The sequence below is a fragment of the Thalassophryne amazonica genome, chromosome 18 (assembly GCF_902500255.1).
Source record: "Thalassophryne amazonica chromosome 18, fThaAma1.1, whole genome shotgun sequence".
Lineage (NCBI taxonomy): Eukaryota > Metazoa > Chordata > Actinopteri > Batrachoidiformes > Batrachoididae > Thalassophryne > Thalassophryne amazonica.
The window spans coordinates 8,640,827-8,870,380 of NC_047120.1; the positions used below are offsets into that span (position 1 = coordinate 8,640,827).

The following is a 229,554-nucleotide window of genomic DNA, read 5'->3' on the forward strand; positions in this document are numbered from 1 at the left end:
ATATCAGGTTATTTTTCGCCAAAACGACACTTTTTTATATAAGACAACTTTATTGACAATTTAAATATAACAAAACATTGATACAATCTAAACATAAAGACACTGGGGAACATAAAAAAAAATTGAAACTGAAAAAGGTCACATGTACTCTACGGGTTTTTGTTAAGTTTACAGTTTAACAAAATTATATAATTTAACACCATTTTTCTTCATAAATTTAAGTGACTGAAAGAACAGACTAAGCTCTTTGTCTTCATATGTTTTTATGAATGAAAAACTTCCCCATCATTAATAAAACATTCAAAGCTAAATCTTGTAGTCCATCGCCTACAGCTGTTCTAAATTAGACATTCTCTTTGACCAGATGAGACAGAGGTGCAAATTTAGATGAAAAACAGAAACAAAAGCCCTCCCAGAAAACATTCACAAATGTACATTTAAAAAGTGATCAGTCTCAATTTCACATTACAAAGGTGCAGTAATTCTCTTCAAAACCAAACCGAAGTCTCAGAAATTCCTTGGAAGGATATATGTCATTGATCATTTTGAAATGAACTTCCTTTATTTTTGGAGAGATGGGAGATTTTGCATAGTTACTTAACTTGTTCAATTCCTCTTTGGGAAAGTATTTAGAAATCAGATTTCTGAGAGATGATTTGGGATAAATTCTCTGACAAACAACGTATGAAGGTGTTGGGCAAATTTGGATTAGTGATAAATTAAATAAAGAAGGAAGCTTCATCTGAACATGACTGGGGAGTAAATTATATGACAATAGGATCAATGGCCACTGTAATCAAAGTGCTTTGATTACAGTGTTATGTTTTCTGTCATTTAACAAATTTCAAAGGGAAGAACATTTCCAGGTTTGTCAAGAATATACATCGCTGACCAAATACCTCGATCCAACCAATTCCTGTAAAATAGTTTTTTCTAAATAACACATATTGGGAGTTCCAGAGTAGGGCTATTGTGGGGACTAAAATCGTGCTTAAATATTAATTTCCAGTAAAGTAACATTTGTTGATGAAGAAATTTAATGAGCAGTTTTTTTTAAAGGGTTATTTAAGGAGGAAGTTAATACCTCCTAAATCCATAAACATTTTGGAGGGGATATGAAACCAAAATACATTTTCCAGAAAAGATCTAAGCGAATTTATTTTAATTGTACCATCTAAACACTCAGAATGTATGGCTTTAAGACCTCCGTCCTCATACTCTAAACATCACTCCTGTCCTAAGATAGTGTGTTTTTTGTTTCTCCAGATATCGTTAAAATTAGGTGGTTTATAGCTTTAGGGAAGGACATGGAATTTTTGTAAGAAAAACTCTATCAAAAATAGAAATGTCACACTGAGACCACAAATTTAAACTGAGTTTACACTTATCTAGAGTTTTCCCAAAGTTCAGTTCTTCCACTGATTTGGTGTCTTGGTGATGGGAACACCAAGATATTTCACAGGGATTGTTAAGGTTGGGAGGGGGTGAACCCGTAGATGCAGCCGAGGCAATGAGAGTGGTGTTAAAGCACAGTTTTATTAGTGATAATTAAACTAGGCAAAGTCAAAATGTGTCAACAAGAATCAGAGTTGGGAGTCCTCTTCCAAATCCTGGTGAGGGCCACAGAGGAATGCTTCTCCACAACCGGTGGGAGCTCCAGAGGAATACTCTTCAGAACCGGGGACTTCTGCCTTCGCCACAGGTGAAGTTCAACAGACTGAAAGGAGGAATATCCTTTCTTCCTAGAAGGTGAGTCAAAACACAGCCAAAAGGTGGCAGGGAAAAACTGAGGATTATCTTCTTAACATGTGATATCAATAGAGGACTCCTTCCTCTAAAGGAGAGTGTACTGAAATGTCTCTTCATAAGAGGCAAGTACCAAACAGACTAGACAGAGCCAAGGAATGTCTGCTTCTTGGTGTGTAATTCAAATGAAACACCAAATTCAACCAATAGTCTTTCTTCTTATTTAAAAAGGATTCCAAGAAAAGTCCTTCTTAAAGAGAGAGTTCAACACCAAAGTGCAAAAACCAACTTATACTCACGATCCAAACATGACCTTAGGAGACGCAGAAGACAGTCAGGCTCCAAAGTACAAATCTACCATGTATTAACTGACAACTAATCAGAGAGAATGGAGCTGCACTGAAGATAAACTGGAGTCAGTATAAACAGCCTCTCTCATCAGATGCCAGACAAACCAAAGTGGAAGTGATTATGTCTAATTATGTGTAGGGACAAAATGGGCACTACATGGAGGCAAAGCTCAGACAGAAATTAAGACCTGTGAGACATGAAGGATCACCAGAGGAAGGCAGAGAGTGCTAGAAACCGAAAGGTAATAAAAGGCAACTCTAGAGAACAATATAAAAGGTGAAATCACAAGGTGTGATGCCAGAGCAGGAAGCTGGGAGTGACTGTGAGAAGGAAATGACAAGGACTACTAAGGCAGAGAGAAAACAGAGGAATGAGAGAGAGGAAATGGTCAAGACAAAAGCTGGGATAAAATGTGAAAAATAGGAGCAGATGACAGAACTAACTAAGACAGTGTCAGGGTTTGAGTTTTTGTTCTGGTTATCTGGGTTTATTTTTCTAGTCTGTTTGTTATTTTTTTCTGTTTCATTGGTTTTCTGTGTGTTTATTTTCTTGTGGGGTTTTTCTGCTTGGGTCTGTCTCTTGGTTCTTGGTGGTGGGTGTTTCCCTCTCTCTGGCCACACCCTTGTTCTGGTGCCTTCCATGCACACCTGTTCTTGATTTGCTGCTCGTCACCTGGGGCTCTACAAGCTCACTGGGTGTGATTGTCCCTCGCCAGATTGTTGTGGCTTGTGCCACTTTCCGGCTGTGTTCCTTGCGTTTCATAGTGTGTTCCTGACCTCCTGCCTGTTATAACAACCACATCTTTAGCCCAGTGATTTTTGCGCTGCTGCTTGTTCTGGACTGCCTACTTGTGTACCGTCCTCTGCAATCCTTTCAAGTAAAACCTTTTTACAACCAGAGCTGTGTGTTTGAGCCGTGCATTTGTGTCCTACAATTCCTGACCAACCAGCTTGATAGACAGGACCCTAAGAGGACTGGACCACAACAGGGATGTTATAAATAACTGTCTGAGAAGACTCGTATGGTCATAATTCACATTTCCTGAGGTTTAGTTTCAGACCACAGGCCGTGAAGTAAGACTCTACTGACTGAAGGATTTTTGGTATTTGATCACTGTCCTTCGTGAATATGGTCGTATCATCCGCTAGTTGGGTGATGGCTAGCTGTTTGTCTAAAACATGAACTTTCTCAAAAACTAAATTTTTCATAAGAGTTGATAACATCTCTGCTGCAGTGATGAAAAGTAAAGGAGAGACAGGGCAACCTTTCTTAATGCCTTTGTTAATGGAAAATCTAGGAGAGAAGCCATGTGGCAGTGAGATCACACTGTTTGTGTCTTTGTAGAGAGTTCTGATTTAATTCATAAAATTTGGTCCAAAACCAAATAATTCCCAAGTGCGGAACATGAAGTCATGCTCAATGGTATCAAAGGCTTTAAAGAAATCTAAAAAGAAAATAAAGACTTCGTCTTAAATTAAGTTGTTATAATCTAGCAGGTCAAATACAAGACGGATATTGTGAATTGATCAGAAAGCCTGATTGTGTGTCTGAAATAATCTGAGGCATCCCAGTTTTCAGTCTGGAGGCATATATACAGGTTAAAATGTTATAGTCATTATTAAGCAGCTATATTAATCTAGAATCTTTCCCTGGTTTAGGGATGAGGGTGATGATACCTTGCTTTATGGTAGTTGAAAGCGTGCAGGAATCAGAAATCTCTTTTAATACTAGGAAGAAAAGGTCTTTCAGGTGTTCCCAAAAGTGTCCATAAAAATTAATAGTCAGACCATCTGAGCCAGGAGATTTATCTAAAAAGCGTCTCATGGCTTTTTCTACTTCCTCCATAGTGAACTCTGCTTCACAAAGCTGTTTGAAGACATCATCTACTTTGGGAACCAGATCTTTAACGTGGCCAAAAAAAGGGATCAGCATCATGGGGAGAGTAAGAAGAGTACAACTCACTGTAGAACTGAAAGATTTATTTTGTAATTTCTTTAGAATCTGTGCATTCTTTGTCATTAATTAGCAGTGTTTTACACACTGTAAAACTCAGTGAGTGAGTTGAACTCAAACCAGCTGAAGAACCAGTAAGCGAGCTCAGCATCACTAGTACACATGCGCGGTGCGCTGCTTCCGGTTGGCGGGTATTGGGACAAACAAAGCCATGTGTGCAGCAGTGATGTACTGGAAAACATTTATTATGCTTACTGTTGATGAGAAATGCCATTACTGCACGCAGTAATGAGCTATATTACATTGATTGCACATCCGCAGTCAAGCACATGCATTTCTTTGTCCTGATGCCTTCCCATCACACCGACCCCCACCCCCCCCACCCCCAGGCACCCGAGATGCTGAAAACGCTTTTTACCTTAAACCATTTGAGTTTGCCAACTTTAATAAAATAATTTTCAAAAATGTAATTGTTAAAGTTTTAGTAACGTAACAATTTATAGTTAATTAAACTTATGTAAATCTAGTTATGTTTTCAATAAAAAAAAAAGTGACAAATTTCTGCCTAAAAAATTGGCATTACATTTGGATAAGATTTTTTGATGCATTCTTTGGTTTACTTGTTGACTCAAATGGTAAAATGGTAAATGGACTGCATTATATAGCACTTTTCCATCTGCATCAGATGCTTAAAACGCTTTACAATTATGCCTCACATTCACCCCAATGTCAGGGTGCTGCCACACAAGGTGCTCACTACACACCGGAAGCAATAGGGGATTAAAGGCCTTGCCCAAGGGCCCTTAGTGATTTTCCAGTCAGGCGGGGATTTGAACCCATGATCTTCTGGACTCAAGCCCAACACCTGCGTTGTGTTGTTATGATTCTGCTCATGACTCTGCTAAAACCCAGGGCTCTGGCCTTGTGACCAGAGAATTCTTTTGAGCTGTTGGGAGTGAGGTTTCCTAACTACATATGCACAGCGACACCTGCTGGCCTCCGTTACATAAACTCAATTAAAATGAAGTGAATGGAATTCACTGGAAATACATTGCCAACACTTAAATGCCCCAAAACTTTAAATGCACTTGAAGGAACTGAGTTGTTATGACAACAATTCATTTTTGAGTTAGTTTAATTAATGGAAATGAGTGACTATAACTAAGTTTGAGTTACATTAACTTAATTATTGTATTAAAATGGAGTGTTCGGTTTGACAGTGCAGTATTTCATTCTTGCCTTCTTTTTTCCAATCTACAGAAGTAAGCTGAACTTCTCTCTCCCTCCTCCAGCCATCTTACTCTAGATCTTCGAAACGCACTGTTGGCCTTGGTGATGTAAATATTATCCAGGACGACTGTAAAAGATGAGCTTTTGTTTATCACCTTAATTTAATGCAGGTTTGTGAATTGTGACAGACAGAGTTAATTTCCTTGACAATTTCCATCTCCTTTTGTGTTTACTTTCCCTATTCAATCTTTTTCCATTAGTTATAGAAATCTAGTGTCATGATCTGCCCTATGTCTGGGTTTTCATCTTGGTTTTGTCTGTGTCCATGTCCCAAGTCTCGATCTCCTGTCTTTGATTTCATTTTAGGATTACTTTAGTCGCTGGTTTCATTTTGCATTTCTCCCACTATAGTCATTGCTTGTAATTTCTATTTTCCACATTTTAGTTGTGTTTAGTTTCAGCCCCAGCCTTTAATTCTCTGTTTGATCACTATTAAATTCTCACCTTTGTTTTCCTGGTTTTGTTTCTTTACTTCTTCCATGTGTAGATTTTTTTGCTTATGTTTGGGACTCACCTTCCACTTCATTTCTGTCTGCTTAGTGTTTACTTTACTGCACTCTCTTGCACCTGTTCGCTTCATCTTTCAATCAATCAATCAACATTTATTTATAAAGCGTTTTACAGCACCGACTGGTGTCCAAAGTGCTTAACATTAAAAACACAAATTTACAAAAATAAAACATATATAAAAATAAAATTTTAAAAACAACACATAAAAAAGAACATAAAAATAACAGAACATGTTACCTCCCCACTAAGTGTTAAAAGCCAGTTTAATAAATGTCTTTAACTTTGATTTAAAAAGTGCTAGGTCAGGATAGTACGTAACTCAAGAGGTAGCTCATTCCCAGTCTCGAGCCAGCTACCGCGAAAGCATGATCCCCCAGCGTTTATATCTTGACCTGGAACATCTAAGTAAAGCTGGCCAGATGTCCTTATGTCCTACTGTAGGTGCGCAAAGTTAAAATTTCAGACAAGTAGGGGAGGTGCAAGGCCATAAATAGCAATTTTAGACTTTGTCTCTGTTTCTGTCTGCTTAGTGTTTGTTTTAATGCACTCTCTTGCTCCTGCTTCCCTGAGCTTTGTCTCCTTCCGGAACTTTCTCACACACCTGTTTTCACTTTCCTTAATCACACCTTGTTATTTAAGCCTTGCATGTTTCTCTGTCTGTTGCCAGTTCGTTTGATCTTGTCTGTGTTCCAGCCTTGTTTTGCTCCCCACCTTTTGCTCAACCGTAGAAGACCTTGCTTTGTGTTTTACCCTGTTTTTTGCCTCAGCACTTGTACTTGGACTCTGTGCTTTTTTTGAACTGTGCTTGTTTTTTGACTGATTCTGCCCCAGTCCTGACAACATTGCTACTCTGTGCCACTGAACCCAGCTTGCTTTGACCACGCCTCAGCCTTACGTCTACCTATTACCTCCGCCAGCTTGACTAATTACCCGTGTACTGAATCTGTACCAGTTTCTCCAGATAAAGCCTTTTATTACTCCACCTCTAGTTTCTGAGTCTGCATCCTGTCCGCTTCTGTTCGTTCCTCACTATGAATCCTGACATTAGTGTACCTTAAAGTTTAAAATTCTTGTCTCTGTGGGCAGTGAAATGCAGATCATTACTAGTCTTACTGATTGCTGTAACGATTTCTTGACAGAATTGTTCATCTTAGAATATTAGCTTTGGAAATAAAATGTCTATTTTCTGACACCAACCAAAATTCTAATCTAGATTTAGCAGCACCATCAGGTTTAAACAAGGTAAAGCTTGTACCTCAGGATTATCTCTTCACCACACTCAGTTAATTAAACTCGACCCCCCAGGAGCTCCCTCCCTCAGCGTTTATCCACGCCACCGATACGGCCGGCTGTGACCCATCACATCCGCAGTCGTCCCGTCTCACAGCGGCAAGCAACTGAGGAGCCCATGCAGCTGGGGCGTACTTGTCTTTCCCAGGCGGAACAATGCTGCCCGTTGGGACGACGGTTTATGTTTTTACTGTGGTCAGTCGGGTCACATGATCTCCAGGTGTCCAGTCCAGGGTGGCCTCAGCGCAATCCAAACCACTTTGTGGGTGAGTCGAAATTCCATTTCTTCCTCTGCATCTCAATGAAATTCCAACAAGATTAATATCTGATCATTCTGTCTCATCCTAGCATTTATTGATTTTTGGTTCAGATGCCCATTTAATGTTGTCTTCTCTCGCCAGGTCCCTTCGCATTAGAGTATTTTGTCTCTCACACCCTCTGGTGTGTAAACACTGTGGATGGTTCACGAATTGGGACAAATCATTCACCACACTCAGTCAGTTTGTTTGATCATCGCTGAAAACCATTCAGAACCAATTTTTTTTTTTTTTCATGTTTGATAATATGACTCACCAGGTAATTTTGGGGCACCCCTGGCTACAACAGCATGGCCCGAACTTTAACTGGAAAAAGGGCAGATCAGCTCCTGTGGTCCCGCTTGCTCTAGAGCAAGCGGGAGCAAGTTGCAACCTGCATCTATAGATGGTCCCGCTAGCGGGACCATCTATAGATGCAGGTTGCAACTTGCTCCTAGGTTTGTTGGTCCCTTTCCCATTTCTAAAGCTCATGAACCCAGTTTCTGTCCGTCTCCACCTTCCAAGGTCCATGCACATTCATCCCACATCCCATGTCAGCCACATCAAGCTGTTCCAGTCCAGTTGTTTGTGTTCATTGGTTTTCTGTGTGTGTTTTCTCTTGCTGGATTTTTTCCTACTTGGGTCTGTCTGTCTCTATCTCTCTTGTCTGTCTCCTGGTGCTTGGTAGTGGGCGTTTCCCTCTGTTTGGCCACACCCTGTTCTGGTGCTTTCCATGCACATGCTTCCAATTTGTAGCTCATCACTTGGGTATATTTAAGGTCCACCGGTTGCACTTTTCCCTTGCATCGATGTGCCCTGTGCCTTTGTTTCCAGCTCTGTTCTCTGTGTTTCCTCATCCTGCAGTCCTCATTGTGTATGACCACCTGCCTGTTTTCTCAACCATGTCGTAGCCTGATGTTAGTTGTACTTTTGCTCTTGTTGGACTGCCTTTACATGTACCAGACCCACCTTACTGTTCCAGTAAATCATTTTTACCTACAGAGCTACTTCAGAGTCCTGCATTTGTGTTCAATATTCCCTGTTTACCTTGCCTGATAAGTATCCTAACCCTACCCTTTTTAAAACTACTGTTCCTATCAGTCTAATACTTTTGTTACTTTTTCAGTGTAACTTTTAGGTCATTAATCTACTCCTGTGTGAACCTTAGGAGTGGTTAGCATAGTCATTAGTGGTTAGGTTGGGTTTGCTTGGTTATACTCTAGAATTTTCTGGTGAACAAAGCACACTACTTCACACTTTATGTAAATCCTGTGTGATGCTGGAAGATAGGGTGGCTCTTTTAGAGAGCCATGTCCGTAAGTTAGAACAGCTTCTCAGCTCAGTGGAGATAAATGTTATGGGCACTCCAGACGAGGTTAGTGTTGGAGCGGCTAGCGTGCCCATTAGCATCAGCTTAGAAATGCCAGGTGTGGAGGACGTTTTTCGGACTGTGGTTAGGTGGAGGAAGCCATGTAGGGCTTGGTGCCCGGTTGTGGCACCCCGATCACACTTACCACTGCGAACTGTGAATTGGTTCTCCCCCTTGTGTTGTGTGGGCCGCTGAAGAGGAGGTACTGCTGGCCCACCACCACCAGAGGGCGCCCTGCCTGGAGTGCGGGCTCCAGGCACCAGAGGGCGCTGCCGCCTCACAGGAGCAGCCAGGGTGACAGCTGTCACCCATCACCTGAGACAGCTGACAGCAATCATCAGAGGGGTATATCAGCAGGACGGCATCTCCACCTCATTGCCGAGATATCGTTTCTACCGAGGAGGTAACGTATCCAGCCGACTATATCACCTTTGAATACTTTTTGCCTTTATACAGAGAGAGAGAAGAGCAGCAGGAGACAGTATTGGATAAGTACTCACACTCCTGCACTTCAGTATTTACTTGACGAGAGGGGGAGGTGGTGTTACCACCGTCCGTGTTGCTGGGTGCAGCGCACCCACCTCTGACTGTTTTTGTTCCTCGCCAGCAGTACCAGATCCGACAAGCGGAGGCAGTGGTCACCTGGGAGTTCGGGACTTGGCGGCTCCAGTATTCCCGGGGTTCGGTGGTGGTGGAAATCGAGTGGTTCCGGTTCGACTTGGACAGACGTCTCCTACCTTCGAGCCTGCCCACACGACACCATTGGAATTCGGCTTATTCACGAAATTGTTATCTGTTGTGTTTGTTGTGCGAGTTTCACAACAGTAAAGCTTTGTTATTTGACTTACTCCATTGTCCGTTCATTTGCGCCCCCTGTTGTGGGTCCGTGTTCCTACACTTTCACAACACCTTGGATATGCTTGATGTGAGTTCTTTGAGCCCACGGGTGACTTCCACTCCTATCTCCAGGCTGAAATGCTGGGCTTTAGTTATAAGGGATTCTATCACCAGCAAAGTCAGGTTACAGACGCCAGCTGATGTTAAATGTATTCCTGGGGCCAGAGCTCCCGGCATTGCTTCCCATCTTACGGCGCTGACACTGCAGAAGGGAAGACAGACTAAGCAACATGACATGAGATACACTCACATAGTTATTCACGTCGGCGCCAATGATGTTAGGATGAAGTACTCAGAGGTCACAAAAATGGACATAGAGAGGACTTGTGACGTTGCCAGAAAGATGTCAGCATTGATTAATAGTCTCTGGTCCCCTCCCCTCCCGATGTAATGATGAGGCATTTAGCAGGCTGACATCGTTGAATAGGTGGCTGGCCAATTTTGTAGACAGCAAGGCTTCAGTTTTATTGATGACAGGCCTTCGTTCTGGGGCTGCCATGGCTTGCTGATGCCAGATGGCCTTCACCCTACTGCGGAAGGCGCCGCCATCTTGTCTGCGAACATAAATAGAGTTTTACAGGGAGGGTAACATTAGGATTTTACAGCAGGCCACAGAGCAGGTGATTAGAGACCCTGCAAGGTTTATGACAAAGGTGAGTGTGGAATCCATTAGCTTAGTGGGAAATCAGTGCAGAAAATCCACTATGGTGATAGTGCAGTTTATCTGCCAGGAAGGGGAATTCAACAAGTTGAGACTGTGGCCTGCTTCCATAGATGTGTTCATAAAATCATAGAGGGATATGCTTTGCAAACTTAATACCCACTACTACACTGGATGATGTTGAAATTGAGGATGGCCCATTGGCTGTTCCAGCAATATCAAAGATTTCATGTCTGCTACCTACAACTCGCGTGGAATGTCTCAAACCTAAACCTACTCCCAGGCATCTTATATGCTACTCAGGAACCACCCCTAAACCCAAACAGTCCAACTGTCAACCCCACAGAGGTCCTTAGTCTGGGTCTCATTAACATAAATTCACTATCCTCAAAATCATTGTTGCTTAATGATCTGATTATGTATCATTACTTAGATATGATTGGGTTATGTGAAACCTTGCTTAAACCTACAGCTGTCCTCCCCTAAATGAGACCTGCCCACCAGCCTACACATTTAGTCACGTTCCTCATTATGCAATGCAAGGTGGGGGTGTTGCTCTTATTTATAAATCTAGGTTTAGCTTATTAGCTGTTGGGCATCACAATATAACTCATTTGAGCATGTGATTCTCCGCTCTGCCCATGATGCTATGTATTGCCATCTCTAACTTGTCAACGAGTGCAGATAACATTCTGATTATTGGTGACTTTAACATTCATATAAAAAAGCCTTCTGATCCCCTCTGCAAATCAGTTTTGGAAATTGTGGATGCATTAGGATTTCAGCAATGCATTCAGGACTCAACGCACATTAGTGGAAATACCGTGGATTTGGTATTGCTGTCATGAATACTGACATCATGCCTCTTGCTTCGGTGGTCTCTGATCACTTATTTATTAGGTTTACAGTTTCGCTGCCATGTTTAGTGGAACAACAACCTCATTTATCACTATGGCAAAGCATCAGCTCCTCAACTAAGACTGAACTCGAAGCTAGACTGCCTGATATCTTAGCTTCACGTTTAGAAAATGTTTGGAAAATCAGTACAGTCTTGTGGTTAGTTTAAACGCAGTGCTCAAAACTACACTCAAGATGATTGCGCCACCGTTGTTAACCCCCCCCCCCAAAACACAGTCACCTTGGTTCAGTGACTACTTGCGTGACCTCAAGCATAAGGCTAGAGGTCTATAACGGAAATGGCATAGTTCAAAATTAGAAGCATTCCAGCTTGCGTGGTGTGATACTGTCTTAGACTATAAGCATGCACTACTGGTGACAAAGTCGACCTATTACTCTGATTTGATCAACAAAAACAAGCATAACTCAAAGTTCTTGTTCGACACAGTGGCAACACGGACAGCCACTTGTAGTTCACTCTCTTTTTACAGCACAAGATTTCCTGGATTAGTTTGAAAAGGAAATAGAAGACATTAGGTTAAACATATCCAGCGTGCCTTAATCCAGGCACAACACTCTGCTATTGTGAGGTGGGTGCCATTACTGAGGCATTACCGAGATTACACAATTTGGTTGTATGTCACTAGGCGTGCTGACAAAACTCGTAATGTCTACAAAAAGCACAACCTACTTATTGATCCCATACCAACAAAACTGTTTAAGGACCTGTGGCCCACTCTTGGGCCAACTGTACTGGAAATTATTAATCTCTCATTAATTTCTGGATCTGTTCCTAAATGTTTCAAATCTGCAGTCATTAACCATTACTTAAGAAATCTAATCTTGACCCGAGTGTATTGAAAAACTATAGGCCAATATCAAATCTATCATTTTGCTCTAAAATCCTGGAAAAAAGTGTTTTCATGGCAGTTTGTGGACCACCTTACAGAGAATAATCTTTTTGAGCCACTGCATCCTGCTTTGAGAAATATCATTCCACAGAGACAACTCTCACTAAAGTGGTGAATGATCTTCTTCTTGCAATGGATTCAGACACCACTACATTTCTGGTACTGTTAGATCTCAGTCCTGCATTGATACTGTGAATCATCATATTCTACTTGAAAGGCTGGAGAATCATTTTGGGATTACTGGGAGTACCCTTACATGGTCATACCTGACCAGTCGTTCTCACTGTGTTTTGTACAATAACACTACCTCTAACCTTAGTGACATGAAATTTGAGGTTCCACAGGGGTCCATCTTAGGCCCCCTGCTTTTCCGGGTATATATTGCGGCACTTTGGGGTTACCTTTCACTACTATGCTGATGATACTCAGTTATACATGCTGATAACTCTTGGTAATCTCATCCACATAAAATCCTTAGAAGATTGCCTTGCATCAGTGAAAAGCTGGATGCCTAGCAACTTCCTACTTTTAAACTCTGATAAGACTGAAATGATGGTTCTTGGTCCAGTGAGACATCAGCATCAATTTGACCAGTTAACGCTTACCCTATGCTCGTGTGTCATACATCACACTGACAAAGTGAGGAACCTTGGGGTAATTTTTGATACTATGTTGTCTTTTGACCTCCACATTAGAGATATTACAAGGACTGCGTTCTTCCACCTGGAATATAGCGAAGATTCATCCCATCCTGTCTATGGCTGATGCTGAGACCCTGATTCATGCATTTGTCTCTTCTAGATTGTACTACTGCAATATTCTATTTTCTGGATTACCGCAGTCCAGCATTGGGGTCTACAACTGGTTCAAAATGAGGCTGCCAGAGTTTTGACACGAAGCAGAAAGTTTTACCACATTACACCCATTTTGGCATCTCTTCACTGGATTCCTGTTCCAGTGAAATCAGATTTTAAGGTTCTGCTACTATCCTATAAAACTGTTCACGGATTGGCAGCTCCCTACTTAGCTGACCTAATTAAACCCTACGTACCGGCCCGGAGTTTGCGTTCTCAAGGTGCAGGACTACTTAGTGTCCCTAGCGTGAATAAAAGTCTGCGGGTCACCGAGCTTTCTCTTATCATGCCCCTGTTCTGTGGAATGATCTCCTTGCATCAATAAAACAGTCAGATTTTGTAGAGACTTTCAAGTCCAGACTTAAGACGCACTTATTTTCTCTTTCGCATGGCTAGCATACTGGCATAGTATGGTTCTATGCTTTTACTGTTTTAAATCATTTTATTAGTAAACTGAGTGGGCCGCAGCCTCAACTTAACCTAAATTCTCTGTCTTTTTAGTGAAGCTTAGGGCTAGTAGCCGGTGATCATCTTAGTATTTCTTCTGTTTTTCTTGTTGTTTAATGCTGACAAATTACACTGTATTTGTCATCTTTCTGATGCTTGATTCTGCTTTTTTCTTTTCTCTCTGTTTGAGCTGCAGCTCCATTCAGAGATGGGTGTGGTATCTGTTCCAGAAACCATCCTGTGCACCGGTAACATTTCCTGTATGTTTGTTTTGTGAATTGTTTGTCATTTGTGTCTGTAGCATGGCCCAAGCAGAGGGTCACCCCTTTGAGTCTGGTCTGCTTGAGGTTTCTTCCCATAGGGAGCTTTTCTTTACCACTGTTGCTCTGGGGGTTGGTAAGGTTAGACCTTACTTGTGTGAAGCGCCTTGAGGCAAGGTTGTTGTGATTTGGTGCTATATAAATGAAAATAAATTGAAATAGATTATCTTTATTTTCCAGATGTAGATCATTTATACAAGTTGATAAACAATGAAGTAGGAAACGGTTTGTTTTCGTCAACAAAGAAAGGACACTGAGACTCGGGTGACAGGCTTTGATCTGTACCGCTGATCATTTGTATATGACTGAGAACAGCTTGCCACCCGCGGTTCATGGGGGACACAAATGAGACCTTAATGTCTGGACTGAATATGTGTTGCACCTCAGCATGTTAACATCTGTTGCCGGACATGGGACACGGAAAGGCATTAACACGTATAAAGTAGGAGTTCTGTCGGCAGACATTAATTTGCACTGGATACAGCTGTGTGGCAGGCAGGAAAAGACACATTGAAATTACATATGACTTTGTGCTTGGTGACTGAAAGCTGTTCATGGTGAATCTGTGTCTCAAAGGTGTAGCTTGGTTGCCTGCCGCTCAACAAATTCCTATGTGCCCAAAACTGTATATGCGTGTACAAATGGCAAATAAAGTCTCTTGATTCTTGACCTCAGATTTGCATCTCTGCTTTTTGCAGATGATGCAGTTCTGTTGGCTTCATCAAGGCAGTGACCTCCAGTGTGCACTGAGCAGGTTTGAGTGTGAGTGTGAAGCGACTGGATGAGAATCAGTACCGATCCATATCTGAGTATGGAGGTACTGATTTTGCATTTTCTGTCAGAAAATGGTGTATTGTCCCCTCTAGGGTCAGGGGAGAGTTACTACCCCAAGTGGAGGAATTTAAGTATCTTGGGGTCTTGTTCACCACTGGGGGTAGGTTGGAGTGTGAGATCACTAGATGGATTGGGGTGGCATCTGATGTTTTAAGATATTGCAGTGGACCGTTGTGGTGAAGAAGGAGTTGAACCAGAAGGTGTGACCCTGAATTAACCAGTGGATTTACACTCCTATCCTCACCTATGGTCTTGAACTGGACACTCTCTGTTTGAGCTGCTGCCATCAGGCAGATGGTACAGGGAAGCAAGAACAAATAGACTGAAAAACAGTTTCTACCCAAATGCTGTTAGAGCTTTGAATGTCACTGGAACCAAACAGCTAGTTCACATGACATACTTGAAATGAGTGCAATATTTGTTTATGCAATATCCACTGCCACTGAAATATCCACAGTTTTGTACATACTTCTTTTGCTGCTACGGTCTTATAATTTGCTTTTGTTTTTTTTTCTTTTTTAATTTGTGCTCTGGAAGTCTTTCATTCTGTTAAATTTTATGTTTATTTTATTTTCTTCGCCAGACCTTTTAAGTCTGTGTGTGGTTTACTCAAGTTTATATTTGCACTGAAAGGCTTGAACCTTACCTTTCGTTGTACTTGTTACAATGACAATAAAGAATCTGTATCTGTAAAGCAAAAGAATAAGATAAGTGGTGGAAATGAGATTCCTCCGTCGGGTATCTGGGCTTATACTCTTGGACAGGGTGAGAAGCTCAACAATCTGGAAGGGGCTCTGAGTAGAGTCGTTGCTTCTTCACCCTATGGAGGACTTCCAGACATGTCCAACTGGGAGGAGGCCCTGGGGAAGCCCTAGGACATGTTGCAGGGATTACACTGCCCATGCCTTGAGATCTGCCAGGAATCCCCCAGGACTTGGCCGGGGATAGGGAAGTGTGGGTTGATCTGTTTAGTCTGCTGCCACCACAACCTGGACCCAGATATGCGGTAGAAAATGAATGAATGATTCTTATATGTCGTTTCTAAACTTGTTATGGCAGCACGGTGGATTAGTGGTTAGCACTGTTGCCTCGCAGCAAGAAGGTCATGAGATCGATTCTGACCTGTGTTCCTTCTGTGTGGAGTTTGCATGTTCTCTCCGTGTTTGCGTGGGTTCCCTCCGAGTGCTCTGGTGTCACGGACTGAACGGTTCCCCCTAAAAATCAGTCCCATCTGCCATCACTGTGCATGCGTCATTTCTGTGCGTCAGCCGCTATTCATGGATTATCACCTCATTTTCTGCTTCAAACTGCCTCCAGTCATCATCTATTTCAGCGACAGATATCTGAAGCTTTTCTACAACAATCATTTCCACATAAATTCAGCATTATTTCATAATAAAAGACAGGGAGTGATCAGCGCACCACAGCCAGACGAGATGCCTGCTGCTGCGTTCACTGCGCCTCCATCATTTCTGAGTGTCAGTAGCGACTCACCGATTATCGGCGGTTTCAGTTCAGGTACCGGCAGGACAAGCTGAACAGGATTCATGTGCGTGTGTGACACTCCTCTTCAACAGCAGACTGCTGCATGTCCACAGTGTCCACAGGATGATAGTAAATAAGGAACGGACGCCGTGTGCTACGCATTCGCCTCAGTCTGGAAACATCACTGACACGTCAGTTACTGTGAAAATCTTTATGAGTACTGTCCATTTGTACAGCTGTAAGAGTCCACCTGTCTCAGAGGACACATAACTGACCACATTCCATGAGAAAGATGAGTAAATGGTCTGCATTTATAACAGAGGGTCCAAGTGCTCTACAATGATGCCTCACATTCCACACACAACAATGTCAGGCAGCCGGCATGCATGGCGCTCAACTGCACACTGGGAGCAACTCAGGATCAAGGACCATGTCCAAGGACCATGTCCAAGGGCCCAATTTTATTCACTTTATACATGCTTCCCTTAGGCAGTATTATTAGACGGCATTGTTTAAATTTTCATTGTTACGCAGATGATACCCAGCTTTATCTATCCATGAAGCCAGAGGACACACACCAATTAGCTAAACTGCAGGATTGTCTTACAGACATAAAGACATGGATGACCTCTAATTTCCTGCTTTTAAACTCAGATAAAACTGAAGTTATTGTACTTGGCCTCACAAATCTTAGAAACATGGTGTCTAACCAGATCCTTACTCTGGATGGCATTACCCTGACCTCTAGTAATACTGTGAGAAATCTGGAGTCATTTTTGATCAGGATATGTCATTCAATGCATATATTAAACAAATATGTAGGACTGCTTTTTTGCATTTACGCAATATCTCTAAAATTAGAAAGGTCTTGTCTCAGAGTGATGCTGAAAAACTAATTCATGCATTTATTTCCTCTAGGCTGGACTACTGTAATTCATTATTATCAGGTTGTCCTAAAAGTTCCGTGAAAAGCCTTCAGTTAATTCAAAATGCTGCAGCTAGAGTACTAACGGGGACTAGAAGGAGAGAGCATATCTCACCCATATTGGCCTCTCTTCATTGGCTTCCTGTTAATTCTAGAATAGAATTTAAAATTCTTCTTCTTACTTATAAGGTTTTGAATAATCAGGTCCCATCTTATCTTAGGGACCTCATAGTACCATATCACCCCAATAGAGCGCTTCGCTCTCAGACTGCAGGCTTACTTGTAGTTCCTAGGGTTTGTAAGAGTAGAATGGGAGGCAGAGCCTTCAGCTTTCAGGCTCCTCTCCTGTGGAACCAGCTCCCAATTCAGATCAGGGAAACAGACACCCTCTCTACTTTTAAGATTAGGCTTAAAACTTTCCTTTTTGCTAAAGCTTATAGTTAGGGCTGGATCAGGTGACCCTGAACCATCCCTTAGTTATGCTGCTATAGACTTAGACTGCTGGGGGTTCCCATGATGCACTGTTTCTTTCTCTTTTTGCTCTGTATGCAACCACTCTGCATTTAATCATTAGTGATTGATCTCTGCTCCCCTCCACAGCATGTCTTTTTCCTGGTTCTCTCCCTCAGCCCCAACCAGTCCCAGCAGAAGACTGCCCCTCCCTGAGCCTGGTTCTGCTGGAGGTTTCTTCCTGTTTAAAAGGGAGTTTTTCCTTCTCACTGTCGCAAGTGCTTGCTCCAGGGGGTCGTTTTGACCGTTGGGGTTTTTACGTAATTATTGTATGGCCTTGCCTTACAATATAAAGCGCCTTGGGGCAACTGTTTGTTGTGATTTGGCGCTATATAAATAAAATTGATTGATTGACTGATTAGTGATTTTCCAGTCTGGTAGGGGTTTGAACGAAGGGTCCTCTGATCTCAAGCCTACCACTTAACCACAAGACTATCACCACCAAAACATTACAACTAACTGATGGTTACTGATCAACTGATCAGCTTTTTAATCCCTCTCAAAGCCATTAAAATATGTCAATCCTGAGTCACTTTTGTACGGATTAAAGTGACTAACTGGGACTCATGTCTTGTTGTGAGAAAGAAACAAAAATTGTCCTCCTTCCGTTGCTCCAAACGCTGAGCCGCTCTCTACTGAGTCAAGTTGGAAAGATAGAGTCTGCTCGTAATTAATAACTTCAAAGGCGAATCACTGTTTAAATCAAATAACACCTTCCAAACTTGTAATACAAACATAAGCTGCAATCGATCAAAATGTTTTTTTCCTCCAAATGAGCCGTCCTGCGCTGACGTGCAGCAGCCCAAGACTGTATGGCTGCAGACCTGCAGACTCCGGCAGCCATCAGAGTTCAGCTCAGATGTATGGAGAGACATTCATGCCATTAATGTCTGAAATGAAATGCTTTGAGAAAAAACTACAGATTTGTTTATTTCTATTTATGTCCAGAGATCAAGGATCCAGTGACGAATTTCATATTTATTTACTTTAAGACTCATATAAATGTTGTTGACAAAGAAAATCTGTAAAGCCTACTTTTAGTACACAGAAAATTCACAGGAGGTATTGATAAGGGAATCGGATCGATAATGGTATTGATAGATAAAATCTTATCGATGCCCATCCCTACTTCAAACTGCGCTCCACTCATCATCTGTCTCAGTGACAGATATATGAAGCTTTACTACAAAAGACGGAGGAAGCGATCAGAGCGCCGTGGCTACTCGAGCTGCTAGCTGCTGTGTTCACTGTGCATCAATCATTTCAAAGCGTCACAGAGTATTGCCTCGTTTCTGTTTAAAACGGCCTCATTTTTTATTAAAAACTGACTTTAGAGTGATTTAAGAGGTTTTACTTTGTCATCTGATGGCTAATAATCCCATTAATCCATTTGATTGCTTTGGGTGAAGAGAGTCAGACTCAGACATGCTGCTGTGGTCTGAAATGGCGCATGCGCAGTGAAGGCAGGTGGACCAATTTTTAGGGGGACCGTTCGGTCTGCGACACCGGGTTAATCTGAATTTGAAGTTTGGTGCTGTTGACATCAATGGTGTGGAAATAATCACACAAAGTCATGTGACCTCATCAAACCTCTAACTGATGGTTACTCATCAACCCAAGTGTCAAAACATAAAGTGTCAGAACACACAGTGCCAGGGTGCAAAGTGTGAGAGCACAAAGTATCAGAACACACAGTGTCAGGGTGCAAAGTGTGACAGTACAAAGTATGAGGGTAGGCTGAAAAGTTCTAAGGCTCACTATAATGCAGTTAATGCATTACTCCTTCATGGGGAGCCTTAGAACTTTTCAGCCTACCCTCATATGAGAACACAAAGTGTGAGAACACAGTGTCAGGGTGAAAAGTGTGAGAGTACAAAGTATGAGAACACAAAGTGTCAGAACACACAGTGTCAGGGTGCAAAGTATGAGAACACAAAGTGTGAGAACACAGTGTCAGGGTGCAAAGTGTGAGAACACAAAGTGTCAGAACACACAGTGTCAGGGTGCAAAGTGTGAGAGTATAAAGTATGAGAACACAAAGTGTCAGAACACACAGTGCCAGGGTGCAAAGTGTGAGAGTATAAAGTATGAGAACACAAAGTGTCAGAACACACCGTGTCAGGGTGCAAAGTGTGAGAGTACAAAGTATGAGAACACAAAGTGTCAGAACACACCGTGTCAGGGTGCAAAGTGTGAGAGTACAAAGTATGAGAACACAAAGTGTCAGAACACACCGTGTCAGGGTGCAAAGTGTGAGAGTACAAAGTATGAGAACACAAAGTGTCAGAACACACCGTGTCAGGGTGCAAAGTGTGAGAGTACAAAGTATGAGAACACAAAGTGTCAGAACACACCGTGTCAGGGTGCAAAGTGTGAGAACACAAAGTATGAGAACACAAAGTGTCAGAACACACCGTGTCAGGGTGCAAAGTGTGAGAACACAAAGTATGAGAACACAAAGTGTCAGAACACACAGTGTCAGGGTGCAAAGTGTGAGAACACAAAGTATGAGAACACAAAGTGTCAAAAATCAAAGTGTCAGAACAGTGTCAGGATACAACATATCAGAGCACAAAGTGAGTGAACACAAAGTGTGAGAAAAAATGTCAAAGCACAGGAAGTATCAGATCACAAAGCATCAGAACACAGAAAGCACAACAGATGGACTTCAAACAGGTTCACCTGATCATCCAGTTTCTCAACCTACTCATTCCAAAGAGTTTTTTAACAGAGACCTGGTGGCCTGGAGCTGTGGGGTCCAGTCTGGATGATTCCCGACACACAGAATGGACTGGACCTCCAGTGTACTTACCCACTTTGTCCACGCCGTACTTGTGACCCGCCACCTGGTGTGATAGCGGGACGCAGCCGATCAGGTGTGCCGGGGCCGGGGGCCCCACGGGCCGCTGACTGAGCTTATCTTTATCTGGGGGTCCCCCGGGGGGTCGCGGGTTCAGGCTGATGCCGAGAGGGGCGGGGCTGGGGTTCAGATCCAGTCCACCATGGGCCAGAGAGGACTCCATCATCACGTGATGTCCAGCTGTTGACATTTGTTCAAAAATTAAAAAACATGAAAATGTTGAATTTAAAAAGTGACTGTGTCGATCCACATCCTGAACCAGGCGGACCCACGACGACGTCAAGCGCCCACAACACCCGCGACAGACCGAAGTCCGCTGGTTCCGCACCCGTATCCGCTGGGACTGAGGATCCGCACTCGGATCAGCTGGGACTGAGTATCCGCGCCAGGATCCGCGGGAACTGAGGGTCAGGTCGTGAATGGAAGCGTGACAACATCGCAACCACGTCCCACTGAACACAGTTAAGACAAAACAATCCCCGCAGCTTCCGGTCCCTTTCCAAAATAAAACCACTGTCGCTGCCGCCGTCTTCCGGATAAAAAGATGAGGAGGGGAAATAACACGAAACAAACTTGGAACAGTTGAAACACAGCTGGCGAGTTTTATCGCCTTTTTTTTTCAAAGTACACCCGTGAAAAAACGGGATTATTCCGAGAGAAAATATTTCCGAACTTCTGTTGGCGTTTCAGTCACTTACAGCTGAGTTTATGGCTTTAATGAAGTAAGTCCTGTTTGTCTTGAAGTGATTTTCAATTATAAAGTCAGAAACTATCACATCCAGATCACCCAGGTGTGACGGGCTCATTTAAAGCTACATTTAGCTGCTAAAAAGCCTTTTGTTTGATCGGTAAACGGCACATCAGCCCGCGGTCACAGCGGAGGGCTGCGAGATGAAGATGTTTAGTCGCCATAAAATCCATAATACAGGAAAAAAAAAAAAAAAATCCATAACCCGGAAAAAGATCCAGGATCCTGATCAGTGTGGGCGACCGTCTCCAACAACAACAACAACACCTTTACGACACTTGGAACTGCTGTCGCAAAGCAGAGCGTCATCGTTTTTTTCGTTTTTTTTTTTTAAATTTGACATTTAACCCGGGTTCAAATTTAACTAGACACACAAAGAACTTCGAATGGTTTCGTTCAGCTAAATATCAGGTTATTTTTCGCCAAAACGACACTTTTTTATATAAGACAACTTTATTGACAATTTAAATATAACAAAACATTGATACAATCTAAACATAAAGACACTGGGGAACATAAAAAAAAATTGAAACTGAAAAAGGTCACATGTACTCTACGGGTTTTTGTTAAGTTTACAGTTTAACAAAATTATATAATTTAACACCATTTTTCTTCATAAATTTAAGTGACTGAAAGAACAGACTAAGCTCTTTGTCTTCATATGTTTTTATGAATGAAAAACTTCCCCATCATTAATAAAACATTCAAAGCTAAATCTTGTAGTCCATCGCCTACAGCTGTTCTAAATTAGACATTCTCTTTGACCAGATGAGACAGAGGTGCAAATTTAGATGAAAAACAGAAACAAAAGCCCTCCCAGAAAACATTCACAAATGTACATTTAAAAAAGTGATCAGTCTCAATTTCACATTACAAAAGGTGCAGTAATTCTCTTCAAAACCAAACCGAAGTCTCAGAAATTCCTTGGAAGGATATATGTCATTGATCATTTTGAAATGAACTTCCTTTATTTTTGGAGAGATGGGAGATTTTGCATAGTTACTTAACTTGTTCAATTCCTCTTTGGGAAAGTATTTAGAAATCAGATTTCTGAGAGATGATTTGGGATAAATTCTCTGACAAACAACGTATGAAGGTGTTGGGCAAATTTGGATTAGTGATAAATTAAATAAAGAAGGAAGCTTCATCTGAACATGACTGGGGAGTAAATTATATGACAATAGGATCAATGGCCACTGTAATCAAAGTGCTTTGATTACAGTGTTATGTTTTCTGTCATTTAACAAATTTCAAAGGGAAGAACATTTCCAGGTTTGTCAAGAATATACATCGCTGACCAAATACCTCGATCCAACCAATTCCTGTAAAATAGTTTTTTCTAAATAACACATATTGGGAGTTCCAGAGTAGGGCTATTGTGGGGACTAAAATCGTGCTTAAATATTAATTTCCAGTAAAGTAACATTTGTTGATGAAGAAATTTAATGAGCAGTTTTTTTTAAAGGGTTATTTAAGGAGGAAGTTAATACCTCCTAAATCCATAAACATTTTGGAGGGGATATGAAACCAAAATACATTTTCCAGAAAAGATCTAAGCGAATTTATTTTAATTGTACCATCTAAACACTCAGAATGTATGGCTTTAAGACCTCCGTCCTCATACTCTAAACATCACTCCTGTCCTAAGATAGTGTGTTTTTTGTTTCTCCAGATATCGTTAAAATTAGGTGGTTTATAGCTTTAGGGAAGGACATGGAATTTTTGTAAGAAAAACTCTATCAAAAATAGAAATGTCACACTGAGACCACAAATTTAAACTGAGTTTACACTTATCTAGAGTTTTCCCAAAGTTCAGTTCTTCCACTGATTTGGTGTCTTGGTGATGGGAACACCAAGATATTTCACAGGGATTGTTAAGGTTGGGAGGGGGTGAACCCGTAGATGCAGCCGAGGCAATGAGAGTGGTGTTAAAGCACAGTTTTATTAGTGATAATTAAACTAGGCAAAGTCAAAATGTGTCAACAAGAATCAGAGTTGGGAGTCCTCTTCCAAATCCTGGTGAGGGCCACAGAGGAATGCTTCTCCACAACCGGTGGGAGCTCCAGAGGAATACTCTTCAGAACCGGGGACTTCTGCCTTCGCCACAGGTGAAGTTCAACAGACTGAAAGGAGGAATATCCTTTCTTCCTAGAAGGTGAGTCAAAACACAGCCAAAAGGTGGCAGGGAAAAACTGAGGATTATCTTCTTAACATGTGATATCAATAGAGGACTCCTTCCTCTAAAGGAGAGTGTACTGAAATGTCTCTTCATAAGAGGCAAGTACCAAACAGACTAGACAGAGCCAAGGAATGTCTGCTTCTTGGTGTGTAATTCAAAATGAAACACCAAATTCAACCAATAGTCTTTCTTCTTATTTAAAAAGGATTCCAAGAAAAGTCCTTCTTAAAGAGAGAGTTCAACACCAAAGTGCAAAAACCAACTTATACTCACGATCCAAACATGACCTTAGGAGACGCAGAAGACAGTCAGGCTCCAAAGTACAAATCTACCATGTATTAACTGACAACTAATCAGAGAGAATGGAGCTGCACTGAAGATAAACTGGAGTCAGTATAAACAGCCTCTCTCATCAGATGCCAGACAAACCAAAGTGGAAGTGATTATGTCTAATTATGTGTAGGGACAAAAATGGGCACTACATGGAGGCAAAGCTCAGACAGAAATTAAGACCTGTGAGACATGAAGGATCACCAGAGGAAGGCAGAGAGTGCTAGAAACCGAAAGGTAATAAAAGGCAACTCTAGAGAACAATATAAAGGTGAAATCACAAGGTGTGATGCCAGAGCAGGAAGCTGGGAGTGACTGTGAGAAGGAAATGACAAGGACTACTAAGGCAGAGAGAAAACAGAGGAATGAGAGAGAGGAAATGGTCAAGACAAAAGCTGGGATAAAATGTGAAAAATAGGAGCAGATGACAGAACTAACTAAGACAGTGTCAGGGTTTGAGTTTTTGTTCTGGTTATCTGGGTTTATTTTTCTAGTCTGTTTGTTATTTTTTTCTGTTTCATTGGTTTTCTGTGTGTTTATTTTCTTGTGGGGTTTTTCTGCTTGGGTCTGTCTCTTGGTTCTTGGTGGTGGGTGTTTCCCTCTCTCTGGCCACACCCTTGTTCTGGTGCCTTCCATGCACACCTGTTCTTGATTTGCTGCTCGTCACCTGGGGCTCTACAAGCTCACTGGGTGTGATTGTCCCTCGCCAGATTGTTGTGGCTTGTGCCACTTTCCGGCTGTGTTCCTTGCGTTTCATAGTGTGTTCCTGACCTCCTGCCTGTTATAACAACCACATCTTTAGCCCAGTGATTTTTGCGCTGCTGCTTGTTCTGGACTGCCTACTTGTGTACCGTCCTCTGCAATCCTTTCAAGTAAAACCTTTTTACAACCAGAGCTGTGTGTTTGAGCCGTGCATTTGTGTCCTACAATTCCTGACCAACCAGCTTGATAGACAGGACCCTAAGAGGACTGGACCACAACAGGGATGTTATAAATAACTGTCTGAGAAGACTCGTATGGTCATAATTCACATTTCCTGAGGTTTAGTTTCAGACCACAGGCCGTGAAGTAAGACTCTACTGACTGAAGGATTTTTGGTATTTGATCACTGTCCTTCGTGAATATGGTCGTATCATCCGCTAGTTGGGTGATGGCTAGCTGTTTGTCTAAAACATGAACTTTCTCAAAAACTAAATTTTTCATAAGAGTTGATAACATCTCTGCTGCAGTGATGAAAAGTAAAGGAGAGACAGGGCAACCTTTCTTAATGCCTTTGTTAATGGAAAATCTAGGAGAGAAGCCATGTGGCAGTGAGATCACACTGTTTGTGTCTTTGTAGAGAGTTCTGATTTAATTCATAAAATTTGGTCCAAAACCAAATAATTCCCAAGTGCGGAACATGAAGTCATGCTCAATGGTATCAAAGGCTTTAAAGAAATCTAAAAAGAAAATAAAGACTTCGTCTTAAATTAAGTTGTTATAATCTAGCAGGTCAAATACAAGACGGATATTGTGAATTGATCAGAAAGCCTGATTGTGTGTCTGAAATAATCTGAGGCATCCCAGTTTTCAGTCTGGAGGCATATATACAGGTTAAAATGTTATAGTCATTATTAAGCAGCTATATTAATCTAGAATCTTTCCCTGGTTTAGGGATGAGGGTGATGATACCTTGCTTTATGGTAGTTGAAAGCGTGCAGGAATCAGAAATCTCTTTTAATACTAGGAAGAAAAGGTCTTTCAGGTGTTCCCAAAAGTGTCCATAAAAATTAATAGTCAGACCATCTGAGCCAGGAGATTTATCTAAAAAGCGTCTCATGGCTTTTTCTACTTCCTCCATAGTGAACTCTGCTTCACAAAGCTGTTTGAAGACATCATCTACTTTGGGAACCAGATCTTTAACGTGGCCAAAAAAAGGGATCAGCATCATGGGGAGAGTAAGAAGAGTACAACTCACTGTAGAACTGAAAGATTTATTTTGTAATTTCTTTAGAATCTGTGCATTCTTTGTCATTAATTAGCAGTGTTTTTACACACTGTAAAACTCAGTGAGTGAGTTGAACTCAAACCAGCTGAAGAAACCAGTAAGCGAGCTCAGCATCACTAGTACACATGCGCGGTGCGCGCTTCCGGTTGGCGGGTATTGGGACAAACAAAGCCATGTGTGCAGCAGTGATGTACTGGAAAACATTTATTATGCTTACTGTTGATGAGAAATGCCATTTACTGCACGCAGTAATGAGCTATATTACATTGATTGCACATCCGCAGTCAAGCACATGCATTTCTTTGTCCTGATGCCTTCCCATCACACCGACCCCCACCCCCCCCACCCCCAGGCACCCGAGATGCTGAAAACGCTTTTTACCTTAAACCATTTGAGTTTGCCAACTTTAATAAAATAATTTTCAAAAATGTAATTGTTAAAGTTTTAGTAACGTAACAATTTATAGTTAATTAAACTTATGTAAATCTAGTTTATGTTTTTCAATAAAAAAAAAAGTGACAAATTTCTGCCTAAAAAATTGGCATTACATTTTGGATAAGATTTTTTGATGCATTCTTTGGTTTACTTGTTGACTCAAATGGTAAAATGGTAAATGGACTGCATTTATATAGCACTTTTCCATCTGCATCAGATGCTTAAAACGCTTTACAATTATGCCTCACATTCACCCCAATGTCAGGGTGCTGCCACACAAGGTGCTCACTACACACCGGAAGCAATAGGGGATTAAAGGCCTTGCCCAAGGGCCCTTAGTGATTTTCCAGTCAGGCGGGGATTTGAACCCATGATCTTCTGGACTCAAGCCCAACACCTGCGTTGTGTTGTTATGATTCTGCTCATGACTCTGCTAAAACCCAGGGCTCTGGCCTTGTGACCAGAGAATTCTTTTGAGCTGTTGGGAGTGAGGTTTCCTAACTACATATGCACAGCGACACCTGCTGGCCTCCGTTACATAAACTCAATTAAAATGAGTGAATGGAATTCACTGGAAATACATTGCCAACACTTAAATGCCCCAAAACTTTAAATGCACTTGAAGGAACTGAGTTGTTATGACAACAATTCATTTTTGAGTTAGTTTAATTAATGGAAATGAGTGACTATAACTAAGTTTGAGTTACATTAACTTAATTATTGTATTAAAATGGAGTGTTCGGTTTGACAGTGCAGTATTTCATTCTTGCCTTCTTTTTTCCAATCTACAGAAGTAAGCTGAACTTCTCTCTCCCTCCTCCAGCCATCTTACTCTAGATCTTCGAAACGCACTGTTGGCCTTGGTGATGTAAATATTATCCAAGGACGACTGTAAAAAGATGAGCTTTTGTTTATCACCTTAATTTAATGCAGGTTTGTGAATTGTGACAGACAGAGTTAATTTCCTTGACAATTTCCATCTCCTTTTGTGTTTACTTTCCCTATTCAATCTTTTTCCATTAGTTATAGAAATCTAGTGTCATGATCTGCCCTATGTCTGGGTTTTCATCTTGGTTTTGTCTGTGTCCATGTCCCAAGTCTCGATCTCCTGTCTTTGATTTCATTTTAGGATTACTTTAGTCGCTGGTTTCATTTTGCATTTCTCCCACTATAGTCATTGCTTGTAATTTCTATTTTCCACATTTTAGTTGTGTTTTAGTTTCAGCCCCAGCCTTTAATTCTCTTGTTGATCACTATTAAATTCTCACCTTTGTTTTCCTGGTTTTGTTTCTTTACTTCTTCCATGTGTAGATTTTTTTGCATTATGTTTGGGACTCACCTTCCACTTCATTTCTGTCTGCTTAGTGTTTACTTTACTGCACTCTCTTGCACCTGTTCGCTTCATCTTTCAATCAATCAATCAACATTTATTTATAAAGTGTTTTACAGCACCGACTGCTGTCCAAAGTGCTTAACATTAAAAACACAAATTTACAAAAATAAAACATATATAAAATAAAATTTTAAAACAACACATAAAAAAGAACATAAAAATAACAGAACATGTTACCTCCCCACTAAGTGTTAAAAGCCAGTTTAAATAAATGTCTTTAACTTTGATTTAAAAAGTGCTAGGTCAGGAATAGTACGTAACTCAAGAGGTAGCTCATTCCACAGTCTCGAGCCAGCTACCGCGAAAGCATGATCACCCCAGCGTTTATATCTTGACCTTGGAACATCTAAGTAAAGCTGGCCAGATGTCCTTAATGTCCTACTGTAGGTGCGCAAAGTTAAAATTTCAGACAAGTAGGGAGGTGCAAGGCCATAAATAGCAATTTTAGACTTTGTCTCTGTTTCTGTCTGCTTAGTGTTTGTTTTAATGCACTCTCTTGCTCCTGCTTCCCTGAGCTTTGTCTCCTTCCTGAACTTTCTCACACACCTGTTTTCACTTTCCTTAATCACACCTTGTTATTTAAGCCTTGCATGTTTCTCTGTCTGTTGCCAGTTCGTTTGATCTTGTCTGTGTTCCAGCCTTGTTTTGCTCCCCACCTTTTGCTCAACCGTATAAGACCTTGCTTTGTGTTTTACCCTGTTTTTTGCCTCAGCACTTGTACTTGGACTCTGTGCTTTTTTTGAACTGTGCTTGTTTTTTGACTGATTCTGCCCCAGTCCTGACAACATTGCTACTCTGTGCCACTGAACCCAGCTTGCTTTGACCACGCCTCAGCCTTACGTCTACCTATTACCTCCGCCAGCTTGACTAATTACCCGTGTACTGAATCTGTACCAGTTTCTCCAGATAAAGCCTTTTATTACTCCACCTCTAGTTTCTGAGTCTGCATCCTGTCCTGCATTCTGTTCGTTCCTCACTATGAATCCTGACATTAGTGTACCTTAAAGTTTAAAATTCTTGTCTCTGTGGGCAGTGAAATGCAGATCATTACTAGTCTTACTGATTGCTGTAACGATTTCTTGACAGAATTGTTCATCTTAGAAATATTAGCTTTGGAAATAAAATGTCTATTTTCTGACACCAACCAAAATTCTAATCTAGATTTAGCAGCACCATCAGGTTTAAACAAGGTAAAGGCTTGTACATCAGGATTATCTCTTCACCACACATCAGTTAATTTAACTCGACCCCGCAGAGAAGCTCCCTCCCTCAGCGTTTATCCACGCCACCGATACGGCCGGCTGTGACCCATCACTCCGCAGTCGTCCCGTCTCACAGCGGCAAGCACTGAGGAGCCCATGCAGCTGGGGCGTACTTGTCTTTCCCAGGAGGAACAATGCTGCCGTTGGGACGACGGTTTATGTTTTTACTGTGGTCAGTCGGGTCACATGATCTCCAGGTGTCCAGTCCAGGGTGGCTCAGCGCAATCCAAAACCACTTTGTGGGTGAGTCGAAATTCCATTTCTTCCTCTGCATCTCAATGAAATTCCAACAAGATTAATATCTGATCATTCTGTCTCATCCTAGCATTTATTGATTTTGGTTCAGATGCCCATTTAATGTTGTCTTCTCTCGCCAGGTCCCTTCGCATTAGAGTATTTTGTCTCTCACACCCTCTGGTGGTAAACACTGTGGATGGTCACGAATTGGGACAAATCATTCACCACACTCAGTCAGTTTGTTTGATCATCGCTGAAAACCATTCAGAACCAATTTTTTTTTTTTTTCATGTTTGATAATATGACTCACCAGGTAATTTTGGGGCACCCCTGGCTACAACAGCATGGCCCGAACTTTAACTGGAAAAAGGGCAGATCAGCTCCTGTGGTCCCGCTTGCTCTAGAGCAAGCGGGAGCAAGTTGCAACCTGCATCTATAGATGGTCCCGCTAGCGGGACCATCTATAGATGCAGGTTGCAACTTGCTCCTAGGTTTGTTGGTCCCTTTCCCATTTCTAAAGCTCATGAACCCAGTTTCTGTCCGTCTCCACCTTCCAAGGTCCATGCACATTCATCCCACATCCCATGTCAGCCACATCAAGCTGTTCCAGTCCAGTTGTTTGTGTTCATTGGTTTTCTGTGTGTGTTTTTCTCTTGCTGGATTTTTTCCTACTTGGGTCTGTCTGTCTCTATCTCTCTTGTCTGTCTCCTGGTGCTTGGTAGTGGGCGTTTCCCTCTGTTTGGCCACACCCTGTTCTGGTGCTTTCCATGCACATGCTTCCAATTTGTAGCTCATCACTTGGGTATATTTAAGGTCCACCGGTTGCACTTTTCCCTTGCATCGATGTGCCCTGTGCCTTTGTTTCCAGCTCTGTTCTCTGTGTTTCCTCATCCTGCAGTCCTCATTGTGTGTATGACCACCTGCCTGTTTTCTCAACCATGTCGTAGCCTGATGTTAGTTGTACTTTTGCTCTTGTTGGACTGCCTTTACATGTACCAGACCCACCTTACTGTTCCAGTAAATCATTTTTACCTACAGAGCTACTTCAGAGTCCTGCATTTGTGTTCAATATTCCCTGTTTACCTTGCCTGATAAGTATCCTAACCCTACCCTTTTTAAAACTACTGTTCCTATCAGTCTAATACTTTTGTTACTTTTTCAGTGTAACTTTTAGGTCATTAATCTACTCCTGTGTGAACCTTAGGAGTGGTTAGCATAGTCATTAGTGGTTAGGTTGGGTTTGCTTGGTTATACTCTAGAATTTTCTGGTGAACAAAGCACACTACTTCACACTTTATGTAAATCCTGTGTGATGCTGGAAGATAGGGTGGCTCTTTTAGAGAGCCATGTCCGTAAGTTAGAACAGCTTCTCAGCTCAGTGGAGATAAATGTTATGGGCACTCCAGACGAGGTTAGTGTTGGAGCGGCTAGCGTGCCCATTAGCATCAGCTTAGAAATGCCAGGTGTGGAGGACGTTTTTCGGACTGTGGTTAGGTGGAGGAAGCCATGTAGGGCTTGGTGCCCGGTTGTGGCACCCCGATCACACTTACCACTGCGAACTGTGAATTGGTTCTCCCCCTTGTGTTGTGTGGGCCGCTGAAGAGGAGGTACTGCTGGCCCACCACCACCAGAGGGCGCCCTGCCTGGAGTGCGGGCTCCAGGCACCAGAGGGCGCTGCCGCCTCACAGGAGCAGCCAGGGTGACAGCTGTCACCCATCACCTGAGACAGCTGACAGCAATCATCAGAGGGGTATATCAGCAGGACGGCATCTCCACCTCATTGCCGAGATATCGTTTCTACCGAGGAGGTAACGTATCCAGCCGACTATATCACCTTTGAATACTTTTTGCCTTTATACAGAGAGAGAGAAGAGCAGCAGGAGACAGTATTGGATAAGTACTCACACTCCTGCACTTCAGTATTTACTTGACGAGAGGGGGAGGTGGTGTTACCACCGTCCGTGTTGCTGGGTGCAGCGCACCCACCTCTGACTGTTTTTGTTCCTCGCCAGCAGTACCAGATCCGACAAGCGGAGGCAGTGGTCACCTGGGAGTTCGGGACTTGGCGGCTCCAGTATTCCCGGGGTTCGGTGGTGGTGGAAATCGAGTGGTTCCGGTTCGACTTGGACAGACGTCTCCTACCTTCGAGCCTGCCCACACGACACCATTGGAATTCGGCTTATTCACGAAATTATCTGTTGTGTTTGTTGTGCGAGTTTCACAACAGTAAAGCTTTGTTATTTGACTTACTCCATTGTCCGTTCATTTGCGCCCCCTGTTGTGGGTCCGTGTTCCTACACTTTCACAACACCTTGGATATGCTTGATGTGAGTTCTTTGAGCCCACGGGTGACTTCCACTCCTATCTCCAGGCTGAAATGCTGGGCTTTAGTTATAAGGGATTCTATCACCAGCAAAGTCAGGTTACAGACGCCAGCTGATGTTAAATGTATTCCTGGGGCCAGAGCTCCCGGCATTGCTTCCCATCTTACGGCGCTGACACTGCAGAAGGGAAGACAGACTAAGCAACATGACATGAGATACACTCACATAGTTATTCACGTCGGCGCCAATGATGTTAGGATGAAGTACTCAGAGGTCACAAAAATGGACATAGAGAGGACTTGTGACGTTGCCAGAAAGATGTCAGCATTGATTAATAGTCTCTGGTCCCCTCCCCTCCCGATGTAATGATGAGGCATTTAGCAGGCTGACATCGTTGAATAGGTGGCTGGCCAATTTTGTAGACAGCAAGGCTTCAGTTTTATTGATGACAGGCCTTCGTTCTGGGGCTGCCATGGCTTGCTGATGCCAGATGGCCTTCACCCTACTGCGGAAGGCGCCGCCATCTTGTCTGCGAACATAAATAGAGTTTTACAGGGAGGGTAACATTAGGATTTTACAGCAGGCCACAGAGCAGGTGATTAGAGACCCTGCAAGGTTTATGACAAAGGTGAGTGTGGAATCCATTAGCTTAGTGGGGAAATCAGTGCAGAAAATCCACTATGGTGATAGTGCAGTTTATCTGCCAGGAAGGGGAATTCAACAAGTTGAGACTGTGGCCTGCTTCCATAGATGTGTTCATAAAAATCATAGAGGGATATGCTTTGCAAACTTAATACCCACTACTACACTGGATGATGTTGAAATTGAGGATGGCCCATTGGCTGTTCCAGCAATATCAAAGATTTCATGTCTGCTACCTACAACTCGCGTGGAATGTCTCAAACCTAAACCTACTCCCAGGCATCTTATATATGCTACTCAGGAACCACCCCTAAACCCAAACAGTCCAACTGTCAACCCCACAGAGGTCCTTAGTCTGGGTCTCATTAACATAAATTCACTATCCTCAAAATCATTGTTGCTTAATGATCTGATTATGTATCATTACTTAGATATGATTGGGTTATGTGAAACCTTGCTTAAACCTACAGCTGTCCTCCCCTAAATGAGACCTGCCCACCAGCCTACACATTTAGTCACGTTCCTCATTATGCAATGCAAGGTGGGGGTGTTGCTCTTATTTATAAATCTAGGTTTAGCTTATTAGCTGTTGGGCATCACAAATATAACTCATTTGAGCATGTGATTCTCCGCTCTGCCCATGATGCTATGTATTGCCATCTCTAACTTGTCAACGAGTGCAGATAACATTCTGATTATTGGTGACTTTAACATTCATATAAAAAAGCCTTCTGATCCCCTCTGCAAATCAGTTTTGGAAATTGTGGATGCATTAGGATTTCAGCAATGCATTCAGGACTCAACGCACATTAGTGGAAATACCGTGGATTTGGTATTGCTGTCATGAATACTGACATCATGCCTCTTGCTTCGGTGGTCTCTGATCACTTATTTATTAGGTTTACAGTTTCGCTGCCATGTTTAGTGGAACAACAACCTCATTTATCACTATGGCAAAGCATCAGCTCCTCAACTAAGACTGAACTCGAAGCTAGACTGCCTGATATCTTAGCTTCACGTTTAGAAAATGTTTGGAAAATCAGTACAGTCTTGTGGTTAGTTTAAACGCAGTGCTCAAAACTACACTCAAGATGATTGCGCCACCGTTGTTAACCCCCCCCCCCAAAACACAGTCACCTTGGTTCAGTGACTACTTGCGTGACCTCAAGCATAAGGCTAGAGGTCTATAACGGAAATGGCATAGTTCAAAATTAGAAGCATTCCAGCTTGCGTGGTGTGATACTGTCTTAGACTATAAGCATGCACTACTGGTGACAAAGTCGACCTATTACTCTGATTTGATCAACAAAAACAAGCATAACTCAAAGTTCTTGTTCGACACAGTGGCAACACGGACAGCCACTTGTAGTTCACTCTCTTTTTACAGCACAAGATTTCCTGGATTAGTTTGAAAAGGAAATAGAAGACATTAGGTTAAACATATCCCAGCGTGCCTTAATCCAGGCACAACACTCTGCTATTGTGAGGTGGGTGCCATTACTGAGGCATTACCGAGATTTACACAATTTGGTTGTATGTCACTAGGCGTGCTGACAAAACTCGTAATGTCTACAAAAAGCACAACCTACTTATTTGATCCCATACCAACAAAACTGTTTAAGGACCTGTGGCCCACTCTTGGGCCAACTGTACTGGAAATTATTAATCTCTCATTAATTTCTGGATCTGTTCCTAAATGTTTCAAATCTGCAGTCATTAAACCATTACTTAAGAAATCTAATCTTGACCCGAGTGTATTGAAAAACTATAGGCCAATATCAAATCTATCATTTTGCTCTAAAATCCTGGAAAAAAGTGTTTTCATGGCAGTTTGTGGACCACCTTACAGAGAATAATCTTTTTGAGCCACTGCATCCTGCTTTGAGAAAATATCATTCCACAGAGACAACTCTCACTAAAGTGGTGAATGATCTTCTTCTTGCAATGGATTCAGACACCACTACATTTCTGGTACTGTTAGATCTCAGTCCTGCATTTGATACTGTGAATCATCATATTCTACTTGAAAGGCTGGAGAATCATTTTGGGATTACTGGGAGTACCCTTACATGGTCATACCTGACCAGTCGTTCTCACTGTGTTTTGTACAATAACACTACCTCTAACCTTAGTGACATGAAATTTGAGGTTCCACAGGGGTCCATCTTAGGCCCCCTGCTTTTCTCCGGGTATATATTGCGGCACTTTGGGGTTACCTTTCACTACTATGCTGATGATACTCAGTTATACATGCTGATAACTCTTGGTAATCTCATCCACATAAAATCCTTAGAAGATTGCCTTGCATCAGTGAAAAGCTGGATGCCTAGCAACTTCCTACTTTTAAACTCTGATAAGACTGAAATGATGGTTCTTGGTCCAGTGAGACATCAGCATCAATTTGACCAGTTAACGCTTACCCTATGCTCGTGTGTCATACATCACACTGACAAAGTGAGGAACCTTGGGGTAATTTTTGATACTATGTTGTCTTTTGACCTCCACATTAGAGATATTACAAGGACTGCGTTCTTCCACCTGGAAATATAGCGAAGATTCATCCCATCCTGTCTATGGCTGATGCTGAGACCCTGATTCATGCATTTGTCTCTTCTAGATTGTACTACTGCAATATTCTATTTTCTGGATTACCGCAGTCCAGCATTGGGGTCTACAACTGGTTCAAAATGAGGCTGCCAGAGTTTTGACACGAAGCAGAAAGTTTTACCACATTACACCCATTTTGGCATCTCTTCACTGGATTCCTGTTCCAGTGAAATCAGATTTTAAGGTTCTGCTACTATCCTATAAAACTGTTCACGGATTGGCAGCTCCCTACTTAGCTGACCTAATTAAACCCTACGTACCGGCCCGGAGTTTGCGTTCTCAAGGTGCAGGACTACTTAGTGTCCCTAGCGTGAATAAAAAGTCTGCGGGTCACCGAGCTTTCTCTTATCATGCCCCTGTTCTGTGGAATGATCTCCTTGCATCAATAAAACAGTCAGATTTTGTAGAGACTTTCAAGTCCAGACTTAAGACGCACTTATTTTCTCTTTCGCATGGCTAGCATACTGGCATAGTATGGTTCTATGCTTTTTACTGTTTTAAATCATTTTATTAGTAAACTGAGTGGGCCGCAGCCTCAACTTAACCTAAATTCTCTGTCTTTTTAGTGAAGCTTAGGGCTAGTAGCCGGTGATCATCTTAGTATTTCTTCTGTTTTTCTTGTTGTTTAATGCTGACAAATTACACTGTATTTGTCATCTTTCTGATGCTTGATTCTGCTTTTTTCTTTTCTCTCTGTTTGAGCTGCAGCTCCATTCAGAGATGGGTGTGGTATCTGTTCCAGAAACCATCCTGTGCACCGGTAACATTTCCTGTATGTTTGTTTTGTGAATTGTTTTGTCATTTGTGTCTGTAGCATGGCCCAAGCAGAGGGTCACCCCTTTGAGTCTGGTCTGCTTGAGGTTTCTTCCTCATAGGGAGCTTTTCTTTACCACTGTTGCTCTGGGGGTTGGTAAGGTTAGACCTTACTTGTGTGAAGCGCCTTGAGGCAAGGTTGTTGTGATTTGGTGCTATATAAATGAAAATAAATTGAAATAGATTATCTTTATTTTCCAGATGTAGATCATTTATACAAGTTGATAAACAATGAAGTAGGAAACGGTTTGTTTTCGTCAACAAAGAAAGGACACTGAGACTCGGGTGACAGGCTTTGATCTGTACCGCTGATCATTTGTATATGACTGAGAACAGCTTGCCACCCGCGGTTCATGGGGGACACAAATGAGACCTTTAATGTCTGGACTGAATATGTGTTGCACCTCAGCATGTTAACATCTGTTGCCGGACATGGGACACGGAAAGGCATTAACACGTATAAAGTAGGAGTTCTGTCGGCAGACATTAATTTGCACTGGATACAGCTGTGTGGCAGGCAGGAAAAGACACATTGAAATTACATATGACTTTGTGCTTGGTGACTGAAAGCTGTTCATGGTGAATCTGTGTCTCAAAGGTGTAGCTTGGTTGCTGCCGCTCAACAAATTCCTATGTGCCCAAACTGTATATGCGTGTACAAATGGCAAATAAAGTCTCTTGATTCTTGACCTCAGATTTGCATCTCTGCTTTTTGCAGATGATGCAGTTCTGTTGGCTTCATCAGGCAGTGACCTCCAGTGTGCACTGAGCAGGTTTGAGTGTGAGTGTGAAGCGACTGGGATGAGAATCAGTACCTCCATATCTGAGGTATGGAGGTACTGATTTTTGCATTTTCTGTCAGAAAATGGTGTATTGTCCCCTCTGGGTCAGGGGAGAGTTACTACCCCAAGTGGAGGAATTTAAGTATCTTGGGGTCTTGTTCACCACTGGGGGTAGGTTGGAGTGTGAGATCACTAGATGGATTGGGGTGGCATCTGATGTTTTTAAGATATTGCAGTGGACCGTTGTGGTGAAGAAGGAGTTGAACCAGAAGGTGTGACCCTGAATTAACCAGTGGATTTACACTCCTATCCTCACCTATGGTCTTGAACTGGACACTCTCTGTTTGAGCTGCTGCCATCAGGCAGATGGTACAGGGAAGCAAGAACAAATAGACTGAAAAACAGTTTCTACCCAAATGCTGTTAGAGCTTTGAATGTCACTGGAACCAAACAGCTAGTTCACATGACATACTTGAAATGAGTGCAATATTTGTTTATGTGCAATATCCACTGCCACTGAAATATCCACAGTTTTGTACATACTTCTTTTGCTGCTACGGTCTTATAATTTGCTTTTGTTTTTTTTTCTTTTTTAATTTGTGCTCTGGAAGTCTTTCATTCTGTTAAATTTTATGTTTATTTTATTTTCTTCGCCAGACCTTTTAAGTCTGTGTGTGGTTTACTCAAGTTTATATTTGCACTGAAAGGCTTGAACCTTACCTTTCGTTGTACTTGTTACAATGACAATAAAGAATCTGTATCTGTAAAGCAAAAGAATAAGATAAGTGGTGGAAATGAGATTCCTCCGTCGGGTATCTGGGCTTATACTCTTGGACAGGGTGAGAAGCTCAACAATCTGGAAGGGGCTCTGAGTAGAGTCGTTGCTTCTTCACCCTATGGAGGACTTCCAGACATGTCCAACTGGGAGGAGGCCCTGGGGAAGCCCTAGGACATGTTGCAGGGATTACACTGCCCATGCCTTGAGATCTGCCAGGAATCCCCCAGGACTTGGCCGGGGATAGGGAAGTGTGGGTTGATCTGTTTAGTCTGCTGCCACCACAACCTGGACCCAGATATGCGGTAGAAAATGAATGAATGATTCTTATATGTCGTTTCTAAACTTGTTATGGCAGCACGGTGGATTAGTGGTTAGCACTGTTGCCTCGCAGCAAGAAGGTCATGAGATCGATTCTGACCTGTGTTCCTTCTGTGTGGAGTTTGCATGTTCTCTCCGTGTTTGCGTGGGTTCCCTCCGAGTGCTCTGGTGTCACGGACTGAACGGTTCCCCCTAAAAATCAGTCCCATCTGCCATCACTGTGCATGCGTCATTTCTGTGCGTCAGCCGCTATTCATGGATTATCACCTCATTTTCTGCTTCAAACTGCCTCCAGTCATCATCTATTTCAGCGACAGATATCTGAAGCTTTTCTACAACAATCATTTCCACATAAATTCAGCATTATTTCATAATAAAAGACAGGGAGTGATCAGCGCACCACAGCCAGACGAGATGCCTGCTGCTGCGTTCACTGCGCCTCCATCATTTCTGAGTGTCAGTAGCGACTCACCGATTATCGCCTCGTTTCTGCTTCAAACTGAATTTAGAATGATTTAAGAGGTTTTACTTTGCCATCTGATGATTTAATAATCATCAATCCCTTTGGGTGTTGAGAGTCAGACTCAGAGGAGCTGCTGAGCTCCCAAATGATGCATGCGCAGTGGAGACAGGGCGGACCAAATTTTAGGGGGGACCGTTCGGTCTGTGACAACGGCTTCCTCCCACAGTTAGGTGGATTGGAAACGTTAAATTATCCGTAAGTGTGCGTGTGGGTGTGAATGTGTTTGTGTGTCTGTATGTGGCCCTGTGACAGACTGGCGTCCTGTCCAGGGTGAACGCCACCTCTTGCCCTATGACTGCTGCTGATATCTTTGCAGGAGAACAAAGGTCCAAGTCTTCCAGTGAACTGGCTTTTTGTAACAGGAAAACTAAGAGTTTTGTTGACATGTGCTCTCAAATTGTTGGGTTACTGTCGTGTTCCAGTCCCCTTAATTTTTTTTTAAGTCATGTGATCCACACAGGTGCATGTAATCATGTAATCAACGTGCAGGTGTATAAAATACAAACGGCCACTTCATTGTGGGTTCTTGGTCACAAAGAGAAATCTGTTGCTACATGAGTGGTTTTTTTTCTACGTTGTTTTTCCTCATTGCACTGGCTGCACACGATGCACACCTGCTGCATTTCATGACTCTGTCAACAGGTTATGGGTCCAGAGTCACCCAGAACCAGCAGTTTACTGAGAACAGTCACAACGTAAAGCATGTCCAGTGAGAAACGGAGGAGCGTAGTGCCGAGCAGCCGCTGGTCACGGCTGTTATTTCATGGAGAAGAACAGAAGTATGAACTGTGGGAGACAAAGTTTTTGGCTCATCTTCAGCTGGCAGGTCTGAAGGAAACCATTTTGAATGAACTGACCAACGGTGATGAAGACGAAGATGAGGAGAAGAATACCGAGGCGTACGTGGAACTAATTCAGGTCCTCAATGACAAAAGTTTGTCGCTTGTCATGCGAGATGCAGTTGATGATGAACGCAGAGCACTGAAGATATTAAGAGATGATTATGCCGGCACAGGTCAACCCCGTGTGATCAGCCTGCACACAGAACTGACCTCCCTACTGGAGTCAAGCAGTGAGAATGTAACCGAATATGTACTTGATGCTGAAAAAACCATCACCGAAGAAAGTCCTCACCGAGAAACGTCGGCGAGGACTTAAGCGACAGGCTGTTGGTGGTGATGATCATAAAGGGACTGCCTCAGTCATCCAAACCGTTCGCTGTCCGTGTCACACAAAGTGACCAAGAGATAGCTTTGGCCGAATTCAAGACTAAGCTCCGAAGTCATGAAGACACTGAGACACCAGACGACAATGTCATGGAGGCCCGGGCGCAGCAAAGGGTGGAGCCGCTGCAGCGTCTGCAGGTGAGCGCAGCACCGATGGAGCGGACATTGTGTGCTTCAGATGTGGACAAAAATGACTAAGCGAATGCATGTCGATGCAGACAGTGGTGTAGCATGTGTAAGAGCAGCACACCCAGAGATGCCACCTGCAAGGAGGAGACAACAACACGGCGATGTGAGACAGGTGTCCGAGGAGGTGAGCAGCGTGGAGTTCACATTTCAAGTGAGTGACAAGGAGTGAGTGACAAGGAAGGGACAGCCGAGACAGGTTGCAGTGTCAACGTGCGGGGCCTGATGATGGTGGACTCAGGAGCAATTTCAAACATCATCACAGACATTACCAAGTTCAGAGACTTGGATGATGACTTCCAGCCCCAAACACACTTTGTAGAGATGGGTGATGGCGAGAGATGCAGCGGAGCTGCAGAGCACAGAGGTGACGCCCAGAGGACAAGGCCGCACCACGACTCTGAGGAAAGCATTGTACATTCCATCATATTCCCAGGACATGTTTTCTGTGAGAGCAGTCACTGTGAATGGAGCAACCGTGAACTTCAAAACGGGAAGTAATGCATTTATTCAAGAGCTGCTTGGTCATTGTCATTTTGATGGCATACAGAAATTACAAGGTGCTGCAAAACTGCACCACATTGTGAAGTGTGCACTCAGGGAAAGTTCATTCAAATGAGTAACAGAGAGCCTGATGTGAGAGCTGGTACACACTGGCACAGCGGAACCAATAGACCCAGAGCCTATTGATATGCACTATATCATTTAATGATGACTTTTCTCCAGTGTGGTATTTGTATTTTTTTGAAACAAAACAGTGCAGGCAACAGAGAAGTTTCTTTTAGATACAGCAACTTATGGGATGGTGAAACGCATCCGATCAGACAACGATGCAGAGTTCATGGGTACCAAACACTACTCAGATAAACAGTAAAGAAACGGGTGTTTTAATAATCACATGAAACAGATGTCATGTTTTCTTTTGACAGGTAGAAAGCCAAACCTGTCCAGAACGCAAAAGTTTGGATCTGAGTGTTTGGCATATAAACCAAAAAAGAAGGAGCTGGATGCTGATGTGACAGAGGTTTTTCTATTGGATATGACAGGAATAGCCCTGCCTATATGGTGGTACCACCGTGACAGTGAAAGAATACAGAAACACAGATTGATAACTAAGATAATTAAAAGTAATGTTGAGCAGGAGGCACAGATAGATATTTCACTCGAGGATGATGATTTCCAATTAATAAGAAGTACTAGACAGGCCAGACACAACGAACACATGAAACCAGAGTCCCAGGACAGTCAGCCACGGTGGGCACAGCTAACCAAAAAGTTAGCTTTGATAACAACTAATCAGCTAACTGAAAAGTTATCTTTTATGAAGCTAAACAACTAAACCCCCCCAAAAAATATCAGAAGCTACAGCTAACCGATAACTTTCAGTATTGTCTCCGGTTCACTTGCAACTACTAACAAGCTGATTTTGAGTTTTAACACCATGATCGCTTCTGGTAGCATCAAAGGTGACCACAAACCCAAACAATGAGTCAGCACTTCCGTCTTAACTAACACGCACACACACACAAAAACATCATTATTCCTGAACAGCATATAGCAGTGCCACGGTGAGGCAGAGGTCTTAGAAAATAAAGCAGTTTTGACTTATGGTTTAGATTTATGAATCAAATTAATCTGGATAGAATAACTCCATTAATTTAAATTCTGTCAGTTGTACAAAGTTAAAATATAACACATATCTTTTAATTTTAAATAATGCACTAATTCTGAAGTTTTGTAACAGACACAGACAGATGCCAAAGGGATTACGGGTAAAATGAGACTCCGCTAACACTAATTGGTTGACTCATTCATTCTATGTAAAAACCAACATGTTAATGTGAGGTGTGTGTTGGTGTTTACATATAAATATGCTTTTGTAAAATATGCCATTTTTTTATTTGTAAAAAAAAAAGAGCCATTTGCAAAAGCCAAAAGTCAAGTTGTGATTAGACAACGTATAACCGGGGTCAAAATAAATACAACACTGCCCAGATGCTCAGACCCTAACCCATAATCCTTTGCACATTGCTGCACTTTAAACAGCACAGAGAGAAAATGCGATGACAATTGTAAATGAACATTATACAACCAAAATGTACTTTTTTTTCTTTTCATCAGCTGCAACAAGAGGCTGAGTACATGTGTGTGAATGAGAGGGAGCCCAGTGGAATAGTGCAGTTACAAGGAGTAGAAGTGGTAAAAGTAGATGAGTTTAAATATTTGGGGTCAACTGTTCAAAGTAATGGAGAGCGTGGTAGAGAGGTGAAGAAGAGAGTGCAGGCAGGGTGGAGTGGGTGGAGAAAGGTGGCAGGAGTGATTTGTGACCGAAGAATATCAGCAATGGTGAAGGGGAAAGTTTACAAAACAGTAGTGAGACCAGCTATGTTGTATGGTTTAGAGACAGTGGCACTAACAAAAAGACAGGAGGCAGAGCTGGAGGTGGCAGAGCTGAAGATGTTGAGATTCTCTTTGGGAGTGACAAGAATGGACAAGATTAGGAATGAACATATCAGAGGGACAGCTCAGATGGGACGGTTTGGAGACAAAGTCATAGAGGCGAGATTGAGATGGTTTGGACATGTGCAGAGGAGGGACCCAGGGTATATAGGGAGAAGGATGCTGAGGATGGAGCCACCAGGCAGGAGGAGAAGAGGGAGACCAAAGAGGAGGTTCATGGATGTGCTGAGAGAGGACATGCAGGTGGTTGGTGTGACAGAGGAAGATACAGAGGACAGGGTGAGATGGAAACGATTGATCTGCTGTGGCGACCCCTAACAGGAACAGCCGAAAGACAAAGAAGAAGAAGCTGCAACAAGAGGCTGCAGCAACTGTCTAGTGCGCAAAGGATTATGAGATATCTCAGTACTTAGGGCGAATACTGCCATGAACACTACGGGCCAGTAGATGGCAGTAGAGACCCTGAAAACTTGCCAAAACAAATATTCCAAATAAATAATCTGTGTCTGCTACGTTTAATCTGCGTGGAATTTAATAAACGCAAAATGAATTTCAGACATTTTATATACAGTGAGGAAAATCAGTATTTGAACACCCTGCGATTTTGCAAGTTCTCCCACTTAGAAATCATGGAGGGGTCTGAAATTTTCATCTTAGGTGCATGTCCACTGTGAGAGACATAACCTAAAAAAAAAAAAAAAATCCGGAAATCACAATGTATGATTTTTTAATAATTTATTTGTATGTTACTGCTGCAAATAAGTATTTGAACACCTACCAACCAGCAAGAATTCTGGCTCACACAGACCTGTTAATTTTTCTTTAAGAAGCCCTCTTATTCTGCACTCTTTACCTGTATTAATTGCACCTGTTTGAACTTATTACCTGTATAAAAGACACCTGTTCACACACTCAATCAATCACACTCCAACCTGTCAACCATAGCCAAGACCAAAGAGCTGTTTAAGGACACCAGGGACAAAACTGTAGACCTGCACAAGGCTGGGATGGACTACAGGACAACAGGCAAGCAGCTTGGTAGAAGACAACTGTTATGATTATTTATTAGAAAGTGGAAGAAACACAAGATGACTGTCAATCTCCCTCGGTCTGGGATTCCATGCAAGATCTCACTTTGTGGGGTAAGAATGATTCTGAGAAAGCTCACAACTACACAGGAGGACCTGGTCAATGACCTGAAGAGAGCTGGGACCACAGTCACAAAGATTACATTAGTAACACATGATGCTGTCATGGTTTAAAATCCTGTAGGGCAGCAAGGTCCCCCTGCACAAGCAAGCACATGAAAATTCAGTAAGGTATATCTTATATATTATATTCCAATTCTAAGTTGGAACTATGCCAGTATACAAAGGTATATCTAAATATCTAAAAAGGAAGAGTAAAATAGGAGAGTAGAAAAGAGTAGAGTAGAGCCACTTAGGTGCCTGGTCTTTTGTGATATTCATGGACAGGATATTGAGGCGTAGTCGGAGGGAGGAGGGTTTCTGGTAGGGTGGGCTCAGAGTCTCATCACTGCTTTTTACAGATGATGTGGTCCTGTTGGCTTCATTGGCTGGTGACCTCCAATGTTCACTGACTCAGTTTGCAGCCGAGTGTGAAGCGGCTGGGATGTGGATCAGCACTTCTAAATCTGAGGCCATGGTTCTCAGCAGGAAACCGATGGATCGCCTACTCCGGGTAGGGACTACGGCCTTGCTCCAAGTGAAGAAGTTCAAGTACCTCTGGGTCTTGTTCATGAGTGAATGGACGATGAAGCGTGAGATTGGCCGGAGAATCTGCGGCGCAGGGGCGGTATTGCATTCGCTCTACCGTACTGTTGTGATGAAAAGGGAGCTGACCCAAAAGGCGAAGCTCTCGAGCTACTGGTCAGTCTTCTTTCCTACTCTCACCTATGGTCATGAGGGTTAGGTCATGACCGAAAGAACTAGATCGCAGGTACAAGTGGCCGAAATGGGCTTCCTCAGGAGGGTGGCTGGTGTCTCCCTTAGAGACAGTGGGCCTCATGTATCAACGTGCATACGGCTATATTTGAAAAAACAGACACCTGCAGCCAGGTGTGAGTGGGAAAAGGCGCAGCGCCAGGACGCAGAGGCGCGATCTGTGAAATACTGGTCAGTCACTATTAATAATTTCTTATGTGTCCAACCTCGTACATTGATCGTTAAAATTAAATTCGTTAGTTCTAAAAGCCATCATAATTATTTATAGGAAAACGTTCTATTTTTATTTCTCAAACAAATGTTTGGGCCTGAAAACAGGTTGGTATTATTTTTCTAATAAGGTTTGAACTTTGAGAGTGTTTACACACGAGAGAAAAATGAGAAAATGTTCATGCCTGATTGACAAAGTGTATAAAGTGGTTTTACAGCTTTGAAACGTCTATAATAAATGTAAAAAATAACTTACTACGTCGCAGTTTCGCGTATTACGGGCTATTTTTTAGAACGTAACTCCCGCGATAAACGAGGGACCACTGTAACACTTTTTTGATTATACTACAACACAATTGATGCGACGGCCGCTTTTGACGCTCTATTGGCACGCGTCGTGATTGGTGGAGTTCTTTTTCTTTGCCGTCTACCTGGCTTCCATGTCGTAAAATGAGGGTGTGTCTGAAGCGGAGTCTGAATATTTATGGGCGTGTTTATTATAATTACGATTGTTTTCACCCGCCGCATTTATCAAGGTCACGTCAGGCGTACGCCGGAAATGGGCAGGTGCGCACTGCTTGATACATGTCACGGCAACTTTGGTGTACTTCAAATTTACACCGTAAATTTACGCCACAAGTGCGCAACTTTGATACATGAGGCCCAGTGTGAGAAGTTCGGTCATCCGTGGGGAGCTCGGAGTAGAGTCGCTGCTCCTTCGCATTGAAAGGAGCCAGCTGAGGTGGTTCGGGCATCTGGTAAGGAAGGATGCCTCCTGGGCGCCTCGCTAGGGAGGTGTTCCAGGCACGTCCATCTGGGAGGAGACCCCGGGGAACACCCAGGACTAGGTGGTGAAATTATATCTCCACACTGGCCTGGGAATGCCTCGGGATCCCCCAGTCAGAGGTGGTCAATGTGGCACGACCCGAACCCGGAAAAGCGGTTGAAGATGAATGAATGAATATGAGAGGGGGGGTTTGACATGCTCTCAATGGTTCTGTTACTGCTGTGTTCCAGTGTCTTAAATTTTTTTTTTTAAGTCATGTGATCCACACAGGAGAACGTAATTATGTAATCAACACGCAGTTGTCACAAAGTGAAATCTGTTGCTCCATGAATAGTTGTGTGTGTGTTTTTTAAATCCTTACACTGGGTGCACACGGCGTGGACCTGCTGCATGTTGTGACTTTGTCAACAAGTTTTTCTTAACTCTGCCACCTCTGATTTTCATAAGACCTGCTTTCTGAAACAGGCCTATGATGTTCCTTTTTCACAGATCATCTACTAACTTCTTCGAGTGAGAAACAGCTGAAATATTCCCTTTGACGTGACGCTGACCATCTCTGTAAAACACACGAGGGCAGCAACACCCCTGAAAACAAAAGCAAAATTCACAAAACCAAACTACATTTCCCATGAGCCCTTTCAGGGGAGGAAGGAGAAGAAGGAAACAGAAAGAAAAGCGGTGTTTTTAGGACACAAATACATTTTAGCTGTTAAAGTGCTCAGAGAATACATTACAGTCAGTGACTTTATCAGCAGCAATAGGTCGTCTTAAAATGAACTAAAGCGCGAACAGCTGAGCGGAGGTTATCATGGCACTGAAAAGAATACACAAGGTAAGCTTCATTAGCTTGCTGTGCTAGCGGCCTAGCAGCGACAAACGCTTCATTTAAAAACATCATAGTGATTAAATTGGTTAGTGAGTACTTAGTAACGTCTCTGGAAACCACCTGCCTGTTCACACACCCCAGAACAAACGCAGGAGTCAATGACATCTTCAAACTTTGACGGTAGCTGGTTAACAGTGACCGGAAAGAGCTTAACCAGGTTTAACTGGTTTTCTGTTAACCTGTCACAGATGTTTCCTGTCTAAAAACCAACACACATTTCTACGTCTCAGTCAGACTCTTTGTAACTTTTCTCCTTCAAACTTTGACCGTAGCTGGTTAACAGTGACCGGAAAGAGCTTAACCAGGTTTAACTGGTTTTCTGTTAACCTGTCACAGCTTGTTTCCTGTCTAAAAACCAGCAAACCTCTCCGAGACTATTTTGTATGTTTTCTCTTCAAACATTGATGGTAGCTGGTTAACAGGAAAGGAGTTTAACCAGGCTTAACTGGTTTGCTGAGTTCTAAGTTGTTTCACACAGAATTGTAAATATCAGGAAATAAATGCTGACGTTCTGAAGTGTATTGTCAAGTTGTCCTGCAGGTGGTGCTGCAGGTTGTTGATGTGTCAGTCAGTGTGGTTTGAAGATGCTGACAGAATCTTTCTGCTGTTTTGACCAGGAACTGCAGGACCTGCAGAAAGACCCACCCGCACAGTGTTCTGCTGGACCCGTCGGGGACGACAGTAAGTACCCTGTGGAACACACTCCAGCCTCTTCCTCCAGCCACAGACCTCTGATGTTCTACTCTGGCATTACAGGCTGACTTCACATCCATCTGTTGCCATAGTTTTGTGAAATATACATTTGTGTACCCTTCAGAAACCAAAATTTTAAATTTTATCCAGAAATAGAAGTTTGGCAGCTGAAGTACTCTCAGAGTGAAACCATGCCATATTTTATCCCAGTGTTGAATATGTGCTGTGACTGGTTCCTCGTGTGTTTAAGATGCTTCACTGATTGTCTCGACAAATACTATCACCATGGACCTCGTAGAAAGGCTGCATACGCACAAAAACGTGGCATACGTCTGTCTTGACGCTAACGTTCAGATTTATCAAAAGTGAAATCACTGTGGAAATGTACAGTGTGTCATGCACAAATCCTGACCGTCATTCACATGTTTCTACAGCTATTGTTTCACTGTGGGCACATGGAGGGAACCGTTAATAGTGTGAAAACATGATATCACAGTGATGTGCCCATCAGAGACACACTGATGAACATTTAACACACCCACTTGTTTGCAGTTATATCAGTGGATATAAAAGCATGCACAAATTGATGCGTAAAATGGCACTAACGATGGGGGGGGGGGTGTGGGGGGGTGGTTGGTGGGTCTAAATATACCAAATGTCTCTGGAATTAACTTAATTAGCTTTTTAAATTTTACATACCATATTTAAAAATATTGAGCAATCAGGTACTTAAGCTGACAATAATACCCAAATCATGAGGTCACAACAACAATTATTGAAACTAAAACAGTTACATGTGCATCTCTATCATGGATTTGATTTTAAAAAATGTGCAGGCAGTAACATCAATTCTTCTTTTATTCATCTTGGCCCAGCTGTTGCAAACGGAGTCAAAGCTGACTGTTTCTGTCTCGTCTCCTTCAGTAGAAATCATAAGGAATTTGTCCATGGTTCCTTCTTTCAATCTGTTTCAGAGGGGGGTCTTGATGCTGTTCATAGTGGAAAAGCCCCATTCCCAGTCTGAAAATATAAATGACTTTAAACCTCAGCCATGGGCTGACAGTCTTATCACACAAGTAAATGCATTTAATAAGTTTTGTTTCAAGATGCTAATCATATTGTCTATAATCTAAATTTCTTCAAGTCAGTAATGTATGAACACCAGGTATAATACAATACCAGGGTAAATTAATAACTTATCATAAACTCTCAAAATACCTGCTGTTGAAACAGGAATTACAGCAGTGGTTGAGGCCAGTTTCACTGGGTTCAGCATTATGTCTTGGACAGATGTCACCTTCTTCACGTGATTGAGAAATTAGCAAATTTCAACAGAAATTGAGAGTATTCACTTGTAAAATGAGTATGTATATACTGTAACAATTTTTTTTGGCCTATATTACAACATTTGGAAAGACCTGTCATTTGATTTAAAACAGTGATTTGCTTTGAAGTTATTGATTATGGAATCTATTTTTCCAACTTTACTCAGCAGAGAGCTGTGCAGCATTTGGATCAATGATGTTTAATCAGGCAAGTCCCACAACAATCTGTGGAAGATATTATAGATATTTTTATATCCTTTACATGAGGGACCCTAATTTCATTTTATGAACCGGTGAACTGGGAGGTATTAATTAATGGTCCAGTCCATGCCAGAGATCCGCGTCTTTGACTGCCCCATGAAAAAGTCACGTTAATAAGGAACCAATAAAAACTGTCCTGTGTGAAATGGATGATTCTCGCTTGTGCCTGTAACAATAGAATAGAGTTGTGTTTAGTGACTTTAATCAGCAGAAAGATGAGTCATGATGGATATCTTTAAATGACTTTGATGGAGGTTAATGAATAAATTTGTAGAAACAGGTTCACAATCACACAAGAGAAATGATAATTTTCCCGCTACACACCCTCAAACAATATAACAGCCCAATTACAGTGTATTTTTTTTCAGGCAGCAGCGTAATGTGCTGTTACTCTGTTATAATGCTGACGAGAACTATGACAAAGAAAATTCTGATTGTTTCATTTAAACTCCATTGTGATGCTGCACAGAGATAAAATTACCAAATTGTCACTGTTCAAATACTTATGGACTTGAATTAATTCACCATGAAGCAGTTTGATGAGGTGGTGAAAAGACAGAGCCCCGCTGAGTTAACGTTAAAATGCCTGGAACAACCCAGTGTGTCACAGCCAACAGCTGCCCGCGTGTTTATTATGCTTTGTTCTGTTTAGTTCTGCTTACTTTAGTTTGACTTGGTTTTCTGCGTGTGATTTCTCTTGTTGGGTTTTCCTGCTTGGGCTTTGTCTTTCTCTGTCTCTCTTGGTGGTGGGTGGTGCACACTGTCTGGGCCACACCCTGTTCTGGAGCTTTCAACACACCTGTTTCTAATCTGTAGCTTATCACCAGAGTGTATATAAGCTTCACTGGTTGCACTAGTTCCCCACCAGATCATTGTACTCTATGCCTTCGCTTCCAGCTCTATTCTCATGTTTTCTGGTCCTGCTTGCCACGTTATGTTTTTCGACCACCTGCCTGTTTTTTCGCCCACCTGATGTTTCTGATTTGTTTGCTGATTTTGGACTGCTTTTTGTGTACCGGACCCTGCATTACCAACCAGTAAACAAGCTTAAAAACCAGAGCTGTATTGTTGAGTCCAGCATTTGTGTCCAGACATCAGAATCAGAGAATCAGAAGAAGTTTAGATAGATAAAATGCTAGGATAAAATATAACATATGTGTCAATATAAGATAAAAAAAAAAAAGAAATATGAAAGGCTGTGTGCAACAGAAAAACAGAGAAACAGAAAAAACAGTGCAGTGGGAGGAGTGCAATTAAAAACCAAAGTACATTGTCTAAAGTGACCCGTGATAAAATGATAAAGTGACAGAGTTAAGCTTAAGGTGACTGAGTTATGAGGTGTTCATGAGTCTAACGGCAGAGGGGAAGAAACTGTTCTGTTATGGCGGGAGGTTCTGGTCCGGATGGACCGTAGCCTCCTGCCCGAGGGGAGTGGTTTGAATAGACCGTGTGCAGGGTGAGAAGGGTCAGCTGTGATCCGACCTGCTCGGCCCAGAGTCCTGGAGACGTGCAGGTCGTGGAGAGATGGAAGGCTACAGCCGATCACCTTCTCAGCAGAGGCCACAATGCGCTGCAGTCTGTGTCTGTCCCTGGCTGTGGCCCCGGCGTACCACACCGTGATGGAGGAGCAGAGGATGGACTCGATGATGGCCGTGTGGAACTGCACCATCAGCTGGACAGGCAGCTTGGCCTTCTTCAGCTGCCGCAGGAAGTACATCCTCTGCTGGGCCTTCTTGATGAGGGAGCTGATGGTTGACTCCCACTTGAGGTCCTGGGTGATGGTGGTGCCGAAGCTGTGACAGACCACAGTGGTGATGAGGCTGTTGGGGAGGGCGGGGGGCTGTGGCTTTCCTGAAGTCCACGATCATCTCCACTGTTTTCTGGGTGTTGAGCTCCAAGTTGTTGCTGCTGCACCAGGTCACCAGCCGGTCCACCTCCCTCCTGTAGGCAGACTCATCCCCATCCGAAATGAGTCCGATGAGGGTGGTGTCGTCCGCAAACTTGATGAGCTTTACAGAGTCGTGGCTGGAGGTGCAGCAGTTAGTGTAAAGGGAGAAGAGCAGAGGGGAAAGGACACAGCCCTGTGGAGATCCTGTGCTGAGAGCCCGAGTGTTCGAGACATTTTTTCCCAGCCTCACACACTGACTCCGGTCTGTCAGGAAGTCTGTGATCCACCTGCAGGTGGAGTTGGGCACGTGGAGCAGAGAAAGCTTGTCCTGGAGCAAAGCTGGTAGGATGGTGTTGAATGCAGAGCTGAAGTCCACAAACAGGATCCTAGCGTAGGTTCCTGGAGAGTCCAGGTGCTGCAGGATGGAGTGCAGGGCCAGGTTTATGGCGTCATCTACAGACCTGTTGGCTCTGTAGGCAAACTGCAGGGGGTCCAGGAGGGGGGTCGGTGATGGACTTCAGGTGGGATAAAACCAGGCGTTTGAAGGTCTTCATGACTACAGACGTGAGAGCCACAGGATGGTAGTCATTAAGTCCAGTGACGCGTGGTTTCTTGGGGACTGGAACTATGATTGAGGACTTGAAACAGACTGGAACATGGCATGACTCCAGGGAGGTGTCGAAGATCCCCGTGAAGACTGGGGCCAGCTCATCAGCGCAGTGTCTCAGGGTGGCAGGAGAGACACAGTCTGGGCCCGGGGCCTTACGTGGATTCAGCCTTTTGAAATGTCTCCTCACGTCCTCCTCTTGGACCGAGAGGGCAACAGGGGGAGTGGGGAGGGCAGCAGTGAGAGGGGGGAGGTCCAGAGTGTTTGAATATCCAGTTGTGTGCGGGTTGGGGAGGTGTGAGTCCTTGTCTTCAAAGCCTGAATAGAAGATGTTCAGGTCGTTGGCCAGCTTCAGGTCGTCAATAGAACGAGGTGCTTTGGGCTTGTAGTTGGTGATCTCTTTCAACCCCCTCCACACAGAGGCCGAGTCGTTGGCAGAGAACCTTTGTTGCAGATGTGAACTGTACATGGATTTAGCCTTTGCCACCTCCTTGCTAAATCTGTACTTTGCATCTCTATAGCTGTCTCTGTCTCCTTCTCTGAAAGCCACCTCTTTCTGCTGACGGAGCTGCTGGAGTTTAGGTGTGAACCAGGGCTTGTCGTTGTTATATCTCACCCTGGTACGCTGTGGGATGATGCTGTCTTCACAGAAATGAATATATGACGTCACAGTGTCCGTGTAGTCATCTAGACTGTCTGTTGAAGCCTCAAACATATCCCAATCCGTGGTGGCCAAGCACGCGCGTAGCTCCTCTACAGCTTTATTGCTCCACACTTTAGATGTCCTCACAAAAGGTTTAGAGAGTTTAAGTCTCTGTCTGTACATGGGGATGAAGTGGACCATCACGTGATCTGAGAGTCCCAAAGCTGCATGGGCCACTGCGCGGTAGGCGCCGCTCACTGTCATGTAACAATGATCTAACGTGCTCCCTTCTCTGGTCGGGCATTTAACAAACTGTTTGTATTTTGGTAATTCCTGACTGAGATTCCCTTTGTTAAAATCACCGAGAATTATAACAAGAGAGTCCGGAAAGTCTCTCTCCACGCTCATAATCTGATCCACGAGCGTGCACTCGGCCTCGTGCACGTCCGCGCTCGGTGGAATATACACAGAGCAAAGTATGAAAGAGTTAAACTCACGTGGAGAGTAGAACGGTCTGCAGTTTATGAGGAGATATTCCAGAGATCAGTCACATCGGAGCACCAGGCGTTGTTGATATAGAAGCAGAGTCCTCCCTCTTGTTTTTCCACCAGAGAGTGCTCGGTCTCTGTCTGCGCGGAGGAGTCAGAATCCCTCTAGTTGGAGCGCGCAGTCCGGTGTCTGTGCATTTAACCACGTCTCCGTGAAGCACAGTACACAAGATGAGGAGAAATCTCTATTCTTCTTCATCAGCAGTGCCAGCTCATCCATCTTGTTGTGGAGTGAGCGGACGTTGGAGAGAAATATCCCAGGTAGGGGCGTGTGCGTGCCCCTTCGTCTGAGGCGCACGAGAGCTCCAGCTCGTTTTCCTCTCCGCCGTCGTCTCACTTTTTTGGCCAAAAAGTGAACCAGTTCAGCTGCAGGCACTAAAAAAACTGGCGTAATGTCCGTGGGTGTTGATGATTTGATGTTTAGAAGCTCCTCGCGGGTGTAGGGACACGATGACACACATGTCTGACATGATATGACACACGACATGACAGACATGTCTGTCCACTCCTCCTGATAATGGTTCTGGAGCCACAGACTGACACACATTTATGTTCCTAAAATGCCAGCAAATTCTATTTACATCATTTAGTATTTCACCATCTCTGTCTCTATCCACAGTGATACAAGCAGAAGAAAAGATTATGTAATGGAGGAAAATAATACCTGAGAGATTTATGTTAATACTTTCAGTACAGATTTATAGTCCATTGAAGATTGGGTGAATCTTAGAATTCACAGAACAATTGCAAAAATTATCAGATTTATTTCTGAGAGCCAGACTTTAAAAAAATCAGTCTACAGTATTTGTACAAAATGAGTTTATTCGATGTTTTAATGTGACTCCCTACACCAAGAAAATCCAGGATATAAAGTGGGTGAGGTTAGGGATAAGACCGTTCTGAGCCCGGATCGGTATTGTGTTCTGATGTAATTCACGTATCGGAAAATACCGATCCAACCCACGACATTTTCTGATACTGGAGAACAGCCATTGTGAATCCTCTCAACTGCTATTGTTTGCTCTCTGCTTGTTTACTGCCGAGTGGGGGGGGGGGGGGGGGTTCTGAAGCCGGGCTGTTTATGGGAATTGTCTTCTGCAGTGTTCTAGCTGCGGTTAGTGGGAAATTTCTGCCCGGCTCTCAGGTACAAATTGTCTGTTCGTCGAGCACGGATTTTCTGAAAAATTCTGAAAGATTCTGTCCACTGAAAGTGGAGAAAAGTCTCTATTAAAATCCTTTGAATGAGCGTCAATGATCTACATTTATTTTACAGCTCTGGTATGGGATCGGAAAAGTATCAGCAGATATCCAAATTCAGGTATCAGGATCTGATCGGAAGTGAAAAATTATGGGTTGGTGCATCCCTAGGTGAGGCCAGGACGGAGCAGTGTGTGCTTATTTACATGAACTTGAGATGTTGTGAGTTCTGGGCGTGGAATAACCTCAAAGACACAAAGAGGATGTGCAGGATTCCAATTCACATTCCAGCCCAGGGTGGGGTCTGTCCAAAAGCCAACCCCACGACGCTCTGACACGTCAGACGTCCTGTCGATTTGTGGCTTCTGTTTCTACACCTGTCAGACTTAAACACGGATGATGCACGTACATTTTTACATTTTGAGTGTGTGTAGATTTGCTCAAAGAACAAAAAGGACACCAACCTTGTTGTCAGTCCATCTGACAGAGAGATAATTCTGAAAAGACCCAGTCAGCTATCAGCCTTTCTGTCTTTGAAAATGACTGCACAAGCACATTGAGATTCTTTTTACCTTCTTCCTGAAAGCATGGCGTCTCAGCTGCAGATGTAGGATGACGTGGTCCAATGAGCAGTGGTGGGCACAGTTCCGCTAATTATCGAAGCTAATGTTTTCATTATCTGATTATCTTTTCAGATAACTTTGAAAACCATCATCGGACCAATTATCTTCCAATAAGTTTTGGTCCGATAATTTTTAGATCACTAACATGTTTTTGTAGGTGAAGTGAGTAAATCTGAAACGGTTAAAAACCCTTAAGTCTGATATCAAAGATTTAAGTGCTTACCTGTTAAATGTTTTGTAGCAGATAAACAGCTCTATTCTCTGTAAACAGAGGAGAGCCGGTTTCAGGAGAAACCGCTCTATCCTCTGCAGTCAGAAAAGAGCTGGTCACAAGATAATTGCTCTTGACACCATACTAACTCACCAGCAATATCACCCAAGTCATCCAGAGGCATACAGTTTTAACTTATGGTTAGAATTTTAACCAAACTAATTTCAGACGTTATTTAAATTAACGTCACGTCTGAAGTTTTATAAAGTGAAAACATCAGCTATACGAGGGCTGTCAATAAAGTATAGGTCCTTTTTATTTTTTTCAAAAACTATATGGATTTCATTCATATGTTTTTACGTCAGACATGCTTGAACCCTCGTGCGCATGCGTGAGTTTTTCCACGCCTGTCGGTGACGTCATTCGCCTGTGAGCACTCCTTGTGGGAGGAGTCGTCCAGCCCCTCGTCGGAATTCCTTTGTCTGAGAAGTTGCTGAGAGACTGGCGCTTTGTTTGATCAAAATTTTTTCTAAACCTGTGAGACACATCGAAGTGGACACGGTTCGAAAAATTAAGATGGTTTTCGGTGAAACTTTTAACGGCTGATGAGAGATTTTGAGGTGATACTGTCGCTTTAAGGACTTCCCACGGTGCGAGACGTCACGCAGCGCTCCCAGGCACCATCGTCAGCCTGTTTCAAGCTGAAAACCTCCACATTTCAGGCTCTATTGATCCAGGACGTTGTGAGAGAACAGAGAAGTTTCAGAAGAAGTCGGTTTCAGCATTTTATCTGGATATTCCACTGTTAAAGGAGATTTTTTTTAAATGAAAGACGTGCGGACGGGTCCGCGCGTCGGGACGCACAGGAAAAACCCCTCCGTGTTGATAACAATTTGTAAAATCCAGGCGGCTTTTGATGGCTTTCAGTGGAGTGAGTATCTGAGAAATTGTTTAACAGCTGGACATGTTCCAACTTGTCCTTAAGGCTTCCAACGGAGGTGTTTTTCCTGGCATCCATTTCAAAATGAGCAAATATTTGCACAAAAACAAAGTTTATCAGTTTGAACATTAAATATCTTGTCTTTGTGGTGTATTCAATTGCATATAGGTTGAAAAGGATTTGCAAATCGTATTCTGTTTATTTACATTTTACACAACGTCCCAACTTCATTGGAATTGGGGTTGTACCAGGCACTCTGAAAGATATCAGGGTTCTCTCCAGACAATGGAACAACGGCGTAGCGCCGTTATCACAGCGCTGTTATACTGTGCCGTGCTCTTAGATATTTTTTTTAATCCATCTACGCTGTTTGTGCTGAACGGACTTGCTGCCTGCTCCCCCACGGGCTGTGAGCCAAGCAGAGCCACAACGCTGCAGCTCAGAGTGAGAGAGCACAGCGTCTCAGTGAAAGAACAAAAACTCCATCAAAGTCTTCCAATAAAAAGCGCTCCTTCTGCCTGTGTAGCTAGTGACACATCAAGTCTTTATTTTACAGATGAAAGCCTTCATGTTTCCAAAGTTTGATCAAATATGCCACGGTGTGAGAGTGACGAGTCTCTCTCTCTCTCTCTCTCTCTCTCTCTCTCTCTCTCACACTCACACACACACAGGGGGGGTGGGGAGAGAGAGAGATCCTCCTCCTCTCTTAAAACTTAAATAAAATGAGAAAAAAATAAAAAATAATAATTCCTACTATTCCAAATGCCTTTTCTTTAGACTTATGTCTTGTGCATTCAGGGTTTCTGCATATTGCCTTTGGTTACCATAAACATAAAACAAGCATGTTAGCCACAGCTTTGAAAATTTGTTCATCTGTAACCGCAGCGAAAAAGTCATTCTTTCTATCTGGAATATTTCATTCACAATTTCTGTCCATTTTCCAAGATTAGGTGGTTCATGGAGGAGCCAGTGTCTGATCACAGCCTTTTTGTGAGCAGTTATTAAAATTCTATATAAATAAGTATTGTTCGATTGCATTTCAGTCTTACCCGTAATTACAGAAGTAAATTAAAAAGGTATTGTAACACTAAATATAGATTCTTGTGCATGTCCTTCCAGAATTAATTAAGCATTTTCAGTTGAATTCTCTCCAGGAATGTGAATTTATGCATTTCCACTTGGATGCACAGTAACCCCGCCACTCTTCATCGGTCATTATAATGATGCCATTCTTTTCCCATTTCATTTTCACATATTGTGTTGAATATGACTGTTTATTCATAAACCCTTTATATAATCTAGGTATTAGACCTTTTTTGATTTTGCACCCTATGAATTTAGTATTTCCTTGAACACCGGTTCCTGCACATCCAGAGGGAAGCTTATTTCTTTATTAATATAGTGGTGCATTTGGAAATATCTATAGAAATCATGTTTTCTCAGATGGTGACTGTTCATGAGAATTTGAAAATCCTTTATTATTCCTTTATCTCTTAAGCATCCAGCTGTGGATGACCAAGATTTTAACCTCATTGAGGATTTTTCCTAGATCTTTATTAAGATAAGAAAAGCCTTTATTCATCCCTCAATGGGGGAAATTTCAGTGTCACATTGCAGCATAGAACAGTAGGAGTAGACAGAAGGGCATGCAATAAGGTGGTTCCTCTGACACCAGTCCACAAAGTCCTGCGTTAGTCCTCTGTACTCTGTGTCATCGTCCATAATGAGTCCAATGAGGGCGGAGTCATCAGAGAACTTCTGCAGGACACAGCTGTCCGTGTTGTGTCTGAAGTCTGCAGTGTAAAGAGTGAAGAGGAAGGGCACGAGGACCGTCCCCTGGGGGGCCCCCACGCTGCAGGTCAGGTCAGACACGCAGTTCTTGGTCCTCACAAACTGGGGCCGGTTTGTAAGCTAGTCCAGGACCCACTCAGCCAGATCCTCGTCCACTCCTGCAATCACCAGCTTGTCCCTCAGGAGCCGCGGCTGGATGGTATTAAAAGCACTAGAGAAGTCAAAGAAGAGAATCCTCACAGCGCTGCCAGGTCTCTCCAGGTGGGACAACGAGCGTTGCAGTAGGGAGATGATGGCGTCCTCCACTCCGATGCCGGGCCGGTAAGCAAACTGCTGTGGGTCCCCAGCAGAGCTCACCGTGGGGCGGAGGTGACACAGGATGAGGTGCTCTAGGGTCTTCATCAGGTGGGATGTGAGTGCCACTGGCCTGAAGCTGTTGAGGTCCTTGGTGTGCGGAGTTTTGGGCACTGGGACCACACATGACATTTTCCAGAGGTGTGGCACCGTCCTCAGCTTCAGGCTCAGGTTGAAGACCTGCTCCATGATCCCACACAGCTCATCTGCGCAGGATTTGAGGAGCCCCGGGCTAATCTGGTCTGGGCCTTTGTGCTTTTTAGTCGCTTCAGCTGACTCCTGACCTGGTCTGCCGTAAAGAGTAGGGGGGGGTGGGGGGGGGTGGAGGAGGTTGAAGAGGTCTGGCTGGTGCCAGGTCTGAGCGGAAGTGTAAGGAGGGGGTGGGGGGATACTGGGCGGGGGGAGGAGGGGTTGTGTCGAACCTCAGGAAGTGCTTGTTGAGGTCGTTTGCCCATTGATGGTCACCTTCCGCCTGTTTGGGAGGGGGTTTGAACCCAGAGATGGTCTTCAAGCTGCTCCACACCCCCCGATGTTCTGGTGTTGGAGCTGCTCCTCCAACTTCCTCTTGTAGGCGGTCTGAGCCTTGCAAATTTCCCTCCTCAGTTCTCTCTGTATATTCTTCAGGGCCTCTCGGGTTCCCTGACTTAAAGGCTCTCTTCTTCTCCTTCAGCAGAGTCTTTATATCAGGGTTAATCCATGGTTTGTTGTTGGAAAAACACCGTACTTTCCGGGTAGGTACAGTGTTTTCAAAACAAAAGTTGATGTAGTCTGTGATGCATTCTGTCATGGTGTTTATGTCCTCCTTGTGAGGGTCACAGAGTTCGGACCACACAGTTGTGCTGAAACAGTCTCTAAGTGCCGCCTCACTCTCTGCAGACCACTGCTGTACAATCCGAGACTCAGCAGGCTGCCTTCGCACAAGGGGGACATATACTGGTGCCAAATGGATGAGATTGTGATCTGATCTGCCCAGTGGGGGAAGGGGGGAAGAGGTGTATGCCTCCTTCACACTGGCAAAAATAAGTCCAGTGTTTTATTATCTCTGGTTGGACAGGTCACATACTGAGTGTGTGTGGGGAGGACAGAGGCAGGGTTGGAGTGGTTGAAGTCACCAGTGGTGAGGAACAGGGCCTGTGGGTGTCTTGACTGCAGATCACTGATGGAATTGAGCAGATGCTCACAAGCAATTTCAGGGTTAGCTGATGGGGCTACATACACAGCTATCATGATAACTTGTGAGAACAACCGAGGCAGATGATACAGCCTAATGCTAACAGCAAGACGTTTGGTGTTTGTTGCACATCTGCATCTTAACAGTACAGTGTTCTGCTTTTGGACCATTTTTCACTCACATAAACAAACTTATTCCCAATATATTGGGCACCGCAGTCTTGTTTCAGGGTGGGGGCTAAAGGGGTAACATATGACATAGTTTCTCTACTTCCGGGGATAAAAACAATGCATTTTCTGAGTTTTTGGGCAAATTACACACAAACGAAGTGAAAATGCAAAGAAGTAGTGACTGTGCGGTGTGAAAGCGGACATGTTTTGCAGTTTGTTTATGACCCGGAGCACAAATATGTCATGGCGGTTTTGCAGGCTAGAGAACACAGCTACTCTGGTTTAGCTGTGTAGGCTAAAGGGCCTTTCACACTGCAAGCATTGACGTCGCTAGACGCGTTGCTGATCGGTCTGAAACGCATGATTTTCAGTGAGATGCCTGTCAATGAAAGCGACGCTTCGCTGGAAGAGCACATTGCTGCTTGTTGTCAAGCTGCCGCGGTCAAAGTTCAACCCAATCCAACATCCACCGCTGCAGCGTTAACTGCCGCGGCTGACGCCTTCAGCTTGAAAGGCCCATAACTCTTAACGACACGACGTCTCCCATCTGCCTTGTCTTCCCTTCTCCACTGGGAACCAGAAAAAAAATGGTAAATGGACTGTGTGTGTGTGTATATATATATGTGTATATGTGTATATATATATATATATATGTGTATATGTGTATATATATATATATATATATGTGTATATGTGTATATATATATATATATATGTGTATATGTGTATATATGTGTATGTATATATGTGTATGTGTATATGTGTATATATATGCGTGTGTATGTGTGTATATATACACTCAACAAAAATATAAACGCAACACTTTTGGTTTTGCTCCCATTTTGTATGAGATGATCTCAAAGATCTAAAACTTTTTCCACATACACAATATCACCATTTCCCTCAAATATTGTTCACAAACCAGTCTAAATCTGTAATAGTGAGCACTTCTCCTTTGCTGAGATAATCCATCCCACCTCACAGGTGTGCCATATCAAGATGCTGATTAGACACCATGATTAGTGCACAGGTGTGCCTTAGACTGCCCACAATAAAAGGCCACTCTGAAAGGTGCAGTTTTATCACACAGCACAATGCCACAGATGTTGCAAGATTTGAGGGAGTGTGCAATGGCATGCTGACAGCAGGAATGTCAACCAGAGCTGTTGCTTGTGTATTGAATGTTCATTTCTCTACCATAAGCCGTCTCCAAAGGCGTTTCAAGAATTTGGCAGTACATCCAACCAGCCTCACAACCGCAGACCACGTGTAACCACACTAGCCCAGGACCTCCACATCCAGCATGTTCACCTCCAAGATCGTCTGAGACCAGCCACTCGGACAGCTGCTGAAACAATCGGTTTGCATAACCAAAGAATTTCTGCACAAACTGTCAGAAACCGTCTCAGGGAAGCTCATCTGCATGCTCATCGTCCTCATCGGGGTCTCGACCTGACTCCAGTTCGTCGTCATAACCGACTTGAGTGGGCAAATGCTCACATTCGCTGGCGTTTGGCACGTTGGAGAGGTGTTCTCTTCACGGATGAATCTCGGTTCACACTGTTCAGGGCAGATGGCAGACAGCATGTGTGGCGTCGTGTGGGTGAGCGGTTTTCTGATGTCAGTGTTGTGGATTGAGTGGCTCATGGTGGCGGTGGGGTTATGGTATGGGCAGGCGTCTGTTATGCACAAAGAACACAGGTGCATTTTATTGATGGCATTTTGAATGCAGAGAGATACCGTGACGAGATCCTGAGGCCCATTGTTGTGCCATACATCCAAGAACATCACCTCATGTTGCAGCAGGATAATGCACGGCCCCATGTTGCAAGGATCTGTACACAATTCTTGGAAGCTGAAAATGTCCCAGTTCCTGCATGCCCGGCATACTCACCGGACATGTCACCCATTGAGCATGTTTGGGATGCTCTGGACCGGCGTATACGACAGCGTGTACCAGTTCCTGCCAATATCCAGCAACTTCGCACAGCCATTGAAGAGGAGTGGACCAACATTCCACAGGCCACAACTGACAACCTGATTAACTCTATGTGAAGGAGATGTGTTGCAGCGCATGAGGCAAATGGTGGTCACACCAGATACTGACTGGTATCCCCCCCAATAAAACAAAACTGCACCTTTCAGAGTGGCCTTTTATTGTGGGCAGTCTAAGGCACACCTGTGCACTAATCAGCATCTTGATATGGCACACCTGTGAGGTGGGATGGATTATCTCAGCAAAGGAGAAGTCCTCACTATCACAGATTTAGACTGGTTTGTGAACAATATTTGAGGGAAATGGTGATATTGTGTATGTGGAAAATTTTAGATCTTTGAGTTCATCTCATACAAAATAGGAGCTAAACCAAAAGTGTTGCGTTTATATTTTTGTTGAGTGTATATGTGTGTGTATATGTAATTTATTCCTCAGAATTGAGTGATTCCATATTTTTTTCCTCTGCTTGGTCTAAAAAAGTAACCGTTACTGACTGTCACAATCTTTTTTTTCTTGATTTCTTATAGTGTTTCTTAAAGCCAGAAAGTTGCCATTTCATTTATTTATTTATTTCATTCATTTTGAAGAAAAAAACAAAACAAAAGCAGAAATAAAGCATCTCCATTACCAGAATGAAAAGGAGCAGAGAGAAGAACAAGTCTTTATTATACTTTACTATATTTTCTGCCCCTTTTTACAATACAATCTTTCAATATCCAGCGTCATTTTTCAACATTATTTAACAGATTGTATTTCTTTAACTTGTCACATACCACTGACTTATTTCATAATTATGACCATTATTAAATAGATTACATCTCTGACAGGTTACATTTTTAAACTTAAAACATTTTATACATTATTAACAAATTACATTTTTTTTTTTTTACTTCCTTACAGCCCACTAACTTATTTTATAGTTTCATACTTACTTAATACATCTAGTTTAATACGTTTTCTAAATAATTTAAGTGACCTTAATTCTTTAATTTCTTTGTTGAGATTGTTCCATAATTTTACACCATTTACTGCAATACTCCGTTCTTTTACTTTGGTTCTATATCTTGGTTTTCTAAAGACTTCTATTCCTTTCAGTTTATAACTACTTACTCTTTTCTCAAACATATTTTGAATGTTTGTTGGTAAAGCATTTTTATTAGCTTGGTACATTGTAATATTTTCAAATTGACCAAATCACGAAATTTAAGTACCCTGTACTTAATGAACAATGGATTGGATGGATCTCTAAAACCACTGTTGCTAATCACCCTTAAAGCCCTTTTCTGCAGAATAAACAAAGGTTGTATATAAGTTGTATATGTTGATCCCCAGATTTCTACACAATAAGTTAAATATGGGAAAATCAATGAATTGTACAATGTTAATAAACCATAACTATTTAATGAATACTTTACTTTATGCAAAACAGCAATGGCTTTCGCTATTTTTCCTTTTATGTAATTTATGTGTGACTTCGATGTAAGATCTTCATCAATTATGACTCCTAAAAATTTCATTTCTTTTACCCTTTGTATATCCATTCCATCTATTTGTAATGACGCGTTATTTTTTTTTTGCTCTGTCATTAAACAATATGAAATTTGTCTTATTAATATTTAGTGACAGTCTGTTTATATCAAACCAATGCTTAACCTTTTCCAATTCTGTTTTTATCACTTGTGCTACTTCCTGTATATCTGATCCAGAGTAAAACAGCGTTGTATCATCAGCAAATAAAATGCTACCAAGCACATTAGATACATTCACAAAATCATTGATATACAAAATAAACAGTTTGGGTCCAAGTACTGATCCTTGTGGTACTCCATAAGCAATATTACACAATTCTGATTTGATATTATTTATCTGAACAAACTGTTTTCTGTTTTCTAAGTAGCTTTTTACCCACTGATGTGCAATACCTCTGATTCCATATTGTTGTAACTTGTGAAGCAATCTTGAGTGGTCAATAACATCAAAAGCTTTTTTCAAGTCAATAAAAATACTTACAAAATAATCCTTATTTTCTATTGTTGTTGATATTTTCTCTATGAATTCCATAATTGCCATAGCTGTCGAATGTTTTGTTCTGAATCCATACTGAGCATTATTTAAAATATGATGTTTCTCAGTGAATTTATCCAACCTTGTCACAAAAACTTTTTCCATAATTTTAGAAAACTGTGGAAGCAATGATACTGGCCTGTAATTAGAGAATTTATGTTTGTCTCCATTTTTATATAATGGGACTACCTTGGCAATTTTAATTTCATCTGGAAAAATCCCTGTTGACAGAGACAGATTGCAAATATAAGTAAATGGTTCAATAACAGTTTCTATTATACTTTTTACAGTCATCATGTCTAAATCTTCATGGTCAGTTGATCTTTTGCTTACACAGTTTTTTACAATATTTCTTATTTCATCTTTTTCCACATTGTCCAGGAAAATACTATTGACCGTATTTACAAGTGTATGTAATGTATCTTCTACTATTGGTTTATTTCCCACCAGACTTGATCCTACATTTGAAAAATAATCATTAAACCCATTTGCCACTTCTTTTATGTCATATATAAAAGAAGTGGCATAGCTTTGTGTCATGTCTGTGATCTGCTTTTTTTCTACAAAATTAAACAACTGAATGAACATCCTCCGAGGCCGGTGATTCCATAATTATTGCCAGGGGTTGTAGTTTAGATTCAATATTGAGAACAGAAATGGGTCTAAATGAGCTACAACTCAGTGGATCCTTTCCTTCTTTAGGAATGACTGAAATGGTTGCTTCTTTCCATGAACATTGCATTTTTTCATCTCTTTGTTTTTGTTTTTTTTTGTTTTGTTTTTTTTTAAGAGAGAAACAGTAATAACAGTTTTATTTATTTATTTATACCATTCAGCAGGCAAACTGTCCGGGCTGGGTGATTTGTTTGCTTTCAGATTTGATATCGCACAGAACAGCTCTCTTTCATTTATTTCACCCATAAGTATTTTATTTTCATTTTCGGACAGCGTAGGTACATTTAGCTGTTTTAACAAATTGTTTATTTGTTGATCATTTTGTAAATTTGGTTGCACGTGTAACTGCTTATAGTAATCCTGAAAACACATTGGATTTCAGATTGCTTATACACCCACATCTTTGAAATTGGATCTTTTTATTTTATATCTACTTGTTTTTGTAATTTGCTTGTAAGTAATCTCGCAAATCTGGAACCTGACTCATAATATTTGTTTTCTGTAAATCATCTTTCGTATTTCCATTTGGTCATTGCATTTATTCTGTTTCTTAACATTTTTAATTTGATGTTAAGCTCTGGATTCCGATCTCTTTTGTGTTTTGTCTGAAGCTCTTTTAATTCTTTAACTCCTGCAATTTAGCTTGTCTCTCCCTGTCTTTTTATGCAAACAAATATATATCATTTTACCTCTCATGAATGCTTTCAATGTATCCAAACAATTTCTGACTCACTTTAAGTCACTCATTGAAAGTAATGTTGTCTTACTGTTTATTGTTTAAGCTCTGATAGTGTGATGAAACAGGTTCCAAATACGAGAGAACCAGTTCTTGTTCCTTAATGTTGAATCTGGTAAATTTGCTGCTTAGAAGGAATGAAACATTCTCTGCTTCTAGTAGAATCAGAAGAAGTAGTATGCCATAATACCATACTGAATTGCAGCTGCTTCTTATTTTCTATTTAAATTTTTGGTATATTTTTTTTTTTTTTTTTTTTTTTGCATCAACTTGAATTGCATCATATTGCATTGTGAGGAACTGAATTGCCATCAAATACATATGAAATTGCATTGAATCGGGAACGGGGTGAATCGTACCGTATCGTCGTGTATCGCTATATGTATCGTATCACTGGTATTGTATTGAGGTGCGTATCGAATTGTTGTCAGTGATGAGGTTCATATGCCTAAAGGACAGTTTGTTGTTTTTAATCACATCTGTTCAGTATCACTTTATTGATACAGTGCCAATTGGTAAGTTACTTCATCCATGAGTAAGGTGCAGAATCTAAACATGTCCCACCTGATTGGTGATAGTCTATGAATTATTGTCTATATATATATATATATATATATATATATATATATATATATATATATATGGTGGTTGGCTCTCACTGCGGTATTGTATCACTTCCTATTCCGGAGCACAGCGGTGTTTTTCTGTATCTGTTAGCTGTTTAATCTGCGCAGTTAGGTTGATCTAGTTATCTAGATTACGATTTGTTTCCCAGTGTAATCTTTACGTGCCTTAACTAAAGCACTCCTTCTGCTGAATCACCTCTAAATGTTATTAAATGTGGTCTATTAAACATTAGGTCTCTCTCTTCTAAGTCCCTGTTGGTAAATGATACAATAATTGATCAACATTTTGATTTATTCTGCCTTACAGAAACCTGGTTACAGCAGGATGAATATGTTAGTTTAAATGAGTCAACACCCCCGAGTCACACTAACTGTCAGAACGGGCCGGGGGGAGGATTAGCAGCAATCTTCCATTCCAGCTTATTAATTAATCAAAAACCCAGACAGAGCTTTAATTCATTTGAAAGCTTGACTCTTAGTCTTGTCCATCCAAATTGGAAGTCCCAAAAACCAGTTTTATTTGTTGTTATCTATCGTCCACCTGGTCGTTACTGTGAGTTTCTCTGTGAATTTTCAGACCTTTTGTCTGACTTAGTGCTTAGCTCAGATAAGATAATTATAGTGGGTGATTTTAACATCCACACAGATGCTGAAAATGACAGCCTCAACACTGCATTTAATCTATTATTAGACTCTATTGGCTTTGCTCAAAAAGTAAATGAGTCCACCCACCACTTTAATCATATCTTAGATCTTGTTCTGACTTATGGTATGGAAATAGAAGACTTAACAGTATTCCCTGAAAACTCCCTTCTGTCTGATCATTTCTTAATAACATTTACATTTACTCTGATGGACTACCCAGCAGTGGGGAATAAGTTTCATTACACTTGAAGTCTTTCAGAAAGCGCTGTAACTAGGTTTAAGGATATGATTCCTTCTTTATGTTCTCTGCCATATACCAACACAGTGCAGAGTAGCTACCTAAACTCTGTAAGTGAGATAGAATATCTCGTCAATAGTTTTACATCCTCATTGAAGACAACTTTGGATGCTGTAGCTCCTCTGAAAAAGAGAGCTTTAAATCAGAAGTGCCTGACTCCGTGGTATAACTCTCAAACTCGTAGCTTAAAGCAGATAACCCGTAAGTTGGAGAGGAAATGGCATCTCACTAATTTAGAAGATCTTCACTTAGCCTGGAAAAAGAGTCTGTTGCTCTATAAAAAAGCCCTCCGTAAAGCTAGGACATCTTTCTACTCATCACTAATTGAAGAAAATAAGAACAACCCCAGGTTTCTTTTCAGCACTGTAGCCAGGCTGACAGAGTCAGAGCTCTATTGAGCTGAGTATTCCATTAACTTTAACTAGTAATGACTTCATGATTTTCTTTGCTAACAAAATTTTAACTATTAGAGAAAAAATTACTCATAACCATCCCAAAGACATATCGTTATCTTTGGCTGCTTTCAGTGATGCCGGTATTTGGTTAGACTCTTTCTCTCCGATTGTTCTGTCTGAGTTATTTTCATTAGTTACTTCATCCAAACCATCAACATGTTTATTAGACCCCATTCCTACCAGGCTGCTCAAGGAAGCCCTACCATTATTTAATGCTTCGATCTTAAATATGATCAATCTATCTTTGTTAGTTGGCTATGTACCACAGGCTTTTAAGGTGGCAGTAATTAAACCATTACTTAAAAAGCCATCACTTGACCCAGCTATCTTAGCTAATTATAGGCCAATCTCCAACCTTCCTTTTCTCTCAAAAATTCTTGAAAGGGTAGTTGTAAAACAGCTAACTGATCATCTGCAGAGGAATGGTCTATTTGAAGAGTTTCAGTCAGGTTTTAGAATTCATCATAGTACAGAAACAGCATTAGTGAAGGTTACAAATGATCTTCTTATGGCCTCAGACAGTGGACTCATCTCTGTGCTTGTTCTGTTAGACCTCAGTGCTGCTTTTGATACTGTTGACCATAAAATTTTATTACAGAGATTAGAGCATGCCATAGGTATTAAAGGCACTGCGCTGCGGTGGTTTGAATCATATTTGTCTAATAGATTACAATTTGTTCATGTAAATGGGGAATCTTCTTCACAGACTAACGTTAATTATGGAGTTCCACAAGGTTCTGTGCTAGGACCAATTTTATTCACTTTATACATGCTTCCCTTAGGTAGTATTATTAGATGGTATTGCTTAAATTTTCATTGTTACGCAGATGATACCCAGCTTTATCTATCCATGAAGCCAGAGGACACACACCAATTAGCTAAACTGCAGGATTGTCTTACAGACATAAAGACATGGATGACCTCTAATTTCCTGCTTTTAAACTCAGATAAAACTGAAGTTATTGTACTTGGCCCCACAAATCTTAGAAACATGGTGTCTAACCAGATCCTTACTCTGGATGGCATTACCCTGACCTCTAGTAATACTGTGAGAAATCTTGGAGTCATTTTTGATCAGGATATGTCATTCAAAGCGCATATTAAACAAATATGTAGGACTGCTTTTTTGCATTTACGCAATATCTCTAAAATCAGAAAGGTCTTGTCTCAGAGTGATGCTGAAAAACTAATTCATGCATTTATTTCCTCTAGGCTGGACTATTGTAATTCATTATTATCAGGTTGTCCTAAAAGTTCCCTAAAAAGCCTTCAGTTAATTCAAAATGCTGCAGCTAGAGTACTGACGGGACTAGAAGGAGAGAGTATATCTCACCCATATTGGCCTCTCTTCATTGGCTTCCTGTTAATTCTAGAATAGAATTTAAAATTCTTCTTCTTACTTATAAGGTTTTGAATAATCAGGTCCCATCTTATCTTAGGGACCTCGTAGTACCATATCACCCCAATAGAGCGCTTCGCTCTCAGACTGCAGGCTTACTTGTAGTTCCTAGGGTTTGTAAGAGTAGAATGGGAGGCAGAGCCTTCAGCTTTCAGGCTCCTCTCCTGTGGAACCAGCTCCCAATTCAGATCAGGGAGACAGACACCCTCTCTACTTTTAAGATTAGGCTTAAAACTTTCCTTTTTGCTAAAGCTTATAGTTAGGGCTGGATCAGGTGACCCTGAACCATCCCTTAGTTATGCTGCTATAGACGTAGACTGCTGGGGGGTTCCCATGATGCACTGATTCTTTCTCTTTTTGCTCTGTATGCACCACTCTGCATTTAATCATTAGTGATCGATCTCTGCTCCCCTCCACAGCATGTCTTTTTCCTGGTTCTCTCCTTCAGCCCCAACCAGTCCCAGCAGAAGACTGCCCCTCCCTGAGCCTGGTTCTGCTGGAGGTTTCTTCCTGTTAAAAGGGAGTTTTTCCTTCCCACTGTAGCCAAGTGCTTGCTCACAGGGGGTCGTTTTGACCGTTGGGGTTTTACATAATTATTGTATGGCCTTGCCTTACAATATAAAGCACCTTGGGGCAACTGTTTGTTGTGATTTGGCGCTATATAAAAAAATTGATTGATTGATATATATAGCCACAACATAATCCCCCTTCGGCCAGCAGGGGCTAAAGATCCAAAAGCACCCTGGCTGTAGATGGGCTGCCGATGGCAGGAAGCCTGCCTGTCCTCTGCTCTTGCGCTCACACAGTCTGAACTGTGCGCTGCTGATTAATGATTGTCTTCTCTTTCTCTCTTATTTGTTTGCAGTGTTTCATTGGCAGGCGACCATAATGGGTCCGGTGAGTATTGAGACGTCATCTCTTGCCGAGTTTCATGCTGCCTTAAACTATGGGGATTGATCACTGTGAAGACTTAAGGTGCGCTGACACTTGCACGACTTTGATCCTCGCACTTTTGCACATAGTTGTGGCAATCCCACCCGCTGTGTTCCCAGCTGGACGCCGTGCTTTATTCCTTCGGCTGCCACGTGCTCTGCGCTGGACGCTGCATGTATAAAATAATTATTTCGTAGCAGATTGATCATTTTCTCTGCAGACTTTGATCCTCGCACTTTTGCACGTAGTTGTGGCAATCCCACCCGCTGTGTTCCCAGCTGGACGCCGTGCTTTATTCCTTCGGCTGCCACGTGCTCTGCGCTGGACGCTGCATGTATAAAATAATTATTTCGTAGCAGATTGATCATTTTCTCTGCAAGTTGGTAATTATTTGTCATGTTTACATTGTCATGGCTTGGTAAAACATTTGCATGTTCTTTCCTTTTTGTGTGCAGCTGTAAAAGTATGTTTGTGATAGATTTTACATCTCGTTACAATCGTTCAGACGAGCTGCGCTCTGAAGCTGTGCCCTGACGCAACTGCTCGCATGGTTCACTTCTTCTTTACTCGACTCGACAAGCTGCACGTAGTGTTGGTGAGCAAATTGTGCCACGTTGCATTACATTTATGCGTGAAAGTTTTTTTTGAACACTTCAAAATTCTCTTTGTGCAGTTGCACGCGCCAGCGCCCCCCTCACGTTCAGTCTACATCCGTTAAAGGCGAGTTTACTCTCCTGCACAACACAGTGCGTGCATCAAAGTCGTGCAAAGGGTAACTGGCACAAGCCCTCATTCAGGATGGCTGGTTCCAGGCACCTTCCCCTCCTGCCAGGATCTGCACCGTAGATGGGGAAGAGGATCGTGGAATCCTTGGGCATTCCCTGACCCTGCCACTCCTGGCAACACACACCCATCCCATCTTTGATTGCTTTGGGCATCCATGTCTGCAAAGGCAACACCGGACACATGTATGTCTCATCAGTGGCAGGTACTGGAGTTGGCACCACTGCCCCTCTCAAATCTGAATGTAAAGCAAACCTGGGAATAAGAATTCTTTGTGGAGATGACATGATAACCGGAAAGGAAACATGCCTGGAAGAATGCAAAACTTTGACGGAGTGAAAGCAGTGGAACAGTTCTCGGGGAACACCTGCCCAGTGCCACAAATTTAACACTCACTTCTCACCCAAAATATCCTGAGTACTAAAGAGAGCCTGGAATTCTCACCCAGTTTGTGGTCCTGCAGAAAATACAGTGATTTTGGCAGAATATAGAGGATAGAATTAATAAAATGGAGTTTCCGTGTTATTTCTGTTCCAGTGCCACATGACTGTCCTCTAAATGTAAAATGCACAAATTAAAGGTCTGTATTGTCTCCCTGTCAGGCTGAGAGCCCTTATAATGGAGGAGTGTTTTTTCTCACCATCCACTTCCCGACTGACTACCCATTCAAGCCACCAAAGGCAAGGATTTCTTACTGCTGTCAAAGCTGCAGATGAACCCTGATCTTCCATCTGATCCTCATCTCCTCCTGCTATCATATTTCAGTGTTTTGTAATAACAGTTTGGTTTTTCTTGCAGGTAGCGTTTACAACAAAGATTTATCATCCAAATATAAACAGCAATGGCAGCATCTGTTTGGACATCCTGCGCTCACAGTGGTCTCCAGCACTAACGGTGTCTAAAGGTACATACCGTCCACACGCCTGACGGGCAGACTAACGGCGTCTAAAGGTACATACCGTCCACACGCCTGACGGGCAGACTAACGGCGTCTAAAGGTACATACCGTCCACACGCCTGACGGGCAGACTAACGGCGTCTAAAGGTACATACCGTCCACACGCCTGACGGGCAGACTAACGGCGTCTAAAGGTACATACCGTCCATGCGCCCGACGGACAGACTAATGGGTGGTGTTTCTGATACTTTCAAGTATCAGAAAGTTGAATTTATTGTTGTACCAGAAATGAAGTGACGGTAATGAAACTCAGAGTTCACCTGAAAGTGGTTCCAGGAACGTGTGTGGCAGGTGTGCTTACTGTGTGACATCACTATATAGTTTCCATATTTCTGAACTTGTTTTCCATGAATATGTTCTTGTATTTGTTAATTCTTTCTTTGTAATTTGTGGTGTGACTGATGACAGGATGACACTGAATACAATATATTAATATTACCAGTTGGTGAAGCTCATCTGGTTCAAATGTCCGGTTTGTGTCTGCATGCTGTCTGACAGGGTGTTTCTGATTTTCTACTTTCCAGTTTTGCTGTCCATATGTTCGTTGCTTTGTGATCCCAATCCAGATGACCCTTTAGTTGCAGAAATAGCCAACATCTACAAGAACAACAAAGCAAAGTGAGTGTGCAGCGTCTCCACAAACCACTGTGTGTCATCAAGGGTCTAAAAGCTCGACACTTGGTATCGAAGCATCGCCCACAGAAGCTAACATTAAAAACAAGCACAGTAGGCCCTAGTTGTCACCAGGCCCTGTACATCGCATTTCTGGTCCTCATCAGAAACCAACATCTCTAAGCTGAACATACAGCATCTTTTACTGAGCTGCTGAGGGACGGTTTGCCGACCCAAATCCCGTAGTTCTCACACTATGGTATGTGGTACAAGAGCTCCCTCTGGTGGTAGGCCTGAGTCATTGAAATTGTTTTTTTTTATAAAAGTTTTTTTTTTTTTTTAATAGCCTCTCCCCACCACACACACATACCAGAAAACATGAACCATAAAGTTTTTAAGCTCTGAAATTATAATTAAATTCAGTTCTCATCTTTAAAACAAGATCCAAAAATATTTGTTAATTTTTAAGCGACATGAACAACATATCTATAAACCACTTGGGCTCCCATTCGAACCACCAGTGAAACCTGTGTACGAGTACAGAGAGCGGGCCGTGAACTTTAAAGCATTAAAGGCTTTAAGAGATGAATAACAGTGGCTGGTGCAGACCGTGTTATATACGAATGTACTAATATACAAATAATGAATGTTTGAGTTCAATGGTACAAATATTTCATGCAATGAAAGCTGGAACATACTATTCAGCGAGGCTTCATTGAACGAGGCTTACCTGACTAACAACAGAATCTGTCTCTGTAGACCTTCTTTCAGTGATACCTGCCTCGTGCTATAGCATATGTACTTACTATAAATGCCATAGCATTGGAAAGATATCACAAAACTCGCCAAAACTATTCAAGTGTCTTTCCTTAACCTGCAATGAGCGCCGAAATATACTGAAACTTCATGTAAGTATGTGTAAATCATTTAAAGAGATTAAAACCTATCAAAACATTTGTGGTATAAAACAGTGACTTTATTAATATTTACATGTGAAATGTATGCTTACAAATTACTGCCCCATAAAAAAATTCCTAAATCGCACTGTTAGTTTGCACCTTGACTACTTCTGTCAGTCAGCAGGAAAACCCCACAGGCACATACAGCATCATTAAAAAGCACACATCCTCTGCAGCAGCTGTACCCCACGGTCTTCTTCCTCTCTCAATGTTACAGACACTGTTCAACAGACCAAACTTGCAGAAACTCAAAATGTCCACGTCCGGGTACTTTCAGTGAGTTTCAGTACACAGAGTTGCCTGAAAGTTCGCTGTTGTAGAAAAAGTAGCCTGTAACTTTGCACATTTTAGCTTGGAGTGTCGGCAGCGCTGTTATGGTTCCCATGCATATGAGGAAAGATTTAACTCGCACGGATGACTCGCGCTGCACCCCCCCCCCCCCCCCCCCAAAAAAAAAATTCTCAACAGATTTACACTGTTCTCAGAAATGGCCCAGAAACACAGAAAAACTCTGAAATCTGTGGAAAATTCTCATTCCTGATGTACCGCACATGGATGTACCGTACCCCCAGAAAGCATTCAGAGCGCACTTTTTTCACGTTATGTTACAGCCTTAATCCAAAATGGATTAAATTAATTTTTTTCCTCAATTCTACACACACCACCCCATAATGAAAGTGTGAAAAACGTTGTGTTTGTTTTGTTTTTAGATTTTTGTAAATTTATTTTTAAAAAAAAAAACAACCTAAGAAATCAGATGTACATAGTAAGTATTCACCGTCTTGGCCATGAAGCTCAAAACTGAGCTCAGGTGCCTCCTGTTTCCACTGATCATTCTTGAAATGTTTCTACAGCTTAATTGGAGTCCACCTGGGGTAAATTCAGTTGATTGGACATGATTTAGAAAGACACACACCTGTCTACATATCAGGTCACACAGTTGACAGTGCATGTCAGAGCACAAACCAAGCATGAAGCCAAAGGAATTGTCTGTAGACCTGTGAGACAGGATTGTCTGGAGGCACAAATCTGTGGAAGGATAGACAAACATTTCTACTGCTTTGAAGGTTCCAGTGAGCACAGTGGCCTCCATCATCTGTAAATGGAAGAAGTTCAGATCCACCAGGACTCTTCGTAGCGCTGGCCGCCCGTCTAAACTGAGCGATCGGGGGAAAAGGGCCTTAGTTAGGGAGGTGACCTAGAACCCGATGGACACTCTGCCAGAGCCAGTGTTGAAAGTGGGCCATGGGAGAAAAAAAAATGCCTCCAAATTTTTGGCAATGGCCAAAAGCCCGAAGCCCCTGTCGGGGTGTGTGTGTGTGGGGGGGGTTCCTTCTTAACAAAAATCTGAATTCTAAGATCCATTCTGTGCATTTTCAGGTCTATTTACCCACCAAAAAAAAAAAAAAAATCTCCCAAAATTTTTATTTTTTGTTGGGTCAGGTCAATTTTTCCACCCCAGTCTTTTCACACAAGTTGTTTTGTGCTATCAGCCTTTAATCCAAAAAAGGTTCTTTAGACATCTTTGATGTTCATCTGTAAATTAAAACCATATTTATCTGTTGTTGTTGAGATAATTTAACATAATGAACCTTGGACATTTATTTTTAGACAAATAAAATAGCATGAAAAATGTGTACATTAAATAAAAAGAAATGAAATTGCACTGTGCTAGTTTCTTTGATTACTTGATACATTTTTTTTTTTTTTTTTAACTAAGTTATTTAAAGTTTAGACTGTTCTTGCAGTTATGGCAGTAACAATTAAAAATCTGTGTAGCTTTATGTGGTAAAAATAAAAATGGGTCGAAGAAATTACAAATATAAAACGTTCACTGCAGCTAAAAGGCTAACATTAGCAGATAAATGTCAGCAGAGTACTAATGTCACGGATTATTTACTCACTCACCTCAGACATATTTTTGTCCGTTGCTCAAACTCATTAATCTTGTGGTTTTGACTCACAGATTGAGAGTTAAATTCTTATCTGAATGCTAATGGCATTAGCATTTTTAGCAGCTGGAAGCTTCGCCCGTTAGCTATAGATAGTAGTTAGTATAGTTTGGACTAGCCATGACTGAATGTTCCGGAGTTACGGCGTAAAAGCGGAAAAAAATGGTGATGGTCAATTTTAGTTTGTACAGGGGTTAAAAGTTAAAGTTGCTCCAGTTTTGGTAAAAAGTCAATCAATCAATTCAATCAATTTTATTTATATAGCGCCAAATCACAACAAACAGTTGCCCCAAGGCGCTTTATATTGTAAGGCAAGGCCATACAATAATTACGTAAAAACCCCAACGGTCAAAATGACCCCCTGTGAGCAAGCACTTGGCGACAGTGGGAAGGAAAAACTCCCTTTTAACAGGAAGAAACCTCCAGCAGAACCAGGCTCAGGGAGGGGCAGTCTTCTGCTGGGACTGGTTGGGGCTGAGGGAGAGAACCAGGAAAAAGACATGCTGTGGAGGGGAGCAGAGATCAATCACTAATGATTAAATGCAGAGTGGTGCATACAGAGCAAAAAGAGAAAGAAACACTCAGTGCATCATGGGAACCCCCCAGCAGTCTAAGTCTATAGCAGCATAACTAAGGGATGGTTCAGGGTCACCCGATCCAGCCCTAACTATAAGCTTTAGCAAAAAGTAAAGTTTTAAGTCTAATCTTAAAAGTAGAGAGGGTGTCTGTCTCCCTGATCCAAATTGGGAGCTGGTTCCACAGGAGAGGAGCCTGAAAGCTGAAGGCTCTGCCTCCCATTCTACTCTTACAAACCCTAGGAACTACAAGTAAGCCTGCAGTCTGAGAGCGAAGCGCTCTATTGGGGTGATATGGTACTATGAGGTCCCTAAGATAAGATGGGACCTGATTATTCAAAACCTTATAAGAAGAAGAATTTTAAATTCTATTCTAGAATTAACAGGAAGCCAATGAAGAGAGGCCAATATGGGTGAGATATGCTCTCTCCTTCTAGTCCCCGTTAGTACTCTAGCTGCAGCATTTTGAATTAACTGAAGGCTTTTTAGGGAACTTTTAGGACAACCTGATAATAATGAATTACAATAGTCCAGCCTAGAGGAAATAAATGCATGAATTAGTTTTTCAGCATCACTCTGAGACAAGACCTTTCTAATTTTAGAGATATTGCGTAAATGCAAAAAAGCAGTCCTACATATTTGTTTAATATGCGCATTGAATGACATATCCTGATCAAAAATGACTCCAAGATTTCTCACAGTATTACTACAGGTCAGGGTAATGCCATCCAGAGTAAGGATCTGGTTAGACACCATGTTTCTAAGATTTGTGGGGCCAAGTACAATAACTTCAGTTTTATCTGAGTTTAAAAGCAGGAAATTAGAGGTCATCCATGTCTTTATGTCTGTAAGACAATCCTGCAGTTTAGCTAATTGGTGTGTGTCCTCTGGCTTCATGGATAGATAAAGCTGGGTATCATCTGCGTAACAATGAAAATTTAAGCAATGCCGTCTAATAATACTGCCTAAGGGAAGCATGTATAAAGTGAATAAAATTGGTCCTAGCACAGAACCTTGTGGAACTCCATAATTAACCTTAGTCTGTGAAGAAGATTCCCCATTTACATGAACAAATTGTAATCTATTAGATAAATATGATTCAAACCACCGCAGCGCAGTGCCTTTAATACCTATGGCATGCTCTAATCTCTGTAATAAAATTTTATGGTCAACAGTATCAAAATCAGCACTGAGGTCTAACAGAACAAGCACAGAGATGAGTCCACTGTCTGAGGCCATAAGAAGATCATTTGTAACCTTCACTATTGCTGTTTCTGTACTATGATGAATTCTAAAACCTGACTGAAACTCTTCAAATAGACCATTCCTCTGCAGATGATCAGTTAGCTGTTTTACAACTACCCTTTCAAGAATTTTTGAGAGAAAAGGAAGGTTGGAGATTGGCCTATAATTAGCTAAAATAGCTGGGTCAAGTGATGGCTTTTTAAGTAATGGTTTAATTACTGCCACCTTAAAAGCCTGTGGTACATAGCCAACTAATAGATAGATTGATCATATTTAAGATTGAAGCATTAAATAATGGTAGGGCTTCCTTTAGCATCCTGGTAGGAATGGGGTCTAATAGACATGTTGATGGTTTGGATGAAGTAACTAATGAAAATAACTGACAGAACAATCAGAGAGAAAGAGTCTAACCAAATACCGGCATCACTGAAAGCAGCCACAGATAACGATACGTCTTTGGGATGGTTATGAGTCATTTTTTCTCTAATAGTTAAAATTTTCTTAGCAAAGAAAGTCATGAAGTCATTACTAGTTAAAGGAATACTCGGCTCAATAGAGCTCTGACTCTTTGTCAGCCTGGCTACAGTGCTGAAAAGAAACCTGGGGTTCTTATTTTCTTCAATTAGTGATGAGTAGAAAGATGTCCTAGCTTTACGGAGGGCTTTTTTATAGAGCAACAGACTCTTTTTCCAGGCTAAGTGAAGATCTTCTAAATTAGCGAGACGCCATTTCCTCTCCAACTTACGGGTTATCTGCTTTAAGCTGTGAGTTTGTGAGTTATACCACGGAGTCAGGCACTTCTGATTTAAAGCTCTCTTTTTCAGAGGAGCTACAGCATCCAAAGTTGTCTTCAATGAGGATGTAAAACTATTGATGAGATACTCTATCTCACTTACAGAGTTTAGGTAGCTACTCTGCACTGTGTTGGTATATGGCATTAGAGAACATAAAGAAGGAATCATATCCTTAAACCTAGTTACAGCGCTTTCTGAAAGACTTCTAGTGTAATGAAACTTATTCCTCACTGCTGGGTAGTCCATCAGAGTAAATGTAAATGTTATTAAGAAATGATCAGACAGAAGGGAGTTTTCAGGGAATACTATTAAGTCTTCAATTTCCATACCATAAGTCAGAACAAGATCTAAGATATGATTAAAGTGGTGGGTGGACTCATTTACATTTTGGGCAAAGCCAATTGAGTCTAATAATAGATTAAATGCAGTGTTGAGGCTGTCATTCTCAGCATCTGTGTGGATGTTAAAATCGCCCACTATAATTATCTTATCTGAGCTAAGCACTAAGTCAGACAAAAGGTCTGAAAATTCACAGAGAAACTCACAGTAACGACCAGGTGGACGATAGATAATAACAAATAAAACTGGTTTTTGGGACTTCCAATTTGGATGGACAAGACTAAGAGTCAAGCTTTCAAATGAATTAAAGCTCTGTCTGGGTTTTTGATTAATAAATAAGCTGGAATGGAAGATTGCTGCTAATCCTCCGCCTCGGCCCGTGCTACGAGCATTCTTGCAGTTAGTGTGACTCGGGGGTGTTGACTCATTTAAACTAACATATTCATCCTGCTGTAACCAGGTTTCTGTAAGGCAGAATAAATCAATATGTTGATCAGTTATATCATTTACTAACAGGGACTTAGAAGAGAGAGACCTAATGTTTAATAGACCACATTTAACTGTTTTAGTCTGTGGTGCAGTTGAAGGTGCTATATTATTTTTTCTTTTTGAATTTTTATGCTTAAATAGATTTTTACTGGTTATTGGTGGTCTGGGAGCAGGCACTGTCTCTACGGGGATGTGGTAATGAGGGGATTGCAGGGGGAGAGAAGCTGCAGAGAGGTGTGTTAAGACTACAACTTTACAAAAAAAGTGATGCAAATTATTGGTTGAAATAAAAGGATTAATAAATGGATTAGTTTTGACTGTGTTGAATGTTTGGTCTCCAAAGTAAAGATCAAACAAGGTCTATGTCCACTGGATTCTATGACGTATGACATGTTACCCTGTAACATAACTAAGCATGACAGATGGTCCAAACTATTCATTTAGAAAATGCCTTTAACTCAACCAATAATTTGCATAATTTTTTACTGAAATTGGAGCAACTTTAACTTTTGACCCCTGTATAAACTGAAACTGACCTTTGTCACCATTTTTGCTGTTTTTACCCCATAACTCCACAACATTCAGTCATAGATGGTCCAAACTATACCTATTTGGAAAACAGATTTCCCCTGAATTTCTTTGCCAAATAGTCTGTAGATCTAATGTCAGTTTATTTACATTCAGCTGATTTGAGCTGTGCTTTGGGGCGGCTATGTTGTGATTTGATGCTGTATAAATAAATGGAGTTGAATTATTTTAATTTGGGAACTTGGAAAACCAAATATTTTATAAGGTTGCGCTCACTGTAAAGGGAACCGCTGCGCTCATCAGATGTAACACCACCGCGCACGCACTGCAATGCCTCCGCTGGCGGACAGACCTGATCAGCTCCTCATTTGTCTCTTTTCTCTCCTTCCTCAGATACGACTCCACAGCAAAAGAGTGGACCATGAAATACGCCATGTAAAAGAAAAACCCAACACCACTGTTTCTTCCTTTCTTAAAGTCACAACACACTGTCAAAGATAATCAGGAAGTAATGTTAATCGTCGTGCTTGTTCTCCACATGATTAATGGTCATGTGATTGTGAGGGTTTATTGGTTTGTCACAGGTAGGAAATATCAACTTTTCACCTCTGCCTTAAGATTCAGCTGTGGGGTTTTGGGATGTGATCTCGACATTGTCCAGAAGAGGGTAGGATGTCCCACGTTGAGACACTGATCAGCTCCATCTTCAGGGAGGTCTTGAAGGACGGACTCCTCCTGCCTGATGGTGGAGCCGGCGGCGCAGGCTTTGAATGAAACAACATCCTGCTGTAGCCGTCCCGCTCCGCGGTATCACCGCCATTATGGGAGTAAAACTCATCGAGAAGAAGGTTTTAGACCCCTTCAGACATGGTGCAGCGCTGTGGCTGACATCAGGTCTTTTAAATGTCAGGAAAATCATGATTTATCTTCACACTTGTCCAACTTTGCTAAAATGCTTTTCTTCCTGTGTATCAAACAGATCTTTAAGGCCTTTGTGGTACTTTTGTACTGGATTAAAATGGTACATTTTTATCATGACCTGATGGTGCAGCTGAGTGTTTTATTTTGGGGTATGATGGTGTTCTGTGCCATCCTGCTGGCACTTTACCGCTCTGGATCTCTCCGGCGCAGGGCCTCGGTGCAGGCCCGGAGCCCCGTGGTCAAACTTGTACGATCGTGTGCAGAGTCCAAAAAAACAACAAACATTTAAACTCAGAGTCAAATTCATCTCTGCAACGTGGCATAAACACCGAAACAACGGGGTGCACGCGTCATGCATCCCCTTACTGTCACACAAGTATACCATCACTTTTACAGCCACTTGGGGATGAACACACAAATGTGTCTGACTTTCCATCAAGCATTAATAAATAAAGAGGAAAGAAGTGTAGGTGAATCTGAGCGACCCTGCAAGAAAAGAGACCGGTGAGGGAAGCCACCAAGATGCTTCGAGACCTGTTGGGCTCAGTGCAGCAGCAGTTCCCTCCTGCAACATTAAAGGGTGATTCTTAGACTACGGGCACTTATGTCCTTTGATCATATTGTATGAAAAACAGAAAAAAGGGGAAATTTCACACTTTTATAGTTATCTTTACAATGAAAGTGTGTTAAGAAATTTGTTCTACAACCCCTGGCAAAAATTATGGAATCACCGGCCTCGGAGGATGTTCATTCAGTTTAATTTTGTAGAAAAAAAGCAGATCAGACATGACACAAAACTAGTCATTTCAAATGGCAACTTTCTGGCTTTAAGAAACACTATAAGAAATCAAGAAAAAAAGATTGGCAGTCAGTAACGGTTACTTTTTTAGACCAAGCAGAGGAAAAAAATATGGAATCACTCAATTCTGAGGAAAAAATTATGGAATCACCCTGTAAATTTTCATCCCCAAAACTAACACCTGCATCATATCAGATCTGCTCGTTAGTCTGCATCTAAAAAGGAGTGAACACACCTTGGAGAGCTGTTGCACCAAGTGGACTGACATGAATCATGGCTCCAACACGAGAGATGTCAATTGAAACAAAGGAGAGGATTATCAAACTCTTAAGAGAGTAAATCACGCAATGTTGCAAAAGATGTTGGTTGTTCAGTCAACTGTGTCTAAACTCTGGACCAAATACAAACAACATGGGAAGGTTGTTAAAGGCAAACATACTGGTAGACCAAGGAAGACAAAGCATCAAGACAGAAAACTTAAAGCAATATGTCTCAAAAATCGAAAAATGTACAACAAAACAAATGGGAAATGGGATTTACATACAGAAAAGCTAAACGAAAGGCATTAACACCTAAACAGAAAAAAACAAGGTTACAATGGGCTAAGGAAAAGCAATTGTGGACTGTGGATGACTGGATGAAAGTCATATTCAGTGATGAATCTCGAATCTGCATTGGGCAAGGTGATGATGCTGGAACTTTTGTTTGGTGCCTTTTCAATGAGATTTATAAAGATGAGTGCCTGAAGAGAACATGTAAATTTCCACAGTCGATGATATGGGGCTGCATGTCAGGTAAAGGCACTGGGGAGATGGCTGTCATTACATCATCAATAAATGCACAAGTTTATGTTGATATTTTGGACAATTGAAAGGATGTTTGGGGATGATGAAATCATTTTTCAAGATAATGCATCTTGCCATAGAACAAAAACTGCAAAAACATTCCTTGCAAAAAGACATAGGGTCAATGTTATGGCATAGGGTCAATGTCAATGAGTAGATCTGATTTGATGCAGGTGTTAATTTGGGGAATGAAAATTTACAGGGTGATTCCATAATTTTTTCCTCAATTGAGTGATTCCATATTTTTTTCCTCTGCTTGGTCTAAAAAAGTAACCGTTACTGACTGCCACAATCTTTTTTTCTTGATTTCTTATAGTGTTCCTTAAAGCCAGAAAGTTGCCATTTGAAATGACTTTAGTTTTGTGTCATGTCTGTGATCTGCGTTTTTTCTACAAAATTAAACAACTGAATGAACATCCTCTGAGGCCGGTGATTCCGTAATTTTTGCCAGGGGTTGTAGTAGTCTATGATGACTTTTTCACCTTTTTTCAGCATCATTATATGCAAATATTGCCGTTTTGTGCTTGTCCCACACCCAGACTTTTGATCTTCAATGATAAAAATGAATGGTAAAGAAATGTTTTTTCTAATTTTTAAAATATCTCTGAATAAAATATCAGTAAAAAAATCAAAACATAATTGGGGTATTCAGTGTCATACAACTGTTGTGATTTTTTAAACAAAATGTAGTTGTCCCACACTATTGCCGTAATTTCCACCACAACACTGTAATGTCCCTTTAAACAGTTTGTTTGAAAGATTGTTTGGGTAGTTTCTATGGAGATAAACAGTGACATCAGAGCACATGTATATAGTGCCAAATCACAACAAACAGTTGCCCCAAGGCGCTTTATATTGTAAGGCAATGGTGTGGTGGAAATTACATTTACAAGGCCAATAGTGCCCGTAGTTAAAGAATCACCCTAAAATGGAACTGTCACCTTTTTATTTTTGATGATGCAAGTGCTTTATTTAATGAAACGAAATCAGAACTTTTCAGAAAGGGGTGTGTCCTCACAACAGCTGGCAAGCAGCAAATCTGATTACGTACTTCAATTGCTTTTATTCCACACACGAGGCAGTTTAGCATGGGGGGGGGGGGTTCTGACTAACTTTGAAACATTTTTAAAATGCTCCTGTGTTTTGCATTTTGGTTTTCGGCCCAATAAAAAGTTGTTTTTCCAGCCGAATGTTGAATCATTTTAGTATTTTAAAGAATGGCTTTAAATTTCGTCTTCTCTTGAAGCCAGTGTCGTGGCTCGTCACAAAGGAGGGTACAGGAGGGTTGTCTAAAGGTGAACACTGAAACATCAGCTGCAGTTTGTGTCAGTCAGTGAAAGTGGTGGCGAAGAGCTGAAGGCCACTATCAGAGCAATCTGGGCTCTCTTACCACCTGAGCAGTGCCACAGACTGATCGCCGCATTGCTGCAGTAATTCAGGCAAAAGGAGCCCCAACTACATATTGAGTGCTGTACATGCTCGTACTTTTCATGTTCATACTTTTCAGTTGGCCAACATTTCAAAATATATATATATTTGTATTAGTCTTAATATTCTAATTTTCTGGTATACTGAATTTTGGATTTTCATTAGTTCTCGTTTATAATCATCAAAATTAAAAAAAAATAAACATTTGAAATATATCAGTCGACTGAATATAATCTATGTTTCATTTTTTAATGGAATTACTGAAATAAATCAACTTTGTCATGATATTCTAATTATATGATGAGCACTTACAGTGAGGAAAATAAGTATTTGAACACCCTGCAATTTTGCAAGTTCTCCCACTGAGAAATCATGGAGGGGTCTGAAATTTTCATCTTAGGTGCATGTCCACTGTGAGAGACATAATCTAAAAAAAAAATTCCGGAAATCACAATGTATGATTTTTTAAAGTAATTTATTTGTATGTTACTGTTGCAAAGTATTTGAACACCTACCAACCACCAAGAATTCTGGCTCACACAGACCTGTCAGTTTTTCTTTAAGAAGCCTTCTTACTCTGCACTTTTTGCCTGTATTAATTGCACCTGTTTGAACTTGTTACCTGTATCAAAGACACCTGTTCACACATTCAATCACACGCCAACCAAAGTGGAAGAAACACAAGACTGTCAATCTCCCTCGGTCTGGGATTCCATGCAAGATCTCACTTTGTAGGGTAAGGACGATTCTGAGAATGCTCAAAGCTACACAGGAGGACCTGGTCAATGATCTGAAGAGAGCTGGGACCACAGTCACAAAGATTACGTTAACACATGATGCTGTCATGGTTTAAAATCCTGCATGGCAGCAAGGTCCCCCTGCTCAAGCCAGCACATGTCTAGGCCTGTTTGAAGTTTACCAGTGACCATCTGGATGATCCATAGGAGGCATGGGAGAAGGTCATGTGGTCAGATGAGACCAGAATAGAACTTTTTGGAATCAACTCCACTTACCATGTTTAGAGGATCAGAACAACCTCCTTCCCTCAGTAAGAGCATTGGGGGGGGGGGGGGGTCTTCCAGCATGACAATGATCCCAAACACACAGCCAGGGCAACTAAGGAGGGGCTCTGTAAGAAGCATTTCAAGGTCCTGGAGTGGCCTGGCCAGTCTCCAGACCTGAACTCAATAGAAAATCTTTGGAAGGACCTGAAACTCCAAACCTGAAAGATCTAGAGAAGATCTGTATGGAGGAGTGGACCAAAATCCCTGCTGCAGTGTGTGCAAACCTGGTGAAAAACTACAGGAAACATTTGACCTCTGTACCAAACATTAACATTGATTTTCACAGGTGTTCAAATACTTATTTGCACCAGTAACATACAAATAGATTATTAAAAAAAATCATTCATTGTGATTTCCGGATTTTTTTTTTTTTTTTTTTTTTAGATTATGTCTCTCACAGTGGACATGCACCCAAAATGAAAATTTCAGACCCCTCCATGATTTCTAAGTGGGAGAACTTGCAAAATTGCAGGGTGTTCAAATACTTATTTTCCTCACTGTATGTGTGTGTATTTTTTCTATATATATATATATATATATATATATATATATATATATATATATAGTGTGTGTGTGTGTGTGTATTTGGGTGATTCTTAGACTACGGCACTTATGTCCTTTGATCATATTGTAAGAAAAAAGGGGAAATTTCACACTTTTATAGTTATCTTTACAATGAAAGTGTGTTAAGAAATTTGCTCTAGTAGTCTATGATGACTTTTTCACCTTTTTTCAGCATCATTATATGCAAATATTGCTGTTTTGTGCTTGTCCCACACCCAGACTTTTGATCTTCAATGATAAAAATGAATGGTAAAGAAACATTTTTTCTAATGTTTTAAAATATCTCTGAATAAAATATCAGTAAAATAATCAAAACATAAATGGGGTATTCAATGTCATACAACTGTTGTGATTTTTTTTTAAACAAAATGTAGTTGTCCCACACTATTGCCGTAATTTCCACCACAACACTGTAATGTCCCTTTAAACAGTTTGTATAAAAGATTGTTTGGGTAGTTTCTATGGAGATAAACAGTGACATCAGAGCACATGTATATAGCGCCAAATCACAACAAACAGTTGCCCCAAGGCGCTTTATATTGTAAGGCAATGGTGTGGTGGAAATTACATTTACAAGGCCAATCAAGGATATGCAGTGTGTGTTCAACTTGCAAGATAACATCATGTTCCCAACACTAACACAGGTCATTCAGATCCCATTAACAATCCAGTCAATAAGCTGTAGTTGTGAGAGGTCATTCAGTGTGTTGAGGCGGCTGTGATTGACCGCTTTGCAAAAATGAAAAAACTCAGTTCAGATTGAGTTGAACTATCACTTGAACTATAACCCCTAAAACTAGGTACAACCCCTGGCAAAAATTATGGAATCACCGGCCTCAGAGGATGTTCATTCAGTTGTTTAATTTTGTAGAAAAAAAGCAGATCACAGACATGACACAAAACTAAAGTCATTAGTCATTTAGGCTTGCTTGCCTCTACTGGTGGTTGGCTCTCACTGCGGTATTGTATCACTTCCTGTTCCGGAGCACAGCGGTGTTTTTCTGTATCTGTTAGCTGTTTAATCTGCGCAGTTAGATTGATCTAGTTATCTAGATTACGATTTGTTTCCCAGTGTAATCTTTACGTGCCTTAACTAAAGCACTCCTTCTGCTGAATCACCTCTAAATTATTCACTTTGCGTGTTTTTAGGAATCCGCTAGGTTAGCGTAGCTACTAGCTCTTAGCCGGTTTAGCATGGCGGCTTCTCCTGTCTCTCCCGCACTTTTCTGCTCTGGGTGTGAAATGTTTAGTTATTCCTTGGCCTCCTTTAGCAGTAATGGTACTTGTAATAAGTGTAGCTTATTCGTAGCTTTGGAGGCCAGGCTGGGCGAATTGGAGACTCGGCTCCGCACCGTGGAAAATTCTACAGCTAGCCAGGCCCCTGTAGTCGGTGCGGACCAAGGTAGCTTAGCCGCCGTTAGTTACCCCCTGGCAGATCCCAAGCAGGCTGACTGGGTGACTGTGAGGAGGAAGCGTAGTTCTAAACAGAAGCCCCGTGTACACCGCCAACCCGTTCACATCTCTAACCGTTTTTCCCCACTCGACGACACACCCGCCGAGAATCAAACTCTGGTTATTGGCGACTCTATTTTGAGAAATGTGAAGTTAGCGACACCAGCAACCATAGTCAATTGTCTTCCGGGGGCCAGAGCAGGCGACATTGAAGGAAATTTGAAACTGCTGGCTAAGGCTAAGCGTAAATTTGGTAAGATTGTAATTCACGTCTGCAGTAATGACACCCGGTTACGCCAATCGGAGGTCACTAAAATTAACATTAAATCGGTGTGTAACTTTGCAAAAACAATGTCGGACTCTGTAGTTTTCTCTGGGCCCCTCCCCAATCGGACCGGGAGTGACATGTTTAGCCGCCTGTTCTCCTTGAATTGCTGGCTGTCTTGAGTGGTGTCCAAAAAATGAGGTGGGCGTCATAGATAATTGGCAAAGCTTCTGGGGAAAACCTGGTCTTGTTAGGAGAGACGGCATCCATCCCACTTTGGATGGAGCAGCTCTCATTTCTAGAAATCTGGCCAATTTTCTTAAATCCTCCAAACCGTGACTATCCAGAGTTGGGACCAGGAAACAGAGTTGTAGTCTTACACACCTCTCTGCAGCTTCTCTCCCCCTGCCATCCCCTCATTACCCCATCCCCGTAGAGACGGTGCCTGCTCCCAGACCACCAACAACCAGCAAAAATCTATTTAAGCATAAAAATTCAAAAAGAAAAAATAATATAGCACCTTCAACTGCACCACAGACTAAAACAGTTAAATGTGGTCTATTAAACATTAGGTCTCTCTCTTCTAAGTCCCTGTTGGTAAATGATATAATAATTGATCAACATATTGATTTATTCTGCCTAACAGAAACCTGGTTACAGCAGGATGAATATGTTAGTTTAAATGAGTCAACACCCCCGAGTAACACTAACTGTCAGAATGCTCGTAGCACGGGCCGAGGAGGAGGATTAGCAGCAATCTTCCATTCCAGCTTATTAATTAATCAAAAACCCAGACAGAGCTTTAATTCATTTGAAAGCTTGTCTCTTAGTCTTGTCCATCCAAATTGGAAGTCCCAAAAAACAGTTTTATTTATCTATCGTCCACCTGGTCGTTACTGTGAGTTTCTCTGTGAATTTTCAGACCTTTTGTCTGACTTAGTGCTTAGCTCAGATAAGATAATTATAGTGGGCGATTTTAACATCCACACAGATGCTGAGAATGACAGCCTCAACACTGCATTTAATCTATTATTAGACTCTATTGGCTTTGCTCAAAAAGTAAATGAGTCCACCCACCACTTTAATCATATCTTAGAGATTGTTCTGACTTATGGTATGGAAATAGAAGACTTAACAGTATTCCCTGAAAACTCCCTTCTGTCTGATCATTTCTTAATAACATTTACATTTACTCTGATGGACTACCCAGCAGTGGGGAATAAATTTCATTACACTAGAAGTCTTTCAGAAAGCGCTGTAACTAGGTTTAAGGATATGATTCCTTCTTTATGTTCTCTAATGCCATATACCAACACAGTGCAGAGTAGCTACCTAAACTCTGTAAGGGAGATAGAGTATCTCGTCAATAGTTTTACATCCTCATTGAAGACAACTTTGGATGCTGTAGCTCCTCTGAAAAAGAGAGCTTTAAATCAGAAGTGCCTGACTCCGTGGTGTAACTCACAAACTCGCAGCTTAAAGCAGATAACCCGTAAGTTGGAGAGGAAATGGCGTCTCACTAATTTAGAAGATCTTCACTTAGCCTGGAAAAAGAGTCTGTTGCTTTATAAAAAAGCCCTCCGTAAAGCTAGGACATCTTTCTACTCATCACTAATTGAAGAAAATAAGAACAACCCCAGGTTTCTTTTCAGCACTGTAGCCAGGCTGACAAAGAGTCAGAGCTCTATTGAGCTGAGTATTCCATTAACTTTAACTAGTAATGACTTCATGACTTTCTTTGCTAACAAAATTTTAACTATTAGAGAAAAAATTACTCATAACCATCCCAAAGACGTATCGTTATCTTTGGCTGCTTTCAGTGATGCCGGTATTTGGTTAGACTCTTTCTCTCCGATTGTTCTGTCTGAGTTATTTTCATTAGTTACTTCATCCAAACCATCAACATGTTTATTAGACCCCATTCCTACCAGGCTGCTCAAGGAAGCCCTACCATTATTTAATGCTTCGATCTTAAATATGATCAATCTATCTTTGTTAGTTGGCTATGTACCACAGGCTTTTAAGGTGGCAGTAATTAAACCATTACTTAAAAAGCCATCACTTGACCCAGCTATCTTAGCTAATTATAGGCCAATCTCCAACCTTCCTTTTCTCTCAAAAATTCTTGAAAGGGTAGTTGTAAAACAGCTAACTGATCATCTGCAGAGGAATGGTCTATTTGAAGAGTTTCAGTCAGGTTTTAGAATTCATCATAGTACAGAAACAGCATTAGTGAAGGTTACAAATGATCTTCTTATGGCCTCGGACAGTGGACTCGTCTCTGTGCTTGTTCTGTTGGACCTCAGTGCTGCTTTTGATACTGTTGACCATAAAATTTTATTACAGCGATTAGAGCATGCCATAGGTATTAAAGGCACTGCGCTGCGGTGGTTTGAATCATATTTGTCTAATAGATTACAATTTGTTCATGTAAATGGGGAATCTTCTTCACAGACTAAAGTTAATTATGGAGTTCCACAAGGTTCTGTGCTAGGACCAATTTTATTCACTTTATACATGCTTCCCTTAGGCAGTATTATTAGACGGTATTGCTTAAATTTTCATTGTTACGCAGATGATACCCAGCTTTATCTATCCATGAAGCCAGAGGACACACACCAATTAGCTAAACTGCAGGATTGTCTTACAGACATAAAGACATGGATGACCTCTAATTTCCTGCTTTTAAACTCAGATAAAACTGAAGTTATTGTACTTGGCCCCACAAATCTTAGAAACATGGTGTCTAACCAGATCCTTACTCTGGATGGCATTACCCTGACCTCTAGTAATACTGTGAGAAATCTTGGAGTCATTTTTGATCAGGATATGTCATTCAAAGCGCATATTAAACAAATATGTAGGACTGCTTTTTTGCATTTACGCAATATCTCTAAAATCAGAAAGGTCTTGTCTCAGAGTGATGCTGAAAAACTAATTCATGCATTTATTTCCTCTAGGCTGGACTATTGTAATTCATTATTATCAGGTTGTCCTAAAAGGTCCCTAAAAAGCCTTCAGTTAATTCAAAATGCTGCAGCTAGAGTACTGACGGGGACTAGAAGGAGAGAGCATATCTCACCCATATTGGCCTCTCTTCATTGGCTTCCTGTTAATTCTAGAATAGAATTTAAAATTCTTCTTCTTACTTATAAGGTTTTGAATAATCAGGTCCCATCTTATCTTAGGGACCTCGTAGTACCATATCACCCCAATAGAGCGCTTCGCTCTCAGACTGCAGGCTTACTTGTAGTTCCTAGGGTTTGTAAGAGTAGAATGGGAGGCAGAGCCTTCAGCTTTCAGGCTCCTCTCCTGTGGAACCAGCTCCCAATTCAGATCAGGGAGACAGACACCCTCTCTACTTTTAAGATTAGGCTTAAAACTTTCCTTTTTGCTAAAGCTTATAGTTAGGGCTGGATCAGGTGACCCTGAACCATCCCTTAGTTATGCTGCTATAGACGTAAACTGCTGGGGGGTTCCCATGATGCACTGTTTCTTTCTCTTTTTGCTCTGTATGCACCACTCTGCATTTAATCATTAGTGATCGATCTCTGCTCCCCTCCACAGCATGTCTTTTTCCTGGTTCTCTCCCTCAGCCCCAACCAGTCCCAGCAGAAGACTGCCCCTCCCTGAGCCTGGTTCTGCTGGAGGTTTCTTCCTGTTAAAAGGGAGTTTTTCCTTCCCACTGTAGCCAAGTGCTTGCTCACAGGGGGTCGTTTTGACCGTTGGGGTTTTACATAATTATTGTATGGCCTTGCCTTACAATATAAAGCGCCTTGGGGCAACTGTTTGTTGTGATTTGGCGCTATATAAAAAAAATTGATTGATTGATTGATTTCAAATGGCAACTTTCTGGCTTTAAGAAACACTATAAGAAATCAAGAAAAAAAGATTGTGGCAGTCAGTAACGGTTACTTTTTTAGACCAAGCAGAGGAAAAAAATATGGAATCACTCAATTCTGAGGAAAAAATTATGGAATCACCCTGTAAATTTTCATCCCCAAATTAACACCTGCGTCAAATCAGATCTGCTCATTGACATTGACCCTATGTGTCTTTTTGCAAGGAATGTTTTTGTAGTTTTTGCTCTATGGCAAGATGCATTATCATCTTGAAAAATGATTTCATCATCCCCAAACATCCTTTCAATTGTCCAAAATATCAACATAAACTTGTGCATTTATTGATGATGTAATGACAGCCATCTCCCCAGTGCCTTTACCTGACATGCAGCCCCATATCATCAATGACTGTGGAAATTTCCATGTTCTCTTCAGGCAGTCATCTTTATAAATCTCATTGGAAAGGCACCAAACAAAAGTTCCAGCATCATCACCTTGCCCAATGCAGATTCGAGATTCATCACTGAATATGACTTTCATCCAGTCATCCACAGTCCTCAATTGCTTTTCCTTAGCCCATTGTAACCTTGTTTTTTTCTGTTTAGGTGTTAATGATGCCTTTCGTTTAGCTTTTCTGTATGTAAATCCCATTTCCTTTAGGCGGTTTCTTACAGTTCGGTCACAGACGTTGACTCCAGTTTCCTCCCATTCGTTCCTCATTTGTTTTGTTGTGCATTTTCGATTTTTGAGACATATTGCTTTAAGTTTTCTGTCTTGACGCTTTGATGTCTTCCTTGGTCTACCAGTATGTTTGCCTTTAACAACCTTCCCATGTTGTTTGTATTTGGTCCAGAGTTTAGACACAGCTGACTGTGAACAACCAACATCTTTTGCAACATTGCGTGATGATTTACCCTCTTTTAAGAGTTTGATAATCCTCTCCTTTGTTTCAACTGACATCTCTCGTGTTGGAGCCATGATTCATGTCAGTCCACTTGGTGCAACAGCTCTCCAAGGTGTGATCACTCCTTTTTAGATGCCGACTAACAAGCAGATGTGATTTGATGCAGGTGTTAGTTTTGGGGATGAAAATTTACAGGGTGATTCCATAATTTATTCCTCAGAATTGAGTGAGTCCATATTTTTTTCCTCTGCTTGGTCTAAAAAAGTAACCGTTACTGACTGCCACAATCTTTTTTTCTTGATTTCTTATAGTGTTTCTTAAAGCCAGAAAGTTGCCATTTGAAATGACTTTAGTTTTGTGTCATGTCTGTGATCTGCTTTTTTTCTACAAAATTAAACAACTGAATGAACATCCTCCGAGGCCGGTGATTCCATAATTTTTGCCAGGGGTTGTAATAACCATTACTTTGGAATGTCTGTGAAGAGAGTTCTGACTTGTCATTATTTGTTATGACTTCTGTGCTTTTGCTGCCATGTTGAAAATGTTCATGTTTGTTAAAATAAATATGTTCCTACACTCATTATTACCTCAAGTAGTAGTTTTGTTAAGAATATGGCAGTGGGGCTGGGCAGAGTGTGTGTGTGTGTGTGTGTGTGTGTGTGTGTGTGTGTGTGTGTGTGTGTGTGTGTGTGTGTGTGTGTGTGTGTGTGTGTGTGTGTGTGTGTGTGTGTGTGTGGGAGGAGGGGGATGTGCGGTCATGGAGCTTTATGCCTAGCACCCCCCAGATGTGGAGGATGACTGGATTAACAGGGAACCAGAACTGGGACACGCTGCTCAGGTGGTGAATTGAACCAGGAGCATTTATACTGACTGACCAGGTGGCCGTGCCAGCAGAGGTGTGGAGTCACTGAGGAAGGAGAGAAGAAACAGGTGAGTGGGCATGCACAGTCCAAACACTGGTGCATTCAATACTGGAATGTTCAAGTTGCCTGGAGCACCGGAGGTGTGTGAAGCGCGGCTAATCAGTAGCTGAATCAGTCAAAACTGCAGATCGTGGAAGTACGGGGAAATAACAGCTTCAAAAAGCAGACAAAAATGCTGAGTGAGGAGCTCAGAGACGGCTGCAGGTAAATGTGTGGAATGTGGAAGCTCAAAAACTCTGAACATTCAGAGAGGCCAGGTTACCCTGTAAGGTACGCAAAGATTCTGGCGAAGGTTGAAATAAAGAGGGGTTTAAATGGGTGATTCTTTAACTACGGGCACTATTGGCCTTGTAAATGTAATTTCCACCACACCATTGCCTTACAATATAAAGTGCCTTGGGGCAACTGTTTGTTGTGATTTGGCGCTATATACATGTGCTCTGATGTCACTGTTTATCTCCTTAGAAACTACCCAAACAATCTTTCATACAAACTGTTTAAAGGGACATTACAGTGTTGTGGTGGAAATTACAGCAATAGTGTGGGACAACTACATTTTGTTTAAAAAAATCACAACAGTTGTATGACATTGAATACCCCATTTATGTTTTGATTATTTTACTGATATTTTATTCAGAGATATTTTAAAACATTAGAAAAAATGTTTCTTTACCATTCATTTTTATCATTGAAGATCAAAAGTCTGGGTGTGGGACAAGCACAAAACAGCAATATTTGCATATAATGATGCTGAAAAAAGGTGAAAAAGTCATCATAGACTACTAGAACAAATTTCTTAACACACTTTCATTGTAAAGATAACTATAAAAGTGTGAAATTTCCCCTTTTTTCTGTTTGTCATACAATATGATAAAAGGACATAATACGTGCCCGTAGTCTAAGAATCACCCAAATACACAGGACCTGATCAGGCGCAGATGAGCTGCAGGTGTGGCGACATGCCACTGACAGCTGCCAGAGCTCTCTGCTCACACACCACCTGGTGACACAGGAAAACAAGACAGACACAGACAAGGCAGGACCCAAGGCAGCCCACGTCACGTTTACGAGCCTTTTCTGTGGGGCAGCGGATGAAGGTTCTCTGCCGTTGACAGGACCATTAATATCTCCCGGTTCACTGGTTTGTATAGTGAAGTTACGAGTCTCTCATGTAAAGGAAAATAATAATGTGTTATGGGACTTGACTGTTTATAAGCATCATTCCTCCAAATGCTGCTGCTGCCCAGAAAACTCACACGGCACAGACGTTGCTGGCATATGAAGATAGATTTTGTCCAGCTTGTAAAGAGTTGGATAAACAGCTGCCTCCCTATCTCTCCTTGCAAATTCACTGCAGGAACTCGTTCTGGGGAGCATTAGCATGGCTAAAACCCCACAGCTTCTGTCAAAGGTGTGATTTATTTAAAATTATATTCAAAAGTAAAGCTGATCAACTCAATAAATCAATAAATGCTGCCATCACCTTGCAGTGAGGGTTGACACAGGCTTCAAATACAACACACAATGTAGCTTTTTACATTATTATTATATTACTGCTATTGTACTACAGTACAATGTGTTTTCTAAAATCTATTTTATGATCACTCAGAGGGAGAGAGCGCACAGCCAGAGTGTGCAGGGGGAGAAAGTGTGGGGGAGAAAGCGCAGAAGGAAAGAGCCTGACAAAGTCTGATCTGATCCGGATTGTGGATTTTGTGGATATTTCAGTTTAATACTGAAAAGCCCATTTGGTGTACATGTTGCATTATTTCTCAATCAAAAGTGCCTAAGTCACTCTTATGTTTCTCTTCTGGATTTAGCTACACCACCAAAACTGGATGGAGGTTCCACTCTTATGCCTGTTTGTCTTCTAGTTATCAGTCAGAAACCAAATGCCAGAAAAGCAATGACAAATTGTGCACAGTGGAGATAACAACATGAAAATGATCTGAAAAAGAATAAAAACAACCTGAGTGTTGTGGTTTTCCCTGATTTCTTGTTTCTATTTTTAATCTGATTGTTTTATGTTAGTTTTTCCCCCGATGGCGCCCTGTGTTAAGTTTTATTCCTGCTGCGCCTCACTCCTCACCTCAGCCACACACTTGCTGTGAATGAGCGGCTGATTAGAGACAGACTAAACTCACACTTTTAAATCAACAGTGCCAGATTCTTCCAGACTGTTCCATGAAGCTGACATTCTATGATTCATGACCTGGGCCGAGCCTGATTCCTCGCTGTGACCTTGACTGCGTCTTCCTGCTGCTTCCAAGAGCCTAAGACGTCAGAGCTTCCCACAGCTAAACATCAGGTAACCTGGCCAACTCTCTAATTCCCATATTGGAGCGAACCATCTTTCCTGGTGTTCCAGATGCATTCCTGAGTGGCTCCCACACTACCTGGTTCCTGGCTCCCGGCTACCTGCACAGCAGCGTCACTTTGGAACTCTATGGCTCTCAGCTCAGAGTGCAGTTTTGCTTCACGCCAGTTAAGTTCCTTCTCGTCTCAGTGGGATCCTGTTCTCACTTGTTCCTGTCTGTGACTGTGCTATGATAAAGAACTGCTCTAAGAACTCTTCCTAAGAACTGTATGAACTCTGACATTGAACGATTAAGAGCCCAGCTGTCTAAGTCCTGCTTAGACAGCTGGGACAGCTGTGTCACAAACACAGCATTTAACCTCAGACCTCTGTAGACAATTTATGAACTGTGAACTCTTTCTGAACAGTAAACCTTATTTTCTAAAAGGAGAACATTATTCCCAGAACTGTGTACAATTCTATATTAAGCTTTCAGTGAACTGTGAATCGTTTAAGGCTTCCAGTGTTACGAGTGCAATCACTCACCATCTGTTTCTTTGTTCCCTCAGTTCCTGGTCTCGGCTCCGTGCATCCCTGGTCCTGGTCCCAGAATCCAAGCTTTCAGTTATCCTTCAAGACTGACTTGGGAAACTGCAGCTCCCTATTTTCACCGCCAGGAGTGGGCTAACTCTCCACTCTGCAGGCAACCCCAGCACAGCACTATTATTTTGTTCTTATCAATAAATATCTTTTCTTTTGCAAACTACTCTGTTTCTTGCTCCCAGCATTTGGGTCCATAGCTTGTAACAGTCCGGTCCCGTCTGGACCTCTAACCATAACACTGACAACACCACAAAAAAACTTTGATTCAAGTGCATGAACTAAATACATCCTCCTGACATTTATCGCATCTAACTTATTCTAACAATATTTTGACCTTGAAAATTTTTTCCAAGATAATATTTGTGGACTAGGAAACTGGTGTTGCCGGAGGTTTACGCTCTAGTTGTTATTGATTAGTTGTAACAAGAAAAAAAAAAGCTTTTAATGTATCCTTCCTTGACTAATGAATAGTTTATGAAAGTGTTTGGTATTTAGTTTATACATTTGCAGATGTTTGTTCGTGCTGCACACACAATTACAGCATCATCAAATGGGTCCACCTGGAATAACGAGAGTGGAATAACAGCTGGAGGGATTTTGAAAATTTTCCATTGATGATTCTTTCTAACGTTGGACAAATGCCTCGATGTTTCCACTTCTTGAGCAGACAGCTGCTTTTTTCCTATGGTAACAGATCTTGTTAAACCCCAAATTGTGAATTATCCACAAACTGTGAATACTGAAAAAATATCTCCCGAAACGTGAATGCCGGTCTTGCAAAGTGTGAATTTCTTCACAATTTGATGTATGTGCTTTGCAGAGGAGCCAATGGTGCGAAGCCACCATCTTCGGGATTATGACTGTGTGCACCTGACGTGCACAAATTTGATCTGCACACTGGCACGCGATCTGCCGTGCCAATGAGTAAACCTGTTGTAAACTGTGCGCGACTGCGTGCCAGTGCAGAAAGAAAATTCTTTTGAAATGTTCAAAACTTCTGGCAGACATTTTAATTTCATGAGCTAGTCATGAACATTGTGCGACCGATTCAAAAACACTGTGTGTCTGTTAGACATCGGTGCTAATTCCTTATTTTATTATTTTATGTTAGTTATCAAGCATTTGCTTTTGTTATCTGTTTAGAAATGCCTGGAACCTGGTTCAAAGTCTCAAAGAGTTAGGTTTCACTTCCATTACACATGCGCAAGTTTCAGATAAAGGGAGGGAGTAAGATTAGGATTGTGAGACTAAAACCCGCCTACTCTACTGCCTGCATCGTCTTGTACAAAAGCATTTTGTTGGCCATGTCTTTCAGAAGATGGAGTCCATGTGGACTCTGTCTCTGGGGAACTGGGCCTGGTTTTCAGCATGACTTTCAATAAATTCAAACTGAGGAATATATTGATTTTGTTCTTTGTAAGGGGTAGTATCTACAATAACAACCGGGAGGATTATCAATGTCTTTGCACACAGCGCATCTGCAGTTCTGGTTCTTGATACAGGCAATGCGGGCCGTCGTTTGGGGCGGCATTTATGGGGACGCAGCACCGTGGGGACGAGCACTTAAAAGGAAAAAAATCATCTCTGCCGCAAAATGGTTTTCTTGTCACTCTGTGTAAGTAAGTCCCTTCGGCTGCTCTCTTGTTTTTGCACTTGGGGTCGCCAGAACAAATCCAAGGTGGATCTGCATGTTGAATTGGCACAGGTTTTACGCCCGATGCCCTTCCTGACGCAACTCCACATTACATGGAGAAATGTGGCAGGGGTGGGATTTGAACCCGGAGCCTTCTGCACTGAAACCAAGCGCATTAACCACTTGGCCACCACCCCTGCGTTTTCTTGTCACTCTGTGTAGAATTGGCAAATTGGCGCCCCCTGCAGGCAGCTGCTGGCACCCCTGCTTGTTGTCTGAGAGTGCACAGAAGAGATGGTGAAAGAAAGGGGAGGGGCGCGTGGGGAACACTTCACCTCTGGGTTTCTCTAATGGGAGGGACAAGTGGGGGGGTTCGTGGGTCAAAGTCAGTTACACTTCGACTTTCTTCCAAATTATGCACATCTCATTCATTACATTATAAATACAGGTCTGTAATTCCTGCATGTTTTTCTGAATGGTGTGAAATGTCCTGCCGCACACGGAGAAGATTTGGCTGCATTCCGAGCTGGGTGCAGCCGAATCCAGGACACCGGGGACAGGCTCTCTCCTCCCAGGCGGTCTGCGGATCATCCAGCAACCGAGGCAGGTAGCCAGTTTATGAAATGAAAGGACAGACAGGGTGTAAGAACGGGTTTGAATCTGCCCACTCGTGGAAAAAACGTTTGCTGAAAGGAGAGCCTGCCCATTTGTAAAGACGACTTACAACTTATGCTGTGTTCACATTATGAGCTGAAGTGACTGAATCTGAACCTTTTTCTGTGCCTGCAAGAGTGTGTGTTTTTACAAAAAAATTCCAGCAGCTGGAAACTCTTTTTGTTGTCATGTACACTGATAAAATAATAATAATAATAATAATTAATAATAATAATAATAATAATAAGGAAATTTAAAATGAGGCACATCTTCATAATTAATTGGTTTATTTAATGGAGAAAAAGAATCACATTTGATTTCAGTGGCATGGGAACATTTCAGTTAAGATTTTTGTTTGATCCACAGATGAAGACCAAAAATTGGGAGAAAAAAAAAGGCAAATACTACATAATCCAATTTCTGTCAAACTTAAAATTTTTACAGATTAGTTAGTGCGAAGTATTTACACATTTGGATGGATGAGGTTTATTGTCATTGTCATTACAAGTGCAACAACAACGAGATTATGTCCACACTCACATTCCACAGACAAACAGCAATTTATCCACAATTATTACTTATTTACCGTAATAATGGCACACATCAGAATTAAGACAACACATATACATTTGACATTGTTTATGTGCACTAAACTTGAAACAGTCCGTTATCCAAATTGAGGCGATATAAGTGTGTGGTAGCCGCTGCAACTGGAGTCGCGCCACCGCCAGCTTGGGGGGAACGGGGACCTGCTGCAGCTAAAACTGCGCAGCCCCCAGAGGGGAAGGGGTGGCGTGAGTGGTGGCTGGGATCGGGTGTATGATGGGGGACAGGAGGTGAGGTAAGAGGGAAAAATGGCCTAATATTTACAAACATCAAGCTAAATATTGACCTAAATAGTAACTCCCTTTGGCTGCTCCCTTATTTTTGCACTCAGGGTCGCCACAGCAAATCCAAGGTGGATCTGCATGTTGAATTGGCACAGGTTTTACGATGCCCTTCCTGACGCAACTCCACATTTCATGGAGAAATGTGGCAGGGGTGGGATTTGAACCCGGAACCTTCTGAACTGAAACCAAGCACATTAACCACTTGGCCACCACCCCTGCCCTAAATATTGACCTAAATGTTGAGACAAATATGCACCTTAATAAAAGAGCTAATTGTTCCTGCCTGAAAGAGAGATTAATAAAGCGTCTAATGACAGACATTAAGCATTATTGTAGCCTGCAGTCTATTGATGTCAATTTCAATTACAGTTTCAGGGGCCCTTCTAAAATATTAATATACAGCCGAAGCGCATCGTCTTGTTCAGGAAACTGGCTGACTGTCATGGGCCTGTTGGATTACAATAATAGGTTTTTGTCCAATCATTTTATATCAAATTTGTGACTAAAATGTCTGCATTAAATTTGTGGAGTGTCCAAAACATTTTGTCTGAAATGGAAAGCTTTTCTGTCACAAAGGTTTAAATACCTTTGGTCATTGTCCAGGATAATGAGAAAAAAAAATGGACAGAAAACATGCTTGATATCAAATTTTTTACATTAACTTATCTCAGTTTTTACCATACAAGTGTCAATTGTTGAATATCTGTACATGTACGTATTATCTGTACAATATTCATTGTCACTCAGTGAAATATAATACTGCACAACTGATAATACTTTACAATTGATTATATGACACATGCAATGGAAACTTGTTATAAAGAAATCTATTACAATAACCAATTCCTCATAAAATAACATAATTTTTACATTCAAGTATTGATTTTTTTATTCTTTATTATTCCTTATTTTTCAACCCTGATATTCTAAAAATTTGGATATCAAGTCATGTACTTGTCCCATGGATGTTTCATATTTAGGTTCCACTGTAATGCAGTAGATTAAACAGTACATAATACTGTAGTAGAGAAGCTTGAATCTTCGACTGGACTGGGTTGCTTGACGCGAGGACATTTCGCTTCAAATCGCAGAAGCTTCCTCAACTAAAATTCTTGCTCTGGTAGTCTGACTTCTGTCTTGACACTTGTAGAGAAGAACAACCAGAAGCCACTGTTGTGGCTGGGGTGCCTGGCGTGCCTGGCTGGCTTTTGTTTGTCTTCTGTTTTCTGTCTTTTGTTTTTCCTTCCAGGTGGCATGCGTTCAGGACTGAGTGGCTGTGTGGCTGAGTTATTAGGACCTCACCCTGATCACCTGAGGCTGGTCATGTGCAGCTCGTCAGGACTCACAGCTGTGGTGCATCTTTATGGATTGGGGCATGGTTGCATTTAAGTCTGGAGTACACAGTGTGTATTTGCCAGAGACTCGACCTTGTGACCAGACGGGTGAGATCATCGTCTAGAGAGCCATCTCATCATCATGTATGCAGAGACCGTACCAGGTTTGATGCCATGGTCTGTGAAAGAGGAGGGGGTGAGGTCTCACGCTCGTCAGCGCACTTCCTGAGGTACTTTAGGTTTTGTGACTAACATGAGTACAGTCAGTAAATGTGGTGTCCCTCACACCTTATTATATTGAGCTGTTATGTTAGTCATTTAATCAGCTTCCACTGCAGTGGAGAATTGAACTGGGTGTTCCATGCCTGCAGGGTGGGAAGCTGATTGGTGATTAAGCCAGGAAGTGTTTGCTGTTTATGTACACCTTTGAGTGGTCTCTCTGTGTGTGGAGTGGTGGACTCACATGATGGTTTCTTCTTTCACAGACTCGGTTGGTCGCGGCCACCTGGGGGGTGTCGGCGGGGTCCTTGGGTCCGAACTGTTCTGGCTCCAGACCGTTTGCGCTGCTGGGAGCCCACCGTTATTCCACCTCGCCAGACCGCGCACTCATTTGTTATTATTCAGCACTCACTGTTATGTTATTAAATTCTGTTATCCTTTGTACCGTGCTCTGCTTATTTTATACTGGGTCCTGTCAAATGCTGGTCGGTTCTCCGCCCGCGTCCGACACATAACAGTCACAAAAGCTGGAGTTTTAAACCTAACCAGACCCCTCCTATCGAGAGGCAGACTGCTATTGGCTGGTGACTAAACAATTGCTTTAATTAGCACCTGTTGCGCTCTAGTTAGCACCCTCCTAATGACAGGGCAGCTGTCCCAAGCAACCCAGTCCAGTCGAAGATTCAAGCTTCTCTACTATGGAAACCACCTGGACAACTGAGAGCCTTCACAGAAACAGTACATAATACTGTAGAATCACACTATTTGGTGCATCATTTACAAATGTTTTTCTATTTCTTTAATAATTTTGTTACGTACACTGTATCATTGCATTTCATATCCACCAAATTACTGAAGGTGCTTAAAGAATTAGGAAAATATTTACATTGACTTGGGTGTCCCCCCAGGGTGGGGACATTGATATTCACATTCCCCACACAGCCACACCAGTTTTAGGTTTCCCCCAACACTTTTGCACAAAAATGAAAAATGAAGCATCTATTCATTCCATTACATGTCCCAGGGCCGAGAGAGTAAATGATGCTATTGCAGGTGAACGAGGACAGACAGAGACAGCAGCTGAGGAGGACAGTGGAAGAATAAATGATCAATAGTTTCAATCGCTAATTGAAGAAAATAAGAACAACCCCAGGTTTCTTTTCAGCACTGTAGCCAGGCTGACAAAGAGTCAGAGCTCTATTGAGCTGAGTATTCCATTAACTTTAACTAGTAATGACTTCATGACTTTCTTTGCTAACAAAATTTTAACTATTAGAGAAAAAATTACTCATAACCATCCCAAAGACGTATCGTTATCTTTGGCTGCTTTCAGTGATGCCGGTATTTGGTTAGACTCTTTCTCTCCGATTGTTCTGTCTGAGTTATTTTCATTAGTTACTTCATCCAAACCATCAACATGTTTATTAGACCCCATTCCTACCAGGCTGCTCAAGGAAGCCCTACCATTATTTAATGCTTCGATCTTAAATATGATCAATCTATCTTTGTTAGTTGGCTATGTACCACAGGCTTTTAAGGTGGCAGTAATTAAACCATTACTTAAAAAGCCATCACTTGACCCAGCTATCTTAGCTAATTATAGGCCAATCTCCAACCTTCCTTTTCTCTCAAAAATTCTTGAAAGGGTAGTTGTAAAACAGCTAACTGATCATCTGCAGAGGAATGGTCTATTTGAAGAGTTTCAGTCAGGTTTTAGAATTCATCATAGTACAGAAACAGCATTAGTGAAGGTTACAAATGATCTTCTTATGGCCTCAGACAGTGGACTCATCTCTGTGCTTGTTCTGTTAGACCTCAGTGCTGCGTTTGATACTGTTGACCATAAAATTTTATTACAGAGATTAGAGCATGCCATAGGTATTAAAGGCACTGCGCTGCGGTGGTTTGAATCATATTTATCTAATAGATTACAATTTGTTCATGTAAATGGGGAATCTTCTTCACAGACTAAAGTTAATTATGGAGTTCCACAAGGTTCTGTGCTAGGACCAATTTTATTCACTTTATACATGCTTCCCTTAGGCAGTATTATTAGACGGTATTGCTTAAATTTTCATTGTTACGCAGATGATACCCAGCTTTATCTATCCATGAAGCCAGAGGACACACACCAATTAGCTAAACTGCAGGATTGTCTTACAGACATAAAGACATGGATGACCTCTAATTTCCTGCTTTTAAACTCAGATAAAACTGAAGTTATTGTACTTGGCCCCACAAATCTTAGAAACATGGTGTCTAACCAGATCCTTACTCTGGATGGCATTACCCTGACCTCTAGTAATACTGTGAGAAATCTTGGAGTCATTTTTGATCAGGATATGTCATTCAAAGCGCATATTAAACAAATATGTAGGACTGCTTTTTTGCATTTAAGCAATATCTCTAAAATCAGAAAGGTCTTGTCTCAGAGTGATGCTGAAAAACTAATTCATGCATTTATTTCCTCTAGGCTGGACTATTGTAATTCATTATTATCAGGTTGTCCTAAAAGTTCCCTAAAAAGCCTTCAGTTAATTCAAAATGCTGCAGCTGACGGGGACTAGAAGGAGAGAGCATATCTCACCCATATCGGCCTCTCTTCATTGGCTTCCTGTTAATTCTAGAATAGAATTTAAAATTCTTCTTCTTACTTATAAGGTTTTGAATAATCAGGTCCCATCTTATCTTAGGGACCTCGTAGTACCATATCACCCCAATAGAGCGCTTCGCTCTCAGACTGCAGGCTTACTTGTAGTTCCTAGGGTTTGTAAGAGTAGAATGGGAGGCAGAGCCTTCAGCTTTCAGGCTCCTCTCCTGTGGAACCAGCTCCCAATTCAGATCAGGGAGACAGACACCCTCTCTACTTTTAAGATTAGGCTTAAAACTTTCCTTTTTGCTAAAGCTTATAGTTAGGGCTGGATCAGGTGACCCTGAACCATCCCTTAGTTATGCTGCTATAGACGTAGACTGCTGGGGGGTTCCCATGATGCACTGTTTCGTTCTCTTTTTGCTCTGTATGCACCACTCTGCATTTAATCATTAGTGATCGATCTCTGCTCCCCTCCACAGCATATCTTTTTCCTGGTTCTCTCCCTCAGCCCCAACCAGTCCCAGCAGAAGACTGCCCCTCCCTGAGCCTGGTTCTGCTGGAGGTTTCTTCCTGTTAAAAGGGAGTTTTTCCTTCCCACTGTAGCCAAGTGCTTGCTCACAGGGGGTCGTTTTGACCGTTGGGGTTTTACATCATTATTGTATGGCCTTGCCTTACAATATAAAGCGCCTTGGGGCAACTGTTTGTTGTGATTTGGCGCTATATAAAAAAAATTGATTGATCGCTAAAAAAAAAAATGCACAGAGTTCCACCTCAAAGTTAAACCTCTGGTGAAAAAAAAAAAAAAAAAAAAAGATGAACAGGGTAAACTGCAGAGGCAATCTTTAAACTTTTATTTTATTGTATTTTATTCTGCGGAGGAGGTGGGACCAGCCCGCATTCTTACCTGTGTACGTGGCTGAGTCCTGCGGAGGAGAGTCTTGAGGGAGGATTCACAGGCTGGGGGTGGGGGAAGTGGAAGTGAACACGAGGATCTGTGGCGGGGTTTTTGAGCAAACAGCGTCGTCCTCCGAGCTCAGTGTTTTGCTCTACGTCAACGCGGTTTCATTTGCATAAGTGGTAGGAAAATTAGGATTTCTGACTGCTGTATTTGGTTGCCTGTGGGGTAAGAAGGAAGTGGTTGTGGGGATCCTGGCCGACGGCCTGTATAGGCCTGGTACTTCAGTGTGCCAACGCCACTTTTCTTCTCTACCGCCTGTGTGCTAGCGTTAGTGTGTTTGATAACCTATTTCACCTTTAGGTCTTTGTGTCCCTCATGCCCTCCTTGTCAGGGGGTGGTGACAGGGACAAGTTAAAAGTACTGGGAAAGCAGGAGAGATCAGATGTTTCTCTAGAGAATGAAGGAAGTAGAGGGGTGAAAATGGCAAAATGTACAGTGGAATTTAAAGCTGTTTTCAAGCTTAAAGATCAGACTGGTTGAGGGTTTCAGGGCTCTGAATCCTCTAAAAATTGCCAAATCGTTAAGGAGTTTTGGTAATAACCTGAAAGCTCAAACTGCTCCTAATGGGGCTCTTTTGCTGTTCTGCTCCAGTGCGGATCAATTGGCTAAGGCCCAGACCATTGGAAAAATCTGTGGGAAAAAAGTGGAAGTTTTCATCCCAGAGCAAACTGAAGTGATTAAAGGTGTAACTTACAGTGTGTCTGCTGATGTGACAGAAATGAAATTATGGAAAATATCAGTGGAGGAGAAGTCATTGAAGTAAAGCGTTTCAAAGCCCATGAAGAGGGCAAGTGTACCCCAGTTCTGATAACATTTAAAGGGAGCGTTCTCCCAGTGAGAGTGTTTATTGGCTGTCTGTCATATCCAGTTAGGGCCTGTGTAAGACCCCCGCTGAGGTGCTTTAAATGCCAGCGGTTTGGCCACATGGTAGCTGCTTGTAGAGGTGACAGAAGATGTGTAAAATGTGGGGGAAGTCATGATGTTTCAAATTGTGAAGGTCTTGCTCCTAAATGTTGTAACTGTGGGGGAAGTCTTATGGCGTCATCTAAAGTGTGTAATCATTTCACACAAGCTAAGCAAGTTCAAGAGGTCAAAGAGCAACACAAAATCTCATACGCTGATGCTGTAAAGAGGGTGGAAGGAGGATCCGACCCTTTGCTGCAGCCGGCTGTGCTGGGAATGAACCTGTACTGCCCCGTACGTCCCCAGCCATACCAGAACCCCAGAACTGTTTTGTGGTCCATAAGGAGCCTTTTCTGGCCTTTATGGTTGATGTAATATATGGAGCTAGAGAGAAAAGGTCAAGGTCTGATATTATCAAGTTTGTAACTGAGGCTGCCAACAGATTTTTGGGGCTCAAAATCTTTGCTCCCCAGAAACTGCATGAGTTCATGAGGACGAGTCAGGTGAGCCTAGTTGAAACGGAAGTGGAGATGGAAGGGAATGATGTAGAAGATGGTGCCTTTTTGATGCGTATCAGTGATGTTGCTTAATCTCTTTCTTATGGTTTTTATTTTGCAGTGGAATGCAAGAAGCCTCACTGCAAATAGACATGAATTCAAGAAATTTATTAGGGACTGTCAGCCAAAGCAAGATTTTATTTGTGTCCAGGAAACATGGCTCAAGCCGAACCTTGACTTTGTTATTCCAGGTCATGTATGCCTCCGTAAGGACAGAGCAGATAAGATTGGTGGTGGATGTGCACCATTTATCAGAACAGGTATCCAGTATAAATGCTGTGGAGGGGTCATTTTAGTGTCAGATAATTGAAATTTGGTCTAATGCCGGTTGGTTGTCTTTGGTTAATTGTTACAATCCATGTAAACCTTTGATTTTAGCCGAGCTTGAGGATATTTTTTAGCATAACTGGTTCATCTGTGGTTTGGGTGGGGGATTTTAATGCCCACAACCCATTGTGGGGAAGCCAGGAAAAGGACTCAAATGGGGCTGTAATTGAAGGTTTTCTTGATTGCAAACTTAGTAATTATGAACACTAGTGCACCTACTTAGTTAGACATTCATTCAGGAAAAGGATTGTGTCTGGATCTTGTGTTTGCTTCCCCAAGGCTGACACGGGTAGGGAGCTGGAAGTGTTGGAGGACCCACTGGGCAGTGACCACTTTCCTGTCCTCAGCCTGTTCAGTAGGTCAGTGGATCTTGGGGAAAGAATTGCCAGGTTTAATTTTTCTCTGGCTAACTGGGCGAGATTCAGTGAGGGTACAGCAGCAGGTATAGAAGGAACTGATAGTGATGGTTCAGTGGATGAGTTATGTGATTCCTTAAGAACGATTATGAAGGTTGCATCGGAAACAATTCCCTGTAGGAAAAATTTGGGAAATCGTGTTATCGTTCCCTGGAGGAATAAGGAGTGTGATAGGGCAGTGAAAAGAAGAAAACAGGCTTTTGTGAGGCTGTGTAAATACCCCACACAGGAATATGTTGTTGAATTTAAGTGGTGTAGAGCAATGGCAAGGAAAACAATAAAAGCAGAAAAGAAAAAAATGCTGGAGACAGTTTTGTAGCACCCTTTGGTCCAGACACCCCTGTTCAGCAGTTGTGGAGCAGGATCCACCGGATGTCTGGAAAGTATGTGAGTTCAGCCATGCCAGTTCTTAGTGACAGGAGTAAGGAAGCGGTTAATTGTAAAGAGAAGGCAGACGTGTGTTATTACACAACACAGATGTCAATGCTATTGGCCTGTAAGACGAGGGAGAGGACGGATCCTTTCCTGGTTTCAGTATCGGGACCACAATAGCACGCTTCCAAGCCTTTGGCAAAATGCCTTCCTCCCAGATATAATTAAACAGTGCTAAAATTTCATGCATCGTCCCTTCATCCAGATGTTGCAACAGTTTATAGCTAATCCCATCCTGCCCTGCAGGGGTCCATGGGAGGCTGTTTCATTGGATTAAGAATTTTCTAAGTGGTCGATCAATTCAGGTAAGAATAGGAAGTGTGCTTTCAGAGCCAGCAGGAGTAGATAATGGTACTCCGCAAGGGGCAATTATAAGTCCCGTCTTATTTAATGTTATGATTAATGGTATCTTTGGAAATGTTGATAGTAGGTTTGGCAAATCTCTCTTTGCTGATGATAGTGCCATCTGGAGGAGTGGGAGAAATTTTAAATATGTGTTTTCTCAAACACAGAAAGCCTTGGACCAAGTTGTGCAGTGGGGAAATAAGTGGGGGCTTAAGTTGTCCGCTGAAAAAAGTAAATTTATAATTTTTGGGTTATAAAGAAAGATTCCATCCGAGAGCCTCTGCATGTACGGCTCATCAATTGAAAAGGTTAAAGTTTTCAAATTTTTGGGATTGTGGTTTGATGAAAAGCTGATCTGAAAAACACATATAGGGAAAGTAATAAGTGTGAGAAGGTAATTAACATCATGAGAAGTCTGTCAGGCAGCGGATGGGGAGCAGAGAGATGCACCTTATTGCAAATTTATAGGGCCATGATTAGGCCCATTTTGGATTATGGGTGTGTAGTTTTCGGGAGTGCTTCCAAAACAATATTGTGTCATCTGGACCGTGTCCAAGCCAAAGCCTTTAGAGTCTGTTGTGGGGCCTTCAGGACTACACCTGTTCCAGCTCTGCTTGTGGAGATGGGAGAGAGCCCTCTACTGGTAAGAAGGGAAAGACTGGGGGTGCATTATTGGGTTAGGGTTGCTGAGTCCAGCAGTAACTTAGCAGCTAAATGTCTCCTAGATGCAGTGGTGGGCAGAGATAACCAAAAAATTAACTTTGATAACAGATAATCAGATAACTGAAAAGTTATCTTTGATAAAGATAAAACAATAAACCACCCAAAACTGTATCGAAAGTTACAGATAACCGATAAATTCCAGTATTGTCTCTGGTACACTTGCAACTACTAATAAGCTGATTTTGAGTTTTAACACCACGATCGCATCTGGTAGCATCAAAAGTGACAACAAACCCAAATAATGAGTCAGCGCTTCTGTCTTTGAACATCTTGCTCCCTGCTGGAAACTCCTGTTTATTACATGGCTTCCAGCACAGACACAAGCTGAGAGGAGCCACGAAGCTCAACTCTCTACCCAAACACATCACTGCCATCAGGCCGAGGTCTTGGAAAATAAAGCAATGCTGAGTTATGGTTTGGTGTATAAATAAAATGAATACTGATAGAATAACTCCATTAATGTCAAGTCTGTCATTTGTACAAAGTTAAGATATATATATTTTAATGTTGAATAATGCACTAATTCTGAAGTTCTGTAACAAACACAGACAGATCGCAAAGGATTCTGAGTAAAATGTGCCTCCGCTAATACTGATTTGGTTGAGTCATTCATTATGTAAACCAACACGTTAATGTGAGGTGTGTCATTGATGTGTTGGTGTTTACAGATAAATGTGCTTTTGTAAAATATTCCATTTTTTTTAATTTGTAAAAATAGGCATTTTCAAAAAAAAAAAAAAAAAAAGCCAAGTTGTAATTAGATAACCGTCTGATATAACCGGTGTCAAAATAAATAGAACACTGCCATGATCTACTGGTGTCAGTGCGTGTTTTGGCCCTTTTTCAGCTGATTTTTTTGGATTTTTTTATGGGGTTTCAGGTTAATCGCGCATCCTGCATCGTTTAGTATACATGGAGTAACGAGTCCACGACGTGTGGTTTTTGAACGTACAGTGTGTGTGAGAACATAAATTGGGTGCTCTGAACTTTTACACCGTGCGGTTCTGTGGTACAGTTTGAGCTGGAACCGAGTACAGTGATTGAAAATATCAGCCCAGCTTCAAGGCAAATACTGCCATGAACACTACTGGCCAGTAGATGGCAGTAGAGACTGTAAAAACGTGCCAAAACAAAATTCCAGATAATCCGGGTCACTACATTTAAGATGTGTGGAATTTAATAAACGCAAACACAATAACAACGTCTACTCAGAGAATATATTCACGAGAGTTTTAGGCACTAGAGTTTAATGCTGTTGTCCGTAGAGCCTGATCAGAGTGTCTGAAATGCATTTCTCATGTCGTGGACATACTGAGAGTACCCTATCACCCATAATGCACCTGGACACAGCATGTCCACACTAAAACCTTAAAAATTTAAAACTTACTTTAAAACTAAAACATATATCTGATATTTTCACTTTATAAAACTTCAGACATGACGTTAATTTAAATAACTTGTCCGAAATTAGTTTGGATAAAATTTGAACCATAAGTTAAAAATGTATGCCTCTGGATGATGGGTGATATTGCCTGTATGGGGTTAAAAGAAATGAGGTTTTTTTTGTTGTTGATGACCAGTTCTCCTTTGCTTGCAGAGAATAGAGTGGCTTCTTCTAGAAGCACCTCTCTTCTGTTTTGCAGAGGGTAGAACTACACATCTACAAAATATTTAACAGGTAGGTGCTCAACTGATTTTAAATTTTATAAATGTTTGTAGCTGTTCAGCTTTATTTACCACGTTATCTGTCTAAAAATTATCTGACAACAATTTATCACGATAATTAGTCCGATAATGGTTTTTAAAGTTATCTAAAAAGATAATCCGATAAAGAAAACATTATCTTCGATAATTATTGGATTATTGGAACTGTGCCCACCACTGCCTAGGGTCTTTACTAGAATGAGATTGGGGCATTGTGGTCTTGCGTGCTTGTTTAGGGTGGGTAAACATGCTGACGGATTGTGTGAGTGTGGTAGCCCTGAAACGGTTGTTCACGTGTTGTTGTCATGCAGCAAATACAGCAGAGAAAGGCAGCGTCTTTTTGTGGAACTGGCTGATCTTGGACTGACCACATTTTCCTTTAAGTCCCTTTTTTCGTATCATGAGAACTCTGAAAAAAATCAGTAGTGCTATTATTCGTTTTTTCCGCCTGACATCATAACAGAGTAGGGCAGCATTGCGCACACCAGCGTGTAACCTGCCGGACCTCCATTAGAAGAAGAAGAAGAAGAAGAAGAAGAAGATAATAAAGATAAAGATGATGATGATGATGTTGATACCCTTTGTTTGCAGAGGATAGAAGGGTCATGTTTCGAGGTTTGGCAGATCTGGGTTGTAGCACCTTTTCTTTGAGGACATTACTGGGGCATGGAGGTGGTTGGTGGTTTGTTTTTTAAAGAACTGTGGTTTGTATTGGAAAATATAGGGGTGCTGTGTCTATCTCAGACATTTAATAGGTGTTCTGTGTCTTATGACCTGAGGGGGCAGCAATGCACTGACCGTGCCGAGCCTGCCGACAACCAAGAAGAAGAAGCCCGGGGGCGGGGTTGAGAGTGTGAGTGTCCCCCACAATGCATCGCAGGGCGAGAAGGCGCCTTCTGTGACTGGACCTGTTTTATTGAAACTTCTGACCAAACAAGGCCGCTTTTGTTTTTGTGTCGGTTTTTTTTTTTTTTGCACCAAGGATTTTATCGTTAAGTGACTCCGACATGGCTCCGTTTGGCCTGATGACGGCAGCAGTTAGCCTGTTGGCTAAGTCCTTCAGTGGCTTCTCTTGGACGAGCACTGTAGTAAGGTAAGCTAAGCGAGCTAAACCGGTGTCACGTACAGTTCTTTCCGCGTCGCTTAGAAAACAGCGCTTGGAACTTGAGGTGGATGGATGATGAAAGAAGCAAAATACCTTCGCAGTTTACGTCGATATTTTGAAGAATTTCTTCATTTACAGCAGCTTCATTAAACAAATGTGTACGTCCACTGCGGAAAGAATTGTACGTGACACCGGTGTCACGTACAATTCTTTCCACCTCGCTTGGAACTAACAGCGCTTGGAAATTGAGGCGGATGGCCACCGGGCTGACAGCTAAACCGGTCGAGATGTGGGGTCGAGGTTGAGGTTCTCTTATTTGGCGTGGGTAACCAACGAAAGTCTCAATGAAGGACTTATTCTCCAGAAGGGCCCACGGCACGTGTCTCTCACTCCTCCCCAGCGAGATGTTAAAGAGTGCCAGTCGGGAACGTGGTGCGATCGGTAAGCGAACCCGAGTCGCTGGCGTCCCAGTCGAATTGTGCGTCTCGTCGCATAAATACTTGAAGCGCTCCAGTGTGCCATTTTATACACACTGCCCTGCAACAATCCATCCAACTTCCAACATGATGGTTGGGTGGCAAAGGGGCAGTTTAGTTGTAGACAGTTGCCCAGTTACGGATCACCTTTTTTAAAGTCCCGCTATACTGAGCCATAATGCAACTGAGTGTCCTTTATTGGGTATTGTTGTATTGGGTATTTGGATGTTACCTAGCTGAAAAAGTCAGGATGGGGTAGCCCTTCTACTTAAAGTGTGAAGCCACATCATGTGTTGTGCAAATATTTGCCGGAAATGGATCACTTTGCAGGTTCTGGATCATGACACTTTGTCACTTTGGGGGCATTCCTGGCATCTGGCTGGAGCCCTTCTTATGCAGAATGATACAAACTGTGCCCGAGAATGTGTTTTGAACACAAAATTATATAAATTATACTTATTAAATGAGAATTTACTTAGTTTCGAAAGGCACCATTATATGTTTTTACAAGCAAAAAATGAATTGTGGAGGTGAGATTTCTCCCGAATTAAAAAGTAAAAGCCCCCACATTCATGCCCATTTGTGATGTTGAGATGATCCCCAAAGTACATATGGCTCACAAGTACTGACACGAGGCACTGCTTCAGTGATCCAAATTTTCACGTCGTACCATTGGTACCAAGTATTATCTTATTCGCACTGATTACGAGAAACGGCGGCGCAAATACTACAGCGGAACTGGGCAAGTGACTGTATAACAACTGGAAAATCCCAATACCTCCAACGATAAAGTCAAAGGCCAGTTTAGCCAACAACAAATCAAAGACGGCAAACCGCTCCAGTTTCAGAAAATGCCAGTATGTAAAACAAGGTCAGTGGCCAACCATCTCCTGTTCACCTGAGACAAGATGGCTCTGCAAGCACCCATTGAAGATGGTCAAAACCAGATGGTGTCTTGGGTGGTACAGCGGCAATTTAACTTGCATCAACAACGCAAAGACGGTAGTCACTCCATTTACAGAAAATCCCAGTATGTAAAACAAGGTCATTGGCCAAAACAACCATCCACTGTGCCACCCTAGACAAGATGGCTCTCCAACCACCCATCCTAGATGGGCAAAACCAAATGGTGTCTTGGGTGGCACAGCGACAACTTAGCATGCAGCAACAAGGCAAAGACGGCCATCCCCTCCCATTACAGACGTTCACTGTTTGTCATACTCTGTCAATGGCCAACAAACCATCCATTGTTCCACCCTAGACAAGATGGGCCTGCAACCACCTTTCCAAGATGGTCAAAAGCAGATGGTGTCTTGGGTGTCACAGCAGCAATGAGATAAAGATGGACATCCCCTCCTGTTACAGAAGTTCACTGTTTGTCAGACTCTCTCAATGGCCATCAAACGATCCACTGTTCTACCCGAGACAAGATGGCTCTCTAACCACCTATTGAAGATGGTCAAAACCAGATGGTGTCTTGGGTTTAACAGCGGTAGTTTAGCCTACAGCAACAAGGTAAAGATGGCAATCCCCTCCCATTATATGAATTCACTGTATGTCAGACTGTGTCAATGGCCAACAAACCATCCGCTGTTCCACCCTGGACAAGATGGCACTGCAACTACCCATCCAAGATGGTCAAAACCAGATGCTGTGTTGGGTGGTACAGTGGTAATTTAGCCTGCCACAACAAGGCAAAGATGACAATCGCTCCATTTATAGATAATCCCAGTATGTATAACAAAGGTCAGTGACCAACAAACCATCCACTGTTCCACCCTAGACAAGATGGCGCTCTAACCACCCATCTTAGATGGGCAAAACCAGATGGTGTCTTGGGTGGTGCAGTGACAACTTGGCATGTGGCAACAAGGCAAAGATGGCCATCTCCTCCCATTACAGAAGTTCACTGTTTGTCAGACTGTGTCAATGGCCAACAAACCATCCGTTGTTCCACCCTAGACAAGATGGGCCTGCAACCACCTTTCCAAGATGGTCAAAAGCAGATGGTGTCTTGGGTGTCACAGCAGCAACGAGATAAAGACGGCCGTCCCCTCCCATTACAGGTATTCACTGTATGTTAGACTGTCAATGGCCAACAAACCATCCGCTGTCCCACCTGAGACAAGTTGGCTCGCAACCACCCATCCGAGATAGTCAAAACGAGATGGTGTATTGGGTGGCACAGTGGCAATTTAGCCTGCAATGTTGCTGTTGTGCCACCAAAGATACCATCTGGATTTAACATCTTGGATGGGTGGTTGCAGTGGCTGGGATGGGTGGTTGCAGATGGCTTTCGGTGGCTTTTCAGTCGTGTGACTATCCGAGAAATTGTGGATGAGCTGGACATGCCAGACCATGTCCTGTGAGGCTTCATCACGGCGTTGCTTTGCGCCATGCGGCTCCGTCCTGACGCACAAATTTCTCCGCACGTCTGTCTCAATGTGCCGAAAAAGTGCTGATGTCCATGTCTTCTGCAATTTCTGTGGTAGTCAGAGGATGTCCCGGATCAACACAGCGTTCAGTTTGGAAATGAACGGGACATTCCACTGTTACAGGAGTTTTTGTCATGGAAAGAGGAGCGGAGAAATTTGCGCGTTGGGACGGAGCCGCATGGCGCAAAGCAACGCCGTGATGAAGCCTCACAGGACATGTTCTGGCATGTCCAGCTCATCCACAATTTCTCGGATAGTCACACGACTGAAAAGACACCGAAAGCCGCCTGAAAGCCGTCCTGTGAGACCAACACGGAGGTGCTTTTGTCCCGCGCCATGAGCGGCTCCGTGGCGCATTCCTCTTCTCTTTCCATGACAAAACCCCTGTAACAGTGGAATGTGCCGAAAAAGTGCTGATGTCCACGTCTTCTGCCATTTCTGTGGAAGTCAGACAATGTCCGAGATCAACAAAGCCTTCATTTTGGAAATGATGTAGTTGTTTCAGCGGGGTTTCAGCCTGTCGATCGGCGCTCGGTGTGCGCCGCGCTCTCAGCCGCTGTGGGCGGTCTTTAAACTGGCTGGAGCACTCCTTAATCTGTGTAATCCCCATAAAATCGTCCCTGAAAGCCATCTGAATTTTCCGAATGGTGTCCACCTGGAGGTCTCTCACAGTTTCTGGAAAAATTTGATGCAGCTAAGCTCCAAATTGTTCAGACATTTTATTCGCAATAAAAATCCGACGAGAGGGGTGGACCACTGCTCACACAAAGCCTGCTTACAGGCGAATGACGCAACCGACAGGTGTGGAAAAAACTTGCGCATGCGCACGAAGGTTCAAGCTTGGCTGATGCAATCACATGTGATTCAAATCCATATGGTTTTTGCAAAAATTAAAAAGGTTGGATAGTTTTCTAACAGACCTCGTATATTCTGAAAGTACAGGTTGTCCTGAAAAAAAAAATACATTACTTGATTGTGGGATGCAGGGAGTGCTGTTTTTCTGTCATGTTGACAGTTTAGTTTTTTTTTTTTTAACATTTCTGAATGGGATTGCATACTTTTTTAAAAACATTATAACCCCTAATTGTCTTGTTTGAACAAGAGATAAACCTGGACTGATTTGATTGTCAAATCAGAGTCAAATTTATTGCAAAGTAAGTTCTTGCATACATGTAATTTGATCTGGTGTCATTGGTGCATAAATCAGGATGGGTATCAGGAACCGTTTTTTTGGGGGGGTATTGTTAAGAAATGATTTGATCCATCGACACCAATAGCCTTTTTGCTTAACGATTCCCTTATCAGCCCTTCAGAGTGGCCGTTGGTTTTATGGGTGCCCGTCAGGAAAATGATCATTTCTCTGCATTGATTACAGACTCTGCAGCGGGTCTGTAATCAACCGTTTCTGCAGCACGGCTTTGGTTTGAACTAATGAAGCAGTGCTTTGATCTGCTGCTTTGTTGGCTCATTGTTTTATTTCACTTTATCTTATTTTTTCCCTGCTAAAACCCCAAAGAGCATATGTCTGTAATATTTCCCTTTTTTTTTTCTTTTTTTTTTACGTTAAACCAACCTGTTATGGTCTGCTGAAACAGTTCATAGATGTATTTTGTAACTTAAAAGCAGGACCGATGCTAACGCATTAGCATGTCTATGGCATTTCAGAAGTTAGCATTAAGCTGTTTGCATCTTGGCACGTTTGTGTGCATTTGTTTTCTGTATAACAACTAATGGCTCAGTGTTTGTTGGAAAAGCGTCAAAAGTATTACAAACTAATATTTTTTTATTTTTATTTATATATTAATAATAATGGTAATAATAACTAATAATGCTACAATACAGTTTTAGAGAAAGAGACAGAAAGAACCTTATAAAACAAAACACAACAGAAAAGATAAAACCAACAATGAACATGAATAAATATTTAAGTTTTTAAGTTTCCTGTGTACACCAAGTGCAGGGGTGCCCAACCTTTTTTTAAACCGAGATCGACTTTTAAAGTTGACAGTGTATCGAGATCTACCAAGCCATGGCATAGCCGCACCAATATAATGACATAATTTCCTGGCACAAAGATAAAGTTTTAACAATAATAATGCATTATTGAAGTAAATGTGCAAAGAATAAGCACAAGTAGGCTTAGGACTGGCCTGTAACAACACAACAACGAACAACTCAAATTACACAACACCTAATTAAAGTTAAAAAAGTTGTTCCCTATCTTAGTGGGACTTCTGGCACTGAGAGGAGGCAAGAAATAAGCCACCTAACGTCCGTGTGCAGCAGTCCTCCAGCTGCACATGGAATAAGGGTCATTCCATGTCAGTTCAATCCACCTGCATGATGAGCAATGCAGTGAATGGGGTACTGCATGTCTGGACATGTTCAAAGCTGCTGCTGTCAGTCTGGTTGGAGTAAGAATGGCTGCACATCTTCCTCCCCAGTGGCGGTCCTAGAGTGATTTACTCCCCCCCCCCGCGCACACTAACGTGGCCACCACCTCCGCCTCACCACCCATGAAAACACTAACTTCATCCAGAACACCCACAATCCCACAAATTATCTCACAACAGCTATTTCACAAGAACAAATTTCCAGTTTTAATGACTACCGCAATAACAAACACAAAGATAAACAATTACTATTTACTACTACTATTACTATTACTTAAATAAAGTTTTTGAACATAAAAAACAAAAGACTCAGTGACTTCACATTACAACTATGTACAGTACAGGTATTTAAGAAAGCACAACTGCACTACAGCACCACCCGATGGTCAAAATATTGCACGTCATTCAGTTTTACCAACAGAGTGCACTTTGCATTATCATAGAGTACCATTAACCATAATGAACAAGACTTAAACCTCCATTAAAGTCACACCATATAAATAAGCAGTGATGCCGGTAACGCGTTACTTAGTAACGCGTTACTCTCATCTGACCACTTTTTTTAGTAACGAGTAATCTAACGCGTTAATCTTTCCAAATCAGTAATCAGATTAAAGTTACTTCTCCATGTCACTGTGCGTTACTATTATTTTTGCATTGTGGGTCGATAGCAGCATTAAACGTGGTCCGTGGGCAGGAAGACTGAACTGCCCACTTTAAGTGAGCTGCGAGCTTTTCATCCACGGTTTTTTGCAGCAGCTACGACTTGTCCTCACCTCTTAAAGCAGTGACAACAGCACAAATGCACTGAGCTTTACAAAGACATTTTTATGCTTTTTTTTTTTCTCTCTCTGAGCCGCTCCGTATCTGCTGCTAAAAACAGCTGGTCCTCCGCCACGCGTCAGGCACGTCAACAACTAACACTGTTTTCCACTCAAATGCACCTAAACTCTCTTTCTGAGGACCACATGATGTGAAAACACAATAAAACTTTCTTACCTGTAAATCTGGTCATGTTTCCTGCGTAAGTAAATGTTATCCATTCTTTGTGCCCAAACGCCAAGGCAGGGATGAATCCAGATGGAATGGGGGCATGGGGCAGGGATGTGCCCCCCCACAACACCCCTAGATTAAAGGTCCAGTTTTGAAGTCGTTTTTTTACTACAACTACTAATACTACTTATAATAATAATTTCGACAAGTAAAATGTTTACAGAGAATTTAAATGTTAGAAAAAATGTAATAGTTACATTTATAAACAATGTAGGTTAGAAATTTCAAGTTTTACTGTTACAGTGCTGTCAACAGTTAAATATGAGGTCAAGAAAGAGGTCTTTATTTTACTTTTTATAAAACAAGTATTTTCATTGAAGTCAAGAAAGGGTGACTATAAAGTGAGTTTTGGCAAAACAAGTATCATTGTCATGTTGAGGTGGCAGAGGGTTGTTGTCGGCAGCTGGGGAAAGTAACTAAAAAAGTAACTAGTAATCTAACTTAGTTACTTTTCCAACTGAGTAATCAGTAAAGTAACTAAGTTACTTTTTCAAGGAGTAATCAGTAATCAGTAATTGGATTACTTTTTCAAAGTAACTGTGGCAACACTGTAAATAAGTGCTCACTATCCGTGATGTGAAATTCCATCGAGTAGGAGCATTTCTGGGCAAGCTTGAGCAGCCTGCAGACTCAAGAAAAGACATCCTCTTTGTGGATTTTGAGAAAAATGTGGCAAACCCAGAGAGTGATGCAAAAAATATTCTGCACTCAGATAAGCATTTAGCCCCCTGAAACAGAACCAGATTCAGTCTGTGTGCATAGCAATGCACAAACATTGCACTGGGGGCTATTGCTTTAACTTTGGCCTGCAAACCATTGAGAGCTGAAGCCATGACAGCAGACATGGCTTCTTCGTAAGGAAGACTATCAAATGGCTTCGCCAAAATCTGTTCCACAGCATTCAAATTGTCTGCCATTATGTGTAGCTTGCCACCTAGCTAGCTCACTAGCTGGGACTGGCGTGAGCCTAGTGTGAAGTGTGTCCGCCTGTGAGTGCTTTGTGACGGTGGAGGAGCTCAGCTGCACCCGCTGCTCGGTAGGGACAGAAACTGATAGAAGTCAGAAAGAGTGATAGAAATCAGTCTCCAAACACAAGCAGCTACAAAAAAAAACAAACAAAAAAAAACACACCAGAAATAGAAGCTCGATTTGTCGCTAGTCGTTTTTAACAAAGAAAATGCCGCTAAGAGGATTAGGAAAGTCTCCGGTTCAACTCAGAACAGAATGAAAATTAAAAAATGCTCCCACGGATGTTTACACCAAAAGATCGCTGATTCGCTCATTTCGCTGTCAAACAAAAAGGGATTCAGCTTCAGACAGATCATCCAATCATCATGCAGAAGCTGAGTATCCGGGCCAGCCGAGGACAGCCCACTGCCCCATAGACCCCCAGAGACGCTGAGCGTCCGATGGGCGGGACAAAGCCCAGGATTTAGCCAATGACTCGTCTCGTTTCGCTGCAGTCTTTGCGTCGCTATTGAAGTCTGTGGACGCTCAGCGTCCACACTGTGTAAATCACTGTGAAGCTGCAGGTTTGAGTGAGAGGAAAGCCACGTCGTTACCAGTGATAAGAAGCTGATTCTGAACAAAAGTTGAGCGCGTTGTAGCGCATATTTAGTCAATGACATGTACACACAACAGTAGTATATATTTGATCACTTATTTTTTGACATTTTAGGGGAAGCTGAGCTTCCCTTAGAGAAATCGCCTCTGTAGTAGTGTAGTACTTGGTAGTCAACATTTCAATGACTATTACAGCATTCCAGTGGTGGAACGGCGTCGGCGTGTATTATGGGGCTACCATTCTGTTGGCTAACACAGAGCCCAACGTTAACCCAAGGTGATGACAGCAATAACTTTAAAAGTTTAAGCTTAATCTTATGCTGAAATTAACATCATCAGGCTAGTTAGGCCACTAATTCATCATGTCACTCACTGAAATCGATACATAAATCGATAATACCTTTTTCCTTTGCTTGTTTCTCCTCTTCTTCTTTTTCTTTCGAAATTGGGCACCTGATGGCTTTGATCATGTCCTATCCATGATTGTCTTACTCCGTTTGTCATTCGACCACCTCCTCGTCCAAACACTGAATGATTCCCCCCTCCCCCTGCACAAACTCTGCACTGTGCAGCGTTGCTCACCTAACGTGAGAGGTGAGACTGTTGCTGAACCATTTCAACTTGACCAATTGACCACCACGACCACCAAAATTTTGGGAATTCCTTCAGTTCATCATACACAACACAGAATCAAACCTAATGGGAATGTAGAGAATTTCGAAACCTTTATTTGAAATATACAATAATAGAGCAGAGCGTGATGACAGATGATGATGTGATCTGAGAACAGTGGATTGTACAGGCGCCAGATGCGCGCCTCCCACCATGGGACGGGGGGGGGAGATGGGGGTGCCGCTCTGCCGTAACGTAACCACGAACCCCCCCAATCAGGACATCCCCCCCCCACCCCGTTTTTTTTACCCCCCCCCCCCCCCCCCCGCGATGCCACCCCGGGCGGCTGCCCGGTCGGCCCACCTCCAGGACCGCCCCTGTTCCTCCCTGTTCTTTTTGGTCTGATGAAAGTGAATGTCATCACACTTCTTTCTGCAGGTGAATATTTTGATGATCTACATTTCAAATTTCTTTAAACAGACCATTAAACACTGAATGCAGTTTTTTCTCTTGGTATTGATCAGTCTTGTCAGAGTCATGTAATGCTTTGGAATAACACTTTTCAATTTTATGGTTTCTTGTAGGAAACAAGGGGTCAAGCCCATCACAGACTTAGATGATGCTACAAGAGAACTTCTGCTTTGCGGAACAGGCACATCACACACCATCACACTCATCATGCAGGTGGCTATAAGCCTAGTAACCGTGAAAACCTTGGGGATTCCCCCTGGCAGATCTATGTGCAAGCATTCTGGGGTGTGCCATGAATCATATGAATGCAGTGTGTGCACACAATTAAAATGACATTGTCATTTCAGCACGAGAAATACATTTGCGAGTGCACAAATTAGCCATAATTGGATGCTTAAATGAACCAGGAAGGAGTTTCATAAAGAAGGTCATATTTATAACACATGAAGTAGATATCAATACCTTCAAAATGGAATCAGTTTGAAGAGTTTTATTTACTGCCCACATGAGCTTTTCTTCTAATAAAATTCGACCACAAAATGTTATTTTTTTCAGATTTCAGAGGTTTCTCCCACGATAACTGTTTACCACAGATAAGCCAAATTTACATATTTCATAGCCAGTATAGCTGGCATTAAGGAGCCAAGAAATGGAAAGGCTTCTTTGAGTGTAATGGTATGCTTCAGTGTCTCAAACATGGATGCCCGCAATAGTCAATGTAATATTTTCCATAGTTTGAGCATACATAAACTTCACAGTTTAGTGTCATTGTCTGTTGTTTGACTGTAGTCCAAGTCTGGGTGTTCATGACAACTGCTACAGAAAATTTCAGGCCTCTAAGTCCATTATTTGCTGAGATATTCTACCTTGAACATGGCTCCAGAAATGACGGCCATAATTTTTGCCTAAAAACGGCAGACCCCATGCACACTAAATTGGCCATATCTCAGAAACTACTTGGCCTACAGGCCTCAAACTTCAGATTTGTTGTTCTGAATAGTTCGGGAATATTTGATTAAAATTTAAAGAAAATCTGAGACAAACTGCGTGATGCCCCTCAAATATTCTTTGAATTGACATGGAATGACCCACAATGAAAAAATAAATAAATAAAATGAAATAAAACCACAAACACTGCCATTTTGATCAAAAGCAAGAAATCACAATATTAAGTCACAGTTTATCTCTGTATTTATAAATTGTTACAGAAACGGTCACCCATGTCACTTTTGTAAACATTTCACATATGCAGTCTGCCCTTCTACTGAGAGGCAGACTGCTATTGGCTAGTGACGAAACAATTGCTCTAATTAGCACCTATTGTGCGCTAGTTAGCACCCTCCTAATGACAGGGCAGCTGTCCCTCCTAACGATGGAACTGACACCTCTCCTGACGGCTCACCTGACCGCTCTCCGGATGACATGAATGACTCAATTCCATGAACAAAAGACTGAAACTGCTTTGACCTGAGTACCCCATTGTAAACAGGGGACAAAGCATGTCTCAGACCCTCTCCCTGGTTAAGGCTGGGTTTCAACTGTTTCACATACAATGCCTCCTTCACCCCTCTCTCAAACCATTTCTTCTCTCTGGCTAAGATTTTAACTTCCTTGTCATCAAATGTGTAGTTAGTGTCTTTAAGGTGGAGATGAACTGCAGACTGAGGTCCACTGGTGCCCTCGCTGCAGTGCTGGTATAGCCTTTTGTGTAACAGCTGCTTAGTCTCACCTATGTAGTGTTCGTTACAGTTTTCCTGACATCTGATAGAATACATTACATTGCTGTGTTTGTAACTAGGGATCCTGTCCGTAGGGCGAACTAATTTCTGTCTCAAGGTGTTAACAGGTTTAAAGTAAACTGTGATTTTGTGCTGTGTGAAAATCCTCTGTAGTTTTTCCCCTGCTCCTGCTAAATAAGGGAGTAGGGGAAAATCCCAAAAACCCTTTTCGATTGATGAAGACGTTGTGAAAGAGATACGAAGAGAGTATCAGGAACTCAGAAAGATACTCCACCGAACTTTATTGTACAGGTCTATTGACGTTGTATTTCCATGGTTGATGGACAAGATTGATCAATGATCATGGGATGGTGTTGGGGGGAGGGCTAGTCAGCAGTTTTCACAGAGTTACTACAACCCCTGGCAAAAAGTATGGAATCACCGGCCTCGGAGGATGTTCATTCAGTTGTTTAATTTTGTAGAAAAAAGCAGATCACAGACATGACACAAAACTAAAGTCATTTCAAATGGCAACTTTCTGGCTTTAAGAAACACTATAAGAAATCAAGAAAAAAAGATTGTGGCAGTCAGTAACTGTTACTTTTTTAGACCAAGCAGAGGAAAAAAATATGGAATCACTCAATTCTGAGGAAAAAATTATGGAATCACCCTGTAAATTTTCATCCCCAAAACTAACACCTGCATCATATCAGATCTGCTCGTTAGTCTGCATCTAAAAAGGAGTGAACACACCTTGGAGAGCTGTTGCACCAAGTGGACTGACATGAATCATGGCTCCAACACGAGAGATGTCAATTGAAACAAAGGAGAGGATTATCAAACTCTTAAGAGAGTAAATCATCACGCAATGTTGCAAAAGATGTTGGTTGTTCAGTCAGCTGTGTCTAAACTCTGGACCAAATACAAACAACATGGGAAGGTTGTTAAAGGCAAACATACTGGTAGACCAAGGAAGACATCAAAGCGTCAAGACAGAAAACGTAAAGCAATATGTCTCAAAAATCGAAAAATGTACAACAAAACAAATGAGGAACGAATGGGAGGAAACTGGAGTCAACGTCTGTGACCGAACTGTAAGAAACCGCCTAAAGGAAATGGGATTTACATACAGAAAAGCTAAACGAAAGGCATCATTAACACCTAAACAGAAAAAAACAAGGTTACAATGGGCTAAGGAAAAGCAATTGTGGACTGTGGATGACTGGATGAAAGTCATATTCAGTGATGAATCTCGAATCTGCATTGGGCAAGGTGATGATGCTGTAACTTTTGTTTGGTGCCTTTCCAATGAGATTTATAAAGATGTCTGCCTGAAGAGAACATGTAAATTTCCGCAGTCATTGATGATATGGGGCTGCATGTCAGGTAAAGGCACTGGGGAGATGGCTGTCATTACATCATCAATAAATGCACAAGTTTATGTTGATATTTTGGACAATTGAAAGGATGTTTGGGGATGATGAAATCATTTTTCAAGATGATAATGCATCTTGCCATAGAGCAAAAACTGCAAAAACATTCCTTGCAAAAAGACACATAGGGTCAATGTCATGGCATAGGGTCAATGTCAATGAGCAGATCTGATTTGATGCAGGTGTTAATTTGGGGGATGAAAATTTACAGGGTGATTCCATAATTTTTTCCTCAGAATTGAGTGATTCCATATTTTTTTTTCCTCTGCTTGGTCTAAAAAAGTAACAGTTACTGACTGCCACAATCTTTTTTCTTGATTTCTTATAGTGTTTCTTAAAGCCAGAAAGTTGCCATTTGAAATGACTTTAGTTTTGTCATGTCTGTGATCTGCTTTTTTTTCTACAAAATTAAACAACTGAATGAACATCCTCCGAGGCCGGTGATTCCATAATTTTTGCCAGGGGTTATAGTAACTCTGTGAAAACTGCTGACTAGCCCTCCCCCCAACACCATCCCATGATCATTGATCAATCTTGTCCATCAACCATGGAAATACAACGTCAATAGTCCTGTACAAGAAAGTTCGGTGGAGTATCTTTCTGAGTTCCTGATACTCTCTTCGTATCTCTTTCACAACGTCTTCATCAATCGCAAAGGGTTTTTGGGATTTTTTGGGATTCCATAATTTTTGCCAGGGGTTGTACAACCCCTGGCAAAAATTATGGAATGACCGGCCTCAGAGGATGTTCATTCAGTTGTTTAATTTTATAGAAAAAAAGCAGATCACAGACATGACACAAAACTAAAGTCATTTCAAATGGCAACTTTCTGGCTTTAAGAAACACTATAAGAAATCAGGAAAAAAATTGTGGCAGTCAGTAACGGTTACTTTTTTAGACCAAGCAGAGGAAAAAAAAATGGAATCACTCAATTCTGAGGAAAAAATTATGGAATCATGAAAAACAAAAACCCTCCAACACATCACTAGTATTTTGTTGCACCACCTCTGGCTTTTATAACAGCTTGCAGTCTCTGAGGCATGGACTTAATGAGTGACAAACAGTACTCTTCATCAATCTGGCTCCAACTTTCTCTGATTCCTGTTGCCAGATCAGCTTTGCAGGTTGGAGCCTTGTCATGGACCATTTTCTTCAACTTCCACCAAAGATTTTCAATTGGATTAAAATCCGGACTATTTGCAGGCCACGACATTGACCCTATGTGTCTTTTTGCAAGGAATGTTTTCACAGTTTTTGCTGTATGGCCACATGCATTATCATCTTGAAAAATGATTTCATCATCCCCAAATATTCTTTCAATTGATGGGATAAGAAAAGTGTCCAAAATATCAACGTAAACTTGTGCATTTATTGGTGATGTAATGACAGCCATCTCCCCAGTGCCTTTACCTGACATGCAGCCCCATATCATCGACTGTGGAAATTTACATGTTCTCTTCAGGCAGTCATCTTTATAAATCTCATTGGAAAGGCACCAAACAAAAGTTCCAGCATCATCACCTTGCCCAATGCAGATTCGAGATTCATCACTGAATATGACTTTCATCCAGTCATCCACAGTCCATGATTGCTTTTCCTTAGCCCATTGTAACCTTGTTTTTTTCTGTTTAGGTGTTAATGATGGCTTTCGTTTAGCTTTTCTGTATGTAAATCCCATTTCCTTTAGGTGGTTTCTTACAGTTCGGTCACAGTCGTTGATGCCAGTTTCCTCCCATTGTTCCTCATTTGTTGTGCATTTTCGATTTTTGAGACATACTGCTTTAAGTTTTCTTTCTTGACGCTTTGATGTCTTCCTTGGTCTACCAGTATGTTTGCCTTTAACAACCTTCCCCTGTTGTTTGTATTTGGTCCAGAGTTTAGACACAGCTGACTGTGAACAACCAACATCTTTTTGCAACATTGCGTGATGATTTACCCTCTTTTAAAGGTTTGATAATCCTCTCCTTTGTTTCAATTGACATCTCTCGTGTTGGAGCCATGATTCATGTCAGTCCACTTGGTGCAACAGCTCTCCAAGGTGTGATCACTCCTTTTTAGATGCAGACTAATGAGCAGATCTGATTTGATGCAGGTGTTAGTTTTGGGGATGAAAATTTACAGGGTGATTCCATAATTTATTCCTCAGAATTGAGTCCATATTTTTTTCCCTCTGCTTGGTCTAAAAAAGTAACCGTTACTGACTGCCACAATTTTTTTTTCTTGATTTCTTATAGTGTTTCTTAAAGCCAGAAAGTTGCCATTTGAAATGACTTTAGTTTTGTGTCATGTCTGTGATCTGCTTTTTTTTCTACAAAATTAAACAACTGAATGAACATCCTCCGAGGCTGGTGATTCCATAATTTTTGCCAGGGGTTGTAATTGCTTACTTGGCAGTCTTCACTTCAAAAACGTAAGGTTTTAATGCACTGCAGTGTTCTTGGTGAACATGTAAAGTCACGTGAGTAACACGACTTTTATTCTTTTAATGTCTATAAAGACAAATGTTAGTTAGTTTGTTCCAGTTTGTTTGTTCTTTTGAAGAGGTTATTAATAAAGGTTTAAACTATAATAGATCATTTTGCTCTGTCCTCTGTAGTTTAACAAGAAGGTGAAAGCAAACTTAAGTTAAAAAAAAGCCATGTGATTTTTGCAGAATGTGAGTAATGGTGACAAAATGCGCCCAGCAAGGACAATGAAGAAAGATCATTCTCATGCTGTGCTATGTGGATGTAGAGACTAGTGTTTAGTATTCACCATGAAAAAAATAGAAATGTTCAGTCCAGTCATAAAAGAGGGAGACACCTTTATTCAAGCATCTGTTGTTTTAAATGTAACATGAGTAACCCTGGAATTGCCCACAGATTTTATGTCCAGAGATCAAGGATCCACTGACCAATTTAAAATGTTGTTGACATAGAAAACCTGTAAAGCCTAATTTTAGTACACAGAAAATTCACAGGTATCAATAAGGGAATCGATAAGGAATCGGATCGATAAGCGGAATCGATAATGGCATCGATATCGACAAAATCTTATAATACCCATCCCCATGCATAAACAACAATAATAAAAAGAAAATAAAAAAATACTTCTGTAAGAAGTAAAGAAGTAAATCTGTTGTTTTAAAGATGAAACCCTGGATGAAAAACTTTCTGAATTAGTTTTTCACACTTTACTGTTTTACTGAGGCTGTGTGGTGAAGATAATTTAGTTTATTAAAATTGCTTTGCTGCTTTTTCCAGCTGTTCACACTGGTCCCCCCTCCTCTCTCTCTCAGGGGGAACTCCTCCTCTGTCTGTGAGGGAACGAGAGACTTGTCACTCTCACACAGTGGCTTATTTAAGCAAACTTTGGAAACATGAAGGCTTTCATCTGTAAAATAAAGCCTTAATATGTCAGTAGCTACGCAGGCAGAAGGAGCTCTTTTTTATTGGAAGACTTTGACAGAGTTTGTGTTCTTTCACTGAGACACTCTGTGCTCTCTCACTCTGAGTGCTGTGGCTCTGCTCGGCTCAGCTAGCTGCCGGCAGTGGAGGGGCGAGCAGGCAGCAGTCTGTTCAGCACAAACAGCCTGACTGGATTAGACAAATATCTGAGAGCAAGGCACAGTATAACGGCGCTGTGGTAACAGTATAATGGTGCTATGCCATTGTTCTATTGTCTGTTCATTGTCAGTTCAAAAAAGAGAGACTTGACACGGTGTTCAAGATGCCTGATTATTTTGATACACTAACTAAATAAAAAAAAAAAACTACGCCACACACTAAGTACTCATGCTAAAACACTCCACCACACACACTAAAACACACTCCAAGCATGGCAAATATCACAACTTTCAAAACTGATTGCTTTCTCTTTTCATTCCGCATGAAACTACAATTTCCCTTTGCTCAGCAACCAAATTATGTGGATTGGGGATCATTGTTTATTTGGTAATATATTTTACACCAGTGATAAAGAATTTTTTTTTAATTTTTTAATTTTTTTTTATTATGTGTTTGCTGTTAGAAGAAAAGTCCCATTCACAAAATGTGCGCACACACACCCACCCACCCACGTGGGGTCTTTGTGTTGTCATCAGACCCACGTGAAGTTGTGGATGGGGAGTGATTATTCTCGGGTTTTCCACCAATGGTAACACCCTATTTCCTGCTGCAGTTGAGGGAGTCCTGTTTCTTCCTCGCTCTCTCACTCCTCCTTCTGAAAGGAGGAAATGAGTCGTTTTGCTGCCGCGTAAATTATTAGTCATAATTCAAGTTATACTTGGCCTATTAACAAAATTCAAAAAGTGGTGTGGAGGTTGAAAGCTGCACGTTCAACACGCATTCAAACACAGAGTGGAGCAGATTGTGTGCTATGTCTGCTTTATTAGGTCATGTGACTTGACGCGAGCGCGTGTCATTCGACGGCAGAGGGTTAATCACTGGGATGCAGATGAATCTTTGAGTTATTATGAAACATTAAAAGTCTGGAATTTTTTTTTTCCCAGCATTGTAAATTGCTTCTTTTTACTTCTCCTTACAGATGATAATTCAAACAAAAATCATCTGGTTCACGTGCACAGTTTAAACAAGTGTTGTTATTGTTGTTTATTTAGTTACAGGTGATATTTATTTTAAAGCTCTGTTTTCTGTCTTTAAAAAAACTGAAAAGTTACTTTTTTTTTTTTTAATACTTTCTAGGTGGAGGAATAGTCTCCCAACTGCTCACATCAACCAAGTGAAATGTTTGGCCTCTCAGGCCAGTGGGCGTCCAAAAAGACCTGTGAACAGCTACATGAGATATTTTATACACCAGCGTCCTATAGTAAAGAAAGAGCAAGCAAGTAAGTGCAAAAGGTCGCTAATCTTTGGTGGTTGTATAAATGTCCAGTTCAAGCATGGGTTAGTTGGTGTTGATGTTAGCTCGGTATGGGGATCTGATAATCTCCCACAAATGACAGGAGCCTCCCAGTCCCACAGCCAACCAGACATGCAGTAGTGTTCAGAATAATAGTAGTGCTATGTGACTAAAAAGATTAATCCAGGTTTTGAGTATATTTCTTATTGTTACATGGGAAACAAGGTACCAGTAGATTCAGTAGATTCTCACAAATCCAGCAAGACCAAGCATTCATGACACTCTTAAGGCTATGAAATTGGGCTATTAGTAAAAAAAAAAAAAGTAGAAAAGGGGGTGTTCACAATAATAGTAGTGTGGCATTCAGTCAGTGAGTTTGTCAGTTTTGTGGAACAAACAGGTGTGAATCAGGTGTCCCCTATTTAAGGATGAAGCCAGCACCTGTTGAACATGCTTTTCTCTTTGAAAGCCTGAGGAAAATGGGATGTTCAAGACATTGTTCAGAAGAACAGGCTAGTTTGATTAAAAAGTTGATTGGAGAGGGGAAAACATATACGCAGGTGCAAAAAATTATAGGCTGTTCATCTACAATGATCTCCAATGCTTTAAAATGGACAAAAAAACGCGAAGTAATTTGACAAGACTAAGGAAAAGTCGACAAGACTCTGTTGGTTTTTGTTTTTATTTTTATCTTGTTTGTTGGTTGGTTTGTTCACCTTAAACCTGGAGTAATTTTCATCTGATTGACTTGAAATTTGGTCAGATCATGTAGACTGTCTGTGTGTAGAAGCCTGTGTTTTTTTTTTTTTGTTTTTTTTTGGAGTGGTTCCAGTAATATTTACCACTGATAATTGGGTCAAACTTCACAAATCTTGGGACCATTTAAACAAAAAGACACCTGGTGGTAAACACCGGAATGACAGCTTTCTGTTATACAATGGTGATGCCTGGTAGCAAAAACCAGAAGTACAGGCAGAGGGATTCTGATCTGAAGGGGTTCTCTTTCCTTCATTACGTTTCCTCGTCGTTACAACAGGTTTCTGTTCAGGTAAAGCACTTGTGAAGTTTGTCTGGTTTGGTGGAGGGCCGTCAGGAAAAAGCCAAATACTCAGTCTGCCAGTTGTAACTACAAGAGAAGCGGAGACGCTTTTTTGCAGCACTGCAAAAACTTTAAAAATATGACGGGACAGAAAGGAGTGAAAAAAGGGAATGTGCCAATCACAAACTTTGCGTGTCAGTAGTTGAGCAGGTGTCAGGCTGTGGGAGGGTTCACAGCCCACAGAGGGGATCTGATCTAAAGCGATTCACTTTGTGAATCTTAACACCATCTTCTTGAGCTAAAACAAGGAGCATTTTGTTCATAAGCACCGTTTCGTCATTGTTCCAACAGGCTTCCCTTCAGGTAAAATACTTGAGTTTTGTCTGGTTTTGTGCATTGCGGCGCTTTTTTTTAAAATTTTATTTTTTTATTTTTTGGTCTTAATTAAAGACTGCGCCGTTAAATGTGTTAACAATACCCAATTTTTACACCGCAATAATGGAGCCCTTAAAAATCATCAGAATAAAACGCTGTTTAGATGCACAAAATGCGTGTAAAATGCGCCATCTGTGCACATGGCAACGCATGCAAAAAAAAAAAAACAGCGTTTGTGTAGTTTGATATTTCTCCAACCTTCTTTTTGTTCAGTCAGTGGCGGCTCCAAAGATTTTTTTTCTGCAGGTGCTATGGTGGGGGCTTTGCATTTTTGTGAGGACGCTATGAAGTAAGGGCTGTGTGTGGCGACGGCTCTCTGCTACACCTCTGCCACGTTCACATGCGTGCGTACACATAGCCACGTTCTGATCTGCGAGAATCACTGACGACATGCACAACGATCAAAATCACACACACAAACTTACTGTTCAATAGAACTATCCACAGATCTACACATGTAGCTGACAACCTCAGGGATCAAAATGCCAATGGCAGGCAGAGAGAAAATCTTTCATCTACCTTTGATGTCTTCATAACGGCACAATGCGCCTGTTGTGGTTAAGAGCAAAAGCATCAGTGATCCGGTTCCTGCCCAGGGCCCTTGTTCTCTGAGCGTTGATTACCAGGAGTGACACCGGGTCACTGGTTTGTCCGTCCCCACTGCTGCTCCTCAGGTAGTTCTTTAGGCCACACAGACTTCACTTCTTTCCAGTTCCACTCGTGGATATTTGGGCCGATCCATTTCAGCAGCTTCAAAGAGACGGCACTCAATACAGTACGATGACATCATCAAACATTATGTCATTGAATGTCATGTTACACTCATTTTGTGTAAAACAATCAGTTCTGTTAATGAATGTTTATTTTGTTTTATGAGTGAAATGTTTCATCACAAAATCTGAAAACACCAGATTTGTGTCTTATTGTGGAAAATTATTCTGACAAGATGATGTAATTTCTCTGCCTCTGTAACTAACCACAGCGGCTCATTATGAAGGACATCATGTTGTTGGTGTTGTACAGTGTAATTTAGCACATTATTTTTTACTTCTTGTCGGTGGGACAAAGTGCAGGCAGAGAAACCCACCAAGAGCAGACGAACACTGAGAGACTTCTTAAAAAAAAAAAAACCCTTAATTTATTCACAAGTAACTTCCCTCATGAGGAATTAAAGCATTTCCAGATGTCATCTTCTAAAACAAAGGTGGAGAACAGTTTTCAGCTGTGATGATGAATCCAGGCAACAGGGCAGATTAAGACTTTATTTAATCTGTGTGCTGCCTTCTAAAGTTTTAGCTTCTGTTGCTACATTGATTAGCTCTACATCTGCTCCATTATTTGTAGAAGTGTTACAGTGCTACATTCAGGCCTGGCATAAAGTATGTAAAAGTTTTGGCATCCCTGATGATTTTCTTAATAAATCAAATCAAATTAATTTTATTTATATAGCACCAAATCGTTTAAGTGTTTAATAACTCATTGGTTGTTTGGATCAGCGATTTCAGTTAAATATATCATATAGCAGACAAACACAGTGATATTTGAGAAGTGAAATGATGTTTATAGGATTTATAGAAAGTGTGCAATAATTATTTAAACAAAATTAGGCAGGTGCATAAATTTCAGAACCTCATCAGGAAAAAATACATCACTATTTAGTAGATCCCCCTTTTGCAGAAATAACAGCCTCTAAACGCTTCCTATAGCTTCCAATGAGAGTCTGGATTCTGGTTGAAGGTATTTTGGACCATTCTTCTTTACAAAACATCTCAGGTTTGTTGGTTTCCGAGCATAGACAGCCCACTTAAAATCACACTACAGATTTTCAATACTATTCAGATCTGGGGACTGAGATGGCCATTCCAGAATGTTGTACTTGTACCTCTGCATGAATGTCTTAGTAGATTTTGTGCAGTGTTTAGGGTTGTTGTCTTGTTGAAAGATCCAGCCCAGGTGCAACTTCAACTTTGTCACTGATTCATGAATGTTGTTCTCAAGAATTTGTTGATATTGACTGGAATCCATGTGACCCTCAACTTTAACAAGATTGCCAGTACCTGCACTGGCCACACAGCCCCACAGCATGATGGAACCACCTCCAGATTTTACTGTAGGTAGCAAGTGTTTACCTTGGAAGGCTGTTTTCTTTTTCAGCCATGCATACTGCCCCTTGTTATGTCCAGATAACTCAATTTTAGTTTCATCAGTCCACAGCACCTTATTCCAAAAATTAAGCTGACTTGTCCAAATGTGCTTTAGCATACCTCAAGCGACTCTGTTTGTGGCGTGTACGCAGAAAAGGCTTCCTCTGCATTAATTGCTCATCCATTATCTGTTTGTGCAAAGTGCGCTGTATAGTTGAACGATGCACAGAAACACTGTCTGCAGCAAGATCATGTTGTAAGTCTTTGGAGCAGGTCTGTAGGTTGACTGACTGTTCTCGCCATCCTTCGATTCAGCTTATCTGAGATATTTCTTAGACTGCCACTTCATGCCTTAACTAGTACTGTGCCTGTGGTCTTCCATTTCCTCAATATGTTCCTCACAGTGGAAACTGACAGCTGAAATCTCTGAGATAGCTTTTTGTATCCTTCCCCTAAACCATGATGATGAACAATCTTTGTTTTCAGGTCATTTGAGAGTTATTTAGATGCTCCCATGTTACGACTCATTAGAAGAGATGCAAAGAGGGGAAACTGCAGATGGCCACCTTAAATACCCTTTCTCATGATTGGATTCACCTGTGTAAGGAGGTCAAGGGTCAATGAGCTTACCAAACCAATTTTGTGTTCCAATAATTAGTGCTAAATGTATTCAAATCAATAAAATGACAAGGGTGCCCAAATTTATGCACCTGCGTAATTTTGTTTAAATAATTATTGTACACTTTCTATAAATACTAGTGTTTGTCTGCTATATGATATATTTAACTGAAATTTCTGATCCAGACAATCAATGATTTATCAAGGAAAATCACGAAGATTATCCGGTTTCTGCTTCTTTCGTGTTACGTGTGAAGCACATGGGCGCACGTGACGCACATGGAGCGTTACAGCAAGCAGGTGAAAGGACTGCTGTGAAATGTTAATTCACTGCATGTTGTTGAGGTGTACCAGTGAGACTGTTTCCTGTGTTATGAATTAAATTATTGAGGTTCTGACAGTTGTTTGCCTACAGACCTGAAAATAATGGATATCGCGAAGATTGTTGCCCAGCAGTGGAAAAAGATGAGCCCGGAAGAGAAACAGGTATTTCCGTCTTCTGCTAAAATTTCTGACAGAAGAACAAGAAAAGGGTAATTTGAGTCAGTGACGTACAATAAAAGTGAGTCAAAGGTTAGTTGGTTGAGTTGGTTGAAAATTATTTGTCCTGTTAAAAAAGCAATTGGAGAAATTTTGAAGAAGCTTTACATTTATCTATGGTGCTAATTTTGTCTTCATCTGTCATCCATTTAAGTTTGCACTCTCACAAGTGAAAGCTACTGATGTATATAAATTGTGATCATGGGAGTAAATGCTACATCTAGCCAATATTTTTTTAACATTATTTATGACCTTTGCATAACATCAAATAATATGAAATGTAACCCAAATAATGAAATTTGCATCATATTTTAATTTTTCTTGAATTGGCACAAGTAGTGGCTGTGATGGTAGCTTTAAAAACATGATGAATCTTGAATTATCTATTTGATTCCACTTTGCATCAGCCCATTGATGTCTGAGGAAAAAATGGTCCATTATTTCAGGCACTGAGGGTCCATTACCTGATACCACCCACTGGAAATGTGAATCACTGATTTAGGATATTTAATACTTTTTTTTTCCACATTTCAGTTCCAATCTGAATATTCTTGAGTTAAAAGTTCATTCCTCTTTGAAGCCTCTACTTGCATTTCATGCAGTATTACCATTATGTCTATGGCATAAAATGGTCTTAAAACAATACCGATATTATCATTTGTCTTGATATTTTCTGTGGAAATCTATTGTCCACCAAAACTGATCATGACCCAGCTTTGAAGAGACACATTAGTGGGAATGGAATGTACAAGATCAGTTCCAAATGAGAAATGTCCTCCCTCTGTTGGACGAAAGGCAAGGCAAAGTTTAAAATTACCGCAAGTGGTTAGAAATGAAAGCTCGATGTTTTGAAAAGTGATGTCAGAAGAGCTGATACTTGGTATCAAGTTATACCAAAATTCTGAAAAATGTGACGAGTTTTTTTATTTTTTGCTCTATCTGTAGTATTGTCAGTACAGAGCTGAAATCTGTGCGATCATATTTGAAGTGTGCATTAGGTCGACTCTTGAGGCAGCCTGAGGAAGCATTGCTTTGTTAGCACGGATTTAGGGACTCCTTGGTGCAACCAAAATTATCATTGGTAAAAGCTGGCCAAAAAAAAAAGTCAGTGTTGTTAGATATAATGAGATTAAAGGGTGCCTCTTAAGAGTCATTGGAGTACAAGTTAAGCTTCATTATTTGGAAGGGTCATACAAATGTCATTTTTAATCTGCTTTATGTGTCGCCACTGCAGCTTATCGTCATACTGACATCTACTGGTCAAATTGCAGCACAATGTTCATGTGAAAACTTTTTTTTTTCTTTTGGTTTCTCCAGTGATTCATTGCTGACTCGAACATACGGTGCACCCAGAAAAGTGTTCACTGCACTTCACTTTTTCCACATTTGTTAGGTTCCAGCCTTATATCAAAATGGAGTAAATTCATTTTTACCCTCAAAAATTCTACTCACAACACCACATAATGACATGAAAATAATTTTTTGCATATTTATTATTAAAACAAAAACAAAAAAAACAAGAAATCACATGTACATAAGTATTTACAGCCTTTGCTCAATACTTTATTGATGCACCTTTGGCAGCAATTACAGCCTCAAATCTTCTTGAATATGATGCCACAAGCTTGGTGCACATGTGTCTTTGGGCAGTTTTGCCCATTCCTCTTTGCAGCACCTCTCAAGCTCCATCAGGCTGGATGAGGAGCATCGGTGCACAGACATTTTCAGATCTCGCCAGAGATGTTCAGTCAGATTCAGATGTGGGCTCTGACTGGAACGCTCAAGGACATTCACAGAGTTGTCCTGAAGCCACTTCTTTAATGTCTTGGCTGTGTGCTTAGGGTCATTGTCCTGCTGAAGGATGAACAGTCACCCAGTCTGAGGTCAAGAGCAGGTTTTCATCCAGGATGTCTCTGTAAATTGCTGCATTCATCTTTCCGTCAATGCTGACTAGTCTACCAGTTCCTGCTGCTGAAAACCATCATCACAGCATGATGCTGCCACCACCATGCTTCACTGTAGATAGATAGATGGACTTTATTTCCCATTTGTACTCGCACACAAGGTTTGGGTACATTGGCATTCTTGTGCAGAGCTCTCAAGTAAATAAATACAAAGGTGTAAAAATATAAAAAGGATACCTGGTGCACCTAAAAATGTATGTATGCATGTATATTTTGTGTGTATGTATGTACGAGGTGTGTTAGAAAAGTATCAGACCTTTTTATTTTTTGCAAAAACCTGATGGATTTAAATCACGTGTGCTTGCATGAGCAAACCTTGAACCTTTGTGCGCATGCTTGAACTTTTACACGCCTGTCGATTGCATCATTTTCTGGTAAGCAGCCTTGTGTGAGGACCGTGTAGTGCGCATCGGCGGATTTTCATTGCAAGGAAAAAGACTGAATGACTGGAGCAACGCCGCATCAAATTTTGCCAGAAACTGGGCGACAGCCAGGTGGAAACCATTCGGATGATTCAGACAGCTTTCGGTGACTTTTCAGTCGTGTGATTATCCGAGAAATTGTGGAAGAGGTGGGCATGTCACAGCATGTCCTGTGAGACTTCAACACGGAGGCACTTTTGCTCCACCGTCAGCAGCAGCATGAATTTCACAGCCACTCTTTTCATGGCCAATCTTCTGTCACAGTGGAATGTACCGAAAAAGCGCTGATGTCCACCTTCTTCCGCAATTTCTCGGATAGTCACACGACGGTCCCACATCACCACATCGTTCACTTTGGAATGATCTGGTCATTTCAGCATGTTGATGGCTGACCGGAGCATGGCTCGCTCTCCACCGTTGTGCGGGACGTCTTTAATCCGGTCCCTACCAACCAGCAAGAATTCTGGCTCACACAGACCTGTTAATTTTCTTTAAGAAGCCCTCTTATTCTGCACTTTCTACCTGTATTAATTGCACCTGTTTGAACTTGTTACCTGTATAAAAGACACCTGTTCACACCACTCAGGTCAATCACACTCCAACCTGTCCACCATAGCAAGACCAAAGAGCTGTCTAGGGCACCAGGGACAAAACTGTAGACCTGCACAAGGCTGGGATGGACTACAGGACAACAGGCAAGCAGCTTGATAGAAGACAACTGTTATGATTATTTATTAGAAAGTGGAGGAAACACAAGATGACTGTCTCCCTCGGTCTGGGATTCCATGCAAGATCTCACTTTGTGGGGAAAGGATGATTCTGGGAAACCTCAGAACTACAGAGGAGGACTTGGTCAATGACCCGAAGAGAGCTGGGCCCACAGTCACAAAAAATTACATTAGTAACACATGATGCTGTCATGGTTTAAAATCCTGCAGGGCAGCGAGGTCCCCCTGCTCAAGCCAGCACATATCCAGGCCCGTTTGAAGTTCACCAGTGACCATCTGGATGATACAGAGGAGGCATGGGAGAAGGTCATGTGGTCAGATGAGACCAGAATAGAGCTTTTTGGAGTCAACTCCACTTACCATGTTACAAGATGAGAACAACCCAAGAAAACCATCCCAACCCTGAAGCATGGGGGTGGAAACATCATACTCTGGGGGTGCTCTTCTGCAAAGGGGACAGAACGACTGCACCGTATTGAAGGGAGGATGGATGGGGTCATGTATTGCGACATTTTGGCAAACAACCTCCTTCCCTCAGTAAGAGCATTGAAGATGGGTCATGGCTGGGTCTTCCAGCATGACAGTGACCCCAAGCACACAGCCAGGGCAACTAAGGGAGGGGCTCCATAAGAAGCATTTCAAGGTCCTGGAGTGGTCTGCCTAGTCTCCAGACCTGAACTCAATAGAAAATCTTTGGAGGGAGCTGAAACTCCAAACCTGAAAGATTGTATGGAGGAGTGGACCTAAATCCCTGCTGCAGTGTGCAAAACCTGGTGAAAAACTACAGGAAACGTTTGACCTCTGTAATTGCAAACAGAGGCTACTGTACCAAATATTAACATGATTTTCACAGGTGTTGAAATACTTATTTGCAGCAGTACCATACAAATAAATTATTAAAAAATCATACACTATGATTTCTGGCTTTTTTTTTTTTTTTCTTTCTTTCACAGTGGACATGCACCTACGATGAAAATTTTAGACACCTCCATGATTTCTAAGTGGGAGAACTTGCAAAATCGCACGGTGTTCAAATACTTATTTTCCTCACTCTATATATATATATATATATATATATATATATATATATATATATATATATATATATATATATATATATATATAAGTCTGTGTGTGTGTATAAACAAAGTCTCAGGTTAATGGGGATAGTAAACAGCGGTTATTGCACTCTTGTATTCTGAACACAGTGGATTTTGCACAGATAGTGTATTTTCCACATGTGAATGAAACAGATATTGCACCAATGACTGTAATTTCAAAAAGAATAAAATATTGCACATTAGGTTATAGTTGAGTGATAAATGTTGACCAGTGGGTTCAGGGAGGCCGTCAGTCAAAAGCTGAGCGATCGCCATCTTGGATTTGCGTCTGTAGAACCATGAAATAGCTTTTACAGGGCTTGACATAAACCAGAATTTAGAAGTTAGTGCCCCACAACCCTCAGAGTTGGCTAATTCAATCAGATACATAAAATACAGATGTAGCTCCATATCAAACCTAAAAAGTATGCCTTGTCTGGATTGGAGTTTATAGATCTAAAAATTAAAAAAAAACAAAATTCTTGGCTCCTTGCTTGCTAATGCCTGAGCGTTTATATATAACGACGAGAAGTCACGAATGCCACGAAGTAGACATCTTGACCACTGATCACGAATGTGATTATTCGGGCAAGAGGCGTCAGGTGTCCCTCAGGAACTGCTGCAACCTTTTGCCACACGTTCCACCAGTTAATGGCATGTGTTGCTGGAGAATTATCAGGAACCATTACGCACCGTCAAGAATAGTGTTCCGCGTTGTTGCACGTAACAGCGCATCGTTAGTTCTGGTCACGTTGTGAATGGGTGAATTGTCTCCACACCACCCATATCTCCAACCGAATTCAGATCGCTCCAGTTTTTCAGAAGAACTTTGTGACTGCATGCATAGTTGGGCTCTGTGCCATGGAGTGGCGCAGAGAGCAGGAGGAGGAGACAGACACCAGATGTGTGGCTTCATGCGGGTCTCATCTCGTGCATTTTCCCTAACATCAGGCACATGCAGCAGGTGGACACCCTGCAGGAGCACGCTGAAGAGCACTGAAATTAGACTTTTAGCCGACTTGGTGTCAGCACTCAAACTGAATGCGGTGCAGCAGGGTTTAATTGTGCGCACGCTTATTCCCCCACCGGACTAGAGGAGGTGCAGAGATGTCTGGCTGCACGCCAGTCTCCTCTCGCTCCACTGGTCCCTCTCGCTCAGACTCGTCCTCCCGCTCATCGGTTACAGCAGCAGGTGGGAACACCTGCAGGAGCTTCCTGAGGAGCTTCAGCAGGAACTGTGGAATGACATTTGGAGCCGAGTTTAATTGTGTGCATGTGACAGAAAACTGATTCATCGTGGCGCGGAGTGAAATGTGACGCTGCGTTACAAGTCGTGTCAAAACTTGACAGTTTCCGTGTCACTTCGTAATAACGCGTGACAGTTTGGGCTCCAAGAACCATCACAGGAACCACTCCGAACATTGTCACATTCTATTAAGGATCACTACTCATCAAGACGGATCAACACGCTCAGTTTGCGACCTCCACGACGTGAGACGAAATGAGGGTGGTGTGTGACATTCGTGGAAGATTTTTTGACAGGCAAAAACATGCTCCACGAATATCAAGAATATCACGCGCCAACACGCACTATTAAGAAACCTATTCAGATGCGTTAAGTCACATTAAGAATGTCAGGAATGTGTCACGAATGACAGAAAAATGACATTCATAATGCGTCTTGGTTATGTGTAAACGCACCTTAATCATGTCCCACTCCGGTCCGATTGGACCGGGAGTGCATGTTTAGCCGCATGTTCTCCTTGAATTGCTGCTGTCTGAGTGGTGTCCAAAAAATGAGGTGGGTCTTCATAGATAATTGGTAAAGCTTCTGGGGAAAACCTGGTCTTGTTAGGAGAGACGGCATCCATCCCACTTTGGATGGAGCAGCTCTCTTTCTAGAAATCTGGCCAATTTCCTTAAATCCTCCAAACCGTGACTATCCAGGGTTGGGACCAGGAAGCAGAGTTGTAGTCTTACACACCTCTCTGCAGCTTCTCTCCCCCTGCCATCCCCTCATTACCCCATCCCGTAGAGACGGTGCCTGCTCCCAGACTACCATAAACCAGCAAAAATCTATTTAAGCATAAAAATTCAAAAGAAAAAATAATATAGCACCTTCAACTGCACCACAGACTAAAACAGTTAAATGTGGTCTATTAAACATTAGGTCTCTCTCTTCTAAGTCCCTGTTGGTAACATGATATAATAATTGATCACATATTGATTTATTCTGCCTTACAGAAACCTGGTTACAGCAGGATGAATATGTTAGTTTAAATGAGTCAACACCCCGAGTCCACACTAACTTCAGAATGCTCGTAGCACGGGCCGGGGCGGAGGATTAGCAGCAATCTTCCATTCCAGCTTATTAATTAATCAAAAACCCAGACAGAGCTTTAATTCATTTGAAAGCTTGACTCTTAGTCTTGTCCATCCAAATTGGAAGTCCCAAAAAACCAGTTTTATTTGTTATTATCTATCGTCCACCTGGTCGTTACTGTGAGTTTCTCTGTGAATTTTCAGACCTTTTGTCTGACTTAGTGCTTAGCTCAGATAAGATAATATAGTGGGCGATTTTAACATCCACACAGATGCTGAGAATGACAGCCTCAACACTGCTTTAATCTATATTAGACTCTATTGGCTTTGCTCAAAAAGTAAATGAGTCCACCCACCACTTTAATCATATCTTAGATCTTGTTCTGACTTATGGTATGGAAATAGAAGACTTAACAGTATTCCCTGAAAACTCCCTTCTGTCTGATCATGTCTTAATAACATTTACATTTACTCTGATGGACTACCCAGCATTGGGGAATAAGTTTCATTACACTAGAAGTCTTTCAGAAAGCTCTGTAACTAGGTTTAAGTATATGATTCCTTCTTTATGTTCTCTAATGCCATATACCAACACAGTGCAGAGTAGCTACCCAAACTCTGTAAGTGAGATAGAGTATCTCATCAATAGTTTTACATCCTCATTGAAGACAACTTTGGATGCTGTAGCTCCTCTAAAAAAGAGAGCTTTAAATCAGAAGTGCCTGACTCTGTGGTATAACTCACAAACCCGTAGCTTAAAGCAGATAACCCTTAGTTGGAGAGGAAATGGCGTCTCACTAATTTAGAAGATCTTCACTTAGCCTGGAAAAGAGTCTGTTGCTCTATAAAAAAGGCCCTCCGTAAAGCTAGGACATCTTCTTCTACTCATCACTAATTGGAGAAAATAAGAACAACCCCAGGTTTCCTTTTCAGCACGTAGCCAGGCTGAACAGAGTCAGAGCTCTATTGAGCTGAGTATTCCATTAACTTTAACTAGTATGACTTCATGACTTCTTTGCTAACAAAATTTTAACTATTAGAGAAAAAATTACTCATAACCATCCCAAAGACGTATCGTTATCTTTGGGCTGCTTTCAGTGATGCCGGTATTTGGTTAGACTCTTCTCTCCGATTGTTCTGTCTGAGTTATTTTCATTAGTTTACTTCATCCAAACCATCAACATGTTTATTAGACCCCATTCCTACCAGGCTGCTCAAGGAAGCCCTACCATTATTTAATGCTTCAATCTTAAATATGATCAATCTATCTTTGTTAGTTGGCTATGTACCACAGGCTTTTAAGGTGGCAGTAATTAACCATTACTTAAAAAGCCATCACTTGACCCAGCTATCTTAGCTAATTATAGGCCAATCTCCAACCTTCCTTTTCTCTCAAAATTCTTGAAAGGGTAGTTGGTAAAACAGCTAACTGATCATCTGCAGAGGAATGGTCTATTTGAAGAGTTCAGGTCAGGTTTTAGAATTCATCATAGTACAGAAACAGCATTAGTGAAGGTTACAAATGATGTTCTTATGGCCTCGGACAGTGGACTCATCTCTGTGCTTGTTCTGTTAGACCTCAGTGCTGCTTTTGATACTGTTGACCATAAAATTTTATTACAGAGATTAGAGCATGCCATAGGTATTAAAGGCACTGCGCTGCGGTGGTTTGAATCATATTTGTCTAATAGATTACAATTTGTTCATGTAAATGGGGAATCTTCTTAATTATGGAGTTCCACAAGGTTCTGTGCTAGGACCAATTTTATTCACTTTATACATGCTTCCCTTAGGCAGTATTATTAGACGGTATTGCTTACATTTTCATTGTTACGCAGATGATACCCAGCTTTATCTATCCATGAAGCCAGAGGACACACACCAATTAGCTAAACTGCAGGATTGTCTTACAGACATAAAGACATGGATGACCTCTAATTTCCTGCTTTTAAACTCGGATAAAACTGAAGTTCTTGTACTTGGCCCCACAAATCTTAGAAACATGGTGTCTAACCAGATCCTTACTCTGGATGGCATTACCCTGACCTCTAGTAATACTGTGAGAAATCTTGGAGTCATTTTTGATCAGGATATGTCATTCAAAGCGCATATTAAACAAATATGTAGGACTGCTTTTTTGCATTTACGCAATATCTCTAAAATCAGAAAGGTCTTGTCTCAGAGTGATGCTGAAAAACTAATTCATGCATTTATTTCCTCTAGGCTGGACTATTGTAATTCATTATCAGGTTGTCCTAAAAGTTCCCTAAAAAGCCTTCAGTTAATTCAAAATGCTGCAGCTAGAGTACTGACGGGGACGAGAAGGAGAGAGCATATCTCACCCATATTGGCTTCTCTTCATTGGCTTCCTGTTAATTCTAGAATAGAATTTAAAATTCTTCTTCTTACTTATAAGGTTTTGAATAATCAGGTCCCATCTTATCTTAGGGACCTCGTAGTACCATATCACCCCAATAGAGCGCTTCGCTGTCAGACTGCAGGCTTACTTGTAGTTCCTAGGGTTTGTAAGAGTAGAATGGGAGGCAGAGCTTTCAGCTTTCAGGCTCCTCTCCTGTGGAACCAGCTCCCAATTCAGATCAGGGAGACAGACACCCTCTCTACTTTAAGATTAGGCTTAAAACTTTCCTTTTTGCTAAAGCTTATAGTTAGGGCTGGATCAGGTGACCCTGAACCATCCCTTAGTTATGCTGCTATAGACGTAGACTGCTGGGGGGTTCCCATGATGCACTGTTTCTTTCTCTTTTTGCTCTGTATGCACCACTCTGCATTTAATCATTAGTGATCGATCTCTGCTCCCCTCCACAGCATGTCTTTTTCCTGGTTCTCTCCCTCAGCCCCAACCAGTCCCAGCAGAAGACTGCCCCTCCCTGAGCCTGGTTCTGCTGGAGGTTTCTTCCTGTTAAAAGGAGTTTTTCCTTCCCACTGTAGCCAGTGCTTGCTCACAGGGGGTCGTTTTGACCGTTGGGGTTTTACATAATTATTGTATGGCCTTGCCTTACAATATAAAGCGCCTTGGGGCAAACTGTTTGTTGTGATTGGCGCTATATAAAAAAATTGATTGATTGATTAATGTTACCGTGGGATTTGCACAAAGGCAAGCTGGTTAGACTTTTAAACTAGCTTCAAAACAGCCAGGGTCTACCAGGACCAAGCATATACTTTACTTACGTGTCAGCATACGACGGATAGGCCCTGCAGATTTGGCAGAAAACCTCATTCTTCTCTTGGTCATGACCAAGCCATGGCCATTTCTGTGGCCAGATCGGGACAAAACCTCTCTTCCTCTTGTTTCTTTCATATAGTCTGTCTCTCTCCCTTAACTCATCATCACTAAGCTTTCTCTTCTGGCCAATGTCTTTAGCAAAACTCTATCCTGGTTGTTGTCCGGGTTTGGGTGGATGTACACTCAACAAAAATATAAACGCAACACTTTTGGTTTTGCTCCCATTTTGTATGAGATGAACTCAAAGATCTAAAACTTTTTCCACATACACAATATCACCATTTCCCTCAAATATTGTTCACAAACCAGTCTAAATCTGTGTAGTGAGCACTTCTCATTTGCTGAGATAATCCATCCACCTCACAGCTGTGCATATCAAGATGCTGATTAGACACCATGATTAGTGCACAGGTGTGCCTTAGACTGCCCACAATAAAAGGCCACTCTGAAAGGTGCAGTTTTATCACACAGCACAATGCCACAGATGTCGCAAGATTTGAGGGAGCATGCAATTGGCATGCTGACAGCAGGAATGTCAACCAGAGCTGTTGCTCGCGTATTGAATGTTCATTTCTCTACCATAGGCCGTCTCCAAAGGCGTTTCAGAGAATTTGGCAGTACATCCAACCAGCCTCACAACCGCAGACCATGTGTAACCACACCAGCCCAGGACCTCCACATCCAGCATGTTCACCTCCAAGATCGTCTGAGACCAGCCACTCGGACAGCTGCTGGAACAATCGGTTTGCATAACCAAAGAATTTCTGCACAAACTGTCAGAAACCGTCTCAGGGAAGCTCATCTGCATGCTCGTCGTCCTCATCGGGGTCTCGACCTGACTCCAGTTCGTCGTCGTAACCGACTTGAGTGGGTAAATGCTCACATTTGCTGGTGTTTGGCACGTTGGAGAGGTGTTCTCTTCACGGATGATGCGAAGGAGATGTGTTGCACTGCATGAGGCAAATGGTGGTCACACCAGATACTGACTGGTATCCCCCCCCAATAAAACAAAACTGCACCTTTCAGAGTGGCCTTTTATTGTGGACAGTCTAAGGCACACCTGTGCACTAATCATGGTGTCCTAATCAGCATCTTGATATGGCACACCTGTGAGGTGGGATGGATTATCTCAGCAAAGGAGAAGTGCTCACTATCACAGATTTTAGACTGGTTTGTGAACAATATTTGAGGGAAATGGTGATATTGTGTATGTGGAAAAAGTTTTAGATCTTTGAGTTCATCTCATACAAAATGGGAGCAAAACCAAAAGTGTTGCGTTTATATTTTTGTTGAGTATAGTTTAAACATATTTTAATTCAAATTTCAAAGCGTTCTGTTAGATTTGCGTCTTGTTCGTCTTCGTTTCCTGCAGTTTTCCGCGCATTTAAAGATGCTAATGAACATCGCCGAAGATCGGTGACAGAAACGGCCAAATGCACGCTCCATGCATCGACAACATACATTTCAGTATGCGCAAGATTCTGCGGGAGCATGAAACATGGTTAGGGATGGGTATTGATAAGCTTTTATTTATCGATCCGATTCCCTTATCGATAGCGCTTGTGAATTTTCTGTGTACTAAAAGTAGGCTTTAAAGTTTTTCTATGTCAACAACATTTTATTGAGTCTTAAAAAAATAAATATGAAATTGGTCACTGGATCCTTAAACTCTGGACCTAATAACTGTACATGGTGGCTCCTTGATCTCGAATATAAATAAAATAAAACAAAATCTGTAGTTTTGTCAAAAGCATTTCCTTTCAGGCATTATTGGCATGAATGTTTTTCCATACCTCTGAGCTGAGCTCTTACAACTGGCTGTGCATCACGTCAGCAACAGTTTAATTCATAAGAATGCAGGACGTCTCATTTTGGGAAGAAAAAAACATTTTAGTCGATTGTAGTTATTTTCTGTATTACAGCGTTTGGAAAGAGGTGTCATTTTATTATAGTGACAATTCGTTTTGAAGTTATTAATTCTGACCGGACTGTGTCTCAGCAGAGAACCGCGCAGTGTTTAGAGATGTGCCAGTGGAACGGAGGACGATTCTCGTTTCTTGACTGCCACAAGACAAGATCCCACTTAGCGACTTTAATCTGCACAAAAGTGACTCACCGTCACAATTGACGCATTTTAATGGCTTTGCGTGGAGTTAAGAAGCGGACTTGCCGCTCTGAAGCGTTATTATACTATTATTGCTGTTGTTGTTATAATTTATAAATTAAAATATTCCAATTTTTAATGCATTTTTTTTTTCCAAATAAAGCTAGTTTTTTTGTTACTGCTGAGACCACAAAAAGCTAAACTTTAAGTTTTTTTCAGTGTTTTTTTTTTTTTTATTTAGTGTGTGTGTGTGTGTGTGTGTGTGTGTGTCTATGTGTGTATATATATATATATATATATATATATATATATATATATATATATATATATATATATATATATATATATATATATATATATAAAATCAGTATAGAGGTGCTGTTGGCAATTGTCACCTGAGGCGGCGCGTTGCAAGTCATCTTGACTGGTTTTAGATGCATTGAAAGCAAGAATAATAGACAAAAAATGACACTTATGTTATAAATATCAGAGTTCTTTTTTGCATGTTTCTGTCTAAATTAATAAATAAATAACATTGAAAGTTTAAAAACACGTTGTTTGATGGACATAACATTTGTACTCTTCAAAAATAACACTGTACCTTTTAATCCAGTAACATAGGCAGAGCCACTGCTGGAGCAGTGTGTATCTGCATCCTGCTCTGCGTCCCAGGTCTTGGTGCTGGGATGGAGCTGTGTAGCGCCTGAGTCCTGGAGAAGCGCATGATCCCATCCACTATGGAGATCTGCGCGCACATCGGTGGATCCACCTGCTCTGGTTGCTTGTCCAGAAAAAAGGATCATCTCCTTCATCATCAGAATCCTCAATGTCTGCTTCAGACTGACGTGCTGCGCGCTCCATCTTGCTCCACTTAAAAAAAAAAAAAAAAAAAAAACTGAAGCGCCTGCTCAACATTCATTAGATGTGTCATTTTTACAAAAACAAACACAACAACAAAAACACCACCACACTAACCACACACGCTAAATACTCCACCAAAATAATACACATTCCAAACACGCCAAATATTTCTGAAATCCCTCATATACCAAAACTCTAATCGCTGTCTGTACATCTGAGACAGCCTACATTCATTTCTTTTTTTGCATTGCAGAAATGCGCTCCATTCTCAAAACAGAGAGAGAGAGAGAGAAAGAGAGAGAGATCTGATCAAAGCTGTTCACACACGAATATCCGCTGCTGCTGGAACCCTTTTCCACACTTGATGCTCAAAGTCCCACACTTGCCGCCTGGTTTGCACAAACCGAGGCACAGTTCGCTCTGAGAGATCACCATAGACGACACAAAATATTACATTATAAGAAATATTATGTCGTGTCGGCCCTCAGCAGCTCCATGGCAACTAGGCTGATCGCGCTCCTGCAAAGCCCTTTGCTGCGAACAAAAACGCAGCCATCAAGGATCACCTCCTCAAAACTTTTGAACTGTCGACGCTGAAAGGGCCCGCAGGCTCTTCTCTCTGCACGGGCTGGAGGACAGCAAACCCTCAGAGCCCATGAACAGAATGCTACAGATCATGACAGGACACCAGCCGGACTTTATGTGCAGCAACTCTGTTCTCAGGTGTGTGCAGCACTGGAACAACACCACGATAGTGGACTGCCGTGCGCTGGCGGAGGAGACAGACAAATTCTTTCTGACCGGCCAGCACCACGGCATGACAGCAGCCGCACTCACCCCATCACATGCAGCGGCAGAAGCTCCACACCACACACTAGCACCGCCGCGGAGGAGCTGCATCTCTCCTCCACAACAGTACTCACAAACCGGCTTCTGCACTGTATGAAAACATTCAGCTGGTCGAAAGAAGTCAAACTAAATGCTAATGTTACAAAAACTGAGCAAATGAAAGAAACCGTCAAGAACGACGGCAAAACAAATGTGGACGAATTGATTTTGTTGATCCATTTATATACTGTAAATTATTCTTAATGATATGGTTAATTTGGATCTCATCTCATCCACTGATCATTCTTGAGATGACAGTGGAAACAGGAGGCACCTGAGCTCAGTTTAGAGCTTCATGACAGGCTGTGAATACTTATGTACATGTGATTTCTTAGGTTTTTAAATTTTAATAAATTTGCAAAAATCTTAAAAAAAAAAAAAAAAAAAAAAAAAAAAAACTAAAACAAGTAAGCTGCTTTTCACATTCTCCTTGTGGGGTGTTTGTGTAGAATTTTGAGGAAAAAAATAATTTCATCAATTTTGGACTTTTGCTACATAACAAAGTGTGGAAATGTGAATACTTTCTGGATGCACTGTAGAACCAGTCCAAACCAGCAGACAGTTTGATGAACATCTGAGAGTTTGTCTTTATGTTTTCACTCTGTCATTTCTCATGTTTATTTGTTGGTATATTTAGCACCCTCGCTTCGGAGGATTCACTTATTTTAACCAGATTAACTGGTTAAATCAGTTCAGAGGGTTAACCTTAAATTAAGTTTACAAGTTTAGAACTGCAGATTCAGCTGTTCACAGCCTCTTTGTATTCGGTCTTTTTCCAGGTGATGTCCTTTAATTCTGGGGGGTGGGGCACTGAGATTTGTGGCCATGGAAAACGATCTGTAAACGGGACATTCCACAGCTGGCTGAAAAAGGACACAGCATTCCAAGAAAAAACTTGCTACTACAGTAAAATTTGGAGGTGGTTTCATCATGCTGTGAGGATGTGTGGCCGGTGCAGGTACTTTGAATCGTGTTAAAATTGAGGGTCATATGGATTCCAGTCAATATCAGCAGATTCTTGAGAACAATGTTCAAGAATCAGTGACAAAGTTGAAGTTTCGCCTTGGCTGGATCGTTCAACAAGACAACAACCCTAAACACTGCTCAAATTCTACTAAGGCATTCATGCAGAGGAACAAGTACAATGTTCTGGAGTGGCCATCTCAGTCCCCAGACCTGAATATTATAGAAAATCTGTTGTGTGATTTTAAGCGGCCTGTCCATGCTCAGAAACCAACAAACTTGACGGAAACTGGAGATGTTTTGTAATGAAGAATGGTCTAAAATACCTTCAACCAGAATCCAGACTCTCCTTGGAAATGATAGGAAGTGTTTAGAGGCTATTTCTGCAAAAGGAGGATCAACTAAATATTGATGTATTTTTTTTTCTGTTGGGTGCCCAATTTATGCACCTGCCTAATTTTGTTTAAAGAATTATTGCACATTTTCTGTAACTCCTCTTCACCTTATTCAGCCCTGCCAACTTTACAACAGAAGCATTTCCGTTTTGTCTTAGGACGGTCCGGGAGTGGTGTTTTCAATGTAGAAACAGTGGAAAATATTACATGGGTAGAAACAAAAACCTTTTTTGAAAAGCACAAAGGGAACGACTCTGGCTCACCCACGGGTCAGAACAGAGTGGGAAGATGACATGAAAAAGTGGCCCTCGATTATTTTTAACTATGTGTTGTCACTCGGCGTGGACAGTTTGGCTTTGAGGAACTACGAGCTTCGCGCTGCGCAGCTCGTATAAAAGCACAATCATTAAAATACTACCCAACAAGTAGTACCCGCCGTAATGCCAAGATTACGTAATGTTAATATACGTTGGTGCTATTTCATGCAGTGCTTGGTTGTATCATACGCCAGAAAATCAGAAATTAGATAGCTAGCTACGAACACAGCTTACCTGTTTGTCTCACTAGCATCCCCCATGGCTTCTTCAACGGAGCTTTATAGTCCAACTATTTCTCTGTGTAAGGATCCAGTGGTGTGGGTTTTTCTCCATAAAATGAAAGGAACAGACATCAGGACGTTGGGGTCGATTTTTCAGATTCAGCGCCTTTATCCAGCACCGGAGATCCTCGTCTTTTGATGGAGGAGGGAACAAGTTAAATGCTGGTCCACAGCACTCAGATCTCTCCTTTCCATGTTCAAAACATCGTTCTGATACTGATAGTTTCCCCTTCTTCCAGTTGTTGTGGCACCCACGAACTGAACAATTATTGCTGCTCATGTTGGGCACTTGTAGCGTACTGTGTTCCCATGTAGTTAATCATCAGGCTTGAGACTCAGAAGGTCTCTGGCTCAGAGGCCACCAGCTGTTGTGGAGGGCTTCATCTTTGAATGTTTTATTACATTAATCAGTTACTCATCAATTAAATGATTAGTAGTTGATTAATTAATGAATCTTTGCAGCTCTAATTTTGAACAGTGTAAGTACAAACACGGCCAACCCTCAGACGCCATCATCCACGCTGATGTAGACTGTGACTTGGGCTGTCTCTGTTGCCCAGTGCCACGGCTGACGATAACGTTGGATTGTCCACTAACGCTGTCTTTTTCCTGCAGCCTTTCAATGAGGAGTTTCTTCAGGCCCGGCGGCAGTATAACATGGACCTCCAGCACTACCAGGCTCAGCTGACACCAGCACAGCGCAAACAGGAGGCGCTTGACAAGAGGCAGTCGATCGACAAGAAGAACGCCATCCGCAAGAAGAAGGTAGCAGCAAGGCAGAGCTCAGGGGCACAGTATCAGTCCTTTAAGACAAGAGATTCATTCCACTGCTCGCATTTCAGGAGATTTCACATAAAAGGGCACAAAGAAATTATAGCACCAGGAACTGCTTCTCGTTCAGTGTTTCCAGAAGTGATTCACTGACTGTCCACTTCTGAACACTTGAACAGCAGCAGTGTTTCTTCTGCAGTCTGTTCAATTCACAGTAAAGATCTGAAACATTATTACCAGTCCACATGGGTACTGCGAGTGTCCGGGTGCCGCCGACCGAACAGTCCCCTCTAAAAATCGGTATGCCCTGCCTTTACTGCACATGCATCTGAGTCTGACTGTCTACACCCAAAGAGATCAAAGTGAATAATGTGATTATTAACCATCAGGTGACAAAGTAAAACCTATAAATCATTCAAAAGTCAGTTTGAAGCAGAAACAAGGCAATAATCTGTGAATCATTGCTGATGCTCCGAAATGACGCTATGCGCAATGAAGGCTTTGCAGACCAATTTTAGGGAGGGCTGTTAGGTCGGCCACACTTGTGTCAATTCAGATCGCCATCGTTTCTGCTTCAAATTGAATTCCAGTCATCTATCTCAGCATGATATTTCTGAAGCTTTTGTACAACAGTCATTTACACATTTCCATGGTTTTGCGCGCGAGAGTTCATGATATTCCACCCTGAAATCCTGCAAATAAAACTGCCTATACAATATAAACCAATCCAGAAAAAACATAAAATAGTCTATGGACCATGAAGTTAAAAAATAGAATTTATCAGAGGGCATTCTCAAGTGTAAAAAATAAGTGACTCCCATAAAATTTAGAAGGCCTTTTTTAGCAACCCTCAGAGTTGGCTAACTCAGTCAGAAATGTAAAATACAGATGTAGGTCCATATCAAAACTAAAAAGTATGCCTTGTCTAGATTGGAGTTATAGATCTAAAAATTGAAAGAAAAAAAAATTGTGTTTGGCTCCTTTGCTAATGTTGTCACCGTGGGTTTTCCACAAAGGCAAGCTGGTTAGACTTTTAAGCTAGCTTCAAAACAGCCAGAGTCTACCAGGACCAAGCATATACTTTACTTACAGTGAGGAAAATAAGTATTTGAACATCCTGCGATTTTGCAAGTTATCCCACTTAGAAATCATGGAGGGGTCCACTGTGAGAGACATAATCTAAAAAAAAAATCTGGAAATCACAATGTATGATTTTTAAATAATTTATTTGTATGTTACTGCTGCAAATAAGTATTTCAACACCTGTGAAAATCAATGTTAATATTTGGTACAGTAGCCTTTGTTTGCAATTACAGAGGTCAAATGTTTCCTGTAGTTTTTCACCAGGTTTTCACACACTGCAGCAGGGATTTTGGTCCCCTCCTCCACACAGATCTTCTCTAGATCTTACAGGTTTGGAGTTTCAGCTCCCTCCAAAGATTTTCTATTGAGTTCAGGTCTGGAGACTGGCCAGGCCACTCCAGGACCTTGAAATGCTTCTTATGGAGCCCCTCCTTAGTTGCCCTGGCTGTGTATTTGGGGTCACTGTCATGCTGGAAGACCCAGCCATGACCCATCTTCAATTCTCTTACTGATGGAAGGAGGTTGTTTGCCAAAATATCGCAATACATGACCCCATCCATCCTCCCTTCAATACGGTGCAGTCGTCCTGTCCCCTTTGCAGAAGAGCACCCCCAGAGTCTGATGTTTCTACCCCCATGCTTCACGGTTGGGATGGTTGTCTTGGGGTTGTTCTCATCCTCTAAACATGGTAAGTGGAGTTGATTCCAAAAAGCTGTATTCTGGTCTCATCTGACCACATGACCTTCTCCCATGCCAACAGTTGTCTTCTACCACACTGCTTGCCTGTTGTCCTGTAGTCCATCCCAGCCTTGTGCAGGTCTACAGTTTTGTCCCTGGTGTCCTTAGACAGCTCTTTGGTCTTGGCTATGGTGGACAGGTTGGAGTGTGATTAATTGAGTGTGTGAACAGGTGTCTTTTATACAGGTAACAAGTTCAAACGGGTGCATTTAATACAGGTAAAGAGTGCAAAATAAGAGGGCTTCTTAAAAATTTTTTAACAGGTCCCTGTGAGCCAGAATTCTTGCTCCCCCATGATTTCTAAGTGGGTGAACTTGCAAAGTTGCCGGGTGTTCAAATACTTATTTTCCTCACTGTACTTGTTAGCATACGACGGATAGGCCCTGCAGATTTGGCAGAAAACCTCATTCTTCTCTTGGTCATGACCAGGCCATGGCCATTTCTGTGGCCAGATTGGGACAAAACCTCTCTTCCTCTTGTTTCCTGTCTGTCTCCCATAACTCATCATCACTAAGCTTCCTCTTCTGGCCAATTCCTTTAGCAAAACTCATTCCTGGTTGTTGTCCAGGTTTGGGTGTTTGTAGTTTAAATATATTTCAATTCGAATTTCAAAGCGTTCTGTTAGGTTTACGCATTTAAAGATGCTAACAAACATTGCTGAAGATCGGTGACGGAAACGGCCAAACGCATGCTCCATGCGTCGACAGCATTTCAATGTACGCAAGATTCTGCGGGAGCGTGGTGCGAGACCAAAACAAACATGGCGGACTCAGTGAAGTTTAATGACATGAAAATGTGAAGAAATTTGACTTTGCCACCGCAAAATATGGTAAAATAAATAGAATTTTGCATATTTTTGTAGTGGCCCGAGTGGGCCATCATTTGATAAATTGTAGTGGCCTGAAAGTGTGCCAGATCGGTGCTGGGCCAGTGGGCAAATGGCTATGCCGAGCCCTGTTATTTTATCATAAAAGACGGAGGAAGCGGTCAGAGTGTCACAGCAGCACATTCTTCAGCGCGTCAAAGACCACCCCCGCCCCCGACTTTGAGCTTCACCAGTTCCAATACCGCATGAACAGATCCACTGAGGATGCTATCGCCGTAGCTCTCCACTCTACACTAAGCCACATGGAGCAGCAGCATAGCTACGTCTGGATGCTCTCCGTGGACTATGGCTCAGCTTTCACTACAATCATTAGTGGAGCAGATAACTGTAACAATTGTTCATTTCTGAAAGAAGCACCAAAGTTGGCACAAATACTCCTTTGACATTACTCTTTTGAAAAAACTGAGTAGCCGCTTGAGTTTTCAGTAGGTGGCCAGGTAGAGGTCAATTGAAGAATTACACAGGGGTCAAAATTTAAAATGCTCCAATCATATTGAAAGCTATACCCACATTATTTATCTGACACAAACGGATACCAAAAGGTATATTTGGACTATCTATGACTGAATCTTTTGGCATTATGGTAAAAACAACAAGAAGGTGACAAAGGTCAATTTCAGTTTGTACAGGGGTTAGAAGTTAAATTGCTCCAATTTGATAAAAAAGTGGTGCAATTATTGGTTGAAGTAATAGGATTAATAAATGAAATAGTTTTGACTGTGTTGAATGCTTGTCTGCAAGGTAAAGGTAGAGCAATGTCGACGTCCATTGGATTCTATGACATGTGACATATGTTACCCTGTAACATGATAACTAAGCATGCCACATAGTGCAAACTATTCCTTTTTAAAGCCCTTTTAACTCAACCAATAATTTGCATCACATTTTACAATTTTTAGAACAACTTTAACATCTGACCCCTGTACAAACTAATGCTGACCTTTGTTACAATTCTTGCTGTTTTTACCCCATAACTCCATAACATTCAGTCATAGATAGTCCAAACTATACCTTTTTGGTATCATTGTGATCAGACAAATAATGTGGTATAGCTTTCAATATGATTGGAGCATTTTAAAATTTTGACCCCTGTGTAATTCTTCAATTGACCCCTACCTGGCCGCCTACTGAAAATTCAAGTGGCTACTCAGTTTTTTTCAAAAGAGTAATGTCTAAGGAGTATTTGTGCCAACTTTGGTGCTTCTTTCCAGATTTGAAGGATTCCTCTGTAAATATTCTGTTATCTGCTGCACTACATCCCGGACATTCTCATCACCAAACTGAGCAGTCTCAGCCTTCCCTTCTCACATTGGTGTGGATTAAGGACTTTGTCATCATCCGGCACCCGACTCAACTCAACCTAAAGCACGTTTAAAATGACCACAGTTGACTAAAGTGCTGTACATAATTAAAAATTGGGCACCAAGTTACCCCCAATCACAAATAAATAAATTAAAAATAATGAAATTGCAACATGCAATAAAACAAATAAAAGACAAAGTAAAATAATTAGTAAAAAGTAGTAGGAAATAATTAAATTTGATTTATTTTATTTATATAGCTCCAAATCACAACAAAGCTGCCTCAGGCGCTTCACACAAGTAAGGGCTACCCTTACCAACCCCTAGAGCCATCATTGCCAACCCACGGCTTGTGAGCCGCTTGCAGCTTTTTGCCTCGTGTCATGCGGCTCTTACATTCATGTCCAAGTTTGTGTTTGTGTTTGTATTTATGTGCGTGTTCGCTTCACTTGGGTTCATTACGGTATTTCGAGATCATGGCAAATGCGCAGGTGCGTGAAATGATAACTGCTAAATTTCCCAGTAGCTGCTAGGTCAGGGGGTCGATCTTCTGTCAGAACTCAAAATGGCAGGGAAAAAATGCACTGCAACAAGAAAATATGAAAATGAAAACAGGACGTTTCTAACAGAGTGGGAAAATTTATATTTTTTCGTCAAACGTAATGGCAAGCCATTCTGCCTTTATATGTCAGTCGTCACTGGCGCATTTCAAGGCTTCAAATCTTCAGCGTCACTTCAGCTCACTCCACGCTAACATCGAGCAGGCATTTCCAAAAGAGACTGAACTTCGCAAGCACAAGCTGACCACTTTGAAAAGTCAGGCAGAAAAGCAGGTACAAGTTTTCAAAAAATTTACGAAGCAGTCAGAAACAGTAACACTTGCATCGTATAAACTGGCTTGGAACGTTGCACGGGCTAAAAAGCCATACAACGAAGGGGAGTTCGTTAAAAAATGCATAAGTGACGCTGTTGAAATCTTGTCTCCTGAAAACAACAAACTAAAACGCATGGCATCAGACCTCCAACTGTCCCGCCACACTGTTTAACACAGAATATCAGACATTGACACAGCTATTGAATCACAGTTGCACTCTGACCTTCAAGCATGCGAGTATTTCAGTGTCGCATTGGATGAGAGTTGTGACATACAAGACAAGCCTCAGTTGGCAATATTTGCACGCTCTGTGTCAAAGGAGTGTGTGATCAAAGAACTCCTGGATATTGTGCCATTGAAAGACTGAACCCATGGCATAGATGTGAAAGAAACAATGATGGCTGCATTTGAGAAAGCAAATCTGCCCCTACGGAAGCTAACCGCAATAGTTATGGATGGCGCACCATCCATTATCGGATCTGTGAACGGGTTCGTGGGGCTGTGCAAAGCCGACGAAACATTTCCCGACTTTTGGAATTTCTACTGCATCATCCATCAGGGAGCAACTCGTGTCTAAATCGTTGAATTTAGACAAAATCATGAAACCTGTGATGGAAATCGTCAACTACATCCGTACACATGCTCTTAATCACAGGCAATTCAAGAATTTCATCGCTGAGCTGGACGAAGAGCTTCCAGGTGACCTGCCAATGCACTGCACCGTGAGGTGGCTGTCAAGGGGAAAGGTACTCTCTCGCTTCTTTGAACTTTTGGATGCCGTGAAACTCTTCATGGAAGAGAAGAACAAGGACTATCCCCAGCTCTCGGACCCCAAATGGATTTTGGATGTGGCCTTTTTGGTCGACATGTTGGGCCACTTGGATAGACTGAACCTTACCCTGCAGGGTAAAATGAAAGTGCTGCCTGATCTGGTGCAAAGTGTGTTTGCGTTTGTCAACAAACTGAAGCTGTTCAAGGCACATATTCAAAAGGGAGATTTAACACATTTGCCCACTCTGCTAAAAGTTAGCGGGCAAGTCACCAGTGCCACCCTGAATAAGCAAGGAGCCAGATATGCAACTCTGGTTGAAAACCTGCACGAAACCTTTGTGATCCAGTTCCGCGATCTACAACTGAAAAGCCCACAGATCACGTTCCTCATTGACTCATTTAATGCGGATACGGACTGTTTGAAAACCCCGCTAGTCGCAGAGGAGGCAGCCACTGAGTTGGAGATGATTGATCTCGCTGAGGAGGACCAACTGAAACCTGCTTTAAGGGAAGGGACCATTGAGTTCTGGAAAAATACTCCAATGTCAAAAGGGCTGCACTTAAAATACTGTCAGTGTTTGGCTCAACGTACGTCTGAGTTTGTATTTTCTACCATGAAATACGTCAAATCAAAACACCTCTCTGTTCTGACTGAGACCCATGTGAAAGAATTGCTTTGAGTGGCAACAACGGAGTACGAGCCAGATTTGAGGAGGATTGTTTAAGGGAAGGAATGCCAGAAGTCCCACTAAGCAACATGCATAGTAAGTGCACGCTATATTGATTATTGAAAAATGACTGGCCTGTGGTGTTGGTACTGTAGTAAATGTCATTATCATGTTGGTGTGGGGCATTTATTTGTTATCATGTTGGAGTGACATCAATCTGTGTGTGTGTGTGTGTGTGTGTGTGTGTGTGTGTGTGTGTGTGTGTGTGTGTGAGAGGAAGGGATGGGTGATGCTCGTGTGCTCGTGTATGATGTTGCTGGCCTGTGGTCTTAGTATTGTAGGTGTACTTTTCAGTTGTCATGTTGGTGTGTGACCTTTACAAATCTGGCTGAGCAGAGGTGTGTGTGTGTGAGAGAGGGAGAGGGAGAGATGGTTGGGGGTGTGTGCCCATGTGTATGATGTTGGTGGCCTGTGGTCTTACTATTGTATTTACAATTAATCTGACTGAGCAGAGGTGTGTGTGCGTGCGTGCACGCACGCAGAAGGATGGGTAATGTTTGTGTGCCCATGTTCATGTGCCCGTGTGCCGATGTGGCTCTTTGCTGTAACACAGTAAGAAATGTGGCTCTTGGTCTCCGACTGGTTGGCCACCCCTGCCCTAGAGCAAGCACACAGATGACAATGTTAAGGAAAAATTCCCTCTGATATTGAGGAAGAAACCTCAAGCAGACCAGACTCAAAGGGGTGACCCACTGCTTGGCCCATGCTACCGACACAATTGACAATACAGGAAATGTTGGGAGTCCATGCTTGTGTCCAGGGTGGGAGGCCTTGCAGAAGAACACACCCACTCCACCGCTGGATGGAGCCGCCCCTCAAACAGAGAAAGAGGGGAAAAAAAAAACAGAAGCAGGCAGCAGAAAGACTACAAATAAGGTATAATTTGTCAGCATTAAGCAACAGGGAAAACAGAAGAAATACTAAGATGAAATAGAGATGTCATCGCTCATTTAGGAATGGCAGAGAAAAGAAATGGGTTTTAAAGAGGATTTAAACGCTCTAAGGACAGGGATGATCTAATATTCAAGGGGAGTCTATTCCAGAGGCTGGGGCAGCCGCTGCGAAGGCTCTGTCACATCTCGTCTTTAATCTGGTTTTAGGCACCTCCAGCAACAGTTGGTCAGAAGACCTTAAGGCTGTGGTTGGGGTGTAAGGAAAAAGAAGCTCAGAAAGGTACACTGGGGTCAGGTCATTGAGGCCTTTAAAAACAATTAAAAGAAGTTTAAATCAACCCGGTATGGACCAGACAGCCAGGTGAAGAGTAGCCAAGACAGACATAATGTGGTTGGACTTTTTCTTTCCCAAAAGAAGACGAGCAGCAGTGTTCTGAATAAGCTGGAGGCGGTTTACAGAGGTCTGATCCAAGCCAACATACAGAGAGTTACAATAATCTAGTCTAATTGAAACAAAGGCATGGATAACCTTCTCAAGGTCAATCCTAGAGAAATATGGCTTAGACTAGAAGATGGAGTTGAAAGAAACTTGTTCTAACAACAGCACTGATCTGCTTATCAAATTTAAAATTGCTGTCAAAAATCACCCCAAGTTTCTTCACACAGGACTGAATGCTGGAGCCCGGGGGACCCAGGACATCAGCAGAGCAGGCTGTGGAAGTGCTCCCCCCCCCCCCCCCCCCCCCCCCCCCAACAAGATAGCCTCTGTCTTGGATTCATTAAGATTTAATAAGTTAGCACTTATCCAAGATTTGACCTCACTCAAATAATCCAATATTCAAATAAATTCAATGTATTTCATTTATGTAGCATCTAATCACAACAAAGTTGCCTCAAGATGGTAATGAAAAACTCCCTCTGAGGATGATACGTCAAGCAGACCACACTCAAAGGGGTAACCCTCTGCTTGGGCCATGCTATTGACACAATTTACAAAACAATTCACAAAACAAATATACAGGGAATGTCGGTGTGCAGGACAGGAGGGTTTCAGAAACAGACACCACTTCCATCTCTGGATGCAGCTGCACCTCAGAGAGGAAAAAAACAATCAGGCATAAGAAAGACAACAAATACAGTATAATTTGTGAGCATTAAGCAACAAGAACAAAAGAAATACTAAGGTGATCACCGGCCACTAGCTCTAAGCTTCACTAAAAGACCCAGAATTTAGATAAAGTTGAGGCCGCAGCCCACCCCGTTCCTAATAAAATGAATTGAAAACAGTAAAAGCATAGTAACATACTATGCCAGTATTCTAGCCATACAAAAGGGAAAATGAGTGCATCTTAAATCTGCACTTGAAAGTCTTTACAGAATCTGACTGTTTTATTGATGCATGGAGATCATTCCACAGAACAGGGGCATGATAAGAGAAAGCTCTATGACCTGAGAATGCAAAGCCCGGGTTGGTATGTAGGGTTTAATTAGGACCCAATAATGGCTGCATTCGATCATTGCCTAACGACCTTCGTAGCTGGGAAATTTGGATATCATTGGCAAAATGACGGAAAGCTATTTGGTATTTTTGAAATATACCGCTGAGAGGCAACATGTACAAGAGGAAAAGAATAGGACCTAGAATGGAGCCTTGAGACACTCCACAGGTCAATGGGGCCTCATCTGAAGAAAAGTGTGCCCAGCTGCACAGAAAAGCTCCGATCTGTGAATTAAGAACTGAACCGGGTGAGAGCAGAGCCTGTAATGCCCACACACTTCTCCAGACTAAGCAACAGAATCGCATGGTCCACTGTGTCAAATGCAGCTAACAAGACGATTTGTAGGACGCAAATGATTGACTACATCAGAAAGTTGGGAGAAGGACAAAGGCCTGAACTGATCGAGGGCAGCAGAACACAGAGAAAAATCAGTCTTTGATGGGCCGAACACCTGAATGAGCTGGTCTCAGGGCAAACAATTTTGTGATAAAACAAACAAACAAACAAACAAAAAAATTTATAAAAAATTTGCAAAGTATAGGCATGGGCACAAGAGGAGAGACATAGGAATTAATAAGAGTTCACGACATTGAACAGGACCTTTGGCTTATGGCCATTATTTTTTACTAAAGTACAGAAATAGGTTGCTTTGGCAGCTTTGACAGCTTTCTGATAAGCAAACATACAGCCATGACGAATTTGTCAAGATACAATGAGATGATCTTTTTTCCATTTTCTCTCAGCGTGTCTGAGTGTGCATGTTGACTGATTTAACCACGGCTGTGAGCGTGGTTTAGAGCGCCTTGGCCTAAGAGGAGTGACACGGTCCAAGATCTCCGTGCATGCGGAGTTAAAGATAGACAAAATCTCATCAGCACTGAGACCACATTTTCCATCAAGTGTGCACAAAAAAGAATCATTAAAAACAGCGGATAACTGTGTGGCAGTCGAAGGGTTAATAGTGCGCCGGAAGCACTCGGAGCAGGTGGTTTATCCCCTGAACACGGAAGCGTCAAGTTGAACAGCACAGATAGATGGTCAGAAATACAGAGTTGGCCCCCACCTCTTTTCCACTTGCACGCTGAGCACAGGCTCACCTCAGGGCTGTGTGCTGAGCCCCCTCCTGTATTGTCTCTACACCCATGACTGCAGTCCGACCCACAACAACAACCTCATCGTCAAGTTTGCTGACAACGCCACAGTGGTCGGACTCTTCAAAAGGAGATGAGACAGCCTACAGGAGGGAGGTCCTGAAGTTGGCAGCCTGGTGTTCAGAGAATAACCTGGCTTTGAACACCAAGGAAATCATTGTCAACTTCAGAAAACACAGCACAGATCTAGCTCCCCTTTACACCCACGGCGAGTGTGTGGAGAGGGTCCACACCTTCAGGTTTCTTGGCATCCTTATCTCCGCTGATATCTCTTGGACAGATAACATCACAGAGGTCATCAAGAAGACTCAGCAGTAGCTACACTTCCTGAGAGCTCTCAAAAAGCACAACCTGGACTCCATTCTGCTGCTGACCTTCTATCACTCATCCATGGAAAGACTGATGTACTGTATCACAGTATGGTACGGCAGCTGCACTGTGGCAGACAGCGAGAGGCTTCAGAGAGCAGCAAAGACAGCACTCTGCCCTCTCCTTTCCCTGATGGACATTTACACCTCCCAGTGTCTCTGCAGAGCAAAAACATCAAGGAGGAAAAAACCATCATGAGGGACAGTTCTCAGCCTGGATTTGAAGTGTTTGACCTGCTGCCCTCAGGGATGGATGCAATAGAACAAAGAGGAACGGACTGAAAAAGTGTCCCCCCTCGCAAAAGCCATAACCATCCTGAACTCACAAGTCCGCGGATGCTCGAGTCTAAACCCCCCCCGCCATCGACTTTCTCTACCCACCTACTGTGAAATACACTACTGTGCAATATCTGTATCTGTCCCCAACTCTCTCTGTTCAGTATCCATTATTCACTGCATATGATCCATACTACTGTGCAACATCTAATTAATAACGTGCAATATATCATACTGTATATAAACACATTCAGACTTCTTGCAAATGCATAGTATTTATTTTTGCGATTGTATATACACATCAGACTGTGCACCTTATCCCCCCCTAACTGTATCATTGTTTGCGCTGAGGAGGAGTTGCTTTTAATCTCATTGTGCATAGTGACTATAAAGGCGTTCCATTCTAGTGAGAGCAGGTTGAGTCTAGCCTGGAAAGGTGGAGATATGCTCTGGAGAGAAGGGGAATGAAAGTCAGTCAGAGCAAGACTGAGTCCATGTGTGTGAATGAGCCCAGTGGAATAGTGAGGTTACAAGGAGTAGAAATGGTGAAAGTAGATGAGTTTAAATACTTGGTGTCAAGTGTCCAAAGTAATGGAGAGTGTGGTAGAGAGGTGAAAAAGAGAGTGCAGTCAGGGTGGAGTGGGTGAGTGAATTGTGACCAAAGAATATCAGCAAGAGTAAAGAGGAGAGTTTACAAGACAGTAGAGAGACCGGCTTAGAGATGGTGGCACTAACACAAAGACAGGAGGCGGAGCTGAAGATGTTGCGATTTTTCTTTGGCAGTGACAAGAATGGACAGGATCAGGAATGAACATATCAGATGGACAGCTCAGGTGGGACGGTTTGGAGACAGACGAGAGACTGAGATGGTTTGGACATGTACAGAGGAGGGACCCAGGGTATATAGGGAGAAGGATGCTGAGGATGGAGCCACCAGGCAGGAGGAGAAGAGGGAGGACAAAGAGGAGGATTATAGATTTGCTGACATGCGGGTGGTTGGTGAAACAGAGGAAGATACAGAGGACAGAGTGAGATGGAAATGACTGATCTGCTGTGGTGCCCCCTATAATGGGAGCCAGCTGTAAGGAGAAGATATAACAAGAACCTACATTAAAGCCCCGTTTATACATAGACGGTAAGAGCTCCCGGAAGCGTCCCGGAAGAGTTTTTGGCCGTCTTAAGGATCACACGCCATTGTTAACGCCGGCACTAGGGGGCGTGGCTTAGTTACGGCTTTACCGGGAATCGTCGAAAAAATTATTCAACATGTCGAATAATTCCGGGAGCGCTCCGGGAGAATTCGCATGATGACGGAGACAACGCGATACTTTTTAATCACCATTTCATCCTGCCCCTTCCTGTAGTGCCGCGGTTTACACCGCCATAATTGGCGGCCGGCGTTGTATCCCTAATCAACGGTGTGTAAAACGGCAATAGAGCCCACATCGGCGTGCTCAAGGGCGTTTTAACCGGCGACAGAGGCAGAAAAACGGCAGCGCTAGTGGACAGTATGCCGTTCTAAACGCCACCTCCTGGTTAACGGCGTTCCAAACGGCCGATAGGCGGCGGTCAATATAAAAACGCTAGCGCGCTGCATGCAGGCCTCTCACTCGCGGCCATCTCCAGATATTTTTGCAGAGAAGCTCCAGTATGCCTCCTAAAAGAAAATTGGCAGCGGCAAGGACTTACCAAGAGGTCTGGTTTAGAAGCAGAGGGTAGCCCTGTGGTGGAGACGGAGCAACACGTTGAGGAGGGGAAAAGGAGAAGAAAAGGCTGAGTATGATCTCCCTCCCCCTGCAGTGACAGAGGCCTATATGCAAAAGTTCCTGGAGTAATGCAGGATTTGCCTGGATAAATCCAGCGGTACACAGGGCATTATCGGCGGCAGCAGAACACCGCCGTTCTCACGCGCGTCTTAACCTGTGATTAGAAAGGATAGAACTGGGTATTAACCCCTGTTGCCTGACGTGTGCTGGATGCTACGGCGTCAAAATGCCGCTTTATTCAGCGGATTTAGCGGCGTTTTATCCGCGTATTTGCGGCTAGTACGGTGGTCAAAATGCCGGCAAAATGCTCCGCCCCTTTCCACCGTGAAAACAGCCGGAACTACTGCGAACTTCGGTCTACGTACTACCCGCCGACAAAACCGTCTGTGTAAACCATGCTTAAGACAGTAAATTAACACACACTCAGTCACTCACTCACTCATCTTCAACTGCTTAAGGCCCTGTCCCACCATGAGGAGTTAACCAGCGTATGCTGACCATATTAAAAACACTGGCATGAGTCCAATAAGTTAAGGGTAAGTTTTTTTTTTTTTTTTTTTTTTTTTTTTTTAAATAAGTTAAGAGCAAGTTGATGCACGTTGAAGCTCACTGATGTACGTATGTCCTGATAAGCTGAGCTCCTCAAAAAGTTTGGGCATGCTGAAAAGTTTCAATGAGTGCCAGCGTGCGACTCACACATCCTGCACATACTGGACATAAGTTATAGGTAAGTTCTGTGATTGTTGGCAGACGTTTCTTGTAATTGACTCATCCGTCCATTAATGCTGGCCACTGATTGGCTGAAAGCTGCGGTCCGTATGCAGAACGACTGTTTCATTTACACACAGAAAATAGAATAGTCTGACCGTTCATTTCAGTCCAGTTCACCATTACAGACGGACATGAATCCACATAAAGCTCCTGACTTTTGATAATAACTTCGGAAAATCCTTTAATTTGTGGCTGGAAACATAGCGTTTTAAAGCAAGTTCCTCTGTGTTTTTTTCTGCTGCAGGTGCGTGTTTCATGCTTGTGCCGTGTGCTCTGATCACACAGAAGTGCTGTGATGATTAAACTTTTAAAGCCGTCTCTGTGGTGTGATCGATGACCTGATCGATCGATCAGGGTGATCACACCTTATTAATGTGCTGTTTAAACATTTAAAGTGCCGTGGCTGTCGGTGATCACCACACTGACAGATCACGCAGCACTTTTTCAGATCATACGTGATCGCGGTCGACTGTTAAACTAAAAGTTTAACTCATCACAGTGTTTTATTATTCAGGTCTGTGATGACCTGATCAGGTCTGATCAGTGTACCTGAAAGCCGCTGCTCGGCGCTTTAAAGGTTAAGACATACAGCCCTCCATTCATTCACGGCAGAGTTTTCCGCAGCCAGTCCACTCATCGGCATTTCTGTACACAATGAAAATGGTCCGCCAAGATAAAAAAATAAAATAAGATTTTATTACTCTGTTTCTGGCGTGCACCACACGTTGCAGTACCGACCCAAACCACTGGGTGTAAACGGGACTGTCAAAACACGCTGGATAATCAAGGTGTGACAGCTGCATTAATTTATTAGACATACGCCAGTGTGTGCCACAGTTTTTAATACGGCCAGCATACGCAGGCTAAATCGTCAAGGTGTGACAGGACCTTTATCCGGGATCGGGTCACGGGGCTATGGCTACAGCTCCAGCAGAGGACCCCAGACTTCCCTTTCCCAGGTCGCATTGATCACCTCTGACTGGGGGATCCTGAGGTGTGGCCAGTGTGGAGATATAATCTCTCCACCTAGTCCTGGGTCTTTCCCGGGGTCTCCTCCCAGATGGACGTGCCTGGAACACCTCCCTAGTGAGGCGCCCAGGGGACATCCTTACCAGATGCCTGAACCACCTCAGCTGGCTTCTTTCAACGTGAAAGAACAGTGGCTCTACTCCGAGTTCCCCACGGATGACAGGAAGCCCATTTTGGCCGCTTGTGCCCATGATCTTCAGTTCTTTCAGTCATGACCCAACCCTCATGACCATAGGTGAGCGTAGGAACAAAGATTGACCGGTAGATCGAGAGCTTTGCCTTTTGGCTCAGCTCCCTTTTCGTCACAACAGTACCATAGTGCGACTGCAATGCTGCCCCTGCTGTGCCGATTCGCCGGCTAATCTCACGCTCCATTATCCGCTCATTCGTGAACAAGAACCCGAGGAACTTGAACTCCTTCACTTGGGGCAAGACTGCATTCCCTACCCGGAGTAAGCAATCCATCGGTTTCCTGCTGAGAACCATGTCCTCAGATTTAGTGGTGCTGATCCTTATCCCAGCTGCTTCACACTTGGCTGCGAACCAATCCAGTGAGTGTTGGAGGCTGATGAAGCAAACAAGACCACATCTTCTGGAACCCCCTCCCTGACTACTCCTCGATATCCTGTCCATGAATATCACAAACAGGAATGCGGCACAGCCCTGTCGGAAGCCAACCCCCACCGGAAGAGTCCGATGTACTGCCGAGCACCCGAACACAGCTCTCGCTTTGTGAGTACAGAGATTGGATGGCCCTGAGAAGGGACCCCCTCACTCCATACTCCCACAGAACCTCCCACAGTATCTCCCGGGGTACCCGATCATACGCCTTCTCCAAGCCCACAAAACACATGTAGACTGGGTAGTCATACTTCCAGGCATCCTGTAGGATCCTTGTGAGAGTGAAGAGCTGGTCGGTTGTTCCTAGACCAGGACAGAACCCACATTGTTCCTCTTCAACCAGAGGTTCGACTATCAGCCGAAGCCTCCTTTCCAGCAACCTGGAGTAGACTTTACCAGGGAGGCTGAGTAGTGTGATGCCCCTGTAATTGGCACACACTCTGGTCCCCCTTTTTAAATATGGGGACCACCACCTCAGTTTGCCACTCCTTTGGCACTGTCCCAGACCTCAACGCAATGTTGAAGAAACGTCTCATCCAAGACATTCCCTCCACACCCAGAGCCTTCAGCATTTCTGGACAGATCTCATCAACCCCAGGGCCTTACCACTGCGGAATTGTTTGACTACCTCAGTGACTTCCACCAGGGAAATTGATGACAATCCTCCATCAGCTTCCAGCTCTGCCCCTACAATAGAGGGCACTCCGGACTGATGCAGGAATTCCTCAAAGTGTTCCTTCCAGTGGTGGATTACATCCTCAGTTGAGATCAACAGAGTCCCATCCTTACTGTAGACAGCTTGGATGGTTCCCTGTTTTCCCCTTCTGAGGTGCCTCACGGTCCGCCAGAAGCACCTTGGTGCTGACCAAAAGTTCTTATCTATGGTTGCATAAAGGAAAAGTTTTAAGCCTAATCTTAAAAGTAGAGAGGGTGTCTGTCTCCCTGATCCGAATTGGGAGCTGGTTCCAGAGGAGAGGAGCCTGAAAGCTGAAGGCTCTGCCCCCCATTCTACTCTTACAAACCTAGGAACTACAAGTAAGCTGCAGTCTGAGAGCGAAGCGCTCTATTGGGGTGATATGGTACTATGAGGTCTCTAAGATAAGATGGGACCTGATTATTCAAAACCTTATAAGTAAGAAGAAGAATTTTAAATTCTATTCTAGAATTAACAGGAAGCCAATGAAGAGAAGCCAATATGGGTGAAATATGCTCTCTCCTTCTAGACCCTGTCAGTACTCTAGCTGCAGCATTTTGAATTAACTGAAGGCTTTTCAGGGAACTTTTAGGACAACCTGATAATAATGAATTACAATAGTCCAGCCTAGAGGAAATAAATGCATGAATTAGTTTTTCAGCATCACTCTGAGACAAGACCTTTCTAATTTTAGAGATATTGCGCAAATGCAAAAAAGCAGTCCTACATATTTGTTTAATATGCGCATTGAATGACATATCCTGATCAAAATGACTCCAAGATTTCTCACAGTGTTACTAGAGGTCAGGATAATGCCATCCAGAGTAAGGATCTGGTTAGACACCATGTTTCTAAGATTTGTGGGGCCAAGTACAATAACTTCAGTTTTATCTGAGTTTAAAAGCAGGAAATTAGAGGTCATCCATGTCTTTATGTCTGTAAGACAATCCTGCAGTTTAGCTAATTGGTGTGTGTCCTCTGGCTTCATGGATAGATAAAGCTGGGTATCATCTGCGTAACAATGAAAATTTAAGCAATGCTGTCTAATAATACTGCCTAAGGGAAGCATGTATAAAGTGAATAAAATTGGTCCTAGCACAGAACCTTGTGGAACTCCATAATTAACTTTAGTCTGTGAAGAAGATTCTCCATTTACATGAACAAATTGTAATCTGTTAGATAAATATGATTCAAACCACCGCAGCGCAGTGCCTTTAATACCTATGGCATGCTCTAATCTCTGTAATAAAATTTTATGGTCAACAGTATCAAAAGCAGCACTGAGGTCTAACAGAACAAGCACAGAGATGAGTCCACTGTCTGAGGCCATAAGAAGATCATTTGTAACCTTCACTAATGCTGTTTCTGTACTATGATGAATTCTAAACCCTGACTGAAACTCTTCAAATAGACCATTCCTCTGCAGATGATCAGTTAGCTGTTTTACAACTACCCTTTCAAGAATTTTTGAGAGAAAAGGAAGGTTGGAGATTGACCTATAATTAGCTAAGATAGCTGGGTCAAGTGATGGCTTTTTAAGTAATGGTTTAATTACTGCCACCTTAAAAGTCTGTGGTACATAGCCAACTAATAAAGATAGATTGATCATATTTAAGATCGAAGCATTAATTAATGGTAGGGCTTCCTTGAGCAGCCTGGTAGGAATGGGGTCTAATTGACATGTTGATGGTTTGGAGGAAGTAACTAATGAAAATAACTCAGACAGAACAATCAGAGAGAAAGAGTCTAACCAAATACCGGCATCACTGAAAGCAGCCAAAGATAACGATACGTCTTTGGGATGGTTATGAGTAATTTTTTCTCTGTTAAAATTTTATTAGCAAATAAAGTCATGAAGTCATTACTAGTTAAAGTTAAAGGAATACTCAGCTCAATAGAGTTCTGACTGTCAGCCTGGCTACAGTGCTGAAAATAAACCTGGGGTTGTTCTTATTTTCTTCAATTAGTGATGAGTAGTAAGATGTCCTAGCTTTACGGAGGCTTTTTTTTTATAGAGCAACAGACTTTTTCCAGGCTAAGTGAAGATCTTCTAAATTAGTGAGACACCATTTCCTCTCCAACTTACGGGTTATCTGCTTTAAGCTGCGGGTTTGTGAGTTATACCATGGAGTCAGGCACTTCTGATTTAAGGCTCTCTTTTTCAGAGGAGCTACAGCATCCAAAGTTGTCCTCAAAGAGGATATAAAACTATTGACGAGATAATCTATCTCACTCACAGAGTTTAGGTAGCTACTCTGCCCTGTGTTGGTATATGGCATTGGAGAACATAGTTACAGCGCTTTCTGAATGACTTCTACTGTAATGAAACTTATTCCCCACTGCTGGGTGGTCCATCAGAGTAAATGTTATTAAGAAATGATCAGACAGAAGGGGGTTTTCAGGGAATACTGTTAAGTCTTCAGTTTCCATACCATAAGTCAGAACAAGATCTAAGGTATGATTAAGTGGTGGGTGGACTCATTTACATTTTGAGCAAAGCCAATCGAGTCTAACAATAGATTAACTGCAGTGTTGAGGCTGTCATTCTCAGCATCTGTGTGGATGTTAAAATCGCCCACTATAATTATCTTATCTGAGCTAAGCACTAAGTCAGACAAAAGGTCTGAAAATTCACAGAGAAACTCACAGTAACGACCAGGTGGACGATAGATAATAACAAATAAAACTGTTTTTTGGGACTTCCAATTTGGATGGACAAGACTAAGAGTCAAGCTTTCAAATGAATTAAAGCTCTGTCTGGGTTTTTGATTAATTAATAAGCTAGAGTGGAAGATTGCTGCTAATCCTCCGCCTCAGCCCGTGCTACGAGCGTTCTGGCAGTTAGTGTGACTCGGGGGTGTTGACTCATTTAAACTAACATATTCATCCTGCTGTAACCAGGTTTCTGTAAGGCAGAATAAATCAATATGTTGATCAATTATTATATCATTTACTAACAGGGACTTAGAAGAGAGAGATCTAATGTTTAATAGACCACATTTAACTGTTTTAGCCTGTGGTGCAGTTGAAGGTGCTATATTATTTTTTTCTTTTTGAATTTTTATGCTTAAATAGATTTTTGCTGGTTATTGGTGGTCTGGGAGCAGGCACCATCTCTATGGGGATGGGGTAATGAGGGGATGGCAGGGGGAGAGAAGCTGCAGAGGGGTGTGTAAGACTACAACTCTGCTTCCTGGTCCCAACCCTGGATAGTCACGGTTTGGAGGATTTATGAAAATTGGCCAGATTTCTAGAAATGAGAGCTGCTCTATCCAAAGTGGGATGGATGCCGTCTCTCCCAACAAGACCAGGTTTTCCCCAGAAGCTTTGCCAATTATCTATGAAGCCCACCTCATTGTTTGGACACCACTCAGACAGCCAGCAATTCAGGGAGAACATGCGGCTAAACATGTCACTCCCGGTCCGATTGGGGAGGGGCCCAGAGAAAACTACAGAGTCCGACATTGTTTTTGCAAAGTTACACACCGATTCAATGTTAATTTTAATGACCTCCGATTGGCGTAACCGGGTGTCATTACTGCAGACGTGAATTACAATCTTACCAAATTTACGCTTAGCCTTAGCCAGCAGTTTCAAATTTCCTTCAATGTCGCCTGCTCTGGCCTCCGGAAGACAATTGACTATGGTTGCTGGTGTCGCTAACTTCACATTTCTCAAAACAGAGTCGCCAATAACCAGAGTTTGTTCCTCGGCGGTTATGTTGCAGAGTGGGGAAAAACGGTTAGAAATGTGAACGAGTTGGCGGTGTACACGGGGCTTCTGTTTAGGACTACGCTTCCTCCTCACAGTCACCCAGTCGGCCTGCTTTCCCGGCTGCTCGGGATCCGCTCGAGGGGAACTAACGGCGGCTAAGCTACCTTGGTCCGCACCGACTACAGGGGCTTGGCTAGCTGTAGGATTTTCCAAGGTGCGGAGCCGAGTCTCCAATTCGCCCAGCCTGGCCTCCAAAGCTACGAATAAGCTACACTTATTACAAGTACCATTACTGCTAAAGGAGGCCGAGGAATAACTAAACATTTCACACCCAGAGCAGAAAAGTGCGGGAGAGACAGGAGAAGCCGCCATGCTAAACCGGCTAAGAGCTAGTAGCTGCTCTAAGCTAGCGGATTCCTAAAAACACACAAAGTGAATAATGTGTATATAATTTAGAGGTGAGCAGAGAGGGTGCTTTAGTTAAGGCACGTCAAGATTACACTGTGAAACAAATCGTTATCTAGTTAACTAGATCAATGTAACTGCGCAGATTAAACAGCTAACAGATACAGCAAAACACCGCTGTGCTCCGGAACAGGAAGTGATACAGTACCGCAGTGAGAGCCAATGTGAGCCTGGTTTTTATGGAACAGTAATAACACCGTGTTCTAATCCACATGACAGACTGTGTGTGTTATAGTTCTGTCATCTTGACAATATGAGAAAGCATGCTTTCTGTGACTACAATGAGCAAGAAAATGGACCTGAGAAATTTCTCTCATTTTGCTTTATTGCACAAAAAGGGCCACTTGCATGACTGCAGTTTAATACCTGGATTTCTTCATGTAACTTGGATGTTTCCTCTCTGTTACTGTGTGTGTGTTCAGGAGTTACAGATGCTGGGGAAGCCCAAACGTGCTCGCTCTTCATTCAATATCTTCATGTCTGAGCGGTACCAGGAGGCACAAGGAGCCACGCCGCAGGTCCGTACAGAACTGTTGTTTTGCTGACAGAAACATGTTCTTGAGTGTAACAGATCGTTGTTCCATTGTTTGGTGCACGCGCAGAGTACACCGCATGTCTCATGTAGAACACCGCGGGGAGCAGAGCCGTGCAGGCTCCGTGTAACTACACGCACATGACTGAGTCGATGGAGAACGCTGCTGAAGGGCGTCTTCAGGCTGCACGTTTCAACTTCTTCCGCAGATCTTCAGCAGGATCTACATCACGGCTCATAGGACACGTCACAGCAGTCCAGTGTTTGTTCGGAGCCATTCCTGGACGCAGGGCAGTGAAAACTCCACCGATCCACGTGCGGATTTCATCATGGGGGGTGGGGTGTTAGTGTTGTACTCTTTAATCGTGATCGTCACTGAGTTCTTAAATCCTTATCGCAAAGGGTTCTTTTTTTTAACGACATTGTGCAAGTTTTATAAGTCCGTGGACACCGATCTGTGTGTTACAGATACAAATCAGTTTCCTCAGATCCGCGGAACTTGCATGGAGAATAAATACCACTCCGAGCCTGGCTGTTACGACACTTGTGGTAAAGCGGGACTGATTGGTTGCTGCGGTGACACCGTGTGGCTCCTGCGAGACGCTTAAGCTAAAAGTAGCATGTGGACATCGCAAACCTTTAGAGCTCTCAAGTTTTTAAAAGAAGAATCTTGCAGCATGTCTGTGTCACGCAGCAACATCAGACAGAGAGAAGATAACGAGAAGGACGGTTTGAAAAAGTCTGTTAAGGACAAGAATTTGTGGAATTGTCGCTGGCTTCATCAACACACCTGAAAGATAAAAGAAACAGGAAAGTGAACTGTGCCCTCAAGAAACACAGTACGAATTTTCTCTGGAAAAATGAACAGGATTTTGACTTTTTTTTTTCCTTTCATTAATCTAGACTTTCTTTCATTGGAAAAAGACATTGTGGCTTTGAATGGATTTACAGGAATTTACACAATATGTGACTTTTTACCATAAGATATGTTATTGATATTTTGCCATGATTTTCAAAATATTTTACAAACTTTAGCTGTGGTTTTTGAAATGCTTTAACAGTCTTTTCAGTCTTCATGAATTCCATGTAGTTAAACTGTTCTGCGTTGATGCATAATTTGGTTTGAAAATCATTCCAGTTCCAACTTCCATGTCATATTCTGTATTTCAGCATGATCATTGACAGTTCAAGTGAATGGTTGAATCTCAGATAATTTAAATATGCACTTTTGAGATTTTTTTCTTCCAGGAGATGCTGAAAATATATCATTAGATAAAAAATTATTTTGTTTTCTGGGGCTGCACCACCCTGGACCTCTGCTCCTGGGGGGGCTGTGCCAACCAGACCCCTGCAAATGTTCCTCTGATTTCACAGTCCTGTGGGTGTCTTTAGCTCTGTGGTTGGGGTCATAATCCTGTTGGAAGACTCGTGACCTGCGACTGAGACCAAGCCATTTGACACTGGCAGCACGATTTGCTCCAGAATGTCTTGATAGTCTTGAAATTTCATTGGACCCCACACAGATTCCAGACACCCTGTGCCAGATGCAGTAAAGCAGCCCCAAAATGTAAGCAAGCCTCCTCCACGTCTCACTGTAGGTACAGTTTTAGAGTCGATGTGATTTCCAAAAACCTCCACTTTTGTCTCATCTGTCCAAAGGACATTGTCTCAGGAGCTTTGTGGCTTGTCTATATGCATTTTGGCTAACTCCAGTCTGGCTTTTTTTATGGTTTGCTTTCAACTTTGGTGTCCTCCTCAGGTGCCCTGTGCACACCTGTGTGGGGGATGAGTGCACCGCCATCGTTCTGGCTTCATTCTTTTATTTGTAATAAGGACCACATTGGCATTTAGTTTATGGCTCAGATCCTTCGCACCCCAGTGAGATCCTGCCTGAGGGAGATCCCTGTTTGTGCTCACGCATTGTGTAACGTGTCTAATGTTACCTCATACTGTTCCGGATGTTACTGTTGGGGTTAAAGCTGATGGCCAGGGTTTGCTGCACATGTTCTGGACCTTCTGTTGGGGTTTAAAGCTGATGGCCGGGGTTGCTGCACATAGTTCTGGACCTTATGTTCAGGTTAAAGCTATTGACAGGCGTTGGTGCGAATAGTTCTGGACCTTCTGTTGGGGTTAAAGCTGTTCACCGTTGTTGTCTATTTGTGTCTTTCAGCAAAGGCTGAAGTCTCTGCTGGAGAACTGGAGGAACCTGTTAAGTGAACAGAGACAGGTTGGTATTTAAAATAATTTTTTTCAGTTTTCCTTCTCGTGTGTGATAAACGTGTTTCTCCATCCTGATCCTCAGATACTCTGGTACTGCAGTTTCAGTCTGTCCCTGCTGCATCTACACGTGATTTGTTGAATTTATTGCTCCCATGTCTTGATTGGCTGTGGTCAGAACCAGTGGTGGGCATGGTTCAGCTAATCGGATAGCAGATAATTATCAAAGCTAATGTTTTTGCTAGTGGATTAGCTTTTCAGATAAGTTTTTAAACCATCATCGGACCAATTATCTTCCGATAAATTTAGTTCCGATAACTTTCAGTCCGATAACATTTTTTTTTTTTTTGCTGGTAAAGTGAGCAAAGTTTCTTCTTTGTCTTTCGGCTGTTCCCGTTAAGGGTCGCCACACCAGATCAATCGTTTCCATCTCACCCTGTCCTCTGTATCTTCCTCTGTCACACCCAACCACCTGCAGTTTAACGGTCAAAAATGTTTGTAAACCCTAAAATCAAACATTTTAGTCCATCTGTTGTGTGTTTATTTATGGCAGGTTGGGCTGTCGCTTGCTGATGACATCATCATTAAGCGCAAAACGTGATGGCTGGTTGACACAGGGAGCATTGTGGGTAGTGTAGTTCAAGTTCACGTTGGACGTTACAATATTGTCCCTTAGAAAATCTGCTGCAAAACCCATCACACATCGTGCAAAAATACTTATTTAAATATCTAAAGGACACTGGATTACTTCAATCGCATTTAAACAAATGACTATGGCTGCCAGAGTTAAGGTTTTTGTACAATCAAATCTCAGCGATCACTGTAAATGCACCTGAAGGTGGTGCCGCCCGCCATTGGATCTGAAAGAAGTAGTCTGCTCGACGCAAAAATGGAGAAATTTTAACATTTATTTAATTTTATTTCTTTGTGACTGACTGTATCGCCAAGACTCTGGGAGAGAGCTGTCATGGCACAGATGTGTTACAGACTGGGACGTTTCTACACCGTTTTTGACTGTTTGGATAATCTCAGGTCCGATTCTTTTTCAGATGAATCCCACTGAATCTAACAGGTAAGAATTCATATTTACTACATGTATTTACTCTGCTAATCAATGCATTAATACTTAAGTATAAGTAATTAAGTATAAGATAAGTATGATTTTTTTTTTCTACTTCTCTCTCTTTGCATAGCTTTGCATGAATTATATGTTCAGTTAGCTGTTAGCTGTTTTTCAGTTAGCTTTATATACATTTAACTGTTTTCATAGCAATAAATACATTTTTAGATTCAGATAGTGTTATTTTAAGTAAATTTTAGATTGATATCTTTATATTCATTTAGGTATTTGCATAGCTTTGCATGAATTTATATGTTCAGTTAGCTGTTTTTCAGTTAGCTTTATATACATTTAACTGGTTTCATAGTAATAAATACATTTTTAGATTCATATAGTGTTATTTTAAGTACATTTTTAGATTGCTAGCTTTATATTAATTTAGCTAGTCACATAGCTTTGCATGAATTTATATTCAGTTAGCTGTTTTTCAGTTAGCTGTATATACAATTAACTGGTTTCATAGTAATAAATACGTTTTTAGATTCAGATAGTTATTTTACGTCAATTTTACAATTTTACTTTGTTAGCTTTATATCCATTTAGCTATTACTTTGCATGAAATTATGTTCAGTGATAAATACATTTTTAGATTCAGATAGTGTGATTTTAAGTACATTTTAGATTGCTAGCTTTATATTCATTTAACAATTTGCATATCTTTGCATTAATTTATGTTCAGTTACCTGTTTTTCAGTTACTTTCAGATTCAGTTAGCTTTATACACACTTATCTGTTTTCATAGTGATAAAGGTTTCGACTGTGATTGTTTTAAATGCATTTAGATTTGGTTAGCTTTATATTCCCCAAGTCCCAGCAGAAGACTGCCCCTCCCTGAGCCTGGTTCTGCTGGAGGTTTCTTCCTGTTAAAAGGGAGTTTTTCCTTCCCACTGTCGCCAAGTGCTTGCTCACAGGGGGGTCATTTTGACCGTTGGGGTTTTTCTGTGATTGTTGTATGGCTCTTGCCTTACAATATAAAGCGCCTTGGGGAGACTGTTTGTTTGTTGTGACTTGGCGCTATATAAAGAAATAAATAAATTTGATTTGATATTCCGTTTGTTACCTTACAAGCTATAGTTACGTTGCGCTAGATGAATTGTTTTCGGTTTAGATTGACTCAGATTTATTTTCAGTCAGTTTTAGATTGTTTCAGGTAGGTTTTCCTGGAGCTGCACTCACTTTGGTTTTGACTAGGTTGGCTTTGTGTTTTTGTTGTTGTTTTACAACACAGATATTGTTTATTCAAGTATGGCAGTGGTAGGTCCATGACCTATACGGGATCTAGGCGCTCCCGCCATCACGAGCCTCCCAGCTGACTGGGTTATAGCAGGGGGTAGATGGGACTCATTAGCCCTGTTAAGGCGGTCCACCTAGGGGAAGGAAAACCCTGATGTTAAACCCCCAGCCTGGGTTACTGCCCCTGTGCCTCCGAGGAAGGTTCTTTAGCCAGAGGCTAGGAGAAGATCACTCTGATGTAAAACCTACAGCCTGGTGGTCGCCACAGCCATCTCAGCTTGTTTGTGCCACTGTGGAGTGCCACCTTGCCTAAAGAGTGGAATTGGTGTGCGCGAGCTGATCCCCACTTTAAGCAACGAGCGCAGGCGGGAAGGAAAGCCCTGAAGCGATGGGAAGAGGCGAAAACAGCAGGTGCATGATGGCACTGGGAGCTGCAGTCTCGATCCTGCATGCAGGCGGCTCAGGAGCTATAGTCGTTTGATTGCTGACCCGAGACAACAGCATCATCCGGCAGGGCCCTGGGTGACCAAGCAGCCCTGTTTAGGGATAGCCCTGCTTGCTCCACATGGAGACAGACCTAGAAAAGGTGGTCTAACATGGCTTGTCTCACTAGACCCGGTTGGCTCACCGCTGCCAACGGGCATCACTACACGCAGTGCGAAAAGAAAAACAAAGAACCTGAAAATTGCGTGCTGGAATGTACGCACAATGATGGACTCAGACAATAGCGATCGTCCTCGAAGACTCTCAGCCTTAGTCGCCAAAGAGCTAGCAAGACTTGACATAGACATTGCTGCACTCAGCGAGGTGCGCTTTGCAGACCAAGGGTCACTCACCGAGGAAGGCACAGGCTACACACTGTTCTGGTCAGGGAAGGCTAAAGAAGATCGTCGACTTTCAGGGTCGGGTTCATGATTAAGAGCGCCATAGCACATAAGTTACACAGTTTGCCAGTTGGACATTCTGACCGACTCATGTCACTCCGGCTCCCCATCAACAACAAGGATTTTGCCACTATTGTTAGTGTGTATGCCCCAACCATGCAGGCCGACATCGGAGTTAAGGAGGCTTTCTATAGCGATCTGCACAACCTTCTACAGCGCGTCGACACCCAGGACAAGCTCCTCATCATGGGAGATTTCAACGCCAGAGTGGGCCGCGACTCTGATGTATGGAAGGACGTGCTAGGGAAACATGGCATAGGCAACTGTAACGACAGTGGCCGCCTGCTGCTGGAGTTCTGCTCTGCACATGACTTGACGATCACCAACAGCCTGTTCCAACAGAAAGAGAGATTCAAAGCAACCTGGAGACACCCACGCTCCAAACACTGGCACCTTCTGGACTACATTCTGACGCGACAGCGTGATAGAAGAGACGTACTACATACCAGGGTGATGCCTAGCGCGGATTGCTATACGGATCATCGCTTGGTCCATTCCAAGATTGCTTTCACTTTCAAGCCCCCTCCTAAGAAGAAAGGCCCACAGTTTAAGAAGCTACAAGTCCACAAGCTGCAAGACATAGACAAAAAATGGAGTTCCAGGCCAAACTAGAGGAGAGACTGGCCTGCCTGATGACCCTGAACAACAGTGGATGAGATTAAACTCGTCGCCCATATGGAGCAAGCCTTGCAGCACATTGTCAACTGTTTTGCTGAAGCAGCAAGAGCCTTCAGCCTCACCATCAGCCTGAGAAAGACAGAAGTGCTATATCATCCGGTCCCCCATACAGCATATACCCCACCCCAAATCAGCATCGAGGGTACCAGCCTGAATGCAGTAGAGCACTTCACATATCTCGGTAGTGTTGTCTCAAACGACGCATCTGTTGCCAAGGACCTAGACAGTCGCCTTGCCAAGGCCAGCAGTTCTTTTGGTCGACTCTCAAAGAAAGTCTGGCAGAATCATGCACTGCGCCTTTCCACAAAAGTGCAGGTCTACAGAGCCATTGTGGTCCCTACCCTCCTGTATGGAGCTGAAACCTGGGTTCTGTATCGGCAGCAGATCAGATTACTGGAACGCTTTCATCAGCGTTGTCTCCGAAACATCTTCGGGATGAAGTGGCAGGACTACGTCTGAAATGAGGCCATCCTTACCAGAGCCAAATTGCCCAGCATGGAGTCTATTATACTCAAACAACAGCTTCGTTGGGCAGGTCACATAACCAGGATGGATGATACACGCATGCCGAAATTCTCTTTGGCGAGCTCAAACCAAGGGGCCCCCAAAAAGCGCTATAAGGACCAGCTGAAGAAACAGCTCTCCCTTGCAGGCATTCAGCATCAGTCATGGCAGCATCTAGCTACAGATAGACTCAGCTGGCGTTCCAGCATCAAATCCGCCAGCCTGAAGTTTGAGGCAGAAAGAAGTGAGGCCTCACGCCACAAGCGTCAAAGACAGAAAGAGCGGGCAGCAGCACAAGCCCAGCCTACTCAAGTGTTCATTTGCCCCAAGTGTAACAGGTCTTGTGCATCCCGCATCGGACTTTCCAGCCACCAGAGGGCTTGTAGAAAATAAACTAAAAAAAAAAAAAAAAAATCCTATCCTCGCAAGCGAGGAAACTAACAACAACAACAATGCATTAATGGACATATTTCGGTTGTTTAAGCCACAGGGTTGAAAGTGTGTGAAAAAAGCAGCAGCTTTTAGCTCGTAAATGACGGTGTATCTAATACTGAGATAAACTGACTTCTAATACTGTGTTTTACTGCTTTTGAAAGATGACGGTGTTTGTGGTTTTATTTATTTATTTTTTATTCATTCATTTTTCATGCGTTCTTGTGCGTTTGTGATCCTTGAATTTACCCAGCAGTCCCTGCGGCACTTGTGGCCGCATCCTACTAAAAGTTATCGGTTATGTGTAATAAAGATACATTTTTTAGCAGTTTATCATCATAAAAGATAACTTTCCAGGTATCTGATGAATGGTTATCGAAGTTAACTTGTTAGATAGCTGTGCCACTGCTTTGTGTGTGTGTGTGTGTGTGTGTGTGTGTGTGTGTGTGTGTGTGTGTGTGTGGGTGTGTGTGTGTGTGTGTGTGTGTGTGTGTGTGTCAGGGCTGTGAAAATTACGTGGATCCACGGGATTCCACGGATTTCACCATGGGGACGGGGTGTTAGTGATGTACTCTTTAATCGTGATCATCACTGAGTTTTTAAAATGCTTATCGCAAAGCGTTCTCTTTTTTTACAACATCGTGTAAGTTTTATACATCCGCGGACACTGGTCTGTGTGTTACAGATACAAATCAGTTTCCTCGGATCCGCGGAGTTTCGCAGAGGAAAAATGCCACTCAAAGTGTAGCTGTTACAACAGTTGTCGTAAAGCAGGACTGGTTGGTTGCTGCGGCGACGCTGTGTGGCTGCTGTGTATCTGCTGTGCGGCACTTAAGCTAAATGTAGCATGTGAACATCACAAATTTTCAGAGCGTTCATGTTTTTAAAAGAAGAATTTTGCAGCATGTCTGTGTCACGGAGCGACATCGCACAGAGAAAAGTTTGAAACTGTTTGAAAAGTCTTATAAGGACAAGAATCTGTGGAATTGTCGCTGGCTTCATCAACACACCTGAAAGATAAACGGGAAAAGTGAACTGTGCCCTTTCAGGAAAACACGGTAGGAATTTTTCTCTCCCTGGAAAATAAACATTCTGCTGTTCAAACAGGATTTTAGGCAAGATTATGTGACTCTTTCCTTTTTCGCTAATCTAGACTTTCTTTCATTGTAAAAAAAGACATTGTGGCTTTAAATGATTTATGCTGCATGAATTTACACAAGAATGTGACTTTTTACTATAAGGTATGTTACTGATATTTTACCATGATTTTCCAAATATTCTCCAAGCTTTAGCTGTGGTTTTTAAAATGCTGTAACAGTCTTTTCAGTCTTCATAAATTTCATGTAGTTTAATTGTTCTGAGTTGATGCATAATTTGGTTTACAGTTAAAAGGAAAATCATTCCAGGTCCTACTTCCACGTCACATTCTGTTATTTCAACATCATCATTGACAGGTCAAATAAAAGGTTGAATATAGGATCATTTAAATATCCACTAATTTAGAGATTTGTTCTTCCAGGTGATGCTGAAAAAGTTTCCTCTGATTTCTCAATTTTCATTTCACAGCCCTGGTGTGTGTGTGTTTGTGTCTGTGTCCGTGTGTCCCTGTGTGTCTGTGTCCGTGTGTCCCTGTGTGTCCCTCTGTGTTTGTGTCCCTCTGTGTTTGTGTCCGTGTGTCCCTGTGTGTTCGTCCGTGTCCCTGTGTGTTCGTCCGTGTGTCCCTGTGTGTTCGTCCGTGTGTCCCCGTGTGCGTGTTTGTATCTGTGTCTCAGTGTGTTTGTATCTGAGTATGTGCGTGTCCCCGTGTGTGTTTGTATCTGAGTATGTGCGTGTCCCCGTGTGTGTTTGTATCTGAGTATGTGCGTGTCCCCGTGTGTGTTTGTATCTGTGCGCGTGTCCCCGTGTGCGTGTCCCCGTGTGTGTTTGTATCTGTGTATGTGTGTGTCTGTGTGTGTGTGTGTGTGTGTGTGTGTGTATATATTTAGAACAGCAACAGACTGAAAGGTTCCTGGTCTACATACTGAGAACGTTGTTCTGTGTCTCAGGTCTACACACAGTTGGCAGAGGATGACAAGATCCGCTACAAGAATGAGCTGAAGTCCTGGAAAGACCACATGCTGGAAATTGGGCGAAGCGATGTGATCCGTGACGGAACTCGGCCCGCGACAAAACCTCGTAAACGTTCAGTGGCCAAGACAAAATGAAGTGGGGCAGGTCTTCTGTGGCTATGAAACCACAAACAGCTGGACGTTTGACAGGAACATTTTCCAGGTCTGTGGAGTCACACTGACAGCAGAACACGGCTTTGTATCGTCTGAGTCTGGACTCTGGACACCTCAGAAGTGTTTATTGAAGACTGTTTTTTGTTTTGTAAAGGGAAGAACTTTTACTTTTGGCAAACACACAGTAAGAACCTGACTGAACCATCGTTGGCACCAGCATCAAACTGTGACGCCTGATGCAGCAAAGACCACAGAGTGAAACTGAAGACCATGTTAGTGTGAGACGCTGTAACGGTGTGTCAGAACTAAGAAGCTTTCACAGAAACAGCATCATGTCCCCAAAGACAAAGATGGTCATGTCTGAATTCCGCCTCTTGTCTCTTTGTGCTCATATGAAGTTTTGTTCTTTGTGTTAGTTATCAAGTTTGACTTTGAAAATGTTCTTTTGCTTGCACAAGAAACAAAATTAACCACAGGTTCAACCAGTTATCTCCTGAATAAACATTTAGATGATCTTTTTGAAAGAAACAAAAGTATTTTGGTGTCCGTCTGTCCGTCCTAAACAGACTGAGACCTGCTGGTGCTGGTGTGGGAGTCTATGGTTCCTCTGGATGGGGCCAGCCAAGATCGGTCCTCACTGAGCTGCCTGGACTGAGACCATGTAGATTAGGTGTCTTGTCAGCTCCTTATACACACACACACACACTCACTCTGTCTCTCTTTGTGTGTTTCTGAAGGACGTGTAACTCCAAATCTGAACACTGGGACTATTCAGAAAATGCAATTAAAACCCCTGAATTGACTTGCATTTATTTCAGACAGTATGGACCCAGGGGCCTGTACTACGAAGCGGGGTTACTGGCTTATCAGGGTAACTTCGGTAGTAAGTTGATGACGTGTGGAGTAACTTCCCGGCTAACCCGTACTACGAAAGGTGGATAGGTTTCCACCGAGGTATGCTGCCACGGCAACTTACGCCGTGCGGCAAACCTGCTCCAAGCAGGTTCTCGGTTAGCTTGAGGTTTTCGCTTAACCACTCCCTTTATAAGTACCGTCCATCCACCTTCAATCACTCCGAAGACAATGCCGGCCTACCTGGATGATCCGTTTGATATTGGGGCACAAATTGTGAGGGGCTCTCTTCACAGGGCGAGGGTTTTAAAGACCACCGGAATCTGCTGACATACCTGGACGATATTCTCTATGAAAGATATAGATTCTCAGCCGAGGGAATTCGTCATCTTTGTCAGCTGATCGGGCCAGAAGTCTGTAACATCACCCATCGTACACTGTAAAAAAAAAAAAGACTGTTTTTACAGGAAAACATTGGCAGCTGTGGTCAGGGGAATTCCTGTAAAAAATACAGCAGTTAAATGTACAAAAAAAGAGAGCTCTTGTTTGTAGATTTAACAGTTCTTTTAATGTGAGTCAGCCGTGGTTCATTCACTGTTAATCCATATGCATATTATGTCTGTAATGTTATCTACTGTGCTGCTCTGTATGTTTTACAGGAATTCCTTGGTAACCACTGCTGCCAGCGTTTTCCTGTAAAAACAAGTCAGATTTTACAGTGTAGCAATGCCCCGACAATCGAGCAGATAATGTGCCTTGTGCCTATTTTGCCAGTGGACAATTTATGTATTCCATCGGTGATGCTGAACATCTGAGATTCGCAAGGTAGTACTTGCTCTTTCTAAACTGTTGGATGCATTTGTCGTTTTCCCTGGCCATTTATCCGCAATGCAAATCAAAGAAGGGTTTTATGCAGTCGCGGGTAATTATTAATATCAAAATAGGTCTAATGCATGTCCATTAATTAGGCGAAGTGGGGCTTATCAAGCTATGAATATAAACCTACCGTTCTGAAGGATGTTTTTATATTTCACCTTCACCTGCCGCCAGGTGCGTTTGGCACTGCTATTGCATCTGAAATATTGACAGGATTAGGAATAGCAATCATACAGTCAAGGTAGCCTATTTAGGAAACATTAAATTAACCTAACATTTATTAGTAGGCCTATGCTCACTTCTGAATCGTGTTGCATCTGGGCGTAATTAATGAAAGAGGGTCATTTCTTTACACATATTAGACATTGATTGATTGATTGATTCCACAGGTTAATCATCTGTAACAGATTTGGAGAACAATTGAATTGTTCTTACGCCTTTACCCGATCAGCAATACGTTGCCAACAAGCCTGTCTTGCTTTATTGGCAGACGATGTGTTCGATTTCCCCCTTAACGTTAATTTAAATTGCTCGTAGCTCCGCATAATAATCGTGCATTCTTCAGTAAAGTAAGGTGACCGCATCATTGAAAAATGGTGACGTGTGCTGCAACCCGCCCTTTTTATGTGAACGCGCACATACAACCCCTGGCAAAAATTATGGATTCACCGGCCTCGGAGGATGTTCATTCAGTTGTTTAATTTTGTAGGAAAAAAGCAGATCACAGACATGACACAAAAGTAAAGTCATTTCAAATGGCAACTTTCTAGCTTCAAGAAAAACTATAAGAAATCAAGAAAAAAAGATTGTGGCAGTCAGTAACGGTTACTTTTTTAGACCAAGCAGAGGAAAAAAATATGGAATCACTCAATTCTGAGGAAAAAATTATGGAATCACCCTGTAAATTTTCATCCCCAAAACTAACACCTGCATCATATCAGATCTGCTCATTAGTCTGCATCTAAAAAGGAGTGATCACACCTTGGAGAGCTGTTGCACCAAGTGGACTGACATGAATCATGGCTCCAACACGAGAGATGTCAATTGAAACAAAGGAGAGGATTATCAAACTCTTAAAAGAGGGTAAATCATCACACAATGTTGCAAAAGATGTTGGTTGTTCACAGTCAGCTGTGTCTAAACTCTGGACCAAATACAAACAACATGGGAAGGTTGTTAAAGGCAAACATACTGGTAGACCAAGGAAGACAGAAAACTTAAAGCAATATGTGTCAAAAATCGAAAAATGCACAACAAAACAAATGAGGAACGAATGGGAGGAAACGAGTCAACGTCTGTGACCTAACTGTAAGAAACCGCCTAAAGGAAATGGGATTTACATACAGAAAAGCTAAACAAAAGCCATCATTAACACCTAAACAGAAAAAAAACAAGGTTACAATGGGCTAAGGAAAAGCAATCGTGGACTGTGGATGAATGGATGAAAGTCATATTCAGTGATGAATCTCGAATCTGCATTTGGCAAGGTGATGATGCTGGAACTTTTGTTTGGTGCCGTTCCAATGAGATTTATAAAGATGACTGCCTGAAGAGAACATGTAAATTTCCACAGTCATTGATGATATGGGGCTGCATGTCAGGTAAAGGCACTGGGGAGATGGCTGTCATTACATCATCAATAATAAGTTTACGTTGATATTTTGGACAGTTGAAAGGATGTTTGGGGATGATGAAATCATTTTTCAAGAAGATAATGCATCTTGCCATAGAGCAAAAACTGAAAACATTCCTTGCAAAAAGACACATAGGGTCAATGTCATGGCATAGGGTCAATGTCAACGAGCAGATCTGATTTGATTTAGGTGTTAGTTTGGGGGATGAAAATTTACAGGGTGATTCCATAATTTATTCCTCAGAATTGAGTGATTCCATATTTTTTTCCTCTGCTTGGTCTAAAAAAAGTAACCGTTACTGTCACAATCTTTTTTCTTGATTTCTTATAGTGTTTCTTAAAGCCAGAAAGTTGCCATTTGAAATGACTTTAGTTTTGTGTCATGTCTGTGATCTGCGTTTTTTCTACAAAATTAAACAACTGAATGAACATCATCCGAGGCCAGTGATTCCATAATTTGTGCCAGGGGTTGTACTCCAATTAGGTTAACACAGGTTCAACAAATCAACATCTTATTCAGCGTCGTAGTACCGATTAACACCACTTGAGAAAACCAGGTTTTGTCAACCCCGGTTTAAGAGGTTGACCCTGGGTTACATCTGAGTAAGTTAACCCCGCTTCGTAGTACAGGCCCCAGTTCCTTACAGCTTAGGTCAGGTGGGCAAATATTTTTTGCAAAGGGCTAAATGAGAAAAAGAAAATGTTGTGGAGGGCGGGGCCAAAAGACTAAAGTCAAGTCTGCAAAACAATAATTTCATTCCAATATAAAAAGCAGTAAATAGCATTGTTTTGACAAACTAGATGTTCTGATTAGTCAATAAAAAAGGTTACCGTACAAAAATGTAATTTATTCAAATTTTCCAAGACAATAGTGAACAAATTGTGAAGCATTTCTGACTCATTACATTTGTGATCATTTTCAGTCACATTGACTCCAGAATGCATTTTGAGTTTAATATACTGTTGAAATTGAAACTTACTGTTGGAACAAGGAGGTTATGTCACAATTGTCATTGTAAACCAGATATTAAAGACGAGTTCCAATATTATTGTCACTGAAGTGTGCAGAAAAAAGAGGAAAGTATCCCAGTACACTAGTTCTTATGTCTGTGCGTGACCACCACTTTTTACATTTTTCTGTTTTTCAGGGGTTTTTTTTTATTATTATTCAATGAGATAAATTTAGTCTGTTGATTTTCAACAAGTGTATCAAATGTGAAGCACAGCTGACAGATGCTCATCAGTGAGAGAGGACTTGTAACTGGATTTATTAAACTTCATCAAATCCACCGCTCTCTTTTTGGCATGAGCGGATATTTTTGAGGAGCGATGCACATTGATTGGATTCATCATTTACAAGAAAAGAATGGTTTTATTTTGATAGGACAGCTGAATGAAAGAGTCAAAAGGTTGGGAAAAGGTGGACGAATGATCTGCAGCTTTCCCATCACTGAAAAGCCTACGCGCCAAGAGTGCATGAGTGTGAAAATGAAACATTCACAATCATGGGACCAAAAGTGGGAATAAAACCAAATGGTCTCTGGCGCTGGATCCATGGCTTCGTCCACCATCTCTGTCCCCACAGATAGTTCCTTGTGGATCACACGAACGCTGTGTGGCGTACGTGATCACCCCGCGGCAGGCTGTGTGGCGCGGGGTGAACGCTCTGCCAGGCTCTGCTACACTCCGGGGGACACGCAGCCACAAATGGCTTGGGAAGTGGATGATGGTCGATCACAACAATAGCTTAATAGAACAGTAAATATTTTATGCTTTAATTTCCAGGTATTTGCAGGCCAGTCCGAGTCCGCCAAAGGGCCCGATACGGCTTGTGGGCCATAAAATTCCCAGGTGTGGTTTAGTTTAAATATTTTGAATTAATCCTTTCACGTACACGTTTGCTTGATCAGAACTGTGTCCGGTTTAAACAGAAGGACAGCTGTATCTCCTCGGAACAGTCGGGACTTCGGTAAACGTAACGTGCTGTCTGCTGGGACACATCCTGAACCTCAAGCACGCTTGTTGTGACGATGTGCCCCAAATCTGGCAACTGTACCGGAAGACCAGAAGCACCAGGACCCTAAAGAAGTGGACCTTTATCCTGCAAAGTTAGCAGCAGTACCTCTGACCTTTGACCTCACGACTACATAAGAGCTTCCCAGGCATCTCTGGATCTCAAAGGCCGAGGACCCAGAGACATGAACGTCCCTGCTGAGATCAAAGAACGTTTCGAGTCTAACACTTACCACATACACACTTCTGATAGGAAGTCCTTAAAAAACTGGATCTTAGTCCTGCTCCGGGGCCATCGCCCGAGTTGCTCGTTCAACTTCTCAAATGTAACAATTGGGACATCCATTGATACAAAAGTAGCAATTTTCAGGATGTCTTGGAGCAGTCAGGTGGACAAACGGCTCACGATCAGAGGACAAGAAAATGAACATGTTTTATTTAACAATGAAAAATAGTTAAAACAGCTGCGTGCATGGACACATGAAAACAGGAATGAGACAGTAGGTGGGGCTCGACGTGTCCCTCTGTCCTCTGCTGAAAATTTTCATCTGGCTCCTTCTGTGACAGCTTCTTGGAGTAAAACCTGGAAGTCCGGAGACAGGACCAGCTTGCGGTGGACGTTCCCCAACACCATCATGTCTCCAGTCCGAGCGTCGGACAGACGCACTGAAACCAACTGCTGCAACGGAAAAGAGCAGAGATGCCATTGTTTTACGAAAAAATCCGATATGACTCTAAACAAAACATTTCTCACGAGTGTGCAACAACCTTGTATTAAAAAAATCCTTGTCCTAAAAATCGTTCTGCCTGCCTTCACTTCGCATGCATCATTTCGGACCACAGCAGCACATCTGAGACAGTCTCTTCACACAAAGCGATCAAATGGATTAATGGGATTATTAATAAAGTAGAACCTCTTAAATCATTCTAAAGTCAGTTTGAAGCAGAAACGAGGCCGTTTTAAGCAGAAACTCAGCAAAACTCTGATACATTGAAATGACCGACGCGCAATGAACGCATCAGCTAGCAGCTCGTGTAGCCGCGGCGCTCTGATTGCTTCCTCCATTTTTTATGATGAAATAATGCTGAATTTATGTGGGAATGATTCTTGTACAAAAGCTTCAGATATCTGTCACTGAGATAGATGATGACCGGAGTGCCGTTTGAAGCAGAAACAAGGTGTTAATCGGTGAACCGCAGTTGATGACGCGTACGCAGTGAAGGCAGGGTGGACCGATTTTGAGGGGGGGACTGTTCGGATGGTTCAATGCAGAGGACAAATTTCATTGTATGTGTATATATTTGCAGTGGCAATAAAGGCTCTATTCTAAAGTAACACTCTGACTTTAGTTTCAGAGAGATGAGCGGCATCTCTAAAGAAGTAACGGTCTGTGACATCATCATTATGTTTTTCTGATGGCTCGTTGTGGTGACAGTGAGCGGGAGCACCTGAAGGAAGGAGAACGCCGCTCCCTCAGAGACGTCCATGACAATATCACCCAGTTTCAGCTGCATCTTGCCTGACTTCCTGATCTGGAGTTTTCCCAGAAATCCTTCTGGAATATCTGACAGCACCATGGAAGTGTCCTTGACTCCAGGACCCTAAACACAGACAAGTGACCAAACATTCATCAGCATGAATATTGCAAATAAGCAACGAGCTGTCAGATGTCTTCTGAAGATTGCCCCCCTGCTGATCCTCCGCTGGTGGACCCTCAAACCTCCACATTTATATGGATGATTGCTATGATGAAAAGTATTTATCTGGGGTTTGAAACATGAACCTGATCTGAACACTGGCGATGTGCTGACAGCGTTGTTTTTTTGTTGGTGACTAAAAAAAAAATAAAAAAATTCTAGCTTGCTGTTGGTATTTAAATGGTGTCAATTGCGTCCAAAGGAAGGTTTGACAAAATGATCTAAAGCAGAAAGTTTCACAAACAAAACAAAAGATCAAAGTGAGATTTTAAGTAACCCTCAACATCTTAGTTTGCACTTGATGGTTGACGATAGGTTCTAAGGAGACTGCTGATAAGACCAACTTTATCCAAAAGAAAATTATTTAATTACTGAAAGTTACCAGTGAACAATGTTTATTATTTTTTAAATAAGACATTTGCATAAGATGTTCAACAATGTATATATCCTGCAGAAAGGGAGGAGTTATACAGCCTGATTGCCACAGATAGGAAAGACCTCCTGTGGTGTTCTGTGGTGCACCTCAGTGGTCTCAGTGTATGGCTGAAGGTGCTCTGACAGGATGTCGTGTGGAATGCAGGTGTGGGAGGTGTTGTCCTGGATGCTGAGCAGTTTCCTCAGCATCCTCCTTTCTGACACCTCCATCACAGGTTCTCGCTCAACCCCCAGGACAGCCAGGTCTCCTGATGAGCTTGTTGTTGTTGTTCATGTCAGCTGCCCCAGCACACTACAGTGTAGATGACCAAATGATAAAACATCTTCAACATATTTTTGCAGACTTTGAAAGATCTGAGCCTCCTGAGTAAGTACAGTCTGTGCTGACATTTCTTATACACATACAGTCCAGTTTGTTGTCTATGTGGACACCTACAGTAGTATTCAGAATAATAGTGATATGTGACTAAAAAGATTAATCCAGGTTTTGAGTATATTTCTTATTGTTACATGGGAAACAAGGTACCAGTAGATTCAGTAGATTCTCACAAATCCATCAAGACCAAGCATTCATGATATGCACACTCTTAAGGCTATGAAATTGGGCTATTAGTAAAAAAAAGAAAAAAGAAAAGGGGGTGTTCACAATAATAGTAGCATCTGTTGTTGACGCTACAAACTCAAAACTATTATGTTCAAACTGTTTTTTTAACAATCCTGTGAATCACTAAACTAGTATTTAATTGTATAACCACAGTTTTTCATGATTTCTTCACATCCACGAGGCATTAATTTGTTGGTTTGGAACCAAGATTTTGCTTGTTTACTAGCGTGCTTGGGGTCATTGTCTTGTTGAAACACCCATTTCAAGGGCATGTCCTCTTCAGCATAAGGCAACATGACCTCTTCAAGTATTTTGACATATCCAAACTGATCCATGATACCTGGTATGCGATATATAGGCCCAATACCATAGTAGGAGAAACATGCCCATATCATGATGCTTGCACCACCATGCTTCACTGTCTTCACTGTGAACTGTGGCTTGAATTCAGAGTTTAGGGGTCATCTCACAAACTGGCTGCGGCCCTTGGAACAATTTTACTCTGTCCACAAAATATTCCTCCATTTCTCTTTAGGCCAGTTGATGTGTTCTTTGGCAAATTGTAACCTCTTCTGCACGTCTTATTTAACAGAAGGACTTTGCGGGGGATTCTTGCAAATAAATTAGCTTCACACAGGCGTCTTCTAACTGTCACAGCACTTACAGGTAACTCCAGACTGTCTTTGATCATCCTGGAGCTGATCAATGGGTGAGCCTTTGCCATTCTAGTTATTCTTCTATTCATTTTGATGGTTGTTTTCCGTTTTCTTCCACGTCTCTTTTTTTTTTGTCCATTTTAAAGCATTGGAGATCATTGTAGATGAACAGCCTATAATTTTTTTATATAAGTTTTTTTTTTATAAGTTTTCCCCTCTCCAATCAACTTTTTAATCAAACTACGCTGTTCTTATATAATATAATTTATTAATTTATATAGCGCCAAATCACGAGTAATCACCTCAAGGCACTTCACAAGCATTTAAAAGCAGAATAAAATGAAAGACTAAAATACAATAAAAAATTTAACCATAAAAAATTAAGTAAAATAAATAAAACATATAAAAAAAGGACACACAATAAAATACTAATGATAAAACAGGGAGAAGAGATGTCTTCAACCTGTTGTATTTGTGCAGGCAGATCATTCCACAGAGCTGGAGCGCGGTGATAAAAAGCTCTGTAACCCGCTGACCTTTTCTTCACCCTCGGGACACACAATAGTCCTGCACCCTGTGAACGCAGAGACCTTGCCAGCACATAGGACTCAACCAGGCTGGCGCCAGTCCGTGAACAATTTTATAGTCCAACAGTAATACCTTAAAATCTGATCTCAAGGAGACTGGAAGCCAGTGAATACATTCCAGAACCGGCGTAATATGATCAAACCTTCTGCTTCGCGTGAGAAGTCTGGCAGCAGCATTTTGAACCAGCTGAAGACCCCTGATGCTGGACTGTGGTAAACCAGAAAACAAAGCATTACAATAGTCCAATCTAGAAGAAACAAACGCATGAACCAGAGTCTCAGCATCAGCCATAGACAGGATGGGATGAATCTTTGCTATATTTCTTAAATGAAAGAAAGCAGTCCTCGTAATGTCCCTAATGTGGAGGTCAAAGGACAACGCAGGGTCAAAATTTACCCCAAGGTTCCTCACTTTGTCAGTATGATGTATAACACATGAACCCAGGCTAAGCGCCAGCTGATCAAATTGATGCCGATGTCTTGCTGGACCAAGAACCGTCATTTCAGTCTTATCAGAGTTAAAAAGTAGAAAGCTGGTAGACATCCAACTTCTCACTGCTGCGAGACAGTCCTGTAAAGATTTTATGTGGACAGGATTTCCAGCAGCTATCGGCATATACAACTGAGTATCATCAGCATAGCAATGAAAAGCAACCCCAAAACGCCGCAAAAATGTTCCAAGGGGTGCCATATACAGGGAAAAAAGCAGGGGACCCAGAATGGATCCATGCAGAACCCCGAACTTCATGCCCTTAAAGTCAGAGGTAGTGTCGTTGCACAAAACACAGTGGGAACGACCAGACAAATAAGACGTCAGCCACGCAAGAGCAGTTCCAGTAATCCCGAAACAGTTTTCTAGCCTATCAAGTAGAATATGATGATCAACTGTGTCAAATGCAGCACTGAGATCCAACAACACCAATACTGTAGTAGTATCCGAGTCCATTGCTCGCAGAAGATCATTAACTACTTTAATAAGTGCTGTTTCTGTGGAGTGATGTCTTCTAAAAGCAGACCAGTGGCTCAAAAAGGTCATTCTCAGTAAGATAGTCCACAAGCTGCTGTGAAACCACCTTTTCCAGAATTTTAGAGCAGAATGATAGATTTGATATCAGCCTATGATTTTTCAATACACCAGGATCAAGATTAGGTTTCTTGAGTAGTGGTTTAACCACGGCAGATTTAAAACAATTGTCTTCACTGTTCTTCTGAACAATGTCTTGAACGTCCCATTTTCCTCAGGCTTTCAAAGAGAAAATCATGTTCAACAAGTGCTGGCTTCATCCTTAAATAGGGATTCACTGATTCACACCTGTTTGTTCCACAAAATTGACAAACTCACTGACTGAATGCCACACTACTATTATTGTGAACACCCCCTTTTCTACTTTTTTTTTTTACTAACAGCCCAATTTCATAGCCTTAAGAGTGTGCATATCATGAATGCTTGGTCTTGTTGGATTTGTGAGAATCTACTGAATCTACTAGTACCTTGTTTCCCATGTAACAATAAGAAATACTCAAAACCTGGATTAATCTTTTTAGTCAAATAAGCACTACTATTATTCTGAACACTACTGTAGGTACTTGTAGTAGTTCAGTATGTCCACCACAGTTCCAGTGATGGTAACTGGGTTTGGACGGGTTTTCAGTCTTCTGAAGTCCACCACCAGCATCTTCGTCTTTGATACGTTGACCTGCAGGTGGCTGAGTCCACACCATTTCATAAACCTGTCCACCACACTCCTGTACTCAGTCTCCTGGTCACTGCCCACAATGGCAGAGTCGTCCGAAAACTTCTGCAGGTGGCAGGACTGAGACCAGAACCTGAAATCTGAGATGTTGTAGAGTGTGAACAGGAATTGAGACAAGACTGTCCCCTGTGGTGCCCTTGTGCTGCTCCTGATGGTGTCGGATGTGATGTCCTGAAGCCTCATGTACAGTGGACGGCTTGTGGGGTAGTCGCTGATCCAGGCCACCAGTGGAGCCTCCACCTTCATGTCCTGCTGCTTATCGCTGAGCAAGTCAGGCCAGGTAATGTTGAATGCACTGTAGAAGTCGAAGAATATGACTCTCACAGTGCTGCCTGTCTCCTCTAGGTGAGAGTAAGCTATGCGCAGCATGAAGATGATACCATCCTCCACTCCCCTGTTGGACTGGAACACAAACTGCAGTGGGTCCAGTGATGATTCGGTGACCGTGTGGAGGAGCCTCAGGGCAAGCCTCTGAAGTGACTTCATAACGTGATGTTTGGGCCACAAGTCTGTAATCATTAAGTGTGTTGGGTTTCTTCTTCTTGGGCACAGGGACCAGACATGAGGTTTTCCACAGCTCAGGAACAACCATCTGGCTCAGGCTCAAGTTGAAGATGTGCTGGAAAATCCTACACAGCTGGACAGCACATTCCTTCAGCACTCTGAGGCTGAGACCTTCAGGACCCGCAGCCTTTCCTGGACACAGGCAACTAAATTCTCTTCTCACCTCCTCAATGATGATGATGATGGAAGGCATCAAGGATAATGAGGATGTACTGGAGGGAGGGGAGTGGGGTCAGGTTGGTGGGAGGAGGGGGTGCACAGGGGAGGGGGAGCAATGAGAGTAGCTGGGGGAAGGGTGGGCAGAGTCTATTTTAGATTAGACAGAACTTTATTGATCCCTTGGGAAGACTGAAATTGAGGTTCCAGCAGCATTGTATAGCAGCACACAGGGTAAGAAGCACCACGAGCATCAAAGTGAAAGTTAAAAAAGAACAACTTGCAAATATAAATACCAGACATACTGATTGCTACTGATTTACTGGCTACTACTTCTCCTCCCTGAGTGAGGAGTTGTACAGTCTGATGGCCTGAGGCACCAGGCAGCAATGTCCTTCACTCGGCTCCTGTGTTGTCATAACTCTTTAAGAAGGTTTAGTTCATTGGCCTCATGAAAGTCTCCTTCCATCATCTGGTCCACCTTCTTGCCATGACTAGTGATGGTTCTCATCCCCTTCCACACCTTCCTCATGTTGTTCTCCCTGAGCTTGTTCTCCAGCTTCCTCCTGTAACTGTCCTTCCCCTCTGTGATGTTCTTCCTCCGTTCTTGCTGCTCCCTCTTCACTCCTTCTGCCTTCTCCACTCCTGAATGCAGCCTTCTTCCTGTCCAGTGTCACCTTGATGTCAGTCATCACCCACGGTTTACTGTTGGAGTAATATTGTCTGTGCAGAAGTTGATATAATCCGTTATGCAGTCCATAATGCTTTCCTGCTTTTGATGTCTTCCCCCTGCGCATCACAGAACGCAGTCCAATCGGTCGCCTCAACACATCCACAAAGACTGTCTTCAGCCTCCTGTGAACACCTCCATACCACGCTGGTGATCACAGGTTGCTGTTGAACTGCAGGAATAAACCAGGTTATGGTTCGCTGTGGCACGGTGTGGGTTTTAGACATTCCAATGTTCTCCAGAACCATTTTACAACCCCGATTCCAATGAAGTTGGGATGTTGTGTAAAATGTAAATAAAAACAGAATACAATGATTTGCAAATCCTCTTCAACCTATATTCAATTGAATACACCACAAAGACAAGATATTTAATGTTCAAACTGTTTTTGTGAAAATATTTGCTCATTTTGAAATGGATGCCTACAACATGTTTTAAAAAAGCTGGGACAGTGGTATGTTTACCACTGTGTTACATCATCTTTCCTTCTAACAACACTCAGTAAGTGTTTAGGAACTGAGGACACTAATTGTTGAAGCTTTGTAGGTGGAATTCTTTGCCATTCTTGCTTGATGTACGACTTCAGTTGTTCAACAGTCCGGGGTCTCCGTTGTCATATTTTGCACTTCATAATGCGCCACACACTTTCAATGGGCGACAGGTCTGGACTGCAGGCAGGCCAGTCTAGTACCCACACTCTTTACTATGAAGCCACTCTGTTGTAACACGTTCAGAATGTGGCTTGGCACTGTCTTGCTGAAATAAGCAGGGACGTCCCTGAAAAAGACGTTGCTTGGATGGCAGCATGTGTTGCTAACAGGATGTACCTTTCAGCATTGATGGTGCCATCACAGATGTGTAAGTTGCCCATGCCATGGGCACTAACACACCCCATACCATCACAGATGCTGGCTTTTGAACTTTGCACTGGTAACAATCTGGATCATCTTTCCACTTTTGTCCAGAGGACATGACGTCCATGATTTCCAAAAACAATCTGAAATGTGGACTCATCAGACCACAGCACACTTTTCCACTTTGCGTCTGTCCTTTTCAAATGAGCTCAGGCCCAGAGAAGGCGGTGGCGTTTCTGGATGTTGTTGGTTTTCATTTTGCATGATAGTTTTAACTTGCACTTGTAGATGTAGCGATGAACTGTGTTAACTGACAATAGTTTTCTGAAGTGTTCCTGAGCCCACGCAGTAAGATCCTTTACACGATATTTGTTTTTAAATGCAAAACTGAGTGATTGAAGGTCACGGGCATTCAGTGTTGGTTTTCGGCCTTGCTGCTTACGTGTAGAAAGTTCTCCAGATTCTCTAAATGTTTTTTATATTATGGAATGTAGATGATGGAATCCCTAAATTCCTTGCAATTGAACATTGAGAAACATTGTTCTTAAACTGTTGGGCTATTTTTTTTCACGCAGTTGTTTACAAAGTGGTGATCCTCAACCCATCTTTGCTTGTGAACGGCTGAGCCTTTTGGGGATGCTCCTTTAATACCCAATCATCACACTCACCAACATCAGATAGTTCATGTTGCTTGCACCATTTCACAATAAAACGTTTAATGCTAGCATCCCAGCAAAATTTTTAGTGTGAAACACATGCCGTCAGTGTTCCTTGCGACTGAGTTTAACTTTGACAACACTGAGGAGATGTTGGCTAAAATCCGCTTTTTGATAACACCAACAAATTTCCCACTATTTGTACAATGTTTCAGTAAGTACATAAGCTGAATAAAATCTTATATTAGCTGTGAGTTCAAGTTTAAATAAACTGTGTTCTGGAGTGGGGGTACTGAGGATTTGCCGTTTTAAATATTCTACATATTCTGTTTAATTTTGTCTGAGTCTCTTCCAATAACCCGTTTAATAAGAATCCTTTTACAGTGGGGCCAAAAAGTATTTAGTCAGTCCCTGGTTGTACCAGTTCTCCTACTTAGAAAGATGAGAGAGGTCTGTAATTTTCAACATAGGTACACTTCAACTATGAGACAAAATGAGGGAAAAAAAATCCAGGAAATCACATTGTATAATTTTTAAAGAATTTATTTGTAAATTATGGTGGAAAATAAGTATTTGGCTAATAACAAAAATTCAACTCAATACTTTGTAATATAATCTTTGTTGGCAATGACAGAGGTCAAACGTTTCCTGTAAGTCTTCACCAGGTTTACACACACTGTAGCTGGCATTTTGGTACATTCCTCCATGCAGATCTCCTCTAGAGCAATGAAGTTTTGGGGCTGTCACTGGGCAACACGGACTTTCAGCTCCCTCAACAAATTGTCTATGGGGTTGAGGTCTGGAGACTGGCTTGGCTACTCCAGGACCTTGAAATGCTTTTTATGGAGCCACTCCTTTATTGCCCGAGCGGTGTGTTTGGGATCACCGTCATGCTGGAAGACCCAGCCATGGTGCATCTTCAATGCTCTCGATGGAAGGAGGTTTTAGCTTAAAATCTCACGATACATGGCCATGTTCATTCTTCCCTTAACAAGGATCAGTCATCCTGTCCCCTTTGCAGCAAAACGGCCCCAAAGCATGATGTTTCCACCCCCATGCTTCACAGTAGGTATGATGTTCTTGGAATGCAACTCAGCATTCTTCTTCCTCCAAACACGAGTTGAGTTTTAACCAAAATGTTCTATTTTGGTTTAATCTGACCACATGATATTCTGCCAGTCCTCTTCTGGATCATCCATATGTTCTCTGGCAAACTTCAGACGGGCCTGGACATGTACTGGCTTAAGCAGGGGGACACGCCTGGCACTGCAGGATTTGAGTCCTCTCTGTGTAGTGTGTAGCCTTTGTTACTTTGGTCCCAGCTCTCTGCAGGTCATTCATCAGGTCCCTCCATGTAGTTCTGGGATTTCTGTTCACGATTCTCATGATCATTTTGACCCCAGGGGATGACGTCTTGAGTGGAGCCCCAGATTGAGGGAGATTATCAATGGTCTTGTATGTCTTTCATTTTCTTACAATTGCTCCCACAGTTGATTTATTCACACCAACCTGCTTGACTATTGTAGATTCACTCTTCCCAGCCTGGTGTACATCTACAATTTTCTTCCTGGTGTCCTTGGACAGCTCTTTGGTCTTGGCCATGGTTGAGTTTGGAGTCTGACTGTTTGAGGCTGTGGACAGGTGTCTTTTATACAGATAATGAGTTCCAACAGGTGCCATTAATACAGGTAACAGGTGGAGGACAGAAGAGCTTCTTAAAGAAGTTACAGGTGTGTGAGAGCCAGAAATCTTGCTTGTTTGTGGGTGACCAAATGCTTATTTTCCACCATAATTTACAAATAAATTATTTAAAAATCCTACAATGTAATTTTCTGGATTTTTTTTTTTCATTTTGTCTCTCATAGTTGAAGTGTACCTCTGTTGAAAATTACACACCTCTCTCATCTTTCTAAGTAGGAGAACTTGCACAATCAGGGGCTGACTAAATACTTTTTGGCCCCACTGTATGTTTATATAAATCAAATCAATTCAAATCAATTTTATTTATATAGCGCCAAATCACAACAAACAGTTGCCCCAAGGCGCTTTATATTGTAAGGCAAGGCCATACAATAATTACGGAAAAACCCCAACGGTCAAAACGACCCCCTGTGAGCAAGCACTTGGCAGCAGTGGGAAGGAAAAACTCCCTTTTAACAGGAAGAAAACCTCCAGCAGAACCAGGCTCAGGGAGGGGCAGTCTTCTGCTGGTACTGGTTGGGGCTGAGGGAGAGAACCAGGAAAAAGACATGCTGTGGAGGGGAGCAGAGATCATCACTAATGATTAAATGCAGAGTGGTGCATACAGAGCAAAAGAGGAAAGAAACACTCAGTGCATCATGGGAACCCCCCAGCAGTCTAAGTCTATAGCAGCATAACTAAGGGATGGTTCAGGGTCACCTGATCCAGCCCTAACTATAAGCTTTAGCAAAAAGGAAAGTTTTAAGCCTTAAGTTTTAAGAGAGGGTGTCTGTCTCCCTGATCTGAACTGAGAGCTGGTTCCACAGGAGAGGAGCCTGAAAGCTGAAGGCTCTGCCTCCCATTCTACTCTTACAAACCCTAGGAACTACAAGTAAGCCTGCAGTCTGAGAGCGAAGCACTCTATTGGGGTGATACGGTACTATGAGGTCCCTAAGATAAGATGGGACCTGATTATTCAAAACCTTAGAAGTAAGAAGAAGAATTTTAAATTCTATTCTAGAATTAACAGGAAGCCAATGAAGAGAGGCCAATATGGGTGAGATATGCTCTCTCCTTCTAGTCCCTGTCAGTACTCTAGCTGCAGCATTTTGAATTAACTGAAGGCTTTTCAGGGAACTTTTAGGACAACCTGATAATAATGAATTACAATAGTCCAGCCTAGAGGAAATAAATGCATTAATTAGTTTTTCAGCATCACTCTGAGACAAGACCTTTCTAATTTTAGAGATATTGCGCAAATGCAAAAAAGCAGTCCTACATATTTGTTTAATATGTGCATTGAATGACATATCCTTGTGGAACTCCATAATTAACCTTAATCTGTGAAGAAGATTCCCCATTTACATGAACAAATTGTAATCTATTAGATAAATATGATTCAAACCAACGCAGCGCAGTGCCTTTAATACCTATGGCATGCTCTAATCTCTGTAATAAAATTTTATGGTCAACAGTATCAAAAGCAGCACTGAGGTCTAACAGAACAAGCACAGAAATGAGTCCACTGTCTGAGGCCATAAGAAGATCATTTGTAACCTTCACTAATGCTGTTTCTGTACTATGATGAATTCTAAACCCTAACTGAAACTCTTCAAATAGACCATTCCTCTGCAGATGATCAGTTAGCTGTTTTACAACTACCCTTTCAAGAATTTTTGAGAGAAAAGGAAGGTTGGAGATTGGCCTATAATTAGCTAAGATAGCTGGGTCAAGTGATGGCTTTTTAAGTAATGGTTTAATTACTGCCACCTTAAAAGCCTGTGGTACATAGCCAACTAATAAAGATAGATTGATCATATTTAAGATCGAAGCATTAAATAATGGTAGGGCTTCCTTGAGCAGCCTGGTAGGAATGGGGTCTAATAGACATGTTGATGGTTTGGAGGAAGTAACTAATGAAAATAACTCAGACAGAACAATCGGAGAGAAAGAGTCTAACCAAATACCGGCATCACTGAAAGCAGCCAAAGATAACAATACGTCTTTGGGATGGTTATGAGTAATTTTTTCTCTAATAGTTAAAATTTTATTAGCAAAGAAAGTCATGAAGTCAATACTAGTTAAAGTTAAAGGAATACTCGGCTCAATAGAGCTCTGACTCTTTGTCAGCCTGGCTACAGTGCTGAAAAGAAACCTGGGGTTGTTCTTATTTTCTTCAATTAGTGATGAGTAGTAAGATGTCCTAGCTTTATGGAGGGCTTTTTTTTATAGAGCAACAGACTCTTTTTCCAGGCTAAGTGAAGATCTTCTAAATTAGTGAGACGCCATTTCCTCTCCAACGTACGGGTTATCTGCTTTAAGCTGCGAGTTTGAGTTATACCATGAAGTCAGGCACTTCTGATTTAAGGCTCTCTTTTTCAGAGGAGCTACAGCATCCAAAGTTGTTTTCAATGAGGATGTAAAACTATTGACGAGATAAGAGTGTATCTTGCTTGCCTCTGCTGGTGGTTGGCTGTCACTGCGGTATTGTATCACTTCCTGTTCCGGAGCACAGCGGTGTTTTTCTGTATCTGTTAGCTGTTTAATCTGCGCAGTTAGATTGATCTAGTTATCTAGATTACGATTTGTTTCCCAGTGTAATCTTTACGTGCCTAACTAAAGCACTCCTTCTGCTGAATCACCTCTAAATTATTTTACACATTATTCACTTTGCGTGTTTTTAGGAATCCGCTAGCCTTAGCGTAGCTACTAGCTCTTAGCCGATTTAGTCATGGCGGCTTCTCCTGTCTCCCGCACTTTTCTGCTCTGAGTGTGAAATGTTTAGTTATTCCTCGGCCTCCTTTAGCAGTAACGGTACTTGTAATAAGTGTAGCTTATTCGTAGCTTTGGAGGCCAGACTGGGCGAATTGGAGACTCGGCTCCGCACCGTGGAAAATTCTACAGCTAGCCAGGCCCCTGTAGTCGGTGCGGACCAAGATTTTAACATCCACACAGATGCTGAGAATGACAGCCTCAACACTGCATTTAATCTATTATTAGACTCTATTGGCTTTGCTCAAAAAGTAAATGAGTCCACCCACCACTTTAATCATATCTTAGATCTTGTTCTGACTTATGGTATGGAAATAGAAGACTTAACAGTATTCCCTGAAACTCCCTTCTGTCTGATCATTTCTTAATAACATTACATTTACTCTGATGGACTACCCAGCAGTGGGGAATAAGTTTCATTACACTAGAAGTCTTTCAGAAAGCGCTGTAACTAGGTTTAAGGATATGATTCCTTCTTTATGTTCTCTAATGCCATATACCAACACAGTGCAGAGTAGCTACCTAAACTCTGTAGTGAGATAGAGTATCTCGTCAATAGTTTTACATCCTCATTGAAGACAACTTTGGATGCTGTAGCTCCTCTAAAAAAGAGAGCTTTAAATGAGAAGTGCCTGACTCTGTGGTATAACTCACAATCTCGTAGCTTAAAGCAGATAACCAGTAAGTTGGAGAGGAAATGGCGTCTCACTAATTTAGAAGATCTTCACTTAGCCTGGAAAAAGAGTCTGTTGCTCTATAAAAAAGCCCTCCGTAAAGCTAGGACATCTTACTACTCATCACTAATTGAAGAAAATAAGAACAACCCCAGGTTTCTTTTCAGCACTGTAGCCAGGCTGACAGAGTCAGAGCTCTATTGAGCTGAGTATTCCATTAACTTTAACTAGTAATGACTTCATGACTTTCTTTGCTAACAAAATTTTAACTATTAGAGAAAAAATTACTCATAACCATCCCAAAGACGTATCGTTATCTTTGGCTGCTTTCAGTGATGCCGGTATTTGGTTAGACTCTTTCTCTTCCGATTGTTCTGTCTGAGTTATTTCATTAGTTACTTCATCCAAACCATCAACATGTTATTAGACCCCATTCCTACCAGGCTGCTCAAGGAAGCCCTACCATTATTTAATGCTTCGATCTTAAATATGATCAATCTATCTTTGTTAGTTGGCTATGTACCACAGGCTTTTAAGGTGGCAGTAATTAAACCATTACTTAAAAGCCATCACTTGACCCAGCTATCTTAGCTAATTATAGGCAATCTCAACCTTCCTTTTCTCTCAAAAATTCTTGAAAGGGTAGTTGTAAAACAGCTAACTGATCATCTGCAGAGGAATGGTCTATTTGAAGAGTTTCAGTCAGGTTTTAGAATTCATCATAGTACAGAAACAGCATTAGTGAAGGTTACAAATGATATTCTTATGGCCTCGGACAGTGGACTCATCTCTGTGCTTGTTCTGTTAGACCTCAGTGCTGCTTTTGATACTGTTGACCATAAAATTTTATTACAGAGATTAGAGCATGCCATAAGTATTAAAGGCACTGCGCTGCGGTGGTTTGAATCATATTTGTCTAATAGATTACAATTTGTTCATGTAAATGGGGAATCTTCTTCACAGACTAAAGTTAATTATGGAGTTCCACAAGGTTCTGTGCTAGGACCAATTTTATTCACTTTATACATGCTTCCCCTTAGGCAGTCTTATTAGACGGTATTGCTTAAATTTTCATTGTACGCAGATGATACCCAGCTTTATCTATCCATGAAGCCAGAGGACACACACCAATAGCTAAACTACAGGATTGTCTTACAGACAAGACATGGATGACCTCTAATTTCCTGCTTTTAAACTCAGATAAACTGAAGTTATTGTACTTGGCCCCACAAATCTTAGAAACATGGTGTCTAACCAGATCCTTATCTGGATGGCATTACCCTGACCTCTAGTAATACTGTTAGAAATCTTGGAGTCATTTTTGATCAGGATATGTCATTCAAAGCGCATATTAAACAAATATGTAGGACTGCTTTTTTGCATTTACGCAATATCTCTAAAATCAGAAAGGTCTTGTCTCAGAGTGATGCTGAAAAACTAATTCATGCATTATTTCCTCTCGGCTGGACTATTGTAATTCATTATTATCAGGTTGTCCTAAAAGTTCCCTAACAAGCTTCAGTTAATTCAAAATGCTGCAGCTAGAGTACTGACGGGACTAGAAGGAGAGAGCATATCTCACCCATATTGGCCTCTCTTCATTGGCTTCCTGTAATTCTAGAATAGAATTTAAAATTCTTCTTCTTACTTATAAGGTTTTGAATAATCAGGTCCCATCTTATCTTAGGGACCTCGTAAGTACCATATCACCCAATAGAGCGCTCGCTCTCAGACTGCAGGCTTTACTTGTAGTTCCTAGGGTTTGTAGGAGTAGAATGGGAGGCAGAGCCTTCAGCTTTCAGGCTCCTCTCCTGTGGAACCAGCTCCCAATTCAGGATCCGGGAGACAGGACACCCTCTCTACTTTTAAGATTAGGCTTAAACTTTCCTTTTTGCTAAGCTTATAGTTAGGCTGGATCAGGTGACCCTGAACCATCCCTTAGTTATGCTGCTATAGACGTAGACTGCTGGGGGGTTCCCATGATGCACTGTTTCTTTCTCTTTTTGCTCTGTATGCACCACTCTGCATTTAATCATTAGTGATCGATCTCTGCTCCCCTCCACAGCATGTCTTTTTCCTGGTTCTCTCCCTCAGCCCCAACCAGTCCCAGCAGAAGACTGCCCCTCCCTGAGCCTGGTTCTGCTGGAGGTTTCTTCCTGTTAAAGGGAGTTTTTCCTTCCCACTGTAGCCAAGTGCTTGCTCACAGGGGGTCGTTTTGACCGTTGGGGTTTTACATAATTATTGTATGACCTTGCCTTACAATATAAAGCGCCTTGGGGCAACTGTTTGTTGTGATTTGGCGCTATATAAAAAAAAATGATTGATTGATTGATACTCTATCTCACAGATCCTCATATCCTTAAACCTAGTTACAGCGCTTTCTGAAAGACTTCTAGTGTAATGAAACTTATTCCCCACTGCTGGGTAGTCCATCAGAGTAAATGTAAATGTTAAGAAATGATCAGACAGAAGGGAGTTTTCAGGGAATACTGTTAAGTCTTCAATTTCCATACCATAAGTCAGAACAAGATCTAAGATATGATTAAAGTGGTGGGTGGACTCATTTACATTTTGAGCAAAGCCACTTGAGTCTAATAATAGATTAAATGCAGTGTTGAGGCTGTCATTCTCAGCATCTGTGTGGATGTTAAAATTGCCCACTATAATTATCTTATCTGAGCTAAGCACTAAGTCAGACAAAAGGTCTGAAAATTCACAGAGAAACTCACAGTAACGACCAGGTGGACGATAGATAATAACAAATAAAAACTGGTTTTTGGACTTCCAACTTTGGATGGACAAGACTAAGAGTCAAGCTTTCAAATGAATTACAGCTCTGTCTGGGTTTTGATTAATTAATAAGCTGGAATGGAAGATTGCTGCTAATCCTCCGCCTCGGCCCGTGCTACGAGAGTTCTGGCAGTTAGTGTGACTCGGGGGTGTTGACTCATTTAAACTAACATATTCATCCTGCTGTAACCAGGTTCTGTAAGGCAGAATTAAATCAATATTTGATCAATTATTATATCATTACTAACAGGACTTAGAAGAGAGAGACCTAATGTTTAATAGACCACATTTAACTGTTTTAGTCTGTGGTGCAGTTGAAGGTGCTATATTATTTTTTCTTTTTGAATTTTTATGCTTAAATAGATTTTTACTGGTTATTGGTGTTCTGGGAGCAGGCCCCGTCCCTACAGGGATGGGGTAATGAGGGGATGGCAGGGGGAGAGCAGCTGCAGAGAGGTGTGTAAGACTACAACTCTGCTTCCTGGTCCCAACGCTGGATAGTCACGGTTTGGAGGATTTAAGAAAATTGGCCAGATTTCTAGAAATGAGAGCTGCTCCATCCAAAGTGGGATGGATGCCGTCTCTCCTAACAATACCAGGTTTTCCCCAGAAGCTTTGCCAATTATCTATGAAGCCCACCTCATTTTCATTCAAGGGGAACATGCAGCTAAACATGTCACTCCCGGTCTGATTGGGGAGGGGCCCAGAGAAAACTACAGAGTCCAACACTGTTTTTGCAAAGTTACACACTGATTCAATGTTAATTTTAGTGACCTCCGATTGGCGTAACCGGGTGTCATTACTGCCGACGTGAATTACAATCTTACCAAATTTACGCTTAGCCTTAGCCAGCAGTTTCAAATTTCCTTCAATGTCGCCTGCTCTGGCCCCCAGAAGACAATTGACTATGGTTGCTGGTGTCGCTAACTTCACATTTCTCAAAACAGAGTCACCAATAACCAGAGTTTGATCCTCGGCGGGTGTGTCGCCGAGTGGGGAAAAACGGTTAGAAATGTGAACGGGTTGGAGGTGTGCACGGGGCTTCTGTTTAGGACTACGCTTCCTCCTCACAGTCACCCAGTCGCCCAGTATTGTTTTTAAAACAATATGAAATAGTATATTCAAATAATAATATAAGTACACCTCTCCTTGATAGGAGTTGGAACTGATTCTTCTCTAGAGTTGTCCAGGGTGTGATGCGCCAGGTGAGTGTGCGGGGATACTTATGAGTTCCCGGCTGAACGCTGCTATGTTGAAGTTTACCCCAGTAGATGAGGGTCGCCTCCCTGCGCCTTCAGGTGGCGTTGGGAAAACTCTGAGTGCTGTTTGTCCGTATGCACCAAATAGCAGTTCAGAGTATTTGGCCTTCTTGGAGTGTCTGACTGGAGTCCTGTATGGGGCTCCAGTGGGGCACTCCATTGTTCTGCTGGGGTATTTCAACACACACACGGGCAATGACAGAACTGATGTGTGAGAACATTCCGCATCTGTATGTGGCTCACATATCTCTCTCACTTCTAACAGATCACTTTAATCATCTTACCCCCATTGCCAACGCACCGTAGGTGTTTGTTGGTTCACAGCAGCTTTCAGCCTCTTGTCTAACTTGCTGGTGGCGCCTCCTGCTGTCGGGCTGACCCCGGCTTTGAGTGGACACCCCGGCGCTCCGCCTGGCATACAGTCAGGCAGCTGCATGAAGAACAGGTCCTCCTGACCCGACAGCCTGAGAGCTCGCAGAACCTCCACCAGTGAAGGCTGCTCTGGCCCCTGGACTTTAGATGTTGGACCCCGAGCTCCACAGGGTGCTGTTCTGAAGCCAGACATATGTCCCGTACCTGCCAAAAAGACAATTATAAAACATTAGAATACAACGGATCCTTTCAAGATCCAGAGAAGACATGTCCTTGCAACGTAGCTTTAGCATACTATCTATGCTACCAAATCCACCCAGCGGTAAGAGATGATATTCTCACTCAAGGTGTTGATCAGTGATTCCTTCTTCATCACATTGGTGGACTGACACAGAGGCAGCAGAATCGGTCTCAGTTTGGCATCGTTTGTCAGACCCAGATCATCGATAAACTGTGTGGCAAAACATTGTGGGTTAACATTCACCGATAGCAGCAGACCACGTGGAGAGAACGCCGCTGACACTGCTATCAGAACGAGTGAACTGTCTGCCATACTTCTCACGTATAAATTTTTTACTTTTGCTACATTCAGGTGTGTAAACAGCTGTTGGTTTCAGTCACCACCTGCACAGGTATGACGCCGTTGGCAGTGGTCCGAGCGTCGTCAATGCCACAGAGCAGTTACCTGTGTCCACACTGCACCTGTTCTTCTGCAGTGGACGGCAGGAGACAGGTTTCCATTAACCCCCAAACTGTCACATTTGAAGTAGTTAATTGTAAGTACTCTTAATGTAACCACATCTATTTCTCAAATATCACAAAATAGTTTACGCTCGCATGAGGTCATTTTTCAGGCTATTCAAAAAAGCATACTTATACTTTTTCCTACTAGTACAGGACACGATTTACAGGACATTCCAAAATATGAGAAACACTACATGTGGGTAAAGTATGACACGCAGATGACATCACAGCAACACTGGATTCAAACTACAAGATTGGAATATAGTAATACATCAATTTCTACCATATTGTATGGAAAACTATAAAAAAAAAAAATCATCACAGGCCACATATTTTGTACAATCTGTATCAGGGCGCCCAACCTTTTTTGAACCAAGTTCTACTGTATTGAGATTTACCAAGTCAAAAGCCGTAGCATAGCATAGGTTGAGTTCTTTTTCAGATCAAGTTTCTCTCAGTGATCAATGCGGCATTTTCATTTTTGAACCCATTTCCCATTACAGCCAATACCATCGGTGAAACCACCAAGCAGGAAGTGGAGCTGTATGTATAATAAACGTAATGGGTATAACAAGACTATAAAATGTATAATAAGGGTATAAAAAGAGTATAAAAAAGTATAATCAGGTATAATAAGTATCCAGTTGTGGGTGATTCTTAGACTACGGGCACTTATGTCCTTTGATCATATTGTATGAAAAACAGAAAAAAGGGGAAATTTCACACTTTTATAGTTATCTTTACAATGAAAGTGTGTTAAGAAATTTGTTCTAGTAGTCTATGATGACTTTTTTCACCTTTTTTCAGCATCATTATATGCAAATGTTGCCGTTTTGTGCTTGTCCCACACCCAGACTTTTGATCTTCAATGATAAAAATGAATGGTAAAGAAACGTTTTTTCTAATGTTTTAAAATATCTCTGAATAAAATATCAGTAAAATAATCAAAACATAATTGGGGTATTCAATGTCATATAACTGTTGTGATTTTTTAAACAAAATGTAGTTGTCCCACACTATTGCCCTAATTTCCACCACAACACTGTAATGTCCCTTTAAACAGTTTGTATGAAAGATTGTTTGGGTAGTTTCTATGGAGATAAACAGTGACATCAGAGCACATGTATATAGCGCCAAATCACAACAAACAGTTGCCCCAAGGCCCTTTATATTGTAAGGCAATGGTGTGGTGGAAATTACATTTACAAGGCCAATAGTGCCCGTAGTTAAAGAATCACCCTTGTATGCAAAAGTCTGGGTACCACTAATAATTTTCATGATTTTCCTTTATAAATCATAGGTTGTCTGGATCAGAGATTTCTGTTAAATATATCATATAGCAGATAAACACACTGATATATGAAAAGTGAAATGAGGTTTTTAGTATATACAAAGTGTGCTATAATTATTTAAACAAAATTGGGCAGGTGCATAAATTTGGGCACCCTTGTCATTTTTTTGATTTGAATACATTTAGCACTAATTATTGAAGCACAAAATTGGTTTGGTAAGCTCATTGACTCTTGACCTCCTTACACAGGTGAATCCAATCATGAGAAAGGGTATTTAAGGTGGACACTTGCAGATGATTCCCTCTTTGCATCTCTTTTAATGAGTGGTAACATGGGAGCCTCTAAACAACTCTCAAATGACCTGAAAACAAAGATTGTTCAACATCATGGTTTGGGGGAAGGATACAAAAAGCTATCTCAGAGATTTCAGCTGTCAGTTTACACTGTGAGGAACATAGTGAGGAAATGGAAGACTGCAGGTGCAGTACTAGTTAAGTGGCAGTGCAAGAAATATCTCAGATAAGCTGAATCGAAGGATGGTGAGAACAGTCATAGTCAACCACAGACGTGCTCCAAAGCCCTACAACATGATCTTGCTGCAAATAGTGTGTCTGTGCATCGTTCAACTATACAGCGCACTTTGCACAAGGACTGAGGTATGCTAAAGCACATTTGAACAAGCCAGCTTCATTTTGGAATAAGGTGTTGTGGACTGATGAAACTAAAATTTAGTTATTTGGACATAAGGGGCAGTATGCACAGCTGAAAAAGAACACAGCATTCCAAGAAAAACACTTGCTACCTACAGTAAAATTTGGAGGTGGTTCCATCTGTGATGTTTTGTAAAGAAGAATGTTTTGTAAAGAATAGTCCAAAATACCTTCAGCCAGAATCCAAACTCTCATTGGAAGCTATAGAGGCTGTTACTATTGCAAAAAGAGGCTCTACTAAATATTGATGTATTTTTTCTGTTGGAGTGCCCAAATTTATGTACTTGCCTAATTTTGTTTAAAGAATTACGTATTGCACACTTTCTATAAATCCTATAAACTTCATTTCACTTCTCAAATATCACTGGGATGCCCAAATGTTTTCATACAAGTGTAATAAGGTATAAAAAGAGTATAAAAGGGTAATAAGAACATTGTTGTAACAAGTACAAATACTTCATTACTGTACTTAAGTAGAATTTTGAAGTATCTGTACTTTACGTACTTATTTACATTTCTGGTGACTTTCACTTTTACTCCACTACATTTCCTCAAGTAAATACTTTTACTCCAATACAGCCAGAGCACAGCAGGCACAGTCGTCTACTGCCGGAGCACAGCAGACACAGTCCTCTACAGCTGGAGCGTGGCACCTTCATCTGCTGCAGCATCATGTTTGACATAAGTTTAAAAGACAAAAAAAATAAAAGATGACAGATTGAAACTGTCCCCCGCTGAGGAAGGGGAGACAGTGGAGGGTGAAAACCATCTTCGCTTTGGATTTCAAATGCACACACGCTGACGCATACACACACAGATCAGCTCCTGCTGGAGTGCAGTGCACGATCAAAGTTAACACACACTTCAGGGGAAAACATCAGTACTGACAAAACTGGCCGGCGTGTCTGTTTCATTTAATTTATTTTATTTGAAATGTCCGGAGGAGCGCTGCGTAAAAGCGGCACCATGTTTTGGATTTGAGAGGGCAAAGAGTGCTGTGTTTGGTTGCTTTGCAATGGCTGGTGGTGGTGATGCTTGCATTGTTTTTTTTTTGTTTTTTTTTACTTTTTCTGTAAATTTGGCACAACTGTGTAGCTATAAATGACTTCTGTTTGACAAGAGCCTGGCTGTTGTGTTTAACAGAAAAGTGTGTGTGTGTGTGGGGGGGGGGGGGGGGTCTTCCAGGAAAAATACTGTCTTCAGAAAAAGAACAGCAGTTTTATTTACAGCTACATACATCCACCTGTTGCTCACTCATCCCGTCACCAACACCAACTGCTCCACCAAAAGCGGATCAAGCCTTTTACAGGGCCTGAGGCCCCCTCATGGCTCATCCAGACACCACACTGACTTTCTTTTTGTGTCGCTGTTTCACTCTCCACTCGTTTTGGATTTTACTTTTACTTAATACTTTTACTTAAAATACATTTTATATGAGAAAATTTACTTTTGATACTTACGTAAATGTCAGATACGTTAAGACTTTTCAGGCTGTGAAATGAACACTGAAATCCAAGGAAAATTTGCAGGGGGTCTGGGGGGCGCCGCCCCCCAAGGAGCCAGGTTCTACAGTCTGCGGGGCCCCAGAAACCAAATTAACTAATTAAATTAAACTCAGAACAATTAAACTACATGAAATTCATGAAGACTAAAAAGACTGTTAAAGCATTTCTAAAACCACAGGTAAAGCTTGTAGAATATTTTGAAAATCGTGGTAAAATATCAATAACATACCTTATAGTAAAAAAAAGTCACTGATATTCTTGTGTAAATTCCTGTAAATCCATTTAAACTCAGTGTCTTTTTTCAGTGAAAGAAAGTCTAGATTAATACAAAAAAAAAAAAATCACATAATCTTGTCTGACATTCAGTTTGAACAGCACAATGTTTATTTTCCAGGAAGATAAAAATCCTTAACATGTTTCCTGATGGCACAAGTAGGCCATAAGGTCAAAGCCGTATTGTTTCATCCCGTTCAATCGTATGGGGTTCTCAGTTTGTAATCTTGCAGTTTTTATAAAATCAGTGTCTGAAGTCGGAAATACTTACTGTACTCATGGAATAGTGTCATGCGTGCCGCGGTTTGAGTCACATGTAACCTGCTGGTCCAATGAGAGAACGCAAAACATCCAAGATGGCAGCGACCAGGATACATTCTTCTAGCGGTTCAGAGGAGGAAAACACGGCGAAAATGTTTAGAAAACATTCATAAATATAATACTGTAATTTCTGGACTATAAGCCGCAACTTTTTCACACGCTTTGAAGACTGCGGCTTAAACAATGATGCAGCCAATTTATGGATTTTTACAGGATTTCTCATAAGTTGAAATACATCAATTGATGCTGTTCACTGATTGACGGTCACCATGCGGCGTAAATTCACACACAGAGCAAATATAAAGTCTTACCTGTTCAGTTTAATGGATTCACCAACATGTCCTGAAGAAAAATTATCCACATAAAACCTCCTGATTTTGGAAAATGACATCTGAAAATACTTTAATTTCTTGTAGTGGCTAAAGAAAAGTCCCTCTGGCACTTTGCTCTGTCAGATCAGTCAGTGGAGCCTTCCATGCACACCTGTTCCTGATTTGCTGTTGGTCACCTGGGGCTATATAAGCTCATTGGGTGTGTTTGTCCTTTGCCAGATTATTGTGCCTTATGCCACTTTCCAGCTCTGATCCTGTGTTCCATAGTCCTGCCTGCCTTGTGTTTTATGACCTCCTGCCTGTTTGATCGACCACGCCTAAGCCTGATGATTTTTGTACTGCTGCTTTAACTGGACTGCCGTCTTGTGTACTGACCATTGCTATCCACCCGAGTAAAAGCTTTTTTTTTTTTACAATCAAAACTGTCTGCTCGAGCCGTGCATTTGTGTCCAAAAGTATCTGACCATCCAGCCTGATAGGACATAATACGAGTATTTTAAAAAGGTATAAAAAGAGTATAACAAGGGCATAATAAGGGTATAATAGGAGCATAATAAGGACATAAGAGTATAATAAGGGTATAAAAAAAAGAGTATATCAAGGGCATAATAAGCGTATAATAAAGGGCATAATAAGGACATAAAAGGAGTATAATTTGTTCAAGCTGGGACTTCGACAAGGGCAGTCACATCTCCTCCTCTCTCCTGTGTTTTTCTATCTCTGCTCCAACCTTCAATAGTCCCAACTTCACCAGACTGTAAATTCTTCAAGCTATATTTGTAATAACCATGGAATTGATCAGCTGGTCTCTCAACGCTACTGACACCATTTTTCAACAAGGAAATCAGAGCTGGGGGACCCTGCATGTCCAGATGGAACCTATCCTGCGGGCTATGTTCTCGACGCCTGGGAGACATGGCGCGTTGCGTGCTTGGCACCACTCTCCATGGAAGATGTTGAACATTTATTCTTATTTGCTGTTACGGTAGGAGCGCTGGGGCTGATTGGGTTATGTGTCGCCCTGACACTTATAGAGAGTTTCCTGTGTATTCCATGCAAGTAAAGCCTCTCTGCCCCTTTTGATGTTGTTCCTGTCTTGGCTCCGGCGTCCCAGTCGGCAACAAACTGTATCCCTGCTTGCAAATGACAACCTGTCGCAGACAAACTGTCTCGCATATTGATGCTTCCAGTCCCCAGTCCCCCCCCCTGCGTGGCCAAGATGTATATAAGGTTTGAATTCTGTAAATAAAAGCTATCCAATCTACGACGACGATACGAACGATGAACACATACAATTAACGAGTGAAATAAACGGTGTGCACTTGCATTGCCAAAATGAGGAAATTGTGTTTCCTTCATCCAACACAAATTCTATACTGGTGATCCCGGTGGGACTACAAATTCCACAGCACAGAAAGAGTATAATAATGGTATAAACAGGGTAATGATGGCCCTCGTTCTTGTGCACGTTTCAGCAGCGAATGATAATGGTGATTCTTAATAAGGTACTCACGTCGTCACACTGGATCTTGCTGAGTATCTCTTCTTCATCCTCCTTGGAGTCTTTCCTCTCGTCCTTTGTCGGTCTGCATGCAGGTGAGGCTGTGGTCACCTGAAGATCTGCAGCACCTCGCCATCCTGAAAAACAGATCATTCATTCATTCTGTGAGGAAAGAATGTAATCTGGAACATTCTGAGTATTACTGTGAGACCAAAAACCACAAAACATCGCCCAAAGAAAAGAGAGAGTGAACCTGTCTTCCATGTGGTGTTCTCAGGAGCCTGTTCAAAGATGGAGTGAGACTGGATGATCTGAGGACGCTCTCTCCTCCTCCCTCTGCACTCTCTCCTCTTTCCTTCCCTCTGTCTCCTCTCCTTTTTGGAGCAACATCAATTGTCTCCTTCCAGCTGGTGTAGAAAAGACAAGAACATGAAGCAGAGGGTGCTAACAGCAAGCCAAATTGTGGTTACAAAAGAAACAAACAAACAAACACACAAACCAGGAGTTGATGACTGGAGTGCTGCTGTTCATATTAACCCCCTTTACACAGGAACAGGGTCTGTGCAGCGGTTCTTATGTGGTCATGAAATCTTGTAGAACCTTGCATGATGCCAAAGAGCTGCTCAGCTGCCACCAAGACCTTAGAAGGTCCTCTTGATATCTTCTCACAAACCGCCACGACCACAATGGTCACCATGATGTATGAAGCTGAACTGATTTCTGTAGGAGAGTCACCAAGCCCAGAAGATGCATAAAACACCTCACAGGCCACCCCGACGGGTGCTCAAAGACAAAAACACCTCACAGACCACCCCATGACCGCCCGACAGATGCGCAAAGACAAAAACACCTCACAGACCACCCCATGACCGCCTCTGATGGGTGAGCAAAGACAAAACACCTCACAGACTACCCCATGACCGCCCAACAGATGTGCAAAGACAAAAACACCTCACAGACCACCCCATGACCGCCACTGACGGGTGAGCAAAGACAAAACACTTCACAGACTACCCCATGACCGCCTGACAGATGCGCAAAGACAAAACCACCTCACAGACCACCCGTGACCACCCGACGGGCGTGCAAAGACAAACACCTCACAGACCATAACTTGACCGCTCCTGATGGGTGTGTAAAGATAAAAACACCCCACAGACCACCCCATGTCCGCCTTTAACGGGCACACAAAGACAAAAACACCTCACAGACCACGACGTGACCACTCCCAATGGGTGCGCAAAGACAACAATACCTCACAGACCACCCCATGGCCACCTCAATGGGCACACAAAGACAAAGACACCTCAGAGACCACCCCATGACCACCTCTGATGGGCATGAAAAGACAAAAGCATCTCACATACTACCCCATGACCGCTCCTCTGTAATTTTATTGCTGTTGCACTCGTGTAATGACAATGACAATAAATCTCACATCATCTCTGGACAGGCACGAAAAGACAAAAACACCTCACAGATCACCCCATAACTGCCCCTGACGGGCACACAAAGACAAAAACACCTCACAGACCACTCCATGACCACCCTCAATGGGTGTGCAAAGACAAAAACACTGCAGTAACAGCAGATCATCCACTGACACGTGACTGGAGTGACGTGAGTTTGGATGTGAACTCAGAAAAAAAGAGCAATATAATTTCAATATCATAGCCAATAGGCGGTCTGTGTGCCGTGATTTTTATGAATAAAGTTCATTTTATAAAGCGCTGTTATAAAGTGTAAAATTACTTCCTTGTCAGCTGATGTCTGTCAAGTTCATCAGAAAGTTTTGCGCATGTTAAAAACTTCAAGCTGAGACCAACCAGAGAGATTTGTCTTCTACTTCTCATGTGGCTGCTGGTTCATTCTGGGCTTGTCCCATTCAGGACAAGTGGACAAGAAGCTCGACAGTCACGGAAAGGACACGTCATGTCAGTAACATCAAACAAGTAAAAGGGCTGTTCTGGGTGGGGGGGCCAACACTGTAACACTGAGTCTGGATCCCTGTATGACCCCCCCCCCCAAAACAAAGATTATACAGTAATTATTAAAGCTGTGATACTGCACCAACGCGAAAGACGGAACTAATGTTTGTGGCTCAACATGCTAGTCAGATCCTTTAGTGGGTGCACCACTGAAACCCCAAGTTATTTCTGTAGATATAAAAAAACGAGTGTGAAGGTATCGTCCATGTAACGAGAGGCAGTCAGCAGCAAGAAAGATTACCACGACAAACAATATTGTATTGTTACAAGGTAAGACTTCTGGTCAAGAAATGATGTTGGCTAACTTTATGAATTATAATAGCAGCCTGCCAGACCAGGCGTTAATGTCAGCTTGAGTTGACTGCATTCTTCTAGCTCACGTTAGCTAACTTTACCACAACACAAGATCAAGCAAGCTTGCAACAGCAGTCTATTATAATAAATGTTATTTATATACTGGGTGTGTACAATGTGTTGTGTATTCTGCTCCATTGCTTTTTGTCTATAGTTCAAAATAAAAACAAAAAAGGACATTACGTCCTATTTCTGTAGGAATGAGGCCAGATGATGGTGTTGAGAGTGCCACAGAGAGAGAATCAGAGGACTCGGGAGAGGCAGGTTTACTGAAAGAGCCAGAGGACTCTGATTATAGAGAGAGGACACACAGCTGGAGAGACGAACGAAGATCCTGTGAGTGAGGAAGATGAGAGCAAGACACAGACAGAAAATATCTGTGCATCCACAAGCACCATCAGGACCATCAACTTGGTCATGCTGAAAGAACACTTGCCTGCTTAATGTGTGTGTGTGTGTGTGTGTGCTTAAGCAGTGTCAGTGTAATTGCAGTTTGCATGCTGTGTCCATGCAGAATATATCTTTATTTATATATATTTGGTTTGTCTTTCTCTACAGACATCATTTCTACCCCGTCATCGATCTAATGCTCAGTGAGACTGAAAGATGATTTTCTAGGAGAAACTGTGACATAATGAAAAGCATCCAGGGTCTAAATCCCAAAAAAAGCCAAGCTGTTTATACAATTTCAGACTGAGAAACTGAACCAAGACTGCACCTAGCAGTTATTTTCATTATCAATTCATCTGCTGATTATTTTCTCGAGTCAATACAGTCTGTAAAATGTTATCATTTTTTATATTTGTGTCTCAAATATGATATCAGTAGTTTTATGAAAATAAAAATAAATAAGATTTCAAATTTTTGTCTTTTTTTTGCCCCGGGTTGAATATGCCCCTCTGACAAAATCCCTCGCCCCAACCAGGCCTCCTATGTAAAACTGGTCTAGAACCACCACTCTGAGACCCGATTACTGTTATGTCAACCTGTAGTACGAATTAACTAAAAACCTGTCACCATGGAAGACAAAACCAGCTAAATATTAAATGAATCCTTTTTGCGCACTTCTGTATGTGAACATTCAGTTTGGAGAATGTGTTTGTCATGACTGTCAGTTGTTTTCGAGCCATAAAAAAATACAGTGAAAGGTGTTAATTATAAAATGATGCCATTTTTCTTCAGATTTAACTGACGTCGCCCGTGAATGACAGAGAAACACACAAGATAAATCCAAACTGACGAACGGGGAAAAATTAACTACTTAATATTTAATTTTGCCTCTCTATCTGTCTGTCTGTCTCTCTCACTCAATTAAATTTCAATTTCAATGGAGCTTTACTGACATGGAAATCACAACCAAATCACAAGAAAGTTGCCTCAAGGCACTTCACACAAGTAAGGTCTAACCTTACCAACTCCCAGAGCAAGCACACAGGCAACAGTGGTAAGGAAAGATGCGAGATGTGGGATTGAAATAATCGTAACAACTTTGCTGTCAGTGTAAAAATATACTAGCCTAGAAAATGTTATAATATACACAGATAAAGTGACATATGAGTGGCTTACGGTGGTTTATGTCTGTTGCTCCTTCTTTTCATGTCTCAGCAGCTCACGAATCTTGCTGCTGTGTTTGTTGTCGTTCAGCCAACATATAGTGAAGTATGTCAATGTTTGTTGTGCTCTCAGAGTCTGTTTGTATGTTTGTGATCTGTGTCTCTGTACATGTCTCTGATGTGTTGGTGCAGCGGACAGGTGGTTAGGAAGTGCAGCCCAGTCTCCACCTCGTGTTGTGAGCATTGGGTGCACAGTCTGTCTTCTCTGGGGAGCCAGGTCTGTCTGTGGCGGACTTTCTACATGGCTAGGCTGTGCTCACCGAGTCTGTACATGGTCAAGGATTTCCTGAGCTTTGGACTGGTCGCAGTGCTCAGGTATTCTGATACTGAGTACTGTCTGTTCAGGGTCAAACAGCATTCCAATTTACTCTGGTTTTTGGTTGATTTTTTCCAATGTATCACATAGTTTTGTTTTTGTTTTCTTATAATTTGGTTTAGACTAACAGGGTTTGTGTTTGGTGGCTCTGCTTGTGTTTGTTGTGTACATTGACTTCATGATGTCATGTGTTTTTGCTCCAACCCCACTTTCCAACAGTCTGGACAGCAGACCCTTGGGCCAAATTGAATCAAATGCTTTTTGAAATCTACAAAACAGGAGAATAGTTTGCCTTTGTTTTTGTTTCTCTGATTGTCAGTCAGGGTGCTGAGGGTGAAAATATGGTCTGTGGGACGGTCATTTGGGATTTGATCAGGGTGTCATTTTCAGTAAGGATGTGTAGGAGTCTGTGGTTGAGGATCACGCAGAAGATTTTCCAGAGGTTGCTGTTGACACAGAGTCCACGGTTGTTATTAGGGTCAAGTTTGTTATCAGTCGTTGCTTCCAAATACTGGGGAAGATTCTGGAGCTCAGGACAATGTTAAAAAGCTTTAATGTGGCCAGTTGGAATTTAGGATCTGTGAATTTGATCATTTAATTTAGGATGTTGTCAACACCACAGACCTTCTTGGTTTCAGTGGATTTGATTTTGTCCTGTAGTTCTTTTAGGGTCATGGGGTCATCTAGTGGGTTCTGGTCATCCTTGATGGCTGACTCGCAGCTTTGTAGTTTGTCTTGTATGTGTTGCTTCTCTTTGTTTTCCTCTATTGGACCAAATGTCTTGGTGAAGTGGTTTACCCGCACAGCTCCATTTTCTGCAGGCAGATTTTCATGTTTCTGTTTATTTGTGTTTGTTCCAATTTTACTAGAATGTCTTTTCTTTTTATGGACTCTTCAATAGTATGTAGCTGGTTTCTAACATATTGCTCTCATTTTTTTAAATCCTGTTTTAATGTTTGCCTATAGTGAAGCCATGTGTTCTGGTCATCTGGATATCTGTGTTTTTGCTTTTCTTAACTTCTTTCTGAGATTTTTACATTCTTCGTCAAACCATTTGTCCTGGTTTTGGTTGTTTTGGCCTTGTTGTTTGGGGTGTTTAGGTTTGCTTGGGTTTTCAGCTGCCTTGTTTCCACCTTCATATGTTTTTTTCCAGAAACTGGTCTATAAGCAGTTGGATGTGTTTTTGTTTGTTTCTATATTCTTTCCATTTGGGCTATAATGGACTATAATGTGCCACAATTGTGACAGAAGTTGAGCTGAAGGAAGGGTTGCGATGGACATTATGCGCATGCGTGCGCATGCGATCAGAACCTGAAGGCAAGTGGACCTGGACATTCTCTGGCTGGCCGTCTATATTATTCAGCTTGGGACTCCGACGAGGGCGGTCACATCCTCTCCACTCTCCCTTATCTCTGTTCTCTGCTTTAACCTTCAAGTCCCTACTTCACCAGACTGTGAATTCCTCAAATTATATTGGATACTGGATCTATTGGACTACTATTGGATTAACCATGGAATTGATCAGCTGGTCTCTGAACGCTATTGACACCATCTTTTCTACAAGAAGGTCAGGACCGGGGGATCCTACCCGCCCAGATGGAACGTATCCTGCGGGCTATGTTCTCGACTCCTGGGGGTCTTGGCGTATTGCATGCTTGTCGAGGATTTATTCATATTTGGTCTTATGGTAGCAAGGCTGGTACTTTCTTGCTTATGTGCTGCCCTGATCTATCGGAAAATTGGCAAGACGGCGGCATCAAGAACCACGGCCCCTCGCTTGTCCGTCATGATTAACAAGGTGGGCAAGGCAGTGCATTCTCAGACTGCGATGACTCTTGAACTCAGACGCAAATTGGATGACATCTTGGAGCAGATGCATGCCTTGCAGATGAAGGTGAAGATTTCGGAGGCCGGGGAATATTCTTAATTCATAATTGGGATTTGGTTGTTCAAGTGGAACTGTAAAAAGTGTTGTTCACTGTTCAAACCACAACACGGCAGGCTTATAAAGCCTGAAGAACAAATTGCCCGACTGTTTTCCTCCAGAGGAATGTCTTCAGGCCTTGATGATTATTTGGCTCCTTTCTTATCTCAACCCACAAAGACAATAAACTGTTTTTCATAGGACCGAAGCATGCTCCACTCCCTCTCTCCACCCCTTCCTACCCCCCATCACACACCCCCCACTCCGGCTTCTGCTCACGTCACCCCCCTTCCCTTCTGCGGGGGCGGCACGGTTTTAGCTGCTGCTGGTACCCGTCCCCCCCGAAGCTGACAGTGGCGCAACTCAGGGTTGCTGCGCGACCTTCACCCACTTGCCTCAATTTGGATAATGGACTTCTTCAAATTTAGTGCACATAAACAATGTCAAATGTGTATGTGCTGTCCTTAATTCTGATGTGTGCCATTATTACGGTAAACAAGTAATAACTGTGGACTAATTGCTGCCTGAGGTAACTGGAGTGTAAACATAATTTCTCCACTGTGAGATCAATAAAGTATATCTCATACCTGAGGACTAGTGGACCTTGAAAATGTTCTCTGGCTGTCCATCTGTGTGAGGACTAGTGGATCTTTAATCAATTGTCTGGCGGTTGTGTGGTTGTGCGCACATATGCTCACGATGCGTGTTGGGGGGGGGTTCTTTGATGTTGTTGACTTATTATTTGTAAATCTTTTCAACTGTGTGAATAGCAGGTTCTTTTCATCTTTTGCTTTGTGTTTCTTTCAGAGGAGCTTTCAATCAATCAATCAATCAATCAATCAATTTTATTTATATAGCGCCAAATCACAACAAACAGTTGCCCCAAGGCGCTTTATATTGTAAGGCAAGGTCATACAATAATTACGTAAAAACCCCAACGGTCAAAATGACCCCCTGTGAGCAAGCACTTGGCAACAGTGGGAAGGAAAAACTCCCTTTTAACAGGAAGAAACCTCCAGCAGAACCAGGCTCAGGGAGGGGCAGTCTTCTGCTGGGACTGGTTGGGGCTGAGGGAGAGAACCAGGAAAAAGAAATGCTGTGGAGGGGAGCAGAGATCACTAATGATTAAATGCAGAGTGGTGCATACAGAGCAAAAAGAGAAAGAAACACTCAGTGCATCATGGGAACCCCCCAGCAGTCTAAGTCTATAGCAGCATAACTAAGGGATGGTTCAGGGTCACCTGATCCAGCCCTAACTATAAGCTTTAGCAAAAAGGAAAGTTTTAAGCCTAATCTTAAAAGTAGAGAGGGTGTCTGTCTCCCTGATCTGAATTGGGAGCTGGTTCCACAGGAGAGGAGCCTGAAAGCTGAAGGCTCTGCCTCCCATTCTACTCTTACAAACTCTAGGAACTACAAGTAAGCCTGCAGTCTGAGAGCGAAGCGCTCTATTGGGGTGATATGGTACTATGAGGTCCCTAAGATAAGATGGGACCTCATTATTCAAAACCTTATAAGTAAGAAGAAGAATTTTAAATTCTATTCTAGAATTAACAGGAAGCCAATGAAGAGAGGCTAATATGGGTGAGATATGCTCTCTCCTTCTAGTCCCTGTTAGTACTCTAGCTGTAGCATTTTGAATTAACTGAAGGCTTTTCAGGGAACTTTTAGGACAACCTGATAATAATGAATTACAATAGTCCAGCCTAGAGGAAATAAATGCATGAATTAGTTTTTCAGCATCACTCTGAGACAAGACCTTTCTAATTTTAGAGAAATTGCGTAAATGCAAAAAAGCAGTCCTACATATTTGTTTAATATGCGCACTGAATGACATATCCTGATCAAAAATGACTCCAAGATTTCTCACAGTATTACTAGAGGTCAGGGTAATGCCATCCAGAGTAAGGATCTGGTTAGACACCATGTTTCTAAGATTTGTGGGGCCAAGTACAATAACTTCAGTTTTATCTGAGTTTAAAAGCAGGAAATTAGAGGTCATCCATGTCTTTATGTCTGTAAGACAATCCTGCAGTTTAGCTAATTGGTATGTGTCCTCTGGCTTCATGGATAGATAAAGCTGTGTATCATCTGCGTAACAATGAAAATTTAAGCAATGCCGTCTAATAATACTGCCTAAGGGAAGCATGTATAAAGTGAATAAAATTGGTCCTAGCACAGAACCTTGTGGAACTCCATAATTAACCTTAGTCTGTGAAGAAGATTCCCCATTTACATGAACAAATTGTAATCTACTAGATAAATATGATTCAAACCACCGCAGCGCAGTGCCTTTAATACCTATGGCATGCTCTAATCTCTGTAATAAAATTTTATGGTCAACAGTATCAAAAGCAGCACTGAGGTCTAACAGAACAAGCACAGAGATGAGTCCACTGTCTGAGGCCATAAGAAGATCATTTGTAACCTTCACTAATACTGTTTCTATACTATGATGAATTCTAAAACCTGACTGAAACTCTTCAAATAGACCATTCCTCTGCAGATGATCAGTTAGCTGTTTTACAACTACCCTTTCAAGAATTTTTGAGAGAAAAGGAAGGTTGGAGATTGGCCTATAATTAGCTAAGATAGCTGGGTCAAGTGATGGCTTTTTAAGTAATGGTTTAATTACTGCCACCTTAAAAGCCTGTGGTACATAGCCAACTAATAAAGATAAATTGATCATATTTAAGATTGAAGCATTAAATAATGGTAGGGCTTCCTTGAGCAGCCTGGTAGGAATGGGGTCTAACAGACATGTTGATGGTTTGGATGAAGTAACTAATGAAAATAACTCAGACAGAACAATCGGAGAGAAAGAGTCTAAGAGTCTACCGGCATCACTGAAAGCAGCCAAAGATAACGATACGTCTTTGGGATGGTTATGAGTAATTTTTTCTCTAATAGTTAAAATTTTATTAGCAAAGAAAGTCATGAAGTCATTACTAGTTAAAGTTAAAGGAATACTCGGCTCAATAGAGCTCTGACTCTTTGTCAGCCTGGCTACAGTGCTGAAAAGAAACCTGGGGTTGTTCTTATTTTCTTCAATTAGTGATGAGTAGTAAGATGTCCTAGCTTTACGGAGGGCTTTTTTATAGAGCAACAGACTCTTTTTCCAGGGTAAGTGAAGATCTTCTAAATTAGTGAGACGCCATTTCCTCTCCAACGTACAGGTTATCTGCTTTAAGCTGTGAGTTATACCACGGAGTCAGGCACTTCTGATTTAAAGCTCTCTTTTTCAGAGGAGCTTTCAATGAAAGTAAAATTTTATTTTACTTTGAGAATCTGTGGGAATTTAGAAATTAATTGCAGCTTTGTACACGATGTGCAATGTTACAGATCGATCACATCCAGATGTGATCAATCATCCATTGCTCGGAATTTCACACCTCCCATCTTTGCAAATCAGGGTTACCAGAGGTCGCAGATGAACTGACAAGGTTTGTGTCCAAGACTTACTGTCTAAATTTTTTTTAAAGATTTCGAAATTTGACTCCAAATTCAATACTGTCCAGTTCTAGTATATTGCCGCAGACAAACAGTGATCTCCATAGAAATGTGATGTCATCTGTAGCACACAAATTCTATGTGAGATAACAACATGCACAAGGGGGCACTGAAGAAGTTACACAGAAAGGTGTTTTTAATGTCACTTCTGTGGCTCTGTTCTATTCTGAATAGAATAGAATTCTATTCTGAATAGAAATTGTGTTATATACATACAACAAAATTTGTCCTCTGCATTTAACCATCCTAATTAGAGTTAGATACAATCCAACCACTAGGGGCAGTGTGCAGCCACAGTCCGGCACCAACTCGAGATGTAGAAGCTGCCTTGGTCAGGGGCAGAGAAAGGAGCAGGCCCTAAATAAGCATGTTTTTTAATTGTGGGAGGAAACCTAAGTGCATGGAGGAAACCCACGCAGACATGAGGAGAACATGCAAACACCACACAGAAAGAACCGGAAGCGAACCCACAACCTTCTTGCTGTGAGGCACCAGTGCTAACCAGTGGTGGACACACTGATCTGAATATAATACTGGATAGTTCATTAGCCCACACACTCCATAGGGGAATCTGGGGCACACTGGATCAGAAATGTTGTTTTGTGGCAGCATAAACACATTATGCATAGGTTTATGTCATTCTATTGTGGATTTAATGACAGCAAGTTATTGTTTATAAGGCTGTGTTATTTATTTCTCCCCAAGTGTAATTTACAGGTGTTTAAAATCGATTTTAAAATTTTTGATTCACTGTGGCCCAGACACTAATTCTTGGGGCATAGTGTATCAACTTAGAATATAATGAAAAAACACATGATTATAAAGATTTCTTCAACATTATTAAATATATGCTGATGCATATACAAACTATATTCCAGCAAACCAGCTATGTAATGTGTGAGTGTCTTATACGAGTATAGTGATATAAGTCCTTTAGAAACTATTATGAATACAACTGTCATAATTTCTGTTCAAACATGAAAACATTTGTTTATATACATAAATTATAGAAATAATTCATGGAATAATAAATGTGTAAGCTTCAACAAGTAATATTTGTCATCATTTGATACTGGGGCTTAGTAAATCACTTTCTAGACTCATTCACTGTGCCCCGATTCACTGTGCATGTGACACACGAGTCATGTTATCAAATAGCTGATAGTCCGGAGAAGACATAACACATGCTCATCATTTGGACGGGGTAGTCTTCTAACTAATAACATTTTTTGGGCCACCTTACCTCTGCTGTGAGAAATAAATACAAAGACACGGACATCCACAAAATTTACTTTTGATAGGAAAAAAATGACTTCACTTGCCAATTAGTTTTACCCTTAATATATCCAAAAACAAAACACTAATTTATAAGGGGGATGTGTTTATGCATAAAAAATATGGCATAACTGCTGCAAATATATATGTAGTTTTTCAGATATAGCTACTGATTCACTGTGCCCCGGTTTCCCCGCTGATTCTCTCATTTTCTTATTTTTGTTCTCCAGATAATGTAAAGGCCCATTCACACGGCAACGAAGGGTGACGAAGCCCTGACGAAACAAGAAATCTGGACTTTCGTTGACTGTCGTTGGCATCGTTTAACCTTCGCGCAGCCTCGTTCCTGCAGTTGCCACTTCGTCAGGATTTTTAAACTGTTGAAAAATTTGAACAAAGAGCAATGAAAACCTCAATTCGTCTGTCTCGTTTTTCTGTTGTTCTTGACGTTTTTTCATTGTTTGTTTAGTTTTTGTAACGTTATTGTTTAATTTGACTTCGTTGGAGCAGCTGAATGTTCTCACACAGTGCAGAAGCCGGTTTGTGAGCACTGAGGCTGCTGCTGCTTCATGTACCGTCAGAAATTACAGGACAAACTCAGCCTGCTTGCTTGGATTTTTTTTATCTGTGTGTGTGGGGGGGGGGGGGGGGGGGCAGCTTCAATGGGCTCAGGTACCTTACATAGGCCAGACTTAATCTTTTGTGTGGATATAATTAATTATTTTGCCACAAGCAACTGTTGAATTTGAAACAACAAAAAAGTTGTGTAATTTCCGACGGTACATGAATGCAGCATTAGCAGCAGCAGCAGCTCCTGCATGCGCTGATTATTTTGTATTAAATATAACAATATGAGTGTAGGAATGACAATCCAGCCCTTCTGTACATGAGGCAATGGGTAGACGAATCAAAATGATGATATAAAGAGCTGTTCTGGAAGGCAGAATTCACGTTGTGGATCAGTGATCAGCTGGTGGAAATAACAGCACATGTGAGTCAATGCGCGCATTCACACGCACTGATTAATTTACTGCTCTGATATATTCAATTATCTTTACACTTATATTTATCCTCCCTTTTGACAGTTTTCTGTTATAAATAAATATACGTGGTGTGTCCATAAAGTAACGGTCCTTTTTATTTTTTTTTAAAAACTATATGGATTTCATTCATATGTTTTTACGTCAGACATGCTTGAACCCTCGTGCGCATGCGTGAGTTTTTCCACGCCTGTCGGTGACGTCATTCGCCTGTGAGCACGCCTTGGGAAGGAGTGGTCCCGCCCCCTCGTCGGATTTTCATTGTCTGGAAATGGCTGAATGAAAAGGACTTTTTTTCCATCAGACTTTTTTCAGAAGCTGTTAGAGACTGGCACCTGGAAACCATTCGAAAAATTTATCTGGCTTTTGGTGAAAATTTTATGGGCTTCACAGAGAATAAGGACTTTAACTACAGCTTTAAGGACCCCTTTAAGGACGGTCAGTGCGCCGCGCTCTGAGCTGCGACCTCGTGGCACAAACCATTGGATCATTTCTAAGCTGATGGCTCTGTGGATACGAGACTGTCGTGTGCTCTTTCTCTGGTTATCACAAGAGCTGGACATCAGCCATTTTCCGGCAGATTTCACTTTTAACAAGACATTTTGTCATGGAAAGCCGCGCGGAGGCTTCGCGCTTCACGACCGATTCGCTGATGAAGCGAGACAAAGGAACACCTCCGTTTCGGAGTGTTAGAGAACAAGTTTGGACATGTCTATCTCGGCTTTCAGTGCTTACCAGTCGAGTGAGTATAAGAGAACTTGTGGAGAGCTGGACATGTCCCAACTTGTCCTCTAACACTCTGAAACGGAGGTGTTCCTTTGTCTCGCTTCATCAGCGAATCGGTCGTGACGCGCGAAGCCTCTGCGCGGCTTTCCATGACAAAATCTCTTGTTAAAAGTGAAATCTGCCAGAAAATGGCTGATGTCCAGCTCTTGTGATAACCAGAGAAAGAGCACACGACAGTCTCGTATCCACAGAGCTATCAGCTTAGAAATGATCCAGTGGTTTGTGCCGCGACGTCGCAGCTCGGAGCGCGGCGCACCGACCGTCCTTAAAGGGGTCCTTAAAGCTGTAGTTAAAGTCCTTATTCTCTGTGAAGCCCGTAAAATTTTCACCAAAAGCCAGATAAATTTTTCGAATGGTTTCCAGGTGCCAGTCTCTAACAGCTTCTGAAAACATTCTGATGGGAAAAAAAGTCCTTTCCATTCCGCCATTTCCAGACAATGAAAATCCGACGAGGGGGCGGGACCACTCCTTCCCAAGGCGTGCTCACAGGCGAATGACGTCACCGACAGGCGTGGAAAAACTCATGCATGCGCATGAGGGTTCAAGCATGTCTGACGTAAAAACATATGAATGAAATCCATATAGTTTTTTTTAAAAAATAAAAAGGACCGTTACTTTATGGACACACCACATATATGGCTTAGAACATAATACAGTGATACAGCAGTGACCACAGCACACTTTTTTTTTAATTGGAGGAAGATGGAGCGCGCAGTGTGTCGTCAGTGTGGATTCTGATGATGATAGACATGATCCCTCTTTTGTTCTGGATGAGGAACCAGAGCAGGTGGTCCACCGTCATGCGCACAGATCTCCATAGCTTCTGTTTGCAGTTTCTCCAGGACTCAGGCGCTATGAGCTCCGTCCCAGCGCCGAGTCCTGGAACGCAGAGACGCAGATACACACTGCTCCAGCTGTGGCTCCAGGCACGTTTCGTCGAGATCGTGAGCTTCGGTTTTGTTAATTTCCTCTTTCGTCCCTTTTGCGCTCTTGCTTCGTAGACTGTTCGGTGATAAAAGCTCTTTCGTCCACCTTTTCTCAACGAATTGTGACGTTTTTTTTACTTTTGCCCTTCGTTCAGGAATCGTCGTGTGCTGTGTGACTGGGCCATAACCTTCAACCCTCCTAATCTATGTCTGCCATGATTAGCTGTTTCATTTATTTCCTTTCTTTCTTTTAGTACTTTGACACATTCTCCCCACTTCTATTCTCAATTACTCATATCTCACTGAGACAAATACTCCATTCTAAAAACTGTGATTCTTATTCTTTAACAGGGATGGGTATCGATAAGATTTTATCAATATCAATACCATTATTGATTCCGCTTATCGATCCGATTCCTTATCGATTCCCTTATCGATACCTCTTGTGAATTTTTTGTGTACTAAAAGTAGGCTTTACAGGTTTTCTATGTCTGCGAGTCAAAGAGCTTTTTCTTATCGTGCACCCGCTCCATGGAACGGTCTTCCTGCGACCGTGAGACAGTCCGAGTCCGTGGACATTTTTAAGTCAAGACTTAAAACCTATTTTTATTCTCTTTCTTATGAATAGTTTTTATTTTTTATCTGTTTTATTCTTTTACTTCTGTTTTTAATTATGTATTTGAATTTTTTTTTTTTTATTTATTTATTTTAATTTTTGCTTTGTTTTGCTTTTTGCTTCTGTGATTAGAAGCAAAACGTCCTCACGTCAAGCAACCCAGTCCAGTCGAAGATTCAAGCTTCTGTACTCTGCAATGTTAATATTTATCACACACAGCTCTATGAGCTTCAGCCTAATATTAGTAATAAACCTCGTAGCAACAACACCTAAAGCTCCAAACCTATGCACAAGTAGACCTAATACACACACACATCTTCAACCGCTCAGTCCAATTAAGGGTAGACCTAATAAATGTCTTAAAATAGTTCGTCCAACACAAAACTCAATATGTGGCTACACACAAACCATGCCACCTATTATTATTATCATCACTGTTATTATTATCATCTATGCCTATATGCTGGAATAAGGGACAGAACTCTTCAAATTATTGTTCATTACTTTCCATTTCAATCATACTCATAGGTGAAATGTTCGTCCACAGCATTTGATCTGGTGATTTGCGCAGTTTATAGCTGCACATGAAGGCATTTCTTTTACAAAATCACAAAGAATAAAGTTGGGTGCGCCTGGTTAAAGATCAACAGAAAAGAGCATTCAGGAGCGGAATATGCAAGTGGTAATATGGCGGCCAATTTGCTTCAGAAATATTGGCCAAGGAGCTATCCAGTATAGAGATCAGTGGGTGGGCACAGTTCCGCTAATTCACTAACCACTAATTAGCGAAGCTAACTTTTTTGTTAGAAGACTAGCTTTTCAGCTAACTTCAAAAACCATCGGACCAATTAGCTTCCGATAAATTTAGTTCTGATAAATTTTAGACCGCTAACTTTTTAATTTTTTTTTACATAGTAATGGTGAAAAACATTTATAAACCCTGTTGGCTCCTGTCTGCTACATATTTGGAAGTAGTGAGGCAGCTGAGAGGAGCTGAGCTCAACTCTAGCCCACCAGAAGGGACCTGGCCGCCAGGCTGCCACAAAAAAGTCATTTTCCTTAACCGCATACAGTGGTCCAGCCATGAGGCAGAGGTCTTTAAAAGGAAAGTAGGTTTGACTTAATTAATCCGGATAGAATAACTACATTAATGTCATTACAAAGTGAAAATATAACACTTATCTTTTGATTTTAAAATAATGCACTAATTCTGAAGTTTGGAAAACTTGCGCACACAGATGCCCAAAGGGATTATGGATAAACTGAGCCTCCACGCACACTGATTGGTTGACTCAGTCATTCTATGTAAAAACCAATACGTTAATGTAATGTGTGTGTTGGTGTTAAATAAATGAGCTTGTAAATGAGCAAATAAATGAGCTTGTAAATGAGCAAATAAATGTGCTTTTTAAAAATATGTCATTGTTTTCATTTGTGAAAAAAAGGCATTTGCAAAACCGAAAAGTCTGTTTGTTATGTTGTGATTCGGGTCGACAACCGTGTGATATAATCGGGCGTCATTCCCACTGCCATCCAGTAGATGGGTCAAAATGCATAGAACACTGCCATCTACGACAAAATGTGAAATGTCAGCTGTCCACAGTTGCACGCACAGCTGCTGTCAGCAGGTGTTTTAATTTGACAAACAAAGACGGTGGCATTAAAAACATTACACATTTCACTCATGGTACTAACATGACACTTAAGTCACTCGTGGCAACAGCAACATGAGACTTAAGTAAACTGACTAAACAATTGAACTACAAAAGCACAATAAATCAATAACACTGTTAAAATAACATGAACCACAATAAGAACATTAAAGCCTCAAAACCTTGAACTCCCATGGTGCATTGCAGCACAATGTCCATAGTTTACTGGTTAGTTAAAATAGGTAATTTCTTCAAAAATATTTGTGCTATCAACTTTCAGTTTGTGCAGCATTCATCCTTGACCCAAAATAAATAAACATACTAAACGGCAAATGTCAGCTCTGCTCGGTCTTTGTGTGATCAAAGCCACACACACCCACACGTGGCTATTATAATGTAGATATATATATATATATATATATATATATATATATATATATATATATATATATATCCAAAGACATGCAGGTTAGATGAATTGGAAACTGTGTTTGCCTGTGTCCCTGTGACAGACTGACATCCTGTCCAGGGTGAACCACGCCCTATGACTGCTGGCTCCACCCCCCCTTGACCCTTAATTAGAGGAAGAAGGTATAGAAAATGGATGGACACACACACACACACACACACACACACACACACACACACACACACACACACACACACACACACACACACACACACACACACACACACACTTGGATTATTTGGCTGGATTTGGTAAACCAGCTGTTGTTTTAACGGTCACTCACTCGTCTTTGCTTTTCCTCACAGCGTGGACGTTTGGCTCGAATGTTTTCTGCACAGAATAAGACACACAGAAAAAATGTAATATTTGCATTTGGTCAACATTCAGTGATGCCCTCGAGGCACATTTGTGCAAGAGATCTACAAGACTGGATAAAGTAGAGGGGCACACATAGAGCACATGCCTCTGCCAACAGAGAACTAATGAAAGCCGATATTACCTTAACCAAGTGAGTGTTCCTGTTCGCCTCATCTGTCCTGGATGAAATTATGCAAAGACTATCGAGGAACCAAACACCCAGCCTCGACTGCGAGTCCGTGGAGGAACCAAACACCCAGCCTCGACCGCACGTCCCTGAGGTACCAAAAACCCAGCCTCGCCCGCACGTCTGATGAAGAACCAAACACCCAGCCTTGACCGCGTGTCCACCGAGGACACAAACACCGAGTCTAGACTGCACGTCCACCGAGGTACCAAACACCCAGCCTCAATCGCGTGTCCAACGAGGTACCAAACACCCAGCCTAGATCGTGCGTCCACCAAGGACCCAAACACCCAGCCTTGACCACGCCTCCAACAAGGAACCAAACACCCAGCCTCAACCGCGCATCCAGCAAGGTACCAAACACCCAGCCTCGGGTGGGCTAGGGATGGGTTTTGATAAGATTTTATCAATATCAATACCATTATCGATTCCGCTTATCGATTCGATTCCTTATCGATACCGCTTGTGAATTTTCTGTGTACTAAAAGTCAGCTTTGTAGGTTTTCTATGTCAACAACATTTTCTTGAGTCTTAAAGTAAATAAGTATGAAATTGGTTACTGGATCCTTAAACTCTGGACATAATAAACTCTACATGGTGGATCCTTGATCTCTGGACATAAACAGAAATAAACAAAATCTGTAGTTTTTGTCAAAAGCATTTCCTTTCAGACATTATTGGCATGAATGTCTTTCCATTCATCCGAGCTGAGCTCTTGCAGCTGTGCTGTGCTGCATGTCAGGATGTAATTCATAAAGAATGCAGGATGTCTCATTTTGGGAGGAAAAAACATTTTAGTCTATTGTAGTTTATTGTCTGTCTTACAGAGTTTGGAAAGAGGTGTAATTTTATTTAAAGCGGCAATTCCTTTTGAAATTATGAATTCCGACCGGACTTTGTTTCAGCAGAGAGCCGCGCAGCGTTTGGAGCTGTGCCAACGGAACGGAGGACGATTCTCGTTTCTTGACCACAACAAGAGTCCCAGTTAGTGACTTTAATCCACACAAAAGTGATTCACGATCAACATATTTTAATGGCTTTGAGAGGTGTTAAGAAGCAGACTTGCCGCTTCTGAAGAGCAGTGAATCAAAGAACCAACAAGCCAGTGGATCGAAACATTGCTTCATTGGTTCACGCTTCAAAGTGGAGTCACGCTGCAGAAACAGTTTATTACAGACCCGCTGCAGGGTCTGTAATCAATGTGGAGGAATTATCATTTTCCCAACAAACACCCTCAAAAACAACAGCTGCTGTGAATGACCAATAAGGGAATCGTTAAGCAAAAAGACTATTGATATCGGTGGATTGAATCATTTCTGAACGATACCCAAAAGAACCGATTCTCTATACCCAACTCTTGACTGGGCGTCCACCGAGGTACCAAACACCCAGCCTCGACCGGGTGTCCACTGAGATACCAAACACTCAGCCTTGACCACGGGTCAAGCGAGAAACCAAACACCCAGCCTCAACCGCGCGTCCACCGAGGAACCAAACACCCAACCTCGACCGGGCATCTACCAATGACACAAACACACAGCCCAAACCACGCGCCCACCGAGATACCAAACACCGAGCCTTACCGCGGGTCAACCGAGGAACCAAACACCCAGCCTCAACCGGCATCCACTGAGATACCGAACACTCAGCCTCAACCGCGCATCCACCGAGGAACCAAACACCCAGCCTTGACCGTGCATCCCCCGAGGTTCCAAACACCCAGCCTAGATCGCGCATCCACCAAGGAACCAAACACCCAGCCTCGACGGCGCGTCCACCGAGGTACCAAACACCCAGCCTAGACTGCGCATCCACCAAAGTATCAAACACCTAGCCTAGACTGCATGGCCGAAGCTGGGTGTTCTCTGCTTAAAACTGCACTGCAGTAGTCATCTATCTCAGCAACAGATATCTGAAGCTTTTGTACAACAATTATTTCCACATACGAGGTCTATTAGAAAAGTATCCGACCTTATTATTTTTTTCAAAAACCATATGGATTTGATTCATATGTTTTTACGTCAGCCAAGCTTGAACCTTCGTACGCATGTGTGAGTTTTTCCACGCCTGTCGGTTGCGTCATTCGCCTGTGAGCATGCCTTGTGGGAGGAGTGGTCCACCCCTCTCGTCGTTGTTTCATTGCGAGGAAATGGCGCAATGATTTGGGATTTTTTTCCATCACAATTTTTTCAGAAACTGTTAGAGACAAGCAGCTGGAAACCATTCGAAAAATTTATCTGGCTTTCGGTGAAAATTTTACGGGCTTCACAGAGAATAAGGACTGTTACTACAGCTTTAAGGACGCCCCACAATGGCGCACGGCGCACCGTGCTCCGAGCCGCCATCGAGAGGCAGAAAACACCACATCATTTCTAAACAGATGGCTGTGTAGAGCTGGGACTGTCATGAGCAATTTCTCTGGTTATCACAAGAGCTGGACATCAGCCATTTTCCAGCAGATTTTACTTTTAACAAGAGATTTTGTCATGGAAAGCCGCGCGGAGACTTCACGCGTCAGGACCGATTCGCTGATCGAGCGAGACAAAGGAACACCTCCGTTTCGGAGTGCCAGGGGACAAGTTGGGACATGCCCAGCTCTCCACAATTTCTCTTATACTCACTGGGCTGGTAAGCATTGAAAGCCGAGATAGGCATGTTAATGTGACAAAAAGCATAAAAATGACATTTTGGTAGTATGATGTTCATTTGCAATAAGCCTTTTCACACTCTCGCTCTCTTCCGGGTTTCATGCGCGAGGTCAAAGAGCAAGAGGTGTAAACAAACTGCAGTCTCAAGGCATCATGACTGACTGTTTGGGCAACAAGAATTATTTTTCCCGTTGGAGTGTTGACTCCTTGAAAAATTTTTCATGAAAACGTGGTATTGGTGTCCAAAGAAGCTTAAGCTGCACACAAACTGAAAACTCGGGTTTTGTCCGACTTCGACCCACTGCCGAGTGCCAAGCCAGGCAGTGTCTATTCGTAAACACAGAATCAGCTGATCACTGTTTCGGTTTGCGGACCTCTATAAATCTTGTGCACTGCGTTCCTATTTCTGAGTGTGTGAAATGAATTATTCGTAAACAATAAAATAAAATTAATCATGGATCTGGCTGGTGAATGGTCTAGTAAATAATCTGTCTGGTCTGTTGTTCTGTGTCATTTATAAGGCTGATAGGCACATGTGCCTGTGATTTGGATTAATGAATAATGAACACGTGGGATAAAACGCACTTATTTGTATCACAACAGAGCAAGGCGACAAATTACGCTGCCCTTTTAAAAGATAACGACAGCAAATCATTCCCTGACCCGATATCTAAACTCAAGTCCGGCTGGCTGGATGAGAGGAGCAGCCTGACTCGATGGCCACCCACAAATGACGCTTAAGGCACCATGACACTTGACTGCCAACATGACCCGCTGGATGCCGTGTTGTGTGCCTAAAATAATTATTTCGTAGCAGCTTCATCACTTTCTCTAAGACACTGTCTGATAAAACCATCTCTAATCGTTTTTGAGAAAGCGTGTGGGATCTCAAAAGTAATTATTTATAATATTTATATTGTAATGGCTTTGTAAGACAGTTGCATTTTCACTCCTTCATATAAGTATCTGTAAAATTATGTTTATTATGGATTTAGACAGTTGATTGACTGACTGTCAGGGACCGACCAGATCGTGTTTGTTTTCTTGACCTTTGAACCGACCACGTCGCGCATGCGCATTCCCAGAGTGTGAAAAGGCTTATTGTTGTCATGTTGTCCACTCACTGTAAAAAAAGACTGTCTTTTACAGGAAAACACTGGCAGCTGTGGTTACCAGGGAATTCCTGTAAAAAATACAGCAGCACAGTAGATAACATTACAGACATAATATGTAAATGGATTTACAGTGAATGGACCACGGCTGACTCACATTAAAAAAACCTGTTAAATCTACAAAAAAAGAAACTTTTTTTGTAGATTTAACAGGTAACCACAGCTGCCAGCGTTTTCCTGTAAAAACAAGTTTGTTTGTTTGTTTGTTTGTTTTTTTTTTTACAGTTGTATGTTGTTTAGGCTGCAGCAACTCTCAGGCGCGCAGGGGATTATGGGATATCAAATCAAACGTCAGCATGAGCACAGGTGTCGGCTCTAAGTGCCCCTCTACTTTCAGTCTTTGAAGTGTGTTACCTTTGGTTTCTTCAGAGCCGCTCCCAACGTCAGGTCCCTGGTTCGGAGGGACGTCAGTCTTCCGGGCGGAGGCGGGCTGAGCAGGACGCTGTGGCGGGCAGGAGGCGCTGTGGTCCCTCTGCTGAGGGCGGAGGAGCCGCCGGGAACACTTTCTACCTCCCGCTCAGTCATGGAAGAGGCTTCGAACAGTCACCGACCAAAACGTCCGATTAGCGGTTTAGAACAACACCGACGGTTTTATTTCGACGACTTGTTGTCCTCCGTGCTGATTCATTAAAAAAACTCCAGCGTCCTCCCTCAGAGCTGTATATGAGTGTACGGCTCTGTGCGTCCAAACACTGTCAGACTGCCTGCAGACAAACAGCAGCTCTTCGTTTCTGTCACATTTATAACCGACCTGAACGTCGAGTTTATCCACAATCTGCGGACAATCTATTAAAATGTTCAGCGCTCCGATTCAAAACATATCCTTCCGCGCTGCGAGGCTCTACTTCCCCTCATCCGGCACTACATACTGCAGCCACAAGAGGGCGATGTTACAGCGCGCGATGCATCAGGGCCTCCTAGTGGCAGAAGGTGGCATTGCAGCAATGCTGCGTCTTCTGCTGTTGCTGTTTAATGTTCTGAATGTTTTGCTGCTATTTGGTTCTCGCTTTTCTTTCGAACAATGATCTTGTTGCTGTAAAATTGTTTGTTGCTGTTGTGTTTGTTGTTTAACATTATACATGTTTGTGCTGTTTAATGTTTGTTGTTTCAGTTTATACACGTTTGTTTCTGTTGTTTAATGTATAAATGTTTGTTTGTGCTGTTTAATGTGTTTGTTGTTGCTGTTGTTATAAATGTTTGCTGTTGATTAATGTAATAAATGTTGCTGCTGTTTAATGTTGTGTTTGTTGTTTAACTTTATACATGTTTGTTTCTGTTGTTTAATGTAATAAATGTTTGTTGCTGCTGTTTAATGTTGTGTTTGTTTAACTTTCTATATGTGTGTTTCTGTTGTTTAATGTTATAAATGTTTGTTGCTGTTGTGTTTGTTGTTTAACATTATACATGTTTGTTTCTGTTTAACTTTCTACATGTTTGTTTCTGTTGTTTAATGTATAAATGTTGGTGCTGTTTAATGTTGTATTTGTTGTTTAATTTTGTACATGCTGTTTAATGTTGTATTGTTTAATTTTGTACGTGTTTGTTGCTGTTGTTTAATGTATAAATGTTTGTTGTTGCTGCTTAGTGTTATAAATGTTGTTGCTGTTGTTTAACGTTATACGAGGGCTGTCAATAAAATAACGGTCCTTTTTATTTTTTTCAAGAACTATATGGATTTCATTCATATGTTTTTACGTCAGACATGGTTGAACCCTCGTGCGCATGCGTGAGTTTTTCCACGCCTGTCGGTGACATCATTCGCCTGTGAGCACTCCTTGTGGGAGGAGTCGTCCAGCCCCTCGTCGGAATTCCTTTGTCTGAGAAGTTGCTGAGAGACTGGCGCGTTGTTTGATCAAAATTTTTTCTAAACCTGTGAGACACATCGAAGTGGACACGGTTCAAAAAATTAAGCTGGTTTTCAGTGAAAATTTTAACGGCTGATGAGAGATTTTGAGGTGATTCTGTCGCTTTAAGGACTTCCCACGGTGCGAGACGTCGCTCAGCGCTCTCAGCCGCCGTCGTCAGCCTGTTCAAGCTGAAAACCTCCACATTTCAGGCTCTGTTGATCCAGGACGTCGTGAGAGAACAGAGAAGTTTCAGAAGAAGTCGGTTTCAGCATTTTATCCGGATATTCCACTGTTAAAGGAGATTTTTTTAATGAAAGACGTGCGGACGGGTCCGCGCGTCGGGACGCAGCCGCCGCGACGCTCCGCCACAGGAAAAACACCTCCGTTGAAAGCCTTAAGGACAAGTTGGAACATGTCCTGCCTGTTAAACAATTTCTCATATACTCACTCCACTGAAAGCCATCAAAAGCCGCCTGGATTTTACAAATGGTTATCAACACGGAGGTGTTTTTCCTGTGCCGCCGCACCGCGTCGGCTGCGTCCCGACGCGCGGATCCGTCCGCACGTCTTTCATTAAAAAAATCTCCTTTAACAGTGGAATATCCGGATAAAATGCTGAAACCGACTTCTTCTGAAACTTCTCTGTTCTCTCACGACGTCCTGGATCAATAGAGCCTGAAATGTGGAGGTTTTCAGCTTGAAACAGGCTGACGACGGCGGCTGAGAGCGTTGCGCGACGTCTCGCACCGTGAAAAGTCCTTAAAGCGACAGAATCGCCTCAAAATCTCTCATCAGCCGTTAAAATTTTCACTGAAAACCAGCTTAATTTTTCGAACCGTGTCCACTTCGATGTGTCTCACAGGTTTAGAAAAGATTTTGATCAAACAACGCGCCAGTCTCTCAGCAACTTCTCAGACAAAGGAATTCCGACGAGGGACTGGACGACTCCTCCCACAAGGAGTGCTCACAGGCGAATGACGTCACCGACAGGCGTGGAAAAACTCACGCATGCGCACGAGGGTTCAAGCATGTCTGATGTAAAAACATATGAATGAAATCCATATACTTTTTGAAAAAAATAAAAAGGACCGTTACTTTATTGACAGCCCTCGTATATGTTTGCTGCTGTTGTTTGTTATAAATGTTTGTTGTTGTTGATACCCCTGTCACACTAGAGCACGAATGAGCCTGAATGCCGTAGGAAGGAGGATTCAAATGACAGTTATGCAAATTCGAGCTGCACTCGAATGCCTCGTACAACTTTCGGGACATTCATGTGC

General features: G+C 42.0%; 4 protein-coding genes across 6 annotated transcripts; 3 read left to right on the top strand and 1 right to left on the bottom strand.

The window, feature by feature from the left end:
* The first annotated feature begins 19,470 nt into the window (after nucleotides 1-19,470).
* Nucleotides 19,471-20,130, top strand: LOC117531554 (keratin-associated protein 29-1-like). The gene has a single exon (XM_034194676.1). The coding sequence runs from the start codon at nucleotides 19,471-19,473 to the stop codon at nucleotides 20,128-20,130; it is 660 nt and encodes a 219-aa protein (XP_034050567.1).
* A 25,105-nt stretch (nucleotides 20,131-45,235) lies between these two features.
* LOC117531303 (ubiquitin-conjugating enzyme E2 D2-like) lies at nucleotides 45,236-78,004 on the top strand. Of its 2 annotated transcripts, none has more exons than XM_034194334.1 (7): nucleotides 45,236-45,429; nucleotides 46,101-46,164; nucleotides 67,665-67,696; nucleotides 69,118-69,195; nucleotides 69,314-69,419; nucleotides 69,998-70,091; nucleotides 77,360-78,004. In XM_034194334.1, the coding sequence occupies exons 1-7, from the start codon at nucleotides 45,406-45,408 to the stop codon at nucleotides 77,403-77,405; spliced, it is 444 nt and encodes a 147-aa protein (XP_034050225.1). In that variant the 5' UTR covers nucleotides 45,236-45,405; the 3' UTR covers nucleotides 77,406-78,004. The 2 variants fall into 2 exon arrangements, with proteins under 2 accessions (XP_034050225.1, XP_034050226.1); XM_034194335.1 differs by having other exon boundaries at nucleotides 69,998-70,087; nucleotides 77,356-78,004.
* Nucleotides 78,005-107,424: 29,420 nt separating this feature from the next.
* On the top strand, nucleotides 107,425-175,987 carry tfam (transcription factor A, mitochondrial). Of its 2 annotated transcripts, none has more exons than XM_034193903.1 (7): nucleotides 107,425-107,653; nucleotides 124,502-124,644; nucleotides 129,310-129,380; nucleotides 145,639-145,788; nucleotides 165,845-165,940; nucleotides 168,125-168,181; nucleotides 175,128-175,982. In XM_034193903.1, exons 1-7 carry the CDS (start codon nucleotides 107,568-107,570, stop codon nucleotides 175,284-175,286), a joined length of 762 nt encoding a protein of 253 aa, XP_034049794.1. In that variant the 5' UTR covers nucleotides 107,425-107,567; the 3' UTR covers nucleotides 175,287-175,982. The 2 variants fall into 2 exon arrangements, with proteins under 2 accessions (XP_034049794.1, XP_034049795.1); XM_034193904.1 differs by lacking the exon at nucleotides 107,425-107,653 and adding an exon at nucleotides 116,781-116,881 and having other exon boundaries at nucleotides 175,128-175,987.
* A 5,148-nt stretch (nucleotides 175,988-181,135) lies between these two features.
* On the bottom strand, nucleotides 181,136-227,251 carry zgc:171971 (uncharacterized protein LOC569690 homolog). Its single transcript, XM_034194677.1, has 8 exons — nucleotides 226,782-227,251; nucleotides 222,347-222,393; nucleotides 205,851-205,984; nucleotides 205,610-205,734; nucleotides 199,262-199,370; nucleotides 198,849-199,123; nucleotides 182,128-182,280; nucleotides 181,136-181,357 (listed from the first exon to the last, which is right to left on the bottom strand). The coding sequence occupies exons 1-8, from the start codon at nucleotides 226,950-226,952 to the stop codon at nucleotides 181,223-181,225; spliced, it is 1,149 nt and encodes a 382-aa protein (XP_034050568.1). The 5' UTR covers nucleotides 226,953-227,251; the 3' UTR covers nucleotides 181,136-181,222.
* Between the last annotated feature and the right edge of the window lie 2,303 nt (nucleotides 227,252-229,554).

Bases quoted from the DNA above. Each gene is read 5' to 3' on its own strand.
- tfam (XM_034193903.1), top strand. From the start codon at position 107,568: ATGGCTCCGTTTGGCCTGATGACGGCAGCAGTTAGCCTGTTGGCTAAG. The intron at 107,654-124,501 runs GTAAGCTAAGCG...AATACTTTCTAG, and splicing joins TGGACGAGCACTGTAGTAAG to GTGGAGGAATAGTCTCCCAA. The intron at 168,182-175,127 runs GTTGGTATTTAA...TCTGTGTCTCAG, and splicing joins TGTTAAGTGAACAGAGACAG to GTCTACACACAGTTGGCAGA.
- LOC117531303 (XM_034194334.1), top strand. From the start codon at position 45,406: ATGGCACTGAAAAGAATACACAAG. The intron at 45,430-46,100 runs GTAAGCTTCATT...TGTTTTGACCAG, and splicing joins CACTGAAAAGAATACACAAG to GAACTGCAGGACCTGCAGAA. The intron at 69,420-69,997 runs GTACATACCGTC...TCTACTTTCCAG, and splicing joins AGCACTAACGGTGTCTAAAG to TTTTGCTGTCCATATGTTCG.
- LOC117531554 (XM_034194676.1), top strand. From the start codon at position 19,471: ATGAGAACACAAAGTGTGAGAACACAGTGTCAGGGTGCAAAGTGTGAG.
- zgc:171971 (XM_034194677.1), bottom strand. From the start codon at position 226,952: ATGACTGAGCGGGAGGTAGAAAGTGTTCCCGGCGGCTCCTCCGCCCTC. The intron at 222,394-226,781 runs GTAACACACTTC...TATTCTGTGCAG, and splicing joins CGGCTCTGAAGAAACCAAAG to AAAACATTCGAGCCAAACGT. The intron at 199,124-199,261 runs GTGAGAATATCA...TCTTTTTGGCAG, and splicing joins ATCACTGATCAACACCTTGA to GTACGGGACATATGTCTGGC.